The sequence below is a fragment of the Salvia hispanica genome, chromosome 6 (assembly GCF_029641045.1).
Source record: "Salvia hispanica isolate PSC_SH4W2 chromosome 6, Shi_PSC_v1, whole genome shotgun sequence".
Taxonomy (NCBI): Eukaryota; Viridiplantae; Streptophyta; class Magnoliopsida; order Lamiales; family Lamiaceae; genus Salvia; species Salvia hispanica.
The window spans coordinates 46067659-46344984 of record NC_142697.1 but is presented as its reverse complement, the minus strand read 5'-3'; the positions used below and the strand labels follow the sequence as shown (position 1 = coordinate 46344984).

Below are 277326 nucleotides of genomic sequence, written 5' to 3'. Positions count from 1 at the left end.
AGAGAACTTTTTCTAAAAAGGGAAATGTGACATCTTTTGTGAGACAAACTAAAAAGAAAAGTGTGACATCTTTTGTGGGACGGAGGGGAGGGAGTAGTATTAAACTAGAAATTGGCAATAAAGAAAAAAGATTTATGACAAAATATAAATTGGTATCATTAGTCGAGTCTTATTTGTACTCACCAATTTATTTCTATATTTTGCATTTTATATTTAACAATGTCAACCTATACCCATGACTCATTTTTTCAACTTCGCTCAAATAATTCCATATTTTAAGTCAAGTTGTATTGCAATAATGATCTCTTGTATAAATACAAGTATTGAGTTGAATTAAATGCTTGCAAAACATGGGGAGAATTTTCGAAATAGTCTACTTTATTTTTATAAAAATTATGGTTGTTACAATGTGTTATAGAGCCAAAATTAATTTCTATTGCCGTGTGGAAACATAAAATTCAAGCATCACATAATGTGTAATGATTTCTATCCAGCTAAGATTTAACTATTATTAGCACATAGTTCGATTTTATTGACTAATAATATCAAAACTAGCAAAGATTCACCACAAGCAACAACCTCATTCACACTCCAGAACATGAAGCTGAGTGAAGTGGAAGCAGCTCGACTCGATTATGTATGCAATCGCTTCATATAAAATGAATGAATGGAATGAAGGTAGGAAACGTTTAACGAAAACAAAATCTGCTAATTTTCACACTAAACCCACCTGAGGAGGGCGGGGAACGGAAAAAAGGGGAATGTAGCATTTTAAAAACAGAATCTACCATTTCCTCGATATATGGAACGTAGAAACTGAGGTCCAGAGTCGTCATCTTGAGCGCTTTGGTTGCTGATACTCTCTCCCAAATGATGCGAACGAAACAAAATTGGGAATAACAAACGAATGATATTTACACGAAAAGAGACCTGCAATTAAGTAGGTGTAACAATTGTAAAAGCTTGTCACACATTTAAATCAAGTTCTTAAATGGATTCTCGAGAAGAAAGTGACCGGGACGAACCTTTTTAGGGACAGATATCGAAGAGCAACAGCTGTAACATTAGGATGTTTAGTTTTACATGGAGCGGGACGTTCTGTTATCTGGAAACCAAGCTGCCATTTTGTAGTGGTCTCAACCTTTCTACGAGGGACTGGTAGAAGGACTTCAGTGCCTTGACGTCGTTTCCCTAATAACAAACACAACACAACACCACATCAAATCATCGTGCTGCCTAGAACAGTTTGGTCTGTGTGCAAGGACACACACAAAATAAAATGGCACTGTCACCATCTAAAATTGCTGAATTAATTTATTGTCTGTTTGGAAGTTGAAAATAATCTAACTCTAAATGACCTGTTTAAATAAATCGTAGGACGACGAGGAAAGTGTTGAAAGCATTAGATAGTACCTGCAGCTTTTGACAATACTGCTCTGCCAAGTCTTGAGGGCAATGAATACTCGGAAAACACTTTGATACAAAATGGAGGAGAAAATCATTGCCTAATTTCTCATACATGACCTTTTGGGCTGTTACTATTTCGCCAAACAAGAGGATCTGTCAAATGATGCCACAAGAAGAAAATGTGGATTAGTTTAGGCGATGCCAAGGACAAACAGAAGCAGAAAACACGATGAGAAGAAGCAGAGCATAGATGAGACGCGTACTTAATTTGGTGAAATTCATAAGTGATACAGTGTCTAATCGATGAATGGTAAAAGAAAATTGATGGTACATGTCTAGAATCCAAAACAATAAGCTTACAGTATTTGCATCGCGAAACTCAAAGGATTTATCCAGCACGCTGTAGAGACAGCAATTGACTGCAAATGTCTCGATTATGAACCTCTGGAAACCAGGCAACTGAAAATATACCTACTTTCAGTATTCTAAATAGATTGCAAAGCATAAATAATAGGCGTACATTCCAAGTAAGATACCGTCTCTTTTCCGTAAGGACCGGCGCACCAATCCTTGATTAGCCTAATGAACACTTGAACACATGCCTGAAAGATTACAAAGAATATTTATAAAAACCCACAGTATACTACATCAGAGCAAAAAGCTTGTAAGCAAATTTATAAAATCCAAGAATTTTGCATTCTACCTTTCTAACAATGATATCCTTATGATTACAACAATTATATAACAGCAATTGCATCATCAAATCCAGGTGCGGAGTACTTTTAGGGGATAGGAAGACTGATGATAGCTCATGTGTAGCAATAACATTCAGAAATACAAAGAATGTTTTCTGAAGCTCTTGCATTTCACGAATTTCCTGAGACAAAAATCCATATTGAGATTCAAACCACAGTTGATAGTGAGCTGCATTGCTGCATGAAGAGATTTACATTAAAGGAGACATCAGGCTAACTGATACATGGGATTTAATGCATATCTAATAGCTCGTAGGCTTATCTCCACAAAAAAAATGAAAGAGAAATTCAAACACAAAGATAAAATCAAATGGAATCTATAATGTTATGCTTCAAGGTGATTTTCCTGAGCACTATGATTAAAGCTGTATTCACGAATTCTAAGCTTTAGGCCAAGAGAGGGAGAGGCTATTCATTATTCATAAGTGGTCCAACTGCTTATCTGCTGTAAATGATTCGAATGCACACTCCATGCAAAGGTAATTTCGATCGTATCAGCTCAAATATCGCGAACTAGTTCACATACCTCACCACAGCTGCCCGGCCCTGATGGAATATCGTTCGCTGGGAGAATACTGAATGCCCTACTAGCAATAACAGGGTATACAGATTCCAAGATGTCACGGACTTCAGTACCAAATTTGCAGATGAGCTGATTAAGCAGTACAAGAAAACCCACCAATTCCTTTGGCTGCAACAGAGTATTATAAACATTGATTACCCTAGTTGAGAGTGTATTTCCATACAAAAAAAATTGCATCCAAACATAAAAGACTGATGATTAAACATGCACACTTAGTATCCCAGCTAGACATGTTACTGAATATGTAGCAGCAAATGTAGAATCATCATATAATCACGGACACATCAAAAAGTTCAAAACAAGAAGGCAAAAGGGTACAATATCTACCATTATTTCAGAACATATGAACACAAGTATAAGATTTGAGAAAAATGAAGAACCAAATTCTTATACCTCACTATTAATTAACAACTGGCCCAGTGCATTCGGAAGACAAGGAAATATGGAAGGTCCTAGAGTGTCCACCATACGATGAATGAAAGATGTAACCTAGAAAAACAATGTGCCATTAGATAGAAAGTGTATGAAACATGACACCTCAAGTGGAAAGATCTGCAATTCTTACCTTACTTCGCAGGGGTTCTACCTTCGGGAAGACAACAAGGATTTGCAGGAGTATGTCCAAAGTCTGGAATAGATGGTAAGGCATTATAAATTATAATGTATGCATATTGAGAGGGAGTGAAAAAGAACGGGTGTGTGGTGGTTTGATGGCATTGAGAACAAGGGAGAAAGCTTGCTATCAATTAATACATTGCCATTTCTCCAACAAATTCAACTTTTTCCACACTAGATAACTAAATCAAGTACACAAAGAAGAATAGAAAATTCGTAACTTACTAGTTGATTTGAAATTACCTTTTTAAACATGAGACCAATTCCAGGGCGGCTGGTAGTTACCAGACGCTGATTGAAGCCCTAATCACACAAAAGAAATTTATAGCAAATATTTGCATAAAACAGTTTAATACAGACCCAAAACCAGAAGAATGGAAACAAACTTCCCAGACAGCCACATAGTATGTTTTATCATGGTAACATAATAAAATATATATGTTGTTAAGAATGTGGTAATCTTCATAATAAAATGTGGCATCATTAATTAGACATATTTCATTTCCCTATTAACACTACAATCATGAAAGAAAAAATAGACTAAACCGAGCATGCACAATATGAAGTGATAAATTTGAGATCTCGTGAACACCTTGCTAAGAGCATTAATAGCCATAACTATTTGCTGCATATTTTCGATCTGCAAAAGAGACTCTTCAGGATTTTGAGGCTTAGCATTTGAGATGGCCAGCTCAACCTGCAAAAGCATAAAATTGCAATTTAGCGTGGTTTTTCCACCATACTACAGATTCAAAAAAGGTAAATGAAAACTTCTCCGCTGCTACCAAACCCCACTGTAACTTTTAAAAAAATACTGTCATATGCCAACTTCGACCTGCTGGCAAAGAGGCGTCAGCAGTGAAGAGAGATAATCAGATTGTTTCTCACGGGGTACATCTTCCATCCCTATTAACAAGCCAATCGCCTAAGAGAACAAAAAGACAACATTAGATACTAAACCAACTATCTTATTGAATCAAAAGCCTCTATGTATAAAGCTGACCTCGAAAATGTGGCTTCCATCTTCAGATACTGAAACATCGTTTGAGACCCTGCCCATTCTTGTAAACTGGGCAACTGTATCCTGTAGGCTCTGATATTTGATATGCACAAAATGTGTCAGAGAGACCAAAATATAACACCATCTTTTAAAGCATGTGCTGCAGAAACAAAATAAGAAAGTCAGGAAGTCAGACTGCTACCTGCAAGATGGTCTCAATGAAAGGCACAAGCTTTGCTTTTAGCAATTTCACAACCCTCATGAAGAGATAGCTCGCCCTTCTGCTGACGTTGACATTTGGATGGTGTATACCTCTCTCATCAAGAAAGGCCTGCAGCGCAACTGGAATATATTGTGTATTCTCTGACACAAATTTCATGTATCTTGTTATTGTATCCAAATAAACATGCGCAACAAGTCTATTGGAGTGGCAAGGAAATCGCGTTGATAACAGCATCGGTATCAGTTCACCAAGTAGGCCACTACCAGTCCTCATAGCATCAACATTTAGTGATTCGCCAAGCTCATAAAATAAGGAAAGAGACGCCTCAACTTCCTCGACATTTCTATCTTCTGATGATGACACAGAATTTCCTAATGAGTTTTTTATGAATACCTGAGTCAGATCTGGTGCAACACGACCTACACTACGGAGTAAAACAAATAAATCCTTCCGAAACTCTGCCATACTATCTGCTTCTTGCTGCCCAATCTTGTCCAATATATCCAGATTATTTCGATACATGGGATCAAACTGGATCTGCACGCGGATAACTTCCAATATTTGGCTCAAATGAAGCAGCTGCCTGTCTGTCAATGTGGAATGGTTTTTCATTGTGCCAACATACACTGAGAGAAACTGCACAATGCTGAATGTCGAATCAACTTCACCGTTCTGGATGATAGTGAAAACTGATGGCAAAACCTCATTCAGAAGCTCTACTGAAACCTCCCTACCATCCTCCGGCTTCAAGTGCTTCGAACATTCCAGAACTTCAACTGCATAGCCCGTGAGCAACGCAGCCACACCAGACACCAACTCCGAGCCACTATCATCTGTAACCAACCTAAAAACACTAGATATCTGAATGCTTTGCAAAAGAGCAAGCTTTGACTTAAACTCCATCCTTTTCGACACCACTGCCAGAACAGCGCCAGATGCAGCAGCTCGAAGCTGATCCGGTAACCCCTCCGCCAACATAAGCTCAAACAGCAACTTCGTGAACGCATCATTGGCTATCAACCCTATGTCCATCCACGAAACATACTTCCTCATCGACTCCAGAACACTAGAGCACAAATCAGCGTTTGAATTCTTATACATCGAAACAATGTCATACCACGCTCTAACCATCTGAGGCACGCACTGCACTCGCATCGCATCCTTAATCCTCCCCGCCACAGTCACATCCTCCCCACTTCGCGGATAATCCAAGCTAATCAACTCATCATCCATCACATTCAAAACCCGACAAAACATATCAATCACAGCAGCTCCCTTACCCAATTTATTCAAGAAATCAACAAAAACAGATGACCAGATTTCCGGATACTCATAACTAACCAATGTTACAATAACCTGAGCAAGCTTATTCTTAACAAACGCCGGGCTCTCGAAAATCCTCGCCGAATTAGCATCATTCGCGTGGACAGGCTCGCCACACGCAATCGAAAACACGGATTTCCGAATCACATCCTTCTCCTCCGGCGACATTGACGAGTACCTAACTCGAAGAATCTCATGGAGGCACTGCAGACACCAAAACTTAACCTCCACTAAGTTCGACACACAAAACTTTTCTATGCAAATGCTACTGATTGAAGGTTCGTCTTTAACTTGCTGAATAAAGGCAGCTGCTTGTAATTTTATCAGCGATTCAATTGTGCCGGATTCATCAAAGCTTATAAGAATTGCCTTTTCGAGATCATCCATCACTCGCCAAAAACCCTAAACCCTAGAATCAGAACTCCAAACCCTCAAAAACCAAAATCCCGATTGCTAACTCGGCTCAGTTCTACCAATAAACTCAATTTATCCACTTGTTTATCGAATTGATCGAACGAACAGAGGCTCCACAGCTTTGATCGACGATATTTTTAATTTTAGAGCTTGGGTTTGAGAAGAGATTCAGCAATGGTGGAAGAAGAGAAGAAAAGTGAAGACGGTGGATTTTCAAGGGATCCTAATTTATAGTTCCCACAATCCTAAATTCGAGGCAATTGCTTCCCTAATTTTTTTGTTTAATTAGATTTTCATAAATTTATATTCACTCCGTCTCAGTCTCATTTTGACCGGGCACGGAATTTAATAAATGTAATGAAAAGTGAACTGAAAAAGTTTATGGAACGTGGGTCCTATTTTTATATAGTACTCGTATTAGTTTTATAATAATCCCTCTGTCCCTGATTAGGAGTCACACTTTTACCGAGCACGAATTTTAAGAAATGTAAAGAAAAGTTGGTTGAAAAAGTTAGTGGAATGTGAGACTCATTTTTTTTATATTGGTTTTATAATAAAATGTGAGTGAATTGAGTTAAAGGAATGTGGAACCTACTTACTATTTATGGTAAAATGAAGTGTGACTCTTAATTGGGGACGGACCGAAATTGAAAAGTGTGACTCTTAATCGGGGACGGAGAGAGTAATAAACGGTGAGTGAGAATGAGTTAGTGGAATATGAGGTCTACTACAAAAAATGGTAAAAAGTGAAATGAGACAAATTATGTGAGATGATACCGAAATGGAAAAATAAGATAAATTATCTGGGACGGAGGGAGTATTGGTTTATGCTAATGTTCAACTAAATTTGTTCATAAAAAAATTTATTGGTGTCTTATAACTTTAAGTTGAGCTTAGATTGTCTAAAATTAAATTGGTACTTCATTTTAATTTTCACTTATGGAAAGGTTAAGAAATAGTAAATGAACACTAATCTATTATCTTAAAATTAAATACTGAAATCAAACTGAATAACATTTATATAAGTCAATTTTATTTAATTCATCAAACACCTAAATGTATTGATTTATTACCCATTCCTACTATATTAATAATACTGTCTTTCAAAATTGAACCATTTTTCATTCATGAAAATAAGTGATTTAAGGATACAATCTTCAAAGAAGAAAAATTTCTACAGAACACCTCACCATTTGGTAAAAAAAATTACATTCGATGCAAGAAAAGATTGAATTTCTTATTCGAGTTCTCTTTGGATTTTTTTTTTTACGTAGGAAAGTAGACAAAATTGCCACTGTCGATTTTTGAAGTAAATCCCTTATCCAAAATTATAACAATATTTGCATTTTCACTTAGAAACAGTTCGATTTGAAGATTATATCTTGGTATGTATTATATTTAGTTCATGAGATGGCAAGCGAAGAACATAAATTAACCTCAACTTCCAAGGGTTGGGCGGAGCTGCCACACCGGACAGCTCCGACTCATGTCCCTTTTAGTTTCAAACTTGAGAAGAAAAAAATGAATTAGATTATACTCCCTCCGTCCCCGAATACTTGACACAGTTCGCTATTTCCATTTTTGGTAGTGGACCACATATTCCACTAACTCATTCCTACTCACATTTATTATAAAACTACTACTTTAAAGGTAGGACCCACATCCCACCAACTTTTTCAACAGACTTTCCATTATATTTCTTAAAATCCGTGTCGGATCAAACCGTGTCAAGTATTCGGGGACGGAAGGAGTAATTTATAATGGATCTACAGCTAGATAAATCCGAAATTCATCTTTTAATTCGATGAAATAACCCTTCACAAATCCAATCCTAAACACTGTTTAGTTTTACAAAGCTTTATTCTTGCAGTATAAGTAATAATATGGATAATAAATGAATCTATTGAGCATAATGAAGGGAAATATGCATTTGTGACGGTAAAAATATACTATAAACTAGTGAAACCTAAGATCCAGCTTTTTTGTTTGCATCGGTGTTCAAGGGAGGGAGAATGGTGTTGGCCAGGTCGTCGTCCAGCTTGACCGGAAAAGACGGCATCGACTGCTTAACCTCTGCCATTTCTTCCAACCTCAAACTGCACAAAAACACATTTCAGATTCATTAGAATGTCTGGATTTCGCGCAAGGATCAGTCAAAACAATAGATGAGTAGTAGACTGCTTTTGGACTTACTCTTTTAGGATTAAATTGATATCACCTTGGGGCTTTTGGATGTACTCTTTTACGATCAAATTGATATTAGCTCGGGCTTCAGTGAAGAGACGGATGTTCTCATCAAGCTGCACGAAATAGGCAATCATAATCCATGTACTTCATATTAGAAAAGCTACAAATCAAGTTAATCAACACATGAATGAAGAATAATGCTTTGGTTAATTCCGCTTCAAATTCAAAGCTAGTTCAACACTAAAGGCACTGAAGCTGCAAGTACCTTGCAAGCAGACAAGTTATCAGAAATCTGATCCAAGGCCCGAGCATTATTCCTCAGAATCTGTCTAGCAGGATCATCGATAGCTGAAATTCACAAGTTCAAAGGGTCAATCTTGTTTATAGACATGTAAATGTTCTGAAAGAAAATTAATGTCAACAAGAACTCAAGAAAAATCAACACCTAAGAAGAAGCAATTTGACTTCTACACGAGTAAGTGAAACATAACGCCATATGCTGTAAAACTGACCATTAAATCTGTCAACACTGCCCACGTCCACGTCCACTGACATCACTGCAAGTCCATTGACAGGGTTTGCTACTTGAGATGATTCCGGCAACGCATCAGAACCTTTTTCCTGAAATAGCTAAATTGTGCAAGAATATTAGTTAGATCAGTTAAACAGATTATAAATAAGTTTATCGATGAATATCCATCACTAGCTGATTCTGTCAAGATTACAGGTACCTTTTTGCCTTCATTTTTCCTCGATGAATCAACATCCTCTTTCTTTCTCTTGCCATTCTCCCTTCTCTGCAGAACAAGAAACCATACACGTTCAGGGCATAATTAGCAGTAACATAAATCAAATTTATAAAAATTGCCTCTTTTTTGATCAACATTGCCTCTTGATGTTCACCATCATCATAAACTGTGCAAAATATGAAGAAAGGAGATTCTAGAAACACATTTATTTGGATTTCAGTTTATAATGAAATAGAAACTTCATTGAAGGGAATGATATCTCACATTCATCCATACGCAGCGTAATGCAACATCCCGAACTGTCTTGCCTCTCAAAGCTTGAGAAATCCTAAGATAAAGGGTAGGAGTGCTTTCCGAGGCATATCTGCATCGTGTAAACGATAAATTGATAAGCATAACAGCAATGCAGGTCACCGTTTAAACAAATTTGCAGTTATGTTTTTACTCATCATTCCTAGTTCTAGCCTAATTACATTCTGAAACGTGAAAACGATCAAATTCAACTCGGTCTCGAACAATAGCCTCGAGCCAGTAAATCGATTCCCCCGCATTATTCGTCCATAACATCAAAACCATCACTACTTCAACAATCCACATTCTCAGCCAATAAACTATTCCAAACCAACACGAATTCAAGTAAAACCTGCCACATAATGCGAACAACAATCCGATTGCTAGAAAACACGCATCAAAAAATGATCAATTCAAACACAAAGCAACTAAATCATCTAATTCACAAAACGAAAAACTGCAATAGAAGGAAAACGAATCTAAAAAAAAAAAAAACAGAAGCTCACTTTTCCAGCAAATCCTCCAGCGCCGACTCTTCCTGGGGCTTCCACTCAAGCGACAATCCAGGATTATGCAAGAGCTCTCTTCGGCTCGTCTGTACCGCCGAATTCTTCACCGATTTGCCGCCGCTGCCAGTGATGCTATCGCCGGCAGCCATGAAATTGAAAAACTAAACCAACAAATCAAATTGAACTCACGAACAGCTCTGAATGTGTGTAGCTTTGATTGGGAGAATCGAATTTAAAACTCAGGAACAGCTCTGAATGTATATAGCTTCGATTTTGGAAGATCAAATTTGAAGCCGAATTTGAATAGAAGAATAAAATAATGGGTTCGCGGAAAAGGGGATTTCTTACGTATTTATATGAAGGGGGTAAGATTCGGTGGGGTCAGCTATTGCAAATTAAATTGGTTTATTTCTATTTAATATTTGATGGATAGAATTAGGGAATATCTTAAAACTTTATGAGTAATAGATAAAATATGAACTAAGTCAAAAGAAGTAATCATCAATCGATATGCAAATGTGGGATCATCTTCTAATGCTTATAGCATTACAATCCAAAATCAAGACTAAATTTCCACCCTTAGATCTTAAAATGAGTGTATGAGATTAAATCTTACGAATCTCAATAGATAGTAGACAAAATCTCAATACAGTTTTATTGAAATTTCACATGCATTATGTTGATATTTCACATGCATTATGTTGAGATTTTATATGCATTATATTGAGATTTTTTTATGTATTTATTGATAAAAAAAATATGTTACGAAAACTGAAACAAAAATCAAGTTTCATCATCCGAACGTCGTCGGAACATATGCAAGTGAGATATCGTTAGAATCCTTATAAAATTACCTTAATTTGATATATTTTTTGCTAAAAAATAATATAAATCGAGTGAGTTATGTAAATTTAAAGTTTTAATAAGAGAGAATTGACATTAATACCCTAAAATTTTATTTAATACTCATTTAAATTTTTTCACATGGCATTATATCCACTAGATCTTATAATCTAATGGTTAAAAATTGGTCTCAGTTTTTTATTGCTAATTAGTTAGTAATTGATCACATCCCTGCAAACGTGAGTGTTTAGTTTAAGATTTATTTAATTTGTATACTCCCTCCGTCCCAATAAATATGAAACGTTTGTTTTCGGCACAAGATTTTATGTAGTGTTGTTTTGTGAGTTAAAGAAGAGAGAGGAAAAAGTAGAGAGAAAATTATTTTTATTTTAAGAAACGTTTCATTTTTAATGGGACAACTCAAAAAGGAAAACGTTTTATTTATAGTGGGACAGAGGAAGTATATCATTAAAGTAATTTAGGACACAGTCTTCAAAGAAGAAAATTAAAAAAAAAAAAAAAACAGTTCATCATTTAGTAAATTATTTTTATATCCAATATAAGAAAAGATTGAATTTTTTATACGAGTTCTCTTCAAAAAAAAATTATGTAAGAAAGTAGACACAATTGTCACTATCCATTTTTCGAGTAAAGCCCATAACAAAAAATAACAATATTGATTGAAGTTGCATTCAACTTAAATGACAAGTCATTAATGGAATTTGAATTAATAAAGTTTATATGTACTTACTTTAAGTTTTAATATATTTTTAGATTATTAATAACAAATATTTGGTCTATAGAATATTGATAAAAAAGATAATTATTTCATAATTAAATTCATTTTTAATTCAATGAAATAACCCTTCGCGAATTCAACACTAAGCACTATTTACAAATATGTATCCTTGCAGTAAAAATGAGTAATATTATGAATAATAAATGAATCTATTGTACATAATGAAGGAAATTTTGAACTTGTGACAGTACTAATACTATAAACCAATTAAAATTAGATCAGAAGTAATTAAAATTTTGTGGGCTTCTACGTGTATTAAAGCCCACTATGGCCCAACACTGGCCCAAATTTGCCACTGTAGTACACACTTCTATTTGGTTAAGAGAAAATTGTAGGCATCAAACAATGCCCATACCTAGGAATTTATTGTGCCCAACTAATGATATTCAAAAAAATTTATGCGTAAAATCCAAGTGAGGTCGGAGATCGAACGACCTCACCCTCAGCCAATAAGAGTCGGAAAACCCTATCAAATTCAATATCTAAATATGTTGTCGACCACTTGATGCGGCAGCTCTTCCCCAACCATTTGAGGTTTGCTTCGGTTTTCGTCTATTAACATTGTGCGGACAATCGGTGACCAATGTGCTGACAATAGTGACCGCAGACCCACAAATTTTCACAATATAAAAAATGTGATAATCTAATTGCAACGTTTTGAAATATGATTGTAACTTGATATGGTAATTACGTGTGAAAATTATTACTTTCAATTGATTAATTTCTTTGAGTTCAAAAGTTATTTTTGTAGCATTTGAAATAATAAAAAGTTTGGGAAAAAATATCAGGAAGGTTTGGTTTGTATTAGATCTCATTGCCTACCAATATGTTTTTGTCCATCTCATGTGGTGAGTGAGACCTAACACACAAAATTAGGCAAAGTGCTATCTATTGCCCTCATGCGTTTGTTCGATACAATTTTTCTAACTTGAAATAAAAAATAAAAAATTAACGCATTGAAATAAATATTTAATTATACATATTTGAATAGAAGAGTTTATTATTGTGTGCACGTTATTAATTATTACACTTTGTGTGTAAAAGCATCGAAGCCAACTACAATAAAAATAGAATTTCCGCCTTATTGAATTCGAACTCATGCCAAATGGCTGAAAATTATCATCCATTCAATAAACAGAACTTGTTATTCAAATAATTCCAATTAATATGTATAGAATCACAATCTTGATTTTGATTTTCCATTTAGCTCGCGGAGTCGGACATAGTGAAAGAATGTACGTTAACCCAGTGGCGAATCTAGGGGGGCAGGAGGGGGCGACCGCCCCCTCAGTTTGCCTCTGGCGTCGCCCCGAACTACGAAAAAAAATAGTTATGTCCACGCTAAATTAATCTAATGTGGGAATGAATACTCAAACCAACTCATCACTTAATCAGCTAAGGGAAGGATTTAATAGATCATTTAAATCGTGACCGTTGATCTCTTCTTAGATAGATTGATTTGTAGCCTTTAGATCAACTCTTTAGTTGATGAGTTAGAAATGATTTGTAACTTTGTTAATAGCCGAGAAATTAGGGCTAATGTTTGTAATTCCCTTTTTCACTTCCACTCGATTCAGAGATAAATAAGACTTTCTCTCAATTCTTCTCAATCACTGATACTCTTCTTCCTGCTTGTTCAAGAATCAATTCCAATTCATAACAGCTAATACTATATATTCCACCCCCTCCGTTTTCGGATCCTAGATCCGCCACTGCGTTAACTACATTACCGAAGGGTGGAGCGAAGTTGCAGCCTAATTTTGATCATTTTCTTATGGGACGATAAAACACACCACCAATCCAATATGGAATTCAAAATGGGAAAAGTCATCCAAACAAAACGGCTATATATTGAAAAGTTGAGTAGAGAACAAAATCCCCAAATCATATTTGACTTGTCCTAACAAATAAGTGCAAGTAACAATTGCTTCTTCTTCTTGCATTCACCTAACTATAACACACAAGAAAAAGTCATTTCTAATGTATGGACATTATGGGCTTCACACAAAACGACATAGTTTGTGTTGTGTAGAGAAGGATCTCACGTCACGTGTATAGTATAGCAACACCTCCAATAAATTGGGGCATTGATTCGTTAGAATTAGGTCGATTTGTTTTGGGAATTTCACAGCCACAATCAACGCACGTCTCTCTTCTCTTGCTAAATTTATTTATACTACAATAGTCGATTTAGGCCTACTCTGATAGCATATTAGAAATTGGTAACTCTCCCTTAAAAGGCTATACAAGAGAGATAATTATTCATACTTAAATAAATGAGCTAGGATCATCGATTACCAAATCGATATAGGATTAGATTTAACAATTTTAACATAATAGTTTACATTGACAATAGCAAAATTTAACGTTTTATATTAATATGTCTAAAAACACATTTCACTAGTCAAATGAAAATTGAACTCAGTTTACAGATTTTCAATAAATCTCCATAAATTAATCTTGAAAATTGATGGACTTAACAAAGAAAGAGAAATGAATTGGCCATAACATTAAAATTTCGACATAATACAAATTCTTAAACCTCAAATTTAATTATATAATATATATAAAAAAAAGTTATAGTGTAAAATAAAATATTAAAATTACAAAAAAACTTTTGTTAAATTTCTCTATTCATGGCCCCAAACCCATAGTCAATGGGATTCTTATTACTCCCTCTGTCCCATATAATTCGACCAGTATTACATTTTGAGCCGTCCCACATAATTTGTCCCACTTTACTTTTGTTATTTTTGGTAGTGGACAACATATTCCACTAACTCATTCCTACTCACATTTTATTATAAAACTAATACTTTAAAAGTAAAACTCACACCCCAACAATTTTTTCAACTCAATTTTCATTAGATTTCTTAAAACTCGTGCCGGGTCAAAGTATCCCAAATTATCTGGGACGGAAGGAGTACATGACAATTGTTTTTGTTTATAATTATTGAATTTAATTTGTTTCAAAATTTGTGACTTTATAATTGGGGCAAATTGCCTTGTCATGTATGGTTTTTTTTTTATCTAGATTTAGATATATATGATAAATAAACACTACAAAATAGAAGTAGAGAAAAATAAATAAATGAGTATAGAAGTAGTAGAAAACAACCAATAGAGTGGTCATTGGTGGCCAAGTAACAAGTGTGCGCCGCCGAGGAAGACCACTTGTCATTCGCGCCCGCCGCTAGCCCACCACGTGCCTTCCCAACCCACACCCTTATTTTGTCCTATTTTATTTTCTTTTTTAACAATTAAAGAAGAGATAAATTAATTTCAATTTTTATTCGTCATTTTCATTAAATTCTAGTAATTTATGGAATTTCCGTGGAGATGACGGTGGAGATTCATTGATTTGACAATTCTAAATGACCATAATGCCTATAGGATTCCACATTTTTGCAAGTTTAATTTTATTTGTGTGTGCTCTTTTATTGCATTTAATTAATTTAAAATATAAGCACAACAATTGGATTCTCAAGATCATTGTGAAGGTTTAGAGCATCTCCGCCGGCGAATGTTCCGGTCGGACGTCGCGGAAGTTCGACCGGACGTCCGCCATTGTGAAGGTTTAGGTCGGACACGGACGTCCGCCATTGTGGCGTCAGTCGGACGTCCGAGTTAAAATTTAATTTATTTTTTTTTTAAAAAAAAATTCTATAAATATGGTCGGACGAGGAGGAGTGAGAGTCGAAAGTTGTATTTCTCGACTTTTTATGATTATGTAATTTTTTACTTAATTATGTTTTTTTTAAGTATTATGTAATTTTTTTTAATGAAGTATTCGAATTTTCCCGTATTCCGTGTCGACATTTTAATTCCGTAAACTGAGTAATTGTGAATTTATTTTATTGCGGGAAGTTCTAGTGGAAGTCCTACATTGTACAGTGGGATGGGAAGTCCTAGTAACGTGGCAGAAAATTTTTGTGGGAAGTCCTAGTAGGAAGTCCGCCATTGGAGATGCTCTTACACGTGGTACTAATTAAAATGTGAAGAAATGAGGGAATGTTATATAAAGGGATATGATAATTCACATTTACTACACGAAAATATATACTATTACGATGTTCCCACTAAAAGGATATATAATCATTACGAATCCCATAAATATACATAAGATAAAATATTCTAAGGAAGATTAGGAATTTAGGATAGATTCCAATCCTCGTTAAATCCATGTGGGCAATAAAATAGTGGAATCCATTTACGTCAAAAGGGATAAAATTTATGATATTGTGAAGATTCATTTATAGTGGATATGGTCAATATGTAGCAATACCAAACTTTCATGCCGACATTTTAAACATTGGTTTTTTACTTAATATTATGTCGAATACATCACTCTAATACATTGGTATTAAATGGGCAAATCAAAGAAAATAATAAGCTTTATCTTAGTAATTTTTATTTAAATAAGTTGATAAAATAGAAAAAATTATAAAATGGACAATATGTTAAAGAACATGCATGAAGTTTTTCTACGTTAGCAAAAAGCTTAAATTAAAAAGATGAAGAGAAACAAAGTAACGGTATGTGAATAGAGAGTGTAATTAAAATAACTTTTTTATAAAAAATATAAATAATCATAATATAAAAAAAGTACTAATATTTGATTGATGCAAGATGCTTCATATCAAAATTATAGAATTGCATATTCCAAAGACCGTATAAAATTGTGACTTTATTCTCTTACATTTAGGCTTCAATAATATTATAGATAAAGATATCACATGTCATCTTCATTTATGGCTTAAGTCAATTTATGTTGCTTAAGGAGTTGGTTAGACGATGAAGTATCGATCTTAAATTTGAAATATCATATGCTTGAATTATACTAACATACTTTAAATTATACCATTAATTATATAAGTAGGTTCATTTATATTCATCATATTCGACCAACCCTAAAATTTATAGTTGGACCAAATAATTAATGGCCTATTGTATCTAATAAGACCAAGCTTAATTCAATTCTCTTAGGTCATTTTATAATATCTTGTTTTACTTTGAACTTGAAGTTAATTAATCGTCATAAATGAAAAGAGTAATCATTGTAGGTTATTTCATATAATTTGAAATATATTTATCAATATATATTACATCTAATTTAATGAAAAAGTAATCATTGTAGTTTGTAAATCTATGTAATTGGCAACGCATCTGATTAAAACAATATCCACAGATAATCATACAAATGTTTACTTTATTTTGATGTGGGATATTCGATCCTTTTCTTGTTGTATCAGTATTCTATCGTAAGATTCTTTCTAATATTTTTTTCCTAACATATATTGATTCCATATTTTCTAAATTCATTCATTTTAAAATTGAACACAGTGTCCTATTAATTAATGGTAAGGAATTTATTGTCTTATATTTTATTATGGATTACTTCGACAAAATAATGATTATAATCAACGTTTTCTAAGAATAATGATTCTAAATATATATGATATGTTAAATATTCTCTATGACGAGTGTTAGTGTATTACTTTATGCCATTATATATTGTTGCGTTATTGCATATATTTAAATCAAATAATTAAAATTAATAATAAAACCATCTTTATATAAATATACATACAATTTAAATTGTTCTTTATTAGTTTATTATTGTTTTTGTCAACCCACTACTCGGGTCTTTCTAGAATATATATGTACTTTTACAAATAATGTGCAATTAAGTGCAAAAGAAGGCTATTAAGTGCAATTAAATGAAAGTATTCAATAAGAGACATTTCTAATGGTTGATAGATAAACAAATATCTTGAAATAGTTTAATTGCGAAATCTATAGTTACAAACAAAACGAAATTTAAAATTAAGTAGAGCCAATTTTCCCCAAAAGAATGCAAAATTTCGAATGTATCGATATAATATTATTTTTTTAGATGGATGGGGGACATAAATTATTCAATGATTTTACTAAGCATTAAAATAATTATCATGTCACGCCGATGGGACAATATTCCATTCTTATCCAAACACAAATATTTTCTTGCTTAGTTTAATCTCAAATATCATGTCACGAAGTACTCAACACTAATTAAGAAACATGTAGGCCCTAAGACACCGAATAAATTAACTTTATAATGTGCTCCATGATTCTATGTCACATAGTCACATGAGTCCATTTAAATATCTAATCTTGATAATGGATATTCCTAATTTTCAGAGGATTACTAATTAAATTATTTAGTCATTTCCAAAATGGAGTATATAATTTATATTTTAGTGTACATCCAAACAAGTCCACGTGTGATGATTGCGATAATTTAATTCATTTCAAGATAAAAGCAACACAAGTAGTCAAGTAATGACAATAAAGAATGTATCTAAAAATAAAACATTGTAGATTACTACTAATTAATAGTAAATTATAATTTAGTCATCTCCAAAATAAAATTTACTAGTACTATAATTTAGTGTACATCCAAACAAGTCCACGTGTGTAGATTGCAACAATTTAATTCATTTCAAGATAAAAGCAACACAAGTAATGACAAGTAATTTAATCCATTTCAAGATAAAACACTATACAAAATAAAGATTTATAATAAGAAGATTTATAAAATTTACAAACATCAATTGATAAGGTATTGTGAATATTAAATTGATTCGAACTAAGTTGCTAATTTAGACAATCATGGTTAAAAATTCACAATCCAATAAATTATGATAAAATTATGATTGAGTGAGCTCACACTTAATTCGTAAAACTAGTAAATGTAATGGATTTGCTTGGTTGATGGACAATATATTCTATTCATCCCACTTTGTTATTAGATGGATCTTTTGCTACTAACATTACAACAAAATTTAAACATTTTTTCACGTGTACATTAAAACTAATTGTTGCACTAAATTTTAATTATTTAAAAAAAAATCACATATAATTATTTATATATTATTATAAATGACGCATCCAGGTGGGTCCCGAGGTCAACCGACTCCACTGCCCAAAATAAAAGCCCGAAAATTTCATTAAATTCGTACTTTATTTGCCACCGATCTCACTTTGAAGTCATTACACCCCAATCCGTTCACGTTATTCTTTGTCTGCATCCATTGTCAAGCAACAACCGATGCACCGCACCTGTGCATTTCGACACCGATTAAGACATTCTTCAGTGACCGATTTTGCTTCCTTAATCCGCATGGCATATATTACATCCTAATTTTGACACCGACTAAGAGTCTAAGACATTCTCCAATGCATTTGATCCAATAGGTTTAGGTTCCCTATACCCCATCCGTCCATGAAATATTATCCCTCTTTTGCTATTTTGGTCCGTTCACAAAAATATTGTCCACTTTGTTTTTTTCTAATTTTTTGTAAATGGACCATATTTTCAATTAACTCATTACACTGACATTATATTAACCTTTTGACTAACTTTATTCACATTTCTTAAAACACGTCGAGTCAAACGTGAACAACAGGGGACGTAGGTACTACTACTCCTACTAACCATTTATATTTTGCAATTTATGATATTTATATTCCGATTTATTTATTAAAATGATATTCATACGTGTACGTCTCAAACACACAACAATGCATGACCATTTCAGTAATTTTCAATACCAATCGGGGGCACACTGGTCTTTTCACATCATACATTCATCCGTCTTCAAATTGTGGAAATCTACAGAAATGAGAAAAATATCATAGCAAAGGAATATAGAAACCCCAATTAATCTTCATCTCTCTCCAAAATCGATTCAATTCGTCGTCTCAAACTCCACTTTTCTTGACTTTCTCATCTCCAATTGTCAATCGAGAGTTGAAAATTCACTCACCCCATCCTTGTATATATAATTCTGTACAGTTTCAGTATTTAGGTAAAAAAAAAAAAACTCCTTTCTCCTCCCTTGAATTGCACAATTTGAGCTGGGATCAGAAGGTTTTGTTCGTGAATTCGCTTTAATTGCTCCGATTTCGGGACTCCGGTGTGCCGGCGGTGCTCAATTAGTCAATTTTTGAAAACCTAGAAAATCAAATTCATGGCGGTTTCGACCATAGCGCTCTACTCTTCCCCGCAGAGCAGCGTGTGCTCTGCTTCGCACCAGATCAGCTCCCACGCGTCGTACGATTTGGACGTCAACGCCCGGTCAACGTCGTCCGCGTCGGCATCGCCGTCGCAGAAGCCGTTGATTGGTGGGCTGTCGTGCTTGTTTTCGTCGCCGGCGATTAAATCCGCGGGGTACTCATCTGGAGCGGAGGATTTGGGAGCTCTGTGGCATGATAGGACCGAGGAATTGGGGTCATCGTACCGGTACTCGTCGGTGAGCTCGTCTATGAAGCGAGATCAGGCGCACCAGAGCCCGGTGTCGGTGCTTCAAGGCGTGAATAATTCGATCGGGCCGTGTTCTCGGAGCCCGCCGATGAGAATTAGCGCGGATTTCAGCTCAATTAGGTCGGGGAGTGCGGGGATGTTCAAGGGATTCGTGAGGCACGCGTTGGGATCGTGTGTTGATTACGATTCGTCGCCTTTCGATTTGGATGTGAGAGACTTCAATTTGCCTTCGTCGTCGAATGCTGTGTCGGCAGATGAGCTTCCCTTTAATATGGATGAGAATTTCATGGCGATGGATTTGCCGGCCTATGCGAAAGACTTGCTCTCTGATGCGCAGTCGAAGAATGCGATATTTAGGGATGAATTTGTTGTGAAGGCTTTTTATGAAGCAGAGAAGGCTCATAGAGGCCAGGTATTAAGCTTCTGTTTGTTGAAATGTTTTTGGATTTTATGTGAAATGAGATGATTGAGGAGTTTAACTGTTCTGATCCTTTTGTTTTATGTAGAAACGGGCAAGTGGTCATCCTTATTTGCAGCATTGCTTGGAAACGGCAGCTCTCTTGGCGAACATAGGCGCTAGTTCAACAGTTGTTGCTGCGGGGCTTTTGCACGACGCAGTTGATGATTCTTTTCTCACGTTCGATCATATATCGAAGTCTTTTGGGGCTGGAGTTGGTGATTTAGTGGAGGGGGTGAGTCAAAATTTGATATTTATTCTGTTTTCGTTGAATTTGATATGAAGTTTTAGTCTTTTTTAAATTTTGGATATGACGTTTTTAGTCTTGATGTTGGGTCAATGTGAGTCCATGTGTAGAGTTGTAGGCGATGATCGGGATGTTGATGTCGATCTGCTAATGTTAATGATTGTGAATTATGTGGATTGGGTTTTAGAATGTTGTAGTAATAAGCTACTACTTTGATTGCTTTTTATGGTTTGGAAGAGGGGATTTACCAATAGATCAGGAAGAATTTGCTTAAAAAACTGTTTCTTCGAACTTGAGATATATATATGTTGAAATGTTGAACTTGGTTTTCTTTGTCAGGTTTCTAAGCTGAGCCAGCTGAGCAAGCTTGCACGGGAGAACAACACCGCCTGTAAAACTGACGAGGCAGACAGATTGCATACCATGTTCCTTGCGATGGCAGATGCAAGGGCTGTTCTGATAAAGCTTGCTGATCGCTTGCACAATATGTTGACCTTGGATGCATTGCCGATGATCAAACAACAAAGATTTGCCAAGGAGACTCTGGAAATATTTGTTCCTCTTGCCAATAGATTAGGCATCTCGACTTGGAAAGAGCAGCTAGAAAATCTGTGTTTCACATATCTCTATCCTGACCATCACCAAGAGCTGTCCTCCAAGCTCCTGAAGTCCTTTGACGAGGCTGCCATTACTTCTTCTTTGGAGAAGTTGGAGGAAGCACTGAAGGATGCAGGGGTTTCTTACCACTGTGCGTCAGGGCGGCATAAGAGCTTGTACAGCATCTATTCGAAAATGTTGAAGTATGTACTGACTTATTTTTTCCTTTGCTTCTTACAATCATATCAGACAATTACATTGTGTGTTTTGGCAACTTCCCGTGGTGTTTTCATGTAACTATTGTGCTGACCCGATGAAATTCTTTCTCCTACAGGAAGAAGCTGAATATGGATGAAATTCACGATATTCATGGATTGCGGTTAATTGTTGAATCTGAAGAAGACTGCTATAAAGCTCTAAGGGTTGTCCAGCAGCTATGGCATGAAGTGCCCGGAAGGTTCAAAGACTACATTGTTCGTCCCAAGTGCAATGGGTATGCCAATCACTCAGAAGTTGAAAATGATGTTCTATCCAGTCTTATTTATCGTATACTTAATCTCTGTTGCAAATTGCAGATACCAATCTCTGCATACAGTAGTCACGGGAAATGATATGGTGCCCCTTGAAGTTCAGATTCGAACAAAAGAGATGCATTTGCAAGCTGAGTATGGGTTAGCTGCTCATTGGAGGTACAAAGAGGGAGATTCCCAATACTCCTCCTTCGTACTTCAGATGGTTGAATGGGCTCGTTGGGTGATGACGTGGCAGTGTGAGGCAATAAGCAGAGACAAGTCCTCCGTTGGTTTTGTCGACTCCATGAAGCCACCTTGCACCTTCCCTACCCATTCTGAAGGTTGCACCTTTTCGTGCAAACCTCATTGTGGCAATGATGGTCCCATCTTCGTTATCATGATTGAAAACGACAAGGTTCGCTATTTGATGTCTTCTCTTGCGCCTGTTTTTAGCTTCTGTATCTTCGAGTTAAACGTCAACATTTTATTCCAACCTGCAGATGTCTGTTCAAGAGTTTCCAGCAAACTCATCGGTAATGGATCTGCTGGAGGCAGCTGGTCGAGGCAGTTCTAGGTGGACGTCGTTCAGATTTCCTGTCAAGGAGGAGCTGAGGCCGCGACTGAACCACAAGCCCGTCAGCGACCCTACCTGCAAGCTGAAAATGGGCGACGTCGTGGAATTAACCCTGGCCATACCTGACAAGTCGCTGACAGAGTACCGGGAAGAAATCCAGCGGATGTACAATCGAGGCGCGACGCCCTTGGCCGCCGGCTCCATGGCTAGCTTCCAAAGCTGACCAGTCTATACCTGGCTCAAATTCATTCTTTAGTAGTCTTTACATTTTATAACCAAAAAAAATTAGGCATTCTTGTATATAAGCATTTGTAAAGAACAGTTCATGTTGTGTTGTTATGAATGGAATTATTTATCCAACTGCAATGCAAAATTGTTGTGAATATTTCCTTTTATTGTACTTATCATATTTTATTCTACATGTAAATTTTAGATACTTTTGATTGTGATTAGAGATGCCCAAGGTTTTCGGTTCGGGCGGCTAACTGTGGAACCGTAACCGTTGCCGCGTAACCGTCGGTTCTGGTTCTGAACCGTAACCGTCGGTTCTGGTTTTGAACTGGAGCCGTGAGATTTAAATCGAACTGAAACTGTCATTCTTGGAACCATGGTTCGGTTCAGGTTCCAAAATTCTGGAACCGAAACCATGCCGGAACAGCGAAAAATCGCTGGAAAACCGTGAAACTGAGCTAAAATTGCCGAAAACCGGCGGGTCGGAACCGTAAAAAACTGACGAAAAACCGCCAGTTTTGAACTATAACTATAACCGCCGGTTCTGGAACCGGAACCGTGAAATACCCTCACGGTTCTGTTCTGGTTCAACAATTTCTAAAACCGAAACCAGCGGATCCGAACCGTAACCGCCGGTTCCGGAATCGTGAGCCTCTCTAGTTGTGATATGAGTTAAATGAACTAAAATTACTGAAAAAAATAAAATTTTCAATAATTGAAATCTAATTATGTTAAAAGAAAATAGCAATTCACAAGTGGAAAATGAAAATAATAATTCTTCATAGCTAAAAAAAAAAACTTTTTTACGCGGGGAAAGAATTAGGCGAAATTCGCAACACAGAGCAAGCCGGAGAAATTTTCCGATCGGCCAATCAGCGGCGGAAGAGATGTCGGTGCACGACCGCGCCACGGCGGCGGTCCTGTCACAGATGATGTTCGCGGCGGACGGCGTATTGTTCGGCGTCGGCGTCGCCTACTTGGCGTATCGCAGCATCCGAAATTACGCGGCCATTGCGTCCGCCCTCCGAAAAATTCGCGACGCGCCGTCGGTCTTGCCGTCCGATCTCCGGTCGATTCTCACCGACGGCGATGATTCTAGCAGCTCCGATCCGGACGCCGGAGAATCGTCCAGCTCGAATGGGGGCGGGAGATTGGTCATCGTGAGGGGTAGTGTGGTGGTGAAATCGGCGGCGGAGAAGGCGAATTGGAAGGCATTGATGGGGAATGGTTTAGTCGCTTCGAATGCTTCTGGTGAAAAGGGGGTGATATTGCAGAGAACTCAAACCGTATGTTATTTCCTTTATCAGAGAAATTTATTAACCATTTCTTTTTCTGAATTTATTTTCCTGCATTTATTCTTCAACTGATTGAATAAGCACGAATTGATGAAGCTTTACCAGTAATATATGAGTCATGTTTCTTGAATTGATGTTATCTCTTTCTGATTGATCATTGAAGTGTATATACAATGAGTGGAAGGGGGTTTTTGGATGGACTACTGATCTGCGCAATACGATTGCTGGATCGTTGAAAAAGCAAGAAACGTCGTCTACGAGAATGGTAACTTACTATATCTTCAATAATCACGAAATTTTATTAGTTCGGGATTATTTCGTTAAATCATTTGGTTCGTCTCCTTTCGAAATGCACTGGCCTTCTAGTCAAGCATTAGATGCTCCCGCTGTACTAATATTCTAACTGATCAGATATTTGCAATGTTCAGAAAAATTGGATTCTATGGTTTGATCATTAGCACATGAGGCATGTAGGGACTAAGAGCTACTTATGTTTTGCTACCTCTTGGAATGTCATGTTTTTTTTGGGGGGAGAGATTTATCTTTATAGATCCATTCTAGTAATTTTCAGTTTCATTTACAAATGCATTGGACATGCCCCCTCAGGTTCCTTTCATTCTCGTTGAAGGTGAGAAATGGCCACAATCTGATTATGTTGTTGTCAACATGGAAGGATCAAATCACCCGCTACCTCTAACAACAGTTTATCAGCACTTGCAGCCCATAACTGCTACTCCTTACACTTTCCTGCAGGCAATTTGTGGTCTTGAATATCCTGTGAGTTTCTTTCTATATGTACTTGTGATAAAAAAAAAAGTTATGTTGCTCTTTATTCCTATTTCTTTCTTACTTACGAAGAATATTTTCCCATCAGGTTGGAATGCTCTATGAGGAAAAAATCCTCCCTCTTGGGAAGGATATAACTGCTGTTGGAATTTGCAGTCTAAAAAACGGGGGGTTTGAGATAAAATCCTCCAAGGATCTTCCTTACTTCCTGTATGTGGATTTTCTCTTAAAAATCCGTTGATTTTACGTTATGTGTTAGGCTACCTTTCTAGACATTCTGTGTCCTGGCTATTTAGGAATTTGTTGAGAATTGAGACCAATTCTTTATCACAGCAAAGTATTTATCAGGAGAATATGTAATTCTGAAGTGCTGTAGTCTCTAGTGTTAATTCTTCCTCCTCAATGAGAGAGAGTCTAAAAAACTGACCAATCTGGCGCTCTCTCCGTAGGTCTGCATTGACCAAAGATCAACTAGTGGCAGATCTTTCCTTCAAGACAAAAGTGGTAATGTGGAGTGGACTAGTTTTTGGTACCATTGCTATAGGTGTACTTGGCTATTCTGTTGCGAGGTATGTTTCTCCAAACATGTCTCCAACTTAGATTAGGTTTTAACCTACAAAATCATGGCATTGTAGAAACATTTCAAATACTCTAGGTAAATTTCTCTCTGTTTGCATAGAAAACTACCTTCTTCGATGGAATTAATATCCTCTCTTACATGGTCGATTAGAACATTGCTTCTCTTTATTCAGAACTCTTGAATAGCTTATCTGACCTTTACTAGGTCCAGCTGATTTTGTTCAACCCTTTTGTCTTGTTAAACTTTGTTTATATGAAACGTTCATATATAATGTCTTCTGCAGGAACTGGACTAAGTATAAAGATTGGAGAAGCCAACGGCGAACTCAGCAGCAAAATAACTCTACTAGGAATGCCAGCGAATCTTCGAACAGTGAAGTCTTGGGTGAAGAAGCTGAAGCAATTCCCGATGGTGAGCTCTGTGTCATTTGCCTCACGAGAAGGCGGCGGTCTGCCTTTGTCCCCTGCGGGCATTTGGTCTGCTGTCAGCGCTGCGCCCTCTCTGTCGAGCGCGAGATAGCTCCAAAATGTCCCTTATGTAGACAGACAATCCAGAGCTCGGTTAGAATTTACGATTCGTGATGCCTGCCAGATTTAGCATAGAGATAAACTGCATCTGTGTGATACTTCAGTGTACTAACCGTAGTCTCATCAGAAAAGTATCGAGAATTTGACAAAATATCTGTACATATACTAATTTTTGTGATAGCGTATCACATTCATATTCTCCTTCGTTATTGTTTTTTTTCGTTTCCTTTATTTGGATGGTTTTGAAGTTTGTCTGGACAGGAATCAGTGGTGTCAAGACAAACAATAAAAGCTTAAAATTCATTCCGAAAAACAGAGGGCAAAAAAACCAGTTCTTTCACAACTATGTCAAACACTCCTTCACTCTCACATCCACCTTCCACAGCGAAGCAGTCGCCTTTCTTGTCGGCCCGAATCTCTAACTTGCTGCCGTACTTCCTCAGCAATGCTCTGGCTCCATCTATGGTCTCCTCTCCCAACACTTCTCCATCAAATCCAGCGTTTTCGATCTCCCACACACCATTTCTCCTTGCCCCGTGCCCCTGCCGGCATGTGCTTCATCTCTTGTTAGTTCTTGATCATTTGAAACAAGTAGTGTATTAAGTTAGTGGTAGTAGTATTTTTCACGGAGATTGTATTTAGCCATTTCAAACAAGTGAAATAATTACACATAGAAATAGAATAGATATAAGAACACAAGAGGAAAGAGGTACTAAACGAATAATGTGAAACATATAATTTCTCTCATTCATTCGACGGCCTTCATGTCCCCATTTTCGATCATTTTTTTACTGCAGTGGTCGTGACAAATGAAGAAATTGCATAATGCACAGTAAAATCCATCCCATTCATAATTAGTCACACCACAAATGTCGCATCGGCGTTTTGTGGTGAGAAGTTGATAGGTGAGAGGGTGTGGATGGGTTTCTGCATTCACATGACATTCCTGCCCCAACTTCATGTTTCGATAAATGCCGGATGTAGTTGGAAAGCATTTAGGATGGAAAGATATATCGCAGGCGCGGCAGTGATACATCCATCTCCTGGGATTCATTTGTGTTTCACATTGGTCGCAGTAGAAATCACCAGGACGATTGAGAGTTGCGTCATACGTCAGCAGCAGCGGGTGGCGCCTGTCCCATCTACGGCTGCTGACCAACACAGGCAGCAAAGCGCATCTGACGTGCACAATGAAATCACATGAACTATTGCAGCACCTGTAACAATCATAATTGTCTATGTCTTCGCCACAACCAGCAGCACACCACAAGCGCCTTCGGTTGATATCCCAGCTTAGATTCCACTGAGTCACATGCTTGAGGAGATGTCGCGGGTGAGCTGCGTGGTGTATGGTATCCGGCATACAAGCACACTTGATATCAACTTTGAAGCCGCACTTTGTACAGGCGTAAAACAGCCCATTAGTTGCATACTCACAAACACGGCAATATTTGATCTCCCAAGGTTGGTGTTTGTCCAAAGATTGGAGGACTAGCGGGTGTTCCTGGCGGTGGATTGGAAGACACGGGACGTTAGGTGGTAAGTGAAAGCAAGCCAAGTGAAGATTGTATTTGCATTCACTGCAACTCATATAGTAGTATGATGATATAGGAGTGATGCACCCATCACATATCAATTCCGATCTCACTCCATAATTCTCCTCGTCTTCTTCTTCTCCTAGGATTTGAGGGTGTTGAGATGTGGATGAGACTAAAGTGAGCTGATGTTGGTGATGAAGGAACTCATATTTCATATTCACCAACTCATCATTAGGTATGATGATGGGTGGTATGAATGTTCCTTCTCCTCCTTTTTCTCTCATTACAAAAGGTGTAATGAGTTGTTCAACCACCTCATCTGTTGGAAAATGGATCATGTCCTTCCCAATATTTCTGGTCACAAAAACAAATTGTCAATAATTAAGGATAATTAACAAGTAATAACATGACATGATATTAGAATGAAATTATACTCGGTGATGCGAGGCGGCTTGTCGAAGGCGCACTTGACATGGACGATATATCTGCAGAGTGGACAATGATATATCCAATAGTTGGGTAGAAAAGATATGCTGCATATATCACATTTGTAGTCAAATCTGATATATTCAATTGGGACATGAAACGAGAGAGAAAGAGAGTGATGATGGTCTTCCCTTTTCATGTTTTGAGGCAATGAAGCACATCTCTCATGGATCCAATACTGACAATCATCAGTGGCGCATGTGTAGGAACTCCCATTGCGTGTGGCGCCACAAGCATCGCACTTGAAGGAACACCTTCTCCTCAACAACTTCAAGTCATGGCTGGGGTGACTTGGATGGCGTATGATGGCACGCCTTTGCTCATCAACGTCACGGGTTGCTGCATCGATCAGGTCACTGTCATGCGCGCATCTAAGGTGCATCTGGAACCTGCATCCTCCTGAGCTTGTACATTTGTAGCCAATGCTCCAAATAGTCTTTCCACAGATACCACACCCCCCTAATTCTGGTTCGTGCCGTTGGATGAGGATGTGTTGAGAATGGTGCAATGGACGCCGTATCTCTCTAGCCATCGCTGCGCATTCTTGGTGCAATAGTTTGGAATACTCACACCCATCGATGCTGCATCCATAAGCTTGCTCTCCGCTACCAAACCGCACTTCACAACCATAACAGTATTCTAATTCACGAGTATCCACCAAAGTAAGTGGATGCTCGTGGCTCCAATGATCAATCATCTCCCTCTCATCCTCCTCCATCTCTCTATTTTTTTCTTTCTCACTCATTATGTATTGTTATGACAAACTATCCCATCTTTCAAACATTTTATAGCAAACAAATAGCACACACATCAATAAAATCACACAAAACTTCCAACATCAGCAAAGAATAATGTATCACAGCAACAAAGCATTTCACTTAAGGAATCTTCTTTTTCTTTGGCACTGTCTTTCTCTTTTATTTGCAATTATCTTTCTGTGATGGGTCTAATTTCACCTTGTGGGATAGTATATAGTTTTGAGGATTTGCCTTTTTTAAAATCACAAACTGAATGGTTCAAATGATATAAAGCTTCAGATTTTATGAAACTTTAGAATAGTTGTTGTTATGTCTAATCACATAATCTCAATAAGAAAAAAGAATTTAATACAATCACCCTTAAATTCAATTAAAGAAGCTTCTTTTTTTCTTTATCTGTCTCCGTCTTTTGCTTTATTAACAGTAAATTTCTCTCTTTATCTTTTGTTTTTGTCTTTTGCTTTCCCAACAGTTAATTTTGTCTTTTGCTTTTCTGTTTAGATTCAAACTTAAACATTGCTTTGCATTTCTTACAGCCATGAAAATTCTTGAGAGTTGGATAAGCCATCATTGCTACTAATAAATTTGAAGACTTGAATAGTAAAATCAACTAGATTCATGCTTTTGAGGATTTCTACTTTATAATCACGAACTGAATGGATCATATAGTTTTAGATTCAATAAGTAATGTTAAAATAGACTTATGTATAATCACATAATCTTGCTTGATAAATATAGAACTGTCATAATAGTACTATTCTACATACCTACTATGAATACCTTATTTATGCAGAGGAGAGCCACACCACAATGGGCCCTGTGCGAACGGGCAATAGAAAGCCCCGAAAATTGAGCTGCATATGCTGGTTTTTCGTACTCCCAACCATGTGATATATGTACATGAAAAATGAGGAATAAAAGTATGAGGCACTGTAAGAATGGAACCAAAGCATCAAAGAGCTCCATCCAATGATGCCACGAATCACAATGCATTCATAAACACAATAGATTCATACACAAGAAATGTTAGAGTAATAAGGCTTCACAAAAGCGAGGGCCTAATTGCGAGAACAGATCAAACAAGAAGTAGCCAAGTATTGAAGTAAATCCTCAAACACTAAAAACAAACAAATGCACAAGCAGTAGTATGGCATAAACTCGTGTAGTTTAGTCATTCAAACACTTCAACTCATGTGAATATCCAAGTCGAGCTTTTTTGAGTTGATTTAAAAGTCATTTTTCATCATAGAATTATCTGATAATTCAAGTTGAATCACCTTTTCACAAAATATGGTCACATATTTTTCAAACTAAACAACTTACTGTAAATGATACTAATCAAGTGTTTAGTGATCCAAAAAGAAGAGCAAAAATTGATCAAATCCCACAAAGCATATTTTTATTCAATAATAACATGGAATGCTAAGGTAAGTAGACATATGCTCCAACAAAATGAGGTTTATAATACTAATAAACTCAATGAAAAACGCAACGATTATACCGATTTATAACTTGTGCTCCCACATTTCAGCTTCAAAAGTGTTTGGATTCAAGAAAAGGAAATGCAAAAAAAAAAAAAAAAATGTTTCCAGAACTCCATTTTTGTTTCCTTATTTAGATGGTTTTGTGACCGGAGTGTTGAAGCTACTATCTATTCTGATGTTGTGATTAGTGATATTATATTGAAATCAAAATAACACACATATATATTAGTGACTTGTAGATATAAGAATACAAGAGGGAGGAAAAAGGTGAACAACATCTTTAACATCATATTTCAATCAACGGGTGGTTGCTGCATCGATCACAACTAAATCAAACAATCGCTTTGCTTTTCTAATTATTTTTCTCTTTATTTTGTTTTTGTCTTTTGATTTTTACTTTGGATTCAGCTCAAAGATTGTTTTGCATTTCTTATCATCGCTCATATTTTATAGTACTCCCTCCGTTCTCATTCAAGATGACCATTTACTTGAATGACATGGGATTTTAAGTATAGTTGTGAGCTCTGTGTCATTAAAGAACCCCTGCCAGCATGATCATTTGAAATAAGTAGTGTAGTAACTATTAAGTTAGTAGTAGTATTTTTCACGGAGATTATATTTAGCCATTTCAAACAAGTGAAATAATTACACAGAGAAATAGAATAGATATAAGAATACAAGAGGAAAAAGGCATATAATCTCTCATTCATTCGACGGCCTTCTTCATGTCCCCGTTTTGGATCATTCTTTCACCGCAACTGTAGAGACAAATGAAGAAGTTGCATAATGCACAGTAAAATCCTTGGCGTTCATGCCTATTCCAACCACAAATGTCGCAGCGGCGTTTTGTGGTGAGAAGTTGAAAGGTGAGAGGGTGTGGATGGGTTTCTGCATTCACATCATATTCCTGTCCCAGTTTGATGTTTCTAAACCAGCCGGATGTAGTTTGAAAGCATTTAGGATGGAAGGATAGATCGCAGGTGCGGCAGTGATACATCCAGCCCTTGGGATTCATTCGTGTTTCGCATTGATCACAGTAGAAATCACCAGGACGGTTGAGAGTGGCGTCGTACGTCAACAACAGCGGGTGATGCCTGTCCCATCTACGGCTGCTGACTGATGCCGGCAACACAACGCATCTAACATGCACGATGAAATCACAAGAGTTGTTGCAACACCTGTAACAATCATAATAAAATGCAGTCTCATCGCAACTAGCACACAACAAGCGTCGTGAGCTGTTGCGTAGGTCATCCTGGGCTACATAATTGAGAAGATGCTGCGGGTGAGCTGCGTGAAGTATAGTAGTATCCGGCACACAAGCGCATTGGATATCAACTTTGAAGCTGCACTTTGTACATGTGTAAAACAGCCCATTAGTTTCATACTCACAAACACTGCACACTTTCCACCTCCAAGGTTGGTGTTTGTCCAAAGATTGGAGGACAAGCTGGTGATCATGATGTTGGTGGAGTGGAAGTGAGGAGAGTTGAGGTGGCAAGTGAAAGCAAGCCAGGTGAAGATTGTATCTGCATTCACCGCAGCTCATATAGTAGTTTGATGATGATGATATAGGAGTGATGCACCCATCACATATCAATTCTGACCTCTTTCCATAATTCTCTTCTTCTTGTAGTTCCTCTTCTTCTTGGCTTGGATCGCCAGATGAGAGTAAAGTGAGTTGATGTTGGTGATGAATGAATTTATATTTCACATTCACCAGCTCATCAACAGCAGCAGCAGCAGGGATGATGATAGGTGGAATCAATGCTTCTCCTCCTTTTTGTCTCATCACAAACGGTGTAATTAGTTCCTCGACCACCTCATTCGTTGGAAGACGGACTACGTCTTTCCCAATGGATGGACTTGCATAAGTAATAGTACAACAATAATTTAGCAAACAAAAGGAAGGATGATGTAGTAAGTAATGACGTGAATAGTATAAAAATAAATCATACTCAATGAAGAAAGGTTTCTTGTCGAAGGCGCACTTGATGTGGACAATATATCTGCACAGTGGACAATGATATATCCAATAGTTGGGTAGAAAAGATATGCTGCATACATCACATTTGTATTGAAGTCTGATGTATTCTGGTGGGACCTGAAAAGAGAGAGAAAGAGAGTGATGGTGGTCTTCCCTTTCCAAGTTTTGAGGCAATGAAGCACATCTCTCATGGATCCAATACTGGCAATCATCCGCGGTGCATGTGTAGGAACTCCCTTTGCGTGTGGCGCCACAAGCATTGCACTTGAAGGTACACCTTCCCCTCAACAACTTCAAGTCATGGATGGGGTGACTTGGATGGCGTATGATGGCACGCCTTTGCTCATCAATGTCACGGGTTGCTGCATCGATCAGGTCTCTGTCATGCGCGCATCTCAGGTGCATCTGGAACTCGCATTGCAAACTTGTACATTCGTACCCAATGCTCCAAATAATCCTTTCACAGATATCACACCTCCCTAAATCTGGTTCGTGCCGTTGGATGAGGATGTGTTGAGGGTGGTGCAATGGACGCCGTATCTCTCTCGCCAATGCTGCGCATTCTTGGTGCAATAGTTTTAAATAATCACACCCGTCGATGCTGCATCGATAAGCTTGCTCTCCGCTACCAAACCGCACTTCACAACCGTAACAGTGTTCTAATTCACGAGTATCCACAAAAGTAAGTGGATGCTCATGGCTCCAATGGTCAATCATCTCTGTTTTTTCCCACTCCTCCTCCATCTCTATCTTATTTTCTTTCTCACTCATTTTTTGTTGCTCACTAGTTCCGAATAAAATATACTGACAAACCATCCCATCTTTCAAAATATTTGTAGTAATCATATAGCACACAACATCAGCAAAAGAATAATGTGATCACAACAACAAAGCATTTCCCTCAAAGAATCTCCTTTTTTGTCTTTTTCTTTTACATTTCCCTTTATCTTTATCTTTTGTTTTTCTCTTTCTCTTTGTTTCTTTATCTTTGTTTTTGTCTTTTGCTTTTCTAACAGTTTGTTTTGTCTTTTGCTTTTCTCTTTTGATTCAACTCAAAGATTGTTTTGCATTTATACTGCTATATGAATTTACTAATGTACTTATATATCATTTGAACTGATGTTGAATCTGTAGAGAATAAGTTAATCACAATCCATCCACTGTTAAATCAGCAAGACTAACCTGCAGGCCCATTCGGGCCATGAAGCCCGTCCTCCTAGATTTCCTGCACAGCAGCATTTTGCAGATGCAAACAAGATTGATTAAAACACAAAAAACAAGAAAAGTATCATAAACTCATGTAATTAGTCATTCAAACACTGCAACTCATGTGAATATCCAAGTCGAGTTTTTTTGAGTTGATTTAAACAAAATAGGTCACATATTTCAAACTAAACAACTACACTTTTTAGTTCAGCCATCTAAAAGAAGAGCCACAAAACAAAGTTTAACATGAGACATTACCAAAATAATGCACTTCAATAGTAACATGAATGCTCAAGACTCTGCTCTGACATGAAATAATTATTTAATTGAACTAAAAAATATAATAGCACAAGAGGAAAGAGGCAAAAATACTACAAATAAAAAAAGATCATTTCTCTCAAGTAACTAGGTAAATTTCTTTCAAAAGAATTTCTTTTTGTTTGCATTGAAAACCTCCTTCGAGGGAATTGATATCCTCTCTTACATGGTCGATCAGAACATTGCTTCTCATTGTATAGATCTCTTGACGTCGAAATAATACATGTTTTATATATAAAGACACTCTAGCATGTTAGACGTCACCACGGTTCATGAACCGCTGGTTCCGGTTCAAAAAAATATGGAACCTGAACCGGCCCGCCTAGGGTCAGGCGGTTCCGGTTCCGGTTCCGGTTCAGTCACGGTTCCAAGCCGGTTCAAAACCGGCGGTTTCCAGACGGTTCCGGGCCGGTTCGGTTTGGTGACGTCTATAGCATGTAAAGTAACTGTTAGGAACTAAAGGAATACTTCAATTTCTTTTTCCATCTTAGACATGACTTTTTTGGAGAAGCCAACGGCGAACTCAGCAGCAAAATAACTCTACTAGGAATGCCAGCGAATCTTCGAACAGTGAAGTCTTGGGTGAAGAAGCTGAAGCAATTCCCGATGGTGAGCTCTGTGTCATTTGCCTCACGAGAAGGCGGCGGTCTGCCTTTGTCCCCTGCGGGCATTTGGTCTGCTGTCAGCGCTGCGCCCTCTCTGTCGAGCGTGAGATAGCTCCAAATTGTCCCCTATGTAGACAGACGATCCAGAGCTCCGTTAGAATCTACGATTCCTGAGATAATTCATGATGGCTGCCAGATTTAGCATAGAGATAAACTGCATCTGTGTGATACTTCTAGTGTACTAACCGTTGAGAATGTGACAAACTATCTGTATATATACTAATTTTTGTGATAGCGTATCACATTCATCTTCTCCTTCGTTATTGTTTTTTTTTTTTTTTTCATGTTTCTTTTATTTGGATGGTTTTGAAGTTTGTCTGGACAGAAATGAATCAGAGGTGTCAGGACAAAAAACGAAAAGATTAAAATTCATTCCAAAAAACAAGAGGGCAAAACACTCCTTCACTCTCAAATCCACCTTCCACAGCCCGATGCGGCGGCCTTCATGTCCCCATTTTCGATCATGTTTTCACCGCAAATGGAGAAACAAATGAAGAAGTTGCATAATGCACAATAAAATCCTTGGTGTTCATTCACATTGTAACGACAAATGTCGCAACGACGTTTTGTGGTGAGAAGTTGAAAGGTGAGTGGGTGTGGATGAATTGCGTCAATGATCACATATTCCTGTCCAAACTTGCAGTTTCTATAGTAGCCGGATGTAGTTTTAAAGCAATCTGGATGGAAGGATAGATCGCAAGCGCGGCAGTGATACATCCATCTCCTGGGGTTCATTTGTGTTTCGCATTGATCGCAGTAGAAATCGCCAGGACGGTTGAGAGTGGCATCGTACGTCAACAGCAGCGGGTGGTGCTCGTCCCATCTATGGCTGCTGACTGATGCTGGCAACACAACGCATCTTACGTGCACAATGAAATCGCATGAGCTGTTGCAGCACCTGTAACAATCATAATTGGCTACGTGTTGGCCACAACCAGCAGCACACGACAAGCGCAGTCGGTTGATATCTCTGTATAGTTCCGAATGAGTCACATGCTTGAGGAGATGTCGTGGGTGAGCTGTGTGGTGTATGGTATCCGGCATACAAGCGCATTGGATATCGACTTTGAAGTAGCACACGGTGCAAGTGTAAAACAGCCCATTCGTACAATACTCACACACACTGCATAGTTTCATCTCCCAAGGTCGAAGTTTGTCGCAAGATCGGAGGTCCAGCGAGTGATGATCATCATGTTGGTGGATTGGAAGTGAGGGGAGTTGAGGTGGCAAGTGAAAGCAGGCAATGTGAAGATTGTATTTGCATTCACTGCAGCTCATGTAGTAGTAACATTTACTACTTGATGAAGATATAGGAGTGATGCACCCATCACATATCAATTCCCATCTCACTCCATAATTCTCCTCGTCTTCTTCTTCTTGGGTTGGATCGCCAGATGAGAGTAAAGTGAGTTTATGTTGGTGATGAAGGAACTCATATTTCACCTTCATCAACTCATCAGCAGCAGCAGCAGGGATGATGATGGGCGGTATCAATGTTTCTCCTCCTCTTTGTCTCGTCACAAACAGTGTAATTAGTTCCTCGACCACCTCATTCGTTGGAAGATGGACTACGTCTTTCCCAATGGATGGACTTGCATAAGTAATAGTACAACAACAATTTAGTAAACAAAAGGAAGGATGATGTAGTAAGTAATGACATGAAAGGTGTAAAAATAAATCATACTCAATGGCGAGAGGCTTCTTGTTGAAGGCGCATTTGATGTGGACAATATATCTGCAGAGTGGACAATGATATATCCAATAGTTGGGTACAAAAGATATGCTGCATATATCACATTTGTACCGAAATCTGATGTATTCTGGTGGGACATGAAACGAGAGAGAAAGAGAGTGATGATGATCTTCCTTTTTCAAGTGTTGAGGCAATGAAGCACATCTCTCATGGATCCAATACTGACAATCATCCGCAGTGCATGTGTATGAACTCCCTTTGCGTGTGGCGCCACAAGCATCGCACTTGAAGGAACACCTTCTCCTTAGAAACTTCAAGTCATGGCTGGGGTGACTTGGATGGCGTATGATGGCACGCCTTTGCTCATCCACGTCCCGGGTTGCTGCATCGATCAGATCACTGTCATGCGCGCATCTCAGGTGCATCTGGAACCCACATTGTAAGCTTGTACATTTGTAGCCAATGCTCCAAATAGTACTTCCACAGATATGACACACCCCTAAATCAGGTTCATGGCATTGGATGAGTATGTGTTGAGGGTGGTGGTGCAATGGACGCCGTATCTCTCTCGCCACCGCTGCGCATTCTTGATGCAATAGTTTTGAATACTCACACCCGTCGACGCTGCACCCATAAGCTTGCTCTCCGCTACCAAACCGCACTTCACAACCGTAACAGTATTCTAAAACACGAGTATCCACCAGAGTAAGTGGATGCTCGTGGCTCCAATGATCAATCATCTCCCTCTCATCCTCCTCCATCTCTATATTTTTTTCTTCCTCACTCATTATGTATTGTTATGACATACTATCCTATGTTTCAAACATTTTATAGCCAACAAAATAGAACACCCACAGACAGAATCATACTAACAAACTTCCAACCTCAGCAAAGAATAATGTATCACTACATCAAAAGCATTTCACTCAAAGAATCTTCTTTTTCTTTGGCACTGTCTTTCTCTTTTTCATGCAATTATTTTTCTGTGATTGGTCTAATTTCACCCTGTGGGATAGTATATATTCTCAATTATTATGAGTTCTGCTTTAAGGATTTCTCCTTTTTAAAATCACAAACTGAATGAATGGTTCAGATGATAAATAGTTTCAGATTTTATGAAACTTTAGAATAGTTGTTACTTGTTATATCTAATCACATATATCAATAAGAAAAAAGAATGTAAAACAATCACCCCTAAATTCAATTAAAGAAGCTTCTTTTTTCTTTCTCTGACTTTGTCTTTTGCTTTATTAACAGTTAATTTTTCTCTTTATCTTTGGTTTTTGTCTTTTGCTTTCCCAACAGTTAGTTTTGTCATTTGCTTTTCTGTTTTGGATTCAGCTCAAACATTGCTTTGCATTTCTTACTGCTATGAAAAGTCTTGAGAGTTGGATAAGCCATCATTGCAAATAAATTTGAAGACTTCAATAGTAAAATTAACTAGATTCATGCTTTTGAGGATATCTCTTTTATAATCACGAACTTAATGCATCATATGGTTTTAGATTCAATAAGTAATGGTAAAATAGACTTATATATAATCACATAATCTTGCTTGATAAATATAGAACTTTCATAATACTATTATTCTACACACCTACTATGAATACCTTATTTGTGCCATGGGCCATGTGCGAAGGGGCGATAGAAAGTCCCGAAAATTGAGCTGCATATGCTGGTTTTTCATACTCCCAACCATGTGATATATGTACATGAAAATTGAGGAATAAAAGTATTAGTCTCTTACCCTGTAACATGGAACTAAAACATCAAAAGAGCCACAGCACAATATGTTCTTAAATGGATACAATGCAGCAGAATATGTTCTTTGTTGCCATTCAAGATGAAGAATATCCTAATTTTGGATTATAAATAGGGATCAACAATAATCATCGAATAACATACCAGTAACAGAATGTTAATCAAGTTACTGTAAATGATAATCAAGTTTTTAGTAATCCAAAAAGAGGAGCAAAATTGATCAAATCCCACACAGAATATTTTCATACGAGAAATGAACAAAATAATGGAATCCAATAATAACATGGAATGCTAAGTTAAATATGCAATCAACAGATATATAAACAAAAAACAAGTCTATGCTCCAACAAAATGAGGCGTATAAACTCAATGAAAAATCCAACGAAGGCAATCAAAATTATACCGATTTATAACTTGTGCAACTCCATTGCCTCCACATTTCAGCTGCAAACAAGTACTAAAAGGAAATACGCGGAAATAAGTGTTTGGATTCAGGAAAAGGAAACACTTGGATAAAATCGAAGCTTTTGAATTTACTGTTTGTTGAGAAAAAAAATTGAGTTTAATTGTCCCTTAAAATATGTAATCTTCGAGTATAAAAATTTTGTTTCCTCCATTCTTGTTTCTTTTTTGTTTCCTTATTTATATGGTCTCCTTTCCCAACACTTGTCCATCACACACCATTTCTCCTTGCCCCGTGCCCCTGCCGGCTCGTGCTTCATCTCTTGTTGTTAGTTCTTGATCATTTAAAATAAGTAGTGTATTAAGTTAGTAGTATTTTTAACGGAGATTTATTTAGCCATTTCAAACAAGTGAAATAATTACACAGAAATAGAATAGATATAAGAATACAAGAGGAAAGAGGTACTAAACGAACAATATGAAACAAATAATTTCTCTCAATCAATCAACGGCCTTGATGTCACCATCGTCGATCATTTTTTCACCGCAGTCGTCGAGACAAATGAAGAAGTTGCATAATGCACAGTAAAATCCTAAGTCTTCATGTCTATCCTGATCACAATTGTCGCAGCGGCGTTTTGTGGTGAGAAGTTGATAGATGAGAGGGTGTGGATGGGTTTCTGCATTCACATGATATTCCTGCCCCAACTTGATGTTTCTACATAGGCCGGATGTAGTTGGAAAGCATATAGGATGGAAGGATAGATCGCAGGCGCGGCAATGATACATCCAACTCCTAGGATTCATTTCTCTTTCGCATTGATCGCAGTAGAAATCCCCCGGACGGTTGAGAGTGGCGTCGTACGTCAACAGCAGCGGGTGGTGCATGTCCCATCTACGGCTGATGACTGACGCAGGCAGCACACTGCAGCTAAGGTGCACAATGAAATCGCATGAGCTGTTGCAGCACCTGTAAAAATTATAATAGGCTACGTTTTCGCCACAACTAGCTGCACACAACAAACGCGATAAGTTGATATCTCGTACTAGATTTGAATTATTCACATGTTTGAGGAGATGTTGCGGGTGAGCTGCATGAAGTATGGTATCCGGCATACAAGCACACTTGATATCAACTTCGAAGTTGCACTCTCTACAAGAGTAAAACAACCCATTTGTACGGAACTCACAGACATCGCAACGATGCCATTCCTGTGGTTGAGGTTGAAGTTTGTCACAAGATTGGAGGAGTAGGTGGTGACCATCCTCATCTGGGTGGTGGTGGGGTGGAAGAGAGGGGATATAACCTGGCAAGTGAAAGCACGCTACGTGAAGATTGTATTTGCATTCACTGCAACTCATGTAGTAGTAACATTTACTATCACTACTACTTGATGATGAAGATATGGGAGTGATGCACCCATCACATATCAATTCCCATCTCGCTCCATAATTCTCCTCGTTTTCTTCTTCTTCTTGGCTTCGATCGCCTTGAGGTGAAGATGAGACTAAAGTGAGTTGATGTTGGTGATGAAGGAACTTATATTTCACATTCACCAACTCATCAACAGAAGCAGCAGGGATGATGATGGGTGGTATCAATGCTTCTCCTCCTCTTTGTCTCATCACGAAAGGTGTAATCAGTTCCTCGGCCACCTCATTCGTTGGAAGACGGACTATGTCTTCCAGAATGGATGCACTGGCAAAATAGTACAACAATAATAATTTAGTTACTACTGTATATAAAAAGGAAGAATAAATAATGACATGAATGATATAGTCATAAATCATACTCAGTGATGCGAGGCAGCTTCTTGAAGGCGCAATGGATGTGGACAATATATCTGCAGAGTGGGCAATGATATATCCAATATTTGAGCCGCAAATATTTGGTGCATACATCACATTTGTAGTCAAATTTAATATATTCAGGTGGGATGTATGAAGAGAGAGAAAGAGAGTGATGATGGTCTTCCCTTTTGATAGTTTGAGGCAATGAAGCACATCTCTCATGGATCCAATATTGACAATCACCTGTGGTGCATGTGTAGGACCTTCCCCTGCTTGTGATGCCGCAAGCATCACACTTGAACAAACATATTCTCCTCAACAATTTTAATTCATGGCTTGCATGACTTGCATCGACCACGCCCTTGTCCTGCCCACACCACAGGTGCACCTCGAAGCTACATCCCGAGCTTGTGCATTCGTAACCAATGCTCCAAATATACTCTTCGCAGATAGAACACAGCAGTGGTTTTTTTTCGTGGCGTTGGCGGAGTATGTGTTGATGGTGCAATGGATGTCGTATCTCTCTCACTGTTGCTGCACATCCTTCGTGTAATAGCTTCGAATACTCACATTCCGTAATGCTGCATCCATAAGCTTGCTCTCCACTGGTGAACAGCCGTCTACAACCATAACATTCATCCCTTCCACGAGTTTCCACCAAAGTAAGTGGATGCTCGTGGCTCCAATGATCAACCATCTCTCTCTTCTCCCACTCCTCCTCCATCTCTATATTTTTTTCTATCTCACTCATTATGTGTTGTAACTAATTTCGGAAAAATGTACTGATAGACTATCCCATCTTTCAAACATTTTATAGCAAACATATAACATACGTATCAATAAAATCACACAAAACTTCCAACAACAACAAAACATATCTGCTTTAAGGATTTATCTTTTTAAAAGCACAAACTGAATGGTTGAGTTAGATTTTTGAGTATATATCTGTTTTATCTAATCACAATATGGAAAAAGAAGGTAAAACAATCACAACGTAATCACACAATCACTTTATCTTTGTTTTGCCTTTTGCTTTTCTAACATCTTTGTCTTTTGTTTTTTTCTCTTTATCTTTGTTTATCTCACAGTTTGCTTTTCTCATTGAATTCAGAGCAAAGACTGTTTTGCATTTCTTACAGCTATGAAAAGCCCGGGAGTGTTGGATAAGCCATCATTGCTCATATTTTTCATAATAGATTGTGGTATATTTTTTAGGCTAAACATCACATGAATAACTTGTATAGTGTACTACTATTTGAAAAATAAATATTCAAATATATCATTTGAACTGATGTTTTGAATCATTAGAAGATGTTATCACAAAGAACCAAAACACCACAAGCAATTCACTGTCACATCAGCAAGACTAACCTGCAGGCCCATTCGGGCCCTGAAAAGCCCAGCCTCATAGACTAACTGCACAGCAGCATTTTGCAGGTGTAAACAAGATTGAGGATTTCTCTTTTTTAAAACCACAAACTGAATGGTTCAGATGATATATAGTTTCAGATTTTATGAAACTTTGGAATAGTTGTTACTTGTTATATCTAATCACATAATCTAAATAAGAAAAATGAATGTAAAACAATCACCCCTAAATTCAATTAAAGAAGCTTCTTTTTTTCTTTCTCTGTCTCTCTCTTTTGCTTTATTAACAGTTCTTTTTTCTTTTTATCTTTAGTTCTTCTCTTTTGTTTTTCTGTTTAGATTCAGCTCAAACATTGCTTTGTGGAGTATTTCTTACTGCTATGAAAAGTCTTGAGAGTTGGATAAGCCATCATTGCTAGTAATAAATTTGAAGACTTCAATAGTAAAATCAACGAGATTCATGCTTTTGAGGACAAAAATATCCATAACATTATTGGGCGGACAAAAATGAAAAGCGCATATATTTTTATAGAACAGAAGGACTGAAGTGGAGATAAGACATGAATTGACAATAACCATTTTTGCCACCATGCACGGTAAAATAAGTGTATACACATTTTATTATAAAAATAGTAGGTCTAACATTTAATTAACTTTTTCAATTGACTTTTTACTATACTTTCTCCGTATAAAAATAGTCTTCTTTTTTTAGTTTTTGTCATCCCATAAAAATAGTCATATTCCGTTTTTAGTAACTTTTCTTTCTTATGAGGTGAGTCTCATTCTTCACTATTAAAACTTTCATCACTTTTGCTTTCTACTTTTTTTTTTTTATCAATTTTACATTAAAACTCATGTCATTCCCAAAGTCTCTACTTTTAAAGGACTGAAGAAGTATTTCTTTAAATCCGAACCAAGTCAATCTTGGACGGAGGGAGTAATTTTCATAAAAAGTGAACTCAAGACAACATACAATTGAAATAGTTTGTGGAACAATTAAAAACTTGTTGTTGGTAGGGCTTGAACTCATGACCTCCACTCTAATTAGCAAGAGCTTAACCACTCCACCACAAGCCCCATATGTGAAAACAAGAATATTAAATAATCTTATACATAAAATATTATTATTTTTATTTAAACAAACTAATAATTCATTTATTTTATATTTTTTATGTAATTATTTAATTATGATACATATAATTATCATCCTCTAAATTTAATTTCTACTTTACTAGTTACTAATATATTATTAATCATATTTTATCATTTAATAAATTGGATATTAAATTTTGCATTATATATTGAATTATATATATTTGTAATAGTAAAATGGTTCGACCAAATCTTTCATTTTTGATATTTTTATAAGACAACAAATTTCATTTACTAAATTTGTAATATATATTTATTTTTGTGGCCCAAATCTTTCATTTTTGATATTTTTATAAGACTATTTTTTATTTTTTGTTCCACACATTTTATTATATGTATTTAATAATATATAATATATATTTTTATTATATATTCCGGTTCAACCAGTGGTTCGACCAATGAACCGGTTGAACCAGTGAACCAGTAGCGACGCCGGTTCGCTTGTCGGTCCGGTTTTTAAAACATTGGTTTAAACTCTAGTCGGATAAATCACAAACTTACAAAAAAAGCTTCGGCACAGTGGAAATTACTCGAAATTTGCAAAATAAAGTAATAGTAGTATGGGTCTTATTCTAATACTTATAGCACCCTAATCTAAAATCAAGACTAAATCTCCACCCTTGGATTTTAAAATGAGTGGATGAGATTAAAACTCACAAATCTCAATAAATAGTAGACAAAATATCAACAAAAGGGTAATATCGTCATTATGTTATCATATGATAATTTTCATGGGTGTTTTTTTATATCAACATTGTGTATTACAAATATCAATAATATGACATTAGAATATTAATACAAGGACAAGAAAATATCAACACATTTTTATTGAGATTGGACATGCATAATATTGAGATTTTGCCTACAATATATTGAGATTTTTTGTTGCATTTGTTGATTAAAGCTGCTTATCAACATGTACGAAAATTGAAATATAATTTATCAAATTTCATCACCCGAACATCGTCGGAACATATGCAATTGAGATCTCGTTGGAATCCTTATTAAATTATCTTTAATTTGATATATTTTTTGCAAAAAAGTAATTTAAATTGAGAGAGTTACGTCAAATTTAAAGATTTGAGATGATTTTGAGGAGAGAGAAAGTAGTTAGTTATAATTACTACATATAGGATCTGACATTAATACCCTTTTAATTTAATTAATAATTATTTAAATTTAAAATATATTACACTTGGTATTATATTAACCACAAGATCTTCTAATCTAATGGTTGAAAATTGGTCTCAATTTGGGATTGGTAATTAGTTAGCAATTGATTACATCCCCTAATAGTATTATATTCCCTCCGTCCCAATAAATATGAAACATTTGGTTTCCGGCACAAGATTTTATGCAAGTATAGTTTTGTGAGTTAATGAAGAGAGAGTAAAGTAAGAGAGAGGGAAAATTAGAGAGAGTGATGTTTCTATTTTAGGAAACGTTTCATTTTTACTGGGACAATCCAAAAAGAAAAACGTTGTATTTCTAATGGGACAGAGGGAGTATTTGATATATTTCAGCTCACACTGGGAATGTAGTAATACTATATCTTGGTAAATGTTTTCAATGTTATAAGCTTATTAGAGAATCTTTACAAATCTATATCATAGAAAATTTAATTAGCTCTGTGAACAAGCTTGGGTGTGGAAAATAATAAAATGTACTCTCTTCGTATTGTGCAAACGTTTCTTTCGGCGATTTAAGAAATATACAGTATTATGTTAAGTACTTCATTCATTTGTCGTTAAGAATTTTAATTTTTTAGCATGGATTTTAATAAATGGTAAGAAAACTGAATGGAAAAATGTTAGTAGAATATGACTCACACTAGCTAGTATATATTCGTTTTAAATAAAATGTGAGTGAAATGAGTTAGTTGAATGTGAGACTCCTATTCGCAGATGGACTAAATTGGAAAAGTGGGACTTCAGACAGAGGAAGTAAAAAAATAAAGTAGGAAATGAAAATGATTAAGATAATAAAGTAAGATAGAAGAAATGTATTGACTTTTACTAAAAAAATGAAATGATTCTATTATTATGGAACGTACCAAAATGACAAAATAACTCCACCATAGGATGTAATGTTTGTCCACGGACAGTCTATTTAGTTCGGTAGAAATTTCAAGTGATTACTCCATTTAGATTTGAAAAAATTGAGTAGAAAAAGTTAGAACAATATAGATTCAATTTTATAATGGTATATGAGTATAATAATTTAATAGAAATTTTATATATATATATACACTTAACAAACTTAACAAAAATGAAATTTTAAAATATGGATAACTTGAAATTAAATTTGATCATTTTTCATAGAAACATATTCCATCCGTTCCAAGTTACTTAAGTCATATTTTATTTTCGATTATCACAAGTTATTTGAATCATTTTTGTAACATCCAAAAAGTTTGTAAACTAAAAGAAAGTTTAATAATGAATAATTAAAAAAAGGGCAAATAAAGATACAAGAAAAATCAATAGAGAAAAGGAGAGAATAGTGTGGAGGCTTCTAGATATTTGGCTAATGATCTTTCAACCCACCAATTGCTTTGGTAATTGAAAAAAGAGAGATTTCGAAAAAAGTGGCTTGATTCGCATGCTTTTGAAATTTGAGATTAAATTTATTGATTTTTCGGAATATGAGATCGTGCCATATGAATTTTTCGGAATAGGGGATTTTAAAATTTTTGTCTATTTTTCCATTTTTTTCCTTATAATTTCTCAAACAATATTTACCAAATGACCGAAGAACCCCTAATATTTTCACCACAATTTGATATTTTTCACCACATATACTTAAAACTGGATTTGAATTATGTGGTTGCTAGTTGTCGTCAACATATGATAGTTTGACATAGCATCTCTCATCCATTCACTCCTCTTTCCATCACGTGAACCCATCGCCGTATTACCTCTCCGGTGAGACCTCGCTGCGCCGCTGGTCTCCCTCTATCCCGGGTGACCTGCCTCCGTCTTCCTTCTCTTCCAACCTCCATGGAAGTGAGATTTGAAGCACGAAGTTCAAAACATCCAATTTCAAAGCATGTGGAATCAAGGTAATAGCTAATCCTAACTTACTCATGTTATGCTCTATGCTTGAATATCAGAACTAGAAATGGATGAAATCCAGACTCTTATGAAAGGAACGAATAGGAAGAGCGCTTGCCTTGGTATGTTTGTTTTGATTGCTTGGTTTGTGTACAAATATGATTTGCAAATAAAAAGTAGAACTTTGGAAATGAATTGGGATTGGTTTAAAACATTGGAAATTGGAATCAAATAAAGAACTTAGTTTAATGTATTTAATTGAGTTTGGAGTTAATTGATAGTTAAGTATGATTTTGGAAGCTTATGTTATGGGGTTTGTAAAGAACTATGGAGAAGATGATTATTGACCTAAGGTTTTGGAAGAGTGTCATTAGTTGGGAAAAGAGAAAGGAAAATCTGTCTTGCTTGGTCCATAATGTACACAAATATATTGTCTTGCTATTGAACATAATGTGTTTGAGAACTTAGTATTGTTCTTTTCCTACTGTACTGGTCAGTTTCGGCCACTCCAAACTGTTGGAAATTCCATTATAAAATTTTCTGTAGATATTTTCATGTCTTAGGAAGGCCCCTTCAAAATTTCAACTCATTTTACCAACGTTTGCTATTTTTAAAAATTCATGCGAAACAGTCGCCGGAATCTTTAATAAAACAGCCATACCTCATTAATCCCCTGGAGTTTTTGAGATTACCTTTTTGTAAGTTAAACTAGACTTCAAGAGATTTCTTGTTTTATGGGCTCGACTCCTATGTTGCTCCGAGCAAAAGCAGTTGATTATTTAAAAATAGTGTAAGGTGGTGAATTATTAAAGCTCTAAAAGTTGAAAGAAGAAATAAAGGTATGTAAGCCAAGTAAAAATTATTTTGGGAAAATATTCTATTGTGTAGCTCTAATTTACATATATTTGTAAGTCAAGATAAACACCTTAGACGTTCTAAAGAATTTTACTTATCGTAATACCTCGTTTTGTTGATAAAATTGATATGGAATATGTGTGTGGTATTATAAAGATGAGCAAACAACGAATAATAGTTGAAGGAAGGAAAAAATGGTGCGGGATTGAAGGAAATAGCAAATCAAGGCTTTTGGACGTTATGAGGTAGAGTATCAAGCACTAATACTCATATTTTTGTTACTTAAGTTAATGGTTATTCTTATATAAACCAATTTTACAATAATATGTCGACTGACGTAATTACGTGTAAATAATATGATTGAGTATGAATATCGTGTGTTAATTATGAAATTAAGTGTCTGGATATGACTAGTTATAAAATGTTATCGCGTGATGTATATAAAGTAGATTATGACTGATATGTTAAGGAAATTTACGTGTTTTATGTTAAACTCTGGGGTACAATTGTTACTAATACGATTAAAGGGTGTTTATTGAGAAGCATTAATTGTGAATTGATGTTGATTTATGTTGAATATGATGATGAAGTGGATGAGAAATGAATATGCTCATATACGTGTTTTGATGCTACTGGAGGAAATTTTTATGTGAAATGGTGTGGGAGAAAATGATATGTGATATACGCTGTGATTGGAGAAGATGTTACTTGACGTGGTGTGATGGGAGAAACGATGTATAATATTTGGTGTGATGAGAGGGAATGTCCATATGATATATGGCATGAATGGAGGAGATGCTATATAACAGATAGTGTGATGGGAGGAAATGATATATGATATTTGGTATGATGGGAGAAAATGTCATACGATATATGGTGCGATTGGAGGAAATGATATATGATATATAGTGTGATTGAAGGAAATACTATATGATATATGGTATGAGTGGAAGATTCGATTAGGCCTAACACTAGGTATTATGCTCAGTCCCAGTACTTGCATTCGTCGCTAAGCGGCACACTTGGACAAATATGTGATAATGTTTGTGGCATTATATGAGAGAATATATTTGATGATGCATTACGATATGTGAATGTGGGAAATCTTTGTTATAACTCTGATATATAGATGTTATCGGATATACTAATATGCTAACTAATTTTAAAGTGCTAACGCACATCCAATCATGTGCTGCCACATGGCACGAAAAATGCAATATTGTATATAGAAAAATGCAATATACATTTATAGAAGCTATAGATGAATTTCAGCATATTGCATTTTTGTTATATGCAGATTGCATTTTTATTATATGCAGATTGTAATTTTATTGTAGAGTTTTGCATTTTAGATATAAGCTGTTTATTTGCATTTTATATATAGACGGATTGCATTTATATATATTTTATTTTGCATTGTAGACAATTATGTTAACATGCAAAACTCAACAATATAAAATTCAATTTGCCTATAATTAAATGCAATCTACGGAAATGCATATACAACTTGACAAATTATGTTGCATTACGTGATTGGATGTACTTTAGCACTCTAATTAATGATGCGCCCTAATGCACCTCTATGTTGATATTTGGTACTACTCTCTCTGTCTCATTGAAGATGACCCACTTTCCTTTTTAGTTTGTCCCAACCAAGATGACTCATTACTTAAAATTGAAACCCTTTTATCTTTACTTTATTCCATTTCTCTTACTTTACTCTCACTCAAAATAAAACTGCATAAAATCTTGTACCGTCCAAGAAAGGGGTCATCTTCCTTGGGACGGAGGGAGTATGCGAGAACAAGTTTTGTTACATTTATTATGTGAAATTTTGATATGAGTGTTGGCAGTTTAGAATTGCTAACGAGATTTGACATTACATATGAGTTCTTATGAGTGAGTTAAGTTCTGCTATAAATTTTGGGAAGTCTGAATGCATGGACGATAATTTTGTTATCGAATGCGTATGTAAAAATGATCATATTTCGAATAAGTAAACTGCCTACAAGGTAAAGAAAATTTGAAAATCTATAAATTATATATGTGGCTAGCAGAAAGTTTATTTATTTTGAAAATCTTGTTATAATGAATGAATACTCTATTAGGCTTATGAAGCTCACAACCTTCAAGATTTGTTTTTGCAGATCTAGTTTTAAACTTATCTTGTCAATTATCAACTGCTGAAGAGTCAAGGGTCAAGTCTTTAGTATGCTAATTATGTTTCTAAAGGGTTAGTTTGTGGCATGTCCGGATTTTTATCAAGTGAATACTCAAATATTTCTTTCAAATAGAGTTTTTATTATACGCTGGTAAATCTGAATAAAATTACTCTTATCTTATCTTTTAAAATAAGTAAATGTTTTGAAGTGACATTACTTGTTCCATTAATTCTTTAATTGAATAAGGAGTGTTACAATTTCTTTTTGTTTTTTTTTTCTAAAAACAAAACATCTAATCACACCTATTTTATTCTTTTTTTTACTTTACTCTCTCTTCTTCTCTTACTTTATTCTTTCATCGACCTTTTTTAACTCACTAAACACAAATTTTTTAAATCACGTGCCAAAAAGAAACGACTCAAATGACGTTGGACAAAGGGAGTAAATATAGATTGGCATGAGAATTTGCAGTGGGGATCACCTTATGCAAATCATGCACCATCTACTACTCCACCTCTCACAAACATGAGCAATGGGCCCACCATCATTTTTTTTTTATGTTTGTGAGGAGTGGAATAGGAGATGGTGCAAGATTTGCATTAGGTGATCCACATCGGAGAATTTGTGGATTAACTCTTTCATGATAAAAGACCCACGAGCACATATTCTTCTCACTTTGCGCTTCCAAGCACAAGTTTAGCTTTGTCAAGTCAATGAAACACTGTGATTTATTTACTAAACAAAATTAATAAAAATACATAATGTTTGAGTGAATTTTTATTATTATTAATGAAAATCTCATTTAATATGTAAAATTACTACTCCATCTGTCATAAAAATATGTGCACTTTTCATTTTCATTCCTCCCACAATGTATTCCAATTTTTAGAAAGTTATATCAATTTAATAATGTATGTCTCACTATCGACTAATACTACTTTAACTACCATTCTTCTCCTTTCTCTTATTTTATCATACCATTCTCTCCATCTCTCTTATTTTACCAATTTTTCTAATGCTATACTGACCATATTTTTATGGATAGAAAGGAAGGAGTATTTATTTTTTTTGATTTCTACGTAGTATTTTTTTACTTGTGGTACGAATGGCCAATGTGATTGATGGCACGTCTATCAAATAACACTGTTTGAAAAACATATGTACTGTTATACCCCACACAACATTAAACACCGGAACGGTCCCTCTCCAGATTCAGATCTGTGTTTCCATCAAACCACTTTCAAAATTTTATTATTGGGCGAATTGCAAAAAGTAAAAGTTATCAATTTTTATCAATCCATAATCTTTCAAAAATAGCCAATTACACCCTCGGTCCGTGAATAAGAGTCTCGTTTTTCCATTTTTAATCCGACCGCGAATAGGAGTTCCGATTCACTTTTACCATAAATGGTTATAGGGTCTAATCTTATACTAACTCATTCAACTCACATTTCATTTAAAACTAATCTTCTATGCCACTAACTTTTTTTCACCCACTTTTCTTAATATTTCTTAAAATTTGTGCCGCCTAGAAATAAGACTCTTAATGGCAGACGGATGGAGTACATGACAATTTTTCATTGTAAAACAAATTGGCATCCTACATGTCTTTATTTTTTTTATAAATAGTGTCGTTAGCAAATTTTCATTGGTTTACAAGTCTATTTTCGATATAAAATATACTCTCTTCGCCTCATTTTAAGTGGAACATTTACATTCGATACGAGATTTTATACAATGTTGTTTTGTGAGTAAAATGGAGAGAATAAAGTAAGAGATGAGAAAAAAAATAAAAAAAAATATTATCATTTAGAATGTGATATCTCAAAAAGAAAAATGTGTCTCTTAAAATGAGATAGATGGAGTATAGTTATCCAAAATAGACTATATGTTTAAATATGAAGATAGATAGAACGTCAATTTTTTGGCCATGTGATGATTGGTATTTTCAAAAGTAATGACATTTATCCGAATTTGATCAAAATTTGTGAATTTTTTGACATTTGCCCAATAATATAGTATCACCAATAATATAGTATCATATATCACATTGAAGATGACTAATTATTAATTTAATTTATTCCGATCAGTCTATCTATAATTAATTTTCTCTCAACTATCCGTAATACTAGTAAAATATATTCCCTTTTCGTCACACAAAAATAGTCACATTTTACTTTTTACAATAAATTATAAGTAGTCTCACATTCCACTAACTCACCCACATTTTATTATAAAACCAATATAAAAAAATGTCCATTAACTTTTTCAACACACTATTTTTTATATTTATTAAAACTCGTGCCCACGTTAAATAATGTACTCTCTCTGTTCCATAGTAATAGAGTCATTTTGCTATTTTGGTACGTTCCATTGTAATAGAGTCATTTCCCTTTTTAGTAAAAGTCAACACATTTTTCTACACCTACTTTACTCTCTCTTTTATTTCTCTCTTCATCTTTCTACCTTTTTTCATTTTCCACTTTATTCTCCATTTACTTACTCACCTAACACAATTTTTTTTTAATCTCTGTACCGAAAAGAAACGCCTCCATTACTATGAAACGGAGGGAATATATTTCTTAAAATTCGTGCCCATGTCAAATGTGGCTCCTGGGATAGAGGGAGTACTATTTAAGTACTATTTAAGTACAGTATTCTATTATTATTACTCAATACCTAAGATCTAGTGATATTTAAGAAAATGGTGAATTTGAATGTGTGGTTGAGAATATTTATTACATGGCTGACTTGAGAAGAAGCTGAGTCAACTATTAATCCTTTACATTTGAAAACAGGAAAAAGATCTGGTATTATACTATACAGACATGAATTGCATCCCAGTCCGACGTTGGTGCCTAGAGACGTTTCATTACTACGTTGTCTTCACCACTTCCATCTTCTTCATCTTAGGTAACGATCTCAAAGAATTAACTGACTCATTTTCGTCTTATATATTTGACTGTCCGTCATACACAAACACAGGACTCATATTCAGCGTCAAGTTGGTGGAGAAGACATTTGTCAACATCTTGATCACGCGTCTCAACGACGACGCGTGGCCAGGGGAATTCTATGATTTCCGGAGAGCTGTCGTGGTCGTCAACATTCAGGAAGGAACAACCGCAGTTCTCACACCGTTGTTCGCTTATGTGGCTGACGTTTACACCGGCCGCTTCATGGTGCTGGTTATCTCCACCACAGCCTGCATCATCGTGAGTAGTCAATGACATATGGTCCCTAATACAAAATTAATTACTCCCTTCGTCCCCCAATAATTGTCCACTTTGGTTCCGGCAAGAATTTTAAGAAATGTAAAAGAAAGTGAGTTGAAAAAGTTAGTGAAATATGGATTAATTTTATGGAGTAGTAAAAATTGTGAGTAGAAAAAATTAATTAGTGGAATGTGAGATAATTATGGGGGACTGAGGGTGTACTCCATATGATATCCATGTGTTACACACTCTATGTCTCATATCAGTTGTGAGAGCAACTAGTGCGAGGTTTATAGACTAAATGTATTCTCTCTCACTAGTCTTTTTTGATCCTGTTTGGTCTGTAACGTTGGATTTTCTCAGGGACTCATGATACTGAACTTTGCCGCAGCTGGCGATGACGGCGTGCTTGAATTGCGTTTATTTTACCCAGGATTGGGGCTATTGGCTTTGGCCCTGGCCGCGCAGGAAGTCAACCTCGGAGCGTTTCTTGAAGATCAGCTTAGACCGATGGTCCTAGATGAGGAACAGAGAAACCGACGAACAAGATTCTGGTGGACTCTGGTCTCCTTGGTGGCGGCCATCTTCGCTCTAACCGGACCTTTACCGGAACTTTACTTCAAGGAACTTGCATTAGTTTTAATCGCTGTGATGGGGTTTTGCTTCTTAGTATTCTTGTTGGGTTTCAAATGCTACAACTTCGTCCCCAAAAGCGAAAACCCTTTTAAGGATGTTGGGATTGTCGTCCGCACAGCCATCGCTAATAGAAATGTCCAGTGTCCACAAGCTCCCGAGCCTCACATTCCATGGTTGAGGTACTAATAAGTGTTTGCTTTAGTTATGCATTTACGTTAAATTATAATGTTATTTGTTTTGTTACGAGTTTCGTGTAAGGCCAAAAGCAACGCAACAGCGGGTGGGGGTATTTGTTAGGCCTTGAGATCGCCTAATGTGAGATTGAAAGGGACGGTAATTTGATTAGAGAAGAAGAATAAAACCTTATTGAAGAATGAGATAATAAATGATACTAGTAGAGTATGGTTTTTTTGATGAATATGACCTCTAAAGAATTATACTACTGTTATTGTTGCAAATGGATCCCAACAATCCTTTCACTCTTGACCAAAATGTGCTATGTAGCTTTGTTCAATTTTGTTGTAAAAAGGGCTGGAATCTGAATAACACGGTGAGTTGGAACGTGGGGTCGGATAATACCCGTCTTTAGTTGGTGGTGTTGAACAACGCTCTCACATTTGACACTACACAGGTGGTTAGACAAAGCGACAGAGGAAAGCAAATGTAGTCCTGAACAAGTGAGGGGAGTGAAGCTTCTTCTGAAGATGCTTCCGTTGTGGTGTTGTCTCCTCACTTTAAGCCTTGTTTCGGCTTCTGGCAGCACCTACTTTTTCGAAGAGGCCGACAGCCTTGCGAATAACGACAGTGATCTTCGTGCCATACTCATATTCTCCAATCTGTCAAGATTGGCAGAGTTTGTGGCCTCGGAAACGTCCAGCTACGTGATCCGAAAACTCAACAAGAGGAAGAAATATAACCAACAGAAGATGGAGCTCGTGAGAATCGGCATTGGGACTGCCTGTTGCCTGCTGTGCTGCGGTGCTGCATGGGAGACTGCAGCACGCAGGCAGCGCAGAACAACGTACGCATACAGGCATCACGGTCCAATGAGCGCATACTGGCTGACGCCGCAGTTCCTTTTGCTGGGACTGATGACGGGACTGTCTCAAGATGGGCTTGTGTCGTTCTACGGATCTCAGGTTTCTGAAAGCTTGTGGAGCTATGGGGAGCCGCTCGTGGAGCTTTCGGTGGGAGTGGGTAAGTTCATGAGCGTAGTTTGGCTCGTCGTCTTCAGCATGCGGCCCTTCGGATGGTTCCAGAGGATTGTAGAATACAGTAGGCTCGACAAGTATTATATCTTCATGGGAGTTTTGAGTGTTGTCAACTTTGTCATATACTGGTGGGCTGCGCAGTGGTACGGAGACGACGTATTCCTATTGGAACAAGGCAGAGAAATGGACACACTTGCTCAACAGATTGATGGAGAGTTTCTTGCATCTTCATCCCTTGAGGAGCAACAACACATCTCTCATCCGTCTGCATCAACTGCGGAATGACCGTGTTTTAGCCATCGTTTATGTTTCTTATGCAGATGGTACTTTTTGAAGGGTTATATTTCTAAGTCGAATTCTGGTATTGATCTTGCAAGCAAACAAACAAATTAATTCTGCTTGTAGTTCTTGTTCAGATCTGTATAGACCTGTTTTGTTACGTTTTAATGTCTTGTGTATTGAGTGTGCAGGTGATATCTGTGAATCGCTTAGACTTTTGATTGGTGACTATCTAAAGTGTAGCTAGGGTTCTTGAGATGTCTTATAGTAGTATTCAATACTTGTGTGTCGTTGTATTCGGTTTGTTATCTTGAGCAACGACCATCTCTTAGTGTCGGTAATTAGTGTATCTTCAACGGTCTGGTCCCTACATGAGATTTAGTGCCTGTTCAAGTTTCATAAGCAGATATGCGCGTATTTCTCAGCCTTGGTGGCTGTTCAAGTTACAACTTTTATGTTTTTCAAGCCCGAGGAAAAAATATGGGCCCACACTGTTTGATTGTGGAATACACACAATTCAAAACTGCTTTTAGTTTCTTGACTAGAATTTCGGATCCAGAAATGAAGTGAAAATTACCCTTTTGCCCCCTGTGATTTTTTAAATCACAACCAAAATGGAGAGAGCTCTCCTCATTTTGATGAGGGCAATTTAGGAAGTACATAAAATGGAGCCCTTCAAATAAATGGAAAACTAAAATGAAAAAAGCATTTCCTGATATATATCTTGATACTTGAACACTAAAAATACTCGAAATATAACTTAATTGAACAGTAAATAATCTGGATCAGATTATATTCTGCCCATTTAATTTAGACTATTTCTACTAGTTAGGATGTCGTTAATTTGTGACTTCGGCTTGCCTCGGGTTCAACTACTAGTCCAAGTCATGCAACTCACAAATTAAAATTTCAATAAAATGAAGATTAAAAAAAGACTGAAAGCTTTCTGTTCACACAGATCATCATTAGACTGCTTCTTAGCACGTTTACACGCCATTTTAATTGCTCATTTCCAACTGCTTTGTGCTGAGGTAGAATCAAAGCGTCATCAACCCCTATTGACATTCCTTAATTAGTATGTCATGTGTTGGTTAGATAAAGATTCTCTCTCACACATGTGGGATATTTTGAAGCTCTTAAATGTCTTCGATATTTAACCAATCAGACTGCCTAGACACATATCTGCCCTAATTTTTGGCTTTGGCTATGAATTAAACAATAGATGCAAGTGCTATCAGTTATCATAGTACTTAGCTGTCTTCAAGTTTGACTCTGGTTATAAATCAAACAACTTGAGATTAAAGATGAGGTCATTTTTAATAATAACCCTACTAACTGTTTACAATATTAACTAGTTACACAATTTATGTTTTACTACTACTACTACTACTATATAACAGTTGACTTTCTATTTAGATATAGGTTTTTTTTTTTTTTTTTTTGGTATAAAATATAGGTTTGTTTTATTGAATTCAGCCTCATTTTCGGATCAACGGCAGCATGCTATTGATTTTTTTTTTTTTTGTAAAAGTCATGTATAATTAAAAATCGGTTTTATTTGTAAAATTAATAGTAATAAATTTCACTTGAACCCCAATTAATTGGTGAAAGAATGAACTTTCTTTTTTATTTTTTGGGATAAATTATTTATCTTATATCTACATTCTACACTGCGTGACTTATAAAGTTTTAGAGTTGGGGGATGATCATGATCTTGTCACACTCGTAGGTAAAAAAATTTAATTTTTAATTGAAACCAAAGTACATAGAACCTCTTAAAAAAGTCAAATCAAAGTACATTTCACATACTAATAGATTATCATATTTTAATACTATTTTGTTATCATGCAATAATATTTTGTTATCATGTAATCAACAATTTCAAAATCCATGAATTAGACAATTGATTATCGATCATGTAGTAATAATTTAGAAATTTAAATTATGTCATTTTTCGATATTTAATACTCCTACTATATGGCCAACTTGGGAAGATGATGGTCCAATTACTAATTGTCTAACTTCTATATATATGTAAACAGCTAAAAATCTGGTATTGTGCAGACATGATGAAGGCCAATCAAGTCCTACGCTGGTGTCGAGAGACGTTCCAATACTACGTCGTTTTCACCACCTCCATCTTCTTCATCTTAGGTATGTATATTACACAACGACCTCGCAAAATTAATCTGACTCATTTTTTATTTTTGTCATACATATATATATTGTGTTAATACTGTGTTGATGTGCTACACAAACGATGCAGGGCTCGTATTTAGCTACAAGCTAGTGGAGAAGACATTTCTCGACATCCTGATGACGCGCGTTGCAGCCGCGTGGGGCATGAAGGATAATAGCGGAGAGGATCACTATGACTATGACTATGGCTATGGCTACAACTATGATCTCCGAACAGTTGTCATAATCGTCAATTTGCATGAGGGAACGGCCGCGATTCTCGTTCCTTTGTTCGTTTATGCGGCCGACGTTATTCATAGGGGCCGGTTCAAGACGGTGGCTTTCTCGGCCGCAGTGTGCATCGCTGTGAGTAGCCGAAATTATAATTTTTACAGACTTCAGTGTCCCATGTTAAGGCAATTAATATGAAGCATTTTAAAACAAATTAAATAAAAATATTTTTTTAAATATATTTACTTATTAAAATGGAATTTTAAAAATATTATAGATATAATCTTTTATCATATTAATTTATTAATTATGAAAATAAAACGGAATTTTTTTTTTCTGAATCTCTAATTTACGGAGAAACATCGTTATTCCAAATCACAAAGGACATGTTCATATTCAATATATGGAAAATATTTTGATTGGATTTTTTTTATACTCCTACAAAAAAAGTCATATTGATACTGATCAGGCAAACTCTCTCTTTTTATTAGCTAAACTTTTGGGGTGAGTTATTTTCTTTATTACTTAGTATTTCTTATTCGACATATGTACAGTGTTATTTTCTGAGTTAAATGAACGCAGACAGCAAAGGTAGTTATTTAATAACCAAAAATGAAAATATATCGTTTAGAATGAGACAGAGGGATTATCGTGCAATTTTGGCAGGGGCTGATGCTCAACAAGCGGGCGGCCCGCGATGATGGCACACTCAACATTCGGTTATTCTACATAGCACTGGGGCTAATGGCTCTGGCGCAGGCGGCACAGAGAGTCAACCTAGAAGGGTTTCTCGACGATCAGCTTAGGCCGAAGGGTCTTGATAACGACGGGAGAAAAAGACAAAGCAAGCTCTGGTGGACTATGGTCTCCTTCGCGGTGGCCATCTTTGCCGGGTTTGGACCTTTACCGCGACTCCACGACTTCGAGAAGCTTGCATTGGTATTAATCTGTGTGATGGGGTTTTTCTTCTTTGTGTTCTGGTTGGGTTTCAAACGCTACAACTTCGTCCCCAAAATCGAAAACCCATTTAAGGATGTCGGGATCGTCCTCCGCAGAGCCATCTCTAATAGAAATGTGGAGTGTCCACAAACTCAAGAGCCTCATGTTCCATGCTTAAGGTACTAATTTCACATTTTCAATCAATCAATTGTTGTGAAAAACAATAACATTGTACAATCATGTGATCTTACAAATTTAGGGGGGTTAGTTGGGCCGATTATCGAATTTTGTGTCAGCTATATTCTTATAGTGGACTAATCGGGTTGGAATTTTGTCGGTTAAATTTTTTTTTACCTTGATTCAAAATGTTCAGATTTCGTGCTAATCAGGGATAAAAATTAATGATACTAAAAATTAACATTTGTATTCTTCATTTGTAATGGCCCTATATATTTATAATATACAAAAATTTACTTATATAATTTATACTTATGTCATAAAATTCAGTGACCAAATATTTTTTTTTTTAAAAGTCCAAAGGAAATGCATGACCTCTTCAATGCTGAATGACAAAAATTACATATGTTTCCTTGAATCGTATTCCATTTTTAGTCGTTCTAGTGAGTTATTTTTCGCTATGGCTAAAATCAACGTATTAAATTTGATCTTTACGTCTTTCTACTTAACTCATTAAACACCGAAGAAACGGTTATAACTATGTTGGGACAAGGGTTTCCTTGTTAGATCTTCTCTGGTTGCGGATTAATCGGATTGATTCTATAAATTTCACATGACACAGGTGGTTAGACAAAGCGGCGGCAGAAGGCAGTTGCAGCGGCGAACAAGTGAGAGGAGTGAAGCTTCTCCTCAAGATGCTTCCATTGTGGTGTTGTTTCCTAACTTTCAGCCTTGTTTCCGCTTCTGGAAGCACCTTCTTCTTCATGGAGGCCATAGAAGTTACAAACGACCGCAATTACATAGATGCCATTCTCCTATTCTCCAACCTGTCAAAGCTCACGCAGTATGCGGTCTCTTACGCGTCCAGCTTCTTAATCGGGAAGCTCGGGGAGAGGAAAAAATGCAACCTCAGGAAGATGGAGCTGGTGAGAATCGGTATTGGGATGACCTGTTGCATGCTGTGCTGTGTCACCGCCTCTGCGACTGCAAAACGCAGGCAGGACATCGGCGAGGAAGACTACAGCGATAACGCCATGAGCCCATACTGGCTAACGCCGCAGTTCATTTTACTAGGACTTATGTGGGGGCTCTCTGAAGACGGGTTCGAATCGTTCTACGAATCTCAGGTTTGTGAGAGTTTCGTTTTTGGAAAATTGTCATTTAAATCAGTATGTTTTATATCCATAAAAAATAGTCTCATTATTCCATTTTTGTCTGTCAACGAAATTAGTCTCATTTTATCTATGAAAACTTTCTCACCACTTTATCTATTTCTCACAATTTACCAATTATGCGTCAAAACTCGTATCATCCCATAATCATAAATTTACCACAATTCACAATTATTGCATGAGACTAATTTTTTGGCGATTGTATTGTGCTTATTTAATGAGACGACAACTTAAACTCGACCCCGGTTTAAGTTGACCAGAAGTCAACTAAAATTTAAAATTTTAATTGTAATTTTTTCTTTCAAAAGATGATCAATAATGGTTACCATTTTCTAATTAAGTTTCGCTTCATCGTCTTAGGTTTCTGAAAACTTGTCTAAATATGGAGTGGCATTCGTGGAACTTGCGAATGGAGTCGGAATATTTGTGAGCGTAGTTTGCGTTCTCGTCTTCAGAAGTCCGCCTTTCGAATGGTTCCACCAAGTGCTATATTACAGTAACCTCAATAGGTATTATATCTTCTTAGCGGTTTTGAGTGTTGTGAACCTCATGGTGTATTGCTGGGTTGCATATTCGTACGGAGTTGGAGACGAAAAGGCGGATCAGGTTAGTAAGGGCCAGCCCGCGGATACTCGGACTCACCCAGAGGAGGCGGAGCCAGGAAATATCGAGGGGGGCGGAGCATATGGAGATCATATGAATAATTGGGTAGGGATTTTGAAGGAAATAACAAATTAAAAGAAATAAATTTTATATGTAAGTTATATGTGTGTGGAAAATTTGAGGGTGCATTTAGTTTAACCATAAGATTGTACTTAGTATAAGGAGTGTAGTTGATGGATATTAATATAGTGTAAAATGATGTAAAATAGACATGTTGTACTATCTTATAAGTTGTCTCTCTCTTTTTCATTGTGTAGGGCTTAATTTCACCTTGTGGAATAATTATTTTCTTGATGCATGTCACTAAATATATATTCTCAATTATTATGTACTCTGCTTTGAGGATTTCTCTCTTTTTTTTAAGGCAAAAACTGAATGGTTTACTTTGACTTTTGAGTATATAATAGTAGTAGTTGTTATATCTTATCACATTATCTCAATATGAAAACAAAGAATGTAAAACAATCACAACTAAATCAAACAATCACTTTGCTTTTCTAACATCTTTATCTTTTGTTTTTCTCTTTATCTTTATTTTTGTCTTTTGCTTTTCTCACAGTTTGTTTTGTCTTTTGCTTTTCACTTTGGATTCAGCTCAAAGATTGTTTTGCATTTCTTATCATCGCTCATATTTTATAGTACTCCCTCCGTCTCATTCAATATGATCATTTTCTCGAGTGACACGGGATTTTAGGTAGAGCTGTGAGCTCTATGTCATTAAAATGACCATTTGCCGGCTCGTGCTTCATCTCCTGTTGTTAGTTCTTGATCATTTGATATAAGTAGTGTATTAAGTTAGTAGTAGTAGTAGTATTTTTCATGGAGATTATATTTAGCCATTTCAAACAAATGAAATAATTGCACAGAGAAATAGAATAGATAGTATAAGAATACAAGAGGAAAGAGGTACTAAACGAATAATCTGATACATATAATTTCTCTCATTCATCCGATGGCCTTCATGTCCCCATTTTGGATCATTCTTTTACCGCAGCTGTAGAGACAAATGAAGAAGTTGCATAATGCGCAGTAAAATCCTTCCTGTTCATGTGTATCCCGATCACAAATGTCGCAGCAGCGTTTAGTGGTGAGAAGTTGAAAGGTGAGAAGGTGTGGATGGGTTTCTGCATTCACATAATATTCCTGCCCCAACTTGCAGTTTCTATACCTTCCGGATGTAGTTTCAAAGCATCCTGGATGGAAGGATATATCGCAGGGGCGGCAGTGATACATCCAACTCCTGGGATTCATCTGTGTCTCGCATTGATCGCAGTAGAAATCTCCAGGACGGTTGAGAGTGGCGTCGTACGTCAGCAGCAGCGGGTGGTACTCGTCCCATCTACGGCTGCTGACTGATGCCGGCAGCATAGCGCATTTAACGTGCACAATGAAATCACATGGGCTGCTGCTGCAACACCTGTAACAATCACAATAATATGCATAATCATCGCAACCAGCACACAACAGGCGTCGTGAGTTGATAGGATCTCTGCGTAAATCCGACTGAGTCACACGCTTGAGGAGATGTTGCGGGTGAGCTGCGTGATGTATGATATCTGGCGTAGAAGCGCACTTGATATCTACCTTGAAGTTGCACTCCCCACAATCATAAAACAGCCCATTCGTACCATACTCACACACACGGCAATATTGGTACTTCCAAGGTTGATGTTTGTCACAAGATCGGAGGACAAGCTGGTGATCATCATGTTGGTGGATCGGAAGTGAGGAGAGTTGAGGTAGCAAGTGAAAGCACGCCACGTGAAGATTGTATTTGCATTCACTGCAACTCATATAGCTACTTGATGATATAGGAGTGATGCACCCATCACATATCAATTCCGATCTCACTCCATAGTTCTCCTCGTCTTGTTCTTCTTCTTCTTCTTGGCTTCGGTCGCCAGATGAGATTAAAGTGAGCTCATGTTGGTGATGAAGGAACTTATATTTCACATTCACCAACTCATCATCATTATTAGAGATGATGATGGGTGGTATCAATGTTGTTCCTCCTCTTGCTTCTCCCATCACAAAAGGTGTAATTAGTTTCTCAGCCACCTCATCTGTGGGAAGATGGACCTGGTCTTTCCCATTTTCATTATTCCTGTTGGACATAAATAATTTAGTAAAATAAATTAAGGAAGGATAATCTATCATTACTAATGACCCGAATGATGCAAAAAGAACATACTCAGTGATGTGAGGCAGCTTCATGAAGGCACACTTGACGTGGACGATATATCTGCAGAGTTTACAATGATATATCCAATAGTTGGGTAGAAAAGGTATGCTGCAAACATAACATCTGTAGTCAAATCTGATATATTCTCTTGGGACATGAAAAGAGAGAGAGAGAGGGTGATGATGGTCTTCCCTTTCCAAGTTTTGAGGCAAGGAAGCACATTTCTCATGGATCCAATATTCACAAGCATCATTGGTGCATGTGTATGAACTATCTTTGCGTGTGGTGCCGCAAGCATCACACTTGAAGGAGCATCTTCTCCTCAATGGCCTCAAGTCATGGTTGGGATGACTTGGATGACGTGTGATGGTGCGCCTTTGCTCATCATCAACATCATGGGTTGCTGCATCGATCACGCCCTTGGCTTGCGCGCATCTCAGGTGCATCTGGAAACTGCATTCCACGCTTGTGCATTTGTAACCAATGCTCCAAATTATCCTTTCACAGATACCACAGCTCCATAAATCCGGTTCATGTCGTTGAGTGAGTACGTGCTGAGGGTGGTGCGATGGATCCCGTATCTCTCTTGCCATGGCTGCACATTCTCCGTGTAATAATTTTGAATACTCACATCCATCGATGCTGCATCCATAAGCTTGTTCTCCGCTGCTAAATCGCAATTGACAACCATAACAGTAATCTCCTCCACGAGTTTCCACCAGAGTAAGTGGATGCTCGTGGCTCCAATGATCAATCATCTCTCTTTTTTCCCACTCCTCCTCCATCTCTCTCTTTTTTTCTTTCTCACTCATTATGTGTTGTTAAGCTTACAATATCCCATATTTCAAACAATATATAGAATCATACAAACTTACAATCTAAGCAAAGAATAAATTTCCTTTCACTTTGGCATTGCCTTTCTCTTTTTCATGTAATTATCTTTTTGTGAAGGGTCCAATTTTACAGTGTAGAATAATTATTTTCTTGATTCATGTGACTAAGTATATATTCGCAATTATTATGTATTCTGCTTTGAAGATTTCTCTTTTTTAAAGAGCACAAACTGAATGACAGCAAGTATATATCAAAGTAACAAATGAATGCACTCAAAGAAACCTCTTTGTCTTTAACTATCTCTCTTTGTCCACTGTCTTTTCTTTTACTAATATGGGTCCATATTTCTTGATTCATGTGACTAAATATATTGTTGGAACCGAAGCAATTGAGTTTAATCAATTGAAGTAAACAGGTAAAGTAGAGCAAAACTTGCTGCTAACTTAATAAATATTTCTTATTCCTTCCTAGAGAAACTCAACGGTTTAAATAGTATAGAAAAGAAAGAGACACAATGGTTCAAACGAAAAGATGCATTGCATAAAAGAAAGAGACTCTTCGTTTTTGATTAGTGACTCTTGGACCAACTTAGGCATATTCTCATACAGCCTCCCTTAACTCCATGATGGTTTCCTCACCCTCGTGCCTCGACGAAGGGCTTCCTTGTTCAGTGTCGGCCTATGTTTGGTAGAGAGCTTTTGAGACTCATCATATATATTCTCAAATACTCCCTCCGTCCCAGAAAGATTGTCCCAGTTCCTTTTTTGCATTCGTTTTGTGAAAATAATAATAAATAGGTACAGTTGAAAGATAGTAAAATAAGAGAAAGAATAATGTAGGTAAGACTATTCTCTACATTATTCTCTCTTTTACTTTAGTCTCTCTCTACTTTAACTATTTATTATTATTTTTGCAAAACAAGTGTGAAAAAGGAAATAGGACAATATTTCTGGGACGGAGGGAGTATCATGTATTGTGCTTTAAGGATTTCTCTTTTATCTAGTTTCAGATTAAATAATGATAATCGAATAAGGACTACTTTTGTTCAACTTTGTTTGGGCTTCTTCACAAACAGGCCCGCTTCATTGGGTTGAATTAGGCCCATATTAATGGAGCTTTAGACATAGATATGTCAACTTGAACAGTACACAGGCCCAAATGTCAGTTAGTTTGGTTTATTATATGGTTAATTGTGTAGTCCTAAAATAATAAAGAGAGGTGATAATTGAGATGGTAGAAAAATACGAGAACAAAGTAAAGAAAGGAAATTGATGTTTCATAGACTTTTTCTGATTTAACCACATTTAACCACAGGTGTACCGAACCCGTCTTTTGACGGAATCCGACTAACTAATCCTGCTCAACCGGGCTTGCGGATTAAAGCTGAAAGTCTCCCAGCAGGTGGCGGAGTTTGAACTCGTGACCTCATGGTCACCACAGCTCCGCGCTGCCAACTGCGCTGCGACCCGTTGGTTATGTTTGATAGACTTTAGTGTCTCCTATTCGCAACTTTATAATTGGATTTCGAAATTGTTATTACTTATTGAATCATCAAATCGATAATTTTTTAATTTTAATTTTATATTTATTTTTTTGTGTGGAGCATGGTTACTTTTGTGAGTGGTCGAAAGTTGGGTTATACTACAAAGAATAATAAGAATGAGAACTCGAATTCATAATTATGATGTTTATCCGACATTGAAGCTTTTATAAAACATTATGATGTTGTTTTTGAAAGGACAAATGTAATACCACTACAAATCGGGACAAAAATATAACTCATATAGATATTTTATTTTTGGCATAATAATCTACGACTTTGCAATGCAATGGCTCATAGCAAAGCATCTACTTAAATATGTGGATGTCACATGCCACTTGTTTGGTTTTAATAATTCCACTTTCTGTTTGAATATTCCTTGTACTTGTATAATAAATAGATCAGTAAAGTGTGAACATAAAAAGAATAGCAATTGGGCACATGACTAAAGAAATAAAACTTGTAGAGATCGGATACATTAACAAAAATTCTTACAACTATTAAAAGTCAATGATAGTCCATATAAACAAAGAAGAAAGAACATAAGTAAATCTCAATAATTTGAGTTTGGAATAGAGTTGCTATATCGCGAGTCAACAATAACTCTAAAGCCATAATACAATGAAGTTGTATGAGCATCTAGATCGACGGGTGAGTCAGTCAACCTAACCAACCCCACACAGATCGGCCAGTGTCCCATCGTGAGATTGTGTAATATAATGAGAAATTAGTCTTTAAAACCATGAACTTTGCCCAAAATTTGGTATTTCCCATGAAATTTGAAATTGGTATATAATATCACGAACTTTGCATTTTGTCTGGTATTTTTCCCACGGCATATTTATTACTATATTTAACTAACTTACGAGGCTTTTTTATCATACTTGACACAATTAAATCAACGTGGTTTTCAATGTGACTTTTTATGCTGCATGTTATAAACTTAAAAAGTGGTTTCAAATATTATAATACATATCACGGTTGCCTAATGTTAAATAAGATTTTGATAAACATATCTTATTTGAGTGAGTTTGGAAAATACCAAACAAAATGCAAAGTTCGTGATATTATATACCAATTTCAAAGTTCATGAGAAATACTAATTTTAGGCAAAGTTTATGGTTTTAGAGATCAATTTCTCTAATGTAATTAATAGAGTTTATAAATTAGAGATACTAAGATTATAAAATTATTCTTGGTCAGCCAAAAAATTATATCAGAATTAAAAAATGTTAGGACTAAGATCGCCGAAATTAATTAGACTAATAGATTTTATAGTTTTCTCATTGTCATTATTGATTTGGACGTTATCCCACTCAAAAGCAAAGAAGAATATTAAACCCTAGTCAATTCGGCTCATATCAATAATCAATTTAAGAAGAAGTTGCTAATTCCAAAATAACCAAAATGGGATGAACTATTCAAGAAAAGTTTGCCAGAAATATTTTTGCTGTAAATCCATAATAATAATAATAATAAAATATTAACTTATCTAGATTCCATCAATTAGGGATGGCAAAATGGATATTGGATATTGGATATTGGATACCCGATATCCAAACCCGAAATATCGGGTAATTGGATATCCGATACCCGATTTTTCGGCTTTCGGAATCTGGTTCGGGTATAGGATTTTTGGATTATTGGTATCGGGTTACCCGATACCCGATCGGGTATACCCAAATAACCCGACTTTCTAATTTTATTTTAAAATTTAATAAATTACTATTATAAATTCTATTATTTTAAAAATTAAATTTTATTAAATTTTTTCCTCATAACTTTGAACTACTTCAAGTTTGTATCAAAATTCGAACTACAAGTTTATTTCTAAAAGTTTGTAGTTAGTTTTCTTAAAAGAAATAATTAAAAAAATATAAAAAAAACACAAATTTGGGACTGGATACCCGATTTTTCGGGATTGGATACCTGAGTCGGGTATCTGGGTATCCGAAATAATTTTCGGACCGAGTATCCGTTGGTACCCGATTTGACGGGCCTGCATCAATCACCAATTATAAAGTAAACAATGAAATAATTAGATCCCTAATTATTACACAATAAAACCTTATAATCCGCCATGGGAGAATAAAAAATCTCAAACCCCACAAAACTACCAAAGAGGGCCCCTTTTGTTTCTGTGTATGAATTGTCAAATCTCAAAGTAACTGAATAATAGTACTACTCTCTTTCCTCTTTTCAATCCCCTTCATGATTTCAGGGTCTTTTCCCAATCCCTGTGCCTCTTGATTCTCCTCCTCCCCCAATAATGGTCCACAATTTCTAGGTAAACCAGCTGGAAATTGCTGCGAAATTTTGTTTCTTCTGCTTAATTTTTTCTGCCCTTAATTTAATCAAATTTGGGGTTTCTCATTTCTGTGGTTTTGTTCATCTCTGTTTGACCGTTTAGATGCAATTCACTGCGATTGAGGTAAAATTGTGTGGTTTTTCTCTTTGATTGTTGAGGATTTTTGGAGAATTTTGCGATATTTAATGTTGAATTCATTTTTTTGCACTTTCTGCAAATGGTCCCTTTTAAACCCAAAGTGGTGAATTTATTTTGAGAGAGACCTTTCATTGCTCTTCAACAAAGTGAGGATTGGTACACATTTAATGCTATTAATGTTAGAATTTTAGATGAGTAAGTGGAATTTATGAGTTTTGGGAGTTTTAGGAGTCAATGCTTTGTTTGTGGAAGAGAAGTGAAAAGGTCATTTCATCAAGAAAAGGAAGTCAGCTTTCCTTTTATTCTTTTTCCTCAGTTTCTCTTTTTGTTCTTGTTGAATTCACCTTTTTGTCCATGGATTTGTGAAGGCAAGAAATTTTGTAGCAGTTCTTGATTATGTTTGAACTTGTGTGAAAGGGAAGATGAATTTTATGGAGATTGAAGCTGCTGTTTATTAGGATTGTTGCTCTGTATTTGATCTATAGTTTCGTTTTTCGTTGAATTTGTGTGCTCGGATGGAACTTGAGCGAAGGAAACGAGACGAATTTTCTGAAAATCGAAGCTACTATTTCTGAATTTTCGTGCTCTACATTTGATCTAGATTCCCCTCTTACTTTGAGTTTGTGTGTTTGAAGAATAAGTGAAGAAGATGAACAATTCGTTTTTCGTTGATCCGATGGAACTTGAGTGAAGGAAAAGAGACGAATTTTCTGAAAATCGAAGCTTCTATTGCTCTACGTTTGATCTATAGATTCTCCTCTCACTTTGGATTTGTGTGTTTGAAAAAAAAAACATAGGAATAAGTGAAGAAAATGAACAATTAGTGTGGTAATGCAAAGTTCAAGAATTTCCTTCTAATGTAGCATTTGTGTAATCTTGGCAAAACTGCAGTGGCTGTGATACGTTTTGAGGGCGAAGGGCGATGGAGGACGACGTATTTTCTGGCCTTGCCAACGGCCAACAGATAGAGAGCAAGGTCGTCCAAACGTTCCAGAAGAGTTTTGTGCAAGTGCAGAACATTCTGGACCAGAACAGGATGTTGATCAGTGAGATCAACCAGAATCACGAGTCGAAGATCCCGGATAACCTGTCGCGGAACGTGGGGCTGATCCGGGAGCTCAACAACAACATCAGGAGGGTGGTCGACCTGTACAACGATCTGTCGAACTCCTTCGCCAAATCCATGGAGGCCTCCTCGGAGGGCGAGTCGGCCGGGGCGACGAAGTCTGACGGGAGAGGTGGGCAGAAGAGAGTGAGATCTGGTAATTGAGAATGTCTGGGGATTTTTTTTTATCTAATTGAGAGTGAGGTTATACAAATACAATCTGGTTAGTGTAACTTTATTTGTTGGGAATTTTCTTGATATTTAGCTAGAATGAGCATTTTTCTTGGGATAAAAGGACTGTGGATACATATAGCTACTACTATCTATCATGGTAGTTGGTGTAAATCTTGCAATTGTAATATCATCATCAACATTATCTGATTATACATTTTCAAAGCAAGCATAAGTAGTTTGAGACGAGCCGAAATTGAATAGTGCAAGTAACATGAGACGGATGAAGTACTAATAATATGGACCCCACATTCCACTAACACTACCGCGCTCTTACTTTACCAATTTCACGTTAAAATCCGTATCATTTACAATGTGACCTATTTTTCGTGTACAAAGGGAGTAATAAAATAGGAGTGATTTACAAAAAAGTGCTAGCAAATTTAACAACGCTTCGGGTTCGGCTTTGAACCGACCCGCCCGACCCGATCCGGAATCAAATAAACCATCATTTTCCCCCAAATAGAATCGAACCCTAAACCTGATTGACGCCGGCAAAATCCCAATTTCCCCGCCAAAAGAAAAAGTAAAATACACGCAGTAAAATTTAAAAAGGGGAATTCGACTGATCAACCGCCGCCGCATGGACGCCGCCGTCAACTCAGCACTGGAAGAGATATGCTGCGGCGCGGCGGAGGGGCTCCATCTCAGCGACCTGTGGGCGAAAATCGCCCCCACTCTCGCTGCCCGGGGCCTCCCAATCTGCCCGAACGTGAAGCGGGCAGTGCTGGAGAATCTGGCGGAGATTCCGGAGCTGAAGCTTGTGTCGCGCGACGGCGCTCCGTCCGTGCTCGCGGAGGCCTTGATTCGATACACGGCTGAAGAGTGTGAGGCGATGGATGTCAAAATCGTGGCGCCTGAAGCTATGAGGAGAAGCTTCCTCGGACTTTACGATGCTGGAATGCCGGAATCTTCGTCGTCGTCTGATATTCAGCGCTTGATTCTCGAACGCCTCGCTGTAGCTCGGTGAGCTTCAGTTTATCGAGATTGGATAATGCTTTTGTTCATGTAGTTTGTTTTGATTTTGCTGGTTTGCTGAGTAGAATAACTATGAGTTGGAGATGATGAATTCTAATTGATTTAGTTTTGTGTTTTTGGTTAGTTTGAAATAGCTAAAGATGTTAATATGATAATATCCAATATTATTATGCACAGGAACAATGGAATTGCTCAGAATGATCTCACTAAGGAATTGAATATTGCTGCTAACAACTTATCCTACCAATTTAAGACACTTGAAACCAGAGGATTGATGGCAAAGCAGCCGTCTGTTATTAGGAAGAATGGCAACATTGTGTCCACGAATATGCTATATCTTGCCCGTTATGCTAGGCATTTCGGTTCTCAGCAGAGGCTTGAAATCACTAGGACAGATCGGATGTTAATGGATGGGGAGGGTGCAGATGGTCACACTGGAACGAATGATGGAGTAGTTGATGGAATTGTGGCCGAGGATGTATCTGTTAAAGATTTTATACCGGCATTGAAAACCATCTGCGATAAACTTGAGAAAGCTGAGGGCAAGGTCTGCAACTAAAATGCACAAACCTACTCTGCATAATCTCATGCTTATAACATTTTATTACTGTTGTGCTGCTGGCAGGTCCTGGTAGTCTCGGATATAAAAAAAGGCCTTGGTTATCGGGGTACTCATGGTCACAGAAGCTGGAGAAATGTAAGTTGTAAACTGTTTTCACTTTTCATTTGTGTCTTTATTTATTTTATTTTGTTATTAATAAATCTTATGATCAAATCATTTTGAGTGCTCCTATATCTTACCGTCAGACTTGATTTACCTGCAATTTATGGTTAGATATGTCACAGGTTGAAAGATGCTCGAGTTGTAGAAGAGTGTTGCACACTAATCAATAATAAGGTGTGTGACATGGATTTTTGATGTGTGCACATTCTGAATAAGTGAAGGACTACTGGCTTCTAATTTTACATCCATTTAACTACTTATAATATTTATTTAGGAGGTGGATTGCTTACGTCTACTTCGAAGTTTCTCAACGTCGCTTTTTGAGCCAAAGTCCCATGGACACGGACCAAATAATATGGACACAGAACAACAATCACAAAATTTGGCGAAAAGAGGACTAGTTACTGAACAACTTGTAGAGCTTCCCATCTTGCGTCAGATCTATGACATGATTGATGCTGCAGGATTAAAAGGATTGACCACTACAGAAGTAAGTGCAACTATTGTAGTGAAACATAAACAATGCAATTTACCTTTCGTTCACAAACTTTGGTTTTACATCTTAAACAGATTCTTTCTTAAATTTCCTTGATCTTATATTTGCTTCACTTAGTATGCCTTTATTCATCCCGTGATTTAATTTTCTACTTCCCACAGCTTAATTGTTCACTCTACTAATTTAACTATTGTATTCAATAAAACATAATTTACATGGTTGTGATGACTTCAATATACAGAGTTTCTTCCGTGTCTTATTTAGATCACACATAATATCTAGACTATTGACACAGACAGGGATTGTCATGTGCTGCTATCCTTCATATTCTGGGTGTACTTACAATTCACTGAACAGTGCGTAGAAGGTGTAACTAAACTTGAGAATAGTTTTTAACATCAATAGAATTGTTAAAGTGTACACTTCACAACAAATTATGTGAACAGGTATGTGGAAGGCTTGGACTATGCTGTAAGGAGTACCACAAGCGACATTTTAAACCATTGATTTCTATGTTTGGCGTACATTCCTTAAAGGAAAGCCACAAAAAAGGCGAGGTCTACCGACTTTGGACAGCTGGTAACTTCAAACCAGAAGTGTCGAACATGACCCCCAATGAAGGAGAAACAGTTCGTCAGCGGATTAATGAATCTAAATCACTTGTTGTGGATCAGTACATTCTAAAGGACTCTACTCAGCCTGTGCAGATGCTAGATACTTCTATCTCTGTGGGGAATAATAGTGGAAATAATGAAAATGGGAATGATGCAGCTCGCAAAACAGAAGCTTCCAACTGTACGACTGTAGATGAATGTTCCACTGGTGTGCTTGTTCTATGCAATACACAGAGTTCTGAGGTGGATCAATGCACTGGGGTCCTTGCCGAGGAACCATTGCAGGGAAGTATATCGGTACCTATTGACTACAATATGCCAGAAACAGACCATCTTGCTCTTGTAAAGTCTCCAATGCATCGATCACATCCAAGGTCTTCCAGTCCTGCATTTCGTGCATCCGGCTCAGGGAGGGAGCAGCATATACTCAAGATTTTGGAGGTCTATTCCCTAATCTGCCACACTTACATTCCTGTTATGACTAGTTGTTTTAATTGCCTAATCTTTGAAACTTTTATGTGTGAAGGAGGAAAAGTTCCTATTAAAACCTGAGCTCCACAGGCATCTTGAGAGTCTTGAGACAGAAAAGAACACAGTGATGGATAGGAAGACCTTACAACGTATTCTTAACAAAATTCAGCGAGAAGGTAATTGTAAATGCATCCATGTGAGTGTCCCTGGTGTGACAAATTGTGGTCGTAGCAGGACAACAGAAGTTGTTCTCCATCCATCAGTGTTTAATGTCACATCTGAGTTATTGACTCAAATTCATGATAAGATGAGGCGTTTCGAAGCCCAAGTGCGTAAGCAAGCAAATATACGGCAGAAGAAATTCCAATCAGTTCCCATATTGGACAATGTGCAGAGAATCCCCTGTAGCATGCAGGGTCAATCAGAGAATGCAGGACTGATGCGTGCTAATGGATTTGTTCTGGCAAAAATGGTTAGGACAAGGCTTCTTCACACCTTTCTTTGGGGTTCGGTCTGTAGCTCCCCTGGTTGGAATCAAGCTTTATTCTTTAGTGACCATTCTCATGATTTAGAAAATCCACACAGATCTTGTAAGTTATTCGATTTAAATCTATCAATTAGGTCAATGCCACTTGAACTGTTCTTCCAAGTAGTTGGATCTGCTGAAAAGCTAGAGGATGTGTTCGAGGAGTGCAAAAGCGGCTTGCTACTTTGTGATCTTCCTATTGGAAAACAAAATTGCCTGATGGATACTCGAGCATCTAATCGCTTGTCGTATCTAATTGAAATATTACGGCGTTTGAAGGTAGGATGCACCATGCCACCATCCCTTTCAAACAAATATTATAATTCCTACTTTCAGTACTCTATTCTTTCCGATAATCCTATTACTTATTGTTTCTTTTCCTTACTCATTGGAATTCGGAACTGACTTTCCTGGAATCTTATATGGCTTCATTTGTGATCTAAGTTATTAATTGGAAGTGTGAATTGGGACTTTTGGGCAGTTGATTCGTCTAATGAGTAAGGGCCATGCAGAAGATGGATCCAGCAGACTACACACTACTCTTACGTATGCATTGGAGTTTAAGCCTTACCTTGAAGAACCAACATCAACTGTTGCATCATCTGATCTCGCTTTTGCTGATCTGCGCCCTCAAATCAGACATGATTTTTTCCTTTCGAGCAAAATAGCCATTGATGAGTATTGGGGTACCCTGGAGTATTGTTATGCTGCAGCTAAATCAAAGGCTGCATTACTCGCGTTTCCAGGATCTGCGGTTAGCCAGGTGTCCTCTCAATACCAATTCTTTTATTTGATTATTTCTTTTCATCAATTTCAATTATGATCAGTATAAGAGGGTGTTTGGCTGAGCTTATAACCTCCTTAAAACAACTAATGGTATAAAATAAGATTCAGTAACTTATAACTTTACCTTTTCGGAGTTAATGCTGATTTCTAGAGATTACACTAGTTTCATTCTCATCTTGATTGGTTGAAAAGAATCATATTTGTCCTCGGAAGATGTATTCCCTTGTTTGAAGTTTTCACGGGCATGGCTGGAGCCACTGTCTCAACATGAACAAAATACATAGATATTGAGTGATTTGATATTGGGCATTATAACTGAGTTCGTCTGTGTTTCATATTTATATAACTTGTTCAGATATTTCATCCGAAATCTTGGGCATCTTCCCGGATCATGACAGCTGCCCAGCGAGCAGAACTTCTGAAGCGCGTTGCTCAAGATGGCACAAAGAAGAAGCTTTCATTCAAGGACTGTGAGAAGATTGCTGAAGATCTCAATTTGACACTGGAGCAGGTTGGTTCATTTGGGAAGTCTTTAGTGTTCTGTTTTTTTCCTTGACTCGATACAATATAAAAGATGGTTCCTAAGCAAAGTAAGTATGCTGAGTTGAAGACTTAAAAAGATTTCATGTTCAGTATCACTATAATTTCATAAGCTCACTTTTATTTCGACTGTAATTACTCTCTGATATAGTTAAGGTTATTATTTACATAAACAATTAAACTCAGCATTTCCACGAACTAATTCCAGGGTATTTACACAAGCTGATTTTTAGAATAAAATAATAACTTATAAAGATCTGTAACACTGCAGGCTTCGGGTAACATTTATTAGTTATGACATGCATATAATCAGCTTATGTAATTGCAGGTGCTCCGTAGGTATGAGGGCAAGAGGCAGCGGTCTGCTACTAGATCTACGAGTGCTGTGGATTCTGAAGGTGGAGAGCTTCAGAAAGTCAAAGGAAAACATATAATATCTCCACGGAAGAGGAGACGTATATCGGATAGAATTTCATTAAAGCTTGCAAATGTTCATTCAGGACTGAAGGCATCTAATTCGTTAATAGATCTAAATAACCAGCCTACCACAGAACAATGTTCTTCGACAATTGCTGCTGAAGATGATGATTGCCTGTCTCACAGAAATTCTGAAGGTGATGATAGAGAGCATTTGGGGGTGGAAGGGTTGGATGAAGAAGAAACGGAGAACTATTCTTTCAAGCAAGCACTATCAAGGTTGAACCCAACACGCCATAAAAAGTTTTTTTGGTCAGAAGAGGCTGAGAGGTAATACTATCATATTTGTTCGTAAAGTTTATATATCAATAGCAGCTAGCAGCTTCTAATAAGTGATAGTTAGTATCTCAATTTCTGTTTTATTTAATTTTTATTTAATAGTTATTTGTGACTACCATATGTGAATTGCTTATCAGTATGCTGATTCATGCTTCACCCTATCCAATATAATTTCTTAAGTCTGGAGCCTGTTGACATTTTTATCACAGGCAATTAGTGATTGAATATGCTACACACCGAGCTGCTCGGGGAGCAAATTTTCATCGTACCGATTGGGTGTCAATTATAAATCTTCCAGCACCTCCTGATGCGTGCAAAAGAAGAATGGCATTGCTAAATAGTTTTATCCCTTTCAGAGAGGCTGTTATGAAACTATGCACTACTCTTTCAGAACAATATGCAAAATACCTTGAGAAGTTCCAGGACAAGAAGTTGATAAATTCAGATTCTAAAGTGATGATTCGAGGTCCTTCATCCAAAGAAGCTGCCATGCTTGAGAAATGGGCTAATTTTGATGAGGATATCATTAAGGTTGCATTGGATGATGTCTTAAGATGCAAAAGATTGGTTAAGCTGAATGCTGCTCGAGAAACATTCCCAGAACAGGAAATGAGCGAGGATGATGTAAGTTTTATATATTTTGGAAAATACGCTTTCACACTCAACAATTTACTCAGCGGACATAATTGATGTATATGTCCTACATATCAATTATGCAAATAAACCTTTGTCTGTATCACTATATGTCCAGCTTAGTTGTGAAAGCATTGTCTGGTTTTGCATAACTTTTCCTTACTGGCCTTTTGTGCAATATTTTATTGCTGTTTGATTTTGATCTGCTTCTCATGGTTAGGACATTGAGGATTGTAGCCAGAGTAATGTTTCTGGCCAATTATCAAGCACCCAACGTCTCAGAAAACATTTGCATATAATTAAAGGTGCAAAAATTTTGAGGCAGATGCATGAATCCGTTGCAGTTGCAAATGCTGTGGAGCTATTTAAGCTGATCTTTCTAAGCAAATCGAAAGCTCCAGAAGCAGCGGCTTTGCTGGCCAAAACACTACGCCGCTATTCTGAGCATGACCTCTGTGCTGCTTTTAATTACTTGAGAGAGAAAAAAATAATGGTAAGTAGTAGAATTTATGTAATTCTCATAGTAGTTACCCGGTACCATATGGATGAATGTTATGAGTTATGATTTAGAGTTGTGATGCCTCTATTGTCATAGAAGGCAATGGTGGGAATAAGTTCAGTGACTATAATTCAATAATGTGAGTGAGAGGGTCCCGTATTTAGTTATGCTAGCTCATTAAGCTATTAATATTATGGACATATTCATTGGCTTAAATACTCAATACTTGTTTGCTCTCTGATAATGATCTATATGGCGGTTCTCTCGCTATCACTGGTCTGTTTCATCCTGATCTGTATTTCTACGTAATAAAGAGATCTTTTATCTCCCTTATACAGGTTGGTGGTGGCAATGGTCAATTTGAATTATCACAGAACTTCTTGCATAGTATCACGTCATCCGAATTTCCCACTGATACTGGAAGCAGAGCTGCCAAGCTTGCTATCTGGCTTCATGAGAGAGAAAATGATTTAGTTGAAGAGGGTATTGAAGTTCCATCTGATCTCCAGTGTGGTGAAGTTTTCTCTTTATGCGCTCTACTATCTTCAGGTGAACTGTCAATTACTCCAATGCTACCCAATGAAGGGGTTGGAGAGGCAGAAGATATTAAAGCTTCTAAACGTAAAAGTGATAGTGCCGAGCCTGATGTCGAACCACCAAAAAAATTAAGAAAAATGTTTCCCGGGGATAGTGAGTTAACTTCTCGGAGAGAAAAAGGTTTTCCCAGACTAAAGTTATGCTTTCACCGAGAAACAGTTCCAAGAGTAATGGCTATCGACTCGTTCAGAAAGGTTAACATGCATCCAACCCCATTTCTTGGTGGAAAAGATCAAAGCAATACTTCATCTGGTTTGGATGTTACCTCAAGTTTGTTTCCTTCTGACATTGCTGATCATTCAAGTGATATTATTGATCCCGGGAAGATAAATCATCCCACGTTCCAGCTCAGTGAGTCTCCATGGGAAGCTATGGCGGGCTATGCGAAACATCTACTTTCTTCATGTTCTTATGAAGTAAATGGTTCGTTGCTTCAATCCGACTTATTCAGGACACTCTATTCAGCCATTCAGAAGTCTGGTGACAATGGTTTGAGCATGAAAGAGATCCACAAAGTTCTGAACATTAAGGGTATGTACTTTTACTCTTGGATACTTTCCAGATATTGGTATTTTTTTTACATTTACCCTTTATTATAAAATTTCCATTAAACTGATACCATCATTATTCTTTCCAGACAACAATATAGTGGAAGTTACAATTGAGGTGCTTGAAGCATTTGGGCGAGCGTTAAAGGTTTGCTTTTCTCGCACATTCATTATCCTAGAAGATTTTGCTTTCGAACCTCCTTTCCGCAGGTTTTCTGTCTCATATTCATCTGAGAGTATGGAAGGGCATCACTCTTGATTTTGACACATTATCGCATTGCATCTCAAATGCAGGTCAATGCTTACAATTCAGTTCACGTGGTTGATTCTCTATACCGATCCAAATATTTCTTGACCAATATAGATGATCGCGTGGCTCATCATCTCAAATCAGAAAGGAAAACCAAGGATGGGCCTACGCCTCTTAATCTTGATGATCCCATGGAAGATTTGGCCGCTTCAGAGGGCACGATCAACTCAAATGACAATGAAGGACATAGGGTCACAATTTTAAATCGTCCTCACGATCTCACAAATCGGCCTTCAGAAATATTAGCAGGGACTAAGATTACAGGCCATCAACATTCTGAAGTTGCTTCAACCAAAGTGGCTAGAGTAGAAAATCTTGAATGCTTTCGTACTCGTTCAAATCGTATAAGTAGACCCCTGTTGCCATGGGTGAATGGAGATGGTACTGTAAATGAGCGTGTATACCACAGGCTTCTTCGCCGCGTTCTTGGTATTGTCATGCTTAATCCAGGGATATTAGAGGTCTGCTTTCTTTTGCAATGATTCATAATCATCTGTTGCATTCAAATCAACCAGCTTTTTATGATTAATTTGAGATACAATTTCTTATATTCTTCTGTCTTTATGTACAGGATGAAATCATAAATCAGATGCAAGGTCTAAATCCTCAGGTATGCAACTTTCTTCTCTCTCAGCAAAAGACGAAAGCACATTACATCAGGAAATAGATTTCGAAAGCTTTACGGTTTAAATCTTTCAACTATTCATTCTTGTTCTCAACTTAGCATCTACAAAATACAGTTTTCATCTCAATAACCATATTTCACAGCACTAGATCATTTGTCTACGGTTGAAAGGCTTTCGAGAAATAAAACCGTGCTGGAAATTCTAACTCTATTCACCTCATGACGTTAGTTTTACCAGTCACCAATAGTCTTCAATCAAGTTCCTGAACTTCCATATATTTATCCTCGACTTCCTTAATTCGCTGCATTTCTCGTAATTTAATGCCTTCAATCACCTAAACTGCCTTTCCTATAGAATGCAGCTTGCTGTAATCACTGTCAACTTTCCTTAACTCACTTCATTTCTCCGTAATTTATTGCTAACAGCATAATTCAACGCCTTGCAGAGCTGCAGACAGCTGTTACAGATGATGATTCTGGATAACCACATAACTCCGCGAAAAATGCAGCAGATGACATCGTCTCAGCCTCCCTCCATTCTGGCCAATCTTCTTGGTGGTAAATGCAAAAAACCGAGGTTGATATGTCGAATCCATTTCTATGCAAATCCCTCGACCACAACCTTGCTCTAGAGCGATCGGAATGACTGGTTTGCATAGCACGTGAACGCGATGGAGGCGTTGTAGCGGTGGAAGGTCGAAACAATGAGAATCTTGAACCCTCATGCTGTATAGTTAGAAAAATCCTGAAAACAGTTTTCTTGTATAGTTTGGAATGATATTTCAGTTTTACTAATTCTATCCTAATATTTTCAATCCAATCAATCATTTTCAGATAATTATTAGACCTAAATTTCGGATAATACTTCAGATTTTGGTCGACAAGTGATCATGTATTCTTAATTAGATTTTAAAGCTTCAGATAAAATTTTAAACATTATGTTATGTTATGTTATGATTCTACTATTGGAGTTAAATTCGAAATAATAGATACTACTCCCTCCGTCCACAAACAATAGATCACTTTTGCCATTTTGGGACGTCTAAAAAAAATAGATCACTTTCTTAAAATGGAAAATTTATCTCTTGTACTTTTCCCACTTTTTCTTCCCTCTCTCCTACTTTACTCACTTTTTCTCCCTATCTCTTTTACTTTACCTACTTTTTCTCATCCTCTCTCTTACCTTACTAATTCTACATTAAAACTCGTGTCATACACAAAGTGATCTATTTTTTGTGGACGGAGGGAGTATTAATTAGTTAGAGCACTCCCAATGGAGGTGGCGAATTCTCGGCGATAAATCGCCGATTATCGCCGAATTATCGCCGGCCATTGTGGCGAAGTCGGCGATAATTCGGCGATAATGTTACCGTTGCTTCGCCGAGTGGCGATTTATCGCCGGATTATCGCCGAGCGATCGCCGGCCACTGTGGGCGACGCTCGGCGATAATCGGCGATTTTTAAAATTTTTTTTTTTTTTTTTGGCCGAACGGCTATTTTATCCCACCCCTATAAATATTTCATCCTCTTCCTCCATTCATCACCCACAAACTTCATTCACACAAATTTTCAATCTTTTTTCTCTCCATCTTTATTAAATGAGTTCTGATTCATCGTCTCGTGCTCAGTCCGACGAGGAAATATCACATTCTTCTTCCGAAGAAGAGGTACCTCCCGCTCCCACCGGATGGGATGTAGCGGGTTTCGCCAACAACCCAATCAACAACTATATCTCCCGCTGCATACAAAGCGAGATCGCTCGAATGCAGCAGCCACCCCCCCAACGGCCAATCCGCCGGCGGCGCCGATACATCCCTCGCAACCACACTGGTGCGCACGATCGGCTGTTCGCCGATTATTTCGCGGAGGAACCACGTTATCCGGCAGATGTATTTCGTCGCCGGTTCAGAATGCGCCGCTCCCTCTTCCTGCGCATTGTTAATGCGTTGTCCGCGCGTTACCCCGAGTTCCGGCTCCAGCGAGACGCAGCAGGGAAGCCCGGACTATCGCCCCTACAGAAATGCACTGTTGCCATCCGGCAGTTGGCATATGGAGGGTCCGCCGACATGTTCGATGAGTATCTGCAATGCGGCGAGACGACTGGCAACGAGTGCCTGAAGAATTTCTGTCAGGGCGTGCGAGAGATATTTGGGGAGCACTACCTTCGCTCGCCGGACGCAGCTGACTGCCAGTTCCTACTGGATTGGCACTGGAGGACCCACGGCTTTCCGGGGATGCTCGGCAGCATCGACTGTATGCACTGGCAGTGGAAGAACTGCCCAACCGCGTGGCGAGGCCAGTTTACTACCGGCTACAAAGGTACGCATCCCACCATCATTCTTGAAGCCGTTGCCGACCAACGGCTTTGGATTTGGCATGCTTATTTTGGTATAGCCGGGTCGAACAACGACCTAAATGTTCTCAATTCCTCGCCCCTTTTCAACGAGCGGATCAACGGATTAGGCCCCTCCATCGAATTCACGGCCAATGGCAATGTGCATAACATGGGGTACTACCTGGCTGACGGCATCTATCCGCAATGGCCCGTGTTTCTGAAGACGATCAGATGCCCACTCGGAGATAGAAGAAGGTATTTTGCCCGAGCGCAAGAGTCTGCGCGCAAGGATGTGGAGAGGGCATTTGGGGTGCTCCAATCGCGATTTGCACTGGTAAAGGGTCCGACGCGCTTTTTCTACCAGGGGGATATTGCCGATATCATGTATGCGTGCATCATCATGCATAACATGATCATCGAAGATGAACACGAAGGCGTCCTCGACGTCACCAACGACCCAAGTGTTGCATCATCGAGTCACGGTGTCTCAACCGAGTCCGCCCGCCAGGGTGTACCGCACAACGAACATGAACGGTTCCAGGCGTTCATGGACATACACCAGAAGGAGGCCCATCAAGCACTACAACACGATATCATCGAAGAATTGTGGGCAAATAGAAACCGCGCCCACCGCCCTTGAATTTTTTTTTCTTTGAATTTTTTTTTTGATTTTTTATTTCCATTCGTGTACTTTTTTTTTTTTTAATTTTCTTCGTTGTAATGTGTACCCGTGTTTAATACAACGAACTTTATTACTATTTATTTGATTTATCTTTATAAATTAAATAAGCTAGCTTTATTATATATAAAAATAAAACAATTAAATTAGTGATGATGTAAAAATGAAATGTTGAGTTAGGGAGAAATAAGGGAGAAATAAGGGAGAAACCATTGTAGGGGTTGGCTAAAAACTGGGGATAAAATGTGATGCTGATGTGGCGCTGATGTGGCAGGAGTTAGGGAGAAATAAGGGAGAAATAAGGGAACTCCATTGGGAGTGCTCTTAGGGCAGTGATAAAATGCAAACTTATATATTGTACAAACTCAAAATTCCTCAACACAGCTTCAACACAATTTCAATACAATATCAACACAGTGTAAAATTTCAAGATTTTAATGTCAACACAGTATCAACACAACATCAGTCATTGACTACCATTGAAATTCTGTTGACATCTTCTTGTCGATGTATTTTTGTGATCTGTTGACATTTTTCAATGGTCCAGATCATAGTTTTGAGTTTGTACAATATTTAGAGTTTTCATTTCATCGCATTCCTAATTAGTTAAATAAATTCAAAGATTGAGATACAAATTGATAAAATTCTTCCTAATTATCCCTAATTTAATAGAAAAGGGGAAAATTTGTGTTTCTTTTTAGAATTTAATTTAAAAATAATTATCCCTAATTAATAATTTTAGAAAATATAAAAGAGACAGAGTTGAGCGTATTGTTTCCTTTTCTTCGTCTGATCGAATTGAACAAAGCGAAGAAAATGCCTTCAACGAAATTCATGAATTGAAGTTCAATTCGATTACGATCAATCCAGAGAAGCAATTCAGATTGATTCCTCGCGAAGATGGCGGAGAATTCGCCGTCATCGTCTTCCCCACCGAAACCCTTGCCAGCGCAGCAGAGCTCCGCCATGATTGAACCTCCTTCTAATTCGCAGCAATTACAGCCGCTGCAATCGCCATCTCCGTCGCTCGACCACCACCAGCAGCAGCAGCAATTGATGCAATCGCAGCAGCAGCAATTGGTACAATCGCAGCAGCAGCTGGTACAACAGCAGCAGCAGCAGCAGCCGCAGCAGCAATTGCAGCAGCTGCAGCAGCAGATAATGCAGCAGCAGGGCAACAACAGCAGCGTCAATGGAGGTAGCGGCGGTGGCAATTTGATAGGAGTTTCGAATTTTCAAGGTATGCAGAGGAATCCTTCGATAGCTAGGCTTAATCAGATGCAGCAGAGTGGTAGTATTAATAGCCAGTTAGGAATGATGAGGCAGCAGCATCAGCAGCAGCAGAATTCGTCGGCAATTTACGGTCAGATGAATTTCGGTGGAATGAGCGTGACGCAGCAGCAGCAGAGCAGTAGTGTTGGTATCAATGGAGGCAATAGCAGCCAGCAGCAGCAACAGCAGATGGGGCAACAAAGCCAATTGCAGCAACAAATCGGGCAGCAAAGCCAATTACAGCAGCAAATGGGGCAACAGAGCCAATTGCAGCAGCAAATGGGGCAAAACCAGTTGCAGCAGCAGTTAGGGCAGCAAAATCAGTTGCAACAGCAGCTGGGGCAGCAAAACCAGTTGCTGCAGCAGCAGCAGCAGCAGCAGCAGCAAATTGGGCAACAGAATCAGTTGCAGCAGATCGGCCAGCAAAGTCAACTGCAACAGCAAGTCGGGCAACAGAGTCAGTTGCAGCAGCAACTAGGAGGACAGGGCTCGATGCAGCAGCAGCAAATGGGGCAGGGGCAATTGCAGCAATCACAAATGGGGCAGATGGCTGGTGGGAATATGTCGAGGTCTGCTCTGATGGGGACTGGGAATTTGCCTATGTTATCTGGTCAAGCAGCCCAGTTTAATTTGCAAAATCAGTATTTGAATTCGGTACGGAGTAAGATAGATGGTGATCTATGTTTGTGTATTTTGTGAACTTTGATCTCTTGATTGTGTGAAGGTTTAAGATTGCATGATTATGTGTTAACATGTTCAAAAGGTGATCTGTGCATGTAGCTCTCCCATTTCCTTTGACTGTGATGTGGGACCATTTATGTGATCATGATTTGATCTAGTCATGTATGTACATTTATATATATGAATCATTGCTCAATTACATTTTTTTATTTGTGCTTTGCAGTTTTTTCCTTTTGACAAGAAATGGAATTGTTGATTTTTATCAACTTACAAGTTTCTAGAGGGGATTTAATATTTGTTTTATGTTTGCCTATGTACAATTTAGGCCTATTCTAGTTGTAGTGTTTCACGCATTGCTTGTGGATAACAGAACTTGGTTTGTGCCCACCAACCATAATTTATTGGTATCAGTATTATTTATGCAAGAGCTTATTTATTAACATAGAGATTTAACCCATTTGAGTACCTTTTCTGATTTTCTTTTATGGGGTTTTATGATGAGTTTTTGAGCAACCTGGTGTTTTGAGTGCAGCCACGTCAGAAGGCGGGGTTCATGCAAGGGTCTCAGTTCCACCAGGGTAATTCTCCTGGGCAGTCATTGCCAGGAATGCAAGCAATGGGAATGATGGGGTCAATTAATCTGGCTTCTCAACTAAGACCAAATAGCACACTTGCTTACGCCCAGCAGCAGAGAATGACTCCAAGCCAACTAAGGCAGCATCTTTCTCAGCAAAATGCACTTACTACTGGCCAGGTATAAGTTACTAAGTCAATCTTATCTATCCTCGAGGTTTAATGTGTGCGCCTGTCTCGTGTGAAAGGGTTTGATCGACTATTGAGGAAAAATTGATTATGTAATATGTCACCTTGAATTGACATGTAAATTATGCTGAATGTACACATTCTAAATTATAATGGTTACTTTTATGGAATTTTCACTGTTAGCCCTTAACACTTCCTTTAAAGGGAAAAATGTGTCTTTATTCTTATTGATGTGGTTGAATTGGTATTGGTGTACATGATAATCTTGATCTATGGCATACAATTAAAAGGTATAGCTTCAAAGTTGCCTGATTTTTTTTGTTTTCCAATTTCTTCTATTAATGTTGTTTGTTATGTACATTGGCATGTAGTACTTAAAGGCGTTTCAACATGTATAAGGCATATCTCCGTTTGACTAGTAAATATTGGTTATGCGAATCTCGAGTGGTTAAGTTTATCGCCTCTGATGTGTTTATAATTGTCTTTTATTTTGTGCCTGATTGTGTTTTCCCGGTTCACTTATTTTGCAAAGTATGATTCACCTCTATTCCTTAATAGATTAACTTAACTGGAAATATTTTGCTACTTTCTTGTGAGAAAATACTCAAGATTTAATTTAGTTTGCCTGCTTGACTAATTGAATACATTAAAATATTCACCTCTCAAAGCAAATATGAAGATTGTCTTTTTTGGTCACATAGATGAGCATAATTAGAAACATTTTTTGAATCTATCACCAATTGGTTCACAAATAATTGCTCAAAGATTAGGAGTGGATGAACATAAATATACGTTTTTCCAAATACATCAGATTTTCAGTACTCTTTTAATTTCTTTTCCACAAATCTTCTTTCAAGACACATTTATACATTTCAATTAGTTCTTCATGAAATAAAATATTAATGTCAACGGAAAACTTGATCTACTTTCTATAAAGGAGCGCCTGCAATAAATGATATATGCTCTAAATAAGCGTTGCTACCAAGCCTATTTTCGTTTTATGAACTTTTTCCGAGGAATTTAAGGGGTTGTCCTAAATTGATGATGTCAGTCCGTTGAAATAAGCAAATTACAAGTTGAATTTCGCTTGCTCTCTTTTATGTCGTTATACTTTTCTTTTATGGTTGGAATTTAATGATAGGATTTCTAAGAAATTGCAGGGGCAGAATATTGCAAGGACGTCATTTATGAACGCGCAAATTGCTGGGCTGGCTCAGAATGGACAACCGGGTATGATGCAGAATGCTATATCTCAACAGCAGTGGTTAAAGCAAATGCCAGCAATATCCTCCCCCAACACTTCTTCATATCGTCTTCAACAACAGCTGATCATGCAACAACAACTAGCTTCTTCCCAGTTGCAGCAACAACAGCAGTTGTCTCAAATAGTACAGCAGCAAACACAGGCCCAGTCACAGATGCATCAGCAGAAACAACAGCAACAGCTGCAGTCGCCAATGCAGCAGCCTCAGCAGCCTCAACAACAGCAGCTTTTCCATCAGCAGCAGTCACCAAGAATTGCTGGACCGGGAGGGCAGAAATCGGTGAGTTTGACTGGATCACAGCCTGATGCCACTGGATCAGGAGCAACTACACCAGGTGGAAGTTCAAGCCATGGCACAGAAGCTGGTAATCAACTTCTTGGGAAGAGAAAGATACAAGATTTAGTGTCACAGGTTTGTGAGTTTTCTCTTTTAGTACTCCTTCTGTCCCTCGCAAATTATGATTTTTCTGATCACGAGAATCAGTTTGGTGTTAGACTATTTTGATGATTTGAAATTTCTTCAATCTGTTTGCTAGTGATTTATGATTAGATTAGGGCAGGATTTGATACATATCAGAAGTTTCTGCTGACGTTTTTTTTTTAAGAGAAATGGGTAACGAATATGTGTGGATTGATTAGTACTTTTGTTTGTTCACTTGTTGCAGTTGGATTTCAATGGGAAACTGGACCCTGAAGTTGAAGAGCTTCTGTTAGAGATTGCTGATAACTTTATTGATTCGGTAGGCTCACCATAACCTGCAATCTGTATAAGAGTGAATTTTTGCGGTTATGCTTTGTCTTTGTGCGTCTCAATCTTTGATGATATTGCATTGTGCTTTAATTGTGTGCTTAGTACAGTTGTATCCACATTGTTTTTTTTTGGGTATTGTGCCCAACTTGAATTTCTTTCCTTATTTTCTTTTTTTTGCACTATTTGGCAGTTACCTCGAGATTATCTTGAATCTTGGTTGCACATCTAATGTGAATTTAAGTAGTAGGAGGTTATACCATGTTAGGCAGAGGTTATTTGGAATTGTCAGCTCTGTATCTCGCTATTTCTTTAAGCAGATGCGCTACTTGAGGATATACATTGTTATCATCTTTCAATCTAATTATTATGCCAGATGCCGATTTCTTGAAATTCCAAATGTGTATATGACCATTGATTATATTTTAGCAATACCTGATGGATGATTTCTTCTCTTGACCAGTAAATGTGCACTCTCCTTTTTGATGTCTAACATGTCTTATATAATGCAGGTTACTACATTTGCATGCACCTTGGCAAAGCATCGCAAATCTTCAACGTTGGAGGCCAAGGATGTCTTGCTGCATTTAGGTTGGTGCTGTTATATCTCTTCTTCAAGCAGAACATAAAATTTTCTCCATTAAAAAAATATAAAAAATCAACTATTTTTGGTCTAACTTTTACATTATACCTCACACGAGTAAAAGATAGGATGGAACTGTCCTTTTGACTTTTGCATATTTACAACCAAGAGTGATACCAAATATCATTCCAATTTAAATGCCCCATAAAATGTCTATGAGCACAGAATGACCACATTTTTTCATTTTATGTTGTAGTATATTGTACTGACTGAAAGAATTATTTGCAGAGAAAAACTGGAAACTGACCATTCCTGGTTATTCGAGCGAGGAGAAAAAACAAAATACTGAAAATGTAAGATTGGTTCTGTCTTTATAAAGTAGTAGTAGTACTATTTTCTAATTTTGTATGCATTGTTCGTTATTTTTAATTCAATAGTATATAAAATTCTTTAATTTAGTTGTTGTTTAGTATTTAAATCTATGCCACAATGGAAATAGTAACAATCTCTTAGTTACACAGACGTGTTTTCCGGTTATTTGATGAACTTTGCATTAGAAAATACATATCCTTTATACTGAAACCGACTTGAAATTACACGCAGCCCCCTACTGATGCCCACAAAAAGCGTATGGATGTGGTAAGCTCTCTCTATTTTGCATCTACTTTCTCCCATTTCCTCCCTCAACGAGTCGAGCTGATCAAGAAATTTATCATTAGATTCGCACCGTGACGGAACCTGTACAATCTGAGACAAATAGTGGAGCTAAGCAGATGGTCAGGCAGGGATCAGGAAATCAAGTTGGTCAAAACCATATGATAAGACCTTCTCCAAGCTCCGAGCAGTTAGTTTCACAGTCTGCTGTGCCCCAAATGCTGCAGCAGAATACTAGATTCTGAAGGTATCTCCTCTCAGAATATAGATGCATGATGTTCTCTTATATATTTGATTACAAGTTGAATATGAGACCTTCTATGTTTACTGATAATTATCGCTGTTTTATACTTCCCCGCCCCACTCATAGTTACATATATTTCAAAAAAAAGAAAACATCACTCTCTTGCCTGCTTATTCTCTCTTCACTTAACACCCTAAACAAAACTGCATAAAATCTTACACGAAACAAGAAAGTGTTGCTTTGAGTGCGATAGATTGAGTATTTTGTAACAAGTTGAACGAAAACTTATGTCTGGACTCCTTGGTAGCATATATTGTTTTGGTTTGCTCTATACCTTTATATATTTTTATCCTCTCTCTCTTCTTCTCTTCTCTCCTCTCCTTCCAACATGTCTAGCTGTTCATACAAGAAAAAATGGGAGAGTTGTTTTTCTTCTTTGATCATCTCTTGTTAATGATACGTTTTTCTGCAGTGCTCTTTCTCGCTTCACCACCAGCACTTTTGCAATCTCATGGCTCGGTAAGTTTATTTCTCTCCAAGTCTCTTAAATTGCTGCGACGCCTATGCGATAATGTTCATGAAAAAAGCTATACATACGTAAATATTTTTGTGGATGTGCTAACACTGCGTTATCTTGTTGCAGCGGTGGGCTTGCCTTGTGCTGGTAGCATAACCAAATCAACAAATAGCTTCTTGGAAGATCGATCGATCTATCTATCTATATAGTCTATATTATAGTAATTTAAGTTAATTACCATCTTATTTGGAAGTTAAATAAAATGATGAATGTTGCCATGATTCAAGTTTGCTTTGGACACTCTGTAGTGTATTTGCAGGATTATGTTATGTACATATCTTTCCATAGTAATATGATTGATTTCAGTTAAAAAGTGCAAGTTTTAGTCCATAATAAAATGTTGTCAAAATTTCTTAGTTTTTGATGCTATACTTTTTTCTGTTTCCAATGCATTAATTAGGGATAATTAACTTATAATTGTCCACATCCATGGTAAATTTTCATCTTCAAAGAGATAAATGGAGAATCATTATTGATTATATTTTCATAAAAAAAACCTCATCCCTTTCTTTGTAAAACAAAATTCAGTCTCATTAAATATTTTGTGAAAAAGAAAAAGACGAGAAGAACAAGAAAAAAAACTCGGCTATTTCAAAGTAGTGATTCATTTTACTATTTTAATCAGTTTATAATCTATTATTCCGTTTTACTTTTAGTAACTACACTATATATTCCATTTAACTATATGGTCATCATTGAATTCACTATAATTATTATTATTACAAAAAAAAAAAAAATCTATGTTTGACTTAGGAGTGTTGAAACGGCATCCGTTGACGAGTAATTCACATTCCGACCCGCTACCGCCGGGTATCGGGTACCAACTATCCGACAACAATGAAAAACGCGGCGAGATCAGGTAGTGTGTTTTAAATTTTTGCGCGCTACCCGCGCAGGTATGCTCGATAAACCTGATAATACCCGGTATTTTCAGATTTTCAAATATTTTATTTAGTTTCAAACATTGAAATATATTGCCCGATACTTATTTCCAATTGTGTATTCTCTAACCTCTAATAATTAAAGTGCATTATTTTTAATATCGTATTAAAAAAACTAATAATTAAAGTGCATTATTTTTAATTTCGTATTAAATTTTTTAATGATAATTTAATTTTAAACATGCTTAAACTGTGACTTGTAACATATTTAACCAGTTTAATCAATTTTAAAGTATAATAAAAATGAGGAAGTCATTTCAATTATAAACCACTAATAAAAATGAGGCATTATTATTGAAAATATGGCAACGACGCTCTCTAGTCAAACCGCATAAAACCGCAGCAAACACACCGTCGAGTAAAAGTGAAATCAAAAGTTCAAATATTTGCAGCTTACTTCGCAAACGGGTTATGGCGTCGGAGACTCAAAAAGGTTTGTATACCTTTTCCCTTTTTCCTTGAAATTCAATCAATCAATCAATCGCCGGTGCAAGCCGCCGATCATGATCGTATTCTCTTCAGCTATCTATCGATGCTAAAATTTCGATATTTTGCAGTAGTAGTTCATCTACGAGCCACCGGCGACGCACCGATTCTCAAGCAATCCAAATTCAAGGTGATCTACCTCTTAATTTAGTGTATACACTGATAAATTTGCCTATATGTTGAATCTATTTGTTTCTGAATCGCATATTCAGCTGCTTTAAGTTGTTAGAGATGAGTATTTCAGTGAACTTTAGCTCTAATTATGGATCATCGTTGATATGCGATTCAATTTGGATTCCTGATTAATCACATATGCTTGACAATGAGGTTATTAGAAGCATCGAAGGGGTCGATGAAATTGTATTCCCCAATCTCTGATACCTTTAAATTAATGTTGATTATGCTTGTGATAGGGCTTCTGAGGGAAAACTGTTTGAATTTTGTTGATTTTGGATATTGATCGCTGTGTTATGGATTTTGCTATCCAGATTGGTGGAGATGAGAAGTTCTTAAAAGTGATCGATTTTCTTCGCCGTCAACTTCACAGGGAGACATTAGTGAGTTACTCTATAGGTGTAAATGTTGGTTTTTAGCCATTTGGATAAGAAAAAATTGTTTTGGTTTTTTGTGGTTTGAGTCACTGTTATTCGTTCCTTAACATAATTGTGTACTTCGCAAAAACTGGTTAGTATTGTTGCGTGCTTAGCTGCTGATATCACTCATTCATCATGTTATTGGATAACACAGTCAAGTAACATTTAACCTGATTCTATGACACGATACAATCATTCGATTGAAGTAATCTTTTCAATGGCTTATCCAAGTGAGGTTGTTCAAATTTCTTTTAGTAATGGGAGTTTTGTAAGTCAGGCTGAATAATCACTGTATTTGTGTTAGTCATTTTATAATATCCCCTTTTGACAATGTGACTAAGTTGCATATTTTTCTTTTAGTTCGTGTATCTCAACAGCGCCTTCTCACCAAATCCTGATGAGCTAGTCACGGACCTATATAACGTAAGTTGCATTTGCTGTGTGCTTTGATGTTTGTTTTTCCTGTGTTTACGCTGATGAACTTTTCATTAACTGCAGAATTTGCTCTATATTTCTATCCAAGAATTTGCTTACTCTTGTGTTGTTGCTAATATTCAGTCTTTTAAGCCATTAAACGCAACATATTTCTCTAACTAGAGGTATGCTAGGAAGAATTGATCTAACCATATAAGCTATCTATATTGATGGTGTAGCACATGTTTGCTTGAAATCATTTTTTAACTACTGCTAAACTACTTGCTTTATGCTCAAACTCTTTGAAACTGAGTTATTTTGTTGTTTAGAACTTTAAAATTAACCTCCCCCAGATAATGGATGGAATTTTTCATAGAGTCATCATATGTTTCAATTTTTTTGCACGAAATGTAGAACGCTTCATCATGGTATTTAGCCGTGTGTTTTTGTGTCACAGAACTTCGGTTTTGATGGTAAATTGGTGGTGAATTATGCGTGTTCCATGGCATGGGGATGACTACTACCAAGATCACATTACTGTATATAAGGTATGTGTCCTGTTTAGGACTTGGAGATTGCTATTCAATTCCCATTGGTGCAAGGTTTCGCTGTAGTTCGTGTTGCATTCAGCTGGCGAAACCGATTGTGTAGGACTTGCAATGGGGAGTTTGAATCTCTTTCTTTTGGTTTCTTTGCATCTTCTCTATTAGTATTAGCTGCAGATGGATCTTCTACAAAATTGAGTTCAAAACTCTCTCTAAGCATTGGACATATCATAGTTTACAAAGTTGTATTCAAAACTATCCCTAAACACCCGAATTGAAATCGGTAAGCTCTAATTTAGGTGAGCCCACCGTGCAATATATGACCGGTTTTTTTCATGCTGAGTGAGACGGAGGGAGTAATATAGTTTCAGATTCTTTTCAACTGTTTTTTTTTTTCAAAAAAAAAAAAAAAACTTAAGAAAATGCATATATCCAATAAAAATATGTTACTATATACTCTCTCCGTTCGTCGTTAGGAGTCCCATTCATGAGCAGCACGGGTTTTAAGAAATATTAAGAAAAGTGGGTGAAAAAAAGTTAGTGGAATAGGGGTCCCATTTGAATATATTAGTTTTAAATGAAATGTGAGTGGAATGAGTTAGTGGAAGGTGAGACTCTATTACTATTTATGGTAAAAGTGAACCGGGATTCTTATTCGCGGACAGACTAAAATGAAAAAACGGGACTCTCATAAAAATATGATGCCAATTTCTACCTCCACATTTTCTTTCACAGTCGACCAATGTGCAATTTTTTTTTGTTAAATGTATACTACTTTTAGTCAACCATTTCTTTTGTGGATTGTATGTGTGTGTGAGAGAAAGCTGCTTCCACCATTCTACTTTTTAGAACTCTATCTCTATGATTTGACAAATGTATGTTGTGTTCTTCAACTTTGTTGCAAGTAGAAAGATACAAGGGCAATAGAGTCTTCACACAGCATGGAAAATTTAAGCTAGAATACACCCAATCAACGCCTATCTCAGCCACCAGTAATAAGATCCCACGTGTCACACCCATATTCTTTTGCTATAATAAACACACATACCATCTACAAATAAATGAAACATACTATACTCGACAGATTTTGTTATACTTTTCACACTTTTTTATATAGTAAAAGACATTTTATGCAAGTCAGAGTACAATTGCATATTCACGTGGATCAAATAATGAGACTCTATTGTTAACTACTTTATAAAATTTCATAAGTATATTCTATAATTTTAACATTATTTTAGAAGTTATATCTTAATATTGTTGTTTTTCATTGTATATGTATTATCATTATGCTTCAATCAAATTAAAAAGTCCAATTATAGTAATTTATTTTCAAATATTTGTAGTCATTTGAGCTTTGAACGGTTTAAGTTAATACTTTGTCATCCATAAAAAATTTTTGAAAAATGAGAAATAAATTTATAGAGTAAAGAGAAAAAAATGATAGCCCATAGAGTTTAGCCATTACAATTATTTATTGCACAACAAATATACTCTCTACTCCAGCCATTGAATATCTTATTTTCTTATTTTTATCTATCAATAAATGTCTCATTTCATTTAGACTATTTGTTATACAATGAATATACTCTCTTTTTACCACTAAATATCTTTTTTTTCATTAGTCAATAAATGTATCATTTCCTAGTATTCTACTAATTTATTACACTCATATTTAATTATAAAACTATTATATAAAAGTATGATCTATATTCCATTAGTTTTTTTATACTATACCATTTTTTTTCATAAAGTTAAATAATTTCAGAAAATCCAAGTTGGTCAACGAGAGGAATTTATTCATGCACCGAGAAAGTATATTGATGCTCAAAATTACTTGTTGAATACTCCCTTTGTCCCCTATTAGGAGTCACACTTTGACCGGACACGTGTTTTAAGAAAATACAGAAAAGTTGGTTGAAAAAGTTAGTGGAATATGCGACCTATTTTTTTATATTGGTTTATAATAAAATGTGAGTGAATTGAGTCAGTGGAATGTGGGACCTACTTACTATTTATAGTAAAAATGAAGTGTGACTCTTACTTGAGAACGAACCGAAATGAAAAAGTGTGACTTTTAATTGGAGACGGAGGGAGCAAAATACCATATGAACTGAAACTACTAAACCTACGTCACCAATGAGATGTGCCTCTAATTATGAAAATATATTGAATCGAATTTATAATGAATTGTGAGACTATGTACATGTCACGGTGATATATAGTAGTCACAAAAATTGTCTAAAATTCTCGGGAAAGAAAAGAAAAATTAAAATATGCTAAAAATATAAAAAAAATTATAAAAGTTGATGGATAATTGACAACACAAGTCAGTCTAATTATTCCAATCGGTGCATTGCATTAAAAATATCATTAAAATATCGACGTAAATATAGCTGCGAAATCGGGCCAATAGAATGATTGGAATCAAAACAACTCGGGTCCAAGAAAGGCACATGCACCCGCGACCCATCTGATCGTGTCCCGCCTCTTAACCACAAAAACCTGCAAAAACCTCAGAGAGAGGAACGAAAAACGAGGTTTCATGTTTCAGAATTGCTCAGAACAACAAGAGAGAGAAACATAGCCGATGATATTTATTCAATAGATTCTAATAAAATTACATAAAAAATCAATACACAATTAATAAATTCGAGTAAAGGCTGGTCTGAATATATACTTATTTTATAATTTTGGTCATATATTTTGTGTATTGAATTTTTTATCATGAATATTTTAACTCGGATTATAGTACTACACTAATAATTCCGTCAATTTTTAAACGGTTTTAACCCAATTTTAACCAGTTTGGATGATTTTAATAGTCCCATTCAGACTAAAATTGTTTTAAAATCGGTCAAAATCGGATTAAAACCGTTTAAAAGTTGACGAAATTATTAGTGTAGGACCAATTTTTATCCGAATTAAAATGTTCAGGATACAAAAATTAAAAAGATGAAATATATGATCAAAATCATAAAATATACTCCCTCTGTCCCACTATAAATGCAACGTTTTCCTTTTTGGGTTGTCCCATTAAAAATAAACGTATCTTAGAATAGAAATAACTTTATCTCTACTTTTCCCCTCTCTCTTCTTTAACTCACAAAACAACCCTACATAAAATCTTGTTTTGAAAAATAAACGTTTCATATTTATTGGGACGAAGAAAGTATATATTCAGGACCAGTTTTAGCTTTGACTCAATAAATTAATTAAATAACCATTCTTTTTTGCATGAGGTGTATGGGTTGTTCTTGATGACATATTCACAAATCATCCCTATATATCTAGTGTGTGTAAATATCTTTTCTCTCCTTCAGCTTTGAAGTTTGAGCTTTTCTCCAACCCCACAAACAAACATAGTTTGAGAAGGAAAGGATTTGAGAGAAAAACAAAAACTCTTTATTCCAATAGTATGAGTAATTGGTTGGGGTTTTCCCTCACCCCCCACCTCAGGGTCGGCGGCGGCGAAGAGGCGGCGGAGGAAAGCAATGGCGGCGGCGGTGGAAGCGGTTGCTTGCCTCCTCATATTCCATCTATGCCTCTGCGCTCTGAGAATTGTATACATTTGTCACCTTTCTCTTCAATTTTGAATATCAAGATTGCATTTTTATGAACAAATCATTCTTGGGCCTATTTGTATGTTGGAGAGATTGTATGCTACCTTTCTCAGATTTCAAGATTGCATTTTTGAGCAATTCTTGGGCTGTTTGTATGTTGGAAATTGGATTTTATTTCAAATTTCAAGACTGCATTTTTAAGCTTTCATATGGTATTTTCTTGATTTTTGAAGCTCTTACTTTCTCTACAAAAATTAGTGGGATGTTTGTGGATTGGAGATTGTATGTTACCTTGCTCTAAAACTTCAAGATTGCATTTTTAAGCAATTCTTGGGCTGTTTGTATATTGGAAATAGGATTTTATTTCACATTTCTCAAGTTTCAAGACTGCATTTTTAAGCTTTCATGTTGTATTTCTTGATTCTTGAAGTTCTTACTTTTTCTAGTACAAAAATTCTTGGGATATTTGTAGATTGGAGATTGGATGTTACTACTTTCCTTGCTCTAAAACTTCAAGATTGCATTTTTATGCTACATATGTATTAAATTTTTTAATCTTTTTAAACTTTTTTGGCTATTTTTAGATTGGAGATATGACAATGAGATGAATGGATCAAACCCAAATGAAGAAGAAGTTCCAAAATTCGAAGATTTCTTGGGGTGTTGCTACTCAAATTCACCTCAAAATGAACCGGGAGAGATCAACATGAACATGCCGCCAAATTTCGATGATCAAAAGAGGGAAGAAGGCTTCAGCAATCCGCCTCTGTTTTACCCGCCGTATCAGTACGCCGCCGCCGGAGCTTACTTCGGCGGCGGCGGCGGTGGAGGGCTCAAGACATGGCTGGAGAAGCCGGCGGCGGAGGGCGGCGATCTTCAGGCTCTTTCTCTGACCGTGCATCCGAGCTCTCAGGTGGTGGCGCCGCTGCAAGCGGTGGCGGAGGGGAAGAAACGGGCCGTGGCGAAGTCTGGGGCGGCGAAGGAGGCCGTGCCGAGAAAATCGATTGATACTTTTGGGCAGAGAACTTCTCAGTATCGCGGCGTTACTAGGTAGAGATTTTATCTAATTTTATTCAATATTTAGAAATAAAAATTTGATCTTTAATCAGTTTTTTATTTTTTTAGTTAATTATCTGAGCTTTTTAGCTAATTTTAAACAAAGATTTGAGCTTTAATCAATTTAATAAATTTTTGGTGTTAATTATTGTTTATTTAGTTATTCATGGAGGAAAAAATGTGTTGTATAGCATAGATGGACTGGCAGAACAAAAACTAGAAAACAAATTGGATGTTTAATAAATTTTTATCGATTTTTTTAACTAATTTCAAAGAAAGATTTGATCTTTAATCAATTTATTATTTTTTGGGGTTAATTGTTTTTATTTAGTTATTTATGGAGGCAAAAATGTGTTTTAGGCATCGATGGACAGGTAGATATGAAGCTCATTTATGGGACAATAGTTGTAGAAAGGAAGGGCAGACAAGAAAAGGAAGGCAAGGTGAAAAATTTTGATCTTTTTTTTTATTTTTTTGTGTATGTATGTATGGATCATTTCTAGTTCACTTTCTCAATGTTTGTAGCTTTCTTGTTTTGATTTGGACTAACTCTGGGTTTTGTTCTGTTTCCGGCTTCCTTTCCGCGAATAAACAGTGTATCTTGGTAAGATTATACCGTCTCTGCGATTTGATTTAGCATTTTGATTAATGTGTGCTTGTGGAGATGTTCATGTTCTTGTTCGTGTTTGTTTTCGTGTTTTTGTGTAGGGGGATATGATAAAGAGGAGAAAGCTGCTCGGGCTTATGATCTTGCCGCCTTGAAATATTGGGGACCAACTACTCACATAAATTTCCCAGTATGTGTAGTTTTTTCTCCTTACATTTTGTTTGTGTTTATGATTGATCGTGTAACAAAATTTGTTCGCAAATCAGCTAAGTGACTACGAGAGGGAGCTCGAGGACATGAAGAGCATGACTCGGCAAGAATTTGTAGCCCATTTGAGAAGGTTCGATGCTTTTCCATGCCATGGTTTTTGCGTTTTCGGGTTCGATTTTGATTTCTCGTTGATTTCGCAGGAAAAGCAGCGGATTCTCGAGAGGGGCATCGATGTACAGGGGAGTAACAAGGTGGTTTGCTGATATTTTTTGTTGCAATGCTCATATGTAACAATCAAGAATAAAAACAAGAACAAGAACAATCATTCATGTGCATTGTTGAGTTACAATAGACAATAGTACTATAATTGAATAATTCAAAATTCAATAAATTTAGTAGTATGGAATTTAAGACACCCACCAGATTGGTCTTTGTCTGTTTCTTGCATACATCAATTTGGTTTGGTCTAATCTTATTATGGTTTGCAGGCATCATCAACATGGGAGATGGCAAGCCAGAATTGGAAGAGTTGCAGGCAACAAGGACTTGTACCTTGGTACTTTTAGTAAGTGTGCTGTTATTTTCTAATTCAATTTTCACATTCTGTAGCTTCCACTGCTTGTACCTCACAAGTCCACATTGAAAAATAAATGCTCTCTCATCTCATAAGTCATACACTTGCTTTATATAGGACCTGTCTCATAAATGCTAGAATCTTTGAACAATGCTCCTTAATTTGCATCCCTAGGTCAAAATTGATGCCTATTTGTTACGATCGTCGATTGTCTAAATACGATAATACATTCGTGTGTTTCACTTATGGTTGCGTAGGGCTTGAATTCGGCCTCAAGAATCGTCTAATATGATATTACATCTCGTGTTTCACTTAAGGTTGAATTCGAACATTAGAACCGACTAATATTATGTATGATATTACATCTCGTGTTTCGCTTATGGTTGTCGAAAAAGAACTAAACTTTGAATCCTACTTAGGCACGCAGGAGGAAGCCGCGGAAGCCTATGACATTGCCGCGATCAAGTTTAGAGGGACGAGCGCGGTCACAAATTTCGACATAAGTAGGTACGACGTGAAAAGGATCTGCTCGAGCTCGACCCTGATAGCGGGAGACCTAGCCAAGCGGTCCCCAAAACACCCGGAGCTCACGGGCGTTGAAGACTACAACTCTTGCGCTTCGTCGGCTTCGCCTCAGGCTCCGTTGCTGATAACCAATGGCGAGGAGAGAGGCGAAGCTGAGGAGCTTGCTGACATGATGTGGAATGCCAACCCGGACGACAATCGGGCCACCAAGGATGACGCGCAACCGGGCCAGGGACAAGGGAGTGGGGAATCACCGGGCCCACACATGAGCCCGCCCCGGATGGACCAGGTGATCGGAGATGGGGGTGGGTATTCGCGGGGGTATTTCTTGGAGGGACAGAAGTACGTGGACGTGGGGTGCGATCTCGGTGGTTCGGGCCGGGCCGAGCCCGATGTGGGATTGGTGCAAGAGGCTCCTACATTTGCTTTGTGGAGTGAGTGAATGGCATTCAGACAAGACTTAGATCATGATAGGGTTGGTGTTAGGATTTTGTCAACTTTTGTAGGAAAATACACAACTTATTGTGGCTCAAGTGATGTAGATGGGAAAAAAGGGAAAGATGATTTTGCAATGGATGATGTCTTTTTTGTGTAAGTTGAGAAATGAAACCAAGTTTTTGTTGGTTATTGAGAGGACAATAGTAGGACTTCTGTATATTTAAATTGGAATTGCTACCTTTTCTTGGTAGTGTTCACACAATCAATCATACTAAGGTTTGAAAATTGTATCTATGATTTATTAGTATGTTCAATTTGTAATTTTTTAAAAAATCGTTTTTCTTCTTTATCTTTTTTTTTTTTTATCGAGTTTCATAATTATATGGAATTTGAATTTAGTAGTTCTATATCTACTATATTTCACGTGCCTAAATCAATAGTAATACTAATAATATGAAATTTTTTGTGTTGTAAATAATTGTATCTATATAATCAAATGAGTATATATAGATGTGTGTGTTTGTATAAGAGAGAGAAAAAGAGAGGGTCGTCTTAAAATGTGTGCCGACTGGTCATAAACCTCAACCCCATTCCAACAGAAGGCCATCATTTTTTTTTGTCGACTTTGACAATAATTAATGAACATTAGACGATTGGTTAAGCTCTCACAATAATTGTTTTTCGTTTGTGAAATACTTTTAATAAATTTTTTTTGATACTTATCGTATTATACTCATTTCTTTTGACACAAGAATTTACGAGGTCTTGTTTAGTGGTGTAAGTCGACTTGCTAATAAAGTAGATTAATACCATAAATAAAAATGGCTCGAGTGTGTTGAGACACCCCAAAAGTGGTATACGAGTCTCATATCTTGGAACGGCGGGAAATTTATTTTTGGGTATGGAATAATTTTAAATTCTTGTGCCAAATGTTCCATTCACTAAGAGCATCTCCAGTGGTCGGCTAGCCACCGGCTAGCCGATTTGTCGCGCTAGCCGGTCGGCTAGCCGAACCATTGGGGCCGGCGAGCGGCAAATCGGCTAGACGATCGGCTAGGGCTGGCCGATCGGGGGGCGCTGGCCGATCGGCTAGCGATCGGCCAGCGCCTATTTTCGTTTTTTTTTTTTTTTTTTAAAACCTATATAAACGCGATTTTCTCTCTCTCTAAATTTCGGTACAAGAACAACATTTAACGATGGACAACAACAACTAGGCCCAATACAAAATTAAGAACTAAAACAGCGAGACCCCCGTTCGGCTAGCGGCAAACTATAACTGATTCAAGACATACTAACATTTTTTAATGTATTTTTTTTAATAAAGTAGTGTGGAAGTCCGGATTTTTCTTTATTATGTAATTTTTTTTATTTTTAGTTAATGTACTTTTTTTTTATTTAAATAAAATTAACGAATTTTTCCCGTATATGTGTCGTAAATTGAATTCCGTAATTTAATCGTAATTTTAATTCCGTAAATGCAGTATTTTTTGAATTATTTTTTTGCGGCTGGCCTATGGCTGGGCTATGGCTGGCCTAAATCTGATGTGGCAGGAGGATTTTGTAGTGCTGCTGACGTGGCAGGGGAGGGAATGGCTGGGCTATGGCTGACCTATGGCTGGCCTATGCACCACTGGAGATGCTCTAATGTGCTTACAAATCAGCATGGAAATAATCACTGAGCCAGCCGATAAATACCCTAGTAATTAAAAAAAAAAAGTATTACTAGAGCTTTTCCAAAAATACAAAATTAGTATGAGAAATATCAATGTTAAGGGGTGTAATATTATTGTAGTATAAATTTGATAGTTCGGCATTATTTTTAAATAAAATTATAAAATAGGACATTAAGTTAAGAAATACTAATATACACATTAAAATAGCGCAATTCCTACAAGGTAAATAATAAGATTGTGGTGTGATTTGTTTCCTTGTCTAACACTTCTGTTTACAAAATAACACAACATTATATGAAGTACTACTATTAATTATGTTGAATATACATAATCTAATGAAAATAAAATTATATAAAACAGCAAAATACAAAGAGATTATATTTTATAACTATGACAAAGAAAAGAAAAAATAGGAAAAATAAATAGTGACGAGACTAGTACATTTCCATGGCCCATCCCCTACATTTACTTTCCTCCTCTACTCTGCAATTTCAACATGCTTTTTTCCATCTCTTTTTCTGGTGCCCAACCAAAATATTGCAATTTTTGCTCCCAACCAATCATCTTTGATTTTTTGCTCCACAGTGCCTAGTTTGTTATTTTTGTGTTGCTTTGACTTCCATTTCTGCAATTCCTACATTAATTTTTATATTTTTATTTTCCCCCATTTTCAGACAATGTATATTTCAATTAGTTTCTCCATACAGTAAGAGTTGAATTTTTTTTCCAATGATAATAGACCTAATAAATAAACAAACTGAAAACCTACACAACATTTATTTCAAGAGGAGTTCAAAATAGGAAAAGATTTAATAGGAGTACTAATTTTATAATATAATACTATATAAGTGAATGTGAAGTCTATTTATTGTTTATAGTAAAAATAAAACGAGAGCAGGCGACCGAAATGAAAAACGAGAATTTTATTATCGAATGGAGAGAAATGTATGGGAATGGGATTTGTTGGGCTTGAGAGAAAAGATGGATACGAGCCCACAATCTTGTTTTATATTGTGAAGACCAATTTCAAAACCTTAAATGCCTACATAAAATTTTAAATAAATGGGCTGACAATATGTAGCTCATGTTCTATGTGTATTAATTTATAACTAATACTACCTATATTATTAACTAATTAAAGTAGGACATAAGAATCAAAAAAAATTTCTTACTCCATTAGAAGATCACCGTCGGTACAATCAACCATAATTAACAAATGTCAAAATTAATTAAGCTCAAAAAAATAAGATTTTAAGTTGATGAGTGAAACGCTATAGCCTGTAAATTTAAATTCCTTTTGAAAACAAAGATGATTGAAAAAAATAGTGACTGCGGCCACATAACCATATATTTCCATTATTACGATTTATTTCTTTTATAATAATTTAATGATTTCATATTATTTAATTTCCTTGGTTATAGTATGTCACTCTTTACAAATATGCATGTGACATGGGACCTATATTCCGAAATTTCTCCTAATGAATTTGCTCAAAATCTCTCGTACTTTCAAATCAAATCTCGTGAATTTTGTGTTTCTATCAATATATGGAGGCTTTCAGTCGACTTAGGAGGAACTACAGAGTCGGGAAGGTGGTTGGTCGTGGCACCTTTGCAACGGTCAGAATTGCGCAACATGTTTTGACGAGAAATTATGTAGCTGTTAAAATAATTAATCTTCGGGAGATGCAAGAAAAGGGTGAATTCGTGGGGTAAAAACATTTAGATTGCACTTGTTTTATTAATGTTAAAATTTACCCTTCGTTGGCAATTGCCAATCTTCCAATGCTTGTTGCATTGGAATGTCATATATTTCAAAGGTTATGAATTGATAACACATGTATACTGTTTTTAGATTGTTAATAATGATTTATCAGTTTATCTCCATGATGATTCAAATTTAAAAAATCATGAATTTGACAGTGGCGAAGCCACATATGTATGGGCGGGACCCCCATGAATTTGATAGTTTAGTTTGTTTATATTTAATGTTCATTTTTGTTTCATAGAAATCTCTACTTTTTTTTTTTATAATTTTATTATATATTTAATACATTTGTTTATTACTATTGTGTATTGAAGTTCATCTATGATGAGAAATAACAAGTGAAATTAAGTACAATATTTATGATTTAGTAAGTGGAAAAAGGATATAAATACTTCTTCCTCGTTATCCATCTTTCTCTCGTTGCTCCTTAGGCCGGAGCTACTATTGAAAACCGAATATACCCACAATCGTTATCAATAATTTGGGCCCGCCAGCAAAAATATTTTGGCTTTGCCACTGATATGCATACCCCTTTTTTTTAGATTGCTAATAAATTAGAAAAAAATGTTTTTTTTTTGTTTCTAAGAGTGAGTGAGTTATATGCAGTGAGACGAGAAACACAATTAGGGGGATTGTGTGTGCATCCACACGTGGTGCGTGTCTATGAGGTTATAGACACACCAACAAATATATATATGATCATGGAGTACATGGTGCAAGGTGAGCTAGCTCTTCGATTACATTATTCGAAAAGGGAGGTTGCCAGAAGATGAGGCTAAACAATATTTCCAGCAGATTATTGCAGGAGTGGAGCATTGCCATAGTAAAAATGTCGTTCATCGCGACCTTAAGCCAAAGAATTTGCTTTTAGATGGACAAGGCAACGTGAAGATTGCTGATTTTGGATTAAGCAACATTATGAGGGATGGCAATTTAATAAGAACAGCTTGTGGAAGCACAAACTATATTGCACCTGAGGTTGCTTTTGCTAATTCTTTTAAATATAATTGTATTTATTTAGGGTTAGGGTTAGGGTTAGGGTTAATTAAGTTAAGTGAAATGGCAGATTCTTTTTGTGAGGCATTATGGGCATGAAGTGGATATTTGGAGTTGTGGTGCTATTTTGTATTTTCTTCTTTGTGGGACTCTTGCTTTTGATGATCAAAATTTTTCCACACTATGCAACAAAATAACGGTATGTATATTTATGTACTAAATTATGCTTTCAATTGAGATGTATCATTATACACCTAGCTAACTTATGATCAATTTTAGACTGCAACGTATTCTCGTCCGAGCCACGTGTCTGCAGGAGCTCGTGATTTGATTGAAAGGATCCTGGTCGTCGACCCAGCGAGGAGGATAACCATTGATGGTATACGACGCTATCCTTGCCTTGGTTCCAACCAAATCTTCCTCCCTATTTAGCTCTCAATGCACCCCAATCTCTAAATATGGTAATAAATTTATTAACTATTTTGTTTATCACAAGTTTCAAAAAAATTCATATGCAGTTCGATTATTGTTGCAGCTTGATAATGAAATCATTAAGCAAGTTGTTGGGTTAGGGTTTGTGAGGGGCTACCTTATTCTTTCACTGCATGCCAACCTACAAAATAAAGTATGTAAACTAACAACTCTCTGATTTTAACTATTTTAGTTTTAATGAAAATTTCTTATAATACTATTAATTATGGCCTTAATTATGGTGCAGGCTACCGTTGCGCACTATATACTATTGGACAGCCGGCCCCGAGCCTAATGCAACCACCTCCTCTTCTTGATGCGGCTTCGTTTCATCACTATGTTTATTTACTTGTCGCAAATAGCTTCTAACATCCATTGAGATAGATATTGCTATATGCAAGGATATTATAGTAGATCACTTGTTAGGATTTTATTTTGAGTTGGAATACCAAAAATCATTATCTATTAAACATGATTGTGTTTTAATGAGTACGTTTTTAATTTCTCTTTAATCTCAATGTTTGTTTAACGATGGTATAAAAAAGAATTGCATTTTGAATAAATATTTGTAAAGCTTTATTTCTGTTTTTTTTTATACATTCCGTCACCTATATTGAGATGTTATCAAGTCTAATCTATATTATTTATGGTGATATAAAAGATTCGTTAGTTCATATTTTGTATTCCTATAAAAGATTCATTATTATTATGAATAATTATAAAATTCATACAATACACTCCCCAAAGTTTATCAATTTTACACCTTTTCTTATAGAAATACAAATTTTACAAATCTATATATACATAAAAAAAAATCAGTCTATGCATTCGGAATAGTCTATTAACATATAATTGTCCATTTGACTATTTCTGGTAAAGGACATCATATTCCACTAATTTTATCACATACCGATGTTACATTTCTTAAAATCCATGGTAAGTCAAAGTGAGGCTCTTATGGGCAGACGGTGGGAATACTATATATATACTCCGTGTCTGCTTACACTATTGATCCTTCAATTGCCGCCTGCGCGCCGCCCTTGAGTTCAGACGCGAAAACACTGTCACTGCGCGCATCAACACATAATTATACGTAGATATATTTTTATTGGATTCCAAAGACCCCAAAAGTGGGTCTTCATATACCTCCGCCTCTTGTCTGAAGCCAGAGACAGAGGCGGAGCTTTCCCCTCTATTACCTTCTCCACGCATTCTTCTCTCTTCAGGCTCTGACAGAGCCCGCTGGCGCCCCTCTATCTCGGCCAACATTTGCTCTACGATCCCCATCTCTTCGTCTACCAGGAAGTCGTCGTCTCCATACCACCGCGCTGCCAAACAGTAGGCCACGAAATTCCCAACACTCAAACACCCCAAAAAAATATAGTAATTATCGAGGCGACTGTCTTCTAGATCCTTCTGAAACCACTTTCCGCTAAACACAAAGACACAAACGATGCTCAGATATCTACCAACCCCCATCATGATCTCGACAAACGGCGGCCCGAATCGGAACAAACTCTCCAAAACCTGAGATTTGTAGAACAATTCCAGCCCATCCCCGGCGAGTCCCCGCGTTATCCCCAACAAGAAGTAGCGCGGAGTTAGCCAGTACACGCTCATGCCAGTCCTGTGCTGCCTGGGCGAAGTCGCCCAGGCAGCCATGCAGCATAGCACGCAGCACGACATCCCAATTCCGATTCTCACGAGCTCCATTTTCTGCTCATTGTATCTCTTTAGGCGCTCGATTGTGTAGTAGCATATTTCTGAGACTACTACCTCTGTGAACTTCTGTAGATTGGCGAAGAAGATGACGTGGCGTATGTTATCGCTGAGGCTGAGGGCTTCTTCGAAGAAGAAGGTGGAGCCGGAAGCGGCAACCAGGCTCAAGGTGAGGAAACATGACCATAGTGGGAGCATCTTCAGCAAAAGCTTCACTCTCCTCACTTGTTCGACGGTGGAAGGGACGGCCTCGCCCGGCTGGATTACGCCTTGCACGACCGCCGCTTTGTCTACCCACCTGGTCGTGTTGGAAAGAAGAACAAGTTAGAAAATCTTTCATATTTTTGGATGGATAAATGAATTTACATTTAAAGGCCGTGCCAGACCTCAGGCATTAACATCTCTACCGCTTGACCTACTCTCACATACTTAGAAAATATTTCATATTTCTATACTTAGATTACCCTGTAAGGGTGATGAATGTGAATCATGTGATGATGTAGATTATCTGAGCCTAATAGTGGATTAGTGTCAAATGAAGAGAGAAATCTAGAGAAAATCAATTTAACCAAATTAAGGAAAGATGGTTAAATATCAAAGAATGAAGTAGAAATTTAGCCTTTTCTATGAATGCAATTAGAGATATATCAATCCAAGCTACAAATACATAAAATAAAGGGATATTGACATCTAATATCACGGAACTTTAAAAAAGTTAAGTTTTTCCCACGAACTTTAAAATTGACAAATAATATCACGAACTTTACTCCGAGTTTGTTTTTTCCCACGAATGAAAAAATTCATATTATTTTAATAGATTGAAAAACAATTTTGGAGGGCGTGCTTTAAGAAAAACTATCTTCAAAGATTGAAAAACTTGAAGCTTTCAGAATTGTTGTCGAGAAATTGCCAAAAAAAATCCGTATCATAATATTATTAGTGAGAATTTTTTCATTCGTGGGAAAAAACAAACACGGGGTAAAGTTCGTGATATTATTTGCCAATTTTAAAGTTCGTGGGAAAAACCCAACTCTTTGAAAGTTCCGTGATATTAGATGCCAATATCCCTAAAATAAATGAATGAGAGATTGTCATGAACAACTAAATATGAACACAACTAAACCCTAGTCTCTTAGGGGGGACTAGGTATGATCACATATTCACATTAAACCCTAATGACTGTCTATATTAAAATCAACAGGTGATAGGACTGAGTGATTCAACAGATGTTTAAGTTGATCAACTTTTCAATTAATTAACATTTTCGTTACGAGACAATTTATATGTGAATATCTCAACAAAACATTATTTACCCACCTCAACCACGGAACACGAGGCGGGATATGCAGATCGCCGTTAAAGTTGTGGAACAACCCCTCTGGAGATTGCGGATACTCGACTTTTCTCTTGGCGACCGCCTTGACAAGGACGGATCCAACGCCTCTGAAAGGGTTCGCAACTGTGGAGACGAAGACGTAGTATTTGGTACCCAACAAGAACAATAAGAAGCTAGATCCCATCATGGCCGCTAACACTATTGCGAGTTTCCTGAACTCGTAATCCGCTAAAGGCCCAAACTGCGCGAAAATGGCGGCCGTGAAGGCGACAAAGTACCACGAGAACATGCTGCGCCTCCCGTCCGTGAGGTGGGCGGCTGCGGGGGCTACAGTGGCATCCCTCGGCCGCAGCTGATCATCAAGAAACGCACGCAGCGTGAAAGTTTGCGCTGCTTGCGCCAGAGTCATGAGGCCCAATGCAGGGTAGAATAAACGGAAATCGAGGCGTTGCTCGTTGTTTCCAACTGCCTGAGCGTTGAGCGACAGTCCCTGAAATATTCTCTCCATAAGTCATTAAAATTCTCAATTCTCTTTTCACATGTTTGTCCTTACATATCTCATTTTACTTTTATTATATTTAGTAAATAGATTACACGTTCAATTAACTATTAATTAAAAAATTAATATACTATTTAAAACTAGTCCATGTTTTGCTAACTTTTTCGCCAATTTTCCTTCGCATTTCTTTAAATACATATCGAACTTAAATGAGGCATACTGCAAACGAAAGGTCTCTACACGGAAATTTTCACGTTTTTTTTCTTTTCATTCTTAATTTTGTCGAAATTATCCGAAATCAGATCAAATATAGGAGGATTAGGTTAGAGAAAAAATGAAAAAATAAGTGCAAATAATTGATATTCAAATGAGTAGTGAAAGTAAATGAGAAAGGTCAAAATATGTATGCATAAGGCTAAAATAAGTTAATGTAGTGTACTAATTCAATTTATAAAATTATTGGGATCTATTTGAGTAAATTGAGGTCAATATCTACCAATTTTTTTTTAATTTGTCTACCTACCTCCAAAAATTTTATCTATAATTTCATTTTGGTATATGCAAAGACAACTCACGATGATGCAAACTGCGGTGGAGAAAACCGCCATTTTGAAGCGGCCGGACCGAACGTCGGCGACATAAGCGAAGAACGCCACGAGAAGCGCGGCCGATCCTTCCTGCAAATTCACGACCACGACAGCTCGCCGGAAGTCGTAATCCTCCCACGCGCCGGTGAGGCGCGTGATCAAGATGTTCAGAAACGTCTTCTCCACCAACTTGTAGCTAAATATTAGGCCTACGTTTGCTTAGCACAATCAATAATCTTGGAATATTCCGTCGATAAATTTTGAGATGATTAATCTCACCTAAGATGAAAACGATGGAATTGGTGAAGACAACGTAGTCGCGACGCCATTCGCGGATGAGTTGGACGAGCTTCATTGCTGGACTCGAGAAACCAGTGTAATAAAAATTCTGGACACGCCACTGCGATAGATACGTGGTTTCATCCTTTTTTACTTCATGACACCTTTAGTTGAGGGATTTTATCTTGACTTGTCCAAGTCACCAAACTTGCGTGTTGGACAAAAAGACGTTTTCTCGAATTTTATGTTAGTACTATTTCAAATCCAAATATTTAGGTTTTTGATTTTGACTAGTAATTAAATTCTAGGACCAATCAAAATCACTAAACCATCAATTTGAAAGACTATATGTAGAAGGGAAGGAGACCACGTGGTACATAATTTTCTTCTTACTCGTTGCAATGTTGACCTCAATTGGATTATTAGTGTGCGGGACGAATTGTTGATCACGAGAATCAAAAGTCCACATTTTAAATCATTAAAATTAATAGAAATAGACAATTGAAAAAAAAGATGGTGTATAGTACATTTGGCGATGCAATGTTTAGTCGTTAAAAAAGTGTTAGTAGTAAAAGAAATAAAAAAGTCACATGGAAAATATTCTACTACCTCCGTCCACGAAAATTCATCCCGGTTTTGACTGGGCACGGATTTTAAGAAATGTAATGGAAAGTGGGTTGAAAAAATTAGTGGATTGTGGGTCCTACTTTTATATATTAGTTTTATAATAAAGTGTGAGTAGTAATGAGTTATAAGTGGACTATGAGGTCCACTACCAAAAATGGTAAAAGTGAAATGGGATAAATTTTTAAGGACGGACCAAAATAATAAACTGAGACAAATTTTCAGGGACGAATGTAGTAATAAATAAATAAACAACCTGGAAGCCAAGTACTTGCTCAACATTTATTTCAAAAGAAGTTAAAAAGAGAAAAAAAAATGGAAGTAATGGATTGGAATGGGCTTTATTGGGCCTAGTAGAAGAAGATGGATACAAGCCCACAACCTCTTATATAGTGGGAGTACCAAATAGTACTTTGTATTGAGATGATCAACTTATTATAGTACTAAGTATTTGGTAATTATACTTATGCTATGAAAATATTGGGTGTTCATTTTTAAATTTAGATACTCCAATCTGTATGGGTTTAATTGAGAGTTTCATAAAAAAACGATTCATTTTTAATAAATACATGCATCCAATACTATCACCAGCTTGGATTTGGCACCTCCTTTGCACAAATACAGTATTCATTGTAGGTGTGTAGGATAATACTGCAAAAGTTTTATAGTGATTAAATATTTTTCATGCAGATTAAATAAATATAAGGGCATTTGCAATGGAGGGGCAGCCACTAACAGTATTTCTTTAGCAATTTTTTGTCTTGTAAGTCTATATTTGGACACTGTTAGAAAAAATGCCCAAATATGACTATATACTAAAACTGACGAGATAAAGGCCACCAAATTCTTTGACAATTGAGATAATTATCAAAGTTATGATATACTTAATTGACTAGTATTTTATAAATTTATAATATTTTAATATGATTAATTTTTTGCCTAAATTAGTAGTACTCCGTATAACATAATTTATTAGTATTAAATATGAGCAAAAATGACTCTCAATAACATTAAGATATGCAAAAGATTATTGAGCCGAATCAAAAGTAAAAGCTAAAGAGAAATTCAAATCGTGAGAAAAGCTAAAGATAAATTAAAGAGAAAGGGAAAGAAAAAGAGAAAGAGAAAACAAAAGACAAATACAATCTTTTAGAAAAGCAAAAGACAAAGAGATAAAAGGAGATTATGTTATTGAATTAATTAGTTGCGAAGTTTTGTACTACTATGATTCTTCTATTCCATTTAGCAAAGATTAAACGTTATTTACAACTCTAAATGTTATTTACAACTCTAATTAATTGTCTTTTGATATATTAAACTACTTAATCGCCTGAGTTTGTTATTTACAACTCTACTTATTGAATTAATGATATTGGCATCTAATATCACGGAACTTTCAAAAAATTGAGTTTTTTCCACAAACTTTGAAATTGACAAATAATATTACGAACTTTACCCCAAGTTTGTTATTTTTCACCAAAGAAAAAATTTCGACAAATAATATCATAATGTGGAATTTTTTTCGTAATTTCTCGACAACAACTTCGAGAGCTTCATGTTTTTCAATCTTTGAGGATAGTTTTTCTTGAATCACACCCCCTAACATTGTTCTTTCATCTATTAATATAGTCAGAATTTTTTCTTTGGTGAGAAATAACAAACTCGGGGTAAAGTTCGTGATATTATTTGCTAATTTTAAAATTCGTGAAAAAAATCAATTTTTTGAAAGTTAAATGATATTAGTTGTCAATATCCCTTAATTTTATAATTTTACTCTCCATGACTTTATTCAATCCTAACCACTAAATTAGAATATTTACTTGATCAACACAAAATTCTCTATCACGCTTTACAATTGGATTGATATAATTGATACTTCCTCTATCACGCTTTACAATTGGATTGATATAATTGATACTTCCTCTATCCGCGTAAAGTAGGATCTATTTTTCTTTTCCATCCGATCTCTTGAAAAATATAAATTTTCTAAGGTGAGATTCATTTTTCACTAACAATACTTTTAAAAAAATTTCTTTCTATCCATCTTTTATTTTTCCAGTTATATATGCATTAAAAACTTTAACTCGCCAAGTCTTACTTAATGTCATAGTATTCCACTTTTTCCTCTTTTTCAACAAAAAAGAAGATTGAGTGATTACATGAAAAAGACAAAGACAAGATGCCAAAGAAGATGGAGATGTTCTTTGACTGATGTGACAGTTGTCAGTTGAGTGATACAATATTCTTTGCTGTGGTTGGAAGTTTTGTTTGATTTTATTGTCGGTTTTAGGTAAATGTTGGCTATAAAATGTATTGAGAGATGGGTTAGATAGCATGTCATATTATTTCCAAAACTAGTTACTACTACAAACAAAACACATAATTAACGAGTGAGATAGAAAAAAAGAGAGAGATGGAGGAGGAGAAGGAGAAGGAGATGATTGATCATTGGAGCCACGAGCATCCACTTACTCTGTTGGATACTACTGGAAGAGATAGATGTTATGGTTGTGAACGTTCATTTGGTAGCGGAGAGCAAGCTTATGGGTGCAGTGCATGCAAGTATTCGATGCTATTACACGAAGAATGTGCAGCGATGGTGATAGAGATACGACATCCATTGCACACTCAACACATACTCAGCCAACGCCACGAGCACGAATTAAGGAGGTGCCGTATCTGCAAAGAGTTTATTTTTAGCATTGGTTACAAATGTACATCCTCGGGATGTGGATATGAGGCGCACCTTATGTGCGCCCACGACAAGGGCGTGGTCGATGCAAATCACCCCGAGCATGAATTGAAGCTGTGGAGGAGGAGATGTTCCTTCAAGTGTGATGCTTGCGGCATCACAAGCAGGGATAGTTCCTACTTGTGCAACAGAGATGATTGCCAGTATTGGATCCATGAGAGATGTGCTTCATTGCCTCAAACTCTTGAAAGGGAAGACCATCATCACTCTCTTTCTCTCTCTTCATACATCCCACCTGAATATATCATATATAACTACAAATGTGATGTGTGCAGCAAAACTTTGCGGCTCAAATATTGGATATATCATTGTCAAATATGTAGGTTTATTGTCCACATCAAATGTGCCTTCAACAAACCGCCTCCTCGCATCACTGAGTATGATTTCTTACTACATCATTCATGTTATTACTTACTCTATCTGTCCTCGAAAACTTGTTTTTATTATAAATGATAACATGCCCTACATTCCACTAACTCACTCCACTCACACTTCAATGTGCCGGAAACAAATGAGACTCTCATTCAAAGACTATCCATCCTTTTTTTGTTACTAAATGATTGTCTTGCTATATGCTATTATGCCCTGCAGAGATATTGGGAAAGACATTATCCACATGCCAACAAACGGGGTGGTTGAGGAATTAATCACACCTCTTGTGACGAGACAAGCAGGAGGAACGTTGATGCCACCCATCATCCCTAATGAGGATGATGAGGAATTGGTGAATGTGAAATATAAGTTTCATCATCACCAACATCAACTCACTTTAGTCTCTTTGGATCAAATCCAAGAAGAAGAAGAAGAAGACGAGGAGAATTATGGGAAAAGATCAGGATTGATATGTGACGGGTGCATCACTCCTATTTTTTCTTCATCAAGTAGCGGTAGTAGTAATAGTAAAAATTACTACTACTGTATGAGTTGTAGTGAATGCAGATACAATCTTCACATAGCCTGCTTTCACTTACCACCTCAACTCTCCTCACTTCCAACCCACCACCAAAAACACCACCTACTCCTTGAATCTTATGACAAACTTCAACCTTGGGAATGGCAACGTTGCAGTGCCTGTTTCCATCCGATGAATGGGTTGTTTTACAGTTGTAGAGAGTGCGAGTTCAAAGTAGATATCAAGTGCGCTTGTATGCCGGATACCATACTTCATGCAGCTCACCCGCAACATCTCCTCAAGCACGTGACGCTGGCGGATATAAAAAGAGATGTCAGCTCATGGCGCTTGACGTGTGCTGCTGCTTGTGACTACAACACAATCTATTATGAAGATTGTTACAAGTGCAGCAACAACTCATGCGATTTCATTGTGCACTTTAAATGTGCTATGCTGCCGGCATCAGTAACCAGCCGTAGATGGGATGAGCACCACCAGCTGTCGTTGACATATGACGCCACTCTAAACCGTCCTGGTGATTTCTACTGCGATCAATGCGAAACACAAATGAATCCCAGGAGTTGGATGTATCACTGCCGCAGTTGCGATATATCCTTCCATCCATGGTGCTTTCAAACTACATCCGGCAGTTACAGAAACATGAAGTTAGGGCAGGAATATTATGTGAATGACACAATTCATCCACACATGATTCTCACCTTTCAACTACTCACCAAAAAACGCCGTTGCGACAATTGTGGTCGGGATAGACATGCATGCGAGGGATTTTACTGTGCATTATGCTACTTCTTCATTTGTCTCTACAACTGCGGTAAAAGAATGATTGAAAATGGTGACATGAAGGCCATTGATTTAGAGAAATTATCTGTTTTAGATCATTAGTTCGCTCATTACATTGTGCTATGTTACGTTTGATTCAATAAAAGTACTACTATCGTATTATGTGTTTTACATTAAATATGAACGTGAAGGATTTTACTATGTAAAGAGTGCGAGTTCAAAGTAGATATCAGTGCGCTTGTATGCCGGATACCACACTTCACGCAGCTCACCTGTAACATCTCCTCAACCATGTGATGTGACCAAGTCGGATCTAAAAAGAGATGTCAACTCATCACGCTTGTCATGTGCTGCTGGTTGTGACGACTACATAATCTATTACAGAGTATGATTCTTACAGGTGCAGCAACAGCTCATGTGATTTCATCGTGCACGTTAAATGCGATGATTAATCTCACCTAATATGAAAACGATGGATATCAGAATTGGAAAATCAAAATGTATTGCTTAGGATTAATTAGATTGTTTAGCATTTGGTTTTCAGCCTATATAAAACATCTCATTGTATTTTGTAGTTACCAATTAATCAGAATGTAGTCATTAAAGATTTTTCTCTCTTTTCTCTTCCCTCTCACATCTAGGGTTTAAGTAAAATCTTCATCCTCCCTCAATGGAGGTGAAGACAACGTACGTAGTCGCAACACCATTCGCGGCCGAGTTGGACGAGCTTCATTGCTGGACTCGAGAATCCAGTGTAAAAAAATTCTGGATACGCCACTGCCTTAGATATGTGGTTTCATCTTTTTTTACTTCATGAGGGATTTTATCTTGACTTGTTCAAGTCAACAAACTTGTGTGTTGAATATATAACAAGATGTTTTCTCCAACTTTATGTTTCTTCACATTTTCGGACTTCACTTCATTTTCTACATTTGATAGTACTACTATTTTAAATTTAAAAAATAGTACTATTTCAAATCCAAATATTTAGGTTTTTTGATTTTGACTAGTGATCCAATTCTAGGACCAATCTAAATCACTAAACAATCAATTTGAAAGACTATATGTAGAAGGGTAGGAGACTATATTTAATCTGCATTAAAAATATTTAATCACTATAAAACTTTTGTAATATTATCTACACACCTCCAATGAATATTGTATTTGTACAAAGGAGGTACACCACCATGGGCAAAATCCAAGTTGGTGATAGTATAATTGGATGCATGTAGTATTTATTAAAAATGAATCGTTTTTTATGAAACTCTCAATCAAACCCAAACAGATTGGAGTATCTATATTTAAAAATCAACACCCAATAGTTTCATAGCATAAGTATAATTTACTATAATAAGTTGATCCTATCAATACAAAGTTCTACTTGGTACTCCCACTATAAGAGAGGTTGTGGCCTTGTGGACTTGTATCCATCTTCTTCTCCTAGGCCCAACAAAGCCCATTCCAATCCATTACTTCCATATTTTTTTATTCTTTTTAACTTCTTTTGAAATAAATGTTGAGTAAGTACTTGGCTTCCGGATTGTTTATTTATTTATTAGAATATTTTCCATGTGACTCTTTTATTTCTTTTACTACTAAGGGCATTTGCAATGGAGGCGTCGCCTTGCCGGCTCTATTGAGCGATGTGGTGGCGGCCACTAATAGTACTATTTGTTTAGCAATTTTTTGTCTTGCAAGTCTATATTTGGACACTCCAATAGAAAAAATGTCCAAATATGACTATATACTAAAAATGAAGACAGAAAGGACACCAAATTCTTTTTGGTTTATAAAAATTATGCTATAATTGACTAATATTTTATAAAGTTACAATATTTTAATATGATTAATTTTTGCCTAAATTAGTAGTACTCCGTATAACATAATTTATTAGTATTAAATATGTGCAAAAATTACTTTCAATAGCAATAAGATATGCAAGAGATTATTGAGCTTAATTCGAAAAGGAAAGCAGAAGAGAAATTCAAATCGTGAGAAAAGCAAAAGATAAATTAAAGAGAAAGAGAAAGAGAGAGAGAAAAACAAATACAAACTTTTAGTAAAGCAAAAGACAAAGATAAAAGGAGATTATGTTATTGAATTAATTAGTTGTGAAGTTTAGTACTACTATGATTCTTCTATTCCATTTAGCAAAGATTGAACGTTATTTAATGTTATTTACAACTGTAATTAATTGTCTTTTGATATACTGTATTAAACTACTTAATAGCCTTTAATTTTATAATTTTACTCTCCATGACTATTCAATCCTTACCACTAAATTAGAATATTTACTTGATCAACACAAAATTCTCTTTCACGCTTTACAATTGGATTGATATAATTGATACTCTCTCCATTCCCGAAAAATATGAACTAATTCTTTTTCGTCCGTCCCTAAAATATATAAATTTTCTAAAGTGAGATTTATTCTCTATTAAAAATACTTTAAAAACTTTTTCTTTCTATCTCTCTCACTTTTCCAATTATGCATTAAAACTCGTATTGAACCAAATGTTCATATTCTTTGGGAACGAAGGGGGTAGAATTTTTACTCACAAGTCTTAATTAATTACTCTCTTAGTATTCCTCGTTTTCAACAAAAAAGAAGATTGGTGATTACATGAAAAAGGAAAAGACAAAGACAACATGCCAAAGAAAGAGGGAGAGATTCTTTTGACTGATGTGACAGTTGAGTGATACAATATTCTTTGCTGTGGTTGGAAGTTTTGTTTGATTTTATTGTCGGTTTGAGGTAAATGTTGGTTATAAAATCATTTGAGAGATGGGATAGCATTTCATATTATTTCCAAAACTAGTTACTACAACAAACAAAACACATATAATGAGTGAGATAGAAAAAAAGAGAGAGATGGAGGATGAGGAGAAGGATATGATTGATCATTGGAGCCACAGGCATCCACTTACTCTGGTGGATACTACTGGAAGAGATAAATGTTATGGTTGTGAACGTTCATTTAGTAGCGGAGAGCAAGCTTATGGGTGCAGCGTCACGGGATGTGAGTATTCGAAGCTATTACACGAAGAATGTTCAGCGACGGCGAGAGAGATACGACATCCATTGCACACTCAACACATACTCAGCCAATGCCACAGTTATGAATTATTGAGGTGCCTTATCTGCAAAAAGTATATTTTTAGCCTTGGCTACAAATGTACAAGCTCGGGATGTAGATTCGAGGTGCACCTGAGATGCGCGCAGGACGAAGGCGTCACGGATGCAAGTCACCACAGCCATGACATGAAGTTGTTGCGGAGAAAGTGTCCCTTCAAGTGCGATGCTTGCGGCACCACACGCAGTGATGGTTCCTATATATGCACCAAAGATGATTGCCAATATTTGATCCATCAAAAATGTGGTTCCTTGCCTCAATACTTGAAAAGGGAAGACCATCATCACCCTCTTTCTCTCTCTTCTTGCATCCCACAAGAATATTTCAGATTTAACTACAAATGTGATGTATGCAGCGAAATTTTGCGCCTCAAATATTGGATATATCATTGTCGAATATGTAGGTTTATTGTCCACGTCAAATGTGCCTTCAACAAGCCGCCTCCTCCCATCACTGAGTATGATTTATTTTTACATCATTCATGTCATTACTTTTATACTATAGTAAGTACTAAAGTATTATTGTTTTACTATTATGCAAGTGCATCCATCGGGAAAGATGTAGTCCGTCTTCCAATGAATGAGGTGTCCGTGGAACTAATTACACCTTTTGTGATGAGACAAAGAGGAGGAGAAGGAGAAACAAAATTGGTACCTCCCATCATCATATCTAATGATGAGTTGGTGAATATGAAATATAAGTTCCTTCATCACCAACATCACTTCACTTTAGTCTCATCTGGCGATCGAAGCCAAGAAGAAGAAGAAAAAGAAGACGAGGAGAATTATGGAGTGAGATCGGAATTGATATGTGATGGGTGCATCACTCCTATATCATCATCATCATCATACTACTATATGAGTTGCAGTGAATGCAAATACAATCTTCACTTGGCTTGCTTTCACTTGCCATCTCAACTCTCCTCTCTTCCACTCCACCAACATGATGATCACCAGCTTGTCCTCCAATTTTGTCACAAACATCAACCTTGGGAGTACCACTGTTGCAGTGTCTGTGGGTATGATACGAATGGGCTGTTTTACACTTGCACAAAGTGCTACTTCAAAGTAGACATCAAGTGTGCTTGTATGCCGGATACCATACTTCACGTAGCTCACCCGCAACATCTCCTCAAGCATGTGACTTATTCGAATCTACGAAGGGATTTCATCTCATGGCACTTGTCGTGTGCTGCTAGTTGTGGCGACAACATATACCGTTATGATTGTTTTAAGTGCTGCAACAGCTCATGTGATTTCATTGTGCACGTCAGATGCGCTGTGCTGCCGGCATCAGTCAGTAGCCGTAGATGGGACGAGCACCACCCGCTGCTGTTGACGAACGACGCCACTCTCAATCGTCCTGGAGATTTCTACTGCGATCAGTGCGAAACACAAATGAATCCCAGGACTTGGATGTATCGCTGCCGCAGCTGCGATATATCCTTCCATCCCAAATGCTTTCCAACTACATCCGGCTATTATAGAAACATGAAGTTTGGGCAGGAATGTCATGTGGATGCAGAAACCCATCCACACCCTCTCATCTTTCAACTTCTCACCACAAAACGCTGCTGCGACATTTGTGGTTGCGATAGGCATGAAATACAAGGATTTTACTGTGCATTATGCAACTTCTTCATTTGTATCTACGGCTGCGGTAGAAAAATGATCGAAAAAGGGGACTTGAAGGCAGTTGATTTAGAGAAATTATCTGTTTTAGATCATTAGTTCGTTCATTACATTGTGCTGTGTTATGTTTAATTCAATGAAAGTACTATCGTATTATTTGTTTTACATTAAATATGAATGTAAAATCGAATGTGAAGGATTTTACTATGAAGAGAGTGTTACTTCAAAGTAGATATCAAGTGCGCTTGTAAATATGAAATGTTTATTCAATAAATAAGAATTCAATAGTACATTAGTATTGTTTGATTGGGCGTTACTACAATAAAAAACAATCACTTTTTGTCAAAGTAGTAGTACTTTCCAAAATTTGAAGATAAAATATTGATTATTTCATTTTTCCAAATAAAAACTACTCCCTGTCTCACTAAAAATAAAACATTTTCCTTTTCGGATTGTCCCATTAAAAGTGACCAACTTATTATAGTACAATATGGTAATTATACTTATGCTATGAAAGTATTGGGTGTTGATTTTTAAATGTAGATACTCCAATCTGTTTGGGTTTGATTGGGAGTTTCGTAAAAAACGATTCATTTTTAATAAATACTCCATGCATCCAATTATATATCACCAACTTGGATTTGGCCCATGGTGGTGTACCTTCTTCAGTCCTTTGGACACATAGAAAGAATGTCCAAATACGACTGTATATAAAAAATGAAGAGATAAAAACAATTGAGAAAATTATCAAAGATATGATATAATTGACTAGTATTTTATAAAATTATAGTAATATTTTAATACTAGTTCTCCGTGTAACATAATTTATTAGTATAAAATATACTCTCCCTGTCCCATTAGAAATGCAACGTTTTCCTTTTTGGGTTGTCCCACTAAAAATGAAACGTTTCCTAAAATGGAAACATCATTCTCTCTACTTTTCTCTCTCTTACTTTACTCTCTCTTTATTAACTCACAAAACAACACTTGCATAAAATCCTGTGCCGAAAACCAAATATTTCATATTTATTGGGACGGAGGGAGTAAGCAATAAGGACTGTCAATAGCATCAAGACATGCAAAAGATTATTGAGCTGAATCTAAAAACAAAAGCAGAAGCAAAAGAGAAATTCAAATCGTGAGATAAGCTAAAGATAAATTAAAGAGAAAGAGAAAGAGAAAGAGAAAACTAAAGAGAAATACAAACTTTTAGAAAAGGAAAAGACAAAGAGATAAAGGAGAATATTAAGTTATATTAATTAGTTGTGAAGTTTTGTACTACTATGATTCTTCTGTTCCATTTAGCAACGATTAAATGTATATATTTAATGTTATTTACCACTCTAATTAATTGTATTTTGATATATTAAGCTACTTAATAGCCTTTAATTATTATAATTTCACTCTCCATTACTCTATTCAACACAAAACTCTCTGTCGCGCTTTACAATTGGATTGATATAATTGACACTCCTCCATCCCCGAAAAATATGAACATTTTTTTTCATCCATCCCTGAAAAATATAAATTTTTTAAAGTGAGATTCATTCTCTACTAACAATGCTTTAAAAACTTTTTCTTTCTATCTCTCTTATTTTCCAAATTATGCATTAAAACTCGTGTCGAACCACATGTTCATATTCTTTGGAGATGAAGGGAGTAGAAGTTTTACTCACCAAGTCTTAATTACTGTCTTAGTATTCCACTTTTTCCACAAAAAAAAAAGATTGAGTGATTACACGAAAAAGAAAAAGAAAAAGACAAAATGCTAAAGAAAGAGGGGGAGATTCTTTGACTGATGTGACAGTAAAGTGATACTCCCTCCATCCCCGATTAAGAGTCGCACTTGCATTTCTGCACTCGTTTTGTAAAAATGATAATAAATACTACCTCTGTCCCTGAAAATTTGATACATATTACCATTTCGGTCCGTCCCTGAAAATTTGATACACTTCACTTTTACCATTTTTGGTAGGTGACCCCATATTCTACTAACTCATTCCTACTCACATTTTATTATAAAACTAATACTTTAAAAGTAGGACCCACATCCCACCAACTTTTTCAACTCACGTTCCATTACATTTCTTAAAACTCGTGTCGGGTCAAAGTGTAGCAAATTTTGGGGGACGGAGGTAGTAGTTAAAGTGAAAAAATGGTAAAGTAAGAGAGAGAATAAGGTAGAGAAGATTCTCTCTCTTACTTTACCATTTTTTTACTTTAACTATTTATTATCATTTTTACAAAACGAGTGCAGAAATGCAAGTGCGACTCTTAATCGGGGATGGAGGGAGTACAATATTCTTTGCTGTGGTAGGAAGTTTTGTTTGATTTTATTGTCGGTTTGAGGTAAATGTTGGCTATAAAATGTTGAGGGATGGGATAGCATGTTATATGTCATATTATTTCCAACATTAGTTACTACTTACTACTACAAACAAAACACATATAATGAGTGAGATAGAAAAAAAGAGAGAGATGGAGGATGAGGAGAAGGAGATGATTGATCATTGGAGCCACGAGCATCCACTTACTCTGGTGGATACTACTGGAAGAGATAGATGTTATGGTTGTGAACGTTCATTTGGTAGCGGAGAGCAAGCTTATGGGTGCAGCATCCCAGGATGCAAGTATTCGAGGCTATTGCATGAAGAGTGTGCAGCGACGCTGAGAGAGATATGACATCCATTGCACACTCAACACATACTCAGCCAATGCCACCGTCGAGAATTATATACGTGCCTTATCTGCAATCTGTTTATTTTTAGCATTGGCTACAAATGTACAAGCTCGGGATGTGGATACCAGGTGCACCTTCTGTGCGCGCACGACAAGGGCGTGGTCGATGCAAATCACCCCGAGCATGAATTGATGCTGTGGAGGAGAAGATGTTCCTTCAAGTGTGATGCTTGCGGCATCACAAGCAGGGATAGTTCCTATATATGCACCAAAGATGATTGCCAGTATTGGATCCACGAGAGATGTGCTTCATTGCCTCAAAGCTTGAAAAGGGAAGACCATCATCACTCTCTGTCTCTCTCTTCAATCATCCCACAAGAATATTTCAAATTTGGCTACAAATGTGATGTGTGCAGCAAAACTTTGCGCTTCAAATATTGGATATATCATTGTGAAATATGTAGGTTTATTGTCCACATCAAATGTGCCTTCAACAAGCCGCCTCCTCGCGAGTATGATTTATTTTTTACATCATTCATGTCGTTACTTTTATATACAGTAGTAGTACTAAATTATTATTGTTTTACTATTATGCAAGTGCATCCATCGGGAAAGAAATAGTCCGTATTCCAACGAATGAGGTGGCCGAGGAACTGATTACACCTTTTGTGACGAGACAAAGAGGAGGAGAAGTAGGAACATCGATACCACCCATCATCCCTGCCGCTGCTGTTTTTGATGAGTTGGTGAATATGAAATATAAGTTCCTTCATCACCAACATCAGCTCACTTTAGTCTCATCCACAGCTCAACACCCTCAAATCCTTGGAGAAGAAGAGAACGAGGAGAATTATGGAGTGAGGTCGGAGTTGATATGTGATGCTTGCATCACTCCTATATCATCATACTACTATATGAGTTGCAGTGAATGCAAATACCTTCTTCACGTGGCTTGCTTTCACTTGCCACCTCAACTCCCCTCACTTCCATTCCACCAACATGATGATCACCAGTTTGTCCTCGGTTCTTGCGACAAACATCAACTTTGGATGAGGAAAGAGTGCAGTGTGTGTGGGTTTCGTACGAATGGGCTGTTTTACACTTGTACAAAGTGTGAGTTCGTAGTTGATATCAAGTGCTCTTGTATGCCGAATACCATACATCACACAGCTCACCCGCAACATCTCCTCAAGCATGTGACCAAGTCGGATCTACAAAGAGATGTCAACTCATGGCGCTTGACGTGTGCTGCTGCTTGTCGCGACAGCATAAACTATCTTGATTGTTACAGGTGCAGCAACAGCTCATGTGATTTCATTGTGCACCTTAGATGCACTGTGCTGCCGGCATCTGTCAGCATCCGTAGATGGGACGAGCACCACCCGCTGTTGCTGACGTACGATGCCACTCTCAACCGTCCTGGCGATTTCTACTGTGATCAATGCGAAACACAGATGAATCCCAGGAGTTGGATGTATCACTGCCGCCCCTGCGATCTATCCTTCCATCCACGATGCTTTCCAACTATATCCGGCTACTATAGAAACATCAAAATGGGACAGGAATATGATGTGAATGCAGAAACCCATCCACACCCACTCACCTTTCAACTTCTCACCACAAAACACCGCTGCAACATTTGTCCTTACATAGTGAATGAACAACAAGGATTTTACTGTGCATTATGCAACTTCTTCATTTGTCTCGGAGTCTGCGGTGGAAAAATGATGGCAAAAGGGGACTTGAAGGCAGTTGATTTAGAGAAATTATATGTTTTAGATCATTAGTCCGTTCATTACGTTGTGCTGTGTTATGTTTAATTCAATAAAAGTTCTACTATTTGTTTTACATACTCCCTCTGTCCCAAGATAAGTGACTCATATTTCTTGTTGGGACGTCCCAAGATAAATGACTCATTTCCTTTTTTGGTACTCTCTCTTATACTTTTTCTCTCTACTTTATTAACTCTCTTACTTTATTCACTTTTCACTTTACTAACAAAACCTCATTTCCTTAAATCCCGTGCCGAAAAGTTTGTGGTCACTTATCTTGGGACGGAGGGAGTATTAAATATGAATGTGAAGGATTTTACTATGCAGAGAGTGCTATTTCAAAGTAGATATCAAGTGCGTATGTAAATATTTCTCATTTCATTCAAGAAAGTAATGTTTTGTTAATACTCCCTCCGTCCCAGATAAGTAATCCATTTCGGGCCATCCCATATAATTTGTCCCACTTCATTTTTACCATTTTTGGTAGTGGACCTCATATTTCACTAACTCATTCCTACTCACATTTTATTATAAAACTAATACTTTAAAAGTAGGACCCACATCCCACCAACTTTTTCAACTCACTTTCCATTAGATTTCTTAAAATTCATGTCGTGTTAAAGTGTCCCAAATTATTTGGGACGGAGGGAGTAATGAAATTAAATAAAACAAAAGCCAAAACCGCCTAGTGTCCTTTACCCGTGTTTTTTATGTATAGTTAGTTGGGCCTGAAGCCCACAACTTATTCTAGGAATGTGATAAAATGAAAACTCTAAATATTGTACAAACACAAAACTATGATCTGGACTATTGAAAAATGTCAACAAAATTTCAACGGTAGTCTATGATGGATGTTGTATTGGTATTGTGCTGAAACTGTGTTGACATTAAAATCTTGAAATTTTACACTGTATTGATATTGTATTGAAACTGTGTTGAAGTTGTATTGAGGTGTTTTGAGTTTGTATAATATATAGGTTTGCATTTTATCACTACCCCTTATATGTACGTGTGATATATAAAATATTATCATTATTTGTTACTAGTACAAATATTTTTAATATTGTTTTATAAGGATAAAAAAATATTATTACTATTTCATACTCCCTCCTTCCAAAAACAATAGGACAATTGGTGTATGGTAATTATACAGTGGGAGTACCAAGCAGTACTTTGTATTGAGAGGATCAACTTATTATAGTACTATTTGGTAATTATACTTTATGCTATGAAAGTATTGGGTGTTGATTTTTAGTTTCATAAAAAACGATTCATTTTTAGATACATGCATCCAATACTATCACCGGCTTGGATTTGGCCCATGGTGGTCTACCTCCTTTGCACAAATACAGTATTCATTGTAGGTGTGCAGGATAATATTACAAAAGTTTTATAGTGATTAAATATAAGGGCATTTGCAATAGACGGCCTATATTTGAACACTCTGATAGAAAAAATGTCCAAATATGACTTTTTACTAAAAATGAAGAGACAAAGGACACAAAATTCTTTTTGGTTACGAGACCATTGAGAAAAGTATCAAAGTTATAATATAATAATTGATTAGTATTATAAAGTTATAGTAATATTTTAATAGAGAGTGTTATATTGCTAACTCAATGCTTAATTGCTAACTACAACTCAATAATAGCTATTAGATAATCAAATTAAAGGCCTAGATCATCAACCACGAAATGTCAATACGATAAAAAAACGTCAATAAGGCCATAAGATTAATTCCAAAAAATATCAATAGGGCTATTAATGTCAAGTTAATTATAACTAACTCTTAAAAGAAATCCCAAAACTTTAAATTCATATAACATATATCAAATTAAAGATAATTTTATAAGGATTCCAACGATATACTACATGCATATGTTCCGACGTCAAAATTCGAAAAAAAAATCTAGAATTTTCGTATTTTTCGTACACAGGTTAATGTCAATGCAGCTAAGATAATATGTCAATATATAGCATATACAATGTCAATCCTAAATTTGTGTTGACATTCTCAAAGCATTGTGTTGATATTTTCGTCTGAAACCCTAATTTGGCGTTTTTTTTTTATCTTTTCCGATTTAATTAATAAAAACGAAAATTACACGTGGTAAATTGTAGGCCACACATTTTATAAAATCATGTGGCCTTAAATTAGTTGTAGTTAGTCATTAAATGATGAGTTAGCAATTGTGACTCTTCTGTTTTAATATGATTAATTTTTGCCTAAATTAGTAGTACTCCGTATAAAATAATTTATTTGTATAAATATGAGCAATAATGACTTTCAATAGCATTAATCCGAAGGCAAAAGCAAAAGAATAATTCAAATTGTGAGAAAAAGCAAAAGATAAATTAAAGAGAAAGGGAAAGAGAAAGAGAAAGAGAAAGAGAAGAACTAAAGATAAATACGAACTTTAAGAAAAGCGAAAGACAAAGAGATAAAAGGAGATTATCTTATTGAATTAACTAGTTGTGAAGTTTTGTACTACTATGATTCTTCTATTCCTTCTATTCCATTTAGCAAAGATTATATGTATATATTTAATGTTATACTCCCTCCATTCCTGATTAAGAGTCACACTTTCCATTTCGGTCCGTCCCTGATTAAGTATCACACTTCATTTTTACCATAAATGGTAAGTAGGTTTCACATTCCACTAACTCACTTCACTCACATATTATTATTAAACCAATATAAAAAAGTGGGTCCCACGTTCCACTAACTTTTTCAACCAACATTTTTTTACATTTCTTAAAATCCGTGCCCGATCAAGTGTGACTTTTAATCGGGGACGGAGGGAGTACAACTCTAATTAATAGTATTTTGATATTAAACTACTTAATAGCCTTTAATTTTATAATTTTACTCTCCATGACTCTATTCAATCCTAACAACTAAATTAGAATACTTACTTAATCAACACAAAATTCTCTGTCGCGCTTTAAATTGGATTGATATAATTGATACTTCCTCTCTGTCTCTGAAAAATATGATTTTTTAATTTTAAAAACTTATTTCTCTTTAGAGACTCATTTTCCACTAACTATACTTTAAAACCTTTTTCTTTCTATTTCTCTTACTTTTCTAGTTTGCTGTGCCGAACCAGATGTTCTTAATGTTTGGAGACGGGAGTAGAATTTTTACTCACCATGTCTTTCTTACTGTCATAGTATTCCTCTTTTTCAACAAAAAAGAAGATCGAGTGATTACACGAAAAAGACAAAGAAAAAATGCCAAAGAAAGAGGGAGAGATTCATTGAATGAAATGACAACTGAGTGATGCAATATTCTTTGCTGTGGTTGGAAGTTTTGTTTGATTTCATTGTGCTAAATGTTGGCTATAAAATGTTTTGAAAGATGGGATAGATAACATGTCATTTTATTTCCAAAACTAGTTACTCCACAAACCACATAATGAGTGAGATAGAAAAAAAGATAGAGATGGAGGAGGAGAAGGAGATGCTTGATCATTGGAGCCACGAGCATCCACTTACTCTGGTGGATACTCATGGAACCGATATATGTTATGGCTGTGAACGGCGATTCAGTAGCGGAGAGAAAGCTTATGGGTGCAGCATCCCGGGATGCGCTTATCGGAACGTATTGCACGAAGAATGTGCAGCGACGGTGAGAGAGATACGACATCCATTGCACACTCATCACATACTCAGCCAATGCCACTTACGAAGATCATATCTTTGCCGTATCTGCAAAGATAATATTCGTAGCATTGGTTACAAATGTACAAGCTCGGGATGTAGCTTCGCGGTGCACCTTATGTGCGCGCACGACAAGGGCGTGATCGATGCAAATCACCCCGTGCATGAATTGAAGTTGCTGAGGAGAATATGTTCCTTCAAGTGTGATGCTTGCGGCACCACACGCAGCGGGAGTTCCTACACATGCACCACAGGTGATTGTCAGTATTGGATCCATGAGAGATGTGCTTCATTGCCTCAAACTCTCAAAAGGGAAGACCATCATCACTCTCTGTCTCTCTCTTCAATCATCCCACAAGAATATTTCAAATTTGGCTACAAATGTGATGTGTGCAGCAAAACTTTGCTACTCAAATATTGGATATATCATTGTGAAATATGCAGGTTTATTGTCCACATCAAATGTGCCTTCAACAAGCCGCCTCCTCGCGAGTATGATATTTTTTTTACATCATTCATGTCATTACTTTTATATACAGTAGTAGTACTAAATTATTGTTGTTTTACTATTATGCAAGTGCATCCATCGGGAAAGAAATAGTCCATATTCCAACGAATGAGGTGGCCGAGGAACTGATTACACCTTTTGTGACTAGACAAAGAGGAGGAGAAGTAGGAACATTGATACCACCAATCATCCCTGCCGCTGCTGTTTTTGATGAGTTGGTGAATATGAAATATAAGTTCATTCATCACCAACATCAGCTCACTTTAGTCTCATCCACATCTCAACACCCTCAAATCCAAGGAGAAGAAGAAGACGAAGAGAATTATGGAGTGAGATCGGAATTGATGTGTGATGGGTGCATCACTCCTATATCTTCGTCGTCATCATCATCATCAAGTAGTAGCAGTAATAGTAGTAAATGTTACTACTAAATGAATTGCAGCGAATGCAAATACAATCTTCACATTGCCTGCTTTCACTTGCCAGCTAACGTCCCGTGTCTTCCAATCCACCAACATGATGATCACCAGCTTGTCCTCCGATGTTGTGACAAACCTCAACCTTGGGAGGGCCAACATTGCAGTGTTTGTGAGTATAAATCTAATGGGCTGTTTTACACTTGTACAGAGTGCGAGTTCAAAGTAGATATCAAGTGCGCTTGTATGCCGGATACCATACTTCACGCAGATCACCCGCAACATCTCCTCAACTATGTGATCAAGTCGGATCTAGACAGAGATGTCTACTCATGGCACTTGACGTGTGCTGCTAGTTGTTACGGCTTCATAAGCCGTTACGATTGTTATAGGTGCAACAACAGCTCATGTGATTTCATTGTGCACCTTAAATGCGCTGTGCTGCCGGCATCAGTCAGCAGCCGTAGATGGGACGAGCACCACCCGCTGTTGTTGACGTACGACGCCACTCTCAACCGTCCTGGCGATTTCTACTGCGATCAATGCGAAACACAAATGAATCCCAGGAGCTGGATGTATCACTGTCGCGCCTGCGATATATCCTTCCATCCCAAATGCCATAAAACTACATCCGGAATGTATAGAAACATGAAGTTGGGGCAAGAATATTATGTGAATGCTACAACCCATCCACACCCTCTCACCTTTCAACTTCTCACCACAAAACGCCGTTGCGACCTTTGTGGTGGTAATATATATGAATGTGAAGGATTTCACTGTGCATTATGCAACTTCTTCATTTGTTACTCTTTCTGCGGGAAAGACATGATCGCAAAAGGGGACTTGAAGGCAGTTGATTTAGAGAAATTATCTGTTTTAGATCATTAGTTCGTTCATTACCATGTATTCTTATGTTTGTGGTGTGCTATATTTAATTCAATAAAAGTACTACTATTTGTTTTACATTAAATATGAATGTGAAGGATTTTCATTTTACTATGTAGACAGAGATACTTTAAAGTACTCCCTCCGTCCAACAATAGGAGTCCCATTTCTTATCAGTGCGGGTTTTAAGAAATGTTAAGAAAAGTGAGTGGAAGAAAGTTAGTGGAATAGGGGTCCCACTTGTATATATTAGTTTTAAATGATATGTGAGTGGCATGAGTTGGTGGAATGTGGGGCCTCTTTACCATTTATGGTAATTATGAACCGGGACTCCTATTCGTGGACGGACCAAAATGGAAAAACGGGACTCCTATTCACAGACGGAGGGAGTAGATAATATCAAGTGCGCTTGTAAACATGAAATGTTTATTTTCATTCAAGAATCTGTGTTTTTTATGTATAGTTAGTTGGGCCTGAATTCCACAACTTATTCTATAAGTTATAAACTCGAAATGGGCTAACTTATATATATGCGTGATATACAAAAATTTTATCATTAATTTTTAATAGTACAAATATTTTTATTATTGTTTTACAAGGATAGAAAAATATTATTACAATTTCATATTTTGTATCTCGCACATATTTAACTTCTAATTGTTTGATATCATAAGACAAGGGTTCGTCTCAATCTTGCCATAATTTTAACTCAACTCGTGTTTATGTAACCCACCAGTTATTTTAGTTAAGCCGCTGTTATTTATGACTAGTATACAAATTTATATAGTTTATTTTTTATTAAACAACAATGAAAAATCTTATCTCTACGCAGATTGACATGAAGCACGTAATTCTTATCTTGTTTTACATATCTTCTCATATCTCACCTTTTTAATCAGACGGGCTAAAAGAGTTAACTACATCTAAACACAAATGACATAATCTATTAAATAAAATGCAAAGAACCTTTTGCATAAATTTGTCATGATTTAACCTAATATTTGTAGACTAAAATTAATTTTCTCTGAAGATCACTATTTCACTCCCACATTAAAATTTGTGACTATCAATTTAACCCATGCTTTCATTTCATTCCCCAATCTCAACTCTCATAAACCCTATTCCCAAAATTGATGAATTCATCTTGATTCCCCAAGAATTCGAAACCTTGTTAATTCCATTCACAAATACTTTTATCTAAGCATTTCCTTTTAATCATTCCTTTATCTAAGTAATGTTGCTGAGAATACATGGTAAATGACAACCCCATGTGGTTCAACTCTCTTAATACATGGAAAAGAAACGATAAAGAAAGCACGCAACGGAACTTATAACCACGCTCAACACAATGAAAGGACTTTAAAAAAAGTAAAATAACATAACCAACCTTACGCCTAGTTGAGGAGACGCGTCGACATGGTTGATGGGCCTTGAATGGTTCAAGGCTCAGCTGTCTCGAACGAGGCTTGTGTTGGTGGGCCTGGACTTCTTAAGCCTGATCAACCTTATCTGTTCGCACGCTTCATAGATTAGCCAAAAGTAGTATAAATCAAATACTAAAAACAGAATCAAGTGAAATCCATTCGTACCATGGTTCAAACTTCAAATCGAATGTAGGGACTGTTCCTACACTGCTTCATTAATTCGCTGCGTTCATCTGCATATTTAAGCCTAAGTAGAATTCGAATGGACACGTCTCCGTATAGTTCCTGCGTCTCTACTCTTTTTAAAAGTGAATTGAGAGCATGAGGGTGGCCAAATACGAAGTAAATCGATCCAAGAGTCGGAATCTCTGCAACTTCTAGAGGAATCTCCTGCATGTAATACAACCTTCTAAGAACAAGCTTCTCAAGGCGCGGAAAGTGGGATCCCTCCATCTTCCATTCTACTATAGTCGACCGCGAAATCTCCAAGAACTTCAGGCGGCTGAACTGCCCTTCAACTGTTTCCCACTTCCATTCTTCGAAACTGCCACTATCGAGCCTGAGCTTCTCAAGATGGGGCAAAACACCCATCATTCCCAACACTTGTTGGCTAAACTTGGAGTAGTGCAATCCAAGAGTCAGCTTCTTGAGCGAATGAGGGAAGTTAAGGCTCTGTCCATCCATTCTTGATACTCCCTCCGTCCCTGAAAAGTATGAACATTTTGTTTGACACGGGTTTTAATGCATAATAGGTACAGTAAGAGAGATAGAAAAAGTTTTTAAAGTATCGTTAGTGGAAAATGAGTCCCACTTCATTAAAGGTGAAAAGGTTTCCAAAATAAGAATTTTCGTACTTTTCAGGGACGGGCTAAAAAGGAAAGAGTTCATACCTTTCGGGGGCGGTTGGAATATAACGAACTTCAGCGACTCGAGTTTATCTAAAGAGACTAGATTCTCGACTTGCAGCCTTTCGTCGAATTCATTGTAGTACACTCCCAATTTCTTGATATTGGGAATTCTCTTAACCACATCTTCGCTGCACTTGAAGTTTGTTATCCTCTTCAGCGAGTGCAAGTTTTGTAAGACACAACCACCATCGTCGCCATTGTCATCAGCAGCAGCGTGACCAACAGGAGGATCGGGGAGATGGACATACTTGACCTGAATATGCCTCATATGAGGCATGCACCAAATCTCAGCTGGCAAGAAAAATTTCGAGCCGTTGCCTTTGATGATCAAAGTCTCAAGATTCCAAAATCGCTGCATTGAAGGAAATACGCTCTCCTCCTCCAGAGACAGGTCAGTAACGTGCCGAAGATTAACTAACTGAAGCATCGTTTCTTGATAAACGAAAGGCTTCGTAGATTGAATGATCCTTAGCCATCTCAATCTTAGCGATGGTGGTTTTCCGTCCTGGCCCCAAATCAGAGAACGGGTTTGTGGCATGGACTGCAGGGCATGCGCAACTTCCTCCATTGACGTGGTCGGAATAACAATGCCGCGTCGCGCATTTGTTTCGCCCTCTCCATCCACAAAACTATAAAACATCTCCTTCCGAGCTTCTCTCAGGCAGAAGTCTCTCAACAAATCATGTATTTTGCACTCCTTGATGCCTCCAATACTCCCTATCTCGTCAACTAAAACAAGATTTCTATCAGCAAGCTCTTTCACATACATTTTTCCCACCTCTTTAGAGCTCTTCCCACTTACTGGTTTTATAAATCCTTCAGTTAAATTCTCTAAATCTTATCCCACATCGACTTGGTGATGATCCTACCTTGTCTATATAAGTATGGATAACCATCCCCCTTATAAGGTCTTTTAAGGGGTGAGTGGTCCATTTCTAATTTATATTTATGTGAGAAAGAACTTTTTCCAAAAAGAAAAATTTGACATATTTTGTGGGACAAACTAGAAAGGAAAGTATGACTTCTTTTGTGGGACGGAGGGAGTAAAAATGAAAACAAAAGACACCAAATTTTTTTGGTTATGAGAGAATTGAGGAAATATTTAAAGTTATGAATATGATATATTTGACTAGTATTTTATAAAGTTAGTAATATTTTAATATGATTATTTTTTCCTAAATTAGTAGTACTCTGTATAACATAATTTATTAGTACTGTAAAATATGAGCAAAAATGACTTTCAATAGCATTAAGAGATGCAAAAGATTATTGAGCTAAATCCAAAAGCAAAAGCTAAAGAGAAATTCAAATCGTGAGAAAAGCAAAAGATAAAGAAAAAAGAGAAAGAGAAAACAGAAGACAAATACAAACTTTTAGAAAAGCAAAAGACAAAGAGATAAAAGGAGATTATGTTATTGAATTAATTAGTTGCGAAGTTTTGTACTACTATGATTCTTCTATTCAATTTTTAGCAAAGGTTAAATGTATATATTTGACTATGTTATTTAAATCTCTAATTTAATTGTCTTTTGATATACTCCTATTAAACTACTTAATAGCCTTTAGTAAGTACTCTATCTGTCCCATTAGAAATGAAACGTTTTCCTTTTTGGTTTGTCCCATTAAAAATGAAACGTTTCTAAAAATGGTAACAATACTCTCCCTACTTTGTCTTCTCTCTTACTTTACTCTTTTTTCACTAACTTACAAAACAACGCTACATAAAATCCCATGGCGAAAAGCAAATGTTACATATTTAATGGGACGGAGGGAGTATAATTTTACTCTCCATGACTCTATTCATGATCAACACAAAATTCGATGTCGCACTTTACAATCGGATTAATAGATATGATAAATTTTTACTTAGCAAGTCTCACTTACTGTCTTAGTATTCATCTTTTTCCTCTTTTTCTGCCAAAAAGAAGATTAAGTGATTACATGAAAAAGAAAAAGACAAAGACAAAATGCCAAAGAAAGAGGGAGAGATTCTTTGACTGATGTGACAGTTGAGTGATACAATATTCTTTGTTGTGGTTGGAAGTTTTGTTTGATTTTATTGTGCTAAATGTTGGCTATAAAATGTTTTGAGAGATGGGATAGATAGCATGTCATATTATTTCCAAAACTAGTTACTACTGCAAACAAAACACACATAATGAGTGAGATAGAAAAAATGATAGAGGTGGAGGAGGAGGAGAAGATGATTGATCATTGGAGCCACGAGCATCCACTTACTTCCGTGGGTACTGCAGGAAGAGATAGGTGTTATGGTTGTGAACGCTCATTTAGTAGCGGAGAGCAAGCTTATGGGTGCAGCATCCCGGGATGCAAGTATTCGAAGCTATTACACGAAGAATGTGCAGCGACGGTGAGAGAGATACGACATCCATTGCACACTCAACACATACTCAGTCAATGCCACTGTCAAGTATTATCGAGTTGCCTTATCTGCGAAGATATTATTCATAGCATTGGTTACAAATGTACAAGCTTGGGATGTGGATACCAGGTGCACCTTTTGTGCGCGCACGACAAGGGCGTGGTCGATGCAAATCACCCCGAGCATGAATTGAAGCTGTGGAGGAGAAGATGTTCCTTCAAGTGTGATGCTTGCGGCATCACAAGCTGGGGAAGTCCCTACACATGTATCAAGGGTGATTGCCAATATTGGATCCATGAGAGATGTGCTTCCCTGCCTCAAACTCTCAAAAGGGAAGACCATCATCACTCTCTTTCTCTCTCTCATTACATCCCTCTTGAATATTTCAATTTTAACTATAAATGTGATGTATGCAGCAAAATTTTGCGGCTCAAATATTGGATATATCATTGTGAAATATGTAGGTTTATTGTCCACATTCACTGCGCCTTCAACGAGCCGCTTCGCTTCACTGAGTACGATTTCTTACTACTACACCATTCATGCTATTACTTTTATATACAGTAGTACTAAATTATTATTGTTGTACTATTATGCAAGTGCATCCATCTGGAAAGACATAGTCCGTCTTCCAACTAATGAGGTGGTCGAGGAACTAATTACACCGTTTGTGATGAGACAAAGAGGAGGAGAAGGAACATTCATACCACCCATCATCATCCCTGCTGCTGCTGTTTTTGATGATGATGATGATGAGTTGGTGAATGCGAAATATGAGTTCCTTCATCACCAACATGAGCTCACTTTAGTCTCATCCACATCTCAACACCCTCAAATCCTAGGAGAAGAAGAAGATGAGGAGAATTATGGAGTGAGATCGGAATTGATGTGTGATGGGTGCATCACTCCTATATCTTCATCATCATCATCATCATCATCATCATACCACTATATGAGTTGCAGTGAATGCAAATACAATCTTCACGTGGTGTGCTTTCACTTGCCAGTTCAACTCTCCTCACTTCCACTCCATCAGCATGATGATCAACAGCTTGTCCTCCAATCTTGCGACAGACTTCGACCTTGGCGGAGGAAAATATGCAGGGTGTGTGAGTATCCTATGAATGGGCTGTTTTATAGTTGTATAATGTGCAACTTCGATGTCGATATCCAATGCGCTTGTATGCCGGATGTCGTACACCACGCAGCTCACCCCCGACATCTCCTCAAGCATGTGACCAACTGGGATGTAGAAAGAGATGTCAACTCATGCCGCTTGACGTGTGCTGCTGGATGTGACTACAACATAACCTATTATGATTGTTATAAGTGCTGCAACAGCTCATGTGATTTCATTGTGCACATTAGATGCGCTTTGCTGCCGGCATCAGTCAGCAGCCGTAGATGGGACAGGCACCACCCATTGCTGCTGACGTACGACGCCACTCTCAATCGTCCTGGCGATTTCTACTGCGACCAATGTGAAACACAAATGAATCCCAGAACTTGGATGTATCACTGCCGTACCTGCGATATATCCTTTCATCCTAAATGCTTTGAAACTACATCCGGCATTTATCGAAAGATAAAGTTTGGGCAGGAATATGATGTGAATGCAGAAACCCATCCACACCCTCTCACCTTTCAACTTCTCACCACAAAACGCCACTGCGACATTTGTCATTTTAATAATTATGAATGGCAAGGATTTTACTGTGCAGTATGCAACTTCTTCATTTGTTATTATTTCTGCGGGGAAGACATGATCGCAAAAGGGGACTTGAAGGCAGTTGATTTAGAGAAGTTATCTGTTTTAGATCATTAGTTCGTTCATTACCATGTATTCTTATGTTTGTGGTGTGCTATATTTAATTCAATAAAAGTACTACTATTTGTGTTACATTAAATATGAATGTGAAGGATTTTACTATGTAAAAATTATCTATTATGATTGTTACATGTGCAGCAAGAGCTCTTGTGATTTTATTGTTTAACTCAATAATTGAAACTGTATTGTTTCTTTCATAGCTGGCATTCATTACTTTTTATAAGAAAAAGCATGACTAGTTGTCGGTATAAAAGATAAAGGGTTCACTTTAAAATCAACAGAGGAAAAAGGACTTCTGAAGCCCATATCAACCTCCCCCGTGCTCTCTATATATCTGTTTGCACTCTTCATAGTTTAGCATAAAAATAAATCAAGTACTACTAAAAACAGAATCAAGTGAAATCCATACGTACCATGGCTCAAAGTTCAAATCGAATGTAGGGACTGTTCCTACACTCCTTTATTACTTCACTAGTATCCACTATATATTCAAGCCTTAGTAGAACTCGAATGGATACGTCCCCGTATATTTCCTCTTGTTTCTCTATTATCTTTAAAAGAGATCTGAGACTGAGACCATAAGTGTAGCTAGAAATGAAGTTAATCGATTCAAGAGTCGGAATCTCTGCAAGTTCTATAGGAATCTTGATAGGAACTCCGACCCAAACACCATAACTGATGATGCCGAGAGCGTACATGAGTCCGAGAGGGAAGAAGGGACGAGGAGCAACGATCATGATCAAGAAACAGAGCAAAGAAGCGATCGACGAAAGAGAAGAAGAATCTGCCAAATAGATATGGAGATTTTGTGACTTATTAGAAAGATATTTGATGTAATATTTTATTTGCCTTTTTGAACGTTGTAATTTAGAATTAAATCGAGTCAATCTTCTTGGGTTTTCTTCTTGATTCTTTCCCAAGTCGTAAGTCCGAATCAAGTAGGGGGAATTTGATAGAGACTCAATGCCAGAACACGTCCCAACCAGGCAACCTACCTCATCAACCCCAACTCAGGCAGATACAGCAGCAACAGCACCACAGCAGCAAACCAAGGCCCAAACCAAAAAAGACAACAAGATCAAGAATGTGCAGCCCACAAAGGAAAGACCCAAGAGGAACGCCCCGAAGCCCGCGAAATATCGCGACTGATGCATGAAGATCTGTTTTAAATTATTTCCCTTAATTTATGTTTTTGCCTTATTTTTGGAACGATTATTTTATAGCAAGATAGAGTCAAATCTTTTCGGGTTTTCTTCTTGATTCTTTCCTGAATCGTATTGTCCGAATCAAGTAGGGGGAATTCTATATAATAGAATTCCCATAGATCGAGTCTTTTGAGAATTAAAGTAATAAAATACTTTTTTGTCTCAACCCTAGTTTACAATCTTTTTTCTCTCTCGCCGTTTTTGTTCTTCAAGTTTGGAAATTACAGATTGTTCGAAGTGCTCTCCACCACGATAGGGTTCCTAGCCCTATCATCTGGTGCTTTACATTGAGTTCTCTTCCCCCGCAAATTCTCCGTCACACACGATGCCAGCCGAACCACACGCAACAGATGGCGACGATGCGCGCCAGAGTATTCAGTCCAGGAGATTGGACAGATGGTTTTTTATCTCACTATTTTTACTATTAGTACAAATATTTTTAATATTGTTTTATAATGATAAAAAATATTATTATTATTATTATTATTATTATTATTATTATTATTATTATTATTATTATTATTATTATTATTATTATTATTATTATTATTATTATTATTATCATTATTATTATTATTTCATAGTATTTTTTATCTCACGTAAAGATTCAACTTCCGTCTAAAATACAAAGCAGTACCAACACAAAGAATTATATTTGGACATTTCTAATTGTTTGATCCACCAATTATTCAAGTTAAGCCACTGTTATTTATTACTAGTATACAAATTTATATAATTTCTTATTTATTAAACAACGAAAAATCTTATATGTGCATAGATTCACATGAAGCACATATTTCTTATCTTGTTTTACATATCTTCTCATATCTAACCTTTCTAATCAAACGGGCTAAAAGAGTTGACTCCATCTAAACACAAATGACATAATCTATTAACTAAAATGCAAAGAGCCTTTTGCATAAATTTGTCAATTTAACCTAATATTCGTAGACTAAAAGAGTTGACTCCATCTATGCAAAGAGCCTTTTGCATAAATTTGTCAATTTAACCTAATATTCGTAGACTAAAATAGTTGACTCCATCTAAACACAATTTTACCTAAAATTAACCTAATTCACTCCCAAATTAAAATTTGTAACTATCAATTTAACCCATGCTTTCATTTCATTCCCCAATCTCAACTCTCATAAACCCTATTCCCAAATTTGATGAATTCATCTTGATTCAACAAGAATTCGAAACCTTATTAATTCCATTCACAAATACTTTTATCTAAGTATTTCCTTTTAATCATTCCCTTTCTTTCTTTTAATTGCTATCTTGAATCTGGATTGATGAAGTAATGTTGCTGAGAATACATGGTAAATGACAAGACTCTTTTAAACATGCACAACCCCATGTGGTTCAACTCTCTTAATACATGGAAAAGAAATGATAAAGAAAGCACGCAACGGAGCTTATAACCACGCTCAACACAATGAAAGGACTTTAAAACAAGTAAAATAACATTACCAACCTTACGCATAGTTGAGGAGACGCGTCAACATGGTTGATGGGCCTTACATGGTTCAAGGCTCAGCTGTCTCGAACGAGGCTTGTGTTGGTGGGCCTGGACTTCTTAAGCCTGTATCAACCTTATCTGTTCACACGCTTCATAGATTAGCCAAAAGTAGTATAAATCAAATACTAAAAACAGAATCAAGTGAAATCCATTTGTACTTTTATCTGTATTTTTATCCTCTTCTCTCCACAATTTTTCTCTAATTTTCCATCAAAACTAGTTGTCGTGGGGTCGGGAGGCGGAGCTGCCATGAGTCAGCGGCCAATCACGGAGCTTTCCGGCGGCACTCACGGACCGACTGTGGGGTCGGCCCCCACCTGGGTCCCCTTCGTTGAACTTATTATAGTACTTTGGAAATTATACTTATGCTATGAAAATATTGGGTGTTCGACTTTTAAATATAGATGCTCCAATCTGTTTGGGTTTGATTGAGAGTTTCATAAAAAACTATTCATTTTTAATAAATACTCCATGCATCCAATTATACTATCACCAACTTGAATTTGGCCCATGGTGATGTACCTACTTCAGTCCTTTGCACAAATACAGTATTCATTGTGGTGTGTAGGATAATATTACAAAAGTTTTATAGTGATTAAATATTTTTCATGCAGATTAAATATAAGGGCATTTGCAATGGAGGGGCGGCCACTAATAGTATTTCTTTAGCAATTTTTTTTGTCTTGTAAGTCTATATTTGGACACTGATGTAAGTCTATATTTGGACCCTAAACCCTAATATTCTATAAAGTTACAATAGTTTAATATGATTAATTTTTGCCTAAATCAGTAGTACCCCGTATAACATAACTTATTAGTAGTATTAAATGTGAGGAAAAATGACTCTCAATAGCATTAAGATATTATTGAGCTGGGGGAGTGATCAATCGCTAACTTTCTTAAGTTGCTAACTTGCTAACTCATCAACGCAGTGTATTAAAAATGTCAACACAATGACCTTAAAATGTCAACACATAATTTTGTTGAATTTCAATATAATGTGTTGATATTATGTGTTGACATTTTACTGTCATCGTATTGACATTTTTAATGCACAATATTGATGAGTTAGCAGAGTTAGCAATTTAAATAGTTAGCAATATAACGCACCCCTATTGAGTTGAATCCAAAAGCAAAAGCAAAAGAGAAATTCAAATCGTGAGAAAAGCAAAAGATAAATTAAAGAGAAAGAGAAAGAGAAGAACTCAAGACAAATACAAACTTTAAGAAAAGCAAAAGACAAAGAGATAAAAGGAGATTATGTAATTGAATTAATTAGTTGTGAAGTTTTGTACTCTACTACTCCATGATTCTTCTATTCCATTAGCAAAGATTAAATGTAAATATTTAATGTTATTTACAACTCTAATTAATTGTCTTTTGTTATATTACTTAATAGCCTTTAGTATTATAATTTTACTCTCCATGACTCTATTCAATCCTTACCACTAAATTAGAATATTTACTTGATCAACACAACATTCTCTTTCACGCTTTACAATTCGATTGGTATAATTGATACTCCCCCATCCCAGAAAAATATGAACTATTTTTTTTTCGTCCGCCCCTTAAAAATATTATGAATTTTTTAAGGTGAAATTCATTCTCCATTAACAATACTTTAAAAACCTTCTTTCTATCTCTCTTACTTTTTCAATTATGCATTAAAATCCGTGTCGAACCACATGTTCATATTCTTCGGGGACGAACAGATTAGAATTTTTACTCACCAAGTCTTAATTAATTACTGTCTTAGTATTCCTCTTTTTCAACAAAAAAGAAGATTGGTGATTACATGAAAAAGAAAAAGACAGAGACAAAATGGCAAAGAAAGAGGGAGAGAGTCTTTGACTGATGTGACAGTGGAGTAATAGTACAATATTCTTTGCAGTGGTTGGAAGTTTTGTTTGATTTTATTGTCGGTTTGAGGTAAATGTTGGCTATAAAATGATTTGAGAGATGGGATAGCATCTCATATTATTTTCAAAACTAGTCACTACTACAAACAAAACACATATAATGAGTGAGATAGAAAAAAAGAGAGAGATGGAGGATGAGGAGAAGGAGATGATTGATCATTGGAGCCACGACCATCCACTTACTCTGGTGGATACCACTGGAAGAGATAAATGTTATGGTTGTGAACGTTCATTTAGTAGCGGAGAGCAAGCTTATGGGTGCAGCATCCCGGGATGCGAGTATTCGAAGCTATTACACGAAGAATGTGCAGGGACGGTGAGAGAGATACGACATCCATTGCACACTCAACACATACTCAGCCAATGCCACAGTTATATGCGATGTCATATCTGCAAAGAGCCTACCTTTAGCATTGGTTACAAATGTACAAGCTCGGGATGTACATTCCAGGTGCACCTGAGATGCGCGCAAGACAAGGGCGTGGTCGATGCAAATCACCCCGAGCATGAATTGAAGCTGTGGAGGAGAAGATGTTCCTTCAAGTGTGATGCTTGCGGGATCACAAGCCGGGGGAGTCCCTACACATGTATCAAGGGTGATTGCCAATATTGGATCCATGAGAGATGTGCTTCATTGCCTCAAACTCTAAAAAGGGAAGACCATCATCACTCTCTGTATCTCTCTTCATACATCCCACCTGAATATATCAAATATAATTACAAATGTGATGTATGCAGCAAATATTTACCGCTCAAATATTGGATATATCATTGTCGAATATGTAGGTTTATTGTCCACATCAAATGTGCCTTCAACAAGCCGCCTCCTCGCATCACTGAGTATGATTTATTTTTACATCATTCATGTCATTACTTTTATATATAGTAGTAAGTACTAACTTATTATTGTTTCACTATTATGCAAGTGCATCCATCGGGAAAGACATAGTCCATATTCCAACGAATGAGGTGGCCGTGGAACTAATTACACCATTTGTGATGAGACAAAGAGGAGGAGAAGGAGGAACGTTGAAACCACCCATCATCATATCTAATGATGAGTTGGTGAAAATGAAATATGAGTTCCTTCATCACCAACATGAGCTCACTTTAGTCTCATCCACATCTCAACACCCTCAAATCCTAGGAGAAGAAGAAGACGAGGAGAATTATGGAGTGAGATCGGAATTGATATGTGATGCTTGCATCACTCCTATATCTTCATCATCATACTACTATATGAGCTGCAGCGAATGCAAATACAATCTTCACTTGGCTTGCTTTCATTTGCCACCTCAACTCTCCTCACTTCCACTCCACCACCACGCTTATCATCACTCTCTAGAACTCGATCATGCGACAAACTTCGACCTTGGGACAGTAAAAGATGCAGTGTGTGTAAGTATGAAACTAATGGGCTGTTTTACACTTGTACAGAGTGCGACTTCAACGTAGATGTCAAGTGTGCTTCTATGCCAGATACCATATATCATGCAGCTCACCCGCAACATCTCCTCAAGCATGTGACTCATTCGGATCTACGCAGGGTTATCAACTCATGGTGCTTGTCGTGTGCTGCTGGTTGTCACGACAACATAATCTATGATGATTGTTACAGGTGCAGCAACAGCTTATGTGATTTCATTGTGCACCTTAAATGCGCTGTGCTGCCGGCATCAGTCAGCAGCCGTAGATGGGACAAGCACCACCCGCTGCTGTTGACGTACGACGCCACTCTCAACCGTCCTGGCGATTTCTACTGCAACCAATGCGAAACACAAATGAATCCCAGGAGTTGGATGTATCACTGCCGCGCCTGCGATGTATCCTTCCATCCACGATGCTTTAAAACTACATCAAGCTACTATAGAAACTGCAAGTTGGGGCAGGAATATGTGATCACTGACGCAATTCATCCACACCCTCTCATCTTTCAACTTCTCACCACAAAACGCCGCTGTGACATTTGTCGTTGCAATGAGAATGAACACCAAGGATTTTACTGTGCATTATGCAACTTCTTCATTTGTTACTATTTCTGCGGGAAAGACATGATCGCAAAAGGGGACTTGAAGGCAGTTGATTTAGAGAAATTATCTGTTTTAGATCATTAATCGCTCATTACAATGTGCTATGTTACGTTTAATTCAATAAAAGTACTACTATCGTACTATTTGAATTACATTAAATATGAATGTGAAGGATTTTACTATGTAGAGTTCAATGTAGATATCAGGTGCCCACAACTTATTCTATAAGTTTTAAACTCGAAATGGGCTAACTTAACATCCGTGTGAGACATATAAAATTTTATCATTATTTTTATTAGTATAAATAATTTTATTATTGTTTTATAAGGATAAAAAAGTATTATCATTCTTTCATATTTTGCATCTCACGTAGATTTAATTGATAGAAATTCATGGGTTTCATCCCAAAACCAATTGGTAATAGGAGAAGGGGACAGTTATATGTTATATTTTTAGTTTCAATTGCCAACACCCTCCCTCACCTTGAAGGAACCTTGAAGGAGTTGGACTTTTTTCTAATCGATTGGATGATCGGCCCGATTTTTTTTCGATCGGTTGGACCACTTGGCCCAAATACCCAAATTTTTAAGTCGAGATATACTGCTGGATCAGTTATTTTTTCGGTTTTGTCCCAGATATACTGCTGGGTCAGTTAAATTCAACCCACAGTCGGTGACCCGCTTTGATACCATGATAGAAATCCATGGGTTCCATCCTAAAACCAATTGGTAATAGGAGGAGGGCCCATGAGACTTATATACTAGTTTCAGTTTTCTTTTGACACCGATGTGGGACAATTATATGTTATATTTTTAGTTTCAATTGCCAACATTAACTCCATCTAAAATGCAAAGGACGTGTTTGATAAGATAGCAATACCAAAATAGATAATTATATTTGGACATTTGTAATTGATATCATATTTAAGCTTAAGTAAAATCTCAACATAAGACAACGTCCGCCTTAATCTTGCCATAATTATAACTTTAATCATGTTTATGTAACGCACCAATTTGACGAGTTAAGTCACTGTTATTCTATACCAATTTACATAATTTCTTTTTTAATCAATCAACAACGAAAAAATCTTATCTATGCAAATATCGATAAGGATCTCGTCTTATCTTGTCCCACCTTTCTTATCAAAAAAAGTTAATTCCATCTAAACACTAACGACATAATCTTTTAAATATTCCTAAAATAAAAAGAAAGCCTTTTGCATAAATTTGTCAGTTTAACCTAATATTTGTAGACTAAAATTAATCTTCTCTCAAGATTACTAATTCACTCCCCAAATTAAAATTTGTATCAATTTTACCCATGCTTTCATTTCAGTCCCCAATCTCTACTCTGATAAACCCTATTCCCAAATTTGATGAATTCATCTTGATTCCCCAAGAATTCGAAACCTTATTAATTCCATTCACAAATACTTTTATCTAAGTATTTCCTTTTAATCATTCCTTTATCTAAGTAATGTTGCTTAGAATACATGGTAAATGACAAGACTCTTTTAAACATGCACAACCTCATGTGGTTCAACTCTCTTAATACATGGAAAAGAAACGATAAAGAAAGCACGCAACGGAACTTATAACCACGCTCAACACAATCAAAGGACTTTAAAACAAGTAAAATAACATAACCAACCTTACGCCTAGTTGAGGAGACGCGTCGACATGGTTGATGGGCCTTGAATGGTTCAAGGCTCAGCTGTCTCGAACGAGGCTTGTGTTGGTGGGCCTGGACTTCTTAAGCCTGATCAACCTTATCTGTTCGCACGCTTCATAGATTAGCCAAAAGTAGTATAAATCAAATACTAAAAACAGAATCAAGTGAAATCCATTCGTACCATGGTTCAAACTTCAAATCGAATGTAGGGACTGTTCCTACACTGCTTCATTAATTCGCTGCATTCATCTGCACATTGCACTCTATATTTAAGCCTTAGTAGAATTCGAATGGATACGTCTCCGTATAGTTCCTGCGTCTCTACTATTTTTAAAAGTGAATTGAGAGCATGAGTGTGGCCAAATACGAAGTAAATCGATCCAAGAGTCGGAATCTCTGCAACTTCTAGAGGAATCTCCTGCATGTAATACAACCTTCTAAGAACAAGCTTCTCAAGGCGCGGAAAGTGGGATCCCTCCATCTTCCATTCTACTATAGTCGACCGCGAAATCTCCAAGAACTTCAGGCGGCTGAACTGCCCTTCAACTGTTTCCCACTTCCATTCTTCGAAACTGCCACTATCGAGCCTGAGCTTCTCAAGATGGGGCAAAACACCCATCATTCCCAACACTTGTTGGCTAAACTTGGAGTAGTGCAATCCAAGAGTCAGCTTCTTGAGCGAATGAGGGAAGTTAAGGCTCTGTCCATCCATTCTTGATACTCCCTCCGTCCCTGAAAAGTATGAACATTTTGTTTGACACGGGTTTTAATGCATAATAGGTACAGTAAGAGAGATAGAAAAAGTTTTTAAAGTATCGTTAGTGGAAACTGAGTCCCACTTCATTAAAGGTGAAAAGGTTTCCAAAATAAGAATTTTCGTACTTTTCAGGGACGGGCTAAAAAGGAAAGAGTTCATACCTTTCGGGGGCGGTTGGAATATAACGAACTTCAGCGACTCGAGTTTATCTAAAGAGACTAGATTCTCGACTTGCAGCCTTTCGTCGAATTCATTGTAGTACACTCCCAATTTCTTGATATTGGGAATTCTCTTAACCACATCTTCGCTGCACTTGAAGTTTGTTATCCTCTTCAGCGAGTGCAAGTTTTGTAAGACACAACCACCATCGTCGCCATTGTCATCAGCAGCAGCGTGACCAACAGGAGGATCGGGGAGATGGACATACTTGACCTGAATATGCCTCATATGAGGCATGCACCAAATCTCAGCTGGCAAGGAAAATTTCGAGCCGTTGCCTTTGATGATCAAAGTCTCAAGATTCCAAAATCGCTGCATTGAAGGAAATACGCTCTCCTCCTCCAGAGACAGGTCAGTAACGTGCCGAAGATTAACTAACTGAAGCATCGTTTCTTGATAAACGAAAGGCTTCGTAGATTGAATGATCCTTAGCCATCTCAATCTTAGCGATGGTGGTTTTCCGTCCTGGCCCCAAATCAGAGAACGGGTTTGTGGCATGGACTGCAGGGCATGCTCAACTTCCTCCATTGACGTGGTCGGAATAACAATGCCGCGTCGCGCATTTGTTTCGTCCTCTCCATCCACAAAACTGTAAAACCTCTCCTTCCGAGCTTCTCTCAAGCAGAAGTCTCTCAACAAATCATGCATTTTGCACTCCTTGATGCCTCCAATACTCCCTATCTTGTGAACTAAAACAAGATTTCTATCGGCAAGCTCTTTCACATACATTTTCCCCACCTCTTTAGAGCTCTTCCCACTTACCGGTTTTATAAATCCTTCCGCAATCCATAACCTAACAACCCTAGAGGCATGAATCACCTCGTCTTCGGAGAAGATTCCCATATAGAGAAAACATGGTTTCAAATGAACCGGCAATTGCTTATAGCTCAGGTGTAAGATTTTCAAGCAACGCTCGTCATCCTCTAAGTTCACAATTGGACTTAGGTTTTTCTCTATGTATTCCCAGAATTCGCTCGTATGTTCAGACTTGGACAGAAGTCCTCCAATCACAACAATTGATAAAGGAAGTCCCTTGCAACTTTTCGCAATCCTTTTCCCGATTTCTTCGAGATGAAGAGGGCAACTTTCCTCTGCGAACACAGTTTTAGAGAGAAGGTCCCAACTATGAGCCTCATCCAAAAGCCCCATCTCAAGACTACTACTTTTACTCGACAAATCAGATGCCAAATTTGATAGCCTAGTTGTTACGACTACTCTACTACCATTTTTATTGTTCGGAAAATAAACCCTAACTCTGTCCCATGCTTGAATATCCCACATATCATCCATTACAACCAGGTATCTTCTACCAAAAAGATGTTTATGCAACTTTTCTCCTAATTCACCCACACTTGAATGCTGATCATTACCCAATCCAAGAATCTCTGCTAGAATTTGTGTAACACTATATTCTTGAGAGATGGTAGCCCAAGAACAAGTATGAAAATGCTCTGTAATAAGACGCTCCTGATAAATAGCTCGAGCAAGAGTCGTCTTACCCGTTCCGCCCATTCCTGCAATGGGAATGATCAGTAGATCGCGGCAATCAGAAGTGAGCTTATCCATCAGTTGAATTTTGACATCTTCGACTCCCACCATGGAAGACGATCTCTTTGAATCCGAATACGTCGAGTTTTCTTGAACATGATCTAGAACTCCGAGTCCCCTTTCAATCTCCATGGCTTCTTCTTCGATCAGATTCATGTCTTGTATCACCTTGTCTAGAGCTTGATACAAGGCCTCGAAGCTCATCTCTCCGCCATCACCTATGATCTGATCCACGATATGAGACTCGATTATGTCCTCAGCTGCATAAGCTGCATCTGCAATGCGAAGCTCCAAGGGATCGGCTTCTGGGCTGTAGCCGAGACGAGGGTTGTAGCGCCTGAGAAAATCTAGGAGGTGTGTGACTTTTTCAGTGAGGAAATGAGCTTGTTTGTGGTGGAGATTAATAGGAGGGCGAGGATGAAGACGAAGGTTATCTATGATATGCATCAGAGAAAGCAGAGCTGCATAAGCCGCCATGGTTGTAGGTGTGTTTCTTAAAAGTGGAATATGAGAGAAGAGCGTGAATGAGAATGCTACTGAATTCTCAAAATTTGGCCATATAATATGAGAGAAAAGTGCTCTAACTGTTCAAGATCAATTATTTTCTCTATTCTTATCAATTCAACTCAATAATTGAAACTGTATTGTTTCTTTCATAGCTGGCATTCATTACTTTTTACAAGAAAAAGCATGACTAGTTGTAGGTATAAAAGATAAAAGGCTATACTTTAAAATCAACAGAGGGAAAAAGACAAAGGGACTAGGACAATAATAGCAATCCACATATTATCATCTTCATGTACCTAAATTACATTTCTCTAATTCCCAAGAATACAATCAATTCCCATCAAATCAATGAAATAGTTGGAGAAAAATCACACAGAAGCTATAGTATTAATATAAAACCAGCACACATGTTGCAATTTATGCACAGAAAATGTTTGATGAAATGTTTGATCAAAAGTAATTTTGAGTGAAATGATAAACGAAATAGCATAAGGAATTCTACACGGAAGCTAAAAAAGGAGGAAGCCATACCAATTGCTGAAAATAAATTGTGTACAAATATCCAGTCTTTGAGTCATTTTATCGAACAGCTTCTGAGCATCAGCTACAACAAGACTACAGATTAGATTTGATCTCAGCTCGACGCATATTAGGACAGTTATACATGCTGTTGATGATGAGTTTCACAGGATCAGCACATCGAGAATATGAAAAATGAAATTCTTAGATTGAATCATGAGATTTTTTGCTTTGGAAGATTAGACTTTTTATACTGAAATTGATTCCACAAACATGGTTTCTGTAAGGTTATCTCCTACGGCGCCCTTCCTGTTCGCCCCTCGGGGACGGGCGACCCGACGGGCGCCATAGTGGGCGGGAAGGGCGCCCACGCCCGTCCCGGGTGCCCCTGCGACGAGCTCGCCCCTCCCGTCGACGGGCGAGTGGGACGGGCGCCACTGTGGCGAAGGTCGCCCGTCCCAACTCGGACGTCCGACTTTTTTTTTTAACTCTATAAATAGGGCTCCTCCAACGTATGTTTTTTTTAATGAAATTTTCGTATTTCCCGTTCGTATTTTTGTCGGATTATGTCTTCCGTGAATTTAAATTTTAATTGTGAATTAAAATTGTGGGAAGGGCGAGTGGGAGGGGCGAGTGGAAAGGGCGAGTGCAGTGGGAAGGGCGAGTGATGTGGCAGTGGAATGGGAGGGGCGAATGGTGACGTGGCATGGGAAGGGCGCGTGGGAGGGGCGAACGGGAGGGGCGCCACCGGAGACAACCTAACAATCATTCTAATAATGACGTCGACGTGGCATCCAATGGATTCATTTTAATTTCCACGTAGATTTTCTTATTTCTTTTGCTATTTAGAGCATCTCTAATGGGGCGGATGTCCCTCACCTTTCCCAACGGACTTCCACCTTCTGCCACGTCATAAGGACCTTCCACAGCACTGCCACGTCATAAGGACTTCTCACTGCAAAGTAGCGAACATCCTCGGACTTCCCGCAATTAAAAAAAATCACAAATTCACTAAATTAAACAATTTACGGAATTAAAATTTAGACACGAATAAAAAAAAATGCAACGATTTTATTTTATTTTTTAAAAAGCATACATATGCTTTGAATCTATATAGTTTGCCGCTAGCCGAACGGGGTCTCTCTGCCCGGTTAGCGAGTCAGGGGGTCAAGGGGGGAGACGTCATCCCCCGAGCCAGACGGTATGATATGTTTTTGTTTTAGGCCTTCATTTTCAACGATAATACATGCGTTAGAGTTTTTAAAAAAATCGTACCTATAGAGTTTGCAACGAGCCGTACATATAGAGTTTGTAAAAGAAAAATTAAAAATCGCATCGGAGGTCCGTCGGCATGCCACAATGGCGGACGTCTGCCCGCCGTCGCGACAGACGTCCCGAGAATGCCACGGATCTCCCGTGTCCGCTACGGACGTCTGCATCCATCCTCGCCGCGTCTTATGGCGGACGTCAGGCACGCTGATCCGACGCCCGCCGGGACGTCCGCGGCTGGAGATGCTATTAGGTAGTTTTAATTAGGAAAAAATTGATCAAGCATCTCATCAAACATAATTTTCTTATATTTTTTTCAGTTTTTATAAAAATTAATCGAAAATAAAAAAATCTAAATTTTAGGAAAATAAATCTATTCGCGAAAATCCATAGAAAAGGGAAAAACAATCGAAAAAAATTGGGGGAAATTACTCTCGACGAAATTAGCTCTATGAATTATAAACCCTAACACAATCCACTAGAAGCTCAGCCATGGCGTCCGATTCTGTCGAAGCAACAGATCCTCCTTCGCCGTAAGTCTCCTAATTTATTTCAGCTCCAAATTTTTCCGCCGGCACATATTTGATGAAAATTTGTTCGATTACAGGCCCAAAAATGTGTACAAGGATCCAGATGATGGCCGCCAGCGCTTCTTGCTTGAGCTTGAATTCGTCCAGTGCCTTGCTAATCCCACCTATATACATTGTATGTAACTCCTTCGCGCTTGCTATTTCTAATTGGAACACTGAATTTGTAGCTTGAGAAGTTGTTGGATCTGTTCTTCTTGTTGCGTGGAAAAGGTAGCAGAAATGCACCGCCCTGTATGAAATTCGAAGCTATAACTAAAAATTAAACGAGGGGAGAGATGATTTTGGGTAGTGTGAGGAGTGATTGGGAGCTGATTTTGCTCTTTTTGTATGATACTCGAAGCTGTTACCGAATATGAAAGATGACGAGGGTGAATTGATTGTGGTTATAGAAAGCTAGATTTTTGATGATTAGATGGGTTTAGGTTGACTGATGTGGTTAGTTTGAGAGGCCTTTTATCTGGAGTGAAGGTAGAGTTTGATCAAGCAAACAAGGTGCTCGAAGAAATGCAACAGAAGGGGGCGTTGCACATAGGCTGTGTACGAGAATATGTAATAGACGGATAATGTCTCTCAAGTGATTGTAAAATGGTTTTGATCCCATAAATGCTTGGACTGTGGTTTTAAAATCCTAGTTTTTTTACGTCTTTCTACTCTGTTTGTCTAAATTTATGGAGAGATCAGATATCTTGGAAAGTTTTTGGCAATAGGGTACCTGTTGGATGCGAATTGAGATTTTGTTGGAAATTATGCTAGGAATTTGATCTGTAGAGAATCTTTATTATTGACTGTTGTTTGCGCACTAGGAGTAATATGCTTCTCTGATTAGATATGCTAAGTATTTCCATATATGCTGCAGTTTTCCGTAACTTGGTTCATTCACTCCTTCACAATTTTTAATTGGTGGCAGTGACACTGCATACTAGTAGTATGCTACATTGCATTAGCCATTATCCCGTTGCTTAGATGATGGTGTATCTTAGAAAAAAATAAGTTAATGTCACTACATCTGATATCGTGTTATGAGTTTTCTGGCCCTCTATCTCTTTATATGTTGGTTGCACTAGGTTTGATTTAAGTGTTACAGTTATAGCTGGGCTCGGTTATTTGATTTCTGCCTTCATTCCAGTTCAGATTTAGCTCAAAACAGGTACTTTGAAGATGAGGCGTTTATCGGATACCTGAAATATCTTCAATATTGGCAAAGGCCTGAGTACTTAAAGTTTATTATGTAAGTTAATATTCTCCAAGTTCAAATCACCACTTATCTTGTGTCCGTTTTAACTTTTATATGCTTCGTGTTTGTGTTCATTAGCATTAGAGAAAACATAACACACTTGTCACTTGTCAGCTCTGCGCTTTGTATTCCAATTTAAATATAAGATGTACTTATGATTTTGAGATACTTCTGTCCGCTCTTTCATCAGGTATCCTCATTGCCTCTTCTTTCTCGAGCTTCTGCAGAATGCCAACTTCAGAAACGCAATGGCACATCCTGCAAACAAGGTTTAGCATTATGGACTTTTGAATTTCATATTCTTTTTTTCATGGACTGATTTTCCATTACGAAAGAGGCTGTTCGCGAAAAGATTGTCTCTGTCGGCTCAAAGTGTATAGACAAGTCTGTTTTAGGTACTAATCACCATTATGCATTCTGTGGTTGGTCGTAGGAATTGGCGCACAGACAGCAGTTTTACTTCTGGAAAAACTACAGAAACAACCGGTTGAAGCACATTCTACCGAAGCCACTTCCAGAATCTTCCGTTAGTGCAACCCCAGCTTCTGCAGCCCCTCCGGCATTGCCACCAACTACCATCCCAGCTGCGGCTTCCAGCATCCCTCCTACCCCTCCGCAGGCTCCATCGCCAATGCAGTATGGATCTACTTCCGTTAGAAATGACCCGAGAAATAGCGGGGTCGAGAAAAGGAAAAGAAAGTAACTTCCTCTGTTTTGGGGATATCAATAGTTAGATTATGTCCGTGAATATTCTGTAGAGATTAAAATGCAATGTGAGAATCTAAATTTGAACCCCAGAATGCGTTTTATCACTTTAGCGATTTTTACATTCTTATTCATCTATCAATCCACGTTTTATGTTTATATTGTAGGGGTGAGCATTCGGGTTTTGGTTCGATTTTTTGTCCGAACCAAAACCGAAAACCTGAATTCAGTTTAAAACTGAACGGAATCTGAAAAAATGAAAAACCAAAACTAAAAAACTGAAAACCAAACAACCTAACAAAACCGAAAAAAATGAAATTCTCAAAAAAACTGAAAAATCGAAAAAAAAATATGGAGAATATATTCATATAAATATATATTACATATTATATAAAATATAATAAATGAATACATATTATATTTAAATTAATACTAGATTAATTATATATAATATTATATCATATTTAAAATATAATTCGATTTTTCGATTTATTTTTTCGTTCGAACCGAACTGAAAAACCAAATATTTTGTACTCCTTTTTGAAACCGAACCGAATCAAAAAACAGAACTGAATTTCAAATTTTCGGTTTAATTCGGTTCAGATATTCGGTTTTCATTTTTTTCTCACCTCTATTTATATAGTAGTAGTATGTTCGTTTCTCCATCCAATATCATTGCAATTGCAAATGGTATTTTCATAAAAATAAATTAATTATGTGCATCATCTCCATTAATTTAAAATAAATATATAACAAAAATAAAAAAAAATATATACTACTACCAATTACTACTAAATTAAAATTGAAAGAAACTATTATAAATAAATTATAATGATTTAAAATTAAAAAATAAACATTAAAACTAAATAAAATAAATTTTAAAATTTCCCACCGTCAACCGCCCTACCCGCCCCCCTTCCCCTTCCCCATTTCCTCTCTGCAACTTGCCCTCTTTGTAATTGACGACGCAGGCGGTGTTCACCGGCGGCGACTCAGCGACGGCGATCGTTACTTCATCAAGCTAAGATCACGATTCATCATCAACTGAGGATGCAGGAAACCAGTAAGGTAAACATCAAAATTTGATACTAGCTAGTGTAAAATAAAATCAACAATTGCTCCTTCCATTAACATAACTGTGATCTTCTTATTTCCTGTGATCAACCGCAGCTGAAGATCGGGCTGTGTCAGCTATCAGTCACCTCAGATAAAAAAGTCAACAACGAGAAAGCACGAAGCTCGATCGAGCACGCTTCCAAGCAAGGCGCCAGATTAGTAGTCTTACCTGTAAATTCAGCGCTCGATTCATCTCGATTTATGCTCATTTGTTCCCCTTCGAAACTGATCTCCGCTATTGTGTTCAAGGAGCTGTGGAACTGCCCCAATTCGAGCGATTTCATCGCGCTATTTGCTGAGGATTTTGAGGATGGAGAAAGTGCTTCTTCGTTTAAAACGATGTCGCAAGCTGCTCGTGAACAGAAGGTAATTGTTGTTGGAGGTTCGGTTCCTGAACGGAGCGGTGATCGGTTGTACAACACTTGCTGTGTCTTCTCAAGCAACGGAGAATTGTTAGCTAAGCACAGAAAAGTAAGAATCTATTGATTTCTCAACCTTATTATACACTTTGAGATGCATATTTAGACTGTATTGATAGAGGGAATTGCATCAAAATAAACGAACCTTGGCTCGATTTGGCATATGAACTATAAATTCGACTTCAATTGTTTTCATTCTTCCCATAGATTTAAGGTTTAAGCCAATGTGGAGGCCGGAACGACATGAGAAAAATTGAAATTTCGTATACTTGTCGACTGGATTTTATATAGTTTATGTGCAAAACTAGAATTTCGTAAGTGGATCATGTACTTTTGGTGTATATAAGCCTCTCCTACCATATATCAAAATCTCGAACTCAAAGAAGTACCTCAACAGCTAGATGATCTAATATAGGACTCTTTGGAAACACGGTGTTGAGATGGCAGCGTGATAATTGCTTGCAGATACATTTGTTTGATATTAACATCGAAGGGGATATTACATTCCGTGAGTCGGATACATTTGCAGCCGGATCTGATCCTACAATAGTTGACACTGGTTTGATTGAAATTTCAAATCAATATTGCTTTAGTAGTTAGATGAAATCAAAACTGAATGCTATACCTCTCTCTCTGTAGAAGTTGGTTGTATTGGAATTGGCATTTGCCATGATATTGGCTTCCCTGAGCTTGCTATGCTGTACAGGGACAGAGGTTGGTTTTCGATCTCCCTCCCAATATACATTTTTCTCTAATTACTGAAATTAAACCAGTTTCTTAACTATTTATTTGTTTAGTTTCCATATTCTTGATCTGTGTGATATGATTAGGTGCTCATTTAATTTGCTACCCTGGAGCTTTCAACATTAGCACTGGCGAAGCACTTTGGGAACTCAAGCAACGAGCAAGGCAAGTATTCCCGTGTTCTCTTTTATCATGCTTCATCTTCTTATTTCCGTGCACTTACCAATCGATTCTTGGAACTTTCAGGGCACTTGATAACCAGGTATACTTGATCAGCTGATCTTACAAATGCTTATGCCAATTGTTGAACCGGAAATTTCTAAGAATTCCCAATTTTGTTTTAAAAACTGTTTCCACTCATGCTTGAAATGAACCCTCTATGAGTGTGTCGTCTCAGCTTTTCGTTGCTACTTGCTCACCTTCCCGTGATTCTGCTGGTTCTTACCCGATATGGGGCCATTCTACTCTTGTTAATCCGGTACTAGATCAAAAAACTCTCTATTTGCTGTGTAGTGCTCAAGAGCTTGTTGAAAGAAGATGTAATTTTGTTGTTTGCTTTCAATTTTGATCAGTTGGGTGAGATTGTCGCCACCGTAGGGCATGATGAGTCGGTTGTTGTTGCCGAAGTTGATTACTCTGTGGTTCGGATCACTAGGTATGAGTCGAATACTATTCTAGTTTTTTTTACTCTTACTCCATTTACTAAGTCGTTTTTACGTTGCTAGGGAGAGCCTTCCTGTTCTGAAGCAAAGGCGCGAGGATGTATATCAGTTCATTGGCATAAATGACTAATGTGTTTGTCTTCCCATGTGTAACATTTAGCAGTTGTTCGGTTTGATGGATTAGATCAGATTTAGTCTTATGAGTGTTGTTCGGTTGTGTAAATATGCAAGTAGAGTCGAATACTTAATCTATGGATTAGATATGAGCAGAGTCTCGTGAATTTTGTGAATTTTGTGAATTTAACTTAAAATTACGAAATGATAATAGAATTTGCTATATGCATTTAACTTAAAATTTTAAATTGATTGATATGAACAATAGCATGGAACTTTTCATTGCGTGGTAGGAACTTTATTTTATTTCACATAAAGATATTTTTAAATAGTAATAATTATATTAGGAGAGTAGTAAATATATTGTGATGGATGGTCCAGCCCATGATCATAGCAAAGGAGCTTTATAGCAATATAATGGGCTCTGGCCTAACTGTATGCCCAAACACTATAATAATAACAATAATACTTTAATAAATAATAATAATATCACACTATCAATATATCGAGTAATATGAGAAAAAAAAAAAAGTGTTCAGTTTAATAGATTACGTAGAAATCAATCTAATAAATATTTTTCGATTGTGTGAATTCATCCTGATATTTAATCTAGCGACAATTACATGTAGAATTAGTCATGGCTTTAAAATTAATCTCGAATAATCTCATGTCAATTTAGGCGGTGATTGGTTTGCAAAATTGTATCTGGGATTAAATTTATAGTGTGTTTGGTTCATGAGATTCGACCACACAACTCAATCCTAGATGGATAATCATGAGATAATTAGTCATAGCTAACCCCCTATGACTAAAATAATCTCACAACTCAATCCTAGATTGTATCTTGGTATTATTTTATCTTGAAAATCGAACACCACCTTAATTATCTTAAGTAGCTGAACACCAACTTAATCAATATATATACCTAAACACATGTATCTTGTAACAATTAATAATATCAATTATTGGAATCCTCATGCCCAATGAAAGTGACTTAGCATCAAGGCATGCCATTTGTTAAAAGTTTAATGTACAATAATATCTAATAAATAATCATTAAAATTCCTTGTTAGGTATACTCACAAATAATGCATAGCAAATTATTTCACTATGCATTGTATATTAGTCCTACTTAGTGGCAAGCAATGCATTAGAATTAGATATGTTGTATTTGTGCATGGTGTGTGTGTACAAACACTTACATATACATGCATGCTTACAAGAAGAAAATTTAAAGATAATGAAAGGCAAGATAAGATAATGACACTACTCTTTGTCGCACTATGGTTACCAAATTCTTGTGGTACCACAATTTTCTCAATCAAACATGAAAAGTATCCACAATTTTTTTTCTCATTACCTACCATATAATCAAATTCCAGGCACATCACAACAAACATGTATGAATAAAGACGAATGGATCGATATATTTCTTTGTCACAAAAGGGAAAGTAATATAGGCAGCAGCGAAGCCAGAATTTTAATGTTGGGGGCCCAACCAACTCTTCAAGGTTGTGAGATATTTTTGTTTCGTCTTCGCCAAGAACTGATGCGACTTAAGTTGAGATTGCGACAAAGATGGATAATATGTGCGAAATAACTTTAAAAATTGAATTCACTAATAAAATTCATAAGATACATTTATGGATCTTTTAGAATTTTATGGAACAAAGACTAAGGATAAATTGTACCTTTGAAGCTAAAACAATAATAAACATAAAAAATACTAAACATTGCAGCCTATAGGATTCGAATACAGTACTTAACAGTAAAAAGGCCGAGTTGACAATCACCTGAGCTAAGTGTACGAAATTAACTTATGAATATATGTATTTATAATATAGTAAACATCAAAATTGGTGGGGGGACTATTGACTTTCACAATAAAAAAAGATAGGATAGTCCAAAACTAAGAAAACTGAGGCAATTGAAGGTACCATGAAAATAGCCTTACTTGAAGTCGACTTTTCTTAAATTCTCAAGTCACTGTCGAAAATTATCACTAACTATTCTTGACAAATTTTCAAAACTAAAAAAATCGACCAATGATATATTTGCATAATGTGTTGTAATTTTGATTAGTAATTTTTTAAAGTCTCTATCAAAATTTAACAAGCGATATATTTAGTGTGTTGTAATTTGACTTTTAGGCAAAAATAAAAGGACATGTCAACTATTATTACTATTTTTAGGAAGTTAATTAAAATTCCATCATATATTTCTTGACTAGGACAATGTCCTATTCCTACCCCAAAAAATATTAATGACGCATGAAACTACGTAAGTACTCCCTCCATCCCCAAGAGTAACATTTTGACCGGACACGAATTTTAAGAAATGTAAAGAAAAGTTGGTTGAAAAAATTAGTGGAATGTGGGACTTACTTTTATATATTGATTTTATAATAAATGTGAGTGAAATGAGTCAGTGGAATGTGATATCTACTTATCATTTATGGTAAAAATGAAGCGCTACTCTTAATTGAGGATGTCTCAAAATGAAAATTAATAACTCTTATTGGGGGATGGGGGGACGGAGGGAGTAGCTATTTATATATTAAGAGAAACATGTTTCACATGGCTAAATCACAATTAGAAGGAAATATCATGTGTTAAAAAATTCAAATTTGTCATTAGGTTTAGAACCACTTCTTTTTCCCCTACAATGAAAAGAAAAGGTATTTTGTCTGGCTATAAATCAAATCAAATCAAATTGTACAAAATCTTCTTGGGATCAACAAAAAAAGAAAATTCTCCATAAATCTTTTGATTTCTTTACATCTTGCTACTAATACAACTTTTACTAAAGCTGTGATGTCTCTTCTTTCTCTGCCCCTTTTTTCTTCTCCAATATCTCACAAGTTTCAATTATTGTCAAATAATTTTTGTATGGGTGGACAGATTTGTAAAATAAAATTTTGCAATGGCTACAAAGAGGTTATCAAAGAATAGTAAAACCATATGAGGTATTTGGTCTAATTTATGAGTTAGACTTAATATAAATATAGATTAAAAGGGGTCAAACGACCCATTAATACTCCATAAGGACTGCAAAATTTACTCCCTCCGTTCTACAGTAGTAGAGTCATTTCATTTTGTGCACTCGTTTTGAAAAATTAATTATAAATAGTTAAAATTGAGAAAAAATAAAGTAAGAAATAGAATACTATATATAAAACTCTTCTCTACATTATTCTCTATCTTACTTTACTCACTCTCCACTTTAACTTAATCATTTTTCAAAAACGAGTGCAGAAATAAAATGACTCTACTACTGTGGAACAGATGGAGTATTAAATTCAATTTTTTTAATTGTTGTGGGCCAATGAACGGTGCGGTAGCTCTCCTTAAAGGTTTGGACTTCACTTTTCTTTTTGGTATGTCATCTACTGTCGATGAGGGGAGAAATTCATAATTTCTAGATAAACTCGTTTGAATTTAAATCAAAAAAAAATTGCAATAATTTCTTAATTTCTCTCAACAAGCATCTACCAAGTGAGGGGTAACTATAAGGAGGAGGCACACTCTCATCTCCACATAAAATAATTAATAATTTCTAGATAAACTCGTTTGAATTTAAATCGAATTGCTAAATAATTATAGGTGAAATTTGGTGATAGAGTTTACTTTTTTTATTAAACCCACCCTATAATTACGGTACCAAGAAAGACACACGTGCGAGTGATACACGCGCCACTCTCTAATTGGCTGCCACTAATTAACGGAAAGGGCCCACGTGGCGTTAATATAGCCAGCACACGTGTACACGCCCGACACGTCTGGGCCCATATGGACCAGCCCACCACGTGCGCCCAAAAGCCTTGTGGGCTTTCAAATAGTTTTTCAGTTGAGGCTGCCAGTTCATAGGTGGGCCCATACCAAATATTATTTGTAAATATACTTACATTAGTAAATTTTAATTAATTTCTTTGTTGTTTTACTAGTGTCATACTCCCATTCCCAAATTATATTGTTAGTCTATTAGTTAAAATACTTTTTGTTATTTACACACATTTAAAATATTACTCCCTCCGTCTCATGTTACTCGCACTTTTCATTTTAGGCCGTAATTTTGGGATTGAGTTTTTAGTGTAATTAAATTAGAATTTGTCAACAGCCTTTGTCCTAGCGGCAAAGAGCTTAGACCTCAATGTATGAGGTGCCGAGTTCGAGCCCTCTTAACCTCAGTTGTAATTTCCTCATTTCATAGGAGTTTATATATAATAAAAAGAAAAAAAAATTACAAATTTAAGTATAATGAGACATCACTTAATAAAGGATCTCTTCATTTAATCTAATATATGAATTAAATGCATTAATTCTAACTTAAACTATAAATAGTGTAAGGAGTTTGTGAAGAGCTGAAAACCAACGGTGCAAGTAACATGGGACGGAGTGAGTATTTGATTAATCACAAATAGACCATTTGTCATTGCTTTTAAACATTTAATTCTAAAAGAAATAGGCCAATATATATCGGATGCATGGCAGGAGTATCATGAAGAAAATAAAATTGATTTAATTTGTTTTTTTAATTAGAAATGATATTTTAGGTTTTATTTTTATGAGTGGTTGTGTGAGTATATATGAACCACTAAACGCTACATGACAAGGTTTACATTATTTAAAATCAATAAATATGGAGTAATTGTTATGTGGTGTGAGTTAAAAGAATTTGGATATTCAGTTATGTGAACAAACAATGGGAAACTTCAAACTTCCATTCAAATTTGGAACTCACATTGAATTACTTTTTCAAAATTTTCTTGCGATGAAGTATAAAAGCTTCCCTACTCACCATTATTTGTTTATTAAATATCCAAATTCTTGAAACTCACACCACATAAGAATTCCATTTATTAATTCAAAATTGCAACAAGAATTCAATTATTCGTAGCCATTATCATAAAAAAATAAATCACAGTCACTATCATACTATTCATGACTTTATCAACATGGCCAAAGTTGAGTTAAAACCACTAATCTCACATTTTGGAATTAAATGGCTCTCGTATACAAATACAATGATATAAAATAAAATAAAAACATTTAGTAATGAATCCATTTAAAATAGATCCCAACTAGTATTGAATTAGACATGTCATATTCAAGTTCCCTATAAGAGAAGGCAAATCATCAACGAAGAATAAGTATAGTCTACTTCAACCATCCTTTTCTTTTTTTGACTTTCCCATGAACATCCATACACAAAAATTTATTCCCATTTTAATACTTAATCATGTAAATATAAGTTTTTAATTTGATGCAAAACTAAACACATCCCACATCTATACATGGATAAATGTTCAAAGGCATAAATACGATCCAAAACAGATAAATTTGCAAGTTTAATAAATATTTTTCGCGTCAAAGAAAAACACAAAATATTTTAATATAGATAGTATTTTTTAGTAGTATTTACACAATTATAAATTACACGTGCATGACGCAAACGTGTGGGGAATCACCAATATTGGAGATATAGATATAAATGCAATTCAAGAAATGAGACAAGAAAACTATGTATCAATGGGTTATTGTGTAGTCATCGACCCCTTATGCACCCTTATGAATAGACAAAAATTTTAAGAGTGGTTACGATTCCAATTATTGTAGGAACGAAAAAATCAATGACAAAGAGAGATAAGAAAACTCAAATGTAGCCACAAAAATTATCGAAAAATGGTGTAACATAAGACGCATGTAAATTCTTGAAACTGCCGACTAGTGTACCAGATGATACATTTATATTTACGAAAAACAGACGACTGAAACAGTTTAGGGTTATGGTTTACCTTCGTAGGTTTTCTGTTTATGTTTGTTGTTGTTTTCTCATCTTTCGTGTACTTTTGGTGTTTGTTTTGGTATGATTTATTTTCATGGCTTTTTCTTCTTTTTAGTTCGTTCCGTTGCTAGTTGTTTTGTCGTGTGTTTTGCGAATGTTATTCGGAATTTTGTAACACATCTAAAACAATAAAAATTGAACAATTAAAAAAATAAGTTTAATAAGTTTTGTGACATTAATTATGCACGGTTGGTAAAGAAAAATTTGCCCTCAAATTTGTGAACAGTGATTGTAACAACTCAATCTGGATGATGAGACATGTATATTAAAATACGATAGTTGCAATTCAGAAATGGACTAACCAAATTGGACATGTATATGGAGTTGATTTTGATTGTAGCTGTTGATATATGTTCATTTATAAACAGAAATAGATTGATTGATAAATTTGTTCTCCTATATATATTTGATTTATGAAATTTTTAGGATATGATCAAATTTCATGGATTTGTGAATTGTGACATGCAAGTACAATTAATTTTCGGATATTTTTAAGGAAAATTTGTTGTACAATCAATAAACCTAAGAGCATTCCCAATGGTCCGGCGATAACACTCGGCGATTTTTCGCCGAAAATCGCCGAGTTATCGCCGACCGTTGGGAGTGTTTCGGCGTTTTTTCGGCGTTAATTCTACCGAATTAACGCCAACTCCCGTTTCATCGCCGAATCATCGGCGCCCACTGTAGGCGCGATTCGGCGATTTTTCGGCCTTTTTTTTTCCAACGGCTATAATTCCAAACCTATTAATACAACGATGAATTGTTCATTATAAATCTATTTATTAAACACATTTGTAGGAAAAATTAAACAATATTAGTGATGATGTAAAAATGAAATGTTGAGTTAGGGAAAAATAAGGGAGAAATAAGAGAGAAACCATTAGAGCAGTTAGCTAAAAATTGGCTAAAAACTGGGGATAAATTTTAATGCTGATGTGGCACTGATGTGACAGGAGTTAGGGAGAAATAAGGAAGTTTTTAGAGAGAGCATTGGGAAGGCTCTAAGAGCACTCCCAATGGTCCGGCTAAAAACTCCCTTATTTCTCCCTAACTCCTGCCACATCAGCGCCACATCAGCACCAAAATTTATCCCCAGTTTTTAACCAACTGCTACATTGGTTTCTCCCTTATTTCTCCCTTATTTCTCCCTAACTCAACATTTCATTTTTACATCATTATTTTTTATATTATTTAATTTTCCCTACAAATGTATTTAATAAATAGACTAATAATGAACAATTCATCGTTGTATTAATCATTGGAAAATATAATACAACGAGAAAAAAAAAACTACAAATAAAAAACGCAAATAAACAAAGATTTAAAAAAAAAATCTAAGACGGAGGGGCCGGAGGGGCGTCGGGATCGAGGCCCAGCGTAATCTGCAGGTGTTGGATGCATTTCCAGAGGGCCGCCTTTTCTTCAGGGGTCCCGCCGCCGGTGAAGTACAGCGTGTACATCTGCGTCAGATTGGCGACATTGCTCGAATAAGTGGCTTTTTCTAAGTCGATGTGGGATTCCGACGCGACTTCCGACGTTGTGCCCTTCCCCTTCCGCCTCCCCTTCGCCTTCTTCACTCCCTCCGGGCGCTCATGCGGACCATCCCCACTCAAGTCGATGTGGGCCGCGCTCCCCTCGCTCTCCGAAACGCTAAGTCGCGAGCGCACCGATTTCCCGTGCAGCGCGGCGTGCATTCCCGTCCGGAATTTGGGGAGATCCTTCAGCTTATCGTAGATGTTCCAATACTTGAAGCCCTTCGACGACAAGTACTGGCTACTATACATCCGGATGGCCTCATCTCGGACCATGTGCTCGTTCTGGCCACTCGTCATGTGAGTCATCAAGTTAGAATAAATACCGTTGAAGTGGCCGCAGTCCCTCATGAGGCGCTCCCAATGCCGACGGATCGCCTCGCTGCCATGGTCCTTCATTGAGGCAGTCTTGTGGCTCCTGTACTTCGCGGCAACCCGCTCCCAGAATATGATCTCAGTCTGGTAGTTGCTGCGCTCCGCGTCCTGTGACGTGTCCGCCCAGCAGGTGGCTATCAGCTCGGACTCTTGCAGAGTGTAAGTAGTCCTTACCCGCTTCGGCCTCTCATCGGAACCCGTATCAGTCGCAGCCGATGACGCCGGCGCCTTCCCCCTCCCGCTCCTAGAAGGCAGCTCGGTGGGCGTTTCTTCCACCTCGAAGTCCTCCGCGCTCAGTGTCGCGGCCTGAGATTCTTGGTCGCCTGGGGTTGATCCGGGGGTGTCGAACTGGGGCCGATACACATCGTCGGCTGGAAAGGGCATTCTGCCGGCAGAGTTGAAGTACGGAGAAAGTCTCCGCGCCGGAGGAGTCTGCAAAGGAGACGGACCCCCGTATGGAAGTTGGCCGGGAGGAGAACCCATCGCCAACAACGAGTGCATCCATTGCTCGTTTGCTTCATCCGTGTTGGGAATTTGTGAACTCGACTCTTTCCCCTTACCCTTACCCTTACCCGATCGGGAACTTTTCTTCCAAAAGCTCATAATTTTGATGAAGATTGAAGATTGGGAGAAGAGATTGAAAATGGAGAGAATGAAGATTGTGGGTGATGAATGGAGGAAGTGGAGGAAATATTTATAGGGGTGGGATGTAAAATAGCCGTTGGGTTCGAAAAAAAAAAAAAAAATTTAAATTATCGCCGATTATCGCCGAGCGTCGCCCACAGTGGCCGGCGATCGCTCGGCGATAATCCGGCGAAAAAACGCCACTCGGCGAAGCATCGGTAAGAAAATCGCCGAATTATCGCCGACTTCGCCACAACGGCCGGCGATAATCCGGCGATTTTCGGCGATTTATCGCCGGATTTTCGCCAATGCCAATGGGAGTGCTCTAAGTATCATTTCAATCAAAATAGTATATATATAAATCTTTGTGATTTTTATCTTGGATAATAGACTATATAACTTTAAATTTTACACTGAATTTAAGAGAATGGAGTTATTGGCATACAAAAGTTGAATGGAGGGGACGTAAAAAAAAGAAATTTAATGAGTTTATATAAGAAAAAAAAAAACATAAAATGGAGTAAAACTTTTTGGCGAACTATTGTATTAGTATATGTTATGAATATAAGCATTAGTTTAATTATGTGTATGTGTGGCTAATTAGGGAACTTAATTATGATCATGAGATCATAGGTAGTTTAGGCTATATACTAATGAAAAGACCACAACTCTTTAGTTGTTGACTAAATTGTAGCCTTGTATCTATCTCTAATCATTAGAAATATATTCTATATAATTTTAAATCTAGTTTGGAATTAGTGGGCAAATATTATTTAATTGAGTGCTTTTTCGAGTCGTGCAAGAAGCCTAAAATTAATGTGCTCCTACTATAATTGCACACATCATCTTAATTAGGGCCTCTTTTCGTGTTTTAATTATGCTATTTTGGCAAAATATTAGTACTATTAGATAATAGTAGCATCTTAAATTCATGCTTAACTATATATAGTCATGTTCATAATACCTTAAGTGATTTTATTTTTATTTTCGAAAAATTTACATTTATTATTTCGCAGAAGGGAAAAAAAGGTCAATGTTTCCACGTGAAGCTCGTATGAAATATATTGATTTAATGTAGTTAGAAAACGATTTTTTGCAGCAAAATACCATTTTATACCTGTTCAAATCAATATTGACTTCATCCAAATCTATTGAATAATTCTAAAATATAGTACCTTAGATTTTGGATAATGTTTTCTCACAATAATATTTCGAAATATTCTATAAAAAGGCATAATATTTTATAATTATGCTTCTTTTATAATCATAAAATATTACGATGATCAAATGTTAAAAATAAAATTCATAGCACTAGAAAAAGGAAAAGAAAAGAATGATTCACTTCCTAATGTGAACATAAATGAGTTTAGCATGCAATTGGCCCACCTTTTTTTTACTTTTGGTGATTAAAAATTTAAACAACCAAAAAATTATTAACTTTGTGTAGGGGTCCTCATAAAATCTCAATTAATTGAGCCAAAGGAAGCTGCATGCGTAAAGTCTAGAGCCCAACCATTGATTAATATTTCAATAATTTAAATACCACACTTATGCATAGAATGGTTAAGCTACTGAATCCCATTTAAAATACTCCCTCGGTCCCTGAAAATTTATCACTTATTTTATTTTTTGTCCGTCTCTAAAAATTCGTCACCTTTCACGTTTATCATTTTTGGTAGTGGACCATACATTCCACTAACTCATTCTCACTCACATTTTATTTTAAAAATAATATATAAAAATAGGATCCAAGTGTCACTAACTTTTTCAACCCACATTTTATTACATTTCTTAAAACCTGTACCGGGTCAAATAGTGACAAAATTTGGGGGATGGAGGAAGTAGAATTTACTACCAATGAATTCTCTTTAGAAAAAGTGAATTTATTGCGAATATATACAAATTCAATTAAAATTTTCATTTCTTGTGGGATTAGATTGAATTGAACTATCATAGATCTTCACAATCTAGGGGTTGAAAATGACTCATATTTTTACTTTTAAAGGTTCTATTTTTTATTTTTATTTTGAATAATAAGTGAATAAATAATGAATGAGAACTTGAATAATGTAAACATCGTACTTTGCCACCTACATCCATCCAACTTTGTTGGTTGAATATAGACAATTATAATTAGAGCCTATATAGCACACTTTTTATTAGGAAATTGTTCGTAGGTTAGGCTTTTCTTTTTCTTTAGTTCAAGAGTTAAAGAATCTTGGTGTTGGCATTAATATGTTAGTTATGTTTAATGTATTGTTAATTAATATACTTACTTTATTATGATAACTTGACCACGATTTCAAGGTGGTCCTGATAGCAAGAATTTCTTCTACAATTATTATTAATCATTTTTGGTTAACTTTGTTGGTGAAATATGAAAACAATGCAAGTTACTTTGTGTAAAAACTAGAATAACCATGATGGTCAAAATCTAGTTTATCGATCGCGCGCACGCGCACACATAGAGTAGTCGGGCTTTAAGTGGGATTCAGTTTTATGTCATGTGCGCATGTCAGCATTACATATAATGTTTTGTCAAGACCTAAATATGACATAATGCATGAGGACAAATTTCACCCCCAATAATTTTTATCATATAAGTCAAAATTGATGAGAAACAAAGTAGTACTTCAGAATCAGTTAAAAATAAAACTAATATAAAAAATAGTAAATTGAACATATAAACACAAGTAAACATTTTATTAAAATCCAAAACAAAAGAAAAATCACATATTAGAGTTATCTATAAACCTTATCCACCAAAAATGAATTGTCACTATTTCACCCCAACATTGTATACCAAATGACTAAGTACATTATTAATTTGATACTCAATTAAATATAATGAGTTTGGTGGTGAAGTAGTGGAAATATGAAGCAAAAAAGTGACAACCCAATCAATGATAGATGATTTAGCTAGTGCTTACTAACTGTAAAAAATAAAATTAACAATTGCATTTGTACAATTGGTTTCCATTTATCTTAGGACATTATCATTTCTATTTCTGACTAATTTGCCTAGCCAACAAAGATCTAACCATAGATCTCATGTCCCAATCTTTTGGCGACAAACACACATCATCCAATTTTCATTTTCAATCTTCTTTATCTTCATCACTTGCTAGTACATCTTTACTTTCAAAACTAACCATCTCTTATATGTTGTGTAGCTAGTATCATAAAATGTTCAAGCCAAACTTTATAAGCACCTCCAAATCAAAGGAAAAGCTTCAAACAACAATCACAAAATACATAACAAAATATCCAAAAGTTGAACAAACGTAAAAGGAAAAAAAAAACTACAAAGACAAAACACACAAAAACAAACAGCAAAAGTACACAAATAAATAACTTCAAAGACAGGAACCAAAAACCACGAAGATAAACAACAACTAAACTATAGTAGTAATATTTAATAAACTACTTAGGTAGTAAGCTTACAAAAAATTAAATATTTTTTTCGCCTATAACCAACTTCTCCCTCCGTCCCATAACAATTGTCACTCTTTTCCATTTCAGTCCGTCTCACAATAATTGTCACGCTTCATATTTACCATAAATAGTAAGTAGGTCCTACATTCCACTAATTCACTTCACTCACATTTTTATTATAAAATCAATATAAAAAAGTGGATCTCACATTCCACTAACTTTTCCAACCAACTTTTCTTTATATTTCTTAAAAACTTGTACCCATAATAAGAGTAACAATTACTGTGGGACGGGCAGAGTACTATTTAAAAGTGAAAATAATACACATTTTGGTAACAATTGTTGCTGCCCAAATATTTCGAATTCAAAAACATAAACATATTATTCAAAAATTAAATTATTTAAAAACCGAATTAATTTAGACCCCCAAATTCAAGAAAATAAAAGTCAAAGTTTCAATGTGTATTTCACAGTCACAAAAACAGAGCATTTTGTCCCATTTTTATCACTTGCTACATCTTTACTTTCAAAACTAACCATCTTTTATAAGTTTGTCCCATTTTTATCATTTCTGCCCGTCCTATGTAGTTTATCTTATTTCACTTTTTATCATTTTTTAATAGTGAATCTCATATTTCATTAAATTATTCTTACTCACATTTTATTATAAAATTAATCCATAAAAATAGGATTCACGTTCCACTAACTTTTTCAACTCATTTTTCATTACATTTCTTAAAAATTTTGTCCGATCAAAATGAGACAGACTATCTAGGACGGAGGGAGTATAAATAACATAATTAAATAAAAGTATGTTACTGCCCAAATATTTCGAATTCAAAAACATAAACATATTATTCAAAAATTAAATTATTAAAAAACTAAATAAATTTAGACCCCCAAATTCAATAAAATAAAAGTTTCTCAATGTGTATTTCTGTCACTAACTAAATAGAGCATTTGCTTTTCATAATCTTGTCCACCTCAGATTCTTCACCTTTACTTTTCCACTGCATGCTTCACATTTCCATTTAATCCCAAATTATTAATTTACTAACAACATTTTCAAATTTATTTGAATTCACATAGTACTTTTACTCACCACCACCAAAGACACACACTACCATGAAAACAATGCACAAAATTAAATTAATTACAGTCAGATACTACTTATAAACCCCCCAAACCAATAATTAAAAAAAAAAACTAAAAATACATAATATTCTTAATTAATTAATACTTAAACCATTATTAAAATAATATTTTAATAGATTAATCCGTTGCCGGCGGAATCGAGCCGCGTCGTCTCGTAAACCGGCAGCTCCTCTCTGTAAATCTCCATCCCAATCGCCGAGAGATTATCGAGCTCGAACAAATCTGAGCTCGCGCAGCTTGCTGCATCGTCGTCGAAATCTCGATCGAAAACCTGTGGTTGCTGATTTTGCCTCTGGTAATTCCTCAGCAAATCCCTCGCCACCTCCTCGGCGCAGCGGTTCTGATCCATCACGTGCGCCATTAGCTCCTCGTTGATCACGCTTCTGATGCTGTTTTTGCTGCTGTGATTTGACGATGTCTGCTTTTTGTTGTTGATTTCCGAGTCGGCGATCACGCTCACCGGAGAGAATCTCACGGATCTCTTCGCGCCGGCGGAGGAGTGGTTGCCTCTGGACGACGGCGTTTTGCTGAGGCAGGATCGGGAAGAGCACGACGACGCGGAGGTTGTGGATTTCAAAATCGGCGATTCGTCGCCGATTTTGCCTTTGAAGAGCGAGTTCAGGAATCCGGCGAGTTTTCCGCCGGGGGATATCGGCTGCTTCACCTTCTTCAAATCGCCGTAGATTTTCAGCGCGCGCAGCTTCGTCTTCGAGAATCCGCCTTCAATTTTAGGCTTCTGCTCCGATTCGCGGCGATTCACCGCGATTTTCTCCTTCTCGATCCCCGTCCTGATCGGCTTCGGCCGCCGCGCCTGAATCGACTCCGCCTCCGACGAAGAGAAGAAGAATCCACCGGCGCCGCCCGAGCTCGAATCGGAGGAGCTCCAGCTGGAACTCTCCCGATCCTTCCGCAGCTTCTTCACCTGATCAAAATCAGCGACGGATCTCCTCCGACCGACGGATCTCTCGCTCACCTTCTTCTCCACCCATTTCTCAACCATGCAAGCGCGCTGGAACCTCTCCATCTCCTCGTCACGCTCAGTCACGCCGCGGCGCACGTTAGCGCCTCCTACGCCGCCGAAGCTCTTCTTCCTCACTCCTCCGCCGTAGATCGGCACCTCCTCGTCTCCTCGATCGATCGAGCGGTAGATCGCGTCGAGCAAACTCGAGGAAAACGACGAATTCGAGGAGATTTCGCTCTCCCTGCCGTAGCCGCACCTCTCCACCATGATCGGCCAATTATGCGCAAAATCAAGCGGAGAGATCAGGAAAAAGGAGAAATTAGGGATTGTCTGCTGAGAGAGAGGCAAAAGCTGCAGAGAGAGAGATGGATGCGATAGAAGGGAAACACAATCATGTGAAAGGAACAGAAATGGTTACACACGCAGCACACAAAACAGTTGAAACAATGGCACTCATTTGATGTGGGGGAAGGAGATGGAGTGGCGCATCGTCTACTCAAAGCTTGCCAGCACGCTTATGAGAAAGAGAGAGAGAATTTGAGAGAGTTCTGTTTTGTGTTGTTTTTTCTCCATCTTATGGGGAGAGCTTTATATAGGGGGGGAATGGGCTGGCAAGTGTATCTCTCATTTCAAATTTTTTTCTAGTTATGTTGGTTTCAATTTCATAATATTAAATTCTCTAAATTCTATCCCACCACCGGTGATAATCCAATCTAATTTATATAAATATGGATAATCATCCTTCTTATGAGGCCTTTTAAGGGGTGAGTGGCTCATTCCTAATATGGTATCAGAGCGGGCCCAAGTCGATGATGGTTTTCTCTTTATCACTTATCTACCTCACTCACGAGTGGAAGACCGATGTCCTTTCCGGCCCACATCGATGATGGTTCTCTTATCTCTAGCATTGCCTACCCACGTGATGGAAGACCGATGTCCTTTCCGGCCCATACGTGAGGGGACGTGTTAAATTCTCTAAATTCTATTCCACATCGACTTGGTGATGATCCAATCTAATCTATATAAGTATGGATAACCCTCCCCCTTATAAGGCATTTTAAAGGTTGAGTGACCCATTTCTAATAGATAATACTACCTCCGTCCCCCAAAATTTGATACACTTTGACCCGACACGGGTTTTAAGAAATGTAATGGAAAGTGAGTTGAAAAAGTTGGTGGGATGTGGGTCCTACTTTTAAAGTATTAGTTTTATAATAAAATGTGAGTAGGAATGAGTTAGTGGAATATGGGGTCCACTACCAAAAATGGTAAAAGTGAAATGTATCAAATTTTCAGGGACGGACCGAAATAGTAATATGTATCAAATTTTCAGGGACGGAGGTAGTAACATTTAGTATTATAAATTTTGTGTTTGATTAAATAGGTCATATGGCTCAATATTTATCCCATGTTGAATAATGTAAGATCAGTTTTGGCTTATGCATCTTAGTTTTTCTTGAATAAAATTAATCTTGAATAATATCATCATCGAGTCGGTCCAATTTCGCGAATTGTCGGGACAAGTTAACGTTGAGTAATATGTCTATTTGTTACTCTCTCCGTCTTTCAAATATTGTTCTACTTGACCAGACACGGATTTTAAGAAATGTAATGAAAAGTGAGTTGAAAAAGTTATGAAATGTGGGTCATACTTTTATATAGTATTCGTTTTATAATAAAATGTGAGAATGATTGAGTTAGTGGAATATGAGGTCCACTACAAAAAATAGTAAAAAGTGAAATGAGACAAATTTTGTGGGACGGACGAATATAGAAAAATGGGACAAACTTTAAGCGACAAATGGAGCATTTAAATAGATTTGAGAAAATGATGCTTCTAGTTTTGATCCGCTTCTTTATTATTTTTTTGAAGTATACTAGTGTGATTCAAACTATCTTAGTTTTAGCTTGTATCGTATATACATTAGAGGTTGATTGTGATAAAAGTAGTCGAAGAAAATGCTAATTAAGTTGGTCAAATTTAAGTGGCAAGATGAGTAAAAATTTATTGGTACGATCACATTGGCATATACAGAGTATATATCTAGCCAATTACAAAATTAAAAAGAAAAAAAAAAAAAAAGAGAAAATATTTATGTAATTGTGATTGTCTAACCTATCACGTGGCGATATGAATTCAAATTACATTACAAAATCATTACATTTAAATTAAAATAATTAATTTAAACACAATGATAAATGGTAAACATTTTTTTAATGGAGCATATAGTGCAAATTATTCGATCGAGTTAAGTTAGTGACCATTTAAATGGGGAAAGCAATGAAGTTGGGCCTTAGATTTGGTATCATGCTACCACTTAATTATAACTTAGTTCATGTAAAAGAAACACACAAGTCGTGCTATAATTGTTGGAATTATTTCAACATATATAATGGATCGTGTGATATCTATATCAATTTGTGTTCGTGAAAGTGTTCATCATATAAATAGCACAATCATTATACTAACATACATAGATATAATTATAACATAACATGTTATAAAAAATTGCATCATATCGATGGCCCGTGTATATAACTATTGTTGCACAAAACCAATGTTTAATTTCCCCTAAAAATTGCAATATCAACCGGTTCTTTAAATTTTGAGAATATTAAGAATGACCTATCAATTCTTTTTACATTTATTGATAAAATTAAAATGTGTGTGTGCATGTGCGCACGTGCATGTATAGGGTCGACTTGTGTATGAGCAAAGACGAGGTGTCGTACGAGTCGGTCAAACCATCGGTTGTACATGAAAACCAGAAATTTCTATTAAATTCGATTTTTCGAAATCATTTGCCACTTGACCCTCTACCATTGTAGAGTATCTCATTTTATAAGGATTTTATTAAAAATTAATATTGGGGTGATTGCATTCGTGGGGCTCTCAAAAATCACTTTTACAACATTGGGGGTTCGGATGTGATGCAAAGTTGGAAGAAATTCTACGGAAAGAATATTAATCAAGATTTGATTTGATTGAAATAAAGAATGCAACCAAAAGTTAAGGGTGTAAAATTAATTGATATATATAAGAGACAAGATCATACTTCATTTTATGGTTAATGTGTAACAATCAAGTACTAATATTTGACTGAGTGAATACATTACGTGGCAATGTGTCTAGACTAGCACATTTTTACTCAAAAAAAAATCTTACAAGAAGCTCTCTCTTTCTATTGGTTTCAGATTTCATTAGTTAATGAAGTTGTTAATGAAGTTGACAGATAACGTTAGGATGCGTATTGCTTTGTATTCTTTACTACTAGTATGTTGTTTGCTAATTTTTATCCTCTTAACTTTTCATTTGCATCAAAAATATATATTTTGAGACAATTACCATTTAATAAACAAAATAGAAATAAATGTTTGTGCAGGGGAACATTACTCATACAGTGGTATTGCATCATGCCAAGGATAATAGAGACAACATAAAACCATGATGAGTGGGTGATATCATATATCTACATCAAACAATATTTATTCACATGGAAAAATCAATTTTGAGAATACTAGCTATTATAGATTCCTTTCTTGTCATATGGATGCTTGGCCACAAGAGATTCCATTTTTTCATCAATTCCAACTATACTAGCTACTTTGGACCTATACACACCTTGGAGTGTACATACACAACCAACTATATACATGCCAATGTCTAAGATATACTCATTCCGTCCCACAAAAGATGTCACATTTGTGGAACGGCACATGATTTTAAGAGGTTTTTTTTTTATGTTAAATGGAGAGAGAAAATATAGTTTTTATATTCATGTGAGAGAAAACTTTTTTTAAAAAGGAAAATGTAACATCTTTTGTGAGACAAACTAAAATGAAAAGTGTGACATCTTTTGTGAGACGGAGAGAGTACTGCTACTACATTGTATTATCAACAACCAAAATATGAGCCTTGTGACATTATTGAAAAATTAACAATGTTGAGATTTACTATGAATCAAAATACTGTATGAGAATTAACAAGTGTGAGAATTTTGTGCTAAGTTAAAGGTTTCTATTTGTACATAAATTCAAATAGATTACATTTAGAAGAAATTAAATAGCCTCTCTCTCTCTCTCTCTCACACACACACACACTGCACTACTTTAGTATGGAGACAGACCTCTCACACGCACGCACGCACAGAGTGAAATGCTTTAGTTTCAGAGCTATAAAGAAGGTGGGGGATAGGAAGAACATGGGAATCATGCACGATCACCAAATCATCAAACAAAGATGTTTTTCACCAATCCCAATAACAGAATATATTCACACAATCCCTAAGAACTGATGAACTTCCAAGTGATCCAAATCCATACAACAAATCAAAAGCCACCCTCTTTACCTTTTCTTTCTCTGACAAAAGCCCAAATCATTCCATTGTTCAACAACACAAGCTCTTTTAGTAGAAGCAGCAAAATAAAGATGATGATGCAAGAGACCAAAACTTTAAAACAAATATAGCAGGTGAGGTGGGAGTGATCCGAGGCTCGGGTGCTTTGCAGGTTTTCTTTTTCTAAAGCTACGACAAAAGCCATGTCTCTCTACCTTTGCATTTCCCAACTTATTCATCCCATGTGTCCTGCTTTAGCCTTATAACGCACGCTTTAAAGACGAAAGAGACAAGAGTTGCTGCTAAAGACTCACAACCTTGTTCACTACTGCAAATGCTGCGTAGTGCTGGACTAGGGAATGATTCTCGTGCGCAGTGAGGTGTGTTAGGAGAACGAAATATCACAAAATATCGGACGAGTGTAGAACAATGAACAATGACAACACAAAATTTACTGCATTGATTTGAAATAATAGCATTCTTCACATTTAATAACCACAAGATTGGAAATAACTATAGCTAATGTCAATTTCTGGAAGCTAAAGGGCTCCAGTGAAATACTATATTCAGAAATTACCGGTCCAATTCAAGTGCCCCAACTGAGGTTGCTGGTACGCACCCACTTGTGCTCCGGGAGCCTGAGCAGCCACACCAACTCCCACATTACCGCCCATGGCAGGGCCCATATGATGAGGACTTGCAATAGTAGGGGGTTGTGGGGAAGGATGGTACATGCCTTGGAATTGCATATGGGAGGGCTGTGCAGCAGCAGCATTGAAAGAGGCGTGACCGCTGTGTGAAGTCAAATATGCAGTAGGATGAGGCGATTGCGCGGGTATGTTGTAATATGACGACTGCATACCAGAAGCATCCCTTGCATTCATCCAAATTTCAGAGGTCTCCGCCTGTATTTTAGAACATGTAAGAGAGGAGGGAATCACAATTTGTAGATATTAATTCAAGACAAAATGACAAATGATTTCCAAGACTGTTCTAAAGAGAAACTTGTCATATAGCCTAATATCAATTCATTGAAATATAGATATTATTCATGTTCATGCATAAAGTTCAGTACGACTATAACATGCATGATATAGAGTTGCCTTAGTTACCTGGGGGTTTGGAACATAAAGATTATCTTTATACTTTATACGAGATGAATCATCATGGCCTGCGGAGCTGGAAACAACCCCAGGAGCATTGATGGCATAACCAGCAGGACTGGTGAAGTTTCCAAAAACAGTTGGAGTACCAGTAGGCACAGGCTTGAACTGTTGGATACCATACTTGACACCACTTGGAGTCCCATGGGAGTTATTCCCGGGCATCAGTAAGTAGCTGCTGCCATTTGAAGGATGAGGATATGTGGGACTATTGGAGTAACCAGGCATTGGCGGAACATAGACAGGAGGCAAGAATTGACGATACGGCATCATGTTAGCAAAATGGGAGACGTGAAGTTGGGGATACATCTGGGCGAACTGCTGCTGTTGTTGCTGCTGCAGCTGCAGCTGTTGCTGTTGTTGCTGCTGCTGAACCATTGCAATTGTGGAAGCTGGAACAACATTGGTTGCATGTGAACCAAGGACCTGCATGCACAAGAAGTTCAAAGTCATCAGACAGAATATAAAGTTCAAAACTAAGAGTCTATGTTGAGAAATAGTATATTTAGTGGCACTGCAAAACTCCCAAGGATTTCTAGTTTTTAAAATAATTATATATAAGAAATCTCCCAAACCAACTTCTATGTTATTTATATGCAGTGCAGAGCATATGACCTGTTAATTATTTGGTTAATGAAACAAATCTAAGTACGGGGATTGTTAGCATCAATGTGGCTGTGAATGCATGCAACCAGTGGTAATAAATATGACCACGATGTGTCCGGTAATAAGTACAACTAGATAAGAGCGTATATAGGTTGGTTCTGTGTGACAGGCACAGCATACGACTAAAAAGGATTCATGCTTAATTAATGGCATACAATAGTTCGATCCTAACCTCTTGAGATGACGTAAGGCTTGGCCCTCTAACATTTTCATCAACAACTGGGCGGAAGTAGGAAATATCATAAGCCATATGGGGATCATAACCCTGAGGGCAGTAAAAAACAATAAAACAAGTTGCAGCTTCTGTTATTAATAAATCAATTGCTCAAAGAAAGTTATTTATTCACTCACCGAGAAGCTTGGCAGTTCAGTCGTATCATGCTGCTGTAGTGATTCGGGAGTATAAGATGGGCTGTTGCCACGCATCAAGCCAACATCAGCATAGTCATTAAAGTTCTGTGGACTTGAAGAGTCTTTCTTCTCAGTCCGATCAGACAGATCACCTGAAGCAGGCGAATTGGATTCTGAACTTCGGACAGAGCCATCCATCATCTCTAAGGATTTGGTAGTAACAGGTTCATCTCCTGAGGCTTCAGTGGCAGAGACTGAAACACTACAAATTTACATTGCTTAGTCATTTTTAGTACAACTGTAAAGAAATAAAAATTAGTAGGAAAGGGTAAACAGATACAAAACATAAGAGTACAAGTATAAAAGTAACAATATCCATATGAATGTCAAGGCAAACATGAAACTAACTGACTAAACTTCCCAATGAAGAGTACAAGTAATTAAATTAGTAAGAAAAGGTAAAAAGACACCAAAATAAGAGAAGGGAGAGAAATTCATAAATAAGCATCTGACAAAGTTAAATGAAAACAACCTTCCAGAAGGATTGGCAGATAATTCTTCTACAGCATTAGCAGCCATGCCAACTGAATTAGCAGATATTTCAAATTCAGCGCCTATGCTTCCAAAGGTCAGACGGCATCTGTCTTCCTCAGAGACGCGAATATGTGCAGCTATAATCACATTTTGACTTTCAGAAAGATTCAATTGTGAAATGTTATCTTGCAAAACAGCTGCTTCTTTTTTCGTGTGTTCTGGATTGTCTGCGGGAGGAGAGACTGTCTTTGCACTTGGTTTTACACTTGCTTTTGGCTTCCATTCCTTGTTGGGCTGATGAGCTACAGAAGAAAGATTCAGTAAGCTCACCAGATGCTAAATGTAGTATAAGGAAATAACTATAGGGAGTATTCAACTTTAGTCACTAATATACGAACTGAGGAATGCAAAATACCTATCTTGCCTTTTTGGTGTCCAATGGGTTGATGAGAACGGCTACCATAGGAATTACTGGAAAATGATCTCCCAGCAGGTGGACCAGCTACAGCAGAGTCAGATGCCACATTTTGGTTTGAGTGGCCATTCTTTGATTTAGCATTAAATGACTGCACAGATTCTTGCAATTGGCCATCTTGTCTGGATTGCGGATTTGGCAAAGATGTGCCTTGAGATGATGATGGCTTAGGAGAATTTTCAGATGACTGGCGACGAGGTCCCACTACCCCAACCTCCCGCCTGATGGCCCCAACATTAGCAGCAGGTCTAGAATGAAGTGATGGTACGTGAACAGGATCAGAGGAGGAAGAATAAACACCCACGACGGAGCTACTGGACAAAGTTGTAGATTGTGGCTGGGAAGCATTTGCCTTTGTTTGCACATGTGAAGTAGCACTCGGAATTGGAAAGACCTTATCACCAGCCATTTCTTTCCTGTCATTACCAACTGAAGCAGCATCCTTAGTTTGCCTTGTTTGTGAATCAGCGGTCTTGACAGACTGAGATGAATGCTGAAATACAGCAGGTTCTTGACGTCCAGAACCGCTGGGAGAACTGTGAAAGGAATATCTTAGAAAGCTACTCATATAAGACACAAATTACATAAAATAGTTTAGTTCCAAAAGTGGAAGTGACAAGTTTTCTCCCCCCCCCCCCCCCCATGCAACTGACTGACCATAACAGGACAGTCACTAATGCCTAAAACTGTACAATGATAAATTATTTAATTCAATTTTCTCCTACTCAATTAACCGATGGACATCTTATACGCCGCCTTGATGATGCAATAGCTCCTTCATGAAAACCATAAAGCTTATAACTGAACTGTACCACCATCTTCAATAAGGCACAGACAACGAAAGCACAACTAGATCAAGTGAAATTCAATCCAACTATTAGTACCTCTTCAATGACCCACTAGAGATCACCCCTGGACTTTTTGAAGTTGAATTTAGGCCAGGCTTTGAATCTGCGACGCTAGTATGATTGACTCTATTGTCACGAACAACCCGGAACTCCCGAGTGCCCCCTGCATCCAGTTAAATTACACCCATTACTGAAATGAGATAGGCAGCAAACTGAAATGGAGAAAGATGGAGACCATTTTTGCTACTGAATTTGAACGCTACTGAAGAACTAAAATCATTTAAACTCATCAAAAATATTTCACAAGGATTTTTTACCCTTAAAGATATTTTTACCACAAGAAGTGGTAAACACATAGAACTTTTTCAGGAGATCTTATTACCAGATGCAGTATTTCGAGAGGTTCCCCCTCTTCGAGAACTGCGGTCAGGATAAGTATTATACTTGGCAGGCATACGTGCAACATCATTGTTTGTAGTGGGCTCCACTGCAGTGTAACTATTTTGCACTGGATTCGGGGTCTGCAGATAGAACATTGGTAAGTTCATACTTCATGCATCGTGTTTGGTATATAACTTCAATAAGCTAGAGTAAAATTGAGCCATGACAACCTCTTAAATAGCGAGATATGTCAACTTTAACGTATTAAGATCATGCAAAAAATAAACTTAAAGCAGAGGGAAATTTTTAGAATAAAACTACACAATTAGCAATTAATATTGACCTTACTATTAAACATATTATGAATATTAATAAGAAATCCAAAAATATATAAAGAAAAGACAGCCATCTATACCTCTTTCTTCCTATCTCTTCTTCTCTTCACCTCATGGAATGGATCTGCATAAAAAACAACTATGTAGCATAAAGTACTTGGTAGTAGAGAATATAGACTATAGAGCAAAGAAAAAATTGGCTTCTCTACAATAGACAACGAATCAACACTCCAGAAGAAGTTGTAGTGGTGAGGTTTTTTATAGAACTATTAGATGAATGGAATAAATAAATGAATTGATAGGTTTTCTGCCACAATATAGGGATAGGCTTCTAGCTAAGTGCAAGAAATTTTGGTTCCTAGGTGGATGAATATGCTTTCATATTCCCTCTGTCCTCGCCATTATTGCAAGCAACGAATTATGAGAGATTCCCTTAAAAGGTTATTTAAGTGCCTAACATAACACCTATTTCTTGCACCAACCCATGCACTACCACAAACCATATGAAACGAATTCAGAGCTACACAAAATAAATACACAGTAGACTACCAACTTGTTTGAAAGACAACTAATATCTGCTGCGGAGTCAAGATAAATGATTCGTATGAGCTCCACGCAGTCTGAGACCAACATTTCAATTTCCATGATTACATCTCTTATTCCACATGCATTGTAGAGAAACCACAAATATCATCAAGCACAAACCAATGCACTTAGCTAGAAACAAACACTAACGTGTTAACCTCTCCACACCCCCACCCTGATTGAAATTCTCAGCTTCCAGCTTTCCATACAAAAAAGATTCAAAACACAAGAATCCCACCCGAATTTGAAAAAAGATAAAAATCTATACACCATCAACAAATGAAAGGGAAAAAAAAAAAGACAGTCTTTAAACAAAAGGAACCTTGATTGAGCAGTTTCTGGGTGGTTTCGTTAGGATCCATGTTGGTCTCTTTAAGCACAACGTAAATATCAGCATCAGAATGGTTTCCCACAATCTCTTTAATCGATTGGATAGTTCTCCGCACTCCCGCCGATAACACCTGCGCCCCGCCGTCGATTTTTGCACCGGAAACCATCTCCAGTCCAGCAATCAAGAGAGGATCAGCAGTCCGAAAAGCGAGAGTCACTTCGTCGAGAAAAGAATCGGAATAAATGTATCCGATGACCGACAACGAACCCTAATTTGAAGAGACTGTGGTTTTGGATTGATTTTCAGTTTTGCATTGAGGGAAGAAGAGTACGGCTGAGAGTGGGGGTTTGGGAGCGAGGGTTTTTCGGAAATTAGGTTTTCAATAATTGCGAAAATTTGGGGGAAATTTGAAATGGTTTAAGTGGAAATGGAAGTGAAAGTAGTTGCGGACTAAGGAAAATGAAATTACCAAAATGTCCATTTTGGATTAATGTATTTGATACTACCTCCGTCTATCGAAATTTGTCTCACTTTGACTCGACACGGGTTTTAAGAAATGTAATGGAAAGTGAGTGTTATGGGATTGTGGGTCCTGCTTTTATATATTACTTCCTCCGTCCCAGCTAAAATGACACGTCCCTTTTTTTCACGTGTTTTGGAAAAATGATAATAAATAGTTAAAGTGAAGAGAAAATAAAGAAAAAGATAATACTACCTCCGTCCCCTAAATTTTGAAAAAGTTGGTGGGATGTGGGTCCTACTTTTAAAGTATTAGTTTTATAATAAAATGTTAATATAAATGAGTTAGTGGAATATGGGGTCCACTACCAAAAATGGTAAAAGTGAAGTGTGGCAAAATTTAGGGGACGGACCGAAATAGTAAACTATGTCAAAATTTGGGGGATGGAGGTAGTAATATAGAATATAGTGTCTTCTACAATATTCTCAAACTTACTTTATTTTTTCTCTATTTTAACTATTTATCATCATTTTTCCAAAACACAAGTGCGAAAAAAAATGTAGCATCTTAGCTGAGATAGAAGGAGTAGTTTTATTTTATAATAAAATGTGAGTAGGAATGAATTAGTGGAAGATGAGGTCCACTACTAAAAATGGTAAAAGTGAATTTGAACAAATTTTTTGGGACGAAAATGGAAAATGAAATAAATTTTAGTGGACGGAGGTAGTACTAATTCTCTCTTATAAGATATTCAACATACTCCTTGATAAACTTTGGATAGCTCATATTTAATCCAAATGTATATTATGAGAGTAGGTGAATTAATCATTATTATAATATGTTTTCTCTGTTTAATAAACATATTACTCCATTATTTATCACATCTCTTGGAGGGAATGGTCAGTGAACACAAATCAGAATTCAGGCCCACCTAAATTTCAAGCTAATATATAATTTGGCCCAAATTTTCCAGAAAGTTTTAGTGTAAAAAACGTTACCAATCTAAATTACAAATTAAATCCCTTTATTAGATCCAATAATCACGATATGAATAATATAATGAATACATAAATTCCATGAATCTCTACAAAATTAAAGCTCAATGTGACCGTGGCGATTTTAAGACTGTTGAACATATAAGTATTGATCTTTTTCTAGTAAAAAAGTGAAAATAATTTCGAATATGTTTCATAAAAAAAACTCGGGTTTCTATTAAACTATTAAAAATAATTTCATAGCAAAATTTGGAAACATAAAACATAATAAAACATTAGAATGAATTAATGATAATTTCTTTTTAGAAAGGGATATTGGCATCTAATATCACGAAATTTTCAAAAAGTTGGGTTTTTCCCACGAACTTTAAAATTAGCAAATAATATCACGAACTTTACCCAGTGTTTGTTTTTCCACGAATGAAAATTTTTTCACAAATAATATTATGATACGGATTTGTTTTCGTAATTTCTCGACAACAATTTTGAGAGTTTCAAGTTTTTCAGTATTTGAAGATAGTTTTTCTTGAAGTATACCCTCCAAAATTGTTTTTTAATCTATTAAAATAACATAAAATTTTTTATCGTGGGAAAAAACAAACTGAGGGTAAAGTTCGTGATATTATTTACCAATTTTAAAATTCATAAGAAAAGCTCAACTTTTTGAAAATTTCGTGATATTAGATGCCAATATCCCTTTTATATATATTAAAATTAACTTATTTAATAAAAATAGAATGTAGGCAATTACAGTTACACAGTACTTAATTAGACCCGACCCGCCCGACCCGACCCGACTCGAATCGGCCGTGTGATACTGACACGAGATTGGATCATTCATTCAATCGGTAGAAACTCAGCCTCGCGCCACCAATTCCTCCTCCGCCGCCGCCAGTTTCATTCTCAGAGCTCACACACAAGCAGCAGCTAGGTACTAATCGCAGCCTCGATCATCGAAAATCCAAATCTATTCACAGAATTAATTATTAAAAAAAAAAAAAAAATCAATCCGGATCGGTCGATTTTCCCGCCAACACTCATATTCCGCGATGCCATCGCTGCGACGGAGGCGCGCCGCGGCGCAGGAGCCGGTCCGCGATCCTGATCCGGACGAGAGGAAGCCGGAGCTCCGGAGACCGAGGAGGCAGCGGAAATGGTCGTGCCTGGACAATTGCTGCTGGTTCATCGGTTGCGTCTGCGTGGCGTGGTGGGCGCTGCTGTTCCTGTTCAACATGATGCCTTCCTCGTTCCCGCAGTACGTCACGGAGGCGATCACGGGGCCAATGCCCGACCCGCCCGGGGTGAATCTGAAGAAGGAGGGGCTGCAGGCGAAGCATCCGGTGGTGTTCGTGCCGGGAATCGTCACGGGAGGGCTGGAGCTGTGGGAGGGGCATAGCTGTGCTGAAGATTTGTTCAGGAAGAGGCTGTGGGGAGGCACTTTTGGTGATGTTTACAAGAGGTGAAGATATTACTTGACTCTCTCTTTTTGTTTGAGTTTATTCCATGTTACACTATTTCTTGATTTTGAGGTAAAATTGGTTGTTTGGTTTTTGAAAAGGTAGATAGAGTAGGAAAAGTAAAGATTGGAATAATGTTTTAGCTTTTGTACAGTAATTGTGTATCTAAAAGGTTAGATCTCTATCTAGTTAGGAGTTGTGTTGGTATTTGCAGGACTAGTTAATGAACATTTTAGGGTTTTTGGCTTTTTAAACCAAAACTTTTCCCTGAATTCCGGATTTTTCCATGAACTATGAGATTTGTTTTTAAAACCACGAACTTTCATTTCGTTAGGATTTTCCCCTGGCGGGTCAACGACGAAACCCGGGTTGTCTACATGTCAAATTTAATCTTAGTTGTCACTAAATTGATTACTTGGATCCTATTTCGCACAATAATACATACAATCACAATTATTACATAACAAATGACAACTTATGAATAAACAAAACACAACTTTAACATTTTGAATTATGCTATTCGGGTCGGAAATGTGTTATTCGGGTCGGGTTGGGAAAATCCTAGCGAAATGGAAGTTCGTGGTTTTAAAAACAAATCTCATAGTTCATGGAAAAAACCGGAATTCGGGGAAAGATTTTGGTTTAAAAAGCCAAAAACCCAACATTTTACTATGTAAAGTAGTAATTAGTGGTGGTATCACACTATCACTCACCACTTATTAGTGGAAGCCTACTGCCTTGTTTGTGTCTGTGTGTGTTTAAGACTCTTGAGTTTCCTGTAAGATGTTTTCATGCTTCTGAGACACAATACATGAGATGAAGTTTTTAATCAGTTATTCCTCAAAAGTTTCTTGTCTACCATTGACCTGCTTCTTATATAAGTTTCAACCTGTATTTTTGTTTTTACTGTTAGGCCACTATGTTGGGCGGAGCATATGTCATTGGATAATGAAACTGGCTTGGATCCTCCGGGTGTGAGAGTCAGGCCTGTCACTGGCCTTGTCGCGGCAGATTACTTTGCTCCGGGGTATTTCGTTTGGGCAGTTCTAATAGAAAATCTTGCTCAGATTGGGTATGAAGAGAAAGCCATGTACATGGCTGCTTATGATTGGAGGCTTTCATTCCAGAACACAGAAGTACGTGTTAACATATATCAATCCTCTGTTCTTGTTGACGCACTTTTGTTATCAAATACTTACTTTTCAGGTGCGTGATGGAGCACTGAGCAGAATAAAAAGTAATATAGAACTGATGGTTGCTACAAGTGGACACAGGGCAGTAATCATTCCACATTCCATGGGTGTTCTATACTTTCTCCATTTTATGAAATGGGTGGAGGCACCTGCTCCAGTGGGTGGAGGAGGTGGACCAGACTGGTGTGCTAAACATATAAAGGCTGTGATGAACATTGGGGGGCCACTTTTAGGTGTTCCGAAAGCTGTTTCTGGGCTTTTCTCTGCAGAAGCAAGAGATATTGCTGTGGCCAGGTACGAACTTCTTGTTTACTTTAGTGCAAATCTCGTTAAGATTGATAGCCAGCCAACTTTTGTATGGTTAGTTCCTGTGCTTACCCGTAGCCGATTTTCGGTCAATTGTATTCAGGACAATTGCTCCTGGTGTCCTGGATAAGGATCTATTCCGAATCCAAACCTTGCAGCACGTAATGAGGATGACAAGGACATGGGATTCAACAATGTCAATGATACCAAAAGGTGGAGACACCATTTGGGGTGGACTTGACTGGTCACCTGAGCAGGGTTATGCTGCTAGCAAAAGAAAGCAAGATACCAGCCAACCTGAGAACTCAACCGGTACGGAAGATGAAAATATTGAACCAAAAGTAAAACATGCCCATTATGGAAGAATAATATCCTTTGGGAAAGATGTAGCCGAGGCAGATTCTTCGGATATTCAGAGAGTTGATTTTAGGGTAACGTTTCTTATTTTCTTCTGTGATATCTATCGCATGTTAATTAGTCCCTACTTTGGGATGTCCCTAATTTAGTTCCACCAGTTCCATATTTGCCATTTATCTGGTCTGTTTCTTGCGACGGGGAAAAAATAAAGACATCTGGCAAATTAATGATTTCATGACGATGATTAAAAAGAACAGTAAATAGCAGCATCAGATTAATGTTAATATTAGAAGATTAGCTAAACTAAATTTTGATTTTTCACCAAAGTGAATGTGCTTTACATTCCAAGCTAGATTACTTTGATTTTAAGAGTTCATAAAACAAACAAAAATGAAAGTGATTGTTCTCTGTATAATGACAAAACAGCAGCCTAGTCATGAGAAATCAATGTCACAAGTTATTACTCTGATCTCAATCTCTTTCAACTTATTTTACCTGCCTTTGGATATGTTTCAGTTGAAAACAGCTCAAAGAAAAAACATGATGTGCCTGGATGGTGTATAAACATGATGTAGTTGAATGTGTCATTTTAATTGTGTCATGGACTGTTACTAAACCTTTTATTGATACGATCAAGTTGTTTTTTGCAGGATGCTGTAAAGGGCAACAATTTTGCAAACGATACTTGTCAAGATGTGTGGACAGAGTATCATGACATGGGTATTAGTGGCATCACATCTGTTACTGAATATAAAGTTTATACTGCTGGAGATATACTGGATCTGCTAAACTACGTTGCCCCCAAAATGATGGAGCGTGGCGGTGCTCATTTTTCTTATGGTATTGCTGATAACTTGGACGACCCCAAGTATTCGCACTACAAATATTGGTCAAATCCATTAGAAACAAGGTTAGACAGTGAGCATCGTGTACTTAACTTTTGATCTCTGTTAACTAATTTTTTTCCGCGATTTTATTAGGTTTGCAGCATTTTGTAATATACATTAACAACACCCTTTTTGCAGGTTACCAAATGCCCCAGAGATGGAGATCTTTTCTATGTATGGAATTGGCATTCCTACTGAAAGAGCTTATGTATACAGACAGGTCGCGGCTACAGATTGCTACATTCCTTTTCAAATTGATACATCTGCGGTTGAGGAAAATATAGATAGATGCATAAAAGATGGTGTTCTCACCGTTGATGGGGACGAAACTGTCCCTGTATTAAGTGCAGGCTACATGAGCGCAAAAGGGTGGCGTGGAAAAACCAGATTCAATCCTTCAGGAATGAAAACTTATATACGGGAGTGTGATCATGCTCCCCCGTCTAATCTTCTTGAAGGCCGCGGCACGCAGAGTGGTGCTCATGTTGACATCATGGGAAACTTTGCCTTGATCGAGGACATTATGAGGGTTGCTGCCGGTGCCACAGGGGAGGAGCTGGGAGGTGATCGGGTGTACTCAGACATCTTCAGCTGGTCCGAAAGGATCGAACTGCCTCTCTAACCCAACCTGTATGATAGGCTTTCAAGGCTCCATTCTGTAAATTATACAAATTGTCTTCTTGAAGCAGGACGGTGCATCACGATTGAGGATTCCATTCTGCTACATCATACTCTTGACTCGAACAGTGGCACTGGTGCACGGTGGCTGAGGCAACGCACGAAGAGAGGCGTTTGCTTCAGCGTGATCGAGCTTCTGAAGCGGGAATGTGCTGACATTTGTATTATATGATCCTACTGTTGTTGTGTGGGATCAAGAAACATGGTAGAGAAAAAAGAAAAAATGTGTATCCATTCTTTGGTTTAGATTTTCATTCCAATTACTTCGCAGAAATATTCTTCTTTCTTTCCATTTTTTTAAAAATAAAATAAACTATAGTAGTAAACTTTATCTTTTGTCCATGTACATCATTTTTTGTGCAATCTATTCGTTTTGGATTGACTTGACATCCACAAAATTTCAATAAATTTGAGTTGGAATCGTTTTGAACTAGAAATTTTCAACTACAACTCTAGTCTTTTCGATCGATTTAGAGCAATTCATCAGTTCAAAGCTAGATTGTCATCTATAATTTTTAGTAGCTATTAACTACGTTACGACTTACAACAACCTTACAGGCCAATACGATACGTAAAAGTTTGACTATATCAATATAAAACGATAAATCGAATTTTAGCCCAAAATTTGAATTTTGAACAATACAAGAAGCTACACGGAACGGATCACCTCCCCCACACCCTACACCATTTGCTACCCCACCAATAAAATAACGACATTTGTCTACTCTTTAAAATATTAAAAAACAAGTAAAATCCTATGTGTCACCTTCCTCCCCACATCCACATCAACTCGCCGGCGTGCTGGATTCGAAATACCCCTCGCTTGCCGGCACCGACGTCCTCGATTTCGACAAAACCATCCCGATCAACACGCGAGGCGCCTTCCTCTGCTGCAAAGAAGCTGCCAACAGTTAATCGATTGATCGATCGATTAGCTTTGAGTTTTGGTTTTTAACTGTGTTGATTGATTGATTCGCTCGATTGAGATGGAAATTGAATCGATCGATGACAGGATAAAGCGCGACGGGCGGTGGGGGTAGGATCATATGCTTGTCAACCTCACTGGTGGCGTCGCTGAAGCCAGGCTATGTGGCATATGCGGCGTCGAAGGCGGTGGTAAAGCCGATGGTGAAGATTATAACTGCAAATGGCAAAGATTTTGGCGGTGGTGATGGCGAAGATTTTGGTGGTGGAGGCGAATGGTGAAGATTTTGGCGAAGGAACTGAAGATTATAGCTGTGGATGCTGTGGCGCCGGGAGCGGTGGCGACGGACATGTTTTTCGCCGGAAAATCGGAGGAGGTGATAGAGAAGGCGGTGGCAGAGTGCCGGTTTGGGAGGCTTGGAGAGAAGAAGGTGCCACATAGGATTTTGCTTGTTTTTTAATAATTTAAAGAGCAGACAAATGTCTTTATTTTATTGGTGGGGTAGCAAATGGTGTAGGGTGTGGGGGAGGTGATCCTCACCGGAAACTACATGCGTAGTGTGTACTCTTTTAGTAAGTTGAGTCCCACAAGCCATAATTTATCATACATATCTGAATGAGAAACAAAATAAAATACCTTTTCGATTCATCCAATCATAATTAAATGTTAGATATTTTTTACTACTTCATCCGTTCCATAGTAATAGAGTCATTTTATCATTTTGGTACGTTTCATAGTAATAGAGTCATTTCCCTTTTTAGTAAAAGTCAACACATTTTTCCACACCTAGTTTACTCTCTCTTACTTTTTTTCTCTCTTTATCTCTCTACATTTTTCATTTTCCACTTTATTATCCTTTTACTTAACTCACCTAACACAATTTTTCTTAATCTCCGTACCAAAAAAGAAATGCATCCATTACTATAGAACGGAGGGAGTATTATTTTTTAAAAGTTTTTTTTCAATTAAAATACTCCCTTCGTTTCTTCATAGTTGAGTCATTTTCTATTTCGAAAAGTTTCTTCATAGTTGAGTCATTTCGATATACAGTAACTTTTTTTTCTTTCTTACTTTATTCTCTCTTACGTTATTCTCTCTACTTTATTCATTTTATACTTTATTATCTCTACATTTTTTCTCTCTCTTACTTTTTAATCTATTTATTTAATACATCCAACATTCATTTCTAAAACTCTATACTGAAAAATTTCGCCTTAATTATGAAGAAACGGAGGGAGTATTAGACGAAGCAAAATAGAATATTCACTCTAAACAAAATGACGCGTTTCAAAATCTTTTCAGTGAAATAACCAACCTCCGCGAAATTCAACGGTATATCGGGTCGGGTCGTGTCGGGTATCCGGGTACCGTATATAAGCAGACAAAATTTCGCCTAATGCATTTCACAATCACAATTAGCCCCATTTCCTGAGCCGGGTCCGGATTTTTCGCGGCTGCAGCCTTCAAAACTACGTCGTTTCATTGCTCGATCAAACCTTCTCCGAGATTGCCTCCCTTTCTCTCTCTACAATCTACATCTCCCATTCTATTTCCCGCGAGTAATTCCGGCATCCTTCATCGCAGGATTCATAGCTTAATGCGATTTGTTCCATGGAATAAAAAACTCAAGGTTCAAGGAGGATTTTTTTTTCTAGGGCGATATAGTTCCCAATTTAGTTGATTTTATCCATTGTAGCTATATTCGTTTGGATTTATTCGGAAAATGATATAGCTGAACACAAACAAAGGAAAATAGCTGCAAATATAATTTGTAGTTGCTCCATTTTGTTGCTTGGTGATTGCTATACAGGTGCGTTGTAAACAGTTATTTATGTTTGTTGATTTTGGTATTTGTTAATGGTGATCGTTATCAGGAGCCTTTTGTTGTTTTTTGATTTTGAAATGCAATATTTTGCCTATTAGTAAATAAATCTGTGATGCATGCTAGGATTGGATTTCTAGCTTTGTGGAATCTTTAGAATTCAAGGTTCTTTCATTTTTTTGAAGTATTGGTTTTAAATTATTATGTGTGAACATTAATAACAACCATTTTCACTACATTATCCTTTTTTGTGAGTTTTGTAATCTAGTTTTTGGCAAGTTTGTTGTTTGGATCCTGCTTCTGCTAGTGTCTTAGTAACTTCCAATGGAGACATCTTCTGTTGGTTTAATTTATCCTTTTTTTTGTTAAATATAAGTTTCATGTATCCGGATGCCTTCTACACAATTAGAAGATATGCAACCTTCTATGCTGGTAAAAAGAAAAATTCTGGCGAATAATTCGAACCTGTCTCAAACTGGAAATCATGTAATTTTAGGTTGTTCAATGAACATGGTTAATGGTTATGGATATCAACCACTTGAATCTTCAGCTATTCTAGGCATTTGATCCATGGTCACACCTAAATGATGGTGTTTTGTTGTTTCCTTTCATATTACCATGAGAAGTTATCTAGTTCAAAGTCTTGAACTTTATCTTGTGTTTGGTGAAAGATTTTGACTGTACTGTTTGTTTCCTTTGCAGTACGTTTTTACCTGGGTTTAATTTATTTGCTTGCGTCGGTTGAAGATGAATATGCAGCAAGCTCTCCCACCAAGATCCTCTTCTAATGGATATGGTAACCATAAATTCGAAGGAGATACCGCAACAAGATTTAACAGTAAGTTTCAGCTGATAGCAGGAGCAGTTTAGTTAAGAATTCATGATTGTGATCTCATAGTTTGTGTATAATCTGCCAAATCTAACGCCGTGTAACTTTAGGTGTAGCAGACTCACATGAATCAAATTCTTGTGATAGACTTATATATTTAACTACATGCCTCATCGGGCATAAAGTGGAAGTACAGGTTCAAGATGGATCAATATTTTCTGGAATCTTTCATGCAATCAGCGGGGAGGATTATGGTACGTTAAGAAAATATAGCTCAATAAGGCTAATGATAAAAGCATCTTGCTGTGTTTTAAGAACTATTTTGAACCCTGCAGTTACAAAATCTCCCTGACATAGTACTATTTTGTTGGTATAGGTGTTATTCTGAAAATGGCATGTTCAGTTAAGAATGGTTCTCAAGGTCAGAAAAATATTTCAGATTCTTCCGAGCCTCCTTCTAAGACTTTGATAATACCTGCTACGGATCTTGTGCAAATCATGGCAAAGGTACAACAGTATTCGTACTTGTAAAAAAAAAATTCTGATGCCAAATTTGGACTGCTACATTGGCATTTGCATGATAAAGTTACCTGTAACTTATGTAAATTGTTTTGTCTTGATTATGATGCAGAGCATTCTGCTAACATGGATATCTTGTAATTGGATTTAAAATCCCAAATTAATCTTATTTGTAAATTGTAACCGGAACAGGACGTGCCTGTAATTAGGGATGGTTTCTTGAATGAGCTCCAACGTGGAAAGCAGCAAGAGCTTATGACAGATTCCTGCATATCACAATCTCGGAATGTAGAGGCGGGGAGAGAATTGGAGCGATGGGTCCCTGATGAAGATGATCCTGGGTGTCCTGAACTGGAGAATATATTTGATGGTTCTTGGAACAGGTATTTTGCATGTATGAATTTAGTTAACTCCGAAACCTCTTGTCTACTTCATTGTGGTTAGATGTTCAAAAAGCCATCAGCCATGGTTTCGGAGATAGCAACATATTACCTTTTGGAAATTGTATAGTAGGATTTGAATTGTTAAAGTTACTATTTATTCATGAAAAAAGGTCCTGTAAATCTCCAATTATTTCAGTACATGTGATGCTATTTTGATTAGTATGGTAACTTTTATATGCATAACAGAGGCTGGGATCAGTTTGAGGTAAATAAAACTTTATTTGGAGTTAAGAGCACCTTTGATGAGGAGCTTTACACAACAAAGCTCGATAGAGGCCCTCAAACGAGAGAATTGGAAAGAGAAGCTCTAAAGATAGCTAGAGAGATTGAGGGTGAACAAACCCTTGATCTTCATCTTGCAGAGGTTGGACTGAGACGTGGCTTCATGTTTTTTTTAATCTTTCCTTCAGTATGTGTTTTTTTGTTTATCTCAGTTATGTAATTATGTTATTGTGTAGGAAAGAGGTATTCAAATTGATGGAAACATTGAGATAGATGAAGAAACTCGCTTTTCTTCAGTCTACCGGGGGAATCATGAGAGATCATATGAAGATATTGTGGAGACAGTATTGGAGGATGAAGAAATGCAAGATGTGAGAGTCTATTGAGTGCTCTGGAGTTTGATGACGTTTCTTTGAGTAGTTGTTGTTGGATCTAACTGTCACTTGTTTTTTCCTTTTATTTGCAGGTACATGATCAGAGAGCATCTAAAACTGAGGGTGAGTGATCTCTCTTATTTTTCCAGCTACACATATATGTTTGGCTCTTCGTTCTTTTAATTAGACCTAAATTTCTTTTTATTGGATGAGTTTTTCAAAAATCTTTAGGATTTCCTCCATCCCACTCAAGATGTCCACCTTTCCCTTTTAGTTTGTCCCACTCAAGATGTCCGCTCTCTATATTTGGAAATAAATCTCTCTTCCCTCATTAAAATATTCAACTACCTTTTTCTCTCTACTTTATCCACCTTTATACTCCTAAAACACGTGCCACTCAAGAATGTGGACATCTTGAGTGGGACGGAGGGATTACAATATTTCTTTAAATTAATTTTCTTTTGCTTTTGCATATTCTGAGTTCTATAGACTATTTCCCCTTGAGCCATGATATTCATCTTTGTGTTCATTAAGGTTGATGTGATTACCTTCTCAGGTTCAAACTCGTTGAATAAAGAAAGCTGTCCGAAGGTTGGATTATCTGCGAATGCTATTGCATTTGATCCATCACGTTTTTCATCCAAAGTTCAGGATAAGGGAAGCTTCTCCAACGAGTTACCAAAGGGTTCATCATGTCCTGAAGCACAAGGGGCAGCAACCTCTCTTGCCCGGACCAGTAGCTCTGCGTCGTCCACTTCTGATCGCGGAGGAGGTACCTCAGCTTCTGCTGGCCGTGGATTGTCTCCTAGTTCATCTGTTGCTTCACTGTCTTCAGAGAAGTCAACACTTAATCCACATGCCAAGGTGAACTACATGATTGGAAATTCAGATGCATGCTCATAATTTTGTGTCATTATGTCCCTTGTGCTTGATTTGTCTTTTGCTAACTCTCTTACTCGTCTTTTTCAGGAATTTAAATTTAATGCAAATGCTAAGAGCTTCGTCCCATTTCAGCCACCTAGGCCGATTTCTCCTATTGTAGATAATTCCTTCTACTATCCACCTATGGCTACTGCAACACATATGCATGGCATGCCATCTGGTGTTGGGGTGAGTGCACATATCTCTATTTCTACTGCCTTTTATCTTGGTTTAGATGGTCTAGTATATTTCTACGATCGAGCTTACCTTAGCTGTCAAACACATGTAGTATAATAACTAGTGGATGCTAGTTCTTTTCATTCAATATTTCTCAGCCCCTCAGTTGCATATCAGTCAACAGCAATAATGTCAAAATTAGAAAAAAATCGCATAAACTAAAGAATTCTGTATCTAATGATTCAATAACTGCGAGATTTTTGAGATTGTAATTCATAAGGATGGCTTTTGAGTGCTTTAAGAGTGTTTTTTAGGAGAAGAAATAGAAAATGAGCTTATTGGACAATGTATGTTTTAGTCTGTTTTCATTATAAAAAAAAGTGAAGAAATATCTGTGTACAGGAGTATCAATCATAGCCTTGGTATCTTCGGTTCACAGAGAAGGAAACTACTTTTTCCTTGTCATCTTGATCATCATATGCCTGCACTTTCTTAGTAAAGTTAACTCACACCGATCCATTTTGGGCTTATTATGATTGTGTAGGCTGGACCTTTGTTTACTGCACAGCCGCCAGTTATGTATAATCCACCGGCTACACCAATGTCACAACAATTTTACCATCCAAACGGACCTCAGGTTAGTCGTATTCTGCTCTACTCAGGATTCTGCCCACAATTTTGTGGCGCCGAGGAAAATTAATTAGTTTTCTTGCAGTATGGACAACAGATGACAGTAGGACAACACCGGCCAGTTTACTTCATGCCCACATATCCGCACGTAAGCAACCATTCCCCCCTCTTTCCTTTTCCCACTTTATGTTGTAGAAGCTCGAGTAGAATTGTTTCGACCTTGTTAGCATGCGTTTCGACTAAAACATGATTTTGCACGTGGACAATCTCCCAATCTTCATGGAGCCCATCTAATGACATCTCATAAGGAAAAACATGATTTTGAATGTTGCATTTGTGCTGTCCCATGTCTCTGTCGAGCACCACCTACCTACAATCACAACGTATCTTGTGCTGAAAACTCGTTACTTTTATCGTCCCCATTCATTAAATCCTGTATTCTTATGCAGTAAATGCAGTACAAGTGAAGGGAGAGTTTTGCTAAATGACGGCAAACACCACCTACATGTGTTTTTGGGGATTCGAATTTTTACAAGGCTGCTTGGGGATTTTTTGGTGTGAGGCAAGCAGCCGATGTGTTATTTAGTGGCGGTCGAGCTTGAGACGACGAGAGTGATGAGACCATGTGACATTAGGGGAATTTTCCCCTTACTGGTTTTAACAATTTTTCTAAGGCAGTGACAGTGAGTGATTTTCACATTCTTAACTTTGGTGGTGTTCTAACATAGAGTTATGTATTCCTTTTGAATTTTTTGTTTGGGTTTGATATGAATCGGTAATTAATATATTGATTATTAGTTAGTTAAAATTTTCTCTAAAAATATCTTTGAATTTTTATAAAGAGTTTTCACCTATAAGCGTTAAATAGTTTTTAGATCTCTTGCCTTTTGACTTTGAAACCTAACTTCATTAAAATCCATGTCATATTGTCATTACATTATTTTGATCGAAGGAGTATTTTATTGAATGAGGATATTTTAATTCTTATGGAAATTTTATTAAATGCAACTATATTGGTGGAAAATCAAGACTGGTATCTTACTCACTTTTTGGAATATGAGTGGTTGTTTAGTATACAATAGAGTATAAATATAATGACAAGTGATATGTACTATAATAAAAATTAAATAGTCACTAGTTTGATGTGATGGAATTCGTTATTCCAAGTCTACATATTCAAATTATAAAGTGAGTCCAACTTACTTATTCGAGCACCTACATAACTTTATAAGTTTTCAATTCGTCCCTTTGCATAATTTCCTTTCCTTTTCTTCACCTAGTGATTCCTCAAATATACCTATGGTGGTATAGATAGTATAGATGCTACACTTCATGGAATACATTACAATAGTTTAGGAAACTAAGTTCATGATTCTTGGCAAAACATTTATATAGAGTTAAAAAAATAATAATAATAAAAATAATTCTGCACCACTCGAATCTAAGTGTGTTATTGATTCAGAACCATTGTTTTTAGTTACGAAATGGTGTTATAGTTCCAAGGGAAATGAAACCAATCACACCGACGACATATTTGTCCATTTTGGTTTTGAATTGGTAACTAATAGTTCCGGTTTTCGATCAAAATCGACGTTTTTTTATTTATAGATCATTTTATTGAATTTTTCAACATTTCTTTTACAATTTTCAGTTGTATCCTAGTTCGGAAAAAATGGCGGTTAAACGCCAATTCTCGATTCCAAATATTGGAATCGGACCGATAGAACCAATAAAATTGTGTTTAGTTAGGCAAAGGCCCTCACAATTTAAAAATTAGAATAGCCAGTCCGTTTATGGCCAAATCAACGGTGCATATTTAACCATGCATCCATTTCAATCACTGGAAACACTACGTACGACATGTAATAAGATCCTTAAAAACCACAAAACCTTAAAATTGTCAAAATTTCAACTTAAATATTTATATGAACAACCAACTAGGCTTAGTCCAAAGATGCTTTCTTTTCTTTGTAAAAAAGAATTCAAAACCGCAAAGTTGATCTATATCTATATAAATCGAGAGCTACTTCTTCTTTTCTAGCACAAAACACAATGATCATCATAAACCCTCTATTTAGAATCTTAGTCCCTTTTGATATTCAAGAATTTGAGCCTATATTTGTCAACGCAAGGCAATATCAAGCGATCTTGCGACGTAGAAGACAAAGAGCAAAGATGCATAAACTCAAGAAGCCCAAAAAGGTTTGTTATGTTATGAATGATTAGATGGTTTTGTCATGATTGAATTTTCGTGAATTCGAATCCCATCAATATGTACTATAAATCGTCTGGCCCATGAATGCTTTGTCGTGTGTTATGTGATTATTTGTTTGAAACTTCGGCCATGAGGCCACTCTCCTTGGGTGGATTTGGTTAACGGATAATGTCATAATGGTGTTGTTCATTTGCTTCTATTTTTGTGGGTTGATCTACCGTTTTTCTTCTATACGTTGATTTCGTTGTATTGTCCTCTTTTTAGTTTTGAGCGTTTTAATTAGTATATTACACAAAAAAACATGTACTAAATCGAGTTTATTTCTAAATACTGTATTATTTTGGGCAGCCATATTTGCACGAATCAAGACATCTTCATGCAATGAGAAGAGTTAGAGGAAAGGGTGGAAGATTCCTTAAAATAAGGAAAGTTGGAGACAATCCATTACCTCAACTCAAGTGAAAATATGTCCTTTAGTCTTTTGTATGGTCAACTCATGGTTGTTATGTTTGAGATTCTTGTTATGTCATTAACTAGATGACACACAATGAAAAACATGCAAGATATATAAGTGTGTTGAGCATTTACTTCTACAACTGAATAAATATTCGATTGTCGTGTACCATCTTTTCATGGTTTAATCGAATCCTATAAATGAATCCATCAAGTTAGTATCATCAAGAGTGTCCTCTCTCGAAATCTCCCGTCAACTGCATAGTAGGCCAAGATTACACGTTGTCACCACCTTTCTCGCCCTCACACCAACCTCCTAACCTAGGCTCCGACTAACAACTACCGCAAAAAACCCCAAAATCAATCTCGGAAAGAAATCTACCGATTCTCTCTCAATCGGTTGTACAGTCGATCCGATAACTTATTTCGGTGACGATGTTTCCTATTCAAGCCAAATTGCAGTATTTATTACTCAATTGTTCGAGAAGGATAAATCACTCTAAAAAGGAACTGATGCACGTGCAATGATTTACTTCACGAACCCTAGTAACTCAGAATTGTATTTTCGACGAAAAAATTAAAGAAAACTTAATAAAAAAATCATAGAAAAAACCTTTAAGAAAAATAAAAATTAGTGTTTTTTATATTGGGCTTTACCCAATTCTCAAAAACAGTTAAAACCCATTGATTTTCATTAGATTCAAATCCGCTCAAAATCATCCCTTCTTCTCTCTCTCCCTATTTATTATCCCCTAACCTTAAACCCACAGAGATAATTCCCGCTGCGTTTCCCCATTGCTGCTCTTCCCCCTCGTGAAATTGAGCTCGAGAAACGGAGATGGAGCAGGGCTACAATCCCCGGACTGTTGAAGAAGTGTTTAGGGATTTCAAGGGCAGAAGAACTGGACTCATCAAAGCCCTCACCGCAGGTTTCTGTTTTATTCCCCCAAACTTTTCCGAATTTCGAATTTTCATGGTGGAATTTGTAAGCGGAGAATTAATTTGCTTCGGTGTGTGCGTTTTTTTAATTTGAATTTCGCTCTCACTTTGTGGTTGATGTTTTTTTTTTCCGTTTGCAGATGTTGAAGAATTTTTCCAGCAGTGTGATCCTGGTAGGGTTTCGGTTCTGTATCTATGAATATATGTTTATTTTTTGTGGTATTTTTTTCCAATTGCTGGTTTCATCTCGTGTGTCAGATGTTATCCGTGAATTGCTTTCAATTTCGTGAAATTTGTGCTGAGAGAATAGTTTGCAAAGTTAACTTGACATAATGGCATGAAATTAGTGTTAAGCTTGGATTTTGATATGTAAGGTTTAAGCTTTTTGATGCATATTTGTGTTTCCATCATTGCTTCCTTCTGTTTGTACGGATTTTCGATTTCGTGAATGAACGTAAATTTGGCGGGGTTGAAGATTAATGTATCTGCAAATGTGATTTTTGAGCTGGCGAATTAGAATGAATTAATTAGGTGGGGCGTGTTCCTCGTAGCCTATGCCCCTAATTTTTACCCAATTGCCCGGGTGCACCTTCGCTCTGGACGTCACTGATTGCACCAGAGCTACTTCACTGTTTTTACCTCTTTTGAGATCTCAAATTGTTAAGATTCTTGCATATCTTTGGGAAGCTCAGCTGTTTACAGTCCCTGCCAAAAGTCAACTGCCTCTAGCACAACTTCATATCCTGTAGATTTGGAGGGCTTGCAATGAAATCTAAAGCGATATGTACCAAACTTGAGGTGGAATAGGTGGGGGCGTTAATAAACTGTTGGAAGATATTGCCAAATATTTTGACCTTGACTAGTTACAAACTTTGATGTGTGCTCCATATCTTCGTCTTTCCTTTCCGAAAAAGATTCTCAGTCAGTCTCCTATTAGTTCTTTAGCTAATCCGAGGGTTTCCTGGTTTGAGAAGAACCTAATTCCTTTAATAGAAGAGTTCCCTTCAACAATTTTTTGAGCCTGCTTCATACTTATCCTCTTCCTGGAATGCATTTATTTTGATTGTCAATCATCAAAGGGCTTCAAATTTTTGTCTTCTCGGCTTCTCTACACTTGAAAGAGCTTGAAAATTTTGTCTATCTTCGGGAATTGCCAAGAATTGCTTCATACTTTGCTAAATATGTGACCTGGCAGAAGCATGTACAAATGGCTATTGGTTCCCGTCGCTATTGACATTGGAAGTTGTATCGTTGCATTCACAAGCTAGTATCATTTTGTTAGATGCTACATTAGATGTAGTTGTATCACCTGTTTCATATTTGTCATATTCTCATGGTAGAAATTAATTGTGTGTATGCCATCTTTCGTGACTTATTGTGTGGCTTATGCAGTTAGTTTTAAATATGTGATGTTTTCCTTTTCCAGAGAAAGAGAATTTGTGCTTGTACGGGTTTCCAAATGAGCAATGGGAGGTCAATCTACCTGCTGAAGAAGTACCTCCGGAACTCCCTGAGCCTGGATTGGGAATCAACTTTGCTAGGGATGGGATGCAAGAAAAGGACTGGCTATCTCTAGTTGCAGTCCACAGTGACGCATGGCTACTTTCTGTTGCCTTCTACTTTGGTGCTAGATTTGGATTCGATAAAGCTGACAGGTACCCCAATTCTATATCTTCCTTTCTTGATTTTGGGTCGATTAGAGGACCAGTGACATGATCATAATTTGCATGATTCTTTTTGCCCGAGCTCGTACTTATGTGATGGAAATATCCCCTTTTCCTTGCAGGAAGCGGCTTTTCAACATGATCAATGATGTCCCTACTGTGTTCGAAGTTGTGACAGGTGCTGCCAAGAAACACCAGAAAGAAAAAACTCTAAACAATAGCAGCAACAAGTCGAAGTCCAACTCCAAACCGGTAGGGAAAAATCTCTCAATCATCTAAGCATGAACTTTGTCTTGAAATTGTTCACTTTACTTTTTTCTCGACTCGAGGGTGGTAATAACAACTTGGCTCTTTCGGTGACAGCGAATGATTGAAAGTACTCAGCCAAAGTTCTCACATCCACAGCCAAAGGACGAAGACCCAAAAGACGACGACGAGGTCCTAGACGAGGAAGACGAGGATGAGCATGGGGAGACACTATGCGGCGCCTGTGGGGATAACTATGCATCAGACGAATTCTGGATCTGCTGCGACATATGCGAGAAGTGGTTCCATGGCAAATGCGTGAAGATCACCCCTGCCAGAGCCGAGCACATCAAGCAGTACAAGTGCCCCTCGTGCAGCAACAAGAGAGCCCGCCAGTAGCCTTAGCGTAGACTTCGAACCCTTAGAGGTCTGTAACTTTTCCAAGACTAGTCGATTTATATCCCATTCCTTGTTTTAAGTTATCAAGCTGTGAATGTTAACTTTTTGATTGGGGATTTTGTTTATTCGTATAGTATCAGCTTCTTTCTCATATCTCTGTTTCAACTTTCAAATACTGACATGGCTTAATAGTAAATTTAATGCTGCTATTGAGAATATATGCAGATAAATATGCTGGTTTTTGTTGCAAAAGCATCACCAAATGTTAACACAAACATAGGATTACAAATTTAGTAATTTACAATGTAAGATAACGTACAAAGTCAAGCCAAGAGCACCACCTAATTTTTTAGACAAATTGAATATGATGGTTGAAAATTCAACTTGTTAGTATTAAAAGAATGTAATTTTAAAACTGATTCTTTATTTTTTGATCGCCTAAAAAGAATAAAAATAAAGGAAAGATCGGATTGTTTCTTCAGCAATTTATAATCTCTAGTAGACCTCTTAGTAGAGTCTGAACTTAGACGAAGTCTGACTATCTATCATAGCACAGGAAAAAGAACGAAACGATCTTGTAGAATTCCCAATAAAGTTCTCGATTTTTTTCCGAAAGCATATGAATTTAGGGGTGGGAATACGGGTATCCGTGGATACCCGATCCGAAAAAACCGGGTATCCAAACCCGAAAATCATCTAAAATGTCCACCTGATACCCGACCCAATATATTTTCGGATAATCCAATACCCGCCCCGGGTATCCAAACCCGACGAATCGGGTACCCAAATACCCGACTCTTTACATGTGTTAATAACTAATAAAAAAAAATTCAGATTATAATTATATTTATATTACTATAGAAAATATATAAATAGACTAATATCTTTATTATTGCATTTATTGTGTAATATAAAACTATAAAAAAAATGGGTTATTTTTATTTTAGTGTACATGATTATGTTTTATGAGGATTGGTAATGTAAATAAAACAGTAAAAGTTACGCATTTAATTAAAATATAGAAGCAATGACCTAGAGTAAGAGAGATTAACTTATTTATACTATAAGTTTAGAGAAAGTTATAATTAGTAAATAAATTAGTCCGGCACTTTAAGCCCGAAATAACTAAACTTAACTTATAAAAATACTTAAAATAATAAATGGTTATTCGGATAATTCCCGATACCCATTCGGGTTACCCAATACCCGAATTATCTTAAATTTCAATATCCAATCTCATACTCAATCCCACAAAAGTGAATATTGGATACTCAATACCCGATATCCGTATTTCCACCCCTATGTATGATTAATCATCTGCTCTCATATTTCATGAACAGTTACTGCACAAATTTCATCATTAAAAATCTAATGTCATAGGATGATTATTTTGTGGATTCACAAGACTTATGAAATCAATGTCTTAAAACGACAGATATGATGATGGGATTCTTCGAGGCAACATATAATCATTGTTGAAAAGGTATTATCTAATCAAATTTCTGTTGAATTAGTACAAAATACTACAAATAGTATTATCCAAATCACTTTCATCTCATCATAGTATTAACTAAATATGGAGTAATACGGTCAAAGCAAAAGACTACCGAATCTCTTTCTTATCTAACTAAACACAACACTCCAAAAATTAACAATACTCCACTATTTTCAAATTATGGAAAACCCTAACTATGAATATGGCTAATTATATTTAACAAAAATAAAAAAAATCCGTAATAAATACTCCTCCTGTCTCATTAGAAATGAAACATTTTCTTTTTTTTTTCGCCCCATTAAAAATGAAATTATCTAAAAATAGAAACAATATTCTTTACTTTTTCTTCTTTTTTACTTTACCCTCTTTTCATTAACACACGAAATAACACTACATAAAATCGCGTGCCGAAAAGCAAATGTTGCATATTTAATGGGACGTCTCATTAGAAATGAAACGTATTCCTTTTTGGTTTGTCTCATTAAAAATAAAACGTTTCTAAAAATAGAAACAACATTCTCTCTACTTTTTCTTCTCTTTTACCTTACTCTCTCTTCATTAACACACGAAACAACACTACATAAAATTGCATGCCGAAAAGCAAATGTTGCATATTTAATGGGACGTCTCATTAGAAATGAAACGTATTCCTTTTTGGTCTGTCCCATTAAAAATGAAACGTTTCTAAAAATAGAAACAATATTCTCTCTACTTTTTTTCTCTTTTACTTTACTCTCTCTTCACAGCACTACATAAAATCACGTGCCGAAAAGCAAATGTTGCATATTTAATGTGACGTCTCATTAACGTATTCCTTTTTGGTCTGTTCCATTAAAAATGAAACGTTTCTGAAAATAGAAACAATATCCTCTCTATTTTTTCTTCTCTTTTACTTTACTCTCTCTCTTCACAGCACTATATAAAATCACGTGCAGAAAAGCAAATGTTGCATATTTAACGAGATAGCTAGCGTAAATAGAAAAAGAATCCTTATCGGACTCATCATCAAATATTCAAATATAGTTAAACCCGACGATGTTGATTAGATTCAAATCCGCTCCATCAATTCAATCCCATCTCTCTCACTCATTCATTCTTCTCTCTCTGAAATTCTCCTGCTAATAATTACCTATAAAACCCACGCACACATTTTTTCTGCTGCGTTTTCCATTTGATTTCCGTTGTAAATTTGAGCTCGGGAGATTGATGGATGCAGCAGGCTACAATCCCCGCACTGTCGAGGAGGTTTTTAGGGATTTCAAGGGGAGGAGAGCTGGACTCATCAAAGCTCTCACTACAGGTAGGTTTTCGCGCTGAATTGGTGCTGAGCTGAATTGGTCCGTTTCGTAGCTGCATTTGTTGTTTTGCGGTGTTTTTTTCGATTTGTTTTTTGCGGTGTGGTTAAATTTGTGTTTTTGTTTGCAGATGTTGAGGAATTTTTCCAGCAGTGTGATCCTGGTATGGTGATTTTTGGTTTGCGTTTGTGTAATTTTTGGTTAGGTTTTCTGTGGTGTTTTATTTGCTGGTTTGATGTTACTGTGTTAGGCTTTTTTAGTGGAATGGATTCGATTTTGTTGATTCTGTGCGGAGAGAGTGTGTTGTGGAGTTGATTTGAGGTTGATTTGTGTTCGTTAGGGTTTTGATTTGATTTTTGAATCAGTGGTTTTGGGTTTTTGAATGTGTGTTTTTTGGTGATTGTTGGTTTTAATGTGTGTTTGGAAATGAGAGTGGATTTGTTTGGATAATTGAGACGTTGTGTTTTATATAATCGCAATTTTGTGTCTCACTGCAAATGTGATGTGTGTGAGTTATATACTTGTTCAGATATGAATTCTCAAGTGTTAATTCGCTGGATTGATGTTACTGTGTTAGCCGTTTTTTGGGGAATGGCTTCGATTTTGTTGATTCTGTGCGGAGAGAGTGTGAATTGAGCAGCAGTGTACATTTTTCGTGGTTTTTTTGGTTTTTGTATTCAATAAAAGATTATAATTTCGGTTTTCTTAAAGATCTATGCTTTATTGTTATGTAACGGGCACGAGGGATAGTTTGTTAAGCGGGTGCATGATGACGTCTATTCATTGCGATGTGGAAACATGTCGTAGTGTTTGTTGATATGTGGCAATTGGGTTTTTACGTCTTGCAATTTTATTGGATCCTTTGACATTATGTTTACGTTCCGCAATAATGGTGCTTAGCGACTTCTTTTGTGTCTATTGTAAATGATAGTGGTACTGTCGCATATGGAAGTGGATTCTGTTCTGTGTTAGATTGTAGGCGGTGTTGATTGTCGTATTATTTGGTTCATTTCGTCTTAAGATTGTGGTATAAATGAAAAGTGCTTATGTCATGTTTCTTGTTTCGTGTCGGATGCAGTTAATATTATTTACATTTTCTTTCAGAAAAGGAGAATTTGTGCTTGTACGGGTTTCCTAGTGAGCAATGGGAGGTCAATTTACCTGCTGAAGAAGTTCCGCCGGAACTCCCTGAGCCTGCTTTAGGGATCAACTTTGCTAGGGATGGGATGCAAGAAAAGGACTGGTTATCTCTCGTTGCTGTCCACAGCGACGCTTGGTTGCTTGCTGTTTCCTTCTACTTTGGTGCTAGGTTTGGATTCGATAAAGCAGACAGGTATCTACTAATTCTACAGCTATTTTATCTGCGTGGCTCTATGGGCAACTGTATTTCTAACTAGTAATAGTGATTCTGATAGTTTCTTGAATTTCTTCAAGATTTAGTTTCAAACGCGACTCCATTTTTTTTGAATTAGGGTCTATATAGTGTGCCTGGATGACCATTTCTAGGATTATCCATTTTATAGGAAACTTGGGAAAAAGTATTGTTTATCGCGCTTTTGTTTGTCTTTTTGCAAGTCTCTCCCAAATTCCAAATTATTGTTTACTTATGATTGGCTCCATAGCATTAAGATATTGAGCATTTCTATCATTAAATGTGCTTAAAGTTTTGTTGGAGTTTGATATTTATGTCCGTGGATTAATTTTTTTGGTGCAGGAAGCGGCTCTTCAACATGATCAATGATCTACCGACTGTATTTGAAGTTGTGACCGGTGCTGCCAAAAAACAGCAGAAAGAGAAATCTTCAATCTCAAATCACAGTAGCAACAAGTTAAAGTCGAACCCCAAACCGGTAAGCAATAATCTCAAAGAGGCTCGCGCATCTTCATTGATGTTTAACCGTTGTTCCAGTTGTTCCTCGTGCACATGGTAATATATTTCACTCTTTTGGTGACAGCGAGCTGAAACTCCTGGAAAGTTTTCAAGGCCACAGCCGCAGTCACAGCCAAAAGACGAAGACGATGGCATACTAGACGAGGAAGATGAGGACGAGCACGGGGACACATTATGTGGTGCCTGTGGCGATAACTATGCATCAGACGAATTCTGGATCTGCTGCGACATATGCGAGAAGTGGTTTCATGGAAAATGTGTGAAGATCACCCCTGCCAGAGCCGAGCACATCAAGCAGTACAAGTGCCCCTCGTGCAGCAACAAGAGAGCTCGCCAGTAGCCGTAGCCTAAGCCTAGACCGTGAACCCTCAGAGGTCTGTACTTTTCGAAGACTGGTCCATTTATCTTCTTCCTTGTTCTAAATTATCAAGGCTTAACCTGTGAATGTTAACTTTCTAAATTGAGGATTTTGTTTATTCGTGTAGTATTAGTATTATTTGTTGTAGGATTATAAATATTCTAGTTTTTGTTGAACAAGCATTAATTACCAAATGGTACCCTGGTAAATTTGACTGTTTTTGTTAGTAATAAATTTGTACATTAACAGATGGCAGTTTTCATATAGGGTAAATTCAAAAAATAGTGGTTACAAAGAAATGAAAAGCCAAAGGCTCCATCAACCTGTAAATTACTCAAGTTAAACGAGGGTAATTGAAACGCATGGATAATTAATTCAAATATTAGAGCTAAAACTTTTCATCTACATTAATCCAGACTATTTTGGCTCTATATAAACAAGTGAAAGCTACATTGAAATAGAGAGTTCCCAAGAAGAAAAGCAAGTACTTAAAGAAAAGGAGTAATGTGAGTTTTAAACGAAGCACGAAGCTGCTCGACAGCAAAGACTGCGATGATGAAGACGACGGCGAAAGTCAAGGGCAACAAGAACAGACCAGAGAGGTATAGAGATGTGAAGATAGATGAAATGATAGATAAGGAGGCGTCTTTTATAGTAGGAAGAATCAGGTAGTTGAACTAGAGTTTGTTGGGCCTCGTATGATTTGTGAGGCCCACTCGTATGATTGGTGAGGCCCAACAACAATGTTTAACCGTAGTTCATAGATGAAATGAGAGATAAGGAGGCGTCTTTTGTAGGAGTAGGAAGAATCAGGTAGTTGAACTAGAGTTTGGTGGGCCTCTATGATTGGTGAGGCCCAACAACAATGTTTAACCGTAGTTCATAGATGAAATGAGAGACAAGGAGGCGTCTTTTATAGGAGTAGGAAGAATCAGGCAGTTGAACTAGAGTTTGTTGGGCCTCGTATGATTGGTGAGGACTAACAACAATGTTTAACCGTAGTTCATAGATGAAATGAGCGATAAGGAGGCCTCTTTTATAAGAGTAGGAAGAATCAGGCAGTTGAACTAGAGTTTGTTGGGCCTCGTATGATTGGTGAGGCCTAACAACAATGTTTAACCGTAGTTCATAGATGAAATGAGAGATAAGGAGGCCTCTTTTATAGGAGTAGGAAGAATCGGGCAGTGAACTAGAGTTTGTTGGGCCTCGTATGATTGGTGAGGCCCAACAACAATGTTTAACCGTAGTTCATAGGTTAAACATTGTTGTTGGGCCTCATGTGATTTATGGGCTTGAAAGAATTAGTAAAAGAGTTTGCTTAGCCTTTTGATAGTAGTATAATTTTTGTATAATGCGATTAATTTATATCAAATTTGATTAATTAATTTATTAATGTAGTATATAATTTTATTATAGCAATTACTCGATTATGCATGCTTAATCGGTATATATTTTCATAAAATAGTAATTGCTACATTTTTAATGCAAATAATTTAAGTAGTTACTTGAGAAATGTATTCTGCTAAAATATAAGTAAAAATATAAATAAAGAGTACTTATATTGAAATAAAGCTTACTTTTATTTTACATCCTCTATAATATTCCTTCAGAATGCAAAATAAATTAATTAGTAAAAAAGAATAATTTCTTAACAATATTTATACTATTATATACTAACAAATGTACTTGTCATAGTGATAATAATACTATTGCAGTGAAATAGATTGTCAACAGTATTCATATTATAACAAATATATTTGTGGAATTCCAATTTGTGTTAGATTTTGAATATAAAAATAAATTACTATATTCTTCATAATTGATCACGAAATATAAAATCTTGTTCATAGATTCATTCTAAAATGATTACTTGAATAACTTGATTTTTTTTTGTAAAATATCATTAACAAAAACTATACTATTTTTCTGAAAAAATACAATACAAAATACACATGCAACTAATAATAAGTTAATTGAAAACGTGTCGTAAAAAATGAAATAAGTTAACTCAATATATACATGCAAAATAAGTGTGCATCAAATAATATATAAAACTGAAAATAAGTATATAGGCATTACATATTATTTTCAAATTTATAAATATTTAAGAAATAATTTATACTTAAATTATTCCTATATGCCTATACACATATTTTGTAGAAGGTGTTAGTGGATCTATTTTACAATAAAGATCTTTAATTATATTCATTTAATTCTACAAGTAACATAGTGTATAAAATTGTTTTTTCCAAAATTTATGGGTGATTCCTCTTTTGTTCAATTATTTAATATGATAGGTTTTATCTCCTATGATTTAATAATGGAATATTGTACTATATGATTAATTGTATCATATTATTATTGATCTATTTAGTACATAAATCTTTGTTTACCATTTTTATATAATGATGTTGTTTCTAATTTCATTAATTAATTTATATTCTAAATCAATGTTTTGAAAATATCTTAGTCGGTGCATAGCACGAGTATAATACTTGTTCTAATTAAGGTTTAGCCTTATATCTATGATAACGTGCAAAATTCAAGTCACGTGCAAATTTCAAGTTATTCTGACACAAACACAATGCGATTTAAATACACATGAATTATTCAATTATTAGGATTTAGTCTTATGGTATGTCAGAATGACTTTTTAGCTTGATATGCAAGTATTGTGCGAATTTCATGTCTGACACATAATGTTTCCGACCCATTCCGGGAGAAGTAACGCGATGCACATCACATGACGCCATAGTAAGAATGTGTTTTCTAGCTGCAAAACATTTCAATCACAGCATATTCAACAAATCAAAATTTGGGATTGAGCTTCTTCATCAACAAATTTCAAGAGAATCAAAAGGGTTATGGCTGATGAAAAAAAAACCAGAAGTGCTAAGAATTATAGCGTCAAATGTTGGCTAAAGAAGCTTGAAGCCACATTTTATGATAAGGACGGCATTTTGGATGAAGCTTGAAGCCACAACTTATGATAAGGACGACATTTTGGATGAGTGGAACTACACTCTATTCAAGTATAAGATGAAAGAAGAAGCTGTTCAGTCTGAGCAAAAGGCTGGTTGTTCATTCAACCCATCTCCTTCATGCATGTGGTTTAAGAAAGTTTCTTATCGCCGTGATATTTCAAAGAAGATTATGAACGTGTCAAAACCACTTTTGATGACATTTTCAAGGAGAATGATGGCTTTGAATTTGTCAATCTCCCTACCTGAAAGTGCTGCAACTCATGATTCTTGTAAAGTTCATGGAGACATAGATAGGAATAAGAACGACATAGTGGCTAAATTGATGGTGGTGATATGCATATCATATCTGTAGTTGGGATGGGAGGGCTTGGGAAAACAACCCTAGCTCAACTGGCTTACAATGATACCCAATTGAAGGGTTATTCGATACCAATATTTGGATATGCGTTTATGATCCATTTGACGTGGCTAAGGTTGCAACAGATATAGTTGACGTGGTTGGAACGAAAACGATTCCTCCGAATAGTCGAATGCCAATCAATTGGAGCTGGTACTACTAAAGTTGAAAACACCAGTTGTTGGAAAAATGTTCCTTCTATCCTTGATGATATATGGACAGAGGACTACAACAAGTGAGATCCTCTGAAAATTAATCTCACATACGGTTCTTCGGGTAGTAAGAATTTGGTCACAATTAGAAACGAAAGGGTGGCTAAGATGATGGCCACCTTAGACAATGAGATCTACCACTCAGGATAGCTTAGTGATGCCGAGTGTTGGTCACTATTGCGTCAGATATCCCTTCTAGGAAGGAGTGACGACGAGTGTCGCGCATTTGAGGATGTCGGCATGAAAATTGTCGCCACATGCCATGGATTGCCTCTTGCTGCAATTATATTGGGAAACTTCTGCAGTTCAAATATAGCTAGATGGAGTGAGAATACATAGAGAACAGTAAAATCTAGGACGTGGAGCTTTTCCCTCATTTGGTATCGGGTTACAACGAACTGTCTCCAACACTTGAGCGTTGTTTTTCATATTGTTCCATCTATCCTAAAGATCATAAAGATCATGTGGTAGAACGGTGGATGACAGTAGGATACTTGGGATCTGTTAGAGAAAACGGTGGAGTGGAACTCAAAGGGCAAAAGTATTTGAACGAGTAATCCTCTTTGTTTAAAGAGTATAAGAAAACATGGACGAGAAAACATAAAATTGTGTACAATGCATGATATAATACATGATTTTGCCACATTTCTTAGGAAGAATGAAGAGAGATAGGAGGTAGCTGAAGTGACAAACAGAACCTGTGGAGTTGGTGATACTCATTCAATTTCTCAAGTTAAAATGTATCGTAGCTTGTTGTGACTGTCTGGCAAGTGTAAGGGTGCGAAGGCTTGCGTGTCTAGATGGTCTTCCACTTGGACTTGAGAAATTGATAAGCATAAGATGGTTGGAGTTAAGTGCTACCAATTTGACTGATGATGACCTCAAAACCATTTGCATGTTTTTCTTCTTACAAACCCTCTTGTTATCACAGTGCTCTTTACTAAAGATTACGAAAGAAATTGGAGATTTGGATCAGATTAGAAATCTCGACTTAAGTTGCAATATATGCTAGGGAGAATGTGTAGATTGTTTGAAATGGAAATGTTGAATATCCAAAATTGCAAAAATGTAGAAAAACTTCCGGAATGGATCTATCTGTTTGAGAACCTCCAACACCTAATTGTTGTAGGTAGTTTTGAAAGGTGTGAGTACAATCAACAAGAAGTATCTCAGTTAACTAGTCTCCGCACTTTGGGTCAACGAATCGATATTGATGGATCGAGAGTGAATTGGTTCAAGTAGGAAATGATGGGATTAAGTTTGAATTATGTTATATGATATAATAATAATGTTTTGAATTATGTTACTCAGTTCCTGTACTACACACTGAAATGGGCCAAAAACGTTCTGACATGAAATTCGCACGATACTTGTCATTCTAACTACCATAGATATAAGGCCAAACCTAAATAATTGAATAATTTATGTGTATTTAATTCGAACTGCGTTTTTTGTGAAAATGACTTGAAATTCGCACGGTACGATAGATATAAGGCTAAACCGTAATCTATCCTAATCTAAAGTGCAAGTTTGGTGAAAAGACCTTAATGCCCTTTTTGGAGGGAAAATGGAAAGATGAGGTGTCTTCTATCCAAAAATAATTTTTAAGGCAAAAAACTAAGCTGAACACAATATATTTTCCCTTAAAACTCCTTTCTAGAGCTAGGTCCGTCCTTGGTGTATGTCTAGGCCCTGAATTTTTCAAGTTCAATCGACACTATATTGTGTGATGATTTTTTAGAACTTATTATTTTCTATTAATTATTTTTAAAAATTATTTAAATTTAATGTAAATTACAATGTAAAAGCAGCTATAAATTATCAAAATTACTCAAAAACATATTACTTTAAAACAAAATTTGAAAATTTCAATCCCTATCGATAAATATTTCTGCGTCCGTCCATGCTAATACGATGCGATAGAATTGATAACTTACACTCCCATGTTATGCTTGCCATTATGTTAATCAACCCTTTACATGTCAAAAGGTTTGATTGTAGTGCTTTATACTTGAACAGGTGTAAATGGGTGGAAATTTGAGCAAGTGCGGCCAGGACCCCACCTATATAACACTATCTTCGTCTCGCATTAACTGTCACATTTAGAATGATAAAGGCGTGTGTAATAATAAATCTAACACTGAAATTGTGGTTTTTAAAAAATAGAATGATATACAAAAAGTTTGATATTTTATAGTACTAGTATTCTTTTGGTATAATAAGTTTGATATTTTGATATTTTACTCGCTAACGATTATAATTACAACAAAGCAAAGTGCGTATTCCCATGAGTAAAGCAAAACCACAATTTCAATCCAAACAAATACTATCTCATTAAATAGCAAGTTGCACATAAAATTATTTCTAAGCAAAGTTAATAGAAGAAAGAGACATCTTAATCTAAAAGTTTATGAGTTCTACTTTCACTTATAACGAACCAAACTCTAAAGTTCGTGATATCTTACAAAGGAAAAAAGGCCTTACACTAGTCGTCTCATCTTTGGGGACGACTCCGTAGATATTTACAAACAGAAAAGAAATCAACACAAAAACAGGAAAAAAAAGGTTAAAATGGAAAAAAAGCCAAAATCAGAATGAGAAAGAAATCTCATATGTGTGTGTGTTTTCTCTCTGTCATGTTAGAGCTCCTTGATTCTTAGCCGAGAGGCGTTTCAAGAACTCGTAGGTGGTGATCATCGTTGTTGCAGAGACGGACATGGAGGCGCACCTCGGCCCCAGTCCCCTGTAGCAAGCAGTCCATCCACCCTCCCTCACCAGGCTCCTCACCGTCTGCCAAAAGCTCGGCCCCTTCCTCCCGTTCTCCTCCCCATCCAAGACCTGCAGGCGCGTCTTGATTGTGTCCAACGGCATTGTGATCAAGGCCGACACCCCTCCAGCCATGGCAGCACTCACCCCTTGAACCGCCATCACAGCCTTGGCGTCCGGCCTCAGCCCACCATTCTCGACCCTCTCCTCCCCGCTCCTGCAGAGCATACACCCCACCCCGTTCCAAACCACCCTCTGCGCCATCGAATAAGACGCCCACCAGACAGCATTGCTCGGTGCATAAGTCAAGATCGAGATCCCAAACCCTCTATACAGCCCTCTGACCCCATCCGTCCTCAAAATCTTCCCAAACGCATCCACCCCACTCGCGTATTTACAACCACCACCGCTCCCCTGTGTCATCAGCCGCTGGCTGATGACATCAACAGGCGTCCACACCACCTGTGCAGCCATGGCAGCGCTCAATCCAGCAGCCGCATTGGCCACAGCAGCCACACTAGGCTCAGGCAGCCCAAGCCTCGTCGCGGTGGTTCCCACATTACTCTTAGTAACCTCAAGTGCAGTCATGTATACAGCTCGAGCAGGGATAGTCCCGGTCAGGGAAGTCCCAAATCCCCTATACAATCCGCGAAGCCCTTCATACCTCATGATCCACACCCCCGTCCTAACACAAGAAACGCTCGACTGAGACACCTGCTGCCGCGTCTTCAGCACCACCATCGGGTACAACGCAGCCGAGACACCAGAGAACAACGCTGCCCCGAGAAAGAAGAACTTGGATTTATCCAACATTTTCCATTCTATATCTGCTGGAATGTGGATTTCCTCCTCTGCTGATTCTTCCTCAGCAGCACTCAAACTCATTTTCCCCAGTTTTACTCACTAATTCTTCCCCTATCCTCAAAATCCAAAAGCCCTAATTCTATTCAATCTAAAACATAAATTCCCCTAAAACCAAATCACAAACCCTAATTTTCTCCCACTGATCAAATTCACATCAATTTCTATACACACATCCAATTAATCAAAGGCTATCCACAATAACCTAGAAATTTCGACAAAAATCCGATCTTGAGCAGCCTTGTGCACAGATTATCGCAATAAGGAGAGAAAGAAGCAAACAATATCCAATCTAGTGATTCATATTGATACGTAAATCGACTTTTTGCGCTTGTGGAAGAATGTTTTGGACGGGAAAATGAACAAGATAAATGTGCTCTTCATCTTTTAAGAATTCTTACCGATCATTTCCTCTCCTTTCAAATCCGGTAAGATCGGATCTTGCCGGAAAAATTTATCAATTGTTTATGCTAATTGAAAATGCTGACAAGCTCAAGAAATGCAATAGAAAAATAGCAACAGAAATTGTTATTTTATGGGTAAAAAAATCCACACAATGGGGCCCACCTCCCACCACTCTTTTTAACTAATTGTCAGCAATTGTAAAATGTTTTGTAGTAGATTCATCTTATCTACATTTAGATTCTGAATTTTCCTTAATTATACATTATTGTGGGGGAATATTCAGCCTCAAATCCATAGGTTAATTAATTGCAAATTGCAAAAGGCTAAAGATTAGTTAATAGAAATGTCTCTTTCACATGTAAATTTGGTAACATACACACATCAATGCTATTGCTAAGTGTAATTCTCCGTCGAAGTCAACTACTCCCTCCATCTCACTTTAACAGTCTCATTGACTTTTCTGTCCTCTTTTTGTAAAAATGATGAAAAATAGTTAAAGTAGAGAAATAGTAAAATAAAAGAGATAATAATGTAGATAAGACTCTTCTTTATATTATTTTCTTTCTTAATTTACTATTTCTCTTCTTTAACTATTTTCTTATCATTTTTATAAAAAGAGGGCAGAAAAGTCAATGGAACTGCTAAAGTGGAACGAATGGAGTATAATATGTTTCCAAACTTTTTAAATTAATTGACTAACTTTTTCCATTAATTTTTATTTTTATTTCTTAAAATTTAGTATCAAATAAAATTAAGACATTTTTGAATTAAAGAAAATTTAAAAAATTCGGAATAATGACGTGTCAAACAATATCCAGACTGCGGATATCCACCTCGGAAATAGTACTCACGTGTGCTTTGTCCAATGGAATCTATTCGTACCTTTTTTACAACATTAAAAACCAAAAGAGATAATCTGATAATCAGACATTCTGACTACCAGTAAAAGTGAAGATTCCGTTGTACCTTGTTTTTTGGGCCGACAAATTTGTTGTACATCTTCTTGATAAAAAAATAATTGCATTAATTATGTGTATATACAAAAAATACAACAGCCGGAAAGAATAATACTAATACCATTTATATACTACTCTGTTTAGAAAGAAATTGAGGCTATTATACTAAAATGTAAAGTAAAAAAAAAAAAATACAAGAGCCTATCCTTGGAGAACTCAAAAGTGCAAACTTGGGCCGGGCCTCGTTAACACCTCTATGGCGAAAACCCAATGCGAAAAACACCACAAGAGGAAAATGGGTACCCGTCTGTAGCTTTCGAGCATGGTGCAGCTCGAGGGAAAGAGTTCGTATTCCTGTTTAAGTAATGGTCGAGATTCGAGCTGAGCTGACAATGAGGTTTCCGCTTTTGGTGGACTCTGCGTGCGAGCTCCTGAAATTGAGCATTTTCTCGACCGGTTTAAACTTCGCGTATGACAGATTAGTCCCTTGAGTACTGCATTAGCTCAAACCACTGCAAGAGGGAGAGATGTTGGAAAATCAATGTCAGTTTCGAAAACTTTGAAAGAACGACGGTGCAATAACTGTGAGCACACTCGTGGACGTCACATACTTGTCTCAGAAGATCCGCGAGTGTCCGAGGAAGTGCTTCGATGTTCTTGAGGACCACGTAGTATGGGAATGGGAAAGAGTCGATGTACCTGGAGAGCTTGAATTCTGTTCCCTTACCTGTGAATTCCTGCAAGGCGTGAACATGTTAATGATTTCATGAACGTATAGCTTAAGAACGGACGAATGAATCGATTTAAGTAGTAGAATTTTTACCTGTAAATCCATGATGGATTCATTAGGGCTGTCTAGGAGCAGGAATGCAACCATTCGTTTAGTGCTCAGGATGTCTCTCACACGCCGTTTCAATTTTTCCTGATTTAATTTAAGGAAAATCGGAGGGTTAAGGCGAAGGATTGTGACAGGTGTGTTGTGTGTTTTTACTTGGGGAGGGGAGAATGGTGGAAGAAGAGAAAATGGTACCTTCTCGTTGAAACGACCATCGGCTATGATTAGTACGAGCTGCTCTAGAGGATTGCAGCCAGATGGCGACCGCGCCTGCATCACAGCGGCATCGAGCATGTTGTTCACATACTTCAGTAGATCTACCATTGGTTCGTCTGCGATCGTGTTCTCTTGCTTAAACGTGAAGCTCGACATCATCTGGTCCAAGTAAAATGCCAAACCAAGGAATCTATATGTTAAACATTTGCTAATGAAAGACTTTTCAAATTACAAGATTTGGAACATATATGAAGATGCTACCTTGATTCCGGCCTCGGGGGTGAATGGTTGGTCGAAATCGTGGAGTAATCTAATGTTTCCCTGCTGCCCGAAGCTAGCAACAGCCAAATTTCCAACTTCCAGCTGGGACATTGCGCGGCAGACTGTCACGAGTGCTTCCATGGCGAACCTTCCACAACTGCCTTCTGACATACTGGCTGAGTCGTCCACTGCAATCATGACTTGGTAATCGCGCTTGCTCGGCTTCGTCCGCCTCAGCCATATCCTGTCTTTCCGGTAGTGGCTGGCGATATATTGAATCACCTGGGGACCAAGAGATATCAACGGACTACTCTTTGGAGCATCGGAATTTGATGGATCGATCGGAAAATGAAAATAATATGGTGAAAACATACCTTCTTGATGTTTATCCTTTTACCAGTTCTGTAATCGCCCTGTAGCTTGCTAGCTAAAGTAGGCTCCATCACGAGACGCAACTGTTCTGCCAGCTCCTGAGACAATCTCGTCGTACGGGATTCATATCTTCGCCAAAGAATGGCAGCTTCATCCCTGGTATCAACGGAGGGCTCATACTTACTACCTTTACCAAGCTCATCATCATCATCGTTCATTGCTGAAGTGCTAATATGACGAATTTCTTCGTTGATGTACGACTTCTTTACCGACACAAGACTGTCCGACAAGGTAGTCCCGTCTTGACTATAATCATCATCAACTTCCATGGCATCTCCACTATCCTGCTCCATATCCCCTGTCCCTTGCTGCTTGCTGGCATCATTTGCAGAATACAGAGCAGAATTTGTAATGGGATAGGTCTCGGGGGTGCTCTTTTCAATCTCAATTTCAGCAGCATGATCCTTTGCATCAGTACCTCCTACGTCGGTTTCTGTCTCGTTCTGAGCAATATCACCCTTGACTTGTTCTGCCGTTGCAGGTCCGAGTGCCTGAGCTGTTCCCTCCTTGAACTCGGCAGTGTAGCCGTACTCATCAGCATCTTCCACCATATCATCTGATTTCTCAACTTGGTCGGGAAGGTCGACCGAGACTTTAACTCGCTCTTTCCACCCATCGAGAGCATCACCAACGCTCCGACAAGGGTTCGGCTGAGCTTTCTGAATACGTGACTCTGAAGGGGTTAGGGAAGTTTGCGATTGCTCGTGGCTCAGTTGCTGGCCGTTTGTAGAGTCTGCAACTCTGACTTCAAGGTCAGAGGCATTAGGCTGCCCATTTGTCGGAGCAAGGTTGTCTTTGAGTTCACTCTCGGAATATTTGTTGTCTGGAGCTGAGTCGCCTTGCTCAGCCATAGCTGCAAAGTCATCCGTCGACTTCCCAGCAGACTGAGCAGCATTATCATTAGGATCAGATTGCATAACATCTTGCTCCGGCATCTTAGCATCCGATTCTTTATCGTTTCCAGGGCCATCCCCATCAGGGTTCTCGGGGTCTGCCTCTTCCATGAATTCATCGACCTTTTCCTCATTCTGTGCATCAGAATCATCCACATCTTCTGTTTCTCCCTCCTCCATCGGTTCACTACCATCCAATTCATCCCCGGGCGTTTCTTCCTCCTCCGGTGTTTTGTCCTCGACATCGGGATTCAACCCGGTAGGATCTGCATATGCATCATCCTTGTCTACCTTCATATCTTCTTCACCATCAGCACCTTCTTCATCTCCGTTTTCCGCATTAGGTTCGTCAGCTTCTTTTGCATCGAGATCAATGGCATCTTCATTCATAGCTTCAGAATCTTCCTTGGCTCGAAGCTCTTCATCTTGAGCTTGATCTTTCACAGATGCACCCTGTTCGTACTTCTCATTCGCGCTGCGGTCCTCATCCTCGTTCGTATCACCAAGTTTCTCGTCCACTACATCACTCTTATCACCTACTTCTCCCATGGCAGATTCTATCTGCTCATCGTCTTCATTTTCATTGTTCTCGTCGTCTCCTGAATCCTCACTCACACTGAACGTATCGCCATCGAACTCCTGCTCCATCTCTATCCCTTTCTCGTTTTTACTGGGCATGTCATCTTTACGCTCTTCATTTGGCTTCAGAAAAACAAAATTTAATATGAACATCGTACTGTGAAAACCAATACCATCGAAAGGTCAACGCTGAATCTGCACAGTGCATACCTTATCAGAAGCTCCGAGGAGCTGGTCTTCATCTTGGATTTGATCACTGACATCATTCACTCCTGCGCCCTCACTCATACCAGTTCCACTTGCATCCTGAGTCATCTCATTCGAGTTGTCGTTTTCCTGCTCTTCAATGGTACCAAAACCTTTCATGAACAGCGAAGCGAGTACATTCGTGAGTCCATACGTCACTTTGGATACCTACATGGAACAGCAACAACATTTCTTAAATACTGTCAATTTAATAAGAAGTAAACATAATAGGGTGATATAAATGTTACGTAAGGCTTACCATGCTATGAGCGACTAGAAAATCCTGCAGAACTTTATCACCAAAAGAGAGTATCATATCCAATAGGATATGCAGTTTTCTCAACTTTGTGCAAATCGAATTTGCACTTTCCCCAGAATAGTTGAGAAGTTCTCCCTAAGGATACACATGAAATATATATAGAAATTAAGGTCAATTAAAATATTTAAATGGAAAACAAAGCAAGGAAATTGATGGTCCATGAACTTACAGCACACTGAATTGTTCTGGTTATATCCTCATATATCAGGTCCAACTGCAGAAGTTCAATATCTTTCTCAAACATAATCTTCCAATCCATCATCTTTGTTTCTGGTTGTTCAGTTGAAGAAGAATCGCAGTTCCGAGATCCAGTGGTCTGAAGTATACTGAGGATGCGCTTATTTGTTTGCGAGAGGGCAGTTTCGAAATATGTTTCAAGTTCATTTATATCTTTTTCACCACTAAAATCAGCAGTCTCAGATGATTTTCTTGTTTGAGAAGATAAATGGAACTCTTCAGCATCATGAGCCTGCAAAACATTACATTTTACAACGCCTCATATGAGACTTTTTTATCCATATACTGGTTTACTGAACAGGTAAGAAATGCGACGAATGGAAGATCTCAGTACCTTTGCAAATAGATCCTCAAAATGCCCAAGAAGGATTTTGACGGCCCCGTGCCCACTGAAAACCGAGAGATCCTCCTCGAATGTGTTAATCAACTTGAAGTTATCATTCACCTGCTCTTCCATTTCTCCTGTAACACCATAGCAATGCAATGCAACACCGCCTACAGTGATGTCTTTGCAACTTCCAAGAAGATGTTGATCCAGTTTATTCTGTCGGTACCACAAGCAATGCAAGATTAAAATAGCATTCAAAGTACAAGCCAAAAAATGTATGCTTCCTAGAGTACCTTCGATTTCTGAAAGTCAGGAAGGACTTTCTGAATAAATGCTCGGATCTTTTCTGCTTCGCGCTTCACAAGAGAACATGTATCCAGGTGATTGTTTACAACTTTTTGTAGCAACAAATGTTCCTCGTATAGCAAAGTGCAGAAACCATCAATGAGTTGCTGCAAAATCGGCAGAGTGGTCATCAGAGAGGACTCAATAAGGTTGACATCGAGTAGTAGGGTGTTTTAAGGTACCTTTTGTGACCACATGCATTTGAAAGTAGCACGCTGGTTCTTGCTAAAGTCACTAACTGTCTCCGGAGCTGAGGTGGCTGAGCTTGAGAATAAATTTGTCAAAGGCCATATGCATTGTCTCAAGTTCTTGAGATTGTCTGAGAACTTATATGCTACAACTCTTTGTTCTTGTTGTATCTCAATAAGATGATCAACGTAAGAACTGGACCTCTCAATCTACAATGCAGAGAGTATGTTATTGTATCAATTGCATGTAATAAATATGATTATTGTATTTCATACAAAGACAGCAAGGATTTTCCTGGCATACATACCTCAATTAGTTGAAGATCTTTATGAAAATTCAAACATATTTTCTCCAAAATCTTAAATGATGCAATGTTCTTAAAGTAGAACTTATTCACCATTCGCCATATGGCATCAAAAGAAGGATGACAGATATCAACGCTGCTTTGAATATCCTCACTTTGTCTCAGAAGTAAATGTTGCGGTTCATAAGATGGCTGGAGAAGCCAAGAATGTGATCTGTCGGATTGACCCTGCAACACAGGTACACATTGTTAACAAACTAGACGAGCTCCATGCCTTAATCTCAAATTGACTAATTAAAGGTATAGAAAATATTACTTGAATGTACCTAAAATGGAAAGTAAACCTATAATGGTGTTTTAAAAATATGACACGATTAAAATGGGCATGCAGGGGGCAGAAACAAAAAAAATCTTCTGATAGAAAAGCAATTAGAAAATTTGTACTACAAAATAAATTAATAAAATTAAAGCATAAAAGTGTACCTCGATAGGTTTTCTGTGCTTGGACAAGCCACAACTATCAAGGAGGTTTAAAAGTTCAGCGAATGCCCTCTTCTTTCCAGACTTCTTAGCTTTCTCTTCCCAAAATTCACCGCAGTGTACTAAAGTGGCGCATAATTTTTCAATTGTATACCACAACTGTTCTTTAGATTCCGAGTAAAAGAATGAAGACTGTGGAGGTGTATCATCCTTGATGCTACCCGATATCTCTGCAATATTTAGGATCCTGTTAAATTATCAAACACTGGAAGGACAAACTATATGAGGTTATGGATAACTCAGTAAACTAACCCCCTACTATCGCCAGCCTCTTCCACCAATCAGCAAACCATGCAGAACTGTTTAAAGAAAGAAGTCGTTTTAATGTAATTCAGAACGTAAAAAAAAAAAAAAAGAAAGAAAGATAAGATGATTGATGAGGTAAACAAAGGTTACCTGTTCTTGGCTATAGATTCAGCCTCATTACAAGTCGTATCAAGAATAGTCTTAATGACATCAAATTGGTCAAGTATGAACTTTTGGCTAGGATGGTTGCTGATCACACTTCGAGAAGATTCTTGGCCAATAAATTCCATGAGAGGTTGTTGGAGTAGATCCTATGTACAAAAGAATGATGTTAACTATGTAAGGAGTTTCCTTCTAATATCCAGTGCATACGAGGAAGCAAGTATAAGATTAGGCAATGCACTGTATTTGCCCAAGTTTTATGAATCACTTGCATTTGACCATGAGAGGAGAGTATAATCTTACCATATACTTCTTTACTATCTTTCGGAGTTTCAGCCTAGTTCTTTTGAAGGTCTCAATGGCCAAATGATTATCGACCCGATCCCATCGACATAACTTTAAAAGCTCATTCAACTCTTTCTCAATGCTCTTTCTATTTTCGTCTATATGATCCAGAACCCTTTATAGCACAAACATAAAATTTTAAAACATTTAGTACGAGATTATCAAAATGGCAGGATTATTCAAAGAAGATAAATTTACCGAGGCAATAATTGCACATAAAATCCAAAAGTATTGTAGAGTATTTTCACATTCTCCTCTTGATAATGGCTGCAATGTTTACAATAGATTAGCATCTCCATGTCTAAAGTTTGTTTGGAAATCAAAATGATATCTAAAGAACTATTCAAGCAGCTGACTATTTATGTTAAAGCTTAACAGAGCACTCTATACAAAAATATTGCTCAGTCACTTTCCAATATGGAAATATTAAACCAAACTATAGACATACCTTATATAAGATCTACAGTTCAAATTGTTGCTTAGCTGTCCATGGAACGAAAGAAGCAACTGCAATTGCTTTCTAAATTCTCCAATGGTGGATGTCTTGAAGAATTCTTCTAGGCTGTAGTGATTTAGCTTCAGATATGGATCCGATAAAAACAAAGAAAGGTTAGAATGAAAGAATTATCTTGAGATGCTTGCCTTTCAATCATTGAGCTCGTATGTTGATCAACATTGTCATCAGGACCTCGTAGAAAAACAGAATATAATGGAAACCATAGCTGCAGATAAGTATGGGAATATGTAATTAGTGATTGCAGGATAATTAAGCAAAACAACTAGTTGTACAATAACACTGGAACTATGACAACATCTTGAGTTAAATTATATAAGTGTATATCATGATATGCTACAGAACCGCTCATAAACAATCTGGTAAAATGCAGATCCAGTTTAATCGTAAAATATCATCACTAACTAGCACCAGGTTGTTTTGTAAGCGACTGATTATAGAGGGAACTTTAAAGCTTACTTTTCCAGCATTCTTCACAAAATGAGACCGAACTTCATCAAGCAATGAAGGCCAAGCTTCAAACTCCAATCTATGCCATGCAGAAACCAGTGCGAAAATAGGTTCCAATTGATCTACAAGGACAAAATATTGCAGTAAGTTTATATTGCATCAGAAAGCAAACCATGTTCAAAAGAGTTTGTGGGATAGTAATGTAGAACATTGAGAAAAGAAAACACTGGAAAAAAAAAAAAAATTGGCTAACCAGATATTGGAAATTTGGCAACAGTTTCTTGGATATTTCGAATCCTGTTAATCAGAAATTCCAAAGCCGAGAGAGCCTGAAAATCATATATAAAGGGTTTCATGTATTGCAACGGGCAATTAAATGCCACAAACAAAAAAGAAAAGGGCAATTAACATATCACTTCAGAGTCCAGATAATACTATTAAATCTCAAGGTATGTCTTTAGAGAGGTTAGTGTAACCTCTCCAAGTGAGATACTCTACCTTGGCGAGAGGTGTGTCAAGTGGCAGAGAAAGGATCATATCAACAACTTCAACAATTTTCATGAGAGAAAGATGATGAACAGTATGGGCATCCCATTCTTTTAGGAGGAAAATAATTCTCTGTTTAAGATGTGTAACCGGTTCCACCAATTTGGCCAGCATGGGTGAATTTGAATCCTGTTAGGAACAAAACATGGAATACACATCACTGAGCAGAGTGATAACATGATAAACAAGAAGACAATTACTGACAACAGAACAGAAAGTGCCTTGTAGAAATTGTATGCACAAGTTGATTTGTGGAGAATGAACTTGTCATCGTGCTCCAAACAGAGGCGGAGCAAGTGTTCAGGTGCAATCTTGGCATCAAAACTTGAGGAAAATAAACCTCTCAGATCTGGACAAGAAGTAGGTGCAAAGATTGAGTCTGAGAGATACTTGAACTATTTATAGTATGATTATGCAATAATTGATCACCTCGCGTCAACTTCATCCCCAGCATGTAAGAGTTACAAAAGGAAGACAGCCTATCCACATCCGACACTTCAATACTGCAAGGCTGTTGGAGTTGATAGTACATATGATTAGTTACAAAAATATAAGCATGTTAATTGCTCTATCATTCTCTCTCAGGAAATAAGGTATCACCAAAGATGTATCACTCTTTATCTATTATAAGAGTACTGAAAATCAAACAAATATTTATAAACTACAAGCACTTCTGTTGTTTCATAGTTGAAAAAACAAAGCAAGAAGTTCAGTAACGCTATGGACATCACATCATATTCTGAATGAGCTCAGCCAGTGACAGAAATATAATATGAAAACATCCAGTATTTACAGCAGCAGTCCCAAGAGATGTGATTTGGTAAGTAAGCATGCCATCCGAAACCCTTTGAGCTCATATGACAGAATTATATTTAGTTACAAATGCTCATATGAAGAAAAGGTTGAGAACTAACTCTTTGAATAAGGTCAATTGAACCAAATAACTGGTTGTGTATGTTGACAATGCCATCCAAATCAGATTCCTGGGCATTCCATTCTTGCTCCAAACCTTCGTCTTCCTCATTGACTCTGATCTGCAGGGCAATTAACTCGTGAGTTGATGTTCAGTGACAAACTAGCTTTTTCTATGACCACCAGCATGCAGACTGGAGAGGATGGATCTCAAAAAGAGTATCATTACCTTGTCATCTAGTTCTTCTGAGAGAAGTTCCTTCCACTCAGAGAAGCTATCATTCGCAAGCAAATTTGCGCAGTTGGAAACATCAATCTCGAGAATACTTTCCATCTTAAATGTTCTAGATCTGAACTTGAACAGTTCAGACTGACCATCGTCAGTTGACTTTGCCCGATGCTTCATCCAAAGACTTGCAATTTTATGGAAGATCTCATGCAAAAGCTGATAAATCAGAGGGAAAATTTCATATTTCTGACTTCCGAGTGGGAAAATCATAGTGTGCAACTCATAAAACTCTGAAAATAGGACAATATCAAGTAAAAACTCTACCTTAAAGGAAGAAGCGCTAAGAAATCGTGAACCAGCAATAGACTCTTTAAGTCGATCCAGAATATTGTGGTAAACAGAAACCTTAAAGGGCAAGGTCGATGCTGGCTGCAAGGTTTGACATGTGGCAAACATAATTAGTAGAAGAGAGAGAAAGTATTAGGAAATCTAGCTAAGATATAAGATATTTCTCAGAAGATGCACAAAGAACTCCAAATATGAAAGAATGACAAACCGTTGCATGAGAAGAAGTTTCTCTGGTTGAAACAGTGTCACCAGTTAAATCAACCATGTTCTGCAGTACATATAGATCTGTTTCTTCAACAATTGTTGGCCATTCAATATCATTTATGGAGAGTTGGGCTTTCCTTCCAACATCGATGGAGACTCTTTTCGATGCACAGACTCTGGGGAACCTAACAAACTTGTGAAGTGTGCTCTGTTGATGATGTAGCACAAAAAGTCAAAGGAGGAAACCATAAACAAAAACAGACTTAATTAGATGAAACAAGTATCTTCTACCTACCAAAACAGATTCCATACTCTGCTCGCCATTCGGCAAATAACTTCTGCCGAGTACATCAGATACAATTAATGACAATCCTAATTTTATTTCATATATTGCAACTTGGACAGGTTCAGTAATATCAATGTAATCGGAGCATTTTGACAACTGGTAAATGAAATGTGAAGTCATATCCTGAAAATGAGAAGTACAACAATGGAAGGTTAGATTGGGTAAAACCATATTATAGACATGTCGTAATCTATAAGTATAGATGACAAATAGAATTTGACGTAAAATATACCTGCCAATTGTGCACTTGGTTAGAGACCTGTTCCACTTTCAAGCTTTTGAAATTCTTGATCCATTCAACAATTGCTGTAACCGACTTAAGAAAATCGTTGCATAGATACTTCAGCTCCTTAAATTTTCCAGGATTTGGGCGGAAGACCATCTGTTTCAGGAAAGATGTTATTGGGTGAGATGAGAACTTACTTATGTAGGTCCATATAGATCAAAACTTTTACAGAAGATGCAAAGATATTCCAATTTAAGAAACCATCTATACCTCTGTATATGTTATGTAAGATATCTCATAGCATGATAGCAAGCTGTATATTTCAACAAAGGTGGGAAGAGAAAAAGGAGGAATCACAGTGGATACCATGGTAATTCCAACAGATACATTATGCTGGTGTGAAAATATTTTGTCCAGCTATAAACAGCATTCTAAATTTGACTTAGATATCCAAGGTTATAGCATAAGGTATTTATTGGAGTTCCTAGTACTTTTTTCTATTTCCAATACTATCTGTAGGATGATTTTCATTTGTGAAAGCACCGTAAGTGGGTAAGAGAACCCCTTCTGACTGTTAAAACTTTTACCCTGAAAATTAATATCAAGAAGAGACCAAATTTATGATATAGAGAGTATGCACAGGTACCTTTCTCCGGAGCATCCTCCTTTCAGCTTTAAGTTTATCTAGCATATTGATTTTGTAACTATCATCTTCCATCTGATGTGAATTTCCAGCTAAATAGATACATTCTTGTCTAACCTGTAAGACGAAACGATCAATCAGTCTGAGGAGTAGAGTTGCAAAGCATCAATAAAATTTTTAAAAAATAGCTAAGCATTATGTAATTTCTATAAGATGTTAGAACTCTTCCTAGAGAACTACAGAAGTGCCCTCAGATGTATACCACACATTAAAAGTTAACGTATTATTCAAAATTCCACATTATCTTTATCTAATGAACACAGTAATCGCCAATGAGCATTCAGTATAATAATTATAAGACACGCAATCAGTTGAAGTTATGCATGTCAATTTGGAGGAAAAGGGCTTTCAATTGCAAACGAGAGCTTTAGCCTTACAATGAGGTCTTGCATACCAAAGCATAACCTACGGTAGTTAAACCTGACTACCACACACAATTTTGGGAATATTGACAAACGGTATCATACAAAGGAAACAAACTATTTTACACAATACACACTGACAAATTAACCCAGTAAATAAATTATCTAAGCAAAAGGAGAAACGGGCTTAAAGACAAGGGAAGAATATGTAAGCTTGGCTGGAGATAAAAATTAATTAATTTGAAATCAAGAGAAATACCTCAATCTCAAGCTCAAGCGATGCTATCTTTGCTGTTAGTTCTGAATACTTGATTGAGTACTTCAAAGTAGGATCCAAGTCATCACAGCGGACCAAGAGATTATACCTTAGGCCCCCAATTCGTAATAGAGAGAACCCGGCACTCAGGATATCTGCATAGATTTAATAGGGAATAAGTGATAAAAAACTGAGTATTCAGACATGAAAGAGAGTTGTGCAGAAAATCATACAATCAACCATAAACCCAGAAAAAGTACAGCAGGCACTAACCATCAGATGGGCTCACAGTATAGAGTTCAGTAAGCAGTGGCTCAATATAAGAATTGATCAAGGATGTGAATACACGATGATTTGATGATGCCAAGAGAGGAATCAAGGCCTTCATATTTTCCATCTGTAATATTGTGAATCAAGTACTGAAAGTGTGAGGGAAGAAAGCTCGGCCATTTGTAAGTAAATCTAAGTACAAGAAGTTTGACCATAAGTAAACTTCATGAATCAAGCACAATCTCCAGAACTGAACGTTATATAAGTCAGCAATCTAAGACATTCACAACATAATTGATAATACACGCCACAAAAAAAAGACTGCCAGATTATGATGGATAAATGTGAGAACAAGCAAATATATGTACCGGGTTACTTAATTCCTGAATAGAACAAAGGGCGGTTTTTATGCTAACATATCTTGAATCCTCAAATGACTTTTTGTGGGCACAAATAATCTGCAAGCACAAGTAGAGAAAGAAATGTTAAATTAGAAACAGTTTAGATTAATAATTAATTTTTTTCCCAAACCAAAAGTGAATACCTGCTGGAAGAGAGAGCGCGCAGCAGAGAGAAACATTCCACCCGAACTAATTAAATTTTCAGAACTCTGCCAAATACTGCGACAAGTGGCTCTAAGCTTGAACTTATGCAAGTGGTAATCTCTAATGGGGTCTGTATTTTTCCTGGTTTAAACAGAAAAGCCAGGATTAAACAACATTTCTAAGATAAGTTCGTTTTACATATAACAACCTCAAGAACTGTCATGATACCCCAGAAGGGTGGTGATCAAAATAGCAGCACTTAAAATATGAACTTCTCAATGAAAACAACTTGCATGAAAAAGTTGCTTAACATATCACATTCCAACTGAAAACAACTACCGTGGAGAAGACGTAACATTCATGTAAAATTGGAATCTAAACTCAATAGGTACATAAAAACATGAAAATAACTAAATGACATCTAAGCATGAGTGTTATTGCGTGCATATAATTTATAGATATGCCTATTTTGGTGTAGTCTTCTAGGGTTTTTTAGCCATTCCTGGCTTTTCGGTAAATGAAACTGGTTCATGGACAAATTATGATGCAAGTCGACCATTCATTTGATTGAAAATGAAACTTGAAAAAATAAGTGATTTCCTATCTAAGTGCAACTCACAGGATCTCGTCAACCATTGTCAATTTAAGAGGCCAAAAGAGCTTCTGAGGCATTACAATATTGCACTCTTCATTCTGAGGAAGGGCCTGCAAGACAAGTGCACCACAGGTCATCTTAGTAATTGAACAAAATGTATTGATGAAAATGTATTAAAGATTTAAGAAGTTTATGTACCTTGGCAAGAATAGGGCTGACTTCCCAGAGAGTTGCATGCCACCTAAACCACATCTCTAGAGTGAAACTAGAGATTTTTTCATTTGCTGTAGTAGAGAAGAGAAGACATCAATCTTGAGTTAAGAGTAATAACCCAATAACTAAATTATAGATCACTCCTACCTCCTTTGACTGATTCCCAGGCATCTAGGGTCCATAAAATTTTTTGGTGAGGCAAAAAGTCAATCAGAGGCCTTGCAGAATAATTCAATGAGAAACCCAAAGATGATTTTAAAAGCCCAGACAAATCTAACAAAGCCTGTCATACATGTCGAAGTTAAAAATGTTAAACGAAATAATCATATTAAGATTAACCAACTACAAAATTGAACTTGAAATCATAGGTACACTTCATTAAAACTAAAGGAGAACCCCGTACATTGTGTTGTTCTTCCACATTAACCACAACACTCTGTGTTAGGTGTTTCAGTAGTTCCAAGTCAAGGCAAAGACTTGTCTCATCAACAATAGGCTGTGTCCTTATCCAACAATCCAAGCCGGACCTTATATGCAATATATCAGGTGTAACAGCACAACAAGCAGAACAGAGTGCGGGGAAAAGTTTAGTACTCTCCAATTTCACTTTCAACTTCTGCTTTTCAAAATCCCACCTTTCTGAAAGCATCTGAGGACCAGAAAAATCACAACAGTTTGAAAAAAAATTCTCATTAAGGTTCTAGAGATTAAAATCTGAACACACCTGATGCATTTCATCTAACTGCTGTGTAGTTTCAGAACCATTATCATCCACTTTGTCGATAATGTATGTTGACATGCAAACTCCTTTAAGAAGATCAATCCAATCAAAGTAAGGTCTAATAAATAAATGTTGCGATTGTATATACAAGCAATAGTTCAAGGAGACAATGGTTTGCAATAGTCTATGACAAGATAGAAGGGTTATTCAACATTGTCCCTTATTAAAGTAAATAATAAATAAATTCAAAGGCATGCAATGTTGGAGCTGACACATTCGTCCATAAATATATTATGAAATCGAGATGCAATCATGCAGAGGAGATAAGAGAATCTACCTTGCATTGCAAGAATGCGAAGTTCGACATCAGGAAACAATATGCCATCTACCGCAACTTCATGAAATTGATTCCCTTCTATGGAGTTGATGTCAGGCAACGAGACTGTGGAGTAAAAGAATAAACAAATAAAATAAATAAAAATAAGTTAATAGTATATGTGGTTTTTAAAGACTTCAATTTATACTATGGTATATAATCATGCCTGGTTCCATAAACTTGTTAACTCTTGGCCACATTTCTTCACAAAGGTCAGCAAATTGACACTGTTTCTGGTGTAAGTCGGCAGATGAAGGCAAAATTGGATGTCCACCATGCTTCCAAAGCAAGGATTTGCTTGAATTCAAGCATAAGGATGAGCTGTTCTCAAGTTTTCTGATCTCAATCTATATGAAACAAGTTGAAAGACAGCTTACAAAGATGCAAAGAAAAAAAAATAGCAGGAGGTATTGGAAAAAAAGCTTTACCATTAGAATATCCTTTAGCTGTTCAGATTCTGCAGGACAAATATCCTTCAGTTTCACTGCATCTTTAAGCAACAACTGCCAAGAGATCACCCGTCGCTCAATCAGAGGTGGATTGATACTATTCCAGAAGAGCATGTGGTGTTCAAGGAGATCAGTATATGACCTAAAAAGCATATCAAAAGAGGGAGACTCGACAAAAATATCGAGAACTTTCTCCTCCATTTTCTGCAACGAAGTAAGAATTGGTTCAAATTGCTTAGTTTTGTGATCATGATTGTTCTCATTCTCTTTGCTCCATTGTTGAAGGCTATGTCTCAATAATATTACACACTTGATCAAGTTTCTTAGGAGGATATGGTGCTGGTTCAACACATCACCAGAAGAAAACATATCAATAGAGTTAACGGAGAGTACAGGGCTGGATATTGAATTGACGTTCAATTCACTTCGAGACAAAAGCTCAGTACGCAGTTGCAATATTCTTTTCCAAATAGAATGCTTAAGTTCCGCTTTCAGCAAATCTGAAAACCAACTAAAAAATGGAAGAGAAGACTGCAATGCAGAACCAAACCACTCAAACCACCAAATGTAGACACAATAGTCACTGTCAGTAACCTGTTCCATTACCCAGTCAGCAGCAAAGTATAACTTTTGCACCTTTTGTGATAAAGCCAACTGCAACTCATTTCCAGCATTATCATTTGCAATAAAGCAATTTGTTTCCTTAGGAAACATAAATCTATGCAATGACATAGCATCCATCAGGTGAATCATCTTTGAGCCTCCTTTAGGAGGAGTTTTTGCCTTAGAAACTCTCTTCAAGTTACCAATACATGAGGAGGATGCAATTTCATTTCCTAATGATTCTAGATACATGATATTCTGCCTAACACAAGCATCTTTTGAGTAATAGACAAAATCACTTAATTTCATAGGGTTCGGCCATCCTCCGGGTAAGCATAGCAAGTAATCTTCAGATGAAGTGACCTTGTAAAGTTCAGACATGGACAAATAAGAACTAGTTGCTTCAGAAACAATTTTTCTTCCTTTTTCCTCACCAAAAGATGAAAGATATGTGTGCTCCCAACTAATCTGGATGCTCCAAACTGTCTGATTTCCATTTGTAATAAGGCGCTGGAACAACTGCACCCAGCGCGAAAGTTCCAGATAAGTAATGTTTATATTAAAATGGGACCCTTCATGCTTAGCAAACAAATGAGCTTTGGCCATCATATCAACCAACCTAGCCATGGGAATTCCAGAAAGGGCAATAAATCTCTTTATTTCTCTTAGCTCCATCTCACTATGTATTTTAGAACATATCTGGTCTGGCAGCCAATCAGGCTGCATCATATATATTTCAACCCCTCTATTTCTCATTGCTCGTGACACCTCACCATAGGTGGGATTAACAGTTAGAAACATTCTGAATTTAGGATGGGGGTGGAGAATTACTGGCTTTCCTTCTACAGTCCCACATTCATTAATGGTAATAGACCCAGATTGTTCAACCAATGAGTTGATCCTATCAAGAACCTGCAGAAAGTGAACTTTAGCAAGCATAAAATTGAAACCTAAGGATAAGAAGGTCATTGCCCCTCTCAGAACACAAGAACATGTTAAATAGAATAGTATTTGCATACCGTTGGATTGCAGAGGTTCGCATTTTCTAAAACAATCCATTCCCCATTTTCTATAGCCTTGATCAGTGATCCGGTGACCCATTCAAACTTCACAGACTTTTGGCTTCTGTGATGATCTTCCAACTTTCTAATCATGTCTAGAGTGCTGTCCAGATCCTCCTGAGACCAAGAAAGAGGCAATGCTTGTTTGTCAAGATCAAGCTTCAGACATTCAATAATTTCAACCAATGGTACCATAGAATCGATTGTTATTGGATCATCTGTGCGGGTTGCTAAACTATTTGTCTTAGATAAGAACGCAAGCCATCGGGAGCTAATATCCTTCCTTTGAATGAAAGCCTCAGAGGACGACTCCAGTTGCAAGTTGCAGTACTCATTCATATACCTTTCCACTCGAGCAACAACGAGATGATAGTGACGGGAGGCATTATATTGCTCAAAGGATCCAAGTATCTCAGATATATCACTTGCAGAAGAAAGATTCAATTCATTAAGTACATTTCCAGTCAGCTCGGCAAGCAGTCTTACCAGAGAAGTTTTACCAGATGCTGGAGGACCAACTAAAATGCACAACCACTGATGCTTTAGACAACGGGTAATAGCTTCTATGGAATGGCGTAAACCAGGCAAAATCTTAAGGTTGCTATTGGATGTTCCAGGTGACTGAAACTGGTACCTTTCAATGGATACATCTCCGACAATCAAAGAATCGGGAGTGAGCCTAACTTTAGGGTGCAGATTAATGTATGGCTTCAATCCAAATGTTTGTTCGTACAATTTCATAACCTCTACCCGGTCAGCTGATGTGCGCATTCTTTGTAGGTAAATGGCGCTCAAGAAACTGTTAACTTTTGACTTCCCAGATGCATCTGAGATGTTCCAGTAATATTAAAAAGCAGCCGAGCAAATAATAAATTGAAACACACAGAAAGAAAAAAAAGGTACCTTCAATAATTTGGCAAGAACGAATCACATCACGGAGATTAAATTCCCATGGTGAACCATCTTGACCAAATTTGTGATCCATCATGGTCTCTTGGTATAACTTTTTGTTAAACCTAACCAACTTCAAGAGAAGAGATTTTTCGAGTGATGGAAATAGTGTACTACATATTGAAAGATAATCTTCATCAACCAGCTCATCAACATAGACCTGCATCAACACCAAGTTAAAGTAATAACTGAGAAACATAAACTTGGCACTGCCGTAGCATGGAAATGAACTTGGCATGCAGCATTTAATTCATATTACAAAGTTTTGTCTCCATAATTTTTGCTTAACAATTTAGGAAGTAGTGTTTATTAGTGAAGAAACAAATTATGTCTTGGATAATACATGAGGAGTTGTACCCTGGTTTCATTTAGTAGTGCTGCTGTTATTTGGGAATTGGATAATAACAGTTCTTTAAGTACAGTAGTACAGTAGTACAGTATTGGTATATGAAATCACAGAATTGAGAAGGAAAAATATGTAGAACTGAATAAAATATGATGCCCCATTTTAAAATAGTACTACGATAAAACTGAAAAAAAAAACAGAAGATGGGATGAAACAAAACCTTCCACATGCACTACAAGTACAAGGTTCACATATATCAAGAGAGGTTTAGTGAAAGAGTGCATGCTGTACCTTAGTAAACCTGTTTAGGAAAGACTTTGGAAGTCCTTTCCGGCCACCACCTTGATAGGAAGGGTTTTGACATGCAAAAACTCTGAAAGATGACGGACACTTGAAAGAACGACCCAGCTCAGGAATAAAAACTTCGGCCCGATGGTCCAAAATTGCATTCAAACCCTGACGTTCATCACTAATAATAATTAACTCCGCGAACTAGATCCAGTAATAGTGAAGATCTTACATAAAAAAGCATTATCTAGAGTACTAGAATAATAGTTACATCCAGAGTTGGTGCGCAAGGGGATAGATCCAAATTCAATGAAAAAGAAGAAGAATATTGCAAGGTTTGATAAAAACACGTGAAAGAAAAGAATAGAAAGGAGGGGGCGGGTCACAATTACTGATTACAACAACTTAGTACCTCCAAAACAGACTGTGGCGCGAGATTAAGTTCATCCAGACAGACCCATGATCCATTCTTCAGAGCCTGAAATAACAGTTAGTGAAATTTTAATACTTTTAGTAAGAAAAAAAGTTCTAAAAAAACAGAAAATACATCAGCACATGACTTTTCAGCACTATGTTACTATGAAAGAAAACAATGAAGAAAGAGGTCATCCCACCTGAAGCAGGATACCATCGGACCAGGCAAACTGCATTCCTTCATCACTTTCAATAGGCAAATCTGACCCCAATAAATCCATGATGTCAGTCTGTAGCAACATAATCCAGTTAACATTGCTCAACCTCAAAGTTCCACGTAGAATGAAACTAACAAACACAAAACAAACATATCTGTGGAAATTGTTTTATTAAACAAGTTAATTCTGCTGACCTGCTCAGATAGATTAATTCGAACAACAGTGTGCCCAGAGAACCTGCCGAGAGCAGCAACTAAACTTGTTTTCCCAACACCTGGGCTTCCTTCCAAAAGGACTAACAAACATGAAAACATCAAACATTAGAAACCTCACTATGCATTGATTAATATTAAAAGTTTGTTAGGATATTTGCACAAATATGAAATTAAAAACCGGTATATATCAGAAACAAACATACGACCAGAATATACGTAAACACATAACTCAGGCACGAAAACATGTGAAAACGAAACTTACCAGGCTTGTTAAGCTGCATAGCACGCAGCACTCTCATAGTATTCTTCTGTGTGGTTGGGGCCAAAAATTGAAAACCCTCTGCAGTAACACAATCGCTACCTGAACAAGATGAGCAAGATTGAGCCCTAAAGTAGAAGGTGTGAGGAATGACACAAAGATAACTAAAACTATCTAAAATACAATAGTCCAACATCAAACGTAGTGACACGTCTGAATCCTACCTCTTTAAAGATACATGTGTTAATTAATACAGAGTAGTAATTACTACACTTTTCCTTTCACAGGAGATCATTGAATGAACAAGGAGTTTCAATTAAATGACCTGGCTAGCATGCAGTATATAAACTACAAAGTACGTGTGAGAGTGCTGTGCTGGTCTAGTCTAGTGACTAATGTCAGAGGCCAAAGGTTCTAGGTTCAGGTTCGAGTCCACAGTCAATCTCTTACACAGTTGAAGTTAATCATTTGATATATATCATGTCACTATCTTACATGTCATCATTTCAAGTTAACCACTAAGCTGCCAGCAATATATAGACAACAAAAATTCAAGGCAAATCACTGGATCAACAACTTCAATGTCCCACTCCAGAGGTAGAGGCCCCGTAGTTTGAACTACCATCTGTTTGAAACCATTCTAGAAATGTTGAAGGTTGTCATACAGCTCATACTAATGTTGAAGGTTGTCATACGACTCATACTTCCATTCAATCTTGGAGATAACAATAAATATGCAGTATGCAATTACACAAGTCCTATACCTTTCTCGATGTAGAAAGGGTGAATGCCAAAGAGATTGTCACACTCCATGTTATCAGCAGGAGTAAGAATAGCTGAGCTTTTAGGATCGGCCCAACCGTAAGACTCCAATCCATCAAGACCTGAGGGATCAAAACTTGTTGCAATCTCCTGTATCAGGGAAACACGTTCATTTTTTTAAGTCATTGAGTAATACAGATATATCTAACATTCTACGACTAAATAACACATTAATGTCAACGAATAAATAGCATACATCTTACTACCATCTAAAAGTAGGACAACTCAGCATTTGAGTTTCTCTAGCAGGATAGCAAGTGTATGTAATTTCTTGCACCCCGTCACCAAAATATTTCAGGTCAGATAAATAAACTTCACCTTGAGTTTCACCAGCAGGAAAGCAAGGCATTTCACCCTCAATTCTGCAGCTTCGACTTTTGATATATTTGAACCTGAATAGCATATAGAGTAATAGAGGTAAGAAAAAGTTGATTCAAGGATATAAAAGCAATTATGAACAGATATATATAATCCTTAGTCACTAAACAGTGCCTATAGAGCACACGGTAACTGGGAGAGAAAAGAACATAAGGTTCCCATTTGCTTTACACGACATGTGGGAAAACCCTATATACCTAGGTCAAGAGCTAGGTTCACAATAGCTATAGAAATAAAAATACAAGAACAAGACTAAGTAGAATGAAATTGTAGATATCAAGACTACAGTCAAGAATTAATCTCAAGAAGCATCCAAACCCTGTCAAGTCACATGTCCACAAACTAATACTAAGGTCAGCCATGTTTCCATCAACATCATTTAACAAAGCTCCTCCAGATGTATGTAGTAAAGTGATTGCAATCAATAACAAAATATTCTGGTGGACAGATTAGCAAACATACCCAAGCTAAGCCCATCCAGTAAAACGAGGAATGCCCCGTGTATCAATGCAGACTCAGCTGTTAAATTTCTTGCTGACACATTAATAAATGATACCCAAGATAACAGATCCCTCACAGTAAGAATTCTTCCTGTCTGCAAAAGGTTGAACCACTGCAAAGCAGGAGATAGATAAGAAAAGAAGTGAAACAAAGAGACCAGTATGAACCACAAAGAAATTTATTTCCAAACCTAAAAACATTTGAAAAGGGAACAAACACAAAAATTGAAAAATGTAAGATTTACAGCTGCTTCGGAAGTTTAACAAGGTTTTAAATAGATAAAAGGAGAATAAATTTGATTTGGGATTTACTAGATAATATAGACATATATATACGGAAAGAATATAATTAAACAACTAATTATGAACAGCACAACGTGCAGAATAAGATATCCTTCTACAAGTATAATAAATGGGTATCGCAAAAAAATTCATGATTACCAATAACAATGATCGCTAATGGATGAATAACAATACGCATGAATCGGAAACAACAAACCTCCCAAAAGCTTAGCATGACATCCACAATGTGAGGAAGTTTTGGCTCCAATATTCTGCATTTCAAAGCAAGTCTGTAAGGCATAATATCATATTCTGCCGGATTTATATTTAATCACGTATTACTTATAAAGAAAAGCTTACCTCTCAGTAGCAATACTTTTAAGTTCATCAATATCAGTAACAGAGGGAACCCATATTTCCGTGAATCGATTTCGAAGAGCAGGTGACAGTTCTTTCTTTCCATAGTCTCCACCAGGATTCATTGTAGCCAGAAGAAAGAAGTTCTCATGAGCTACAATGTTCTCAAGATCAGAGCCTCCTTTCTCAGCCAAGTACTGCATATATTCAGTAAAATTTACCCAGAGTCAATAAACAACATTAGCAAGACTCTCCTCCATCCTATTATTATAACCACCTTTGCCTTTTCACAACTATTAAAAATATTCATTTAATTTCTTTAACAAAGTAGAATAACAAAAAATAAATATCCTTATTTACTTTATCAAAATAAAATATTGTTGATTGCAAACAATTTTAAGTAGAAGCACATTAAGGAAAACAAAAATTACATGCACATCTATTGGAGAAAATAGTCTATAATTTCAGGACATAAGAAAAGGAACAAGGGAGTATTAGTCATGGGCACTTGGGCAGACCCAACAAACACACTTAGGCCATGTTTTTCCCAGATCTTTGAACTTGTATATGACAATTACCACTCTGATCATTCAAGTCAAAGTACAAGATACTCATAATGATGCATGTCCAGTTTGACTGAACCTTCATGTTTTTAAGGAATACAGATCATTGGCAACAAAAAAATAAAATGATAAAGTAATACAACAACATACTATAAGTTCCTCACCAATTTCCTTTCTGGCTCCAGGACGCTGTTTAATCTTTCTAGAACACTATCATCAGCCAACGAAATCTCATCAACAAGAAACAAGTCGCCACTCTTCATTGCTTCAATAAGAGGGCCATCTTGCCACGTGAAAATTGTTCGCCACTTCTCTAGAAGCTGGCACATTTCCTCCTTAATAATTTCTATGTCTTTAAGCTCATCCATGGTGACTTCAGAATTCAACACAGAAAGCTCTTTATAACTTTTGATAATTAGAGAGAGTACATTGAGGGTCTGAGAAGCCTGGTTGATGTCCAGAGAAATTTTCTGCAGGAAAAAAAAATCTATTAAAAAAGATGATGACGTCAAAGATGGAAAATGTGTTTGGAACTAAGAGATCAACATACAGAATCTCCAGGAAAATGTATAAAAGCCTTCGACTGGGCAGCTTTCTCACAAAGATTCTGAAAGTCCAAACTAATTTTTGATCTCTCACGCACAGGATAAAATCCCTGGTCAATATTAAACCAAAAAGACAAAATTGAATACAACTGTGACTTCACGATTGTAATGTGACAAGGATGAGGCCATAACTGAAAGGGCAACAAAACAAACATATAGAAAAACTAATGAAGTAAAAGGGCATACCCCAAGAAAATCAGATGTCTCTGTGTATTGATGGCAATTCAGTATATGTAACTTAGACCTCTTCATGATACTAAGCAGCTGACAAACAGTTGTTTTCCCTCCTCCAGTTTCACCCACAAGGAGGACAGGTTCGCGCATCTGATAACACCGTTCGACCAGAAAATACATTCTCCATAGACTCTTTGTCCAAATGATTCTGGTAAAGCAAAAGGATAAGAGAACTTACGACCTCAATTATTTGGGAAAGAGAGCACAGATTCTGTAACCTTATAGATACTTACTGCCCAATACTTTCAGGATTTTTATAGTCATTTGACTGCAAAAAATAGTCTCGGCCTTTTTCTTCCTGAAAAAAAAATATATATGAGCACATCATATTCTAATGGTCCATGACATGTCATAACCACAGCCACCCCACCGAAAAGTAAAAACAAATAAAGAGAGGAAAGACAAAAGGAGAGAAAGACGATAGCCATCATAGAATCTGACAAGGCACATAAAGTAAACTGATACTCGCATGCCACCTAAAACACCACTTTGATCTCTATCGTCCTAGACAAACATTTAAAAAAATCCATGAGCAGGATGCCATGTAAAGGTACTAACCAAGTACGTAAACCTAATCAAAATAAATATCTCTATGACATAGATGAGTTCATTCTAACCTTAGATCTGCAACAAACACCTTTTCACTAATATGCTCACTTCAGAAGAGGTAGAGTTGGTTTTAAGTGCTTTTAAGGCTGATGATGAATTTGCAACATTGTAACATAGACAATGGTATTAGGCATTCAGAATAGAGAAAATAAGTACCTGCTTGTATAACTTTCCATCAGAAAGTTGGATCTTTAACAGCCTCTCCAAAACTTCTTTAACAACTCTTTTTTCGGCATCATCACGCAGCCTTTCTGCCATTAAGTAGTAACCATCATAAGCTAGATCCTCATAAGATCTTACATATTCAACGTAACGATCAGCCCATCGGAACAAGTCACGCGGAGTGATATATCCATGTTTTCCAGCAAAAACGTTGCTACTCTGCCTGTGCAAATGCAACTCCCTCATCACATCAACCATTTTTTTTGCATAGCTTTGAGGAACTTTGCACCTTTCATACAGAATGTGCACCAACTCTTTTTGCGGTATTTCATCAACATGAATCTCCACAAAACGATTACGGAATGCTCTAGAGAGCAGTTTGCGGCCCGCATAAACACCAGGTGGATTTTGGGTTGCAAACAACATAAAATCTGGATGAGCACGGATTGTTTCTTGGAGCTCAGGAACAAAAAGCTCTCTATTATCATCTAGCAACCGATTCAGTGCTTCAAGGACATCTGAGGGAGCTAAGTTAAGTTCATCAAGAACAATCCACTGACCCTTACGAACAGCTTTCACCAGGACACCTTCATGGAAGGCAAGCTTTCCACTTGCATCAGTTATATAAGAACCAAGATATTCTTGGAGATCAGTGTGTTCGTGATTATTAATTCTTACAAATTCATGACCAGTAACTGCAGCTAGGTAGCAAACCAGGCTAGTCTTACCGCTAGATGTGGGTCCCTGCAACAACACAGGATATCTTCCAATAAAAATAGCCCGTGCAAGATTCTTAAGGTGTTCCCCAACACTTTCTGTCAGTACATAGCGCTTCAATATATCATTATCTTTTGAGGGTGTTTTGACCGCCAAGTATTCGTGATAAGGGAGTGGCTGGAGTGATCGACCTCCTAATAGCTCTTTGCAGATTAAAGCGTTCATTGATCTTGCACTAGGGTCATCTAGTGAATTCATAAAGAACATACAGAATCCATCATAAATAGATTTTTCCAACCCAAACTTTCTTTTAGCCTTTTTTAAGTATTCCAGTCCCCGGTATAGAGAGCGTAAACTGTAATGAGGCTTCTGGTTGGCACCATCCTGTAATCTTTCCTCAGATTCTTTTGCTGCTTTGTAAAATTTCATGACTTGACATACTATTTTTCTATATGAAGGGTCATCGTCAATAAATTGATTAATAAACAAAACCAAGTCTTCATCATCTAATACATCATCAACAAAGTATTCTGTAAATCTGCTCCTCAAAGAAACTGCCAAATCTCTTTTACCAGCATCAGTAGCAGGGTTCATGCATGCGAAGATTCGGAAGTTGGGATGCCGGTGAATATATTCTGTATCTCCTCTTTCAGCCAAGCATACCGACCCTCTCTCATTTTCAAGGACCCCAGTAACTCGCTGCATGATCTCTGGAGGGGCCAAATTTACTTCATCCAACAATACCCATTCACCGTTTTTCATGGCTCTAATAAAAGCTCCTTCCACAAATGAAAAAACCATTCCATCTGATGCACTAACCTGTGCATGAGCTCTTTCAAGGTTTGCTGAAAATATTTCCCAAGATTTCAATAGTTCTTCACTTAAAGGCCTCTTCCGCTTCTTACCGGAACTGGGTTTTCTTATTTCAGTTATTCTGCTGATGCATTTCTGGAAACCACTTAACAACATTTTCCAGTTCTTCTCATCTACAAATTTCCTCATACGGGTAAGAAATATGTTATTGTCCTGAAAGGAAATAGAAGTATGTTAGAGGCATCCTTAAAAAAAGGAGATAGAATCACTATACTTCTCGTGAACAATACCTTTGAAGGAAAGGTGTTTGTGAACAGATTCACAAACTCCTGATATAGAGGAACACAAACAAGCCCTGCATCTACGGGTTTGAATCCTCCTAAGAGGTCAGCAACATCACTCTGCTGACTTAAATTCTGGAAGAGAAAAAACAATTACAATGGCGAATTGTCACTTCTAGTGTTCAAAGTAATATTAATAAATCAGCACTGGAGGTTACAAACTCAACATACCAAAACTGTAAGTTTCTGACCAAGCCTTGTGGCAAGTGTCTGAACGAGAGTAGTTTTCCCAGTGCCAGTTTCGCCAACCAATAGTACAGGCTCATTGAACTTAACAGAGCAAGCTATTCTCTCAAGTGCATGTGCTGAGCTACGGAGCTCAACAAACGGCTTCTTATTCCTATTCGGCTGTATGAAGAGAATGGTAGCCTTGTTAATAAATTTTCTGAAGCTTCTTCAAAATAAGATAAACCAAAGAATACAATGTGGTCACTCACTGCCATTTCAGCATGTTGAAGGTTACATCGCCCAATTCGGAACTCGGATTTCAGTTCCTGAACACAGTACAAAACAACGGTAAGGCTGTGTAAACCAATACAGAGCCGCAGCCCACAAATATGCATATCATGTAAATGGCCAAACAAAAACATATCATAATTAGCAGTACCTGAATTACTGGCTTGTTAACAGGATACAAAGTCTCAGCCCCTACAACACCCCACAACCTAGCAATCTCTCTCATGATGGCCAACCGATTTGCAGCCGAAGTGGAGAATGATGCAAAAACATCCATTGCCTGAAACGACAAAAGGAGCTTGTCAGCTTGATTACAGTCTATCATACAGAAGCCCTGCTCATGCAGAGAAATTGAAGAGTTATCATGATGTGTCTAACCTCTTTACAGATGTTTTCACAGGCGTAAGAGGTGATTGTTTCATGTCCAGAGCAGGAGAGCAAACTTGCAACTCTTTTGCAGAACTTAAGAAGATCCCTTCATTGTGTGCAGAAAAGGCTCGGTTGATACATGTGCAGGAAAAACATAAAGAAGTATATGCATGTATATAATCTGCTGCTACCTTAGAGTGAACCTCCCATTAGAAATTGAAGATGACATTAATCCTAATTGGAAATTTGTAAGCTCGTTTACTCTTTCAAAGGTTTCTGCAAAAAGCATCAGAAAATATAAGTAAATAGCACTGTGACCACTATAAGGAGCACAAACTATTCTTGAATATGAAACATTCAGCAGACCTATGAGTTTTAGGGCAAGATACTCCAGTTCTGGGTACCACTGTAAGATAATTTGTATCAGATCCTGCTTACTGGGTGGCGTAATCATTATTTTCCTCCAGACAGCACCAAGGGAATTCCTACCTGTTACCAAAGGAACAGAAAAGACAAAAGGGCACCATATCAAACGATTAAACAACAATGAAATAAGAATTACATTATCATGTAGTGTTTGGCAACTTCATTTGTAAGGCCTAATACAAGTAATCTAGTGCTATATATTCCTTCTCAAATAAATGGTGAGAATTTATCTAATTATAGGGATTTAGCTACTCCCTTCACAAATATAGCATAGATGGAAGTGATTAACAGCTCCATATCATGCCAGGGCATGGAAAGGACTCTAGGCATAACATACGCTGACATTAAGCATCACAGAAAAAAATATTATCTTGTTCTATTTTTAAGGAAGAACTAGGATCTGACGTGAGAAACCAATATCAGCACAGACGCAATAAAATGAAGTTGTTTTAATGTCAGGAAGAGCTCTTTACCTTCACTAAAACGAGATGCGTCTGGATTTGAGCTTGTCACTGTGGAAAATAACCGGAAACCTGGGTTTACCCTTACTGCCTGCATAGTGCAAAATAATGCAGCGACTATCAAATTAATGTAAATTATGTAACACACTTCTGGACTGCCTCAATCACAGAGAGAAGTATAAGGTAACATGTAGCACTGCAACTAACAACAACAATTTAACATCAGCACCCTTCCCCCCCCCAAAAAAAAAAAAAAGATTTTTTGAGATATTAGAGACAAAAGATGGCCATACCTCCCCATGGCCAGTTGAGAATGTAACTGCACCTTCCAACAAAGGCAACAAGATTGACATAATGTCAGATGGTGCTTTATCTATATCTTCGAAAACAACCCAGAAACCATTCAAGACCGCCTGTCAATGAATACGAAATACAGGTTACAACAAGACAGCTCAGGAAGTAAGTTGAACTTAAAAGATTAACTTCAAACCTGAGTTAGAGAACCAGGTTGCCATCTGAATTCACCAGGTTTCTCCGTGCAGACATAAGTCCCAAGTAGTGTTTTCCCGTCAACCTGCTCGTCCATGTGAATGGACAAAACTATGTAGTTCAAACAGAAATATCAACAATCAGAATAACATTCTACAGAGATCCAATAATACAGAATTTCATTGAATATAGAGACCAGAAAGAATTGAGCCACCCACCTCTACTACCATAATTATGGGCTAACTTGAAAACAAGTGCAGTTTTCCCACCACCAGCAGGACCATAAAGAAGCACAGGCCACCTCTGACTAACAGCTAAAGAGACCATCTCAAAACCTTTTTTCAGAGCAGACGTCAAGACAAAGGGCATCGCAGGACTTCTGCATAAAATCAAGATTCAGAACATGGTAGTTATGTATAGTACATTTGAGGTCAAAGTCAAACATAAAAGCGTAGGAATGGACCCAATTAAGAAGGAACACTGGGAAACATACCAGAACTATCAGTATATTGATAATTATAAGGAAAGACCATCAAAACACAAACCAAAGGAAAAATGCAAAGAAATGTAACCACTTTATTGATAGAAATCGTACCCTGTGCCCTGCATGCTAAAATGATTCAAGGGCACAATCTTATCAATCATTGAAGAGCATGAGTTGTCTTTTCTTCCAACTGCCCCATAGTCATTTGCAGAGTATTCGAGATGCCAACCCCCTTTCTCCAAAGATACATCCATACAAAATTCTTGCCAACTGCAAACAGTACAACCATGAAGCCTAAGTAACTTAAAACTTGCACTAAAAAGTATAAACAGTAAACAATTGGTAATGATTACAATTTTAACATTGTACAAATAGATTGGTGTCACATTTCAGAACAACATAATTTTATTTTGCAATTACATCATCTTTATCTGTTTTGAAATATTCCATTTTTTTAAATGATTTCTTCGGAGTCTAGATGCAATGAGATAACATCAATGTCTATTATTTGAGCTCATAAAATTATATTCTTTATTGTTCTAGACGAGAAAAACTATATAACGTGATTTTAAGATGTGGATATTTCAGTAAGCCGTCATATTGTATCAAACTTGAGGTCTAACAATTTTTGTTTAGGCTCGAGCTATTTATATAATGAGTACTCCACTTGATATGTGTAGTAACACACAACTTTCCTTCAGTAGTCCATCTATTAAACAATTACCACATCTACAGATGCAAATTTACAAAAAACTAGTTTTGCCCGGTGTGATGCATGGTAACTAAATAAGGGGAAACAAATAAATAATTTGTTTTCATGAAATCGAATTCTTTTTCTTATTATAAGATAGACAGAAAAATAGTTTAAAAAATTAATTACACAGATATAGACGAAAATTAATTCGTTTCGTATAACTTCATAGTTTTATTTTTATATGTGTCAAATTGATAACCAAGATTTCATCAACACATTTAATATATCGGTAATTGTTAGTTAGTTCAAACTCACTATACAACTTTTATTAGTGTTTTTACTAAGCTAGAAAAGTTCCTAGTATTTTGCTTTTTGATTCATTCGGAAAAAAGATTACTAGAAAAACTAAAAGGTTGAAGGCTTTTGAACTAGTAACTGAACCTGGAATTTGAACAATGAAAGATATCTGTTGCATGAAAATAGTTTGTTTTTAGTAGACATAGTAGAATAGTAGATAGTAGATATGTTGTTTGGTGTATGGTGGTTTTTTGGTGGGGGTGGGGTGGGGGTTAGCATAGATCAAACTGCGACAGAAGTAAAAAAAAAAATTACCGCATATAACTCTTAAAAGCTTCTTCAGATTCAGTATTAAGGTTTGCAGATGCCTTAAAACTTAATCTTAAAGCTCTCGACAAAATGCCAGCACTGCACCATCTCATGTCAAACAAAATAGTCCTCAACGATGCATCGTTAACCATGGTGAGGTCTGCGGACTGCTGTACAATGTCCAAAAAACAGGACCAATCCCATAACGTAGTGAAGACAGCTGGCTCCAATGTAAGGAAACGATATGATACTCGGACAACCTTTAACAACTGCCTGGCTTCCTGAAAACCAGAGGGAGCTTTAAAAAATGTTGGGCCAAAGGCCTTATGTTTGAGTAAAACAATACTTGAGCTACAAATTACCCCAGTTAGTGCCTTGGAAACTGATGTGCATTGAACGATTCTTTCAAATGGAGCAGGAGCAACTTTAAAATAATTTAAAATGGACCTGCATCAAGGAACGATATTACTTCAAAAAATAAAATCCCGGTCGAGAAGGAATGTATAAAGGGTTAGGATTATAAAAGGAATGCAAAGATCACAAGAGAGTAAAGTAAATGCTCTGTAACTGCAACATAACTAAAAAGTAGCATTAGATCATTCTGCAGTTCACTCGCAACAATAAGATGTTATATTTCGCCAAAACTATACAATTTTCAAAACCGTGCTTTTTATCAGTATTCTAGTTCCCGATCATCATAGAAAAACAGCCCAGTCTGCACGAGTTAATCCAACATCTTTCCGACAGAAATATTAACTAACAACCACATTACCCCAAGCACGAATGAACTGCAAAGTGTGACATAATGAAGTTCCAGAAAATAAATGAATCAACCAAGCTAACTAATCTTTTTACCCCAACAGAAAGGGTATCAAATCAAGGGCGCGGCAGAAGGCAAGACATGCAATCTCGTGAAGACGCAATCCCTTCCTTCTTCTCACGTAAACATCAATAACACGAGCTACTTCTGGACTATCTACATCTTCATCATCTTCATCTTCCCCCAGAAACACTTTTTCATCAAAATCTTCCATATTACTATCATCATCCGACCTCAAATTCGGCACCAAGTGAAGCAAATGCACACTCCTCTCAATAATCCTCTGTGCAATAGGCCTAAAGCATCCCAGCAACCGAATTGTGTACTGTGGATGCAAAACCAGCTCCCCCACAGCCAGCACCACCTCATCTTCTGTGATTTTATCACCCTAACTCCCCCAAATACACACAAATTATCATTTAATTTTCCATCAAAAGCTACAAAATCGACTCTTTAAACACTTCACACATAAACTCAGTACCTTCGCTAGCAAATTACTGAAGCTGGGAATCGCCTTGAGCTTCGGGCACCGATCAATAAACCTCCGCAGCTCCGATTCAAGTGAAAAGCTCCCGTCGACCGCCATTCAGAAATTTGAATACAGCCAGCTGCAAACCAAAAATAATTTTAGCATAAAATCCCAAACTATTCGCTTAAGTTACTGAAACGTTAGCTGAATTCACTGAAAACTTGAAAGGATTAAATGAAAATCATCTTATTACTTGAGGTTTCTTCTTAATTTCTCAAAAATATGTCGATTCGGAGGATTTCGCTTGAATTCTTTGCTGAAGTTGTTAAATTTGGCTCCAAAGCTTCTTCCTTTGAAGCAAATGGGTTTAAGAGCGGTTTAGGGTTCTAGTCTCAGTTCTTTAAATATGAGGGTCAGTTTCGGCCCAATATCCATTTTAAATGGGTCGGGTTTTTTTCATTTTAATGATTTAGGGTTTAATGATGGTTTTATTACGATTTTTATTTATATTGTGATTGTCGTTTTTTTTTTTTTTATTAAACTCTTATATAAAGGAGGAAACCATACTAAGGATGTCAAGTGGGCTCGAATTCGGTACCTCATACAATAATGTCTAAGCTCCTTGCACTATGATAGAGGCTCTGGACAAAAGAAATTTGTATGGATCGGGATAATAGTGACTTAAAAATCCATACAACGACTTAAATCGACATGTATTGCTCGTGATAATAGTGACTTAAAAATCTATACAACGACCTGATTCTCTGACTGACAGTTGTACTCATAGACTAATGCAAGTCTTTCCAACGTGCACTCTTACGCTCTATAGCTTCTTATGGGTTACTCGTCGTTTAGATGACGGAAAGAAGGTGCATATGTTGGTATTAATTTATCAAATTTGTTAAATTCTCCTCAAATATGTAGTCACGTACCTATATAGTCTCGTGATTCTTCTATTTCGGATGTGTTTCAGTTAATTCACATTCGTCTATGCATCTAGACCAACGTCAATCCCTACTCTTGCCTCGGGCATTACAGCCCAATCTATATGTTTTTAATAGCGGCAGTAGAATCATCGAGCTACCTAATGTTTACGTGACTTCAACCTCCAACTTATTGACTACATATACGATGATTCAAATCCTTCACAATTCGATGTTGAGTTGATACATTGACCTATTATTTGTAACCATTATTGTTTGGTAATTGTGGTGACTTGAAATTCAGACTCTTATTTGATACACTTCATTCGTTTTATAACGAAATGTAGAAAATGAAATGAATTAATTAGGGGGAATATGTTGCTATCAAATATTCAATACGCTAAATCCTGGCATACGCTGCATCCAAAGTCATTTAGTTAAATTAACCAATAGTACTAGTAATTACACAATCAACAAGTTTTTTTTAGCATTGGTTCATGTTGATATAATTGATGTTAATGTTTCATTGGGTATTTGATGACGTCAATTTTCTACATACACCACAGAGTCATATACTTAAATATAAAAAATGCCTAAGTGACTATTGTTTTCAATTTTATATTTTAAATTGATTTCAATTAAGTGATTTAACTTTACTTTAATTGTGTAGAATTTTTTTACTTAGTATGTTTATAATTTGAATTATGCATTTTTTATTCAAAAATAAATCATACTAGTTAAATCCCCATAGCACAATTTAATTACAATATACAGTTGCAATTCACCATAAATAGTTCGTACTCGCTATGTCCCATTGAATATGAACCACTTTTTTTTAGTTTACCTCAAACCAAGGTAACTCATTACTTAAAATAGAAACACTTTGCCTTCATTTTATTCTTTCTCTCTTACTTCTTTTTCTCTCGGCTCAATATACAATTTTAAACTGCAATCTCGTACCATCCAAAGAAGTAGAGGTGCCCACTGTTCAGGAACCGACGGTTACGGTTCGGAACTGCCGGTTCTGGTTTTGGATATTGTTGAACCGGAATCGAACCGCGAGGGTGTTTCGCGGTTATGGTTCTGGTTCCAAAACCGCCGGTTTCGGTTTCGATTCCGAACTGATGGTTTTTCGGCGGTTTTTCACGGTTCCGAACCGTCGATTTTGTTGCAGTTTTTTGCGGTTCCGGCTTGATTTCACAATTTTTCGGTGTTTTTTCGCGGTTTCAGTTTGAAACCGCCCGGCACAGTTTCGGTTCGAAAAATTTTGAACATGAACAGAACCACGGTTCAAAAAATCGACGGTTTCGAATTTAACTGCCGGTCCGATAAACCTTGAACAGGTCCATAAAGAAGGGATTATCTTCATCTAAAGGAAAGAGTATTATAAAACTAAAAAATGAGAAAATAGGTGTCCAAATAAGTGATAGCTGTCCAAACAAAACCAAAGTTACTAGATTAGGATAAGTAATCCTTAAACAGACCTAAATCCCTTAATTACAATCACATCCCAAATCAATTCACCTCCTCCATTCGAACCTCTCACCGTCTTCTCCACACTCTCTCCAATGGCAGCTCCTCCCATCCTCAGATCCTCCTTCCTCTCCTCCCCACCCCTCTCCCCAGCCCCCTCCTCCGCCCCCCGCCCCGCCCCCCTCTCCATCCGCGCCACCGCCACCTCCCCCGACTCTCCCGCCGCCGCCACACCAAAACCCCGCCGCCCCTGCGACGAGAACATCCGCGACGAGGCCCGCCGCCACACCTCCTCCCACAACTTCTCCGCCAAGTACGTCCCCTTCAACGCCGCCCCCTCCTCCACCGAGTCCTACTCCCTCGACGAGATCGTCTACCGCTCCCGCTCCGGCGCCCTCCTCGACGTCCAACACGACCTCGACGCCCTCAGGCGCTTCGACGGCGCCTACTGGCGCTCCCTCTTCGACTCCCGCGTCGGCAAGACCACCTGGCCCTACGGCTCCGGCGTCTGGTCCAAGAAGGAGTGGGTCCTCCCCGAAATCGACTCCGACGACATCGTCAGCGCGTTTGAGGGTAATTCCAACCTCTTCTGGGCCGAGCGTTTCGGCAAACAGTTCCTCGGCATGAAGGATTTGTGGGTGAAGCACTGCGGAATCAGCCACACCGGCAGCTTCAAAGACCTAGGCATGACTGTGTTAGTCAGCCAGGTCAATCGCCTCCGGAAAATGAACCGCCCTCTCGTCGGCGTCGGCTGCGCTTCCACCGGAGACACCTCCGCCGCCCTCTCCGCCTACTGCGCCTCCGCCGGAATTCCATCAATTGTGTTTCTCCCGGCAAATCGGATATCCCTAGCTCAATTAGTCCAGCCGATTGCAAATGGGGCTTTTGTTCTCAGCATCGACACCGATTTCGACGGATGTATGCAGCTAATTCGCGAAGTCACCTCCGAATTGCCGATATATCTCGCTAATTCTCTCAATAGCTTGAGATTGGAAGGGCAGAAAACCGCCGCGATTGAGATTTTGCAGCAATTTGACTGGCAGGTTCCCGATTGGGTGATCGTTCCCGGCGGAAATCTCGGCAACATTTACGCATTCTACAAGGGTTTCCACATGTGCAAGGAATTAGGGCTCGTTGATAAAATCCCTCGCCTCGTCTGCGCACAGGCGGCGAATGCGAATCCGCTTTACCTCCACTACAAATCAGGGTGGAAGGATTTCAAGGCGGTGAAGGCGGGGACGACGTTCGCCTCGGCTATCCAGATCGGGGATCCCGTGTCCATCGACAGGGCGGTGTACGCGTTGCAGAACTGCAACGGCATTGTGGAGGAGGCGACCGAGGAGGAGCTGATGGACGCGATGGCGCAGGCGGATTCGACCGGGATGTTCATCTGCCCCCACACCGGTGTGGCGCTGACTGCTCTGTTCAAGCTGAGGAACAGCGGGATCATCGGGCCGAACGACAGGACGGTGGTGGTGAGCACTGCGCACGGGCTGAAGTTCACGCAGTCGAAGGTGGATTATCACTCCAGGGAGATAAAGGACATGGCTTGCCGCTTTGCTAACCCGCCTACGCAGGTGAAGGCGGATTTTGGCTCGGTGATGGATGTGCTGAAGAAGTATCTGCTGAGCAAGGATTCGAAGTTGCGTTGAGAGGAGGTGATTGAGTTTTTTGCTCGTTTCTCTGTTATTTATTTATCTTCAACCGTTCTTGATTATGTACGATTAGGATGTTAACGTTGAGTTTTGCTGGATTTTCGTTTTATGGAGGTGTAGCATCGCATGAGTATCGATGAAATTTGAATGTGTATCTAAATAAACTACATTTTGGAATCCATCAGTCGGTTTAAGGTATGGTAGTAGGGAATGCTAGCATATCTGGTTCGAAAAATGCTCTGTTTTTTTGCTTCTGCTTTTATGCCTCACTCGAAAACTATGCAGGTTAGCTTGTGGGAGTTGTTGCTGTTTGAGTTTCTCTGCTATTGCTCTGTTTTTCAAGAGTTCTTTATTATGTACGATTAGAAAGTTATGTTTGAGTTTTGCTGGATTTTGCGAATGTTAGCTGTGTGCGTGGATGGATTTTTGTTTTATGAAGGTGTATCATCGTATGGAGGTGTAGCATCATATGGATTTTTTGGCTCCTGCTTTTATGTCTCACTCGAATACTATGCAGGTTAGCTTGTGGGAGTTGTTGCTGTTTGAGTCTCTCTGTTATTGCTCTGTTTTTCGAGAGTTCTTGATTATGTCCGATTAGAAAGTTATGTTGAGTTTTGCTGGATTTTGAGAAGGTTAGCTGTGTCCGAATATGGATTTTTGTTTTATGGAGGTGTATCGTTGTATGAGTTTCGATGAAATATGTTCATGTATCTAAATAAACCATATTTTGGAATCCATCAGTTGGGTTAAGGTATGGTAGTAGGGAATGCTAGAATATCTTGGCTTGTTTCCAATTGTTAAATTCTTGAAGATTTCACTATTATCTGCTTGTTTTAGGCAAAATCTTGTGTATGTCTTGATGTATGATGCACACATCTGAAATTAGGGTTCATTAGTCACAAAAATAGGGATTAATCACCAATCTTGAATTTTCTTTATGTGTTTGTATTGAACTGTATCTCTTTTGCTTAATCTGTTGCTTCGTCTCACTGCATAATCACGCGATTGTGTTAAATTGCAGCTGATTGATAGTGAATTCTTTGCTGTGTTTATATCGAAGGATCTGTACTACAAGCAGTGAGATGAATCCACGTCTCAAATCCGTGGTTTCGTCTCACTGCATTGTATGTTGAGTTGCAGTTGATGTTAGTTAGTAATCTGTGTCTGGTTTGCAGTCTTCATATAGAAGATGAACTCTGTTTCATGATGTGCTCTGTATCATGTGTACTAATTCGACAGGAGAAAACTCTGTCGGCTCGTGAAGTGTCTTGGCGATTCCGATTCTTGTTCAAAAGTGGCAGTTTCTCCCAGTTTTTTCCTAGATTTGAGCCAAACTGTTGGTATTGGAACGGCGCAATTCTGGTTAGGATTAGGCCCGGAACGATGGTTCAGGGCATCCTTAACCCCATCCCGGATTTGGGCCGCAAGTCCCCTCCACGTCATCATTCCCTCAAATTAGGGGTTCCAGTCCACAACTCCATTAACCCCGCAGGCCACAACTCGGGTCACAACTCAGGCCATAACTTTTCATTTGCACTATTCACAACTACTAAATATTTTAATCGTAAAATAGAATATCTTGAACAATTAAAATTGGGAAAATTCATTGTTCAGTCAGAAAATAGAAAAAAAAATTACAAATCCTAGAAAAGAAAAATTACAAATCCTAGAAAAAAGAACTACTTTTTCTTCATTTGTGCGCGAAGGTATTCAATCATCTCACGGTGCAATTCGAGCTCAATGTCAATTCCGTCAGCTAGCCCATCCGCAACGTAATACTCATATCTAGTGTATAAATAGAAAAATAAAAAAATAACGCCGGGACGGGACTCGGGAGCGGCCCAGGGATACAAACTGCGTCCTCGAGACCGCCCCGAGCCGTGACGCATCTCCCTCCAACGCTAAAATCGGGCCGGACTCGCGAGTTGCGGCCCGGCCCGCCTGCGTTAAGGATGCTCTCACTCTTGGTTTCAATTTACGCAAACCAATTGCTTGGACAAGCAAAACTAATCGTTGAATAAGCACCTCAAACCTGAGTAATGTTTATAAATTCAAGGCTTAATTGCTGCAAATACACATATTTTGGATGAATTCTTACTAAAGAAGAGTAATTTTAAATGAAACGGAACGTCGCCGTTTCATGCAATCCACACTACGTTAATCGAATCAAAGTTTGTGCATTCAACGACAAGAACTCTGAATCAAAACACCAAATTTCACTACCTAAAAAAGCACTACCAAAACTCACGAGCACAACAATCCGTGACACAAGAGTCCCCACATTTGTGTCTATATATATATATACATATCCACACCATATAACAACACAAGAAGAGAAAACATGGAGTCATCACACAAAAAGATAGCAATAGTGAGTGTGCTTCTAGTGATTCTTGGAGGGGCTAATGCCCAGACCATATGCAACATGACCGTGGCCGGGTTCACGGACTGCAAGCCCTCGGCCACGGCCCCTAACCCGCCCCCGCCCTCGGCCGCCTGCTGTTCTGCCCTCTCGCACGCGGACATGAAGTGCCTATGCTCGTACAAGAACTCCAAGGTGCTGCCTTCTCTTGGGATCGACCCGAACCTCGCCACGAAACTCCCTCAAAAGTGCAAAATCCCACATCCACCAAAATGCTAGAAAAGTTATTTAAGGGTTCAATTTCAAATTCTTGGCAATTTGGAATCAACAAGATGCATTACCCCTTTGTTTGTGTGTGTTTTGCATTTGTGTTTGATCATAAAATGAGTGTTTGTGTATGTGTGTGTGTGTTTGTTTGATGTAAGTGAAAAATGTTTTCTATGTTCCAATGCAAGATGGCATAAAACTGGTAAAACTTTGTGTTATATTCTTCAATAGAATGTTTATTGAGATTTCAAGGAAATGAGGTATCAATCTCTAATCCTAATAAGGAAAAGCCTACTAATATCAAATTGAATTTGTCAACATTTACTTCATATAATTTGAAGACGCACAATACTCCCTTCGTCCCATTGAAAGCAACTTGTTTCTCACAACGTCCCACACAAAATGAGACGTTTCTTAAAATGAAAACATTAATTTCTATATTTATTAGTATCAATTATCTACTCAACTTACAAAACAACACTAAATATCTCACTGAAAATGAACACCACAAGCACCAAACTTACTATTGAACAATACAAGAATTTTAATATTACATTAAAGATCATAGGCTTTTTAGCTTACAAATTTAGCAGCAATGCTAATTAAGATCACATATGCCTCTCAATAATTTTCTCACTAAATATAATATACAAACCTCACAAACTTAGCAATATTTATTGCATATAAACAAGCCATGTTTAGTAAGCCATATTCAAACCTCTGGAGCCAGGGACATTGATCCACTGCAGCTGAATCTCCACTTCGCCGCACTCGACGTTTCTCAGCCGGAGGCACAGATCCTGCACCACCTTCCCGTCTTTCCACACCACGGAGCTCTCCTCCGACAGGCAGTTTGTCCTCGAGGCAGGCACCTTCGTGATGATGGTGCCGTCCGGGAGCCCCTCGAGTCTCATTTTCACGGCTTCTATGAAGGGTTTTATGTCAAACTCCGCGTCCCCCATCCTGTCGTCCAGGCTGAATGTGTCGTGGTCGTACACAGTCTGGCGAATAACACGGAGGAAATCGTCAAAATAGTGAATACACTAATTCATCAAGAAGGCTAAGAAGAAAAGGATCATATATAAACACAAACAATAAAAGAGGGCTAATAATTCTTGACAATTCAATCATTTGAATTAAGATTGCTTCCTTCAACCGAGACAAGCTATCGATATCAAGAAACACAGCATAATTCCAAGGGATCAAAGAGTTTGAAAGGATTAACGTTAACCCGAGTCTGATTATGTAAAGCTGTCAAATTGTTTTAATGCCGAAGAAGATCTTCGGCTATTCCACCAAAACTCGGAAGGCAAGATGAGGGAAAAGATAAGTAGGACAAGTGCACATCGAACAACATGCAGAATGAAGTACAGCTTCCATTTCACCAAGTTCGGAACAAGGGAGATATACGACTACTAGTCGTATTTGCTTCCTATCAAACGACGACAAGTGCACATCCTAGTCCTATTTGCTTCCCATCAAACGTGAAACGACAGAGACGATCTTGCTCAAAAACAAAATGAAAATGACCAAGGCCAATCAAAGTGAACTCACCAAATGGATTGGAAGATTATAATCCGCAATGGAAAGTGTCAAATCCTCATTCCATTCAGGGTTGACATCCTTTTTCACGACACGAGTCTTCAACTTCTGCAGCAAACCATCTATCAGAACAAGATTCAACACCATAGCTAAACCCAAAAGCAACAACAATCTACACAAGCAATACTTGAATACAAGCATTTACACATACATATCCTTATAGCTACAAAGTTACATCTCGTGTTCCACCAACGCACACAAAACGCAACGAGAGAGAGATGCATACGAACTCCGCAAGCCTTCAAAAGAGCAATGGCAACTTATCACAGAAGCTGTTCAAATATTCTTCACAACAAAACACAACGCCTTCAACCAGTTGAAATCAAAAACCAAAACATAAAATGCAGCCATCTTAATATCAAATTCACACAGAAACAGCTCATGATAGCAACAATTAACATGAAAAAAAAAAAATCCTAATTTATCAATTCTCAACTTCAATAAAAGAAAAAAAAATGATTCAACTTCAGTCAAAGCTCAGAACAAAAAAACTAGGCAGCTCAATCTTCAATCCACACACAAACAAAAATCCTAATCCATCTATGGCCAATTTCAGCAGAAGATAAAAAAAAACATGAAATTAGCCAACAGCTCAAACCAAAAAGCAATTTCAGCAGCAGCAAAAGTCAACTCATTCATTTCTTGCTTCATAAACCCTTGAAAAACACCCAAAAACCCTTCTTGATCAACAAAAAAAGGCAAAAAAAGTGAAAAAGATGAAAATTTGCGGCGAGCCCAGAATCAGAAAAGCAACCAATTTCACAAAAACAGAGCAAAGAGACCTGCTTGGCCATCTTGACGACGACGTATGGATCGCTGCTGCAGACATCGCGAACAGCAAGATTTATGCCTCTCTTCACTTTAATCCTCAGCAGCCCCATAAGGTTATCCATTTTGATTCTTGACAGAGAAGCAGCAGCCGCCGAAGCGATTAGTTTATGAGTTTGGACACAACTGGTAAACTGTTTTGGGATTTTATTGTGAAAACTGACGACTTTGAAAGGTGTAGTCTTTGTCAACTTTTTGTTTTTATTTTAATTAACTTTTTTTTATATTATTACTAATTATCCTTTTGATATGTCAATCACCTACCTAATTTATGGATTTCTCCACTTTTTTTGCATCAATTAAAACAATAGTAATTTGAAAATAAAAGTATATTTTTCTGTATATTACACGAGTTTTAACTTATAAAAACACTACTATTATTTACTCCCCGTCCCAGATAATTCATCCCAATTTTTCATTTCAATTCGTCCCACATAATTTGTCCCATTTCACTTTACCATTTATGGTAGTGGACCTCATATTCCATTAACTCATTCTTACTCACATTTTTATTATAAAACTAATATGCTCCATAAAGATAGGACCCACATTCCACTAACTTTTTCAACCCACTTTTCATTACAATTCTTAAAACTCGTGCCCGGTTAAAGTGATCCGAATTATCCAGGACGGAGGGAGTATTAGATAAATATGTATATTTTGATCAATTGTAGATTTTTACTCCCTCCGTCCGCGAATAAGAGTCCTATTTTTCCATTTTAGTCTGTCCGCGAATAAGAGTCCCGGTTCACTTTTACCATAAATGGTAATAGAGTCTCACCTTCCACTAACTCATTCCACTCACATTTCATTTAAAACTAATATATTCAAGTGGGACCCCTATTCCACTAACTTTTTTCCATCCACTTTTCTTAACATTTCCTAAAATCCGTCTGGCCATGAATGAGACTCCTAATAGCGGACGGAGGGGGTATATGATAAATATAATTAATTAATAAATTTGAAACTGTGGAATGTGGATATAAGACTAATGTGTCAAAGGGTATTAAAGTAAAATAGAAAAATCCTTTACCATTTAAAAAAAAAAATAAAATAGAAAACAAGTATTGCCAATTAATTTAGGTGGAATTAAATGAAAATTGCTGGGGAAAAGTACTTATAAAGAAAGAAAATACTATATACTTATTCCGTAGGTATGATGATGCTTTTTATTTTATATAAGTGAAGCAAGACCACATATTCTTGCAAATATCTAAGAAAAGTTGTATGCTAAAATCCAGCTTTATTAGACAAATTGTTTGTTACGTGGGGTATAGCCAAATAGTTGTTTCGGCCTTTCATGGTAGTGATGTTTAGTCATGTTATTTTCAAGCATTGAAATCATACTTATGTCTATTGTCTAGATGATATTTAATTAAAGAGTATTTCTGTCTAGAGTTTTCTCATTTCGTTAAGATGTCATGTTTGTTGGATGATAGTACTTTTTTACGAGATACTATTGTTTTGACTTTTGTGCGTTTAAGTGGAGAAAAAAATAGTTTAATAGATATTAATTATTAATAGAGAAAAAAGATGTTCCTAGTAAGAGAGAAAGTATAATTGTATGTATATATCATTGTTTGGTTTTTTACAAAAAAATAGAAATGTGAGGCATATGTTATTGGCTGACATTTCAAGATAAAAAATAAGTGAGTTTGTAATTGAATATATGAATTTGAATTAGTCATATTTCATTGGTCGAGTCATATTTGAATCTTGTGGAAAATATCAGAGTTATTTGGAGTATAACATACTACTCCATATAGGAAGAGAATACTATTCTAAATTTCTAATGCCAATTTTTTTGTCGAAAAAAAGAAAGAAAGATCATTCAAAGAAGAAAGATTAGTAAAATAAGTGCAACACATTGTGGAAAAATTGATAAGAACCACAAATTGTGGAAATGTGGAACAACCTACTAAACTAGTACTTGGTCAATTTATTTTCTGATGTTGTTAAGAATGTGGATATTAGTGTGAGTAAAAGTGAAGGAGCTTTGGGCCCCACCATGATACATTTTTTTCAATATTCAATGAATGTCTACCTAATTATAATGCAACCATGTTTGAATATTTCAAACGATTTGGTGTTATTCTTGCTACTACTTTAATTGGTCACACATGATTCACGAATGAGTAGTTTTTCAAGATAGGAATACAATTATTTCTAAGAAAAAGATAGGAATGCAATTATTCTCAAAAAATGAAAGATAGGTATGTGTTTGCCGCAATCATAAAAATAATACAATCAAATTATAAACTTTGGTAAAAAATTATACAACCATAAAAAATGAAAGATTGGTTTGTGTTTGCTGCGATATAAAAATAAAACATTCATTTTTGAGTAAAATGATACTCTTTTTTTTTTAAATTTTTTTTTCTAGCTTATTAGTATTTGACAAATTGGTATAAACAACAATATGTGAGTAGTGAAATAGTTATAAAATACGTGCTTGCATGAACATACTTAATCATTAATTATTATCAATTTCTTAATTTATGTAAATTAGGTAATTAGCTATGCAATTTCTTTTGGAAATATAAGTAATTGCCATTGTTCGGCCCAATTGTATTAGTTAATTATCATCTCGGCCCAATTCGCATTGGGCCGATACATTATTCAGCCCAATGTGGATTTGAAGCGGTCCATTGACGGCCCAATTCTCAAACTAGTGCAATGGATTTTGGAAAATAAATCATTTGTTTCTGAAGAAAAAAAAAACAAAAATAAAATAAAAAATTCAAAATCCTTCCAACAAAAAACTTACTACCTCCGTCCATGAAAATTCGTCCCGGTTTGACCGGGCACAGTTTTTAAGAAATGTAATGGAAAGTGAGTTGAAAAAGTTAGTGGATTGTGGGTCCTACTTTTGTATATTAGTTTTATAATAAAATGTGAGTAGAAATGAGTTACTGGAATATGAGGTCCACTGTAAAAAATGGTAAAAATGAAGTGGGTCAAATTTTGGAGGACGGACGGAAATGGAAAAATGGGACAAATTTTCGTGGACGGAGGTAGTATCAAAATCTTGACTTGAAGATGAAAATATAACAATTTTTTGAGGTCGAAAAGAAAAACAATTGATTTAAGCTTTTCGTCGAACATATGGTGGGCATGAAAAATGAAAACCAAAACCCATAACAAAAGATTGACAGTCGATTCCTTCGCAAACCGACCCAATTATTTTGATCATCCAAGAACTTTGGAAAAGATGAAATGTTCATTAAACTGAACCGATTGGAATGTTAAGGAATAATTTGTTGTAAATTTGTAAAGGGTAGACTCTGTTTGACATTTCGTCGAACAAAACTCTGTTTGAGAAGGAATAAAACATGTAAGCTCCCTCAATTTCAGCTGAATTTTGAATGAATTATTTAAAAAATTTATAGAGGGAAAAGAGGTAGTATTAGAGTAATGAATAAGTACTTACTTATTTGTTAATTTATTATTAGGTTGATAGAATTATTTAATGAAAATTCAACAAATAATTATCCCCCCAATAAATTGATTCCCAATAAATAAATCCCTCGAGGCTTATTGGTACCAAATATTGAAATTTTGTGCTAAAGTCGTTGATAACATATCAATAATCAAATAAATGGAAACAACACACTAATCGACAAAATATCAAAATTTAGAAACGAAAACTCAACTAAATAGTCGTAGTATGGTTAGGTGAACGTCACGATAAGTAATTATGGGTTTCCATAAAAGGAATATTCCAAGAATAGTTGGGGTGAGTGCAAATAATTGTTTTTATACTATATTGAAATCGGAATAGATAAATAACTATTGTTATAATCGATTTTGTCCCATCGTTTGTAGCGTTTGCCAAAAAATGTTAAACCGTTTACCATTAAATGTTCAACCGTTTACCATTTAGTATTCATCGTTCATGTTTGGGAATAAATTTATGTCCTGCAAAAAGATCCGACGATCAGAATATCGATGTGAACTGAAATTACACGCGTATTGAGTAATTGACGTGTAATTTTGGTTGTCATGTTACCACAGATCTTTTACCTAACATGTTATTCCAAAAAATAAATGATGGTGTATTAAATGATAATTACCTAAACAATGAGATAAAATTGATCTTTTACAAATTTTTTTAATCTACCTACAAAACCAGCTTTTCTAATGTTCCCCAAAATTATTTTTTCAACAAATTAAACTCGTGTTTGTCGAAAGTATCAATATTGCAAATTGGACCTATTGTTAAAATGGTGTTGTTTTTAATAGAAAAAAGATAATTTGCTTGTTATTATACAAATGCATTATCTTAATATATTAATACCAATTGATCACTAATATAAGCTTGTGGACCAAGGAGGCTATAGGACCACTGACAATTTTATTTTATTTTGAAAGAAATGCACCACTATTTATGTGAATCTACATAAAAACATGTTTATTTTATTTTTAATGAAATAGGACCACTATTTATGTGAACCTACATAAGTACAAGTGTATTTTATTTTGAATGGAATAGGGAAATTGCAAATTTTCATTTGTATATAATGCCCTAAAAAAGGGGTTGCAACTTGCAACTATGAAAAATAATGTATCAACAAATAAATTTACAAATTTTAATATAATGCAAATTTAGAAAGGTCGAATAAATAAAGCAATACTTCTTCATTATGTAACTAGTACTACCCTTATCTTGATGTGGTCCTACACCATCTATCTTATCTTGATAAAAGAAAAACGTTTTGCACGTATAATTGCTGATCCCTAAAAAAATTCAAATGCATGAGATCCACAACTTGATAATGTTTTTATGTGTACGAAAATAATTCAATAATCGAGTAGATATATATATTTGATAATCCAACATGTTTTAAATCCAACGTCAAATTTATGTTTTTTTCTTCTTTTTTCTCAGTTTTTTATTTTATACTCCCTCCGTCCCAATAAATATGAAACATTTGGTTTTCGGCACGAGATTTTATGCAGTGTTGTTTTGTGAGTTAATGAAGAGAGAGTAAAGTAAGAGAGAGAGAAAAGTAGTGAGTGATGTTTCCATTTTAAGAAACGTTTCATTTTTAGTGGGACAATCCAAAAAGGAAAACGTTGCATTTTTAATGGGACAGATGGAGTACATTTTTATTAATATATAGTTGTTAGACCGCTTTTATGTTTAGCTATACAACGTCCAATAAATATATGGTCCGTGTTTTTTGTATGAGTAGACAACACACAACACCACTATTTGTTTTAACATATTTTTAGGACTTTTTTTTTTATGTTGAAGCCATTGAGATATCTATACTCTTTGATGGTGGAGGAGGACATTTGCTCGTTTGCTTCAATTTTATTGTTTTTGTAATTGTTTTATATTCTAAGTACTTCTAGATTTCCATATTTATGGCTTGACCATTTTGGACTACATACAAAAAAATCTAGATATTTAAAATGAGTTTAATTTAAACACAAAAATGTAAAGACCACAAAATGAAGATAACTATTGAGAGGCTAGAGAAATAAGACAATGCACGTTTTGCATGCACAATGTCATTGCATTTATCCTATAAATACCCCTTTTATGATAACACTAGAAACCACACAAATCAATATTTCTATATCATCTCCAATCAATTGCAATGAGTTTTATTTGTCAAGGTAAATATACATTGAATTATATGCAATAACACTAATGCATGTTGCTTCTCATATTCAATTTATTTTTTATTGTACGATTTTGTTCTTTTTAGCTGGCTTGAACTTTGTACTGACGATTTCTCACCACTTGTTGCGGTTCGAGCCTTTTTTCTAATAAAAAAAACTCATTTCACGGGTGCGTACGTATGTATGTATAGGAAAGAGTTCGTGGCCGGAGCTGGTGGGGACTCTGGGCTTTAAGGCCGTGGGCATAATTGAGGAAGAGAACTCATCGGTGACTGCCATCATTGTGCCAATAACCCAACCCGTTGTCGGGCCATTCCTTTGCACCCGTGTTAGGGTATTTGTCGATCCACGTGGCTTCGTCGTTGTAACTCCCACGGTCGGCTAAGAGGTCATCAAATGGAATCATGGGATACATACATATGTTGATATGCATCAACATATGTATGTATATTTGTGTGTGTTTGTTTCTATGTTGTGTTCAAGGAGGTTCAGAGCCAAATTAGTGTAATTTGGTTCTTGAGTTTTCCTATTTCCTTTCAATGTATGAATAAATGTAACATTTTGTACTAATTGTATGAATGTTACAATTGTTTGTATTATTTTATGGTTTAATTAACATACCCTCTCCACTTATAATTAATTTGGATTTTTATTGTATAATCAATACTACTATTATATGACATGCCAATGTCTTTCAAGAATGATCGAAGCAAGTGAAAATTATAGTGAAAAAAAAACTCTTGCGTGAAAACAGTTTCCCCGTTACTTATACAAGGCTGAAAAACTAAAATATTGAAAAGGAAAATAGAAAAAATAAGAAATTAAAATAAAATTTGGATGATAGTGAAATGACATTTTTGCCCCTCAACAACAACCTCTTGTAGCCAAATCCATCATGCACCAGCAATCCTTGCACATTTAGGTGATCTACTAGTAATAATTCTATTAGTAGATTTTCGAGCAATGGAGGAAGAGAAAATGAGCCGAGTCAAAACCTACTATTTTCCTTAATTAGTTGATCTCGTAATTACTCCCTCCGTTCCAAGATAAGTGACTTGTATTCCTTTTTGGAGTGTCCTACTATAAGTGACCTATTTTCATTTTTAGCAAAAAGTCATCTCTCTTACTTTATTCTCCACCTACTTTATTCTCGCTTCTCTCCTCTACTTTTCCTTCTCTCATACTTCCTCCGTTCCACAGTAATAAAAGCGTTTTGTTTTGAGCACTAATTTAAAAAAAGTAATAATAAATAGTTAAAATGGAGAAATAGTAAAGTAAGAAAGAGAATATTGTAGATAAGACTCTTAACTACATTATTCTCTATTTTACTTTTCTCTCTCTCCACTTTAACTATTTATTATCATTTTTTCAAAACGAGAGCTCAAAACAAAATGCCTCTATTACTATGGAACGGATGGAGTACTTTACTCTCTCCACTTTAACTTATTTAAATACCATTCCTTATATCCCGTGCCCGAAAGAAGTAAGTCACTTATCTTGGGACTGAGGGAGTATATAGGAAATTTAAGTCAAAATCTTCTATTTTCCTTATTATGAATTATGTCTAATTATAATTATGTCTATTTTCCTTATTATTCCACTCTCTCCATTATTTTGTCAAAATCTTCTATTTTCCTTATTATGAATTATGTCTATTTTCCTTATTATTCCACTCTCTCCATTATTTTGTCAAAATCTTCTATTTTCCTTATTATGAAATTTAGGTTCAAAATCCACTCTATAAATATATATCCGCCTCTATTGTTTAGAGTAAAATCACATATAACCTAAAACAGTAGATTTTGGAGCAATGGAGGAAGACCGAATGAGCCAACTCCCCGATGATGTTCTTCTACTCATCCTCGCTAAAATCGACATATATGAAGCCGTTAAAACCATGATTCTCTCCCATAGATGGAAAAACGTGTGGCGTTCACTCACCGGCCTCCGCTTCCACTTCCACGTCCCCAGCGGCTTCCGCTGTAACTCTATCGAGTTACGACCCAAAATCCTCCCTCAGTGCCAACGCGTCTCCCAATTTCTCTTTCACCGTGACCCCACAGCCGCCGTCCACGACTTCCACCTCTCATACGACAATCCGGGCTATGTTAACCGAGAATTCATGGAGGAATGGGTGCTCTACGCCATCAATCACGGCGTTCAATCCCTCCGCCTCCACGGGCTCAGCGGCCTCGATCTGAGGCTTCCCGCAGCGTTTCTCACCTGCCAGACGCTGCGGGAGCTCGAGCTCAGGGACTGGTTCGGCACGGTTATCGTACCTGGACGCCTCTCTTTACCAAATTTGAAAACCATTCATCTTCACAACATCCTTTTCATCTTCGACGATTATCACCATACGAGGGACCCCTTTTCCGGCCTCCCGCAGCTGGAGAAGCTTACTCTGACTCTCACCAATCATTACTGGAAAGGCCTTGTTATAAACGCTCCAAAGCTTAGAGCTCTTGAAATCAATCAAATCAGCGACAAAACATATTCCTTTTCAGCCAAAGAGATTTCTGCTCCGTTGTTAACCTCATTTAGATACGAGGCTCCTAAAGCTTGGCAATGCGCAAGGGTGAATCTCCCGATGTTGGAACAAGTCTACTTAGACATTTATGAGAGTATACACTGTGACAATCATACCAACTTTCTTAGTATGCTTCACCAATTACGGAATGCAACCTCAGTTTCATTAAGTTTGAACACTATAGAGGTACATTTCTCCATCTCCTCATACTACTATATGTATGTATATACTCCTATATGGTAATGGTTGTTTGAAATTGATTGACAGATTCTCCTAACCAAAGTTGGATTCTTGAAGCAAACTCCTCCTCCATATTCCAACATGAAATGTCTCAGAGTGTTTGAAGGACGTCATATATTTAGCCTAGTGTTACAAAGTCATGTAGTGGACTATTTGAGACAGACTTTTAACTGTGAGGTCGAGGTTTCTTCTAATATATATGTTGTTTGAACAGTATACCAACGTAGATGTCAAACATTGGATGATTTGATTTGTATTTGTTTTGTCTTATATCTTTATTATTTAATTTTCATAGCTTAAGATATTTTGTACACTACTTGTATTTTGATTTGAGAGTATTATTTCTATACATACACTTTTGAGAGTGAGGTACACATACACATATCTTGAGAGAAGCATGAATCCAAGGTGATATATGAGTTAGTAGTAAAAGTGTATTCGACGACTTGACTTTATAGAATTTATATTTTGATATGCTCTTGTATTCCATACTCTTTGAAACAATGATGATGTCTAAACCCCTTTAAATCAAAGTCTTCTTTTAGTTCTTTTTCTTCATTGCTCGAGGACTAGCAATTATTTAAGTTTGGGGGAGTGGCCATTCCTATGCACCCGTGTGAGGGTATTTGTCGATCCGCGTGGCTTCGTCGTTGTAACTCCCACGGTCGGCTAAGAGGTCATCAAATAGAATAATGGGATACATACATATGTTGATATGCATCAACATATGTATGTATATTTGTGTGTGTTTGTTTCTATGTTGTGTTCAAGGAGGTTCAGAGCCAAATTAGTGTAATTTGGTTCTTGAGTTTTCCTATTTCCTTTCAATGTATGAATAAATGTGGCATTTTGTACTAATTGTATGAATACTACAATTGTTTGTATTATTTTATGGTTTAATTAACATACCCTCCCCACTTATAATTAATTTGGATTTTTATTGTATAATTAATACTACTATTATATGAGAGGCCAATGTCATTCGAGAATAATCGAAGCAAGTGAGAATTATATTAAAAAAAAGGGGGTGTTGTGTTATCATGGTTATAATTGAAAATTATGAGCTCCAAAAAATTAAGTTTGCCTTCTTCCTAGCTAGTTGTTTCTTTGCTGCTAGTTTAGACGCGCCTATGGTTCAGAAACCGTCGGTTCCGGTTCTATTAAATGTTGATTTGTCACTGGCTCGTCAATGATTATGAACCAAAATAGGTGGAGTCACTATTTTTTCATAGCTTAAGATATTTTTGTACACATATGATAACTGATTTTGATTTCCATAATTTCTGAAAAACACATAAATATTTACTTATTACTACAATAGCAAGAAACTTTTATTCTAGTAAAGAATATTTATTTCATAAATATATGGTTATTGGTTATGGACAGATGGAGTATGCACTAAATCATAGAGTTGCACAAACGCACAAGATCGTCAGCCATCATGCCAATGTAATAGTCGTATAGAACGCAAGCGTGTCGTGAAGTAGCTTCATCTGCGAATCTATGAATGCAACCCGAATCAAGAGACGCATAAATCTTGCAGCAATCATCGGATACGTGCCTCTCGTCCAAGTAGCAAAAAGCATCTAAAACCGAATTGAAGCAATTAGGAATTGTTCTTAATTGTTGATAGCATGGATCATCATATGGTTCCGACGACATTGCAATTGTTGCTACACCAATCACTAGGAAACTAATGAGCATCATCCTATTCGATATAGTACACATTATGATGGTTTTATATTTGTATGTAAAAATTTTGTTGTTTTTCTATTTGAAAGATGGGGTTGTGGTGACAATTAATTTCTTTTTATACTATAGAGAGGCTGTTACAATTCAATTTAATGATATCAATTGAAACATATACACTATAACGTTCCGACCTTTTAATTACAATAATATATATATAGTACTATAATGTTTCATACATTCATTAATATTTTTTTTGTATCTTCTTTTCATAACACCATTTTTAAACAATATACTTAAAATGGGCAAGCAAGTCCTCGCACAACTAAAACTAGCTATTACATACTTCAATAAGTACAAATCTCAAAAAATTTGGAAGATGTAACAAATGTGACTGAATCTCTATCGAAATACCAGTTAGCAAAGGCCTCCAATATGGTCTGCAAATATAAATAAATTAATTATCTTCTAAATATTAATAAAAAAAAAAGATTTTTAAACAATTGACATTAATTTGTACAAGAAAAAACTCACCAAATTTCCCAATTTTACAGTGGATTTGGGTGACCAATAGTGCTCATCATTTGATACTGAATGAGCATAGCATGCATCTATAAACATGCCTCCTGAAGGATTTTTGAGGATTTCTCTAACGCCTTTGAAAAATGCATCCCCAAAATCTGTTTCCATTACTTAAATTAATCTCAATTAATGTAATATTAACATTAATAAAAGCAAGTCAAGTTGGATGTTATATACTATACTATACCAGTTATCAACTGTTTATCAGAAGCCGTACAAATGCTCAGATCGTTCGAACACATTTTCCATCTTTCCCAATCGGGAGACGATTCAGGAACCAAACGGTTTCGAACCTAAAAAAATTTAAAAAATACCATTTGTAAAACTAATCAGAACTCTATTGTAATTTGTAGTTTAATGAATAATTGCAAAATGTAAAAAAAATAGTGTACCTGGTAATAATCAAATGCACTATTAAGTATAAATAGTGGAGTTCGAACATCTCCGACTATATTTTCTGGAAAGAGACACTACAAAGTTTTTTTTGTAAAATATATTAGTACTAGTAAATAACAAATTTTCATTTTGTTTTTTAATTAATACTAATAATATGATGTCACTAATTACCAAATTCGGATCCATTCTTTTTGTGCATGTGGCGGGCAAAAATCTGGATATTTTCTGTAATAGGAGTACAAGATTATGAAAAATGATTAATGATGATTTCAATAAAGAAAAATATCACAAGTTATTAAAGTACGTGTACATACATGGAGATTGATGGTCGAGGCAAAAAATTGCTCTCTATAGTCCGCGTGAGGGACATTCTCACTACACAAAAAAAACACAAGAAAAGCTATAAGATGAAAAAAATAAAATAACTAGTGTATAAATTGGAATTCTTACGCTCGAATGAAAAATCCAGCATCCGAAAGGCATTTCACCCTGCAGGCAATGGGGAGACGTGCTCGAAAGCCGTCACAATGAAGGATGGTCGCTAGGCCCCCGGCGGATCTGCCCGAGAGAATTACCTACACATAAATTTATATGTAAAATACGGGATGTGATCATATCATAACCCATATTTATGGTGATAACCTAATAACCCCCATTTTATGGACGAAAAATATCATTTTATGGAACAGAATATCATATTATGGAATAAAAGTATCATTTTATGCATGCCGAAAAAATATCGTTTTATCGTGTATAAATATCATTTTTAGTAAAAATAAAACTTTTGACCCATAAAATGATAGGGTTATTAGGTTATCACATAAATATGAGTTATGATATGATCGCACCCCTGTAAAATACACTATTACTTAATTTTCAAATGATATTGCACTATTTTAAAATCATTTAAAGGAATTAATTACATTTTTTCCAATTGCCATTCCTTTGACCAAAAGGTCCTCCACGACAGCATCAAATATCTTGGACCCTCTGAACTGAACCTTGTGCTCCTAAATACAACATGAATTCATTTTTGTATATATTTTTTTTAAAAAAATAAAGTAATTTCAATTATGTCGGAATTAACTTACCGGGCCATCGACTTCACTGTCTCCGAGAAAAGACGACTGGTCACAGTAGACCACGTAAATTCGGTTCCAGTTGTAGAAATCTGAAAAAAATATACACTATTTATGTAAATAGTGATAATTTGTAGTATCACAATGAATTAATTTCTAGGGTTTAGGGTTAATTAATTAAAAAATTTATAATTACCCGGGTTTATGTGTTTGTCTGGGCTAAGAATCCCTGTGAAATTTTCGAATCGGCTGAATCTGCTACTCCCTTTAGTTATATTGAAGTAGCTTTGGCATGTAGCAATGTCTGCACACCATCCTCCTCCCTATATAGAGGAAATTAATGAGAAATGATAAAAAAAAAATGTATTATATATAGTAAAATAAATTAGGTTTGAAATTATAATTACCATGAGATAGAGGAGCCAATTTCTGGCTCCATCTCCTGATCCGGCCGAGTGATGGTAGCCCCCCGGTGACCCGTCCATACAAACTGAAACGAAATAATTATATATGAATAAATGATTAATGAAAATTATTGGGAAAAAATAAAATATGTTGGTGTATACAAGCCACCTGCTCTCCTTTCGGTTGCGAAGGCAACTTTGGTGAATGGAACGAGCTCGGAGCTGCTCACGCGGTGAGCAGCTACGGCTAGTAAACAGGCAATGATCATACAATGCATCTTGAACATCTAGAGAGAGAGTAGTGAAATTAATTATAAATGAGATTTTGTTCAAATTGAAAAACTAAAAAAAACTTACTTGAGAGATTTTTATTAAAAGGACTTTTAAAAAATTATGCACACAAATTGGAGATTTTTCAAAAAATAAAACTTCGAATGTAAGGCCACAAACTAAGTATGAATTCATCATAGATTTTTAAATTGAAGAATTGAAACCTTTAAAGTCTTGATCAAAAGAACTAAAGCCAACAAATTTTGATTTTTTGCAGCACAAGTGAAAGAGAGAGAGAGAAAGGGAGATTAATGTGATCGAGATATGTGTTGGTGGTGGTGTTATGCATCTAGAGACTCCACTCTTATAGAATAAAAATTTAGTCACAAACCCACACCTAATAAATTCAAATACCTAATATTGCTATAATAAACTTTTTTTTCAAAAAAAGCTAAATGAGATGTGGCGTCATGTGATGGGGTTTCACTTTCTAATTCTAACTATACTAATTCTCTTTTATATCAAGCATTTCATTTTTTTTTTGGGTTAACCACATGTGTACTGAACTCGCCTTTTGGCGAAATCCGACTAATTCTGCTCGACCGGGCTTGCGAATTAAGGCCGAAAGTCTTCCAGCGAGTGGCGGGGTTTGAACCCGTGACCTCAGGGTCACCACAACTCCGCGCTACCAACTATGCTGCGACCCGTTGGTCAAGCATTGTTGTCCACTTTTCGATATTTAACTTAGTACTTATTTGTTAATATATAACTCGTTCTTTTTCACTCAATTTATGGTCAATCCCGCGCTTCCATTAAAGATGGCCGATTACAATATAACTTTGATAGTATTTTTATCAGTTATCCCATAATTTGGGATTTCGGATAAATTATGTATAGTGTCGCATACAAAAGATACTACGTTTAAAATGCTTGTTTAATGCACCTAGTCAGCCACGTCTTTGATTTTTACTCAGATGTGTAGCACGGTGATAATTTTTGCCATGGGATAATAGAAAAAAATATTAAAATTATAATATTAACCGACTATTTTTTTAAGTTGTGGGATTGACCAAACTTAATTTTACGACAATTTACCCCATTTGTTATTACTAAAATTTATTAATGATGATATATTATGTCTTCTTTTATTTATTATTATCTCCTAAAATTTAATATTTGTATAGTATAATATACATTTAATTTCAGATTAACATCATACTAACATTTTAATGTTGATTCATGTATGTACGAATAAATATAATACTAAGTTTTAGAGTCATGGTATAATTTTTAGCTTAACTATATGCATAATAAAATGTATGAAAACCGTCCTATATTTATGTCTGACCGTTCGAATGTAATTAATGTGCTGTGCATGACGTGCTAATATATTAAAGTGAATTTATTTCATAGATTTATTTAGGTCTGAGCTATTTCATTCTTGGTACACTCACTTTGGGAAATTGAAAACACCCAAAACCCAATTGCATGCACCCTCTAGATTTATGTATTTGCAAGTTTACCCCCTCACTTAAAATTTTACTTGTTGTTCAATTTTCTTTATTATTTGACAATTGAAATATTTATTAACATAGTATATGTTTATTCGTCAAAATTAACTTTTACTATCTATTATTGTAGACATTATTCTATTTAATAATGCGAGTTTCATATTTTGTTAACCATACTTTAATCACTTTTTGTCTCTATTTTTTTTACTTTATGAATTTTGCACCAAAACACATTTCACCCTACTATGATTATTTTCATGGATGGAGAGTATAATAAAGTTGTTACTTTCTAATTGAACCAAGAAATCTAATAAACGAATTTATTATTTTTCTCCTTCTCGCACGACCAGGGTTTTCACGAGAAACCCTAGTTCCCTAACGCCTCACGATCGCCATCACGCTCAGAACTCTCTTCTCACGATCGAATTCCGTGTTTTGTTCGCTGCAACTGCAATCGTAACCCGATATAAAAGTAATCTTGTATCAGTATGGCTGCAATAATAAAGTGAATTTATTTGGCAAGTTTAGGTGTGAGCTGTGCATTATTCAGAGATTCATTTCGGGAAATCAATAAGACCCAAAACCTAATTGCATGTGCCCCTCAACTTTTATGTATTTGCATTTTACCCCTTACCTTTTCAAATTATGTCACAATTCGGCTGCGTTGCACCTTACCACTCTTGCTTACTGAATTGTGTGTTATGGAAAATTAGGTAACTACACTCAATAAAAGTAAATTTACAAAATTGCAACTGCATTCAGAAATTGCTTTTGAACTTAATTTACAAAAATAGAATAATAGTATTTAATAATTATAAATCATTTTTTGGAATTGTGTACCCTCTGTTATAGATTCAAGCTATAATTACACTACTTACCAAATAATTTGATTAGTTTAGATATTCAATAATCAATAGCATGATTCCGATATACGTGGAATATAATAGCGAAAAAGGGGGTGTTGCATTGTTTGTCCTCTCCTAGTTGTTTCTTTTCGGTTATGACTAGTTTAGACTTTATTAGATAATAATAAAACCATGATGTGTTGGTTATGATTGAAAATTATGAGCTCCAAATAAATTAAGTTTGTAGCTCTTCCTAGTTGTTTCTTTCCGGTTCATCAAGGATTTGGCGGTTTAAGTTTCGAATCGAAAATCAGCCATTCCGGTTCAGGTTAAAATCGCCGGTTTATGGCGGTTCCATCTTCCGAGCCAGTTTCATGAATTCTAGTTTTGGCAGAATTTTTGTTGTAAAAATCTACTTTTTTACAAAAGTAACCCATGAAACGACTTTTTTTTATTGAACAAAAGGCTCGAATCACAACAAGTGGTGAGCAATCATCAGTACAAAGTTCAAGCCGGCTAAAAGGAACAAAAACGTACAATAAAAAAAAATTGAATATGAGAAGAAACATGCATTAGTGTTACTTCTTCCAATTCTTAGAGATTTGTAGCTAAGTAGCTTAGTTGTGCGAGGATTTGCTTTGGTTTAAAATTGTGTTATGAAAAGAAGATACAATGAAGTTGTGGTGAATGAAACTTTAGCTTTATTCATTTTAAAAGGTCGGAAACGTTTTGAATTGGTCACATACATATGTTACAATTGATATCATTAAATTGAACTGTAACAGCCTCTACACATATATTCATATATTGTGCTCAACTTATCAAATACAAATATTTTTACACACAAAAATAATAAAACCATCATGATATGTATGTCGAATAGGATGATGCTCGTTAGTTTCCTAGTGATTGGTGTAGCAACAATCGCACTGTCGTCAGAACCATATAATGATCCATGCTATCAACGGTTAAGGACAATTCCCGATTGTTTCGACGATGTTTTATTAGCCTTTTGCTACTTGGACGAGAGGCACATATCCGATGATTGCTGCAAGATTTATGCGTCTCTTGATTCGGGTTGCATCCAAAGATTCGCAGACGAAGCTACTTCACGACACGCTTGCTTCATATACGACAATTACATTGGCCGGCAGGCTGACGTACTTGTGCGTGTGTGCAACTCTAGGGTTTAATAGTATATACTCCCTCCTCCATCCATAACCACTTAACAATCATATGAAATAAATATTCTTTACTAGTATACAAGTTTCTTGCTATTGTAGTAAATAAAGTAAATATATTTGTGTGTTTTTAAGAAATTATGGAAATCAAAATCAGTTATAATATGTGTCGTTGACTGGCCGATGATGAATCAACAATATTCAATAGAACCGGAACCGACGATTTCTGAACCATAGACATGTCTAATTAAATTAGACGCAAAGAAACAACTAGGAAGAAGGTAAGCATTAATGGGGTACGTACACACCCCATTAATAGTTTAATTATATGGCCCACAATTCCTAGAATAAATTTGAATTATAATGCATAAAAGAAATTTGAAAAAGATTTGGGTAAAGTTGCAAATACATAAAAGTCGAGGGGAGTGCATGCAATTAGGTTTTGGATTTTTTTTCCCCAAATGAATCTATCAAGTATGAATAGGTTACCAGTCGATCAGACCTAAATCTGTGAAATAAATTCACTTTATTATTAAATCACGTCATTGCTATACGCCAAACACAAGACATAAATCTCTGACATTTTTCAATTTTTTTGTCATTATACATATTGAATTAAGTATGTATAATAACAAAAAACACAATGCGTTCTTCAAATAATTTAGAGATTTTGTACATATTGAATTAAGTATGTAATAGCTAAGTAGTTTTAGCTAAAATTGTGTTGTGAAAAGAAGTTACAATGAAGTTGTGGTGAATGAAACATTATCTTTATTCATTTTAAAAGGTCGGAAACGTTTTGAATTGGTCACATACATATGTTACAATTGATATCATTAAATTGAACTGTAACAGCCTCTACATATATTCATATATAAATAGAAAAACATCAAAATTAAAATATTTTTAATTACATACAAAAATAAAACTATCATGATTTGTATATCGAATAGGATGATGCTCATTAGTTTCCTAGTGATTGGTGTAGCAACAATCGCAATGTCGTCGGAACCATATGATGATCCATGCTATCAACACTTGAGAACAATCCCTAATTGCTTCGACGATGTTTTATATGCCTTTTGCTACTTGATTGAGAGGCACGTATCCGATGATTGCTGCAAGATTTATGCGTCTCTTGATTCGGGTTGCATCCACAGATTCACAGACGAAGCTACTTCACGACACGCTTGTGTTCTATACGACTATTACATTGGCATGATGGCTGAAGATCTTGTGCGTTTGTGCAACTCTAGGATTTAGTACATACTCCCTCCTCCGTCCATGACCAATAGTCATATATTTTTGAAATAAATATTCCTTACTAAAAAAGTTTCTTGTAATAAATAAAAATTTGTGTGTTTTTCAGAAATTATGGAAATCAAAGTCAGTTATAATATGTGTACAAAATATATTAAGCTATGAAAAAATAGTGACTCCGGTCACCTATTTTGGTTCAAAATCATTGACGGGCCGGTGACGAATCAACATTTAATAGAACCAGATCGGAACCGACGGTTTCTGAACTATACGCGCGTCTAAGTTGGCAGCAAAGAAACAACTTGGAATTAAGAAGGCAAACTTAATTTTTTGGGGCTCATAATTTTCAATTATAACCATGATAACCCAATACCCCTTTTTTGCTATTATACCACTTATAGTTAGGAAAATAATCATGCGCTATTGAATATACGTACACAACTTGATTTTATTATCTAAACTAATTAAATTAATTAGCTAAGTATGATTATATCTTGACTCTATAAGAAGGCACACATCCCATTTTTAGTTTAATGGCCCACATTTCCTAAAAGAAATTTTGATTATAATGCATAAAAGAAATTTGAAAAAGATTTGGGTAAAGTTGCAAATACATAAAAGTCGAGAGGAGTGCATGCAATTAGGTTTTGTTTTTCCCTCAAATGAATCTATCAGTATGCATGGGTTGAGAAATTTTGGTCACCTAATTCCACACTCAAATTGGGAAATTTGGTGAGTTTTTTCTATTAATACAAAATAATTTAATTATTGAAAATTTTATATTTTTTCAATTAATGTTTGGAATAATGTTAATTTGTTTATATTTCATAAATATTTGCAGACTATATTGGAGGCCTTTGGTAATTGGTACTCCCTCCGTCCCGCTTTAGCAGTCCCATTGACTTTTATGCCCTCTGATTCAGTTACATTGGTTACTTCTTCTAATCATATAGAGAATTGTAATTGTAGTAGTATGTAAATAGCTAGTTATCTACCAATTAATAATTTTAGTTTCCTTATTGCATATGGGTTGTTATAAATTACAAATAGGTAATTCAAAATACGTAATAGTATATTGTTTGAAATTGTGTTATGAAAAGAAGATACAAATAGGAAATTGTTGTGGTGTATGAAACATGAAATATATACAGCACATTAGTTCTTAGTCCTTTAACAATTTTAGTTATTCTTTAAAAGAAAGGTCGGAAACGTTTTGAATTGAGTCGACATAAATCAAATTAAATTAAATAATCACTTATGTTTCAATTGATACAGTAAATCAAATTGTAACACCCTCTAAATTCTTTGTATAATTAACAAGACTCACAACCCCATCTTTCAAAATATTTCTACACACAAAAATAATAAAACCACGATGAGTATATCGACATCGAATAGGATGATGATGGTGACTATTTTCCTAGTAATCGTGGAGCAACAATTGCAATGTCGGCACAACCATATAGTGATCCATGCTATCAAAAGTTAAAGACAATTCCTAATTGCTTCAATTCGGTTTTGAATTATTTTTGCTACTTGAAGGAGTGGAACGTATCCAATGCTTGCTGCAACATTTATAAGTCTCTTGATTACGATAAATGCATCTTAAAATTCGCAGACGAAGCAGCTGCACGCGATGCTTGCGTTGTGTACGACAATTACATCGACTTTCAAGCTGACCAACTTTTGCGCGAGTGCAACTCTAGGGTTTAGCAATGATGTAGATCGTTTTTTAAAATTAGTCTTTATCTATTTTTGGTATTTTTTTCTCTCTAATAAGGTGAGTTCAATTTTTTTCACACTTTACCAATTACTACATGACAATTTGTTTGTGTGTCATTTGAACTACGTTAAGTTTGTGTGTTTATTGATTTGTTAATGCTAAGAAAAATATTGTAAATGAATAGAAATGCACATTTGTATTTTATTTTGAATGAAAGAGCACCACCAAAAAAAATCAAGATAATATATTCAGGTGTACATATGTACTATAAAGTCTGAATTTAGCGAGCACAATTGCACTAACTTAAATTTCCAATTTTATTACAACTGAAAATCAAAATAGCAACACATATATAGACTAATTTTGGTGGTATTTTTTATAACATTCCTCCTCACAAAATTCACAAATGAGATCTAGACAAAGTATTATATATGTGGGCCTTCAAACCATATATAGAGATACATCCAAGTAAAGAATAAAGAGCATTAACATTCAAGACAATATACTTAAATTAGTAATACCAAGATAAAGAATTATATATGAATATTTCTAATTGTTTGATATCATTATTAAGCTTAAATCAAAGCCCAGTATAAGACAAGGGCCCTACCCAATCTTACCATAATTATAACTTTAACCATGTTTATGTAACCCACCAATTTGTCAAGTTAAACCATGTTATATAATATACTATACAATAGATAATTTCTTTTCAATCAAACAACAACGAAAAAAATCATATCTTTGCATATCTCGAGATAAAGACCATATTTCTTATCTTGTTTTACATATCTTCTCATATCCCATCTTTTTTATCAAACGAATAAATCAAAGCAAAGAATAAATTTTGATGTTATGCTTTAATATGTAGAAAAAGGATCCGAATTTATTTGGTTGTATATACCTTTTCAACTTTAGTCCCACAATTTTAACTTCTTACAATTTACTTTAATTCAAATTGATTACAAATTAATCTGTAGCAAGGTCATACCTGATTGTTATGTTTCCACATAGATTCTGTTTTTCGATAGCAAGCAACATCATTTGAATTTCTTTCAAGCATTTGATTTCGTCGAAAATATAATCTCAACTTTATTTTATTAGTGGAGCAAAACAAAAATTATGATAAACCAAAAGTGGAGAGAGTATACAAGCTAAGGAAAGAAAACATGAAAACACACTCTAACAAGAACTGTGATTACATCTCGATTCTGATATATAAAAAATACAAGATGTAATAAACACTCTCAGCAAATAGATGTTGTCCGATTAAGTTGCAAATTACATCATTTTAGCTAACTCTGTCGTAGCACAATATACGCACACAACATAGTAACATGATGCACATTCATACCCACAGTAGTTATACACATCCCTTTGACAAAGATCGCATCTTCTCTTGATAGTGATGTGATTGTATCTGAGAGGGTGATTCGGGTGAACACCGTCCAACAAGAATCGGCGCCCAAATTTGATGTCTCGATACCAGCCAGATGCAGCTCTTAGACAATACAGGTGGAAAGAAAGGTCGCATTGGCGACAATGATACATCCACCTCTTGGGATGCAATTCCGTTTCACAAAAATCACAAACAAAGTCTGAGGGATGGTCGAGAGAGGCATCAAATGACAACATCAATGAATGGTGCTTGTCCCACTCACGCATCCTTATGCTTGCCGGCAGCATAGCACATCTCGAGTGAAACGCAAAGTCGCAGTCATTGCTGCTGCAGCAATATGCAATACGGTTGGCCATATAATATCTGCAGGCATGGTAACGTCTCCGTTTGCCAGCTTCTTCTTCTCCTGCTGGTGGTATTCTAGTCAAGACTAGTGGTGTGCGATGTGGGTGAGATGCGTGTCTGATAGTTGTCGGTAGAGAAGCGCACTTGACATCTATCTTCATCTCGCACCCTTCACACTCGTACACCATCCCGTTTGTGAGAATACCACAAGCCTCACACCTACAAACTTCTGGATCCATATCTATAGATTTTGAGCTTGTGTAGAGTGTGAGTTTATGGTTTTTATCATGCGTGTTTGGGCATTCACCATACAAGTGAGAAGAAGATAGAGTTTTTGGAAGCAAGAAGCAAATGGAGTGCGCAAAATATTTGCAAGGAGCGCACTCATAATATGGATGAGAAAATATGGGTGTGTTAAGGGTCGCCTACCCTTAACGAATCAATACGATCAAGAAACGAGCCGTTGACAGTCCGGCGTCCACGCGGTGTGGATCGGCGGCAGATCAGCCGGCGGAAAAGCTGAGCGCGAGAGGATTCTCGTCGGCAGCGGGGATTGAATAGAGTTTCTTGATGCACAATTTTGTGGGCAAAAAAATGATTTCATTAATTGAAGAAGATTAATGAAATTGCCCTATTTATAATATCTAGGACCCTAGGGTTGGTTCGACCTAACCTATACGTTCGGGAAAGAACCAACTAAGAAAACCCGAACGGAGCTTATAAAACGCTCGACCCAAAATAGTTCAAAAATTACAATAATTAATATCCAAAGAAAATTAAAGAAATTCCAAATACTAGCTAAGGAATTACGCGCTATTTAGCGACGTAATTTGAGAACTTCTGCGGTGGCTTCAGCCGATCTCTCGGGCGCAGTGTTCTTGCCGTCGAGCCTTCTCTCTGCTTTGCTCCTTTCTCCGACGTATCAGCTGCTTCTTCCTCCCCTGTTCTCTCTGCTGCTGCTTCCTCTTCCCCTGTTCTCTCATCTTCAATATTGGTAGTCTCAGCCATAGTGTTGCGTGGGATGGTCGTATCAGGGTGTTACACACAAATCACATATCTTCATCTCGTCATCTTCGTCACTCTCATCCATTGTATTGTTGTGATCAACTTCATCATCTTTATTGGACAATTCTGTAACCAAACGCAAAGGATGGTTGTGATAATTGAAAAAAAATGAAAAACTTGCTGTGGTTTGCGGCATATGCACTTCTGCCGGCATGTCTGCTACATCTGGGATGTCGTTAAGACCTTTTTCCCTCATCACAAAAGGTGTGATTAACTTCTCGGATATGTCATGTGCATGTATCGGGAATTCAATCACATCGAGACCATCTTTCTCATCACCGTCTCTGAAATGATCACCAACAACTTATTATAGAGATTATTATGATAGTAGTTTCATCTTAACAATGTCAGTACAGCAAAATCTAGACTGAATGTGTATAACATTTTTAAGCAAAATTTGAAACTTTTTTATTTGAACCTTAGTTTCTCTATGTACATAAGACTAGTTAGTACCTGCACCTCAATATCATATGGATTTTATATTACTCCTACATTTTTAAGCAAAATTTGAACCAGCTTAATTTCTCTATGTACACAAGACTAGTTAGAAAGTAGAGACACAAATTAAATAAAGATGAGCCAAGTACTGCTAGTCTTACGATTTTGAGTGTTTCTCAACAGTCGTGGATGCAACACACCTGATATGCGCGAAGAATCTGCAATCACCACAGTAATACATCCACCTTGTTTTATCTAATTTCCCAAGACAGACATCACAATTGTATATATATGGGTAATATTTCATTGGTAAACTGAAGGCAAGAGAAAGATGGTGGTGGTGGTATCGGAGATTTATGGGGAGAATGAGGGGTAACGACACACAAGTTTTGTGTACCATAAATTCACATGTTGAGCATATATAAGCCATGTCCACATCGTTAACACCACAGCCATCACAACAAAATGGATATAAAGGCTTTCTCATTAGTGTCAAAGGGTGATCAGGGTGACTAGGGTGTTCTACTTGTATTTTCCCCCTTAATACATCATCAACACTTGTTCTTCCGCATATTAAGTCGACATCGAATTCACAACTTGAACATCGGTAGATAAGCACCTTACCATAATCACACAAACATATATCACACCAGGAACCGAATATCTTGTGGTAATCAAATAGATGAAGGGAATGTTGAGGATGTTTAGGGTGCAAAATTTGACTAGGCAATTCTCCACATTTCTTGTGGAGAATAATCCTATTCGAACAATTTTGCACTGTGCAAACATATGCCACTTCCAAATTAATTACGGGAAGACCACACCCATAACAATTTGAAGTCTCGTCTTTACTCACATTTTCAGTGAGAATCAAAGGATGTTCGTGGTTGACCCAGTCAATAACCTTCTTCTCCATGACTGAATCTCTACGGTGCAATGCAAGAACAGCTCACAAAATAACTGAAAATAAGAGAGCAAAATATTAATATAAATTTGAGAGAGTGATATGAGCATAAACAGACAAAGTTTTAGTAGTTCTTTCGAGAATACCTGTACCCACGAAAAAGAGCAAAATCTGTACATGTAATCAGAGGAAAAAATAGAGTGTGAGATGTGGAGTGTAATGTGTAACAGGCCATGCTTAAACCACTATATATAATGTAAAATTTAACAAATATATACCTTAGATACACATGAAGGTAAAGAATAAAGAGCATTAGCATTGTAGAGCAAGCAATGTGGGCCTTCTAAGCTTAGATATACTCCACATGACAGTAAGGAATAAAGAGTGTTAACATACTAGACAGCACAAAGAAATTGAAAATGTTACTACAACTATAGACAAACACATACTAGTTTGGATTCTCTCGAGTTTGGATATTTATATGCAGATTGATTTGGTTGGAAACCTTTTTGTCCCACAAGTATTTGATTCAATATATCTTCACAACTTTAGCCCCACAATTTTATCTTTTTAACCTTTTACTTTTTTGCAATCATTGTTTTATAGTAATAAAAATGACTGGAGCATATATTAAATTTATAATGATGCCAAAGCAGACACAAAGTTGTAAAAATGACTATAACATTAATGCCACTTTTAATCTGTAGCAAGCCCATACCTGGTTATGTGTTTTTGGAAAGCAAGCAGCCAAGCACCGGCAAAAAACTAACGATCATGCCATTGTGCAATTAGCGTTGATCGTTAGGTTTTTTAGGGAACCATCAGAAAAGGACTACTTCATCGACATTTTCATTTATTATGGACCTATTTTTCATAAAGTGAATGTTTACGACAAAAATTGATCTTTACTCTTAATTTAAACATATGTTGTGAGTGGGTTGTGTTAGATAATTGACAAATGAACTTAAAAAAGGTTAGGTGTATCATGTATGTTACTATAAACGGAAGTTAAAATATTTTGTTAATGGACCAAAAGAAAATTATGATAAATAAAAAGTGGAAAGAGTATACAAAAGCTAAGGAAAGGAAACAAGAGAACACAGTATAACAAGAACTGTTGAATCTATACTAACAAGCATAAGAAAATACAAGATGTAAAATATGATATGGTATTCAGAAATAAAGACAAAAAAATAGTGTGAGATGTGGAATTGTGGAAGGTGTAACAGGTCATGATTGAATAATAAACATAAAAATACTAGACAAAGTATTATGTGGGCCTTCAAACCATATATAGATATACATCAAAGTAAAGAATAAAGAGCATTAACATTCCAGACAATACACTTATAAAAAATGTACCTTAGTTATAAATCAAAGCAAAGAATAAATTTTTATGTTCTGCTTTAATATGTAGCTAAAGGATACGAATTGATTTGGTTCAATACCCTTTTGTATTTGGTTGTATATATTTTCGTAAATTATTTCAGTACAAACTGTACATTAATTATTGTGCAATATAATATATATTAATTAATATTTATAATTCAATTTCAATATATTATCTGAAAAATCTAGTTATGTATGTACAATTAATTCTATCCTTTGGAATTTCTAAATTAGTTGAACTATATATTTTCACCATAAAAAATAAAAATTTCTAATCTCCATTTTATTTTGTTTCTCCTATATTATTATATATTTTTATTTTATTTTATATTCGTTTAACTCGGGGAGTGATCAATTGTTAACTCACTCTCAAGTTGCTAGCTGCAACTATAGAATTTTAGAAATCTAGTAGTCTAAAATTTGTCACGTGTAATTTTCGTTTTTATTAAATAAATCGAATAAGATAAAAAAACCCTACCAGATTAGGTTTCAGGTGAAAATGTCGATATAGTGTTTCGAAAATATCAACACAATGCTCTGAGAATGTCAACACATTGCTTTAAGTAGGGCTGTCAATTTTTGACACGACACGATAACACGACACGAACCGGCACGAAATTAATGGGTTTGGGTCAGAGCTTATCGTGTTCGTGTCCTTATCGGATCGACCCATTAAGGACACGAAAATTTCGTGTCGTGTTCGTGTCGGGTTCGTGTTATCCGTTAACAATGCGTGTTCGTGTTATCCGTTAACACATAATATTTTAATATCATTATTCTTATTATTTTCATTTTTCAATACTTATTTTCGTGTCATTAATGGGTTCGTGTCGTGTTGACCCGAAACGGTTCGTGTCGTGTTCGTGTCTGAGGTAGCGGGTCGTGTTCGTGTTCGTGTTTGAGGTTTTCTTAACGGGTCGTGTTCGTGTTTGTTGTTATCGTGTTCGTGTCGTTATCGTGTCGACACGATAATGACCCGACACGCACGATTTGCCACCCCTAGCTTGAAGAATGATATATGTGTTGCGAAAAAATAATTTAAATTGAGAAAGTTATAGCGTTTTAAAGTTATTCGAAATTTTACAAAAGTTACTTACAAATAATTTGTTGTAAATTGACTTCAATAACCTTACCGACGTTTTTTGTTGATCGTATTGATATTCCGGGGCTGATGATCTAAACTCTTTATTTAAATATCTAAGAATTATTATTTAATTATAATTAGTAATTAAGTATTGAATTAGCAATATAACACTCTCTTGTTTAACTCACCATACAATTTGTTTTTAAAATTTTATGTTCAAAAGAAATGCCCTCAACTAAAAGGAGGGAATAGTATATTTAGATCTTTGTCATCTCACTATTTTTTATGCTTGAATAATACTCCACGTACGTACTATTTATGCAAAAGTTATGTGTACAGCACTAACCACTCACTATTCAATTGTCTTACTTAGCAAAAGATTTTGAGAGTGAAATAAGAGTCTCATTTAATTTAAATATGTGTTGTGAGTGGATTGTGTTGAATAATTGAAAAATAAACTTCAAAAGGTGGTTGTATGTTAATAGATAGACCGAAAAGAAAATTATGATAAATAAAAAGTGGAGAGAGAGATAGAGAGTATACAAAAGCTAAGGAAAGAAAACAAAACAAGAACAATTGAATCTATACTAACAAGATTTAAATCTGATTCTGATACATAAAAAATACAAGATGTATTTACACTCCCCGGCAAGTAGATAATGAGATGTTGTCCGATTAAGTTGCAATTACCTTCATTTCAGATAACTCTTCACTAGCACAAACTAAGCACACAACATAATAACACGATGCACATTCTAATCCACAGTAGTTAAACACTTTCACATGACAAAGGTCGCATCTTCTCTTGATAGTGATGTGATTGAACGTGAGAGGATGATTAAGGTGAATCCCGTCCAACACAAATCGGCGCCCAAATTTGATGTTTCGATACCCACCAGAGGCAGCTTTTAGACAATACAGGTCGAAAGAAAGGTCGCATTGGCGACAGTGATACATCCACCTCTTGGGATGCAATTCCGTTTCACAAAAATCACAAACAAAGTCTGAGGGATGGTCGAGAGAGGCATCAAATGACAACATCAATGAATGGTGCTTGTCCCACTCACGCATCGTTATGCTCGCCGGCAGCATAGCACATGCCAAGGCCAACGCAAAGTTGCAGTCATTGCTGCTGCAGCAATATGCAACACAGTTGCGCAACAAATATCTGCAGGCATGGCAATGTCTCGGTTTGCCAGCTTCTTCTTCTCCTGCTGGTGGTATTCTAGTCAAGACTAGTGGTGTGCGATGTGGGTGAGATGCGTGTCTGATAGTTGTCGGTAGAGAAGCGCACTTGACATCTATCTTCATCTCACACCCTTCGCACTTGTACACCATCCCGTTTGTGAGAATACCACAAGCCTCACACCTACAAAACCTTGCATCCATATCTATGGATAATGAGCTTGAGTAGAGTGTGAGTTTGTGGTTTTTATCATGCGTTTTTGGGCACTCACCATACAGGACAGGAGAAGAAGAAGATAACGTTTTTGGAAGCAAGGAGCAAATGGAGTGCACAAAATATTTGCAGGGAGCACACTCGTAATATGGAGGAGAAAGTATGGGTGTGACACACACATCACATACCTTCAACTCATCATATTCATCATCTTCATCTCTCTCATCCATCATTTTGTTGCGATCAACTTCATCGTCTTTCTTGGACAATTCCGAAACCAAACGCAAAGGATGGTTGTGATAGTTGAACAGAAACGAAAAACTTGCGGTGGTTTGTGGCATATACACTTCTGCTGGCATGTCTGCTACATCCGGGATGTTGTTAAGACCTTTTTCTCTCATCACGAAAGGTGTGATTAACTCCTTCGATATGTCATGGGCATGTAGCGGGAATTCAATCACATTGGAACCATCATCATCCTCATCATGTCGTCTGGAATGATCATAAATAAATTTTGTTTAAAGTATTTACGAATAATAAGTGTTGTGTATGGGAACAAATTAAACAACTAAAAATAACAAGTAATGCTATTAAACAAAGGCAAACTTACAAATTTGAGTCTCCTGTGGTGGATGCAACAACACATCTGATATGGGCAAAGAATCTGCAAATACCACAAAAATACACCCAACTTGTTTTATTTAATCTTTTGAGACAGACATCACAGTCGATTATATATTTGCGATACTTTGATGGAAAACTGAAGGCAAGAGAAAGAGGATGGTGGTGGTATTGGCGATTTAAGGGGAGAATGAGGGGCAACGTTGCACAACTCTTGTGAATCCACACCTCACATGTGCTACATATATACGCCATGTCTACATCTTCAACGCCACAACCATCACAAGGAAAGAGAAATGAAGGCTTTCTCATCAGTGTTAAAGGATGGTCAGAGTGACTTGGGTGTTCTATTTGCCTGTTCTCTTCTAGTATCATATCTATGCTTATCTTTTCACATTTTATATCAACATCGAAATCACAGATAGAACAGCGGTACGCAAGCACGGGTTTAAGATCATGCAAACATACATTGCACCACCCGAAGTCACTCTTCCCGTGGTAATCATGTAGGTGAAGGGGATGTTGAGGGTGTTTAGGGTGCAAAACTTGAATAGGTAATTCTCCACATTTCTTGTGGAGGACAATCCTATTCTCACAATTTTTTTGTTGCGTGCAAACATATGCTGACTCTAAATTAGTTACAGGATCGCCACACCCATAACAATTTGAACTAACCTCGTCACTCACATTTTCAATGAAAATCAAAGGATGTTCATGGTAGAATTGGTTAATAACCTTCTTCTCCATGATTCAATATTTCCACAAATTGCTCACAAAACTAGAAAAATGATAACACGAAAAATCAATGCATGTAAAAGTCGCAAGACTAATTTATGCATACAATTAATCTACAACCATCAATCCAAGCTCTACAAGAGATTTGCAGAGTATTTTGAGTTTTTGTACAAAAGTGGATTTGAAACAACACAAACTAAGATTCTATAAAAAAAAAGACACCACACAAACTAAGAAATGCTTATTCTTAAAAAAAACACTGAAAAACTCATAAGAAATCAATGAGAGTTTTAGTGAAGAAAGAACCATATGCATTCAAAGAAAAACCAAACAAAAAGGATGTAGAGATGTGATAATGTGAGAGTTGTACAAACACTTTGGATAGGTAACAATCATGAATCACACCGTTACGTATATATACTTGAAAAAAATATTCTTTAGTTTTACATTAAAGCAAAGAACTAATCATTATGTTCTCTTTAAACATGTAGAAAAAGGACACCAAATGATTTGGTTCGATACCACGCCAAGTATTTGGTTCCACACAACTTTAGTAGAATCGTAATTTGAACTTCTAACCTTTTACTACTTTATTTCCTTCAACACTTTATTTGCAATTATTGTTCTACAACTAAAATGTCTCGAGCATATATTACACTTCTTTTGCTCGGTAGCAAGGCTATACCTGATTCCAGATTTTTTTATGTTTCCGCATAGACAGTGTAAGCAACGTCGTTTCTCTCAAGCATTTCGTCGAACATGATTTGGGCATGAGTGTAAGCAGTACTGCAAACAAGAACATTTCCGGCGTTTGTACAAAAAAGTAAAAAAAAAAATTGTGATTTAATGGGCTAACTTTAAAAGTTATGGGCTTGACAAAGTAGATTGTAGGCCTTCTAACTTAGTTATAGATGAAAGTTAAAAATAAAGAGCATCAAAGCAAAGAACAAACACTCTCTTTTCAAAATTATTTAATATACGTAGAAACAGGGATAAACGAATGGATTTGGTTCTAATTCTACATTTCTTTATTACTTTAGAAACACACATTTATGCTTTCTTCAAAATTATTTAATACGTAGAAACAGGGATACGATTGGATTTGGTTCTACATGTCTTTATTACTTTAGTCTCACAATTTAAAATTTTTCCCTTTTACTTTATTTTGTCCAATCATTAATTATACTTTATAGTTTATATGCAATTATTGTTTAATAACTAATTAAATGACTAGAGCATATGTTTAGTTTTTAATAATATCAAAGCAGACACAAATTTTTAAAAGTACAAGACACAAGTGATAACTTATCTATAATATATTAT

At 36.7% G+C, this 277326-nt stretch overlaps 41 protein-coding genes, 1 long non-coding RNA gene and 3 pseudogenes across 71 annotated transcripts; 27 read left to right on the top strand and 18 right to left on the bottom strand.

Annotated features, from left to right (window-relative positions):
* Positions 1-612: 612 nt before the first annotated feature.
* Positions 613-6549, bottom strand: LOC125207344 (exportin-T). Its single transcript, XM_048106640.2, has 14 exons — positions 4563-6549; positions 4364-4453; positions 4196-4285; positions 3953-4057; positions 3604-3663; positions 3311-3373; positions 3139-3234; positions 2689-2853; positions 2111-2284; positions 1944-2009; positions 1768-1866; positions 1414-1560; positions 1026-1191; positions 613-930 (listed from the first exon to the last, which is right to left on the bottom strand). Exons 1-13 carry the CDS (start codon positions 6291-6293, stop codon positions 1102-1104), a joined length of 2976 nt encoding a protein of 991 aa, XP_047962597.2. The 5' UTR covers positions 6294-6549; the 3' UTR covers positions 613-930; positions 1026-1101.
* Positions 6550-8099: 1550 nt separating this feature from the next.
* Positions 8100-10394, bottom strand: LOC125208293 (uncharacterized). 2 transcript variants are annotated; one of them, XM_048107875.2, is made up of 7 exons: positions 10054-10394; positions 9521-9620; positions 9239-9304; positions 9020-9128; positions 8773-8855; positions 8514-8620; positions 8100-8416 (listed from the first exon to the last, which is right to left on the bottom strand). In XM_048107875.2, the coding sequence occupies exons 1-7, from the start codon at positions 10203-10205 to the stop codon at positions 8287-8289; spliced, it is 747 nt and encodes a 248-aa protein (XP_047963832.2). In that variant the 5' UTR covers positions 10206-10394; the 3' UTR covers positions 8100-8286. The 2 variants fall into 2 exon arrangements, with proteins under 2 accessions (XP_047963832.2, XP_047963831.2); XM_048107874.2 differs by having other exon boundaries at positions 9020-9137; positions 10054-10392.
* An 8976-nt stretch (positions 10395-19370) lies between these two features.
* On the top strand, positions 19371-22775 carry LOC125206035 (putative GTP diphosphokinase RSH2, chloroplastic). Its single transcript, XM_048105307.2, has 6 exons — positions 19371-20415; positions 20510-20695; positions 21047-21507; positions 21639-21797; positions 21880-22231; positions 22317-22775. Exons 1-6 carry the CDS (start codon positions 19711-19713, stop codon positions 22611-22613), a joined length of 2160 nt encoding a protein of 719 aa, XP_047961264.2. The 5' UTR covers positions 19371-19710; the 3' UTR covers positions 22614-22775.
* Positions 22776-23406: 631 nt separating this feature from the next.
* Positions 23407-26018, top strand: LOC125207651 (E3 ubiquitin-protein ligase SPL2-like). 2 transcript variants are annotated; one of them, XM_048107085.2, is made up of 6 exons: positions 23409-23907; positions 24080-24181; positions 24523-24693; positions 24791-24912; positions 25152-25271; positions 25566-26018. In XM_048107085.2, exons 1-6 carry the CDS (start codon positions 23509-23511, stop codon positions 25861-25863), a joined length of 1212 nt encoding a protein of 403 aa, XP_047963042.2. In that variant the 5' UTR covers positions 23409-23508; the 3' UTR covers positions 25864-26018. The 2 variants fall into 2 exon arrangements, with proteins under 2 accessions (XP_047963043.2, XP_047963042.2); XM_048107086.2 differs by lacking the exon at positions 25152-25271 and having other exon boundaries at positions 23407-23907.
* Positions 26019-26404: 386 nt separating this feature from the next.
* On the bottom strand, positions 26405-28676 carry LOC125207943 (uncharacterized). Its single transcript, XM_048107464.2, has 2 exons — positions 27782-28676; positions 26405-27701 (listed from the first exon to the last, which is right to left on the bottom strand). Exons 1-2 carry the CDS (start codon positions 28576-28578, stop codon positions 26558-26560), a joined length of 1941 nt encoding a protein of 646 aa, XP_047963421.2. The 5' UTR covers positions 28579-28676; the 3' UTR covers positions 26405-26557.
* Positions 28677-30717: 2041 nt separating this feature from the next.
* On the bottom strand, positions 30718-32847 carry LOC148923983 (uncharacterized). The gene is made up of 2 exons (XM_089060593.1): positions 32034-32847; positions 30718-31940 (listed from the first exon to the last, which is right to left on the bottom strand). Exons 1-2 carry the CDS (start codon positions 32831-32833, stop codon positions 30782-30784), a joined length of 1959 nt encoding a protein of 652 aa, XP_088916719.1. The 5' UTR covers positions 32834-32847; the 3' UTR covers positions 30718-30781.
* Positions 32848-34600: 1753 nt separating this feature from the next.
* LOC148923982 (uncharacterized) lies at positions 34601-36823 on the bottom strand. The gene is made up of 2 exons (XM_089060482.1): positions 35936-36823; positions 34601-35842 (listed from the first exon to the last, which is right to left on the bottom strand). The coding sequence occupies exons 1-2, from the start codon at positions 36730-36732 to the stop codon at positions 34660-34662; spliced, it is 1980 nt and encodes a 659-aa protein (XP_088916608.1). The 5' UTR covers positions 36733-36823; the 3' UTR covers positions 34601-34659.
* Positions 36824-38507: 1684 nt separating this feature from the next.
* LOC125204581 (uncharacterized) lies at positions 38508-41725 on the bottom strand. The gene is made up of 2 exons (XM_089060446.1): positions 39901-41725; positions 38508-39806 (listed from the first exon to the last, which is right to left on the bottom strand). The coding sequence occupies exons 1-2, from the start codon at positions 40647-40649 to the stop codon at positions 38609-38611; spliced, it is 1947 nt and encodes a 648-aa protein (XP_088916572.1). The 5' UTR covers positions 40650-41725; the 3' UTR covers positions 38508-38608.
* Positions 41726-45261: 3536 nt separating this feature from the next.
* LOC148923981 (protein NRT1/ PTR FAMILY 5.7-like) lies at positions 45262-54178 on the top strand. Of its 2 annotated transcripts, XM_089061169.1 has the most exons (6): positions 45262-45479; positions 46483-46571; positions 51287-51401; positions 51474-51703; positions 52067-52518; positions 52971-54178. In XM_089061169.1, the coding sequence occupies exons 3-6, from the start codon at positions 51317-51319 to the stop codon at positions 53833-53835; spliced, it is 1632 nt and encodes a 543-aa protein (XP_088917295.1). In that variant the 5' UTR covers positions 45262-45479; positions 46483-46571; positions 51287-51316; the 3' UTR covers positions 53836-54178. The 2 variants fall into 2 exon arrangements, with proteins under 2 accessions (XP_088917295.1, XP_088917296.1); XM_089061170.1 differs by lacking the exon at positions 46483-46571.
* Positions 54179-55895: 1717 nt separating this feature from the next.
* Positions 55896-59427, top strand: LOC148923980 (protein NRT1/ PTR FAMILY 5.7-like). Its single transcript, XM_089060047.1, has 5 exons — positions 55896-55983; positions 56096-56373; positions 56905-57356; positions 57977-58481; positions 58887-59427. Exons 1-5 carry the CDS (start codon positions 55896-55898, stop codon positions 59262-59264), a joined length of 1701 nt encoding a protein of 566 aa, XP_088916173.1. The 3' UTR covers positions 59265-59427.
* A 601-nt stretch (positions 59428-60028) lies between these two features.
* Positions 60029-62201, bottom strand: LOC125204877 (uncharacterized). Its single transcript, XM_048103633.2, has 2 exons — positions 61381-62201; positions 60029-61293 (listed from the first exon to the last, which is right to left on the bottom strand). The coding sequence occupies exons 1-2, from the start codon at positions 62181-62183 to the stop codon at positions 60135-60137; spliced, it is 1962 nt and encodes a 653-aa protein (XP_047959590.2). The 5' UTR covers positions 62184-62201; the 3' UTR covers positions 60029-60134.
* A 3660-nt stretch (positions 62202-65861) lies between these two features.
* LOC125204634 (protein ELF4-LIKE 4-like) lies at positions 65862-67684 on the top strand. 2 transcript variants are annotated; one of them, XM_048103339.2, is made up of 2 exons: positions 65862-66032; positions 67083-67684. In XM_048103339.2, the coding sequence occupies exon 2, from the start codon at positions 67114-67116 to the stop codon at positions 67459-67461; it is 348 nt and encodes a 115-aa protein (XP_047959296.2). In that variant the 5' UTR covers positions 65862-66032; positions 67083-67113; the 3' UTR covers positions 67462-67684. The 2 variants fall into 2 exon arrangements, with proteins under 2 accessions (XP_047959296.2, XP_047959297.2); XM_048103340.2 differs by lacking the exon at positions 65862-66032 and adding an exon at positions 66039-66176.
* Positions 67685-68038: 354 nt separating this feature from the next.
* LOC125203869 (uncharacterized) lies at positions 68039-77468 on the top strand. 2 transcript variants are annotated; one of them, XM_048102372.2, is made up of 17 exons: positions 68039-68493; positions 68683-69052; positions 69131-69202; positions 69341-69403; positions 69504-69719; positions 70172-70780; positions 70866-71615; positions 71818-72099; positions 72478-72633; positions 72991-73409; positions 73628-74042; positions 74272-74544; positions 74889-75678; positions 75785-75843; positions 75990-76466; positions 76577-76615; positions 77077-77468. In XM_048102372.2, the coding sequence occupies exons 1-17, from the start codon at positions 68111-68113 to the stop codon at positions 77260-77262; spliced, it is 5559 nt and encodes a 1852-aa protein (XP_047958329.2). In that variant the 5' UTR covers positions 68039-68110; the 3' UTR covers positions 77263-77468. The 2 variants fall into 2 exon arrangements, with proteins under 2 accessions (XP_047958329.2, XP_047958328.2); XM_048102371.2 differs by lacking the exon at positions 68039-68493 and having other exon boundaries at positions 68914-69052; positions 69352-69403.
* A 2952-nt stretch (positions 77469-80420) lies between these two features.
* On the top strand, positions 80421-86748 carry LOC125205854 (transcription initiation factor TFIID subunit 12b). 2 transcript variants are annotated; one of them, XM_048105012.2, is made up of 10 exons: positions 80421-81570; positions 82130-82351; positions 83511-84035; positions 84289-84363; positions 84884-84962; positions 85243-85307; positions 85558-85593; positions 85674-85855; positions 86325-86371; positions 86496-86748. In XM_048105012.2, the coding sequence occupies exons 1-8, from the start codon at positions 80545-80547 to the stop codon at positions 85851-85853; spliced, it is 2208 nt and encodes a 735-aa protein (XP_047960969.2). In that variant the 5' UTR covers positions 80421-80544; the 3' UTR covers positions 85854-85855; positions 86325-86371; positions 86496-86748. The 2 variants fall into 2 exon arrangements, with proteins under 2 accessions (XP_047960969.2, XP_047960970.2); XM_048105013.2 differs by having other exon boundaries at positions 80422-81570; positions 83520-84035.
* A 947-nt stretch (positions 86749-87695) lies between these two features.
* LOC125207932 (ubiquitin-like protein ATG12) lies at positions 87696-89744 on the top strand. Its single transcript, XM_048107454.2, has 5 exons — positions 87696-87803; positions 87928-87986; positions 88345-88413; positions 88810-88872; positions 89321-89744. The coding sequence occupies exons 1-5, from the start codon at positions 87782-87784 to the stop codon at positions 89378-89380; spliced, it is 273 nt and encodes a 90-aa protein (XP_047963411.1). The 5' UTR covers positions 87696-87781; the 3' UTR covers positions 89381-89744.
* Positions 89745-92722: 2978 nt separating this feature from the next.
* On the top strand, positions 92723-96678 carry LOC125203512 (AP2-like ethylene-responsive transcription factor PLT1). The gene is made up of 9 exons (XM_048101866.2): positions 92723-92971; positions 93556-94021; positions 94388-94470; positions 94623-94631; positions 94736-94824; positions 94901-94974; positions 95045-95095; positions 95333-95409; positions 95838-96678. Exons 1-9 carry the CDS (start codon positions 92827-92829, stop codon positions 96383-96385), a joined length of 1542 nt encoding a protein of 513 aa, XP_047957823.2. The 5' UTR covers positions 92723-92826; the 3' UTR covers positions 96386-96678.
* A 2924-nt stretch (positions 96679-99602) lies between these two features.
* On the top strand, positions 99603-101584 carry LOC125206972 (SNF1-related protein kinase catalytic subunit alpha KIN10-like; annotated as a pseudogene).
* Positions 101585-102098: 514 nt separating this feature from the next.
* LOC125206968 (protein NRT1/ PTR FAMILY 5.6-like) lies at positions 102099-105840 on the bottom strand. Of its 2 annotated transcripts, none has more exons than XM_089060634.1 (4): positions 105710-105840; positions 105419-105639; positions 104326-104834; positions 102099-103306 (listed from the first exon to the last, which is right to left on the bottom strand). In XM_089060634.1, exons 1-4 carry the CDS (start codon positions 105783-105785, stop codon positions 102295-102297), a joined length of 1818 nt encoding a protein of 605 aa, XP_088916760.1. In that variant the 5' UTR covers positions 105786-105840; the 3' UTR covers positions 102099-102294. The 2 variants fall into 2 exon arrangements, with proteins under 2 accessions (XP_088916760.1, XP_088916761.1); XM_089060635.1 differs by having other exon boundaries at positions 105419-105626; positions 105710-105819.
* Positions 105841-108663: 2823 nt separating this feature from the next.
* LOC148923979 (uncharacterized) lies at positions 108664-110956 on the top strand. Its single transcript, XM_089060632.1, has 2 exons — positions 108664-109462; positions 109677-110956. Exons 1-2 carry the CDS (start codon positions 108747-108749, stop codon positions 110878-110880), a joined length of 1920 nt encoding a protein of 639 aa, XP_088916758.1. The 5' UTR covers positions 108664-108746; the 3' UTR covers positions 110881-110956.
* A 2604-nt stretch (positions 110957-113560) lies between these two features.
* Positions 113561-115737, top strand: LOC148923978 (uncharacterized). Its single transcript, XM_089060629.1, has 2 exons — positions 113561-114369; positions 114454-115737. The coding sequence occupies exons 1-2, from the start codon at positions 113624-113626 to the stop codon at positions 115640-115642; spliced, it is 1935 nt and encodes a 644-aa protein (XP_088916755.1). The 5' UTR covers positions 113561-113623; the 3' UTR covers positions 115643-115737.
* Positions 115738-117946: 2209 nt separating this feature from the next.
* LOC125204868 (uncharacterized) lies at positions 117947-120072 on the top strand. Its single transcript, XM_048103624.2, has 2 exons — positions 117947-118734; positions 118821-120072. The coding sequence occupies exons 1-2, from the start codon at positions 118415-118417 to the stop codon at positions 120007-120009; spliced, it is 1509 nt and encodes a 502-aa protein (XP_047959581.2). The 5' UTR covers positions 117947-118414; the 3' UTR covers positions 120010-120072.
* Positions 120073-123262: 3190 nt separating this feature from the next.
* On the top strand, positions 123263-124596 carry LOC148923977 (uncharacterized). Its single transcript, XM_089061873.1, has 2 exons — positions 123263-124149; positions 124236-124596. Exons 1-2 carry the CDS (start codon positions 123413-123415, stop codon positions 124594-124596), a joined length of 1098 nt encoding a protein of 365 aa, XP_088917999.1. The 5' UTR covers positions 123263-123412.
* Positions 123547-128580, bottom strand: LOC148923976 (putative late blight resistance protein homolog R1B-8). 5 transcript variants are annotated; one of them, XR_016132970.1, is made up of 5 exons: positions 127781-128580; positions 127056-127594; positions 126854-126975; positions 125286-125452; positions 124082-125206 (listed from the first exon to the last, which is right to left on the bottom strand). XR_016132970.1 is itself a non-coding variant. In XM_089061872.1 (3 exons), the coding sequence occupies exons 1-2, from the start codon at positions 128565-128567 to the stop codon at positions 127062-127064; spliced, it is 1320 nt and encodes a 439-aa protein (XP_088917998.1). In that variant the 5' UTR covers positions 128568-128580; the 3' UTR covers positions 126626-126975; positions 127056-127061. The 5 variants fall into 5 exon arrangements, 1 of the variants encoding a protein (XP_088917998.1); XR_016132972.1 differs by lacking the exons at positions 124082-125206; positions 125286-125452 and adding an exon at positions 123547-123894; XR_016132971.1 differs by lacking the exon at positions 125286-125452.
* Positions 124594-125594, top strand: LOC125207564 (protein VACUOLELESS GAMETOPHYTES-like). Its single transcript, XM_048106963.2, has one exon. The coding sequence runs from the start codon at positions 124597-124599 to the stop codon at positions 125467-125469; it is 873 nt and encodes a 290-aa protein (XP_047962920.2). The 5' UTR covers positions 124594-124596; the 3' UTR covers positions 125470-125594.
* Positions 128581-129904: 1324 nt separating the features above from the next.
* LOC148923975 (uncharacterized) lies at positions 129905-132095 on the top strand. Its single transcript, XM_089061871.1, has 2 exons — positions 129905-130696; positions 130782-132095. The coding sequence occupies exons 1-2, from the start codon at positions 129957-129959 to the stop codon at positions 132004-132006; spliced, it is 1965 nt and encodes a 654-aa protein (XP_088917997.1). The 5' UTR covers positions 129905-129956; the 3' UTR covers positions 132007-132095.
* Positions 132096-134581: 2486 nt separating this feature from the next.
* Positions 134582-144175, bottom strand: LOC125207563 (putative late blight resistance protein homolog R1B-16). 10 transcript variants are annotated; one of them, XR_016132966.1, is made up of 5 exons: positions 141275-143437; positions 140724-141088; positions 140538-140605; positions 140336-140457; positions 137413-138414 (listed from the first exon to the last, which is right to left on the bottom strand). XR_016132966.1 is itself a non-coding variant. In XM_089061867.1 (4 exons), exons 2-3 carry the CDS (start codon positions 143355-143357, stop codon positions 140544-140546), a joined length of 2628 nt encoding a protein of 875 aa, XP_088917993.1. In that variant the 5' UTR covers positions 143358-143373; positions 143919-144175; the 3' UTR covers positions 134584-134814; positions 140538-140543. The 10 variants fall into 10 exon arrangements, 5 of the variants coding, with proteins under 5 accessions (XP_088917993.1, XP_088917996.1, XP_088917995.1 ...); XR_016132968.1 differs by having other exon boundaries at positions 140791-141088; XR_016132965.1 differs by lacking the exons at positions 137413-138414; positions 140336-140457 and adding an exon at positions 134582-134814.
* LOC125204583 (uncharacterized) lies at positions 136659-138866 on the top strand (annotated as a pseudogene). Its single transcript, XR_016132969.1, has 2 exons — positions 136659-137495; positions 137582-138866. The product of XR_016132969.1 is annotated as an uncharacterized LOC125204583 (transcript).
* Positions 144176-145553: 1378 nt separating the features above from the next.
* On the top strand, positions 145554-147838 carry LOC125207503 (mediator of RNA polymerase II transcription subunit 31-like). The gene is made up of 5 exons (XM_048106879.2): positions 145554-145708; positions 145783-145880; positions 146897-146993; positions 147190-147268; positions 147433-147838. The coding sequence occupies exons 1-5, from the start codon at positions 145668-145670 to the stop codon at positions 147700-147702; spliced, it is 585 nt and encodes a 194-aa protein (XP_047962836.2). The 5' UTR covers positions 145554-145667; the 3' UTR covers positions 147703-147838.
* Positions 147839-148607: 769 nt separating this feature from the next.
* LOC125207375 (omega-amidase, chloroplastic-like) lies at positions 148608-150935 on the top strand. 2 transcript variants are annotated; one of them, XM_048106679.2, is made up of 10 exons: positions 148608-148772; positions 148875-148991; positions 149070-149291; positions 149705-149798; positions 149879-149953; positions 150070-150148; positions 150230-150245; positions 150381-150461; positions 150556-150638; positions 150709-150935. In XM_048106679.2, exons 1-10 carry the CDS (start codon positions 148755-148757, stop codon positions 150773-150775), a joined length of 852 nt encoding a protein of 283 aa, XP_047962636.2. In that variant the 5' UTR covers positions 148608-148754; the 3' UTR covers positions 150776-150935. The 2 variants fall into 2 exon arrangements, with proteins under 2 accessions (XP_047962636.2, XP_047962635.2); XM_048106678.2 differs by having other exon boundaries at positions 149687-149798.
* Positions 150936-163639: 12704 nt separating this feature from the next.
* On the bottom strand, positions 163640-165258 carry LOC125204554 (protein BIG GRAIN 1-like A). Its single transcript, XM_048103245.2, has one exon. The coding sequence runs from the start codon at positions 164950-164952 to the stop codon at positions 163834-163836; it is 1119 nt and encodes a 372-aa protein (XP_047959202.2). The 5' UTR covers positions 164953-165258; the 3' UTR covers positions 163640-163833.
* Positions 165259-169452: 4194 nt separating this feature from the next.
* Positions 169453-175099, bottom strand: LOC125207323 (uncharacterized). The gene is made up of 10 exons (XM_048106613.2): positions 174683-175099; positions 173856-173899; positions 173442-173580; positions 173096-173222; positions 172152-172747; positions 171735-172038; positions 171203-171464; positions 171024-171116; positions 170135-170611; positions 169453-169927 (listed from the first exon to the last, which is right to left on the bottom strand). Exons 1-10 carry the CDS (start codon positions 174855-174857, stop codon positions 169589-169591), a joined length of 2556 nt encoding a protein of 851 aa, XP_047962570.2. The 5' UTR covers positions 174858-175099; the 3' UTR covers positions 169453-169588.
* Positions 175100-176985: 1886 nt separating this feature from the next.
* On the top strand, positions 176986-181357 carry LOC125208495 (phospholipid:diacylglycerol acyltransferase 1-like). 2 transcript variants are annotated; one of them, XM_048108129.2, is made up of 7 exons: positions 176986-177605; positions 178517-178739; positions 178810-179090; positions 179206-179533; positions 180110-180369; positions 180485-180566; positions 180697-180822. In XM_048108129.2, the coding sequence occupies exons 1-7, from the start codon at positions 177196-177198 to the stop codon at positions 180703-180705; spliced, it is 1593 nt and encodes a 530-aa protein (XP_047964086.2). In that variant the 5' UTR covers positions 176986-177195; the 3' UTR covers positions 180706-180822. The 2 variants fall into 2 exon arrangements, with proteins under 2 accessions (XP_047964086.2, XP_047964084.2); XM_048108127.2 differs by having other exon boundaries at positions 176987-177605; positions 180485-181357.
* A 2006-nt stretch (positions 181358-183363) lies between these two features.
* LOC125203285 (polyadenylate-binding protein-interacting protein 3-like) lies at positions 183364-188694 on the top strand. 4 transcript variants are annotated; one of them, XM_048101597.2, is made up of 13 exons: positions 183364-183759; positions 184474-184609; positions 184711-184854; positions 184977-185107; positions 185312-185502; positions 185749-185926; positions 186021-186155; positions 186251-186281; positions 186715-187022; positions 187128-187268; positions 187801-187893; positions 187984-188034; positions 188336-188694. In XM_048101597.2, exons 2-13 carry the CDS (start codon positions 184519-184521, stop codon positions 188336-188338), a joined length of 1497 nt encoding a protein of 498 aa, XP_047957554.2. In that variant the 5' UTR covers positions 183364-183759; positions 184474-184518; the 3' UTR covers positions 188339-188694. The 4 variants fall into 4 exon arrangements, with proteins under 4 accessions (XP_047957554.2, XP_047957553.2, XP_088916019.1 ...); XM_048101596.2 differs by having other exon boundaries at positions 183365-183759; positions 184720-184854; positions 187972-188034; XM_089059893.1 differs by having other exon boundaries at positions 183365-183759; positions 184717-184854; positions 187972-188034.
* Positions 188695-189937: 1243 nt separating this feature from the next.
* LOC125204138 (uncharacterized) lies at positions 189938-190723 on the top strand. Its single transcript, XR_007173497.2, has 2 exons — positions 189938-190088; positions 190450-190723. It is a non-coding gene; the product is annotated as an uncharacterized LOC125204138 (long non-coding RNA).
* Positions 190724-191275: 552 nt separating this feature from the next.
* LOC125203438 (PHD finger protein ALFIN-LIKE 3-like) lies at positions 191276-193953 on the top strand. The gene is made up of 5 exons (XM_048101776.2): positions 191276-191483; positions 191634-191666; positions 192920-193148; positions 193280-193409; positions 193521-193953. The coding sequence occupies exons 1-5, from the start codon at positions 191393-191395 to the stop codon at positions 193800-193802; spliced, it is 765 nt and encodes a 254-aa protein (XP_047957733.2). The 5' UTR covers positions 191276-191392; the 3' UTR covers positions 193803-193953.
* Positions 193954-196355: 2402 nt separating this feature from the next.
* Positions 196356-199059, top strand: LOC125208519 (PHD finger protein ALFIN-LIKE 4-like). The gene is made up of 5 exons (XM_048108153.2): positions 196356-196597; positions 196723-196755; positions 197697-197925; positions 198307-198442; positions 198548-199059. The coding sequence occupies exons 1-5, from the start codon at positions 196504-196506 to the stop codon at positions 198821-198823; spliced, it is 768 nt and encodes a 255-aa protein (XP_047964110.2). The 5' UTR covers positions 196356-196503; the 3' UTR covers positions 198824-199059.
* A 5770-nt stretch (positions 199060-204829) lies between these two features.
* LOC125204618 (uncharacterized) lies at positions 204830-206582 on the bottom strand. The gene has a single exon (XM_048103326.2). The coding sequence runs from the start codon at positions 206083-206085 to the stop codon at positions 205069-205071; it is 1017 nt and encodes a 338-aa protein (XP_047959283.1). The 5' UTR covers positions 206086-206582; the 3' UTR covers positions 204830-205068.
* Positions 206583-207466: 884 nt separating this feature from the next.
* LOC125204209 (midasin-like protein) lies at positions 207467-238558 on the bottom strand. Its single transcript, XM_048102803.2, has 78 exons — positions 238430-238558; positions 238189-238315; positions 237743-238095; positions 237250-237334; positions 236894-237168; positions 235699-235857; positions 235322-235482; positions 235105-235214; positions 234908-235027; positions 234627-234705; positions 234094-234216; positions 233919-234003; positions 233737-233833; positions 233510-233638; positions 233340-233396; positions 233074-233250; positions 232852-232977; positions 231026-232774; positions 230494-230558; positions 230213-230408; positions 229972-230076; positions 229586-229891; positions 228862-229055; positions 228719-228773; positions 228182-228332; positions 227660-227733; positions 227284-227431; positions 226523-226621; positions 226240-226340; positions 226028-226117; positions 225826-225891; positions 225417-225581; positions 224732-224939; positions 223787-224655; positions 222144-223679; positions 221882-222062; positions 221677-221781; positions 221343-221425; positions 221022-221267; positions 220766-220901; positions 220604-220689; positions 220430-220515; positions 219810-219951; positions 219634-219723; positions 219269-219392; positions 218999-219150; positions 218321-218434; positions 217681-217830; positions 217398-217571; positions 217107-217310; positions 216875-216979; positions 216551-216766; positions 216324-216443; positions 215839-215920; positions 215631-215758; positions 215362-215538; positions 215117-215192; positions 214873-214985; positions 214542-214621; positions 214348-214461; positions 214098-214166; positions 213858-214014; positions 213543-213703; positions 213399-213445; positions 213090-213316; positions 212610-212834; positions 212296-212511; positions 212062-212220; positions 211775-211984; positions 211373-211672; positions 211144-211278; positions 210849-211052; positions 209109-210761; positions 208735-209016; positions 208453-208632; positions 208246-208344; positions 208034-208159; positions 207467-207934 (listed from the first exon to the last, which is right to left on the bottom strand). Exons 2-78 carry the CDS (start codon positions 238291-238293, stop codon positions 207902-207904), a joined length of 16185 nt encoding a protein of 5394 aa, XP_047958760.2. The 5' UTR covers positions 238294-238315; positions 238430-238558; the 3' UTR covers positions 207467-207901.
* Positions 238559-240652: 2094 nt separating this feature from the next.
* LOC125198853 (threonine synthase, chloroplastic-like) lies at positions 240653-243002 on the top strand. 4 transcript variants are annotated; one of them, XM_048097103.2, is made up of 2 exons: positions 240653-242230; positions 242745-243002. In XM_048097103.2, the coding sequence occupies exon 1, from the start codon at positions 240668-240670 to the stop codon at positions 242222-242224; it is 1557 nt and encodes a 518-aa protein (XP_047953060.2). In that variant the 5' UTR covers positions 240653-240667; the 3' UTR covers positions 242225-242230; positions 242745-243002. The 4 variants fall into 4 exon arrangements, with proteins under 4 accessions (XP_047953060.2, XP_088917988.1, XP_088917990.1 ...); XM_089061862.1 differs by lacking the exon at positions 242745-243002 and adding an exon at positions 242513-242678; XM_089061864.1 differs by lacking the exon at positions 242745-243002 and adding an exon at positions 242348-242425.
* Positions 243003-244556: 1554 nt separating this feature from the next.
* LOC148923974 (putative lipid-transfer protein DIR1 pseudogene) lies at positions 244557-245074 on the top strand (annotated as a pseudogene).
* Positions 245075-245355: 281 nt separating this feature from the next.
* Positions 245356-247415, bottom strand: LOC125198850 (protein C2-DOMAIN ABA-RELATED 4-like). The gene is made up of 3 exons (XM_048097101.2): positions 247241-247415; positions 246411-246506; positions 245356-245857 (listed from the first exon to the last, which is right to left on the bottom strand). The coding sequence occupies exons 1-3, from the start codon at positions 247349-247351 to the stop codon at positions 245555-245557; spliced, it is 510 nt and encodes a 169-aa protein (XP_047953058.1). The 5' UTR covers positions 247352-247415; the 3' UTR covers positions 245356-245554.
* A 7312-nt stretch (positions 247416-254727) lies between these two features.
* LOC148923973 (F-box/LRR-repeat protein At3g26922-like) lies at positions 254728-256074 on the top strand. Its single transcript, XM_089061654.1, has 2 exons — positions 254728-255630; positions 255712-256074. The coding sequence occupies exons 1-2, from the start codon at positions 254728-254730 to the stop codon at positions 255892-255894; spliced, it is 1086 nt and encodes a 361-aa protein (XP_088917780.1). The 3' UTR covers positions 255895-256074.
* Positions 256075-257082: 1008 nt separating this feature from the next.
* On the bottom strand, positions 257083-260431 carry LOC125198849 (pectin acetylesterase 11-like). Its single transcript, XM_089062045.1, has 11 exons — positions 260329-260431; positions 260004-260121; positions 259838-259920; positions 259627-259753; positions 259443-259522; positions 259275-259361; positions 258802-258926; positions 258666-258726; positions 258523-258576; positions 258351-258425; positions 257083-257310 (listed from the first exon to the last, which is right to left on the bottom strand). The coding sequence occupies exons 2-11, from the start codon at positions 260119-260121 to the stop codon at positions 257083-257085; spliced, it is 1038 nt and encodes a 345-aa protein (XP_088918171.1). The 5' UTR covers positions 260329-260431.
* A 7292-nt stretch (positions 260432-267723) lies between these two features.
* On the bottom strand, positions 267724-271014 carry LOC125207261 (uncharacterized). The gene is made up of 4 exons (XM_089060272.1): positions 270922-271014; positions 270033-270831; positions 269411-269717; positions 267724-268793 (listed from the first exon to the last, which is right to left on the bottom strand). The coding sequence occupies exons 2-4, from the start codon at positions 270785-270787 to the stop codon at positions 267906-267908; spliced, it is 1950 nt and encodes a 649-aa protein (XP_088916398.1). The 5' UTR covers positions 270788-270831; positions 270922-271014; the 3' UTR covers positions 267724-267905.
* Positions 271015-273812: 2798 nt separating this feature from the next.
* LOC148923972 (uncharacterized) lies at positions 273813-276396 on the bottom strand. Its single transcript, XM_089060418.1, has 2 exons — positions 275258-276396; positions 273813-275139 (listed from the first exon to the last, which is right to left on the bottom strand). The coding sequence occupies exons 1-2, from the start codon at positions 276013-276015 to the stop codon at positions 273924-273926; spliced, it is 1974 nt and encodes a 657-aa protein (XP_088916544.1). The 5' UTR covers positions 276016-276396; the 3' UTR covers positions 273813-273923.
* Positions 276397-277326: the final 930 nt, after the last annotated feature.

What these genes read in the sequence shown, in the direction of transcription:
- LOC125203285 (XM_048101594.2), top strand. Translation starts at nt 184,519, where the DNA reads ATGAATATGCAGCAAGCTCTCCCACCAAGATCCTCTTCTAATGGATAT. An exon ending in AATCAGCGGGGAGGATTATG is followed by an intron (nt 184,855 to 184,976) that starts GTACGTTAAGAA and finishes TTGTTGGTATAG; the next exon opens with GTGTTATTCTGAAAATGGCA. An exon ending in TTGTGCAAATCATGGCAAAG is followed by an intron (nt 185,108 to 185,311) that starts GTACAACAGTAT and finishes TAACCGGAACAG; the next exon opens with GACGTGCCTGTAATTAGGGA.
- LOC125207564 (XM_048106963.2), top strand. Translation starts at nt 124,597, where the DNA reads ATGAATTGCAGCGAATGCAAATACAATCTTCACATTGCCTGCTTTCAC.
- LOC125204634 (XM_048103339.2), top strand. Translation starts at nt 67,114, where the DNA reads ATGGAGGACGACGTATTTTCTGGCCTTGCCAACGGCCAACAGATAGAG.
- LOC148923982 (XM_089060482.1), bottom strand. Translation starts at nt 36,732, where the DNA reads ATGAGTGAGGAAGAAAAAAATATAGAGATGGAGGAGGATGAGAGGGAG. An exon ending in AAGAAGCCTCTCGCCATTGA is followed by an intron (nt 35,843 to 35,935) that starts GTATGATTTATT and finishes TACTTATGCAAG; the next exon opens with TCCATCCATTGGGAAAGACG.
- LOC125198853 (XM_048097103.2), top strand. Translation starts at nt 240,668, where the DNA reads ATGGCAGCTCCTCCCATCCTCAGATCCTCCTTCCTCTCCTCCCCACCC.
- LOC148923981 (XM_089061170.1), top strand. Translation starts at nt 51,317, where the DNA reads ATGAATTGCATCCCAGTCCGACGTTGGTGCCTAGAGACGTTTCATTAC. An exon ending in TTCCATCTTCTTCATCTTAG is followed by an intron (nt 51,402 to 51,473) that starts GTAACGATCTCA and finishes ACACAAACACAG; the next exon opens with GACTCATATTCAGCGTCAAG. An exon ending in CCTCACATTCCATGGTTGAG is followed by an intron (nt 52,519 to 52,970) that starts GTACTAATAAGT and finishes GACACTACACAG; the next exon opens with GTGGTTAGACAAAGCGACAG.
- LOC148923972 (XM_089060418.1), bottom strand. Translation starts at nt 276,015, where the DNA reads ATGGAGAAGAAGGTTATTAACCAATTCTACCATGAACATCCTTTGATT. An exon ending in ACCACAGGAGACTCAAATTT is followed by an intron (nt 275,140 to 275,257) that starts GTAAGTTTGCCT and finishes TGATCATTCCAG; the next exon opens with ACGACATGATGAGGATGATG.
- LOC125207344 (XM_048106640.2), bottom strand. Translation starts at nt 6,293, where the DNA reads ATGGATGATCTCGAAAAGGCAATTCTTATAAGCTTTGATGAATCCGGC. An exon ending in AGTTGTTAATTAATAGTGAG is followed by an intron (nt 2,854 to 3,138) that starts GTATAAGAATTT and finishes ACTCTGTTGCAG; the next exon opens with CCAAAGGAATTGGTGGGTTT. An exon ending in GTCCTTACGGAAAAGAGACG is followed by an intron (nt 1,867 to 1,943) that starts GTATCTTACTTG and finishes GTATATTTTCAG; the next exon opens with TTGCCTGGTTTCCAGAGGTT.
- LOC148923979 (XM_089060632.1), top strand. Translation starts at nt 108,747, where the DNA reads ATGGAGGAGGAGAAGGAGAAGGAGATGATTGATCATTGGAGCCACGAG. An exon ending in CCGCCTCCTCGCATCACTGA is followed by an intron (nt 109,463 to 109,676) that starts GTATGATTTCTT and finishes TATGCCCTGCAG; the next exon opens with AGATATTGGGAAAGACATTA.
- LOC125203869 (XM_048102372.2), top strand. Translation starts at nt 68,111, where the DNA reads ATGGACGCCGCCGTCAACTCAGCACTGGAAGAGATATGCTGCGGCGCG. An exon ending in GTCACAGAAGCTGGAGAAAT is followed by an intron (nt 69,203 to 69,340) that starts GTAAGTTGTAAA and finishes ATTTATGGTTAG; the next exon opens with ATATGTCACAGGTTGAAAGA. An exon ending in CAAAGTTCTGAACATTAAGG is followed by an intron (nt 75,679 to 75,784) that starts GTATGTACTTTT and finishes TATTCTTTCCAG; the next exon opens with ACAACAATATAGTGGAAGTT.
- LOC148923983 (XM_089060593.1), bottom strand. Translation starts at nt 32,833, where the DNA reads ATGAGTGAGAAAGAAAATAAGATAGAGATGGAGGAGGAGTGGGAAAAA. An exon ending in AAGAAACCTTTCTTCATTGA is followed by an intron (nt 31,941 to 32,033) that starts GTATGATTTATT and finishes TACTTATGCAAG; the next exon opens with TCCATCCATTGGGAAAGACG.
- LOC125207503 (XM_048106879.2), top strand. Translation starts at nt 145,668, where the DNA reads ATGGCGTCCGATTCTGTCGAAGCAACAGATCCTCCTTCGCC. An exon ending in GCAACAGATCCTCCTTCGCC is followed by an intron (nt 145,709 to 145,782) that starts GTAAGTCTCCTA and finishes GTTCGATTACAG; the next exon opens with GCCCAAAAATGTGTACAAGG. An exon ending in TAATCCCACCTATATACATT is followed by an intron (nt 145,881 to 146,896) that starts GTATGTAACTCC and finishes ATTCCAGTTCAG; the next exon opens with ATTTAGCTCAAAACAGGTAC.
- LOC125208293 (XM_048107874.2), bottom strand. Translation starts at nt 10,205, where the DNA reads ATGGCTGCCGGCGATAGCATCACTGGCAGCGGCGGCAAATCGGTGAAG. An exon ending in CTGGAGGATTTGCTGGAAAA is followed by an intron (nt 9,621 to 10,053) that starts GTGAGCTTCTGT and finishes TACACGATGCAG; the next exon opens with ATATGCCTCGGAAAGCACTC. An exon ending in GGAAAAATGAAGGCAAAAAG is followed by an intron (nt 9,138 to 9,238) that starts GTACCTGTAATC and finishes TGCACAATTTAG; the next exon opens with CTATTTCAGGAAAAAGGTTC.
- LOC125198849 (XM_089062045.1), bottom strand. Translation starts at nt 260,121, where the DNA reads ATGTTCAAGATGCATTGTATGATCATTGCCTGTTTACTAGCCGTAGCT. An exon ending in ACAGTGAAGTCGATGGCCCG is followed by an intron (nt 259,362 to 259,442) that starts GTAAGTTAATTC and finishes TGTTGTATTTAG; the next exon opens with GAGCACAAGGTTCAGTTCAG. An exon ending in GAATGGCAATTGGAAAAAAT is followed by an intron (nt 258,927 to 259,274) that starts GTAATTAATTCC and finishes ATTTATGTGTAG; the next exon opens with GTAATTCTCTCGGGCAGATC.
- LOC125198850 (XM_048097101.2), bottom strand. Translation starts at nt 247,351, where the DNA reads ATGGATAACCTTATGGGGCTGCTGAGGATTAAAGTGAAGAGAGGCATA. An exon ending in TCGTCAAGATGGCCAAGCAG is followed by an intron (nt 246,507 to 247,240) that starts GTCTCTTTGCTC and finishes GGTTTGCTGCAG; the next exon opens with AAGTTGAAGACTCGTGTCGT. An exon ending in ATAATCTTCCAATCCATTTG is followed by an intron (nt 245,858 to 246,410) that starts GTGAGTTCACTT and finishes GTTATTCGCCAG; the next exon opens with ACTGTGTACGACCACGACAC.
- LOC125207651 (XM_048107085.2), top strand. Translation starts at nt 23,509, where the DNA reads ATGTCGGTGCACGACCGCGCCACGGCGGCGGTCCTGTCACAGATGATG. An exon ending in TATTGCAGAGAACTCAAACC is followed by an intron (nt 23,908 to 24,079) that starts GTATGTTATTTC and finishes TGATCATTGAAG; the next exon opens with TGTATATACAATGAGTGGAA. An exon ending in AAACGTCGTCTACGAGAATG is followed by an intron (nt 24,182 to 24,522) that starts GTAACTTACTAT and finishes ATGCCCCCTCAG; the next exon opens with GTTCCTTTCATTCTCGTTGA.
- LOC125204581 (XM_089060446.1), bottom strand. Translation starts at nt 40,649, where the DNA reads ATGAGTGAGATAGAAAAAAATATAGAGATGGAGGAGGAGTGGGAGAAG. An exon ending in AAGCTGCCTCGCATCACTGA is followed by an intron (nt 39,807 to 39,900) that starts GTATGATTTATG and finishes CTATTTTGCCAG; the next exon opens with TGCATCCATTCTGGAAGACA.
- LOC125207563 (XM_089061867.1), bottom strand. Translation starts at nt 143,357, where the DNA reads ATGGCGGCTTATGCAGCTCTGCTTTCTCTGATGCATATCATAGATAAC. An exon ending in ATTCCAACCGCCCCCGAAAG is followed by an intron (nt 141,089 to 141,274) that starts GTATGAACTCTT and finishes CATACTTTTCAG; the next exon opens with GGACGGAGGGAGTATCAAGA.
- LOC125205854 (XM_048105012.2), top strand. Translation starts at nt 80,545, where the DNA reads ATGGCGGAGAATTCGCCGTCATCGTCTTCCCCACCGAAACCCTTGCCA. An exon ending in TACAAGATTTAGTGTCACAG is followed by an intron (nt 84,036 to 84,288) that starts GTTTGTGAGTTT and finishes CACTTGTTGCAG; the next exon opens with TTGGATTTCAATGGGAAACT. An exon ending in ACAAAAAGCGTATGGATGTG is followed by an intron (nt 85,594 to 85,673) that starts GTAAGCTCTCTC and finishes ATTTATCATTAG; the next exon opens with ATTCGCACCGTGACGGAACC.
- LOC125204877 (XM_048103633.2), bottom strand. Translation starts at nt 62,183, where the DNA reads ATGAGTGAGAAAGAAAAAAAGAGAGAGATGGAGGAGGAGTGGGAAAAA. An exon ending in AAGCTGCCTCACATCACTGA is followed by an intron (nt 61,294 to 61,380) that starts GTATGTTCTTTT and finishes TATGTCCAACAG; the next exon opens with GAATAATGAAAATGGGAAAG.
- LOC125208519 (XM_048108153.2), top strand. Translation starts at nt 196,504, where the DNA reads ATGGATGCAGCAGGCTACAATCCCCGCACTGTCGAGGAGGTTTTTAGG. An exon ending in CATCAAAGCTCTCACTACAG is followed by an intron (nt 196,598 to 196,722) that starts GTAGGTTTTCGC and finishes TTTTGTTTGCAG; the next exon opens with ATGTTGAGGAATTTTTCCAG. An exon ending in GGATTCGATAAAGCAGACAG is followed by an intron (nt 197,926 to 198,306) that starts GTATCTACTAAT and finishes TTTTTGGTGCAG; the next exon opens with GAAGCGGCTCTTCAACATGA.
- LOC148923975 (XM_089061871.1), top strand. Translation starts at nt 129,957, where the DNA reads ATGAGTGAGATAGAAAAAATGATAGAGGTGGAGGAGGAGGAGAAGATG. An exon ending in GAGCCGCTTCGCTTCACTGA is followed by an intron (nt 130,697 to 130,781) that starts GTACGATTTCTT and finishes CTATTATGCAAG; the next exon opens with TGCATCCATCTGGAAAGACA.
- LOC148923976 (XM_089061872.1), bottom strand. Translation starts at nt 128,567, where the DNA reads ATGTATGTGAAAGAGCTTGCTGATAGAAATCTTGTTTTAGTTGACGAG. An exon ending in ATTCCAACCGCCCCCGAAAG is followed by an intron (nt 127,595 to 127,780) that starts GTATGAACTCTT and finishes CATACTTTTCAG; the next exon opens with GGACGGAGGGAGTATCAAGA.
- LOC125207261 (XM_089060272.1), bottom strand. Translation starts at nt 270,787, where the DNA reads ATGGAGAAGAAGGTTATTGACTGGGTCAACCACGAACATCCTTTGATT. An exon ending in GTTGAGAAACACTCAAAATC is followed by an intron (nt 269,718 to 270,032) that starts GTAAGACTAGCA and finishes TGATCATTTCAG; the next exon opens with AGACGGTGATGAGAAAGATG. An exon ending in TGAAGATATGTGATTTGTGT is followed by an intron (nt 268,794 to 269,410) that starts GTAACACCCTGA and finishes CGTTAAGGGTAG; the next exon opens with GCGACCCTTAACACACCCAT.
- LOC148923973 (XM_089061654.1), top strand. Translation starts at nt 254,728, where the DNA reads ATGGAGGAAGACCGAATGAGCCAACTCCCCGATGATGTTCTTCTACTC. An exon ending in TAAGTTTGAACACTATAGAG is followed by an intron (nt 255,631 to 255,711) that starts GTACATTTCTCC and finishes ATTGATTGACAG; the next exon opens with ATTCTCCTAACCAAAGTTGG.
- LOC125207943 (XM_048107464.2), bottom strand. Translation starts at nt 28,578, where the DNA reads ATGAGTGAGAAAGAAAAAAATAGAGAGATGGAGGAGGATGAGAGGGAG. An exon ending in AAGCCGCCTCGCATCACCGA is followed by an intron (nt 27,702 to 27,781) that starts GTATAATTTCAT and finishes TTTTGTGACCAG; the next exon opens with AAATATTGGGAAGGACATGA.
- LOC125207323 (XM_048106613.2), bottom strand. Translation starts at nt 174,857, where the DNA reads ATGGTTTCCGGTGCAAAAATCGACGGCGGGGCGCAGGTGTTATCGGCG. An exon ending in TCTAGTGGGTCATTGAAGAG is followed by an intron (nt 172,748 to 173,095) that starts GTACTAATAGTT and finishes TTCCTTTCACAG; the next exon opens with TTCTCCCAGCGGTTCTGGAC. An exon ending in ACACCAAAAAGGCAAGATAG is followed by an intron (nt 172,039 to 172,151) that starts GTATTTTGCATT and finishes TTTCTTCTGTAG; the next exon opens with CTCATCAGCCCAACAAGGAA.
- LOC125204618 (XM_048103326.2), bottom strand. Translation starts at nt 206,085, where the DNA reads ATGAGTTTGAGTGCTGCTGAGGAAGAATCAGCAGAGGAGGAAATCCAC.
- LOC125203512 (XM_048101866.2), top strand. Translation starts at nt 92,827, where the DNA reads ATGAGTAATTGGTTGGGGTTTTCCCTCACCCCCCACCTCAGGGTCGGC. An exon ending in CAGTATCGCGGCGTTACTAG is followed by an intron (nt 94,022 to 94,387) that starts GTAGAGATTTTA and finishes AATGTGTTTTAG; the next exon opens with GCATCGATGGACAGGTAGAT. An exon ending in ATGTACAGGGGAGTAACAAG is followed by an intron (nt 95,096 to 95,332) that starts GTGGTTTGCTGA and finishes TATGGTTTGCAG; the next exon opens with GCATCATCAACATGGGAGAT.
- LOC125204209 (XM_048102803.2), bottom strand. Translation starts at nt 238,293, where the DNA reads ATGGCGGTCGACGGGAGCTTTTCACTTGAATCGGAGCTGCGGAGGTTT. An exon ending in TTTAGCATGCAGGGCACAGG is followed by an intron (nt 235,483 to 235,698) that starts GTACGATTTCTA and finishes GATTTTATGCAG; the next exon opens with AAGTCCTGCGATGCCCTTTG. An exon ending in TTGTGAAGAATGCTGGAAAA is followed by an intron (nt 214,622 to 214,872) that starts GTAAGCTTTAAA and finishes ACTTATCTGCAG; the next exon opens with CTATGGTTTCCATTATATTC.
- LOC148923977 (XM_089061873.1), top strand. Translation starts at nt 123,413, where the DNA reads ATGAGTGAGATAGAAAAAAAGATAGAGATGGAGGAGGAGAAGGAGATG. An exon ending in AACAAGCCGCCTCCTCGCGA is followed by an intron (nt 124,150 to 124,235) that starts GTATGATATTTT and finishes CTATTATGCAAG; the next exon opens with TGCATCCATCGGGAAAGAAA.
- LOC125207375 (XM_048106678.2), top strand. An exon ending in TGTTAGCTAAGCACAGAAAA is followed by an intron (nt 149,292 to 149,686) that starts GTAAGAATCTAT and finishes TTGAGATGGCAG; the next exon opens with CGTGATAATTGCTTGCAGAT. An exon ending in TCCTACAATAGTTGACACTG is followed by an intron (nt 149,799 to 149,878) that starts GTTTGATTGAAA and finishes CTCTCTCTGTAG; the next exon opens with AAGTTGGTTGTATTGGAATT.
- LOC125206968 (XM_089060634.1), bottom strand. Translation starts at nt 105,785, where the DNA reads ATGAAGCTCGTCCAACTCATCCGCGAATGGCGTCGCGACTACGTTGTC. An exon ending in TTCCATCGTTTTCATCTTAG is followed by an intron (nt 105,640 to 105,709) that starts GTGAGATTAATC and finishes AAGCAAACGTAG; the next exon opens with GCCTAATATTTAGCTACAAG. An exon ending in CCACCGCAGTTTGCATCATC is followed by an intron (nt 104,835 to 105,418) that starts GTGAGTTGTCTT and finishes AGAATATTTCAG; the next exon opens with GGACTGTCGCTCAACGCTCA.
- LOC125204868 (XM_048103624.2), top strand. Translation starts at nt 118,415, where the DNA reads ATGCTGTGGAGGAGAAGATGTTCCTTCAAGTGTGATGCTTGCGGCATC. An exon ending in AACAAGCCGCCTCCTCGCGA is followed by an intron (nt 118,735 to 118,820) that starts GTATGATTTATT and finishes CTATTATGCAAG; the next exon opens with TGCATCCATCGGGAAAGAAA.
- LOC125208495 (XM_048108127.2), top strand. Translation starts at nt 177,196, where the DNA reads ATGCCATCGCTGCGACGGAGGCGCGCCGCGGCGCAGGAGCCGGTCCGC. An exon ending in TTTGGTGATGTTTACAAGAG is followed by an intron (nt 177,606 to 178,516) that starts GTGAAGATATTA and finishes TTTTACTGTTAG; the next exon opens with GCCACTATGTTGGGCGGAGC. An exon ending in TCAAATCCATTAGAAACAAG is followed by an intron (nt 180,370 to 180,484) that starts GTTAGACAGTGA and finishes CCCTTTTTGCAG; the next exon opens with GTTACCAAATGCCCCAGAGA.
- LOC125203438 (XM_048101776.2), top strand. Translation starts at nt 191,393, where the DNA reads ATGGAGCAGGGCTACAATCCCCGGACTGTTGAAGAAGTGTTTAGGGAT. An exon ending in TTTCCAGCAGTGTGATCCTG is followed by an intron (nt 191,667 to 192,919) that starts GTAGGGTTTCGG and finishes TTCCTTTTCCAG; the next exon opens with AGAAAGAGAATTTGTGCTTG. An exon ending in CGAAGTCCAACTCCAAACCG is followed by an intron (nt 193,410 to 193,520) that starts GTAGGGAAAAAT and finishes TTTCGGTGACAG; the next exon opens with CGAATGATTGAAAGTACTCA.
- LOC125204554 (XM_048103245.2), bottom strand. Translation starts at nt 164,952, where the DNA reads ATGGTGGAGAGGTGCGGCTACGGCAGGGAGAGCGAAATCTCCTCGAAT.
- LOC148923980 (XM_089060047.1), top strand. Translation starts at nt 55,896, where the DNA reads ATGATGAAGGCCAATCAAGTCCTACGCTGGTGTCGAGAGACGTTCCAA. An exon ending in CGGCCGCAGTGTGCATCGCT is followed by an intron (nt 56,374 to 56,904) that starts GTGAGTAGCCGA and finishes CAATTTTGGCAG; the next exon opens with GGGCTGATGCTCAACAAGCG. An exon ending in AATCGTTCTACGAATCTCAG is followed by an intron (nt 58,482 to 58,886) that starts GTTTGTGAGAGT and finishes TCATCGTCTTAG; the next exon opens with GTTTCTGAAAACTTGTCTAA.
- LOC148923978 (XM_089060629.1), top strand. Translation starts at nt 113,624, where the DNA reads ATGAGTGAGATAGAAAAAAAGAGAGAGATGGAGGATGAGGAGAAGGAT. An exon ending in CCGCCTCCTCCCATCACTGA is followed by an intron (nt 114,370 to 114,453) that starts GTATGATTTATT and finishes CTATTATGCAAG; the next exon opens with TGCATCCATCGGGAAAGATG.
- LOC125207932 (XM_048107454.2), top strand. Translation starts at nt 87,782, where the DNA reads ATGGCGTCGGAGACTCAAAAAG. An exon ending in AACTTCACAGGGAGACATTA is followed by an intron (nt 88,414 to 88,809) that starts GTGAGTTACTCT and finishes TTTTTCTTTTAG; the next exon opens with TTCGTGTATCTCAACAGCGC. An exon ending in TAGTCACGGACCTATATAAC is followed by an intron (nt 88,873 to 89,320) that starts GTAAGTTGCATT and finishes TTTGTGTCACAG; the next exon opens with AACTTCGGTTTTGATGGTAA.
- LOC125206035 (XM_048105307.2), top strand. Translation starts at nt 19,711, where the DNA reads ATGGCGGTTTCGACCATAGCGCTCTACTCTTCCCCGCAGAGCAGCGTG. An exon ending in AGAAGGCTCATAGAGGCCAG is followed by an intron (nt 20,416 to 20,509) that starts GTATTAAGCTTC and finishes TGTTTTATGTAG; the next exon opens with AAACGGGCAAGTGGTCATCC. An exon ending in GTTCGTCCCAAGTGCAATGG is followed by an intron (nt 21,798 to 21,879) that starts GTATGCCAATCA and finishes TGCAAATTGCAG; the next exon opens with ATACCAATCTCTGCATACAG.